We start from the raw sequence: 271,320 nt of genomic DNA on the forward strand, positions 1-271,320 counted from the left end.
GGATCTATCCAACAGGAAGATATAACCTTGATAAACATATATGCACCCAATATAGGAGCACCAAAATATATTAAAAATCTTCTGGAGGACTTCCAAGGAGAAATCGACAACAATACAATCATAGCAGGGGACTTCAACACCCCGTTGACAGCACTGGATAGATCCTCTAGGCAAAAAATTAGCAAGGAAACAGAGACTCTAAATGAAGCACTAGACCAAATGGATTTAATAGATATCTACAGAGAATTACACCCCAAAACTACAGAATACACATTCTTCTCCAGTGCACATGGGACATTCTCAAAGATAGACCACATGATAGGACACAAACTAAATCTCTACAAGTTCAAGAAGATTGAAATCATATTAAGCATCTTCTCAGATCACAATGGCATGTAACTAGAAATCAATTGCAACAAGAACATGCAAAGACATTTCAACACATGGAGGCTAAATAGCATGTTATTAAACAATGAATGGGTCACCGAGGAGATCAAGGAAGAAATTAAAACTTCCTGGAAACCAATGAAAATGAACACACAACAACACAAAATCTATGGGATGCAGCAAAAGCAGTTCTGAGAGGGAAGTTCATAGCACTACAGGCCTACCTCAAAAAACAAGAAAAATTTCTAATTGACTGTCTAACCTCACAACTTAAAGAATTAGAAAGCAAACAAAAAGAAAACCCCAGAGCAAGTAGAAGGAAGGAAATAGTAAAGATCAGAGCAGAAATAAATGACATAGAGACCAAAAAAACAATTCAAAGGATCAATGAAACAAAGAGCTGGTTTTTCGAAAAGATAAACAAGATTGATGGACCCTTAGCTAGACTCACCAAGAAACAAAGAGAGAGAACCCAAATACACAAAATCAGAAATGAAAGAGGAGAAGTAACAACCAACACCACGGAAATACAAAAAATCGTTAACAACTACTATGAACAACTATATGGCAACAAATTCGACAATCTAAGCGAAATGTACAAATTTCTAGAAACACACAGTCTCCCAAAACTATTCGCGGAAGAGATAGAAAACTTGAACAGACCAATAACAACTAAGGAAATTGAAGAGGTAATCAAGACTCTCCCAGCAAACAAAAGCCCAGGCCCAGATGGTTTCACAGGGGAGTTTTACCGAACATTCAAAAAAGAACTAACACCCATTCTCCTCAAACTATTTCAAAAAATTCAAGAAGAAGGAAGACTTCCAAACACGTTCTATGAGGCCAGCATAATTCTAATTCCAAAACCAGAAAAAGACACTACGAAGAAAGAAAACTACAGGCCAATATCCCTGATGAACATAGACGCCAAAATCCTGAACAAAATACTAGCATATCGGATCCAGAAATACATCAAAAAAATTATTCACCATGACCAAGTGGGATTCATTCCAGGGATGCAAGGCTGGTACAATATTCGCAAATCAATAAACGTGATACACCACATAAACAAAATGAAGAATAAAAACCACATGATCATATCAATAGATGCTGAAAAAGCATTCGACAAAATCCAGCATCCATTTCTGATAAAAACGCTCAGCAATGTAGGAATAGAGGGATCATATCTCAACATAATAAAGGCCATATATGAAAGACCTACAGCCAACATCATACTCAATGGACAGAAACTAAAATCACTTCCATTAAGAACAGGAACAAGACAGGGATGTCCACTTTCGCCACTCTTATTTAACATTGTACTGGAAGTCTTAGCCACAGCAATCAGACACGAAGAAAAAATAAAAGGGATCCAAATTGGAAAGGAGGAAGTGAAACTGTCATTATTTGCAGATGACATGATATTGTACATAGAAAACCCTAAAGACTCCATCAAAAATCTATTAGACTTAATAAGTGAATTTGGCAAAGTAGCAGTATACAAAATTAACGTCAAGAAATCGACGGCATTCTTGTACATCAATGATGAACTCACAGAAAGAGAAACTGAAAAAACAATCCCATTTACCATCGCTCCAAAAAAATTACGATACCTAGGAATAAACTTAACCAAAGAAGTAAAGGACCTATTTGCAGAAAACTACAGGTTATTGAAAAAAGAAATAGAGGAAGATATAAAAAAGTGGAAGCACATACCCTGTTCATGGATTGGAAGAATTAACATAATTAAAATGTCCATACTACCCAAAGCAATCTATAGATTCCATGCAATCCCCATCAAAATACCAACGACATATTTCATAGAACTAGAACAAATACTTCAAAAGTTCATATGGAACCAAAAAAGACCCTGAATAGCCACAGCAATCTTGAAAAAGAAGAACAAAGTTGGAGGGATCACAATACCAGATATCAGGTTATACTACAAAGCGACTGTAACCAAAACAGCCTGGTACTGGCACAAGAACAGGCATATAGACCAGTGGAACAGAACTGAAAACCCAGAAATGGACCCAAGGCAATACGCTCAATTAATATTTGACAAAGGTGGCAAGAGCATACAGTGGAGTAAAGACAGCCTCTTTAATAAATGGTGTTGGGAAAATTGGACAGCTACATGCGAAAAAATGAAACTAGACCATCAACTTACACCATACACAAAAATAAACTCAAAATGGATAAAAGACTTAAATGTGACCCGTGAATCCATCAAAATTCTAGAAGAAAATGTAGGCAACAAAATTGCGAATATCATACGGAGCAGAATTTTCACTGATACATCACCTAACGCAACAGAAATAAAGGAGAAAATGAACACATGGGACTACATCAAACTCAAAAGCTTCTGCACAGCAAAAGAAACAATCATCAAAATGGAAAGGCAACCCACTATATGGGAGAACATCATTGCCAATGATGTATCAGATAAGGGGTTAATTTCCAATATATACAGAGTGCTCATATAACTCCACAAAAGGAAGACAAAGAACCCAATTAAAAAATGGGCAGAGGAGTTGAATAGACACCTCTCCAAACAGGACATACAAATGGCCAAGAGACATATGTAGAAATGCTCAACATCACTAATCATCAGAGAGGTGCAAATTAAAACAACAATGAGGTATCACCTCACACCTGTCAGAATGGCAGCCATCAACAAATCATCAAACAACAAGTGTTGGCGAGGGTGTGGAGAAAAGGGGACTCTAATACACTGCTGGTGGGAATGCAGACTGGTGCAGCCGCTATGGAAAACAATATGGTGCTACCTCAAAAAATTAAAAATTGAACTTCCATTTGACCCAGTTATCCCACTGCTGGGAATATACCCTAAGAAGCCTGAAACACCAATCAGGAAGAATATATGTACCCCCATGTTCATAGCAGCACTATTTACAATAGCTAAGATCTGGAAACAGCCCAAGTGTCCACCAGTAGACGAATGGATCAAAAAGCTGTGGTACATATACACAATGGAATACTATGCAGCGGTAAGAAAGAAAGATCTCTTATCCTTTGAGACGACATGGAGGGACCTGAAAAGTATTATCCTAAGTGAAAGAAGCCAAGCAGAAAAAGACAAATACCACATGATCTCACTTATATACGGAATATAATGAACATAACAGTCTGAGGAATACAGTAGACCCAGACACATGGAAGTAGGGCACAGACTGACATCCCTCAGAAGAGGGGATGGGGGGTGGGGGGGTGGGAAGAGATTAACCACAGAACTTATATGCATGTATGCATGACCAAAGGACATGGACAACTAAGCTGGGGACAGGGTGGAGGGGGGGTGGGGTGGGGGGTGCCAATGGGGTAAAAAGGTAAAATATCTGTAACAAAAAAATAAATAAATAAAAACTAAAAAAAAAAAAAAAAAAGAAAAATAATGACAGAAAACTTCCCTAACCCGATGAAGGAAAAATTCACACAATTCTAGGAAACACAGAGTCCCAACCAAGATGAACTCCAAAAGACCCACATCTAAACATATCATAATTAAAATGGCAAATGTTAGAGACAAAGAAAGAATCTTAAAGGCAGCAAAAGAGAGACAGAAAGTTACCTACAAGGAAGACCCCATTAGACTGTCAGCTGACTTCTCAACATAAATAATGCAGGCCAGAAGGGAGTCACATGAAATACACAAAGTAATGAAAACCAAGGGTCTCAAAAAAGACTGTTCTATCCAGCAAAGCTATCATTCAAAATTGAAGGTGAAACAGAGTTTCTTAGACAAAAAAAAATAAGGCTAAAGGAATTTACTACTAACAAAGCAACACTGCAAGAAATGCTACTAAAGATATTATTGTAAGAAAAGGAAGAAATAGAGGAACACAAGCATAATGAATAAAAGTGGCAAAAAATAAGTACCTATCAATAATAACCTTAAATGTAAATGGCTGTTCCAATCAAAAGACATAGGGTAGCTGAATGTATAAGAAAGCATGACCCATATACATGCTCTCTACAAGAGATCCACCTCAGAACAAAAGAGTCACACTGGAAGGAAGTGAAGGGACAGAAAAAGTTTTCCATGCAAAAGGAAACAAGAATAGCTGGTGGAGCAATACTCAAATCTGATAAGATAGACTTTAAAATGAAGGCCATATTAAGAGACAAAGAAGTTCACTACATAATATTTAAAGGATCAATCCAACAATAGGATATAACCCTGGTAAACATATATGTACCAAATATAGGAGCACCAAAATATATTTTAAAAACTTCTGGAGGACTTCAAGGATGAGATCCACAGCAATGGAATCATAGTAGGGAACTTTAACACCCTACTTACATCACTGGATAGATCTTCTAGACAAAAAAATAACAATGAAACAGAGACCCTAAACAATACACTAGAGCAGATGGATTTAATTGATATTTACAGAACATTTCATCCTAAAGCTATAGAATATACATTTTTCTCAAGTGCACATGGGACATTCTCAAAGATAGACTACATGTTAGGACACAAACTAAGTCTCTAAAAGTTCAAGAAGATTTAAATCATATTGAGCATCTTCATAGATCACAATGGCATAAAACTAGCAATCAATTACAATAAAAAACTCCAACACATGCAAACACATGGAAACTAAATAGCATGTTATTAAACAATGAATGTATTACCAATTAGCTCAAGAAAGAAATCAAGAACTTGCTGAAAACTAATGAAAATGAACACACAACAACACAAAATCTATGGGATACAGCAAAAACAGTCCTGAGAGGGAAGTTCATAACAACACATGACCACCTCAACAACAACAATGAAAAGGTTCTAATAAACTATCTAACCCTACAACTTAAAAAATTACAAAGAGAACAAATAGAAAAAAACAGAGTTAGTAGAAGAAAGGAAATAATAAAGATCAGAGTTGAAATAAATGACAGAGTCTTAAAAAAAAACAATGCAAAAGATCAATGAAACAAAGAACTGGTTCTTTGAAAAGATAAATAAGATTGATCAACCTTTAGCCAGAATCACCAAGAAACAAAGAAAGAGGATCCAAATTAATAAAATCAGAAACAAAAGAGATGAAGTGACAACCTACATCACAAAATACAAAGGATTGTAAGAAAATACTATGAACAATGATACGCCAACTAATTTGAAACGTAGGCAAAATGGACAAATTTCTAGAATCATATAATTTTCCAAAACTCAACCAGGAAGAGTCAGAAAACTTGAACAGAACAATAACAACTAAGGAAATAGAAGCAGTAATCAATAAACTCCCAGCAAACAAAAGCCCTGGTCCAGGCAGCTTCACAGGAGAGTTTTATCAAACATTGAAAGAAGAACTAACACCCATTTTCCTCAAACTATTCCAAAAAATTCGTGAGGAAGAAAGACTTCCCAGCTCTTTTTATGAGTCCAGCATAATCCTAATTAAAAACAAACAAACAAACAAAAAAAAAAACAAACAGATAAAAACACTACAAATAAATAAAATTACAGGCCAATATTCCTGATAAACATAGAAGACAAAATCCTCAACAAATTGGATCCAGTAATATATTAAACAAATTATACACCATGACCAAGTGAGATTTATCCCAATGATGCAAAGCTGGTACAATATTTACCAATCAATAAGTGTGATACACCACACAAATAAAAAAAATATAGAAATCATATGGTCATATCTATAGATGCTGAAAAAGCATTTGACAAAATCTAGCCCCTATTTATGATAGAAACTCTCAGCAAAGTGGGAATAGAAGGATCATTCCTCAACATAATAAAAGCCATATATGACAAACCTACAGCCAACATCATACTCAATGGGCAAAAACCAAAAGCATTGCCCTTAAGAAGAGGAACAAGACAGGGATGTCGGCTTTCACCAATCTTATTTCACATAGTACTGGAAGTCTTAGTCACAGCAATCAGAAAATAAAATAAAAGGTATCTAAATTGGAAAGGAGGAAGTGAAACTGTCATTATTCACAGATGACATGATATTGTATATATAAAACCCTGAAGACTCCACTAAAAAACTTCTGAATTTAATAAATGAATTTAGCAAGGTTCCAGGACACAAAATCAACATCCATAAATCGCTGGCATTTTTATACACCAGTAATGAACACACAGAAAGAAAAACTAAAAAAAAAAAAAATCCCATTTACCATTGCAACAAAAGAATTAAAGTACCTAGGAATAAATGTAACTAAGGAGGTAAAAGATGTGTTCTCAAAAAAAACTATAAGAAATTCAAAAAATAAAGAGAGGAAGATACAAAAATATGGAAGCATATACTGTGTTCATGGATCACAAGAATCATCATTATTAAAATGTCCCTACTATCCAAAGCACTCTATAGATTCAATGCAATACCTACTAAAATACCAATGGCATATTTTACAGATCTAGAACAAATACCCCAAAGTATATACGGAACAAAAAAGACCCCAAATAAACACAACATTCTTGAAAAGGAAAAACAAAGTTAGAGGGATCACAATTCCAGATTTCAGGATATACTACAAAGCCATTGTAATCACAACAGTCTGGTACTGGCACAAGAACAAGTATACAGATCATTGAAACCAAACAGACACCCCAGAAATTGACCTAAGTCATTATGCTCAATTAATATTTGACAAAGAAGGCCAAAGCATATGATGGAGCAAAGACAGTCTCTTCAATAAAATGTGTTGGGAAAATTGGGCAGGTACATGCAAAAAACTTAAACTAGACCACCAATTTACACCATACACAAGAATAAACTCAAAATGGATAAAAGATTTAAACAGAACTCATCAAACCATAAAAATCCTAGAAGAAAATGTTGGCAGCAAGATCTCAGACATCACACATAGCAGAATTTTTACTGATACATCACCTAGGGCAAGAGAAACAAAGAAAAAATTAATACATGGGACTACATCAAACTAAAAATGCCGTTGCAAAGCAAAAGAAATGAGCATCATAATGAAAAGGGAACCCACTGTATGGGAGAACATATTTGCCAATATTACACTGGATAAGGGGTTAATTTCCAAAATATATAGAATACTCATACAACTCAACAAAAGGAAGACAAACAATCCAATTTAAAAATGGGTAGAGGACCTGAATAACACTTCTCCAAACAGGGAATACAAATGGCCAAGAGACATTGGAAAAATGCTTAAAAAGAAAATTGCTCAACATTACTAATCATCAGAGAGATGCAAATTAAAATGACTGCTAGGTCCTGGCTGGTTTCTCAGTGGTTAGAGCATTGGTCCACGAACCAAGGAGTTGAGGGTTCAATTCCTGTCAAGGACACATACCTTGGTTGTGGTTTGTCCCAGTACTGGTTGGGGTTGTGCGAGAGGCAATAAATCGACGAGTCTCTCTCACATCGATGTGTCTCTCTCTCTCTCTCTCTCTCTCTCTCTCTCTCTCTCTCTCTCTCTCTCTCCCCCTTCCTCCCTCCCACTCTATCTGAAGATAAATGGGAAATTATCCTTGGGTGAGGATTTAAAACAAACAAACAAAAAAACAACTGCCAGAATGGCTGCCACCAACAAATAATCAAGCAACAAGTGCTGGTGAGAGTGTGGAGAAAAGGGGACTCTAGCACACTACTGGTGAGAATGCAGACTGGTGAAGCCACTATGGAAAACAATATGGTGTTTCCTCAAAAAAATTAAATATTGAACTGCCATTTTCCCAGTAATTCCACTCCTAGGAATATATCATAAGAAGCCTGAAACACCAAACAGAAAGAGTATAAGCACCCCTATATTCATAGCAGCACTATTTACAATAGCTAAGATCTGGAAACAACTCAAGTGTCCATCCATAGAAGAGTGGATAAAAAAGCTGTAGAACATATATACAATGGAATACTATGCAGCTGTGATAAAGAAAAATCTCTTACCCTTTGAAATGACATGGAGGGACCTGGAGGGTATTATGCTAAGTGAAATAAGACAATCAGAGAAAGACAAATACCACATGATTTCACTTATTTGTGGAATGTAATGAACAGAAAAAGCTGATGAACAAAATAGACCCAGAGACATAGAAGTAGGGATCAGACTGACAAACATCAGGGGGGTGGGGAAGGAAAGAGATAAACCAAAGAACTTTTATGCATGTATGCATTACCAATGGACACAACAGTGGTGTGAAGGTGGGGAGTAGAGGGAGAGAGGGGAGGAAGAGGGTGTCAGTGGGGAAAAAGGAGGGACACCTGTAATTTAAAAATTAATTAATTTAAAAAATAAATATTAGTGTACATGAATATTTAAATACTAGTGTACACTTAATTCAATCCTTGTACACAACTTATAAAACAAAAGTTACCTTGATGTATGAAAAGTTCCGACAGAATTTTGGTGCTATAGAAACCAAAAATATTTTTGCCCTGGTCAGGTGGCTCCATTGGCTGGAGTGTCATCCCATTCACCAAAACATTGCAGGTTTGATTCCACATCAAGGTATATACCTAGATTGCGGGTTTGATTCCCCATAGGGGCATGCATGGAGGCAACGGATCAATGTTTCTCCCTCATAATGATGTTTCTCTCTTTCTCTTTTTCACTCTCTCTAGAAATTATTGAAAGCATATCCTCAGGTGAAGATTAAAAAAAAAATCTAAAAATATTTTTACTTCATATTCATGAATACAAAATGCTTAGAAAAAGACTAAAGAGGTTCTTAGCTTAATTCTGTGAGAAAGGTATTCTTAAGAAACAAAAAGTAATTGACAGAGAAAATTTCCACTTGAATCTGTTAAACAACAATAAAATAAAACTAACTTTAGGAATGGAAAGATTTAATTTGTTTTTACAGTAAGTTGAAACATCCCCTTCCCACAATCTAGCATGTGATACACACAATCAGAAACATTTCAGAGACTAGCAGCAAATGTAGAGGAAAAACTTAGCTATTTAAATGTTCCATGTTAATTCCTGTCATCAAAGATATTAAGTTAAAATAATTGACCCATAAAAATGCCTTTTGAGACTCAGCAAATCTCAAACCTACTTTCCACTAGTAGAGCAAGGAAGCATTAACAAGATAGATTTAAACTGAAGAAATGCAGATTCCATCAGAAGATAAATCATACAACAAGCAAAAGCAGCAGCAGCAGCACTGAAGTCAACGTGGAAAGACCATGTGGGGAGCTACTAACCACAGAAACTCCCACCCTCTGCAAAATCTGTGAGCAACAGTCAACAATGAAGTCAGACATATAAATATGGCCACCTATTGTTTATGAAGGTTTGTTCTCAAAGGATTATCTTGATAAAAATCAAACATCTAGAGAAGATTTTATCTTTTAAAGGTCATTTGTTAAGTTACTGCCACATATAAGTTTATAAATCACACGGTGCAGGTAAATTAAGTCTACACTTCTGAAAAGGTGCCATTGTCTGCTACAGTTTACTCACTTTCTGGTACTATTGAATTTAAGTTACTAACCAGATACCAGATATATTTTAACTGCATTTACTTACCGGTTATTTTGGCTCTGTCAAGCTCTCTAGTTGTATTTACTGGTCATTTAATTTTGTCTCAAGTATCTAATGAACCTGTACCCTTATTTTCCCACTATTCCTCAGGAAGCAGGCTGTAATTTCCATGGAATATCATTTTTATTAGTTTTGGGAATAGTGAGAGGGAAACAGCACATGCAGAATAACAGAATTTCTACTGCTCAGGGTATATCCTTGGTCCTTAACTGGGCTAGTTTGCTTCCAGCATTCTCTATGTAACCACAGCTATTAATTTGCTGGAAATGCCCTGGAATCCTAATCCTATTCTTCAGAGTTTAGACTCCAGGTATTTCTAGTGTTTAAAAAAAAAAAAAGGCAAAACCTTTTGCTTCACCTCAGCTTGCCTTCAGTTTCATGCTTCAGGACTGACCATTCTTAGGATGACTGGCAGCAGGGACATGAGAAACCATAACCTCAACAAAGATATGTGATTTGCCTTATGTTGCTGTAAAATAAAATCAACCAATAATCGATCACCAACCAATGTTCTCATTTTAACATCAGTACAGTGGATGAACCATCAATTGCTTAGTGCAGGTCAAATTACAAATCTTAGTTCAGTTTATTTTCAATCTCATACCATCAAGGATTCAAAATCTACTAGAGTTCAAACTTGTATAGTATTCTTTTATTTGTAAGTTTAAAATGGTTGTAAAGAATATATACAAAATTTTTTAGCAGTTTTGTCATCTGGCTGGTGAATTACAGACATCTTTTGTCTGACTTTTTATATCATTTATTTTTATTTTATTTTTTTCCATCATCTTTTATCCCTTCTATACCCTCTTTCACGTCCACCCACTCCCCTCCACCCCTGCAATATGTCTTACTTTTATATATCTGTATTTTCTGATCTTCTGAATAGTCATTTGGGGCTAATAAACATTTTAAAGAAAGTAACATCAAAAAGAAAAAAATTATTCTCTTGGTTTTGCATAGGATTATCTGAAGATGGTTGATGTTGGAAACAGGGCAAGTTAGTTAATGATAGAGAAAGAATGGGGACCTAAACTAACACAATGAGGATGAAAAGATATTTAAGTGGCAAAATTGACAAGAATGGATGACATATTTGAGCATAACAATTGTAGCAAATGTTCAACCATGATTATTAGGGTATAAAAATAGTAGTGAATGTTCAAAGATGACCCTTAAAAATGAATGGTGCCACTTTAAAGTAGGAGATGCAAGGAAAAGTGTATGATGAGGTCAATCGTGACATGTGAAGTCTGAAGTACCTTTAGGATATTCAAGCAGAGCTTACTACTAAAAAGCTGGATTCGGAGCCCAAGAGGAATGCTGAAGAGTGATTCAGATGAAGAAGCCATTGCTAAGGTGATGGCAGAAGTCATGGTGGTGGATGAGATTGCTGGAGAGAGTAAGCAGAGAGAGAACAAAAGGTAGCTGTGGAGAGGAATTCCAGGGACCACCCATGTTTAAGGCACGAGTAGAAGACGAAGAACCCAATAGAAGATTTTCCAAGAAGGAAAGAGTCACCAAAGAGAATGGGATCATGGAAATGAAGGGAATGATGGCAACAACTCTCACTTCCTGTGGGCCAGGTGCTCTGTTTCATTCATGTTACCTGTAACTGTCCAACAACCTTACATAGAGTGCATTGCTATGCACCTTATAAAGACATTCCTAGATGCCCTGGCCGGTTTGGCTCCGCGGTTAGAGCGGCGGCTTGCAGTCTGGAGAGACCCAGGTTTGGTTCCCGCTAGGGGCACGAACCTCGGTTGCAGTTTGTCCCGGCGCCCTGATTGGGTCGTGTGGATGGCAACCACTCGATGTGTGCCTTTCACATCGATGTTTCTCTCTCTCTTTCTCCCCCACACTCTATCTGAATAAAATATCGAAAAATGTCCTCGGATGAGGATTAAAAAATAAATAAATAAAGACATTCCTAGAGGATAAGAAATTCTCCTAGGGTCACACAACTATTATGCCAAACTTGGCCTTTCTGACTCTGAAGGCCATGCTCCGTCCTCGTTGTCATGCTGCTTTATTAGAATGCACTGTAAATGACTACATCTGTCAACTGGCCTACATCAATATGGAATCTAGAATCTGGGCACAGTTCTTCAAACAATAGACTGGATGAAAGGCTAGCTGGGTCTTTCTGGTACAGCTACTCATCTACTCCAGCCCCTCTCCCATGAGCCCCAACTTCCTGATGTAGCAATTTTCTCCAGCTGTAAGACCAAATGCCCTGTTCTTCTTGGTTGTTATTCATAGCCTCCAGATGGTTAAGTATGTTGTATATTGCCCCTGAAAATGACTGAGTAAGCCAGCTAAACATTTACTGATATATAAATATAAATGAGAAACACTTCTAATTCCCTAAAAATAATATCTTTTGAGAAAATTAAATTTTTCTTACTTAAAAAATAAAACTAACTGAACAATAATTATAAACTATTATTTTAAAGATCAGTAATAATAACTTAAACAACCAGTGAAATATCAAAAGTACTTGATGTGTCAAGTAAGACCAGGATGTTCAATTTGAACAGAATAGAGACAAATACTTGCAAATAGACGAACAAGAGAGCATCCCTTAGAAATCACACAATTGTGCAACATAAAAGAAGCCAAAATCTTCAGACTTAGGCACCATAGCTATTTTATGGAGCATAAAAGAAGTAATAAATTATTATGCTGGAAAATAAAAGAATTCAAGGGCATAGGCAATCATACATGGATTCTTAGACATTCACAAAACTTCTCCATAATAGACAAATTGCAATGCAAGAAAAAACTCTGAAGCTATTTATCTCTTAAGAGATAAAAAAAACAAACAAAATAAAGAGATTATGTAGAAAGTAAATTGTAGATTTTTTTTTTTTTTAGAAAATAAGCATTCTAAATGTAAATATTGGGGTTTTCTTGGCTAAAAGTAGAAAAGCTGAATACAAGATATTTAATCATTCTGTCCCCCTCAAATAGATTTATACCAATTTTCTTGACTATTCTTTAATAAGATTGATATGGGTGATTCCAGATTTATGATAGAAAGTATGCAAATAAGACAAATGATCTCACTAACAAAATAGGAAAGTGACTTGAAGATTGATTAAGAATCCTCATTTCCTGGTTCATTTAGTCCTTTCTTGTAAGGAAGTCATAGAGTTACAAGGCATATATAATTCTTTAAAGAAATTAAATTAATGGCCCAGGAACCAGGCCCCTAAACAGATGGAATATGTCTGTGGCTAATGAAGATATACAATAACAGGGACAGTATGGCCTTCAGTGATATAGAAACACCAAAGAAACTTGGGTCCAAGCCACAATATAGTGTTGCTATTTCTTTTCTAAAGATGTTTTATCATCAATAAATCAACAAACAAGTGTTGACAAGGATATGGAGAAAAGGGAACCAGCATGCACTGTTGGTGGGGATTCACATTGGTGCAGCACTGTGGAAAGCAGTATGGAGTTACCTCAAAAAAATTAAAAATGGAACTGCCTTATGACCCAGCAATTCCACTTCTGAAATATATCCGTAAAAACCCGAAACACTAATTCAAAAGAATATATGTATCCCCATGTTCATGCAGCATTATTTACAATAGCCAAGATTTGGAAGCAGCCCAAGTGTCTATCAGTAGATAAGTAGATTTTTCTAAAAGTTGTCTACATTTACATAATGGAATACTAATTGGCCATAAAAAAAAAGAAAGAAATCTTACAATTTGCAGCAGCATGGATGGACCTGGAGAGCATATGCTAAGTGAAATAAGCCAGTCAGAGAAAGACAGTACCACATGATTTCACTCATTTGTGGATTCTAATGAACAAAATAAACTAATAAACAAAATAGAAACAGACTCATAGAAATAGAGAACAGACTCAGAGAAGAAGGTGGTTGTGGGGCTGGGTGAAAAGGGTGAGCAGATTAGGCCAAAAAAAAAACCCGAAAAACTAATAGACACAGACAACACTGTGGTGATTACCAGAGGAAAGAGGGTTGGGGGAGGGAGAGGTGGGTAAAGGCGGGATAAATGGTGGTAGAAGGAGACTTGACTTTGGGTGGTAAACACACCATATAATAATACACAGTTGCTATATTATAGAAATATATACCTGAAATCGATATAATTTTATTAACCAATGTCACTCCAATAAATTCAACTAAAAATTGTTTTTATCATACAACTTTTAATAATAAGACTCAAACGAAAGTATTCATGGAAAATAAAAAGCAGCCTCAAAACAAATGAGTTTAGAGATGGAAGGATAAGCGCAGTATGGAGTACTTTAAGCCAAACAGGCATGTGAGAGCAAAGGGCACATATAAGCCAGTGATATATCCAGTTCATTTTTCACTGTCACCATTTTGTAACAAAGCATTGAGAAGTAGAGAGACTTGTCAAGATTTGACAGATTAGATTAGATATATATTGTATTTCTTTGTGTTTTAAGCTTGAAAGTAAAAATGAAAATGGCCTAAGAGCCAAGTTCCATTACAAAATCAGCATGCAGCCCTGGCTGGTTTGGCTCAGCGGTTGGAGTGTCGGCCTGCGGTCCAGAAAGACCAGGGTTCGGTTCCCGCTAAGGGCATGTACCTCGGTTGCAGTTTGTCCCTGGCCCTGGTTGGATTGTGCAGGTGGCAGCCACTTGATGTGTCCCTTTCACATCGATGTTTCTCTTTCTCTCTCTCTCTCTTCCTCTCTCTCTCCCTCCCGCTCTATCTGAACAAAAAATGAAAAAATGTCCTCAAGTGAGGTTTAAAAAAAAAAATCAGGATGCATTCTTAAGGGAAGATACGTCATTAACAGGCATTTTGAAAAGCCAGGAACCAACGAGTGGTTCCATCAGCATCACTTCCGGACAGGACAGGACAATGAATGCTGTACTTCCGGAATTCTATGACATTTCTCCTGTCATGTTCTCACGAGCTGACTCTTCTCACACCACAACAGAATGTATTATTTGTATGAAATCTCCAGCCGCCCCTTGTGCAGCTAGAAGAACCCAGGCTCCTGCTCCCAAATGCACTGTGACATAGTGCCTTTATGCTACTTTGGCTTAGGAAAGGTTTCAGATTAGTGGGGGAAACCTGTATTACATTATTATTATAGAACCACATGGAAACAAACCTATGTGTTTAATTATAAAAACAGTTTCTGTTAAGCTCTTAGAGTGACTAAATGCTTTTACTAAAATGAGATGACTCCACGTCAATTAAAAGAAATTTCAATAAAAGAAAGTAAAAATTGACCCCGTTTCTCCACTCAAAAATAAAGGGTCTTCACACTTAAAAACTCAATTTTTAAAAGTATTTTCATTTATATCACCAAATAGTATGAGTAGTATTTATTGCATTTAACAAACCAAGAACGTTAGGCAGGCCACTACCACCCATTTACTTAAATTAAGTAGATATCTTTCTCTTTCAATTACGGGCGCTTTGGTGCAAAACTCTTGAAATCAATATAGTTCCACTAAACTAAAAACAAACAAACAAACAACAACAAAAAAAAAAACAGGGCAAGCCTCAGTCATATTCTAGTATTTCTTTTGTCTCCTGAGCATTTGTTTGTTTTATTTAACATTCTGAAAAATGGAATCAGGCAAGGCATATGTTTCACATATCAATTAAGATTTAATTTTAATATAATTTGAGAAGCAAACTGTAGCTTCTGGAATGCTGCAAAAGATCATTTTAGAAAGTCAGAGAAGCTTTTGAAAGGTGATGAAATGTACGTACAGAAAAAGAATATGCAGCCTTTTCTTGGATCTCCAGCTTGCTGCAGCCCAGCCAAGGACTCCCCGAAGAGCCACAGACTCTGGTCAAGATCCCTATTCTAGTAAGACACGTTTTAAATTTTAGAATAAAACATTGCTGTTCTGGGAGACCTTTGGTCCAATGCCCCTGTATGATGAGCCTAGGGACATTGATATTCACCAGACAGTTATTTCTTCCCATTTCTCTTAGGAGAAAAAAAAATAGTGATTAACAGATCATGACTGCTGTTAAGCAACTTACCACAAGGCTCTGCAAGTCTTTTCTCAGAAGGCCAATATCACAACAATGGAAGACTATGTTATGTTTGCAAAATACTGGTAAGAATTTCCTCTCAGTCTAACACGTGGGCATCCTTGCCAGTTAGAGTAGTTGTTAGAGAAAATCTGCCTGGCAAACTTGCCTTTAACAGGGACAGAGTGATGGCTGAATGTCTTTTCATCAACATTTTCTATTCAAGAGGAGGTGATAGGGGTTGAACACCACCACCCTTTGCAGTAGAAATGCACTGAGGGTCACAGAGCCCGGCTCTTTCTGCTGCAGGCAAATTCCTTTGTATTAACTTTTACCCACATAAATAAGAGTCCAGGGCTGTTCCAAGATGTTATAAAGAAATATCTCATTTGCAGATTCCTAAAAACCAATGGCAGTGATATCTAGATATTGCTTAACATGGTTTGGGGTAGGAAACAAAGAGGACAGTAGATAAACTCTTTGACCGACTATTGACTTTTGGTGCCCTGAAAGTTCCACTCCTTGCTAACTCTAGAGCAGCGGTTCTCAACCTGTGGGTTACAACCCCTTTGGGGGTCAAATGACCCTTTCACAGGGGTTGCCTAAGACATAACAGTAGCAAAATTACAGTTATGAAGTAACAACAAAAATAATTTTATGGTTGGGGGTCACCACAACATGAAGAAGTGTAGTAAAGGGTCGCGGCATTAGGAAGGTCAACCACTGCTCTAGAGAATCAAAAGTATGTTCTTTGAGAGAAGTCCTGCATCCCTGTTTTTCCCAAGGTCCTAACGCAAATATATTTTAAGGTCCATTACTTTACAAAAACATACACATAACCAGCCTCCAACCCATTAGATGCATTAATCTTGATTCTATATTCTGTGTTTCTTGAATTATGTTAATGCAAGTGAAATGAAAACAGAAGCCAAAATACCACACATGACTTGCCAGATACCATGGAGTTGCGTTATACACATGTAAATTTATGCGAATGAATCAAGGGAATTTAACTACAAGCCTTTGGTATAGAGTGAAAATGGGAAAAGGAGAACAGAAATGCAGATGAGTAATGAGGAGAAAGAGGATGGGGAGAGGGACCAGAAGAGAGGAAAGATTTAAACAGTGCAGGTGATCATTACCAGTGGCTACATAAGTGTATGCCCAGGAGGTCAAGGGTACTTAAGGAGTGAGAACTGAACCCCTCTGAGACAATACTCCTGCTCACCCCGACATCCAGTGATTCACAAATAGCTCATGGAAGAAATTCTGTTTCCAAAGGTAACTTAGAGCTGCCATTAGAATATGCAAAACATTTTGCTATTTGAATTAAACTTGGTGACAGTATCTTATACCACTTCCTAAAGTATACCATTCAATGCAAAAAAAATATGTTTATTTTGTAATTAGGAAATTTTTTTGCTTTTCTTTGAAAATTTAAAAGGCAACTTCTCCTAAAATTATATTGTACAGACATGTACAAATTTCAAAATGCCAAACAGTTAAGAAACAAACTCCTTTTTCCATGAGGCATACGTAGAGGTCATACAGCAAAGCATACTTGAAAGTCTTCATTGGTCCCTTGATTTTTCTTGAGTTTTTACAGGAGGGGAGGGAGACAAAGTTGACTATAAAGTTTATTTTCTCTACATAATAATTGACATGTTCCATTTTTAGTTGAAACCAAGTTGGGGAACCAGGGGCACATCTGGTATATCTAGCATATTGGACAATTAGAATAGATCTTTTTTTTTTATCCTCACCTGAGGACATTTTTTGATTTATCTTCAGATAGAGCAGGAGAGAGAGAAGGGGGAAGAGAGAGAGAGAAACATCAATGTGAGAGAGACACACTGACTGGTTGCCACCCACACAACCCCAACCAGGGCCAGGGCCAAACTGCAACCAAGGTACATGCCCTTAACGGGAACCGAACTGGGGACTCTCCAATTCGCAGGCCAACGCTGAGCCAAACTGGACAGGGCGGAATAGATCATTTTTTAACATTCCCTTCAACTTCTTATCCATTCACCTCCCAAAATAAATTTTAATTTTAAAGGTATTATTAAAATTAGATAAAATATTTCATGTATGAGCTAAAATTTGCCCTTACCAAACAAAAACATTGCGTACACTGTAATTCCCATTCTTCCACACTTCTAAGTTTTAAACACAAATAGAAACTCCAAGGGGTAACAGAGAATGACAGATGTGAAGTAACTAAAGTCATTTCTTGTCTTCACAATGCCTATGCTATCATTGTTTATTTCAAACCTACTGTTATATGAAGGAATATGTAATATGACAAGTCTTGAAAAAGGCCTCCCAAGTTAGCTCCAAAGGCACCAAACCTCATGAACTTATTTTATGAAAAAATCTGCCCGAGTCCATTGTATAACTGGAAGTTCTCCAAATTAACTTCCATTACAATACAATGTGTAATAAAGGATAAGTAATTTAAATGTGCTCACTTGGCCCGGCCGGTGTGGCTTAGTGGTTGAGTGTCGACCCATGCACCAAGAGGTCACTGGTTCAATTCCCAGTCAGGGTACATGCCCAGGTTGTGGGCCTGACCCCCAGTGGGGGGCTTGCAAGAGGCAGCCAATCGATGTTCTCTCTCACTGATGTTTCTATCTCTCTCTCCCTCTCCCCACCTCTCTCTCTGGAATTAGGGAAGAAAAAATTTTTTTTTTTAAATAAAATAAATGTGCTCACTTGAAGATTACTCTTTTTGGGGATCAGGGAAGACCGCCCTCCCTCAAGAATGTGCCACTGTGGCCTGTGGATTACTTTGAGCTGAAGACCATCACAGCCCAGCAGACTCAGGAAGAGCTTTACACCATCCCCTTGACTGCCTAAAAGAATTCAGATAGAGGGCCTGTGCCAGGAAAGGAGCTATTACCAGAGGCAGTTTCACATCAGAAGGACTATCTCTATGGCTTGGCAAACATTTGTTTACCAAGCACGTGCTCTTCCCATATTCCTATGAATTGTCTTCATCCCCTTTGAAGTCCCAGACCCCTTCTCCCTTCTCCTAAGCTCAAGGTGGCATAGAAGTCTCCATTGCCCGACTATCCAAGAGCCTCTCATGCTTTGTGGGGCTCCCGCGCATACAGAATTCATTTTGTGGGTTTTTTTCTTGTTAACCTGTCTTATGTCAAAATTTTCTAAAATATGTTTTATTGATTTTTTTTAGAAAGAGAGAGATAGAAAGATTGATGTGAGAGAGAAACATCATCGATCGGCTGCCTCCTGCATGCCCCCCATGGGGATCAAGCCCAAAACCCCGGGCATGTGCCTTGACTGGGAACTGAACCAGGACCTCTCAGTCCATGGGACAACGCTCAATCCACTGAGCCACACCAGCCAGGCTGTGTCAATTTTTTATGTCAGTTTTTATCAGGCCAGCCAAAGAACCTAGAAAGAAATACAAAAATGTTTTTTCTCCCCTAGACTCCCTAGTAAACTCAACAGTAACTACAGCAGCTGTTCAGAATTGATTTTTCAGAAGTACAGTTTATTTCTAGTCTTGTTTAGAATTGCCAGCACATGAATTTTTAAAAAAAGAAAACTAATTTTTGGTTAATGTGATTATTGTTTCTAATTACTTGTATCAATGTATATTGTATTGCCTACATCTAGAGCTGACCACTCTCATGCCTCCCCCTCGGTACACCACTGCAAGGATTGCTCTGTATCTGAAAACTTCTTCCACAGCGTAACAGGCAAATGTTATGGCAATTCATAAGCTGAATACAAGGTGCTAATGCCTGTTTGCTTTTTAACATACATAAAAAGCCCCTATGAAATACATTGACGCTCAGATTTTCCCCACTCCAAATCTACTGATCAAAAATCTCAGCAGGATAGGCCTAGAAATCTGAATTTTAAGGCTCCCACTTTCCTTCATAATTTTCTTCATAATTTTGATATTGGGACTAAGAACCAAAGTTTGGGAATAGTTTACAGAAATTCAATGAATCTCTTTAAGGGGCACATCTAGTATATCTACATATTGGACACTTATGTTCAGTGGGATGAAACCCTTTTGCATCATTACCAGCGTCAGAATTACCTGGACTCTTGTAAACATGCAGGTTCTTCATCCTACCCAGGACTGTAAAGGTAGGATATCCAGGTGACTCAGAAGTACTCAGATCTTGAAACCCATTATTTTAAGGTGGTATTTTCCTTTCTTTTTATTGAGATCTGATTGATATATAAGTTTCAGGTGTACAACATAATGATTTAATATTTGCACATATTGCAAATGATCACCAATAAGTCTAGTTAATATCCATCACCACATTTTTTTTTTCTTGTGGGAGAACTTTGAAGATCTACTTTCTTTGCGACATTCAAATATACAATACAATATTAGTAACTACAGTCACTATGCTATACATTTCATCCCCAGGACTTATTTATTTCATAACTGAAAGTTTGTACCTTTTGCCTAAGGTGGTATTTTATAAAATTGAGAAATCTAAAGAACTCTGAGACATTTGTTTAGCATACACAATACAATTCCTCCAACCTTCTCAGGACAACTGAAGTCGAATCTTCTGGCAGGGATTTGGAAATCTTTAAATTTAACAAGTGATTTTTTTTTTTTTTTTTTATCACAAGGCAAATTAGGAAACACTGCTGGAAGTCAATGTAAGGGAACAAATTTTGCCACCCCAAAACATGCCACTTTGGCGATTTTTACTTTGAGTTAAAGTTACGTGGGAAATAGTTGGTGGAAGAAGGACACTCTCACCCTCCTTTCTCTCTTCCTAAAAGCAGAAAGTAAATATTACAAGTGAAAGGTACCTTCCCTGCTCCAGGAGGTAAAGAAATATCCTTATCATCAGACATAGGAAATTTAAGGCCAAGAAAGCAGTGTAAATTCTGTTCAATTTCTTCACTAATTAGTACCTAAGCCTAAGTTTCTTTGTCCTGTCAGTTCTTCATAAATTTACTTTTTTGTCTAAAAAAGTATAGAAGCTGTCTGCTTTGATAATTTCTTTAGGTCTCATATCGATGAGACCTTCATCTATACAAAATGAAACTTGACTTTCTCCTGTTAATGTGTTCATGTCAATGTAATTCTTTTTTTCTCAAATTTTTATTTATTGATTTGAGAGAGAGAAACATTGATTTGTTATTCCATTTATTTATGCCTTCATTGGTTGATTTATGTGCCCTGACCGAGGATCAAACCCACAACCTTGGTGTATAGGGACAACACTCTAACCAACTTAGTTACCTGGCCAGGACTCAATTTAATTCTTAAAGCAGCCAAAACAACCCAGAAGGGTAGAAGGAAATTTGTTTCCTCCCTGAATTAAGTACAGCTCATGTTTATTGACCACATACGGTGTGCTGAGTACCGTATGTCAACATAAGAATGTCCAAACCTATAAAGAATTTCTGTAAGAGTTTATTTGATCTAAGAAGCTTTGCAGAATAAGAGTTTTGCAGTTTCTTTCATGCACTTGAAACTGAGGAGGGAAGGTAAGGAAGATTACATGAGGTGAAGAAAGCAAGGTGGGAATGGGATTGCAGAATAGTTGAGATTGTGTGCCTCCTTGAGGATGGTCAGGCTTGAGGAAGGGTCTGGAAAGAGGCATTTCAAAGTGTGTTAACCTAGTTGCACAGAAAAACATGGACAGGGCTTATTTAAGGCAAAGATAGGCTTTTAACTAAAAAGTTATTTGCCTAGAGAGTCACTACTCACCATAACCTGGCCAGTTAGTAATTTATAATCAGAGCACCCTGGGAGGTTACTTTCCATAGAATCCCTTTTTCATTTGTACATTCTAAGTGTTTTTGTGTTTATTTGCTCACTTAATCCTAATAGTAACTCTACACAGTACTGTTTTCATTTCATAGAGTAACTATTCCTCTCCACCAATCCACGAAAGGTAGATTTTACCATTTAAATCTCAGGGCAATCTCATTTTGAGCTCTCCAGTGCCTTGAGATTAAGCACCAAGTTACAGTTCTTTTCATTTTACAAAAGCACATAATAAACTTCTTTGCATAAAATAGGAGCTCCATACATGTTGTTGCTTCTAAGGAATCAAAGAGTCATTCTGCCTTTCGTCCAGTGCATTTGGCAGTGTAAATAAAAGTCTACCTTGATTTTGAAGATGTGGAGACAGAAGTTGGCAGTAGAAGCTGCTGCTAAAAGCAGAGACCTTTTGTGTTACTCTGGCTGGGAGTCAGCGTCCTACAGAAATTGAACCAGGAAAAGGAAAACAGAAAGATTATCTGGTTTGGCTGGCTCTACTAGCCCGGATCCTGGCTGGGGAAGAGAATTTCAGTGCAGAAGAGAAAGGTAATAGATATTTCAAGTTTCCTGTCACACCCCTTCTCCCACATGCTTATCCACATTCTCTTCAGCCTTCTGGGAATAATAGTGTCCAGTTTACTAAAAACCTACACTCATTTTTTTTTCCTTTCTAATTATTTTTACACTTTCCTATACTTGAAGATTGCATATTTTATGCTTTTTTAGTCTCTGATTATTCAATAACAAAAAACCTAACACTTCTGAGCTTTGTGCCATTCTACTCCAACCTGGAGAAAATCAGAACAAATGGGTATGCTCTTTTCTGATAGACAGCTATCCGAAGTCCTCCGATGGTGAGGAAGCTCTGAATTCAAAATCACCCTCTTGAAACTTAAAACATGCATTAAGTACCTATTACTGTTCAAGTTTTTCTTTAATTCACATTCAGGTTTTTCTATTGAATCCTAACAAACTGGGTGGGAGGGGAGGGTGAAAAGTATTCACATCTCCATTGTTTTTCCTCAAATAAAACTAAATGAGACTCAGTGAGACTGATAACTTGCCTAAAATCATGCAGTTAGTAGGAGAAAGAACCAGGATTTGAAGCTATGTCTTATTTCTAAGACTATGTTCTTTCCACCGTATTATGCTCCTCAGAGTTCAAGCTATTCGTTTGTTTCATGTGCTTATGTGTTATCTTCTCAAAGAGATGAGAAGCATTCAGAAAACAAGGTATTCTTCCTCATACTGGTGCTGTGCTAAGCACTCAGGAGGAAGGCCATAAAAAGAAGTGATGGGCCTGTCCAGTGTGGCTCAGTGGTTGAGCATTGACTCATGCACCAAGAGGTCTCAGGTTCAATTCCCGGTCAGGACACATGCCCAGATTGTGACGTCACTAGAATAGGACTACTGCTTATGCAACCTCAACATCATTTGTTTTCTTAGTGGCAAAACAGCACCAGGTATTCCTGGCAAAGACAGACCAAAACCTCAATTCAGCAACCTCGGTACTTGAGTTTGAAAAAGAAAAAATTCAGAGTCAAGGAACTCAAATTGAAGAAAAAGTTTATTTATAAAGTCACAGAGGTAGAAAGAAGTGAGCCAGCTGGTCTTTGAGGGCTCAGAAAACAAGTTACAGAGGCAAAACACAAGAGGCAGCGGCCGGGGGTGCGGGGGGGTGCTTTGGCATTTAGAAAAAAGAATGTTCCTGGGGAAAGGAAAAGAGGAAAAGCCTGGGTGTGTCCCACTAGGTTCTCCATCCTGAGGGTTTTTATATATTCTCTAAAGGCAGACATCTTAGGAGAAGTTCCAGGGTAGGCTCTCAGTGGAATATTCATCAGTTTTCCAGATATGTTCATTCTCTACTGGAACAAGGGCAAGGGGTCATTAGTCATCGCAGCTGGTCCTGAGGTCAGCCATGGCATTGCTTCAGCTGGTTTTGCTGCTTTTCTGGGCCTGGAGCTGAAACCCAACTGAGTCCTAGATGTTATCATTAGGGCTTAATGCTTAAGAAGTGGTTGTGCAAGAGCTTGTATGGCAGTCATATGAGGCTTCTCTCTCTCCTCCTTGTTCTTTTTCTAAGGGAGTCTACTGTACAACTAGTGACATTGCAGGGGAGAAAAGTTCAGAGGAGGGTCTGAACCAAATGACCAGCAATATAATAGAGGAGGAAAAGTCACCCTGGGGGTGAGGTCCTTATTTCCCCAATTTTGCCCATTGTTAGGTTCCCCTGGCTTTTCTTCCTTGTGACCTTCTGTACCTTGGCCCATCATTCTTGCTCTGCTCATGTTTGTCTAACTGCCTATTACAATTCTTGAAGATTTTATGTCCTATCTGTCCTCCTTGCGTGATGCATCTATACTTGAGACAACTGACTACAACAAGATGTCAAACTTGCTTCCAGTGGAAATTATCATGATACAAAAATAAACTACCCACTATGACAAACCTGCAGCCAACATCATACTCAATGGGCAAAAACTAAAAGCATTTCCCTTAAGATCAGGAACAACACAGGAGTGTTCATTTTCAGTGCTCTTATTCAACATAATACTGGAAGTCCTAGCCATAGTGATCAGACAAGAAAATAAATAAATAAAAGGCATCCAAATGGGAAAGGAGGAAGTGAAATTGTCATTATTCACAGATGACATGATATTGAACATGGAAAACCCTAAAGACTCCACAAAAACCTACTGGATTTAATAAATGAATTTGGCAAAGTAGCAAGATACAAAATTAACATCCAGAAATATATTGCATTTTTATACACTAATTACAAACTCTCAGAAAGAGAAACAATAAAAACAATTAATTTACCATTGCAACAAAAAATAAGATACATAGATATAAACTTAAACAAGGAGGTAAAAAACCTGTAGTTGGAAAACTGCAGGACTTTGAAAAAAGAAATAAAGAAAGACATAAAATGAGGAAGCATATATCATGTTCGTGGATTTGAAAAATCAACATCATTAAAATGTCCATTCTACCCAAAGCAATCCCTATTAAAATACTTACAGCATATTTCACAGATCTAGAACAAATACTCCAAAAGTATATATGGAACCAAAAATGACCCCAAATAGCCACAGCAATCTTGAGAAAGAAGAAAAAAGTTAGAGTGAACTCAATACTGGATATCAAGCTATAGTGCAAAGCCATTGTAATCAAAAGAGCATGGTACTAGCACAAGAATGGGCATATATACCAATGAAAGAGAAAAGAGACCCCAGAAATCAACCCATGCCATTATGGTCAATTAATATTTGACAAAGGAGGCAAGAGCATACAATGAAGTAAAGACAGTCTCTTCAATAAATGGTGCTGGAAAATTGGACAGGTACATACAAAAAATGAAATTAAACCACCAACTTAACACCATACACAAAAATAAACTCAAAATGGATAAAAGGCTTAAATGTAAGTCACAAAACTATAAAAATCCCAGAAAAAAAAAAAGCAATAAAATCGTAGGCATCTCATATAGCAGTATTTTTGCTCATACATTTCCTAGGACAAGAGAAACAAAGAAAAATATTAACAAATGGGAATACATGAAACTAAAAAGCATGGCAAAAGAAACCACCAACAAAATGAAAAAGGAACCTGCTGTATGGAAGAACATATTTGCCAATGACACATCTGATAAGGGGGTAATTTCCAAAATATACAAAGAATTCATACAACTCAACACCAGGAAGACAAACAATCCAATGGGCAAAGGACCTGAATAGACACTTTTCCAAAGAGGACATACTTATGGCAATAGACATACAAAAAAATCTTCAATGTCACTAATCACCAGAGAGATGCAAATTAAAACAATAATGAGGCCTCACCTTACACCTTCCAGAATGGCAATAAATCAACAAATAACAAGTGCTGGTGAGGATGTGGAGAAAAGACAACCCTAGTACACTGCTGGTGGAAATGCAGACTTGGGCAGCCACTGTGGAAAACAGTGTGGAGTTTCCCCAAAATATTAAAAATGGAACTGCTGTTTTACCCAGTGATCCCACTTCTGGAAATGCATTCTAAGAATCTCTAAACACCAATCAGAAAGAATACATTCATCCCTATGTTCATAGCAGTGTTATTTACAATAGTTAAGATCTGGAAACAGTCTAAGTGCCCATCAGTAGATGAGTAGATAAAAAAAAAAGTTGTGGTACATTTATACAATGGAATTCTATGTGGCTTTAAAAAAGAAGGATCTACCTCATGTGACAGCATAGGTGGACCTGGAGATGATTATGCTAAGCAAAATAAAGCCAGTAAGAGAAAGATTAATATCACATGATCTCACTTATATGTGGAACATAATGAACAAAATAAGTTGATGAACAAAATAGGTCCAGAGGCATGGATACATGGAACAGACTGACAGATCTCAGAGGAGAGGAAGGGGTGGGATATGAGAAAAGATTAACCAAAGAACATTTATGCATATACACATAGCCCACGGACACAGACAATTGTGTGGCAAAGGCCTGGGGGTCAGGGGCAGGGAGGAGGGAGTTGGGGGGGAGGGGCATCTGTAATACTGTCAATAATAAACAACAATAAATAAATAAATAAATAAATAAATAAATAAATAAATAAATAAATAAATAAAATAAATTGCCCTCAATTTTACTCGGGCAAATCCATAATAAAGTAACCCAGACTGTTACTTAAACTTATATTTAGAAAGGTAAACGATTTCAAGAATATACAATTAGCTCAAAAACACTGCTTATTTTTCTATATTCTTAACTACCACTTAACAAATATTTATTTATATTGGTTAGGCAGGTAAACGAGCTATCTGGATTCTAGAAGTAGACCCTTAAAATCATGCTTAAAGGCTCAAATTGAGCTCTTACTTAATTAGACCAGTGATATATGTTCATAATCCAGTAAGAGGCATAATCCACAGGGTCTGTCCTTCATTCCCATTTCGTTTACTAGAGGAGCTCAAATCTCACTATGTTCCACTCACCCAGAAACTCCACTTTTATATGTAAGTGGAGATTATCTCTCAAAGGCAAATGAAAAAACATGTAGAGTCCTATTTCTTGGAGATTTTTAATGAAGACTGGAAGCAAATCCAAGTGTTTAAATATTTTAACATAATTAGAAAGGATCATTTAGTTTCTTGCTTTCAAAATATAATCTTTTCCATCTAGATCTGAATAGCTCAAGTGTTAAGGATCAGCAAGCACATGGAGAACAAGAAACAAATTTACATTAACAGGTTTTATTATATCAACTGAGAGTCATAAGAGCTTCTCATGCTCTAATAAGCCCAGGGAATGCTAAGCACAACAATGCCAAGGACGAATTAAAAGGAAAGTTTGAAGTTCAGACTTGGTTCATAGACATCTTTGGAAATGGCTTATTTTCAAGTTAAAAACCTAACTGACTTGAAAATAAATCTTACCGTTATTTAAAAGGAATTTTTTAAAGTAATCACTAGCATAAGAAATGTCATGGTTTAAACAAAAACTAAAGCCTCAAAAAAAAAAAAAAAAAATCAAGAATTAAAAAGATGGAATATATTCTACAGGCTACAAGAAACTTGGCCACAAACTAAGTAGTTCTTATAAACTAAGACATAAAATGCTCAAATATAATATTGTCTCATATGGAAGAAAATTGCTCTACTATATATTCTTTACTTCACTGGGTCACAACACAGCTTGGGTATGAAGGACAACACCCTGTCAGTTAACATTCATTAATGTTACAATTTCTCTTCCACCAAAATCCATCCTGTATTATGTTTAAAAGTTAACATGATGAAACCGAAAGAAAACTTAATCAGGTATCCAAAGTGAATTAAGAGAATCTTTTCTTCCCAAATTTAATCTAGTGAATTTGAAAAGACAAACAGGAATAAACTATTGATACCTAACAAAATTGTGTGCTGGCTCCCGTTGTTTTAACTCAAGTCAATATCTTTAATTCTCTATTTTAAATTAACATTAATTATTATTTTTAAAAAACTTGCAACTTAAAATATCTTTAACACAAATTGCTACAAAGTATCTTTTACTAAGAGCTATTCCAAATCAAAAGAAAATAACTCCCATGGTGAAAGGGGATTTAGTTACTGCTGCTATTCATTTTATTTTCACTAAGAAACACCAACCTAATTAATTTTTTCTTATAAGGTTTTATCATTTGACAAAAATCTACATTTATACAGCAATATAATTCCCCCTATTTCTAGATTCTGAATAACCCAGAAGCCCCTATAGATTTAGCTAGAAAGCTTCCATACAAGCCAGTCTTTATTTATAACCAATCCAGAAAAACATGTCTTGATCTAGATCACTCTTGAGTAGTAAGGTCCATCTTGCATTAATTAGAACTGATTTAACTGCAAACATCCCAACTAAAGAAATGTATCCCTGAGATCTAGAGTATTTCACAACACTAAAATTAATGTAAACTTTATAAGCTTCTAATGTTTTATTTATTTTATTTTAACCTCAAGCTGGAGAAATTCATATTCCTTAAAAACATTATGTACTGCTGGTCATTGGTATACTGGTAAATGTTTAACAGCTCTGTAAAAAAGGAGGAGAAAAAAATGGCTCTGATTTGCACCACTGCCAAGTACAATGGTGTAAATACTCCCACATGGCTGATTTCTAGCCACCGGTGACAGTAGAATCATGAATAGATGCTCAGTAAGACACCCATACATAGTACTACCACCATATAGATACAAAAGACATAAATAAGTTTAGGAGCATATATAAGAATAAAATCATTGCCCTGGCCAGTTTGGCTCAGCAGTTAGAGCGTCGGCCTGCGGTCCGCAGAGACCCGGGTTCGGTTCCCGCTAAGGGCACGTACTTCGGTTGCAGTTTGTCCCCGGCCCTGGTTGGTCGTGCGGGTGGCAGCCACTCGATGTGTCCCTTCACATCGATGTTTCTCTCTCTCTCTCCCTTCCTCTCTCTCCCTCCCACTCTATCTGTACAAAAAATGGAAAAATGTCCTCGGGTGAGGATAAAAGAAAAAAAAAAAAGAATAAAATCATTACAATGTGATGATGAGATTTATTATTTTTATTTTAATAGTTTGTTTATAATGAATTTTTAATAATGACTATGTTTAATAACTTCACAAAATGACTGAAAATTGGGTGAGCAGCTCTCATGAGCCAGTGAGAACAGACACCAGTACACCTCTCCTAGCTTGGTAGTCTCTTTCCTTAAGTCTATTTTTGTTCTTTATTCTAAACTGTTAAGTAGATTACTCACTTTATGTCTTTTTTCTTTCTTTGTTCATCAAGACCACTAAGGAATTTAATCATGTGAACTGTTTTGGCTGCATACCATGGAGATTTTTAAATATTATTTTTAAATTTTTATTTATTTTGTAAATTGTCTGTTGTTTGTAGTATTAACTAAATAATATTTTAAAACATTTGTGGGGCCCAGCCCGTGTGGCTCAGTGGTTGAGCACCGACCCATGCACCAAGAGGTAGCTGGTTCAATTCCCGGTCAGGGCACATGCCCAGGTTGTGGGCCAAATTCACAGTGGGGGGCATGCAGGAGGCAGCCAATCAATGTTTCTATCTCTCTCTCTCCCTTCCTCTCTCTCTAAAATCAATAAAGATAAAAAAAATAAATAAAATAAATATTTGTGGGTTTTGCCTTTTGAGTGTTTATTTTTTATTTCTATCCATTTAAAGTGTTCTCTTTAAACTTACTGATTTCTAGTTTTACTGCACTGTGATTTGAAAATGTGGTCTATCTAATTTCTATTAGATTTAGGCAAAGGCACAGTGAGCACATGGACCACAGTTCCACAGTTTCACTGGGGAAACGGAGCCAGTGTTTAACCTAAGTGCTCTTAGATTGAGTTTTCATACCATTCCAGTGGTGTTTAATACTTTCTCCTTAATCCAAATAAACCAGAAATCCTATTCTCTGCACAGAGGAATAAATATGAGTAAAATCATTAACTTTTCTTTTAAATCTTTGTGATTACTATGATTTAACTAAAAGACCACTTACTGAAAGGGGCTCTCAAGCCTTCTGGCCTTGGTTTCTCCTCTGTTAAGTGAGGGATAAACTACATGGCCTAGCTGGTCTCTTCCAGAGCATCCAGCCAGTAGTTACTACATTGTGTCGTTGTGTTTGGCATACACCCTGGTGACCACCAGGCATGGAAATGTATCTTAATGAGTAAATGCTTTGGTTTGTTCAGAAAACACTATAAGCTTTTGTCCAAAAATGTATTGTGATAAATATTGAATATTTTGATTGTGAGAAATACAGCTGCTTTGAAGCTTTAGCTGGAGGTACAGCAATAGTGTAGTGTTCCTACAAATATAACATGGATTCAAATATTTTTCTACCAAATGTCATTTTTGTAAAAGCTATCTTGTGTTTTTATGCAACTTGTAAAAATAAATGTTCTTTATTTTAGAATAAAAATATTAAAGTTTATTATGAAATATTTTTGTTATTAATCAAAATAACAAAAGTTACAGTGTATGGAGTATATGCCAGAAATATTATATCCCCTTTAATTCTCTCAAGAATCTGATATAATAATGTTTTGGCTCCGAATATCTATGACACAAAGCCTCTATGCAAGGCTCATTGAGGTGGGGGCTATAGTCCCAAGGCAGCAAGAGAAGGGAATGAGGAATTGGAAAAAAGGGGCAGCTACAAGACAGTTGCAGGGTACCACAGGGCATCTCCAGGGAGAGCATGTAGAACCACTGCACCTCAAAACTGTCCACTGGGGTAAAGGAAGAGAGAGAGATTTGCATGTGTATCTCTGTTCTATCTTCAAGTCATCAAAGCTCATCCCAGTAGACATTAATATCCTATGGTGGGTTGTTTGCGAAAATGGTCACAATAATTCTTCCCATTCCTGTACACATGGCCCTTTGAAATGTGACTTTGCGGCAACTTCTAATAAGAGGAGGAATCTATTTCTCCACCCACCTGAATCTGGGCTTGGCCACTTGACTTTCTTTAAACAATGGGACATCAGTAAATATAATGCCGAGTAGAGACTTGAAAAGTGTGTGCATCCAGGCTTGACCTTTCTTGCTGCTGGGAATCTTCTGCCACCATGTAAATAACCCTAGGCTAATCTGCTGGTGATAGGAGATGCAGGCAGTTGTCCCAGATGACATTAAGCCAACTGCCACAGATGTGTGTGAGAACACCCCAGATCAACCAGACTGCCAACCTACGGACCTATAATTCTATTCTACACCATCCAGCCCCAGAGGTGCTGTTCCAGACCAGAAGAACTAACCAGCCACCATCAGAACTGTGAGAAATAAGTGTTGCTGTTTAAAGGCATTACTTTTTCTGGTATGGAGTAAAAGCCAACTGATAGACTCTGCCACACTTCCAGATTAAGTTACCTGGCCACCAGCAGTGGGGCTGTTTGGTTTCCCACTGATTGATCCCTTGAATGAATGCAAAGAAAAATTTCCAGAGAAAAGAGTGAGAACTGAGAAACTCAAAAGGTGTCTACCACATTTGCCTGATTTAAAAGATTAAGAAATCAACCAAAGTTTAGGGAGAATGGGAACTCTCATCTTGTCGAAGGTGACACAGACTACCAGTGGCAAGGTCATGACCTTAATTCAGGTAGTATCAAGCTGTTTCATTTCTAACAGAACTGTCCTATGGGACCATAACAAAAAAAAATATCTAAGATACTTATATTTTCTAGAGTTAGCATTTTCATTCCATATTAAGAAAAAAGCCCAAAATTATATTTTAAGCCAAGATACGTCAAGGAAAATCACTTGCTTGTTACCACCTTTAACACATCAAATCCCTGGTCATGTGTGTGTGTAAGAGTTTAATCCTTATCTCAATATGAATCAATATATTATTTAAAGTTAAAAATAGTAAATATAATGATTATTTATATAATTATGAATTACATTTATATTAATTCGCACAACTATAACCATAATATAAGCACATTATTTTAAAATATGAAGGCAAATGACAGAATAAAGGTGCGAAACTAGTTCCCTCTTGAGGGGAAGAGGGAAGGTGGTGGCAGGAGACTAGTTTTTTATTTTAAACTGTGTTTTTATTTTAAACTGGTCACTGCCGCCTGTATGTTCCTCTCCTCTCCCTCTTACTATCCTATCTCCTCCCTTCAGAGTCGGCTCTGAGTCACGCCTCCTCCACGAAGCTCTTTGACAACTCAAATCTACCTGGTTTTCCACTTTTCTGAATTTCAACGGGCAACTTATTTAACAAAAAATTTTTAACTCATTTGTGTTCTCATAGTTTCCTCTATTATTTTATGCTCCCACTAGACTATTCATTCCGTAAGGTGGGATGATATCTTAATTTGCATCTCCAGGGGTACATGGAACCCCTCTGGCTATCTGAACACAAGGTCTGTATGAGGGGGCAGGAATTTTCTAACCACCAGATCTCAGATGCCTCAATGATTAACCAGTTTCTACCATGGCCGGAGCTTAATGACTCCAGCATGAAATTAACCTGTTAAACATGCTAGTCTCCCTTCTTGACCATTTCTCCTGTAAGCTGCAGTTATGCATGTGCCCTAAGCTTATTTTTTAATCTAAGTAAAACAGACCTGAATCTAACTTCACTTAAATATGGACTGAACATAACTCTATTCACTGCTTTCCTTCCCACCACACAGATCTCCCATGTGCACCCTTTAAAGTAGTTCACATTTGTTCAGGAACTAAGGCCTTAATCATTAAGAACGGTGCTGAACAATTAAAATCTGGGACACAGCGCTTGCAAGATTTGTAATGTATTGAATTTATTCTGTGATTGTTACAGTTGTTAAATTCTATATATTCATAATTTTAAAGTCAAAGAGTGCAACACAGTTTAAAATAAAAAACTAGTCTCCTGCCACCACCTTCCCTCTTCCCCTCAAGAGGGAACTAGTTTCGCACCTTTATTCTGTCATTTGCCTTCATATTTAAAATAATGTGCTTATATTATGGTTATAGTTGTGCGAATTAATATAAATGTAATTCATAATTATATAAATAATCATTATATTTACTATTTTTAACTTTAAATAATATATTGATTCATATTGAGATAAGGATTAAACTCTTACACACATGCATATACTTCCCCTCCCTTATCTTCCCAACATATTTCATTTTTGCTAAATCAATATTCAGGATATATTTTTTATGATTGATTATCTTTCACAGCTGAGTACACACATTTTACGTATTTTGGTTATATATCCTTTTCTTGTGTAACTCTTTTGTTCTCCCTAAAACCAATAATTATCTTCTTTTGTGTAGCTTTCTATGTTCTTATCACTGATCTGTCCCAAAACTAGTCAACAGTGTCAGTGCCCCTCACAACATTCACTCATCCTCACAGCCAGCCCTGCAGAAGCCCGGAGTCCCCCTGCTCCCGGCGGGGCTGGCTGTGTCAAGACCTGCTCCCCGGTCATCAACCTGGGGGTTCTTTCCACACCATCACAGGGGCTGGACGCCTGTCTCCTGGATCTCATGTCTTTGCTTTCCTTGGTTTACACCCTCAGGTAGGTAGGAGAACTTCTTTCAGTAATTTCTGAGAAAGGTTAAGGGAGTGGTACATTTCCTGAGACTCGAATGCCTGGAAATATTTGTTTTCCCCCCACTATAGTTTGGCAGGTTTGGCACATATTATTTATTGTTGGTGCCACCCAAGGTCTTTTGATTATCTTTCCTTAGTAAAATTCCCACATCCCCACTTTTCCAAGGTGGAATCTAGAATGTGCTCTTTGGCTGCAGAGGTGGGGGGAGGTGTGTGATGTAAACTTTTCCCATGACACATCCCTTGTAGGAGGCTTCAGTTCAGACGTAAGCAATGTGGGAGAGAGGCTGTCTGCAGAACACATCTTTTTGGTAAATAATGCAGCTGCTTCCTATCATCGCGGCCAACTGGTGTCTGCGCCAAGCGGTCAGTGGAAATGTGTTCTCGGGTGCAGCCCCCACAGCGGTTTGGGATGTGGATCCTGGCATTGCGGCCTGATAGCCCACATTCTCTCACTCACCGGGAAAGTACTTGAACAACCTGAATAGTCAGAGGTCAATATATTTATCTGCTTAAACTACTTATATAGATTCTGCTTTTGGCAATTAAGAATATTGATACCACTCATTATAGAACGGTAGCCTGGAAAAGAGGAGGCTGATCCCATTCTTGTTCCTAAGGCTCTGGATATAATTTATTTTTCCTCTCTGGAAGCTTTGAGGCTATTCTTTTCATCCCTAGTAGTCTGAAATACACAGTATTGATTTGAAAGGCCGCGCCGTGGGTCTTTTTGCATCCATTGGGCTGCCACACGCAGTTGTAGATGCTCTGCACTGCATTGCTCCAGGGAGCGCTATTCCCGACTTAGTCCCACAGACACAGCCTGCGTGGCTTCCACAATGACCCTGTCTGTGAACATTATTGGGACTTTACAATCTGGAGGCTGCTCTCTTTGTGTTCTGGGAAATCTTCGGTATAACCTTTCTTCTCAATGGTATAACCATTGTCTTTGTTCTATCTCAGGAACACCTATTCATCAGATATTTGACTTCCTACATTAATCTCCTCATTTTCTAATTTTGTCTCTACTCTCCATTCCATGTCTCCTTGTTCTACTTTCTGAAAGATTTCTTCCACTTTATCTTCCAAACTTCTACTGAATATTTAACTTCAGCCATATTTTTAATTTACAAGAGGTCTTTTTAAAAACAGCACTCTGTTCTCCAGGGTCCACAATCTTCTCTTACCTCTCTGAAGATATCAATTATAGATGTATTTACTTTTTTCTTGTTTTAGGCTTTCTCCCATTCAGTGCATTGTTTCCTTTCTTTTTTGTTTGCTGTTTCTTTTTCTGTTCTGCTGACATTTGCTGGTGTCTCTCTTTTGTCCTAGAGATGATGTAAAATGCCTCATGATCCATGGCACTGGCATTTTGGAGGGAAAGCTGATTGGAATGAGTGCAGGGTGGTGCTTCTTGCATGGTGGCTTTTCTCTGGATAACCTGGAGTGCCTGTTTGACTGAGGATCCCAATGCAGAGCCTCTGTAGGTAGCTTCTCTCAGTCTAATCTTCTTCCCCAGAAAGAAATCTGTCTGAAGGTGGATGTGTAGGGGACTGGAGGGGTTTAAGCCTGGCAACCAGTATTCTCAGATCTAAGTGAGGAGAGATACTGGGGCAGTGTTCCCAAATGCCTTTTTTGTTTGTTTGTTTTTAGTCCTTACCCAAGGACATGTTCCCACTGATTTTAGAGAGAAAGGAAAGGGGAGAGAGAGAGAGAGAGAGAGCAACATTAATTGGTTGCCTCCTGTACGTACCTGACCAGGGATTGAACCCACAAACTTCTGGTGTACAGGACAACGCTCCAGCCAACTGAGCCCCCCAGCCAGAGCTCAAGTCACCCTGTTTTAGCCCCACCTATACTGTGACCATCAGAGGTGACTCCAATTCTTTCCCTCTTGGTATTCTGCAGAGGGAGGCTGCTTCTGGACTCTCCCAGAGCCTGGTCAAGATTTTACCTCTCAGATCTGCTAAATTGTTTACCACCTTCTTTCAATTTTCCACTGTGTTTTATTATTGTTGCCTCCTTTCTCATTTTCTTTGTCCTTATGGGATTATGAATTTTTTTCTATTATATTTTAGGAAGTTATCTTAAGAGGGAGAGGTAAAAAATATGTCAAAAATACTCTTTTAAACCTACCATTCCCGTCTGACTGGTGTGGCTCAGTGGTTGAGCATTCATTGACCCCTGTACCAAGAGGTCGCCAGTTTGATTCCCATTCAGGACACATGCTCAGGTTGTGGGCACAATCCCCAGTGGAGGGCATGCAGGAGGCGGCCACTCGATGTTTTTTCTCATTGATGTTTCTATTTCTCTCTCCCTCTCACTTCCTCTCTTTCTACAAAATCAATAAAGAAAAAAAAATCTTTAAAAAAACCTACCATTCCCTCTATACTCTGAAAAACTTATAGAAAGCCAACTATGTACCAGGCACTTACTTTCCTTCTTCCTCCCTTATAGGTGACAACAATGTAGTACCTATTTCATGGATTAGCTGAGGAGTAAATGACAAAAAGCCAGGTAAAGTACTGAGTATAACTACTATAGTTATGAAAACATGGAGGACCAAGCAATATTGGCAAAGCAGTGTGTGCAAGGCCAAGGGAAAGAAAGTGTTCTTTTCTGGGATTAATATACAGACCTGTGGTCCTGGGGCCAGCAGCATCAGCATCACCTAAAAACTTGTTAGAAATTCAAATGCTGAATCTCCACCCCAGACCTGCTGAATCAGAAACTCTAGAAGTCGCCCTGCATTCTGCCTTTTAAACAAGCAATTCAGGTAATTCCAATGCCCGGTACAGTTTAAGACTCGCTGATACAGAGGCAAGGAAATGGACTCCCTTTCATTGGAAGTGCTACCTGGGGACCACCTGCAGTCCCTGGATATGTCTTCTGTGCCAGGAGAAATGAGGCCAACATTTAAATAAAAGCAGAAACTTGTGAGAAGAGACAGACTTGCACATGGAAGGCTGATTCTGAACCCTGAGGACTTGGTCCTGCAGCTTCTCTCTTCATTTCTGTGAGCTCTGCCAGGATCCTGCTCAGCAACATGGATCAATGCATCCCACCTTCCTTTGTTCTCCTGAAGCCAGTTTGAATTAAGTTCCTGGCATTTGCAACCCAAAGAATTGTGACTAGCATAAGACCCTTTCTCTTTAAGAAGCATTGTAAACCTGACCTCCCCCGCACCCCACTCCCCACCCCCCTCGACCACCTACAGTCTCAGAGGACTGGCAAAGGGCAGCTTTCAGAGGAAGCCAGCTATGAGAACCTGCCGCCAGTTCCCCCATGCTCTGAATTCCATGCCTTGTCTGCTTACATGTGATGGGCAAATAGGGTCCATTTACACATACAAGAATCAAATTCAATACATTTACCTCTTGGTATTCAGGATGTAGTAAGCACATTCGTGTTCATCCTGTTCATAACATTCATAGTTTTATGAATTTTTATCATACTCCTTGTTCTTCATCGGGTCTCTCCTAATCATACTAAGTTTCATAGAGCTAAACTCACTGAGTAAGATTCATAAGCTCTGTCTGTAGTTCAAGGGCTCCTAAACCTTTGCTGATCATCATTATCACCTAGGGAAACTTTTAACCATATACTATAATGCCCATACTCTACTCTAAACCAACTAAATCTCTCTGGGCCATTTTCTAAGCTTGCGCGCGCGCACACACACACACACAATAAAGACATATATACATATGCATACATATAAAGATATACATATTTACATACACACACATCCATCCCCTGGTGAAACTAATGATCTCCATTTTTGTGGCTTTGCATTGTCCTGAAAATTGTTTTCTTAATACCAAGAATTTCATTGTGACAGTAAAACTTGAAGCACAAATATTTTTTCTAAGAGTTACAGAATAAAAGCTCAATTTTCATAGAAAAACATTATAAATGAAGCTCTCCTCAACTCCGCAAAGCATCCATAGAAAAGGCATGTAGACCACATGGCCTAACAACAAACATTATCTATCACATGATTTGTCACTTCCTTCGGCTCCCATGGACTATAGACTCTGCTACCAAGTCTGAGCATGACTCTTTCAAATACAGGGCCTGGCAACCACTATCGATCCACTGGGGAAAACACACATGCTGTAACCTAAAACTTCTGGATTTAAAATAAAGAGGCCTATGAAAACTTGACTGCTCTCTGTCCATTTCATCTTCTTTAAATTCAAAATGATGTTCCCCAAATAGAAGGTCAAATTTAGTAGATGAGACATTATACTAAAGATGAGTCAACCAAAGCAGAATATTAGATCAAGGGAAAGAATCCCATTATTCTTTCCTTAAGCACATGACCCAAGGATGATCAAAATCTCACTTAAAAATTTCCAGTCAAAAAACTTGTCTGTTTCATAGTTTTGACACTTTTAGGCAAATTGAAGCTATCAACAGGTACTAAGGGAAAATACAAATAAAGGTCAAAATGGAATAATAACTGTTTTCAAAAGCACTTATATTTTTCAAGTTTTGAAGTGAAATTTTGGTATTAAATAAACCAATGCAAAAATATTAAAATATTTGCATGAATAAAAGGCAAAAACCTATCAATAAGTAATGAAATACTGTATCAGTCTAACTATAAATACTGAAAAATAATTTAAATCTGAGTAAGCATAAAATAGAAAATCTAGATTAAACCTGAAGGCAAAGTCATAAACCAGGTTCAATGCATATATACTAGCTAGTCTTATGATTCTAAAGATAATTGCAGCAGTAGCTAACATTTACTGAGTGCTATTATGCTTGATATCGTATATATTTCTTCTAGTTTAATCCTTACAACAGTCTTGTGAAATAAGTACAAATAACTTTTTTTTATATACAGATGATAAAGCAGGGTAAAAGAAGTTAACTAACTTGCTCAAGGTCATACTTACAGTAAATGGCTCAGCTCAGATTTGAACCCCAGCAACTTGACTACAAAAACCTCTTATAAACAAAATAATTTGTGAGCAAGATACTATTATTATAGCCCCTAGTTATTAAAAATCTATTAACATACAGACAGTGAATTTACATAGTATTTAGCAGAGTACCTACTACTCTCCAGGCAGTCAATATTTGTGGAATATTACTTCCTATTTCCAAAAAGTATTTGCCGTCCTTTGTATTTCTTATCTATTCAGCATAGTATTGTGGCTTGCCAGGGACACCTTCTCTTGTAAATGCAAGTAGGGACACTTGAACTAATGTGTTATTCCTTGGCTCCCTTTTCTTCAGGCATCATACAGATCACCATTCTTCTTTTGTCGAAATATATTTCTGTAGCAGGATAGACAGATAGACGGATAGATATTTGCATGTAGGTATGTGCGTCAGTCACGGCTTTCTTTACATCAATTAGTTTTGATCTGTTCCTGCTGAGGATATGCTCACAGCACATCTGTACTGCTTCATCTTGGAGGACCCCCTTTCCTCAATGAGAACTTCAGTGACCATTTCTCAGTGTGGGCTATCTTCACAGTTATCTTCTCTGATTCATTTATAATGATTCTTATTAACTTTAACGCATAAGCCTCATCCTTAACGTTATAAATATGACCCTTTTTGGTGGATCCTCTAGCCCACTATGTACCCATTAATGGTGTTTTCCCCACTTTCTAAGGGGTAGGGTAAGGTTTAGTCACTTTCTTTTAAAGTCTTGGTAAAGTGGTAAAAATTAGTAAAGCTCATCTAATTTTAATCAGATCAGACCACATAAAACTATTCTAAAAGAAAACTGGGTAGAACAATGAAAAGAAAAATAATTAGAAAATAAACAAGGAGAAGTAAAACCAGCAAAACCCTAAAGAAGCATGTTGTGTAAAAACCTAAAAAGGAAAAAGTTTGCTAGCCCAGCTAGTGAGGTTCAGTGGATTGAGCATTGCCCATGGACTGAGAGGTCCCGGTTTGATTCCTGGTCCGGGCCCATGCTGGGTTGCAGACTCAATTACCAGTGCAGGGCATGCAGGAGGCAGCTGATGGATGTTCTCTGTCATCAGGGTTTCTATCTCTCTCTCCCTCTCCTTCCTCTCTCTCTAAAATCAATAAAGTAAAATATTAAAAAAGAAAAAAGAAATGGAAAGAAAATAGAAAAATGGCAACCTTCTCAAAACATGGAAAGCTTTGCATATGAATATATTTAACTTGTGGCAAATACATTTTTGAAGCACTAATAAGAAATCCTAAATTATGGTAACTAATTCTACTTTTACACCTTTGTAATGTGAAATAAGTTAATATATATTTTATTCACTTTATTCTCAGATCCTTCAATACATTTTGAAAAAAATTTAACCCTAAACCATTTCTAATAAATAAAGATTCGGGAAAGATTGCTTTATTTTTGCCAAATAAAGCATCTTTCTTCTTGGGAACAGTCTGGATGATATTTGCCTATTAGATCAGGCTATGTTGAGGTAGGATAATAAGAAGCTAGGAAAAGTCCTCGACAAGTAGAATGGGGAAACCGAGACAAGATAAATAAGGCCAAACAATCGAACAATTCACAGACAGCTAGTGAATCGCAAGTCCTTATCTTCACTAACCAAGGACACTTGAGAGCAAATGGTTGATACCTCTCCTCCCTAACCAGAGAATAAGTAGCTAAGTCACCCTGGTCAGGAAGATAGGTAACAGAGACCCAGTTAGTGCCAGCCAAACCCAAGGACAGATGAAGTCAGGGGAACGAATAACAAAAAAGTCCATTAGAGCCAGAGAGACCCAAGATAAAAGTAAAGCAGTGAAGCTGACTAGAGAATGATCCCAAACTTCCTTCTATGCTCATTTTGAGGAATCAATATATCGAAGGACACACCTGAAAACTAATGAATATTCTGTTAAGACCCACCCCTGAGATTCCCACCAAAGAAAAGAGATAAAAACCCCCAAGACAAAGGATGCCAGTGTGGGCTCTCCCCGGAGCACGCCCACGCCTTTCTTTCCTCTCAGGCATGCATCTTGAGCTTTCTCTGCTAAACTCTGAGGGTCCCCACGAGACCTGCAGGCAGCAGCTGTCCCGGGCTAACACCCTACACCTGTCTCCAAGGCCCTTTTTCTCTAACTTTCCAGTGAGCTAAAGGCAGCCCCGGTTTAAGTCACTTACGTCACTGTGACTTTTACTTCTCAATGAATTCATGCAGCCCAAGGAGGCTCACTTCCTTCCTACAATGTTTCTAGGGAGCCAAAGCAGCCCAGACTAGGCTCTCTCCTGTTGCTCCTTCTACCTTAAGCCCTTCCATGTCTCACTGTCCCCAGCTTTAATAAATGTATAGTCAAAATCACCTGGACTCGTTCTGTGAAATCCTTCCTGCACAAAGGCGAGAACCCACATGCTACAGGTTGGCCAGAGGCAGATCTGCCCTGGGACCGGTCCCTTTCTGGTGATAAGGCTAAGAAGTTCTGGCCAACAGATGAGGTACTTCACCTCAGGTGTCCTTCACTGCCTTACCCTTCCCTTTCTAATCAGCTACAATTCAGACATGGTGATGACTCAGCTTAGATCACGCACCCAGTGTCAGTGCCCTGGGGCATGGCTGGGAGCAGAGCTGCCCTGCCAAACTGGACAGCTCCCGTTGGAACCGCTGAGTGAGAGAGAAATAAACTTCTTTTTGTTACAACGGTTTAACTATTAAAACTGTACTGTCCATTCTTGTAGGGTCAAGTTGTCTTCTAAATCAATATAACTATCTCTTTGCAAATTGCCACAATTCTGGGTAGTGCTGTCTTCTGCCAACAGCCAATAAAATGAAAAGGTAATGAAAAACCTGTCCAAGAACTACTTTATATTGAAAAGTTCAACATACATCTGAAATTTCTCTCTTCTCTTGGAATTCTGTATAAGCAGTTTCTGAGGTTTCTATTTCAGCATCTACTGTTTCAGACATGAGCATTGTTTAGATGAGACATGGAAGCATGGAACAGACTGACAGATCTCAGAGGGAAGGGGTAGGCAGGAAGAGATTAACCAAAGAACTTATATGCATATGTGCATAGCCCATGGACACAGACAATAGTGCAGGGGCTGAGTGGCAGGGATAAAGTGGGGGAAATTGGGGGGCATCTGTAATACTCTCAACAATGAAAAAAAAAAAAAAAAAGTAAAACACATAATTGTTTACTCCCCCTAGGTCTGGCACTTTTCAGCAAGATGGCAAAGGCAATGATGTGATAACTAAGAATTTCCTGACCAAATTCTTTTACTTCTTTCATTGCTATTACATCACCAGAATAGCTCTTATTTCACTGTAGGAAACAAAAAGTGAATGTTTCCTGATTGTCATTAGAACTGAAAGCCTTATTTGAGTGTATTTTACAAATTGGCCGCACAGTTGTTACATGACACATTGGTATAAATTCCCTTCACAGTTGCCTATTCTGTACACTACCTTTTTGTACTTCGATAAGCTAAGAAATACAACCACATTGTCCAGTTCTAGAATTATTCAGAGAACTTCTAGGTGGAACGTTTGTTTAGATGCAATTATTACTTCATGCATACATCACTGAGGCTACCTCTCTATATACTGCCAATCTACTTGGCCTCAACACTTGCTAAGATCATTCCAGTTCACAATTAAAAGTGAAAAATGCTGGGGGAGGGAGGTTCTACTTTAACTGCTTTAAAATATAAAATGCACATATACCACTGGAAACTTTTCAAATTGTCATTGTCTATTTGACAGCATATTAATGCAGGATGTCTACAGACTCTATTCAACCACTCATCAATATGAGAAGAAAATACTTTACTTTCATGGAAAGGGAAGGCCAGAATGAAGAAGACTAACTTTTTTACCCAATGTAGACATAATGCATATTCGTTAAAGAAGTATTAGGGAGAATAAATTAAAAAAGAGCAGTAATATTTGTACTGGACCTATTTATGAGCAGTGTAATTTGGAGTCTTCATGAAAACCTGGTATTTGAATGACCTCATAATTAGCACATCTTGGTGGACCAGAAAACTAAATAAAAAATGCATAAGCAAGGGGAAGACACAATAGCAGGTACATACATACTATAAAGGATTACATATGGCAAAGAGGAAGCAAAACATTAACAGACAATGACAAATCAACTCCCATTTTGACATTGTTTTGTTTTACTATGCTAATGCACCACACATTCAGAAGTCCCTTAATCAGACAAATTCAGCATTTCCAGGATGAAAAAGAAAATGAAGGCAAAAAGGTGACCAAAAACTAAAGCCAAAGCACATTACTCATAGCAGAGCCTCCTAGAAAAACACAGTTATTATTGTAGAGTCCAATCTGACAAGCATATTTGTTGGTGTCTCTAATTCAACATAGGAATTCATATGTGAATTAGGGCTAGGAAGTGACGATGAGAAGAAAATCAGAATGTAAGGGAGAGACAGGAAAGTATAAAACACCAAGATAAAAGTCCTAGCAGCCCAGCCGTTGTGGCTTAGTGGTTGAGCATCCACCCATGCACCAAGAAGTCGCCAGTTCAATTCCCAATCAAGGCACATGCCCAGGTTGTGGGCCCAATCCCTAACAGGGGGCATGCAGGTGGCATCTAATTGATGTTCTCTCTCATCAATGTTTCTATCTCCTTCTCTCCATCTCCCTTCCCCTCTCTCTAAATCAATAAAGAAAAAAATAAAAATAAAAGTCATAGCACTCGGAGATCCTTTCAAGTACAAGGAGACTGTCTGTCACACCTCAGCAATCTGCTAAGGCTTCAAGGCCCTATAACCATGTCATCTGGAGAGCCTTACGTCATTAAGGGAAGATTCAACTATATTCAGTTACTTTGTAAAATCAAATAAGTGTAACATAGATTGCTTCTTAAATTTTATCAAAAGAAATTATTTTTTGTTTTATATTTTACACATAAATGGACTGTTTCCTTATTTAGAAATTCACTTGTGAGAAACCAAGCTAGATAAGGTTTTACTACAAATAATCTGATGATAGTGAACTATTTCTCTGACCTTTACTCATAGAATAATTGTCACTGACCTAATTTACAGTAAGAACAAATACACTCGTTTTTTCCCCAATAGCTTGTTTTAATCTAATTCATGCCACCTGCCCAAGCCCACTGACCAACTGTGTCAACATGCAGCCAATACCATTAAACACAACAGTCCTAAAACATGCTTGAAATGGAGGCAACATTTTCTTCTCAACCAGGTTATAGAAAGATAAAATAGCAAAACTAGGAATTGAGTACAATGGACTTAGGATGGGTGTAACTCCTACAGCATGTCAGAGCAAGTCCCTTTGGACAAGGCAACACCTTCAAATCACTTCAAATTAATGAAAGTATTATTTTAAAATGATTTTTCTTTGTTTAGTTCTTAAGATTTTTGGAAGATGACACAAAGATAAAATCAGTAAATTCTGATTGTTGGTTTCAAAACCTAGTTTTCCATAATAGAACTCAATGGTTTAATGTCTTTTTATAACACTAGTTCAGTTTTAAATGATCAGAATTTGTCAGTTATAATTCCCAGTAATTTTATCGTCAAAGCATTTTTATTTAATTTCACATCCACCAACTAAATATTTTCCAAAGCTCTTATTTTCCTTCAATTTATTCCTTCATTCAACAAATATTTACTGAGCATCTACTCTGCTAGGTCCTGGATTGGAACCCAGGGAGTCAACAGGGGACATAATAAAGCCTATCCCTATTGAGCTTAGTTTATTTGGGGAATGAAACAATGAAATACCATCTACTTTATCTAATAGGATTAAATGTTGTCATTCTAATTATGTTCCCAGGTATACTGTTTCCATCAACTAACTGATTAATTACACCTCTGAGATAGTTACAGACCCTCTAAGGATGTCCAAAAATATTTCATGTGATAAGTAAGCCTGTCAAATGTGAACATTACACATTTGAAGTACATATACACTCTTGAATTTATTCAGTGCATTTACCTACCTATCAAATTATCATATGTCCAAAGGTTTAAAATCTATTCTTCTTCTTTAATGCTTTTCCTCCATATGAGCACCATAGTAAAATTTGTTTCCTTTTCTCATTGTTTAGAAAAAGAGGAAAAACACATAAAATAAAAAGAATATAGTAGTGGGATTATATCAAGATCCTTTTTTTAGTACAAAAATTATGAAGAAAACATTGCGACAGAAATATTTACCAAAGCTGAGGCTAATTCTGATGTTCAAGGATCTTAAGGCACTTCTTCTCTATAAAATATGGCTTCTGATAAAAGGCTTTTGGCCTAGTGAAAATTTTGCCATACCAAGTACGTGAACTACAAGTATAGAAAAATATAAAGTATCACATGTATATGTCCACTTAACAATTAGGGCTTTACTACTCAGTCCAATTAAATATACTAAAATGAGTATATTTTACCTCGTTAGAGAAAAAATTTGAGCAGAAAATGAACAAGTTTCAATAAATTAAGTTTTTGCCAAAATGTTGAAAAGTACCATGCCATTTTAGTTCTTAAATGAACAATAATAAAATATATCGCCCTAATAGTTGTTTGTAGCATGGTTTTTAATTTATGTAGCATTTTAATAAAATTTTCAAATTAAGTCCAGCCGGTGTGGCTCACTGGTTGAGCATCAACCCATGCACTAAGAGGTGGCCAGTTCAATTCCTGGTAAGGACATATGCCCAGGATGTGGGCCAGATCCCCAATGAAGGGCATGCAGGAAGCAGCCAATCAATGTTCTCTCTCATCAATGTTTCTCTCTCTCTCTCCCTCTCACTTCCTGTCTAAAATCAATAAAGAAAAAAAATTTTTTTTCAAGTGAATAGTATGATTTTCATACTTCTTCATCTGAAAATACAACAGTATTTTGTCCTCCCTAATATGGGGCAGTAGACTTTAAAGAAACTTTAGCTCACAGCCATCAAGTGTTTTCTTCAGTTTTGAGCCTCTTGGCTACTCTATTCAAGAATAGATGAAGGAATGGAGTGTTAATAAATCTGTTTGCTAAAAGTAAATAGGAGTTCACATTTCCACCTCTTTGACTGCTCAGGTCTTCAGCGACCCAAGACTGATACTGTGAACACATAAAACTGGAATAGTAGTAGAGAATAAATATTAAGTATAAGGGAATGATGCACACTATATTTCTTAAAAAAACAACAAAAAACTCCATAAAAAGAGGATGGGAAAGACATATACCTTATAGGCAAGACAGCTAAAAACATACTGCCATGCAATACAATCATAGGACCCATTTAATTTTATTTAAAAACATCACCTTGAGAAAATAAATCAAGGACTTAGGATCCTAATTCGAAAATGAAAAAGTCACAGAAGAACCTATTTAAAACATTAATGCTCTTTAGGAATGTATACCTAATTAGCCCCTTGTTTTTTTGTGTGTATATTTTAAGCATACTAAAATTTATAGTGGAGAAAAGGGTAAGAACCATAATTAGCCAGGTGATTCATGTAAAATAATTTTTTTCTTACCAAGTTACATAATTAGAGAAGTCATGAAGTACTTTCTCTTCCCTAAAAAACCAGATGCATGAATAGTTAACATTTAAACTCTTCATGTATTATTTCCTTGCTGATCAATGGCATCATTCCAAAAACGTGGTTAAACAATGAACTCAAGCTCTATTCAATTGTCTATAACCATGACACCTAACAATCATCTGAAAAGTAAAAACTCCACAAACTGTTTTCATTCTGCAATGAATAACACACCCAGGAAAATGTATACAGGTGCACTTCTCAACTAAATCTGAAAACATATTTTAAAATTTATAGATTCCCATGGTCTCAAAAGGACAGATTAAATAAAGATTAGGACATTGTTTTAGTTACTCTTTAAAACATTAAAACCTATGCTGAGAGTGAATGGATACAAAACTAAGATAATTAAACATTGTGCAGGTTAATAATATCTGCACTTTCCTGTTCATTACTCAATAGGTACACCTAAAGTTTTAGACAGGAATTATAATTAGAAATAATGAGAGTAATTTCTTGAGTTACTGCACCTTTAAATTATCTGACTTATTCTTTGAAATTACTAGTGATTATCCTATCCTGTTCATGTGAGAACTTAAGAAAATCTCTTTCATATCTGTGCCATCTTTACACAGGAAAAAATTGTGCAGATGCAAGAAAAGTTCCTACAGGTATCACTTTATAATTTAAAAACCACCTTCACCAAACATGTAAGTAAAACTATGCAGTTTATTCATTCATTCCATCAGCTGAGAATTGCTCTATTGTACAAATACAGTATTGTACAAAAAAATCACAAAATGTTACAAATTAAAAAAGTACAAACTGCATTACTTAATAAATATGATTTAAAGTAGTTAAAGTGGAGATAAATTTTAGGTTGGGAACATTGTTTGACCCAGCAAACCATACAAACTCTGTTTACAGACATTTTTATTTGTACATAATACAGGGCAATCCCATTTTTCCTTTTGAAAGAATTTAAAAGGACTAGAATATTAAGACAATATTCTGCTGTAAAATAACTGCAAAGGTTGGTTCAAGGCATCCATCCTATAATTTTTCAAATCTCAGTTGAATCCAAGAAGCTATGTAAAGCAGGACAGTTATCACAAAGTTTTACATCATGTTAAAATTCTTTTATAACAAAATGTCAAATATAAATAAAAACAATTGAGAGCACCAATCTACTCTAAACATCAACCAGAATACAGAATAATCACTCTGCCATCAGCAAATATCAGACTTTCATTCAAGTAAGAGCTGGCACTATCCCTTAAAGAAAAAAAAAAATCTTCCTACAATCTTCCCTTACGTATTATTTCTCTTTAAAAGGTTGACCATTTCTAGAAAAATAATGATTTCTAAAACAAATCTGTTTCATCAAAATGGAATGGGCCAATCATCTGATAACATGATAAATCTCCATTTGAAATAATATCTAAGAATTGTGAAATTCAAATTCAACATAAAATAACTACTAAATCACAACTCAGTTCAAATAAGCTTCATATAAAGCACTTCTCTGGGTGTATGCCCGAAAGCTGTCAAAATGGAACACGTCATAGATGAAGTTACACCAATTTTTTTAAATGTGCAAAAATACATTCTTATAGAAAATAGATTACCAGGAATGAACAAATATAAACTGTGAGATATTAGCTTGCAAATTAAGTAGTGCTGACTTTATAAAGCAAATTATAAATAGCAGTAGGATCATACAAAGCTATCATGAAACATCATTTAGGTGCCCAGCAACCTTCAGCTCTGAGAAAACATTCAAAATAAAAAAGGTTAAGGCATTACACCTACAGTAATCTACTATTAAGTTTAAAAGTGCTATTACCCTGATTAGAGTTCGTATAATTCTCCAAACACAAATTACGTATGCACTTTCCCAGGGTGTAGGTTTTCAGACACTTCAAGAGCATGCATTTTGTTCAATATACATTTTGGAGAGGGATATGGCCATGGATTTGGCAAGTTCTTCATCGCGTTTTCTTTGCACTTGAGTCTGTTTGCACCAATTGTCATACTCTGGATTAGGATAGGAGTGATCAAACACTGCATCATAATGTCCATTACTGAGCCAACTGAGCCAAATACTAGGCCTTAGAGAATCCTCTGGGCCCAAGTAGTGAATCATAGTAGACACTGTGGGGCTCTCCAACCTCCCTCCGGTAGTTAAGTGTATATTCACATTCAGCATTTGCCCCATGGCCAGTAACTCTGGATACCCGGCCCATGCCCCATCCTGAGCAGCAGCGATGATAAACTCCCCCACATCGCCCTCAATCAGGGGGCTAAAGTGGTCGAGATGATCGGCGATGTAGTGCACCGTCTGTTCCCTCAGCTCCTGGTGGAGGCTCTGGTCCCCGTACACCGTCTTGCTGACCGCTCGGTAGAGACAGTTGCCGTCCGGAATGATGTGAAATCGGTACTTATTCCTCTGTCGAAGGTATTTGTCCTGCCTCTCAACCTCCGCCAGATACAGGGCCAGTTTCTCGTCTCTGGCATCCGACCTGGAGACGCTCGCCGCCTCTGCAGCGCCGCTCTGGGCGGCCTCGCCGCTCCGGGCCCCGGGTGCTTCGGCCTCCAGGCCGGGCCGCCGCGCCTCGCCCGCGCTGGAAGCGTCGCTGCAGTCGCTGGCTCTCTCCCAGCCCCGGAGGCTCCTCTCCGCCGGGTGCTCCTCGCCCCACGGGCCGGGGCTGGGCTCCGGGCTTCCGGGGAGCGGCGCGGGACCCCGGTGCTTGGCGGCGGCCAGGGCCTGGCGGTGCTCGCTCAGTCGGAAGTTTCGGTCGGGGCCCTCCCGGGCTGCGTCCAGGACCACGGGCTCAGGGCAGTCGGGCCTCAGCAACTCCTCCAGCAGCCAGGCCGAGGAGCCCCGCCGCGGTGGGACCGGAGCGCCGGGCGCGGGGGCCAGCAGGACGCAGCGTCCGCGCTGGGCGGCGGGCGCCGCGGCGCCGGGCTCGGGCCCGTGCAGCAGGAGCCGGTCGGCGCCCAGGGCCCGCACGGTGATCTGCGCCGTGGACGTGTAGTGCGGTGGCAGCGGTGGCTTGCAGGACCCGCCGGGCGGGCCAGCGGCGGCGCCCGAGGCGGGCACGGCGGCCCCAGACACCATCTCGAAGCAGGAGGAGAAGGCGGGCATCTTGGCGGCGGGAGCAGCGGCGGCTTCCCGGGGCTCGACGGCCGAGGCGGGCTGGCACTCACCGGTCTCGGGCTCCGGCGCGCCGCTGGCGGGTCCCGGCGGCTGCACAGAGACCCTGAAGGAGGCGGCGGAGGGCGGAGGAGCGGGAGCTGCGGCCGTGGGACCCGGTCCCCCAGCTGGGTAGTGGGTGCAGACGCTGCTGTAGAGCTGCATGTCCCTACCCGCCGCTTGGCCCCTTATAGGCGCGGCGAGCCCCGGTGAGGGGGACACACCCTCCCGGCCCAAGGGAGGGGACCGGTCGAGAGCGATGACCCAGTGCCCCTAGAATAGAAATGACCCAAGGGCCGCGGGCCTCCTGCGTGTGAAGAGCCGCAAATAGCGCCCGGGTCCCCGCCAAATTCCTGCTGCGCCACAGCGCGGTGGGGGCGGGGAGGGAACCCGCGCTCGACCCGAGCCGGTGTGCTGGGCCTGCAGGCTCGGGGCGCCGTGCCCGCTGCCGCTGCTCCGGCCGCGGCGGCCGCTGGGGACTCTCGGAGGAAGCCGCCAGCCCCGCTGGAGCGCGTCCCGCTGGTGAAGAGCTGCGCAGGGCGCGCGGAGGGGCGAGGAGGCGGGGCCGCGGTTGTTTACCTCTGGCCGCGCGGCCACGTCACGTGGGCCCGCTGGAATGTGAGGCTCGTTGGGGCGTCCATTCAAGCCCGCGGACTGGCTCCGCCCCGGGCCCCGCCCCGCCCCGCCTCACCCTGTTCGGCTTTCGTCATAGACGTGGATCCGGTGCTAGCAGTGGCGTGCACGGGCAGGGCCCAGGAGGGAGATTGCGGGAGGCCGAGCGCCTGCGCAGTCAAGGAATTCCTGACTGGGTCCGCGTGACTCGTACGGCAGCTTCCTGTTCCTCAGCCGCAGGTGTCTGCGCCGCGCTTTTCCGCGATGCTGCAGGGAACTACGGCGGGATGGGCGCTGCTTGGCACGAGCTAGAACGCTTTGAATGAAGCTTCCGGGCGCCTTAAAACCTGCCTGACCCCCCCCCCCCCCCATTCCTGCCTGCATTTACCACTGCTGTCTTTGTTTCAGTTTTTTGGATCAAAATGTTAAGGTCGCATGACACCACCAGTTGTTTTCAGTACCTTGCTGTCCTGCTAAATCGAAACTTTTTTGCACCTCCTAATCCATTTGCTAGTTGACTAGCAAATGCAAGACTTGGAAGAAAGGCCTTTCAAACATCCTTTAGACATACCAAGTGTCTGACGACGACCTATGGCCTTCTGAAAATAGGTGCAGCTGTAACCTTAGGTCTTTGGCAAAGCCGAGGGGGTCAGAGGGTCGTGCTGCATTCCAAGGCCGGGTAAAATATTGAAAACAATTCTACCCGACCCTATTAATTGTGCCATACTTGTAACGGGAAGCCAGGCTATTCATATGATCAACAGCGTACCGCCTAGATAGTATCTAGCAGCTTTTGCTACATTCTGAGTGGTGATCAAATGCTAAATTAACAGGCCCTAAAATTAAAATTGATTCTGGAAGCTCTCCCACCATTTTAGAGATGGGGAATTAGCTGTAGGTTATGGTGTACACCTTTCTCTACCCTTGTGCTGAAATGTAAATTACACAAATAAAAAGACCTTGTCTGGTTCCCTATTATAGTTACATCTCCTAGCACAGCGCCTCGCACATAGTTGGAGCTAGTATTTGCTGAATGAATGAATTAATAGAAAATGAGTTCCCAAGGTTTCTCAGACAGTGGTAGAGAAACCAGAATTATGAATCCCTCCTGATCCTACCCAGGGCTTTTAACTTGCCTTGGGAGGGAGGGGTGACCTCAGGATCCCTCCAGCAGCCCCTTGAGCAGGTTACTCCATCCTGTTAGGTAAGTCATCTTGGAGGATAAGAACTGTTTCTCCATCAGTTCAACTTCTTGTAACTATCCTTTAGGGAGCTTGTTAGCCCCCTTGGCCAGTGAGATAAGGGAAATTAGATTTCATGGCTGCTTTTTGAGGTATCTTTTGCTCTCTAATTAAGCATTTACACCGAACTCTACCTTTAGTCTCTCTGTACCTGGTGTTCTGAAACAGAAGACAAGACAGTTAACAATAAAATAACCCTCAAATAATATTTACTGAGTATCTACTGTGTACCCAGCAGAGCTAGCATAATAGGAGTCTGGAGGGAGATAAAGAAACTATTACTATTTAAAACCTAAAGCAAGAATGTGTTTTAACAGGTTCGAGTCAACACATACACACAAAAACATTAGATACACAGAGGACAGGCTATGTATCATGTACCAAATAGGAAACAGATATTTAAAAATAATGTGAATATTCAAAACTTTAACATACAGTGAGGCTGTTTCTGCACTTTTAGATTGTGTGTGTGTGTGGGGGGGTTTTGGGGGTAGACTACTCACTGTGAGAATTAGCTTCCACTCTATATTTCAATTTGGAAAGTCTTCATGGAGGAAATGATACTTCAGGAAACTCAAAGCAGTATGTCACCAGCTTTGAAAATGGGAGTTGTTTTCTGCCCTTGGAGTCTAATAAAAGGCAAGGCTTTACATGTGATAGCAAAGAGATTAGAGGGAGAAAGTGAGAGAGAGGCAAATCCTGTTCTTTCATACTCCATCTGAAAAGCATTACTAATGATTCCATCCTGGAAAATCATCTGTCCAGCATATTTTGGTGGTGTGCAGAAAATTGGCAGAAGTTTAGGAAAATAGGACTTAAACCAAAGTTTAGAGTTATTGAATAGGCTAGAGAAACAGGAAATTCAGCCAATTATCAACCAAAAAGTAGCGGAAAGACAACCAATAGGTTAAAACAAAAAGGACAAAGTATTTATACTTATCGAATACTGCTATGCTCCGGCATGGTGCCAATTGCAGAGAAATCAGAAACAGATTCTGCCTGCAGCCCAGGCAGCAGAAACCTAAGACATCTTTATAAAATAGGACCTATCCTGGTATATTTTTTGGAGGTACATTTACCTAAATACCACTATCTCTTAGTTACCATCCCTTCAGAGTTACTAAAAGTCCCAACCTCTTCCCCCATCCCCAAAATAAAACTTTTAAAAATGCAAACTTATCTATTTATTCACTCATTAAATAATCATTTCTGTATAAGCCTAATGTGAAAAAGAATCTTGAAAGAGAAGTATGGAAGACTCATACTTCCCAATTTCAAAACTTACTACAAATCTACAGTCATCAAAAACCATGTGAAAATGGCATAAAGATAAATATATGGATCCGTGGAATAGAATTGAGAACCCAGAAATTAATCCATATGTTTATGGCCAGCTGACTTTGAAGGGTGTCCAGACAATTCAGTGGGGAAAAGATAAGTCTTCTCAACAATTGGTGGTGGGGTAACTAAATAGCTGCATCCAAAAGAATAAAGTAGACCCTAATTCAAAACAAACCAACTCCAAACAAATCAACTATGAGAGCTAAATCTATCAAATCCTTAGAAGAAATTAGAGGCAGAGAAATCTCAGTGCCGATGGATTAGGCAATGATTTCTTAGAAGTGACACCAAAAGCACAAATGACAAAAGAAAAATAAATAAATAAATTGGACTTCACTAGAACTAAAACTTTATATTTCAATGGACACCATAAAGTAAGAAGATAAACTGAAGAATGAAAAACTATATATAAAAATGATATATCTGTTAAGGGACTTTGAAATATATAAACAATATATAAAGAAATCTTACAATTTAACAATAAAAAGACAAATAACCCAATTTATAAAATAGACAAATAATTTGAATTGATATTTCTCCAAAAAGATATACAAATAGCCAATGAGTACATGAAAAGATACTCAATATCATTAGGGAAATGCAAATCAAAACTCACAGTGAGATACACTGCACACCCGATAGAATGGCTGTAATAAAAAAAAAGACAGGCAATATCAAGTGCTGTTGAAATGTAGAAAAATTAAAATTCTTGGACATTGCTGTGGGATTTTAAAATGGTGCAGATACTTTAAAACGAGTTGGCAGTTTCTCAAAAGATTGCACATACAGTTATCATATTACCCAGCAATTCCACTCATAGGTGTATAACCAAGAGATATTAAAGCATATGTCCACACAAAAACTTGTACACCAATGTTCATGGTAGCATTATTCATAACAGCCAAAAAGTGGAAACAAACCAGTTATCCTTCAGGAGGAATGGATAAACAATATGTGGTATATCAACATATTATTCAGCCATAAAAGGAATGAGGTACTAACACATTCTACATGAGTGAAACTTGAAAACGTTATTCTAAGTGAAAAAACAAAAACAAAAAAAAACAAAAAAGCAGACATGAGAAGCCACATATTGTGTAATTCCATTTATATGAAATGTCCAAAATAAGCAAAATCGTAGACAGAGAATATAGATCAGGGGTTGCCAGAAACTTGGGAAAAGAAGAAATGGGAAGTAACTACCAACGGAAATGGATTTTTTTTGAGGTGATAAAAATGTTTAAAATTAAATTGCGATGGTTGCAAAATTCTGTGAATATACTAAAAAACACTGAATTGAAAGTAAATTTTTTGTCATGCGTATTACATCTAAATAAAGCTATTTAAAAAAACCTACTGTATGCCAGGTACTGTGCTTAGCACTTCATTTAAAAATATGATTATGGCCCTGGCTGGTTTGGCTCAGCCATTAAAGCTTCGACCTGCGGTCCAGAGAGACTTGGGTTCGGTTCCCGCTAAGGGCACGTACCTTGGTTGCAGTTTGTCCCTGGCCCTGGTTGGGTTATGTGGGTAGCAGCCACTCGATGTGTCCTTTTCATGTTGATGTTTCTCTCTCTCTCTCTCTTCCTCCTACTCTATCTGAATAAAAAATGGAAAAATGTCCTTGGGTGAGGATAAAAAAAAATAAAATAAAAATATGATTATATATTATCTATACGTGTCTCAGTAACAACATTTACTTCGTGATATTATTGCATAAATCATAGACAACATTTGATATATCTTACCATTCTGACAAATTCATGGTATTATATATGGCAGCTTTTAAATGTAACTGTTAAATAATATAAAGGAGTTGAAGCTTACTGAAACTAAATTATTTGATGCTCAGATGAAAGGGATATTTGAAGAGCTGAGCTAGTGAAATGCTTTTTAATACATTTTAATATTTTCTTAAACATTTTGTATAATCATGATAATATAAGAAATAATTTTACATTCTGTTTAGGAAACATTTATGGAGCATTAATATGACAAAAACATATGGGAATGTGTTCCAGCTTAAACATATATAAAACCAACCAAATTTAAATATATGATATGTTGTTGAAAAGGATTTTGAAAAGGCCTGAGACATAGCAGGCTCTTAATAAATATTTTCTAAATTTAATTAAGTAAAAATGGAAAGAAAGCAATAAAGGTGAGAATCTTAGGAAGCACTGAGTGGATTGATGTATATTTATTCTATTAAATTGTCAATTTTAAGTGAACAAAATAAAGGCCACTTTGTCATGCAAACAACTCAGTATTCTTTCTCCAGCACATTTCCCACAGTGCTGACATGTCACTGGCTGGAAGTGAAATTTCCAGGCAGAAGTGAAAGTTTCTCTTAATTATTTAAACCTTGTGGCTCTTCTGAAATGTATTTATTAGTATTATGGAAAATCCTGTTATCTAAAAGTCTCTTAATTCCAGGAAATCTAAATCAACTTATGATAACTAGCTCAAGTAGTCAGCAGGTTTTTTGCTTTATGTAGGAAAAAAAAGGGGGGGGGGGCAAAGAATGGAGAAAAGAAGTTGGGAAATAATGTGTAATCACTGACTAATACATTTAGGCTTAGAAAATGTGCAGATCCTTTTGGTAAGTAGAACGACAGTTCCCTAGTGATTTGCAACATGGTTGAAGTCCTTGCTTGTGCAATGGCATTTTTCATTTTGGGTATTCAATGAACAATTGAGAGAAAGGAATTAAAGTTGGGGCTGTTATTCACTAGGAGTTTCAGATGACATAATCTGAACAGAATAATCAGTTCCCATACACAGTTTTGAATCATTCTAGCATGAAGGGCAGGAACCTGAAAACCTTGCGTGCTCCCTGCATTCTGTTCATTAGATTTGTATTATATTGGAAAAGGAGTGTGGGTAGACCAGAAACATTTTGTGCTCTGTTGCCTGCTTCTGGTTGCTTTAACCAATGTGATGATCAGGTCTACTAATAATAGGAGGCCTGCTCCTTGCAAAGGAGAAATTGAAATATAGCCACAGCCCCTGACATGATTTGAACGTTTGTGTCTTCCCCAAATTCATGTATTGAAATCCTAACCTGCAAAGATGATGTTATTAACAGGTGGGGGCTTTGGAAAGTGCTTAAATCTCCCTCATGAACGGGAGAAGTCTCTAACCCCTCCCACTACATGAGATCACAAGGAAATGACTGTTACCCTGAAGACCCCAACCATATTGACATCCTGATCTCAGACTTCCAGCCTCCAGAACTGTGACAATTACATTTCTGTGGTTTATAAGCTTCCTAGTCTGTGGTATTTTGTTGTAACAGCCATAATGAACAAAGACAGCCCCTGTTTGTAAAGTAGGGAAAACAAAATACACACAAGGGCTTGCTCGCACATTAAATAACAATGCAGTCAATACCGTAATCTGTTACCATGGGTGGTTCTCACATAATTCCATTGTCTGATTGTATGCTAATATTTTAAATATCCATAATTTTCAAACATTGACATAGTAGTTAAATATCGGCAAATAGGTAAACATAACAACATGGCTTACCCCTCTCAGAGAGGGGTAGGGTGCGAGGAGGTACTTCAAGTTCTATCTCCCTCTATATGGGTAGAAGGTCAGGCCCAGAGACACACCCTTAATGACTAAAGGGTAAAAATGCCCAGCTGTTATATACATGTTTTGCCAAGACTTAAGAAAAGGAAAAGCTGAAGAATAGATATTAAGTTTCTTCAAAATCACTTTTTATTTTTTAAAATGTGTGTTGTCAAGTATTAAAGCAATGCAAACATAAAAATAAAAGTGAAATTTTCTTTCATCCCATCTCCCCAATTCACATTTCAGAGGTAAACACTGTTAACAATTTATTATATATAGTTCTAAAATTTTTATAAACATATATACATTATATATTTCCTATGAATGTGTGCATATAAAAATTTTTCATATCCAGGTAATTCTGTGCACCTTTTCTTTGTGCTGTGCTTTTCTTAACTAGTGTATACTGAACATTTTTTATGTCACATTATATAGCTCAACCTCATTCTTTTCATGTTCACAAAAAATTCCAAAGTATGGCTGTGTGATAATATATTTTAGATTGTTTCAACTTTTCACTAGTCAAGCATGTTGCAGAGAGCATCTTTGTGCACATATTTTCACCTTTATGTGAGGGCTCCCAGGAAAATTTCTTCCAAACATTTTAGAAGGTAATCCAGGAGAAGGCTTACCAACCTGAGGAAATTCTGAATGGCAATTAACCTGATTTGTTTTGGAAATATTCTGACTCCCACCCATTTCTATATCATACTCATGAAAACCTAGGATCTCTTATATTTGGTATATGAAGCTTACAATCATTAATATAAGATAGAATCGGGAGCTTTGGATTCTATTCTCAATTTCAAAACTAAACAATTGACTTTGAACAAATCTTTACATCTCCCTTGCCCTTAATTGCTTTATCTATAAAATGTGTTTAATGATCTCTACAATTCCTTTTAAATTTTTATTTATTGGTGGATTTTAGAGAGAGGGGGGGAAGGAAAATAGAGAAAGAGAGAGAGAGAAACATCGTTTAGTTGTTCCACCTATTTACACATTCATTGGCTGCTTCCTGTATGTGTCCTGACCAGGAATTGAATCCCCAACCTCAGTGTATCAGGACTATACTCTACCCAACTGAGCTAACCAGCCAGGGCAAACAATTCCTTTTAAAACTTAAAATATGGCTTTATGACCTAGGAGAAAAAATGCAAACAGCCTTTGAAAGCTTACAGGTTAAATGGGCTAACTAAAATTCGTAATAACCCAGCCTTCCTCCAAAATACAGTTTCTTAGACCATTTCAATACAAATGCCTGAATAAGAACCCCTGGACTAGGCTCCGAGAGTGAGCAGCAAATTCATAACAGACTTGGAGACCTCAAGATGTGCCCTTCTTCTATCCACCCAGCCACAATTCCAAAGAAGATAAAGTGCTTAGGTAAAAGTAAGTTTCTCAGATGAAACACAGAAAACATATATAGAAAGAAAGAGTTTGGGATTGAAGAAAACTATGCTAAGAGGTTAAGTGAAAGGTTAAAAACTTCACAATTTTGTTAAGAGAGGACCGTGTTTAATATCATGGTTGCTGAATAAGTTAATAGTCGTAAGTTTACTCAAATTGAATGAAACAGAAGCACATGTAGTTTTAAGAGTTACTGACTATTGAAAGCAGTTTTCATGTGTATCACAGCCCAGAATCTTTCTGAACATCATTTTCCTACATGAAGAGTCCTTCCTTAATTAGAAGCCTGGATTCATTCTCCCAGCCCCTCCTGAAATGAGATCCAGGATTTGACTTAGGCTCTAGACATCAAACACACCCACAGGCCCAGGACTTAAATTCTGAAGGGGGTACAGGAACAAGCAGGTGCCTAGTGAAAACCATCTTCTGCCAGGTCCCCAGCATCAGTCATGCATGCTGTGATGTGCATTGTGAATCATGACAGAGGCATTGATGTCTTCTCTGGAACAGCCACTGATGCAATGTAGATTTTTCCAGCTCAACTCAACTCTTCTGGGGTATTCGCTAAACCTAAGATTATTTAAGTATTTAAAATTATGTCATAAGCTGTTGTTTGCAACTAAGAACACTGAGGGACACCATACCTAGAGTCAATTTGATCTAGTAGTTTTATTAAGGAGATAAAGGTGAATTTTGTTCAAAAGGACAGAAGTCCGGTCTGAGGCCGTGAAGACCCTATTTTGGGTGTGAAATAGCTGAAGCAGGCCTGTGGTGGGAAAGTAGACCCTGCAGAAGCAAAGCAGCAAGAGGGGCTCACCAACGCCAGACTTGGAAACCTAAGCCTAGAGGTATGTTTGTGATTAGAAAGCAAAATTAGTCATTGTAGAGATTTTTTTTTTTTTAATGTGAAATGATTAGAGCTGATTTTAGCAGCAAAGATATGCACATTTCCACGATTGATTTTAAACACTTGACTTCAGTGGTCTTAATAGTATCATTTCATTAGAATTCCAGAAGGATACAGCTAGAAGGAAATTAAAAAAAAAAGATAAGAAAGAATTTTTTGGGAATAGAGAGGATGTTTGGAAGAAAAGTAATAGAAAGAAACATATTTTTAGAAGGTCAGATATAGGCCATTGTGTTGTACAATCAAAGTCATGTTAGTGTGAAACTATCAAGTGGATTTTTTACTGCATTAATCATATCATCAAATGATTGTTTCAACTATATAACTGATGCTTATATTATTACTAGGATGCCTGTGTTAAGCAACCCACAGTCTGGTTTAGTGATCTTATATACATATTGTCCATGTATGATGATTGTCACCATGGATGGAAAATATAAAAAGCATATAGGAGAAAGTACATTTTGTATGCAAAATTTAATCCACTTGTTCTGAGAATGAGTTCTCAATCACCTGTATCTATCTATCTATCTATCTATCTATCTATCTATCTATCTATCTATCTATCTTGGCATATACAGTGATACCTCGGTTCTCGAACATAATTCGTTCCAGGAGGACAGTCGAGAACCAAATTGTTCGAGAACCGAAGCAATGAAACCCAATAGGAAATAATGGAAACTGGATTAATTCGTTCCAAGCCCCAGAAAATGCCTATTTACTGGCCTAATTTGTATATAATATGTAGAAAAACATAAGTCTCAACAAGAAATAAAAGTGTACAGTATGTCTAAGGGTTAAATTCAGTGTAAAGCGTGACTCTCTCCACAAAGCGTGACTCTCTCCACAAAGCGTGACTCTCTCTCTGCACTCACACTGATGACGCAAGCAAGGCGCACTGGGCCGAATGAACGCCATTCGGCTCAACTCGGCTCATCTTGGAAGTTCGAGTTCCAAATATTTGTTCGGATTCCAAGACAAAAGTTTCTCGAATCTCCTGGTCGAATACCGATTTGGTCGAAATCCGAGGCGTTCGAGAACCGAGGTATCACTGTATAACTTTTACAATTGTTATACTCCCAGATATACTAAGATTGGGGGAGGAATGGGGGAGATGTGAGGAAGTAAAACATGGAAATGAACTCTTTATTCTTACAACTATTAATGATGCACCTACAGCTGTTCTGGTCGGTGAAGCAGGACATGGAACATGAGGACTTCTGACATGCCGCCTGTAACAAGGAGTCCTTTCCCTCCCATCTATGAAATCAAATTGGGATGAATTAAACAAGAGAATTATATGAGTAACTTTGAATCTTCTCTAATTTATCTTTTAAAATGAAATAATTCCTAAAGAAATGTAATATTATTAACAGATGATTGTGATATATCAATGTGTATCATCTATCGATTGAGAACTGCTTTGCACTCCACTCTCCCTCACTGCAGAGTAGTGATGATTCACCCAGGAAAATGCATGACAAATACAGTGAGAGAAGATTTGAGAAAAGAAATGCATTACAATTCCAAAAAATACAGAGTAAGGATCAACAGTATATTAGTTATCTATTGCTGTACAATATATGACCCCAAAACATAATGTTGAAACCAACAGTACACATTTATTCTGTCTTACAGTGGATATAGATCATAAATTCAGAACTAGCTTGGCTTGGTGGTTCATGAGATCAGAATCAGATGTCAGTGGGGGCTGCAGCTATCTGAAGAGTGGGGTTAGAGGCTCTGCTTCTCAGCAGGCTCACTAACACGAGTGGCAAATTGTTGCTGGCTGTTGGCACAGGGGCTTTTCACAAAAGGCTATCGCATGTCTTGATGGCATGGTGGCTTGTGTCTCCCAGGGCAAGAAATCCAAGAAGAAGCAAAGTAAAAGCTTCAGTGGCCTTTATGACACAGCCTTGATGTCACACAACATTACCTTTGTCCTCTGTGGATCACATGGGTCAGCTCTGACTGAATGTGACAGTAGACTAGAAGGTCAATTCCATTAGGTAAGTAGTATTGGGGGCCATCTTGCCATCTACATTCTATAAAAATAAAGGAAACAACATTAAAAAGGGAACAGTAATTGTCCTTTAAGTAATGAGAGATTAAAAAAAAAATCTCAAGACTAGTATATTGAGACTGTTGGGAAGAGTGGATAAATAATTATAAAGAAAGGGTCTTACGAGCCTAGGACCTAGATTTGAATAGAAGAGAAAAGATGCTGGCACCCAGTAGAACCTAGCTCCTTGGGATATATTTTAACAAAGCAGACTATGGAGGAGAAATAGCTGAAGGGCATCAATGTAGGATTTGTACTAGGCTCTTGCTCAGAGCTTAGAGCCCAAAGAGATCCTTAACATTTCCTAAAGATACTTTCTTTAGGTCATTAAACTCATTTCATCAAAATAGAAAGGGAAGCAGGGGCTCAAGGAAGATACTAGTTAATAGTAAAACTTGTGAACACACCTTCATGGATGTGGTACAGGATGAAGGGCAGTAACTGGACTTGTGGCACATGACTATTCCTGATCCCAGGGCTACATTGATACCTAGTTGGTTCTCTATAAACAAGAATCCTATGAAACACTACCAGGACCACTACTCATGAAGATAGGGAGGGGAGAAACTACTTACTGTTGAGCACTTAACACGTGCCAGGCACCAGGCTAGATGTTCACTACACATTTAATGCAAGTTTCCACATTTCACAAAAGTGAAACTGAAGCTCAGTATAGTTAAAGGTGGCAAGGTCTGCTAATTTTCCCCAGTATCTATTTTTTCCTTCTCTTTTTTATGCTAGAACTTCCATTGTTTTTAACTGGGTACATGGCTGGTTAACTAGAGGCTACAATTTTCAGCCTCCCTTACAGTTGAGTATAGCCACGTGATTCAATAGTAGGCAATGGAATGTGATAAAAATTAATGTGTCCAACTTGTAGGTCATGCCTTTTAAAGGAGTGCCTTCTACTGCTCTACATTCCCCCCGTCCCAGCAGGCAGGAACATAGATGTCGTGTTGAGTCAGCTTCCACAATGCAGATAGGACAATACCTCATGGCACAGCAAAACCTGTCCCCAGATGATTACTGAAGCTGCCTACCAGTTCAAGCCACCTACCAGCTTAGACTTTTAAATGAGAGAGGAATAAAGCAACGTATTTTATTTAAGACACAGTTATTTTGATCTCTGCTAAAGTGGATAAACTGGTACTCTAATATGTTAACTTGTCAGAGATTATCCAGCAACAAGTGGCCAAAATCCTCACTTTCCAGCTTTTACTCTATCACCTCCTGTCATACACGTTGATAAGGAAGATGTCGTTACTGAAGGACAATGTTATTTTTGCTCTCGATGCTCTTATGTATTCAAAGAGTTCAACAAATATTGGAAAATGGGAGTTCATTCTGACAATTTTGTCCTTATTTAGTGAAGGGCCAAAGCTCCAATGTTGAGCACAATCTAGCTCCATTATGGTGAATGTGATACATTTTAGAAATTTGGTTCTGCTTATGTTCAGTTTGGGGGTTCTGACTCACTTTCTTTGGAACATATGTCTATTTGAGTGATGTTAAATTTACATTGTTTTCAAATTCAGTGTCCTCTGAGCACATTATTCTAGTACCTTATACAGATGTCTACCATCTTTCCATCTTTATATAGCTCTTTCTAGTCAGACTAAAAATAAGAACACATACAGCTAAAATTAAGCAAATACCTACTGGTATGGTCATAGTGGTTGGTAACAAAATATTGAAATCTTCTGTATTCCTTGGTATACAGCCAAGACCTTATGGCTCCAGAGGTCTCCCAGCGGTCTGGTACCTGTGGTCCTGCCTTAGCATCCCTGCATATCCCCAGCAACCAGGAAACTGCTGAAGCAGCTTTCACCTCTGTGACCTGAGCCCTTTTTGATTAATTAGAGCCTGTATCTTATTAGTTACTGAATATTTTTAATGTCACTTCCAGAAGCATGTCCAGCCTAGGGCTTGCAAAGTAATTTAATGATAGTTTCTATAGCTCTTCATTTCAACAATGCCTTTGAGAAACCTATCAGTATAAATGGGCTATCCTCCTGATAGTTTTATGTCTTCCCAAAAACTTTTTGTATACTTCCATGACTCAAGGCCCACATCTGTAACATTCTTTCAAGGCCTTTCCACCAAATCCTCACTTACCTCAATACACACACACACACACACACACACACACACACACAATTATTAAGCTAACACAAAACTGTGCTATGGAAAATAAATGAAATGTAATTCAAACTTATTCAAAACTACTCTGCAATTTAACCATTTTCCAAATAATTCTACATTCTCAAAAGGAAAAGTATCTTGTTTGTTTACCCTGTCAAATTATGTTCTTTAAAGTTGAGGTCCACGTTTTACATAAAGCTACCCTTGCACTGGTGATTATGGAACAAAGCCCTGTTGAGTAAACTAAAGTGTTTTTCTTTTCCACTTTCTGACAATCATAACATAATGGATGTAGCTTTGATTGTCAGCTACAGTAATCATACTTGAAAAATATATTGGAAAGTGCATGATATTAAAAAACTTACCATACTGTCTGGCATGTTATCAATACAATAAATATTTGCAATCATTAGTATTGTTGTTGTTATCATTACTATTACAACTGTAAGCTGCAAGTCTCATCCTGTTATCCTCCTGTGTGGCTCCCCGTTGCTTTTCTTAACACCGTTTAGTGGGCTTGGTGGTCAGGCTTTTGGCTTCCTTTTGCGCCCTCATCTCCCAATGCTCATGATCTGTCTCCCTTTGTGTCCCAGTCATAGGGAATTACATTACGTCCCCTAGCTGGGCTCTGTCTCTCTAATCTCTAGGCTTCTGCACATACTGCTCCCTTTGCTGGAATACTTTTTCATCCATAGGGTCTCAATTTAGATGTTTCTTCCATGCATGTCTGACTTCACTGCATGTTGTCTATGCATCCATAGCAGCCTGCTCCCCATCACCCTAATGTACCTTGTGGTTAGTCGCCCATTTCCTGGTTATAAGCTTTGTAAAGGCAAGGAAATGATAGGGCCTTTTTCCCTGTTAAATATACATTTGGACCATTAATACTACAATTGTTGAATCAAAGTTTACAGAGGAATATGTACTTTCTTCATAAAAATAACAAATTCAGTTTGAGGAAGTTTACATATATCTAAAAAGACTAAAATCAAAACAGAAATCTGTATTTATATTTAATTACTATTTGCATATATACATGCCTCTTACATCTTAAAGTGCAGCCTATGTTTTAATTTCATGGCCTATAAAATGGGAAAATAATATTTACTTAACTATAATAACTTTGAGGACTGTGGAACAAACAAGAGATTATAAATACTATTTTATAATGTATTTTTTTTCTTTATTGATTTTAGAAAGAAAGTAAGGGAGAGGGAGAGAGAGATAGAAACATTGATGAGAGGGAACATCGATTGGCCGCCTTCTGCATGCCCCCCACTGGGAATTTTCCCACTACCTGGGCATGTGCCCTGACTGGGAATCAAACTGGAGATCTCTTGGTGCATGGGTCAATGCTCAACCACTGAGCCACACCACCCGGGTGATATAGTATGTATTATTATAATTAATTTTAATACTAGGCCAGTAGGCATCTAGTTATATAAATTTTATGTCCTTTCTCCATTAAGTAGATCTTCAATAAGTGTTTTGGAGATTTAAAAATGTTCAAAGTATGACCAGATTATATTATTGTTTAAAAAGACAAGCCATATGTAATTTACCACTTTCCTAAATGTTATGATTATAACATCCATAATTAATTTTGGTGTATTTTTTTATACTAAGGAACCTGTTACCAAGTCTACCTTGTCATAGGAGAGAGACAAATATTCATATGCACATTTTGAACTAAAAGGGGCAGATGAATCTTAAACCTTAAAATAATTTTTAATAACTACCATAATTAATTGTATTACATTTAATTAGGAATCATCATTGAATGAACTTGTATATACCATACACAGAATTAGATGTCTACTCTAGAGTGTTAAAAATTATTCTGCATTCTTGATGAAAACAGTGTTATAAGCACTCAAATAATGACTTAGCTTCAAATTAAAGCTTGAAAATGAGAAAGGTGCCCAAAACCTTCTAAAATTTTTTCAAGCCCTGGCCTGTTTGGTTCAGCGGTTGGAGCATTGGCCTGCGGAGCAGAGAGTCCCGGTTCGATTCCCACTAGGGGCACGTACCAAAAAAAAAAAAAATTTTTTTTGAGCCAAATGTCTGGAATCAAATGTCTAAAACCCTTTCCCAAGCAGAAAATTGAATGAAGTCCTTGTTACAAATAAAGGAGTGTTGTTGCCTTAAGACTATCTTCCACATTGCAATTTGAGATCACATTTTCTGGAGGAAGCTAAGGATCAGAGCAGACAAATTGACCAGAACCACTCTCTCTATACCTCTTTTAGCGGAGAAAATAGGAAAGGGCTATTAGACTATCTGCTTGAGAAAACAATGTGAGGTATCGCAGGTAAAGATGCTGGAGTTAGAGGAAGGAAGAGCAGTCAGGTCTGCAGATGTAGCCTCAAACTGGATTGAAGACATAGTGTTTCCAGGAATAAAGTGTGGAGAAATGAATGTTACTAAGTGAAAAGACAACCCACCGAACAGAAATAAATATTTGCAAATCATATAGCTAATAAGGAACTTATCCAGAATATGTGAAGAACTCTTAAACTCAACAATAAAAAGACGACAAAATTTTTTTTTAAATCCTCACTTGAGGATTTTTTTTTCCATTTATTTATCTTCAGATAGAGTGTGAGAGAGAGAGAGAAAAACATCGATGTGAGAGAGACATCAATTGGTTGCCTCCCGCATGACCTCCACCCGGGCCAGAGATAGAACTGTAGCCGAGACACATGCCCTTGAACAGAACTGAACCCAAGACTCTTTGGTCCAAGGGCCAACGCTCCAACTGCTGAGCCAAACCAGTCAGGGCAAGACAACACAATTTTTAAAATAGTCAAAGGGTTTTTTTTGTTGTTGTTGTTGTTTGTTAATTTTTAAAATTATTTTTATTAATTTATTTCTGCTACATATGTTTCTCCTTTTCCCCCCATTGACACCCTCCTCCCCATTAGCCAAAGGGTTTTAATAAACATTTAATAAATATTTCAAAAGAAATATAGGAGTGGTTAATAAGCACATGAAAAAATACTCAACCCCATTAGTCTTTAGGGAATGTGAATCAAAACCACAATTAGATAGAACATCTCACTGCTGTACCATTGTTTGTTATTGTTAATCCTCACCTGAGGTTATTTTTCCATTGATTTTCAGATAGAGTGGAAGGGAAGGAGGGAGAGAGACGGTCAGAGAAACACCGATGTGAGAGATATCAATTGGTTGCCTCCCGCATGACCCTGAACAGGGATTGAACCTGCAACCCACGCATTTGCACTTGACTGGGATTGAACCCATGACCTTTGATCCATGGGCTGACGCTCTAACTCCTGAGCCAAACTGGCCACAGCTGGACAGTCTTTAATAAAAATAAACACAAATTAATAGAGACAGAAAGCAGATTAGTGGTTGCCTAGGTCTGGGGAAAAGGGGATGAAGGGGAATGAGGAAGTGGAAGTGACTGCTCATGGGCACAAGGTTTCCTTTGAGGCTGACAAAAATGTGCTAACATTAGATGATGGTGATGGATATACAACTCTGTAAATATATTTCTAAACACTGAATGTATGAACTTCACGGTGTATGAATTTATATCTCAGTAAAACTGCTACAAAAGAATGAATTACTAGGGATATTATCAACTCTCAGTTTTTATCATCTTTACCTCATTCCTCAGAATGTGTTCACTCTTTTAACTGTGAATATCTCTTTTCTTTTAAATGTGTTTTTATTGATTTTAGAGAGAGAAGAAAGGAGAGAAGAGAGAGAGAGAGAGAGAGAGAGAGAGAGAGAGAGAGAGAGAAACATTGATGAGAGAAACATCAATCTTCTGCCTTTCTCACACCCCCTACTGGGGATTGAGCCCACAACCCTGACAAGTGCCCTAAGAAGGAATCAAACCAGCGACCTCTAGGTTCATGGGACTATCCCAGGCCACACTGGCTGGGCTGTACATATTTCTTGAATAAAATATATTTCCCTTGTACCTGAATAAATTAACTTGAACATTTTCTGTTTCCCTCATGAAAACCAAATAACTAAATTATCATGTTGCTTCTTTCTCTTTCCAACAACAGGGATTACCGTTTTAAAATTTCACCTCTAAATGAAGCAATCTCCAGAGAGAAATTTGACTAATCCTCCAAGTATATTCAAGTCATCCTTGCTATCACTCCATAGACTTCCTAATGTAACTGGATTAAATTTGCTTACACTTCAAAACTTCTGTTGTCACTCTGTAAATCTCCCTAATGTAAGAATGTATCACTCATTAAAATAGCTTCTGGTTAAATATTTTTAAACAGCTCAGTCTTCTTTTTAAAGTCTGATCTCTCCTTCCCATTTCAGGCACTCACGCTCCTCCTGAGCTAAGCATAGAAAAACAAAAGAACATCAGGATAAGGAAACTGCAGGATCTCAAAATAGTTGGTGGAAAATAGCAACTTCTCTTTTTCTAGAGGGCTTGACTTTAACTGTGCTTTTTTTTTCTTCTTCTTCTTTTTTCCCCCAGAAAGAAATTTTCTCTCTTTCTGGTTCTCCAAGCAAGGTCAGAGCCTGGGAAACACTATACTGTACCATTTATTTGGACATTTCCTCAGAAGAGGATTAACTTGGGGAAGAATTTGGGTGGTTACAAATGAGTCAGAGAGATAAAAGATGAGTCAATAAATATTGCTAAAACTGTGGTCCCTTCATTACAACCTTGGGCATATTGGATTTCTTTGGAACTTGGCAACCATAAGCCTACATTGATTAGTTTAATGGAATTCCTTCTGAGTATGATAATAAAAACATAGGCAGAATGTTCTTAGTATACCAATAAATTCTATCAGTCATTATTTGAATAAAACAGTAGATCCAGGAAGCAAAATGTTAACCACATAGCAATTTTTGCAATTCTGAAAAACCCTGTAGAAAGGAAGGGCACTCTTGGTTGGGTCTCTACTCAATTAGAAGCCAGTCAGAAAAAGACAAGTATCACATGATCTCACTTATTTGTAGAATATAATGAACAAAATAAGCTGATGAACAAAATAGACCTAAAGATATAGAAGTAGGGTTCAGATTGACAAACTTCAAGGGGGGGAGGAATAGATAAACCAAAGAACTTATATGGATATATGCATGACCAATGGACACAGACAACAATGCTGAGGATGGTGGGTTGGATTGAGAGGAGGGTGTCAATGAGGGAAAAAGGAGAAACATCTGTAGCAAAACTAAATTAATTTAAAAAATAATAATAATACACCAAGATCAAATGACCTTTATTAAAAATAAAAATTAAAAAAAAAATTTGGCAGGGAGTTCAGTGGGTGAGTCTACCTCTTCTTAAGCCACTACTTGAGAACTTATCTGATTACCTTCTCCTCAGGAAATATTTCTGACAATACTTTTGAATAAAATCACATAATAATGACTAATATTATTGACCCTATAGTACATTCCCAACACTCCTTAAGAATTTTTCATATATTTGCTTGGTTCAACCTTACAATCATTTTATGAGATAAGCATTATCATTATCACCATTTTACAAATGTGGAAATTAACACAGAATATACAGTAAATGACAGGGTAGAGACTTGAACCCAAGGAATCCTGCTCCAGAGAAAACACTCTGTTGTTCTACCTACTGCCTTTTTAGGTCCAAAGTCTTTCTTGAAAAAAAAACAAAAACAAATTCCATTTAGTCTCATGAATAGATCTTAGTGACAAAGATGAATTTATTTAGTGCTGATTCTGAAAATCATTGTTGCTTTTTTTTGAAGTGAAATTTCTAGGACCAGATCAACCATGACTCAATTTTGCAAGAGAAAAAGAGAACAAAATTGAAACCAATGTTCTCCCAATATATCTGTTTAAGCAAGATAAACTCATTCAAAGAATTGCAATTCATTGGGAAAGATAATAAAAGGAATTATCAAGCTTGCAAAAAGGATCTTTGGTGATGAAAGGTGATAAAAATTCTGAGGTGGAAATAAAGAACTATATATTTATACATATTATTATATGTAATATATTTATATACCTAAATATATTATTAAATAGATTTATCAAATCAATATATTTATATTATTAAATAAATATATTTTTATAATGCATATATTTATATATAACATATATAGAAAAATATTTATGTATATAAACATGTATATATATATTTTTTTGTTTATCCTCACCCGAGGACATTTTTCCATTTTTGTTCAGGTAGAGTGGGAGGGAGAGAGAGGAACAGAGAGAGAGAGAGAAACATCGATGTGAAGGGAACACATTGAGTGGCTGCCACCCACACAACCGACCAGGGCAGGGGACAAACTGCAACCGAGGCACGCGCCCTTAGCGGGAACCGAACCCGGGTCTCTCAGGACCGCAGGCCGACGCTCTAACCGCTGAACCAAACCGGCCAGGGCTAAACATGTATATTTTTGAGCCTGCTGGTCATGACTAACATTTCCTGAAGTATAAGGCTGGTCACAAGACATAGGCTGAAGCCAGAAAGAGGAAGCACCACCCAATTCCTCCACCCTCCACCACCATTCCTGTCCCTCCCAGTGCCTCCATTCCTACTCATTGCACTGCTCTAGCCTAACTGGGCACGTGAACCCAGTTTCATCCATGTACTTCAGGGTTCAGGCACAAGTAATAAAGAGAATTCTTGTTTCCTGTGGCCATTATTCAGGTGGAAACATTACCATTGTAAGTAGCTGGTTAATATTAATAACAGGAAAGGAGCAAAAGGGAGGCCAGACATAAGCATGGCCATCTGGGCAGCTTCACCAGCAACTTTACACTCCCCAGGGAACCACCAGTCCCTTCCCTACAGATCACTGGGGGAAGGGGAAGATGGCCACATGCGCAGTAAAGTCAGGATGACACAGGGAAGATACTAGTCTATCAGTTTCACCTGGAAACAAAGATACTTGGCTAGAGGGGGTGGAGCCATTGCAAGCACCCGAAATCTTAGATTAAGATCCCCAGACAAAAGAATTCTCTCTCTCTTGTTCCTCTGGCTTTTCTCGTTTTATTGTTCCCTATATAGCCATGTGGTCCTAGAAGCCATGTGGCCCATGGCCATGCAGAACCCACACACAGTAGACTGATGCTGAGAACACAAGCTAAGCTTGCCTGATGCTGGACCGGACTGTGCAAATATAGAACAGAAAACTCTACGCAACGGCTTTAATCCTAGCTCTGCTGAAGACACTGCTGGACTTCTTCCATGGCGGAGCAGAGTAACAGGGGACCATGTGAGTCTCAGAAAATTTCTTTTCTTGTGACATCGCAAGAAGCCCACCTCCACCAGCAACAGTTTGGGACACAGAGAGCTTCCTACCCATAACAAGATGAGCAGAAAAGGTGATGGTCTGATGGGCATTCCTGGGTTCTTTCACTAAATGCCTTAAAAAATTCTTTTCTTAAAAAAAAATTCCTTTTTTAACCACCTAAGCTAACATAACTCCTATTGTTCTTTAAATCACTAAATACTTGAATGTTGAGTTTCAATGTCCAAACCATGAGGTGATGTAAACTTGAATTTTGGGGAAAAGAACCTGCTTTGAGTACAGGATATAGGTTTATTTCCTTCCTTGTATTTGTCTACATTTTCCAAAGTTTCCAAATACCAAATTCCATACACTAAAATCAATAGGTATTACTTTAGTAATTAGAGAACAAAATGATAAATCATTAAAAAGAAATGAGGTATCACCTCACACCGGTCAGAATGGCCGCCATCAACAAATCATCAAACAACAAGAGTTGGCGAGGGTGTGGAGTAAAGGGGACTCTAGTACAGTGCTGGTGGGAATGCAGACTGGTGCAGCCACTATGGAAAACAATATGGTATTACCTCAAAAAATTGAAAATTGAACTTCCATTTGACCCAGTGATCCCACTTCTAGGAATATACCCTTAGAAGCCTGAAACACCAATCAGAAAGAATATATGTACCCCCATGTTTGTAGCAGCACTATTTACAATAGCTAAGATCTGGAAACAGCCCAAGTGTCCATCAGTAGACGAATGGATAAAAAAGTAGTGTTACATATACACAATGAAGTACTACGCAGCTATAAGAAAGAAAGATCTCTTATCCTTTCAGACTACAAGGAGGGACCTGGAAAGTATCATCCTAAGTGAAACAAGCCAAAAAGAGAAAGACGAGTATTATATGATCTCACTTATTTGTGGAATATAATGAACATAACAGTCTGAGGAATGGGGTAGTCCCAGAGACGTGGAAGTGGGGTACAGAATGACAATGCCCAGAAGAGGGGGTGGTGGGGAGAGATAAACTACAGAACTTATATGCATGTATGCATGAACAGTGGACATGGACAACAAAGCTGGGGACAGGGCAGGGAGGGAGGGGGAGGAGGGAATCAGTGGGGGGAAAAGGAGAAACATCTGTAACAAAAAATAATTAATTAATAAAGAAAATTAAAAATCAAAAGAAATACCCTAGACTCTCCTGCCCATCACTCTCATTGCCCTACTCCGGATTCTGAACAGCGTCTTCCTGCACAGCTTAATCTGTGGTGCCCCCGTCTGGCTTCCCCTGCCGCCACAGCTCTCGAACCTTCAAAATCCTTTCACAGAAGGATCCAAAATGGCAGTGGAGTGAATGGAAGCTACACAGACCGTCTCCCAGAACCAAACTGGAATTACAACTATAACACAGACAAATCGATGGGAAAAACCAACAGAAAAGGCAGCTTGCGAGGACCATATAACCAGGGACACTGACTCAATCCTGGTAGGGTTGCGAAGGTGCTAGATGGGGACTGGGAGCCCATGGTCAGCAGCTCGGCAGCGGCCTTAGCTGTGAGTGGTACCAATGGGTTAAAGTCCCAAGCGGCTCCACAGTGCAGAACCAGGACAGAGGATAAAAAAGCCACAGCCACTCACCTTGGGCTCCAGCAGAGGGTGGGCAGACTGGGCTGGAACTGTGTGGGGACACTCGGGATTTGGAGGGCACTCAGAGCTTTTGCTGAGTTGCTGCCACGCAGGATGGTGGCCATATTGCTCCTTCCCAGAGCTCTGAGGGAGAGGCAGCAGCCTCTCCCTCAGAGATCTAACCCCACCCTGTGGGCCGTTGAAATGCTAATTGAGGCTCATTAACAACCAGCATCTGCCCCACCCTCAGGAAATCCCCTTATGCTGAGCACCTGAGGGAGTTTTTCAATCAATTTACAACCCAAAACTCTTCAAGTAATCTTGACTGCTAGCCTCCAGGCAAAAAGCTAGAAGATAACAGTACCTTTCCTGGGCTAGCAACTTTAACCAGGAAAGTAAGACTTGACAGTGGTGTTTAATGTGGGTCCTCCCTCACTCATCTAAACCCAGGAGAGGGAACCAAAAACACCAATACCCACAGGGAAAACTTGACAGGCTCCGAAGCCCACTGTGATAGCCAAAATGGTGAAATACAGAAACAGAAGGCAAATAAAAGAACAAGAAACCTCCACCGAAGATGAGATCAATGTGGAACAGTTAGGCAAGTTAACAGAGCTAGAATTCAGAGCCATGATCTTGAGGAAGCTCAACAGCATGAGTAAGGACATAGAGATGCTGAAAATAAATCAATTGGAAATTAAAAGCCACCAAGAAGAGATAAAAAATGACATAATAGAAATAAAAAACACATTGCAAGGTCTAAAATCAAGAGTAGAGGAATCTGAGGACCTGATCAGTTAATTAGAAGACAGGATAGAAAAAATCAACAAATCAGAAAACCAAAAGGAAAAAAACGATTAAAAAACAGAAAGACAGCTTAATAGAACTGTGGGACAACTGGAAACATAATAATATTCGCAGCATATGAGTCCCCAAAGAAGAAGAAAATGAGCAAGGGTTAGAGAATATATTCAAAGAAATAGTGACAGAAAATTTCCCTAATTTGGTGAAGGAAGAAGGCATTCAAGTTCAAAAAGCACAGAGAGCCCCAAGTAAGAAGAACCCAAACAGGCCCACACCAAGACGCATAGTAAATAAAATGCCAAAAATTCAAGACAAAGAGAGAATCCTAAAAGCAGCAAGAGATAAGCAACAGGTTACCTACAAAGAAAACCCCATAAGGCTCTCAGCTGACTTCTCACAAGAAACACTACAGGCCAGAAGGGAATGGCATGAAGTAATCAAGGTCATGAAAAACAAGCATCTGAATCCAAGACTACTCTACCCAGCAAGGCTATCATTCAAAATAGAAGGTCAAATAAAGAGCTTCCCAGACAATGAAAGGCTAAGGGAATACATTAGCACCAAACCAGCACTGCAAGAAATGTTAAAAGGACTACTGTACTTAGTTGAAGATATAGGAAGAAAAATATAACCACACTAAACAAAAATGGCAATAAAGAAGTAGATATCAATAATCACCTTAAATGTAAATGAACTGAATGCTCTGATAAAAAGACACAGAGTAGCTGATTGGATTAGAAGGCATGACTTATCTATATGTTGTTTAAAAGAGACCCACCTCACAACAAAAGACTCACAGAGGTTGAAGGTGAAGGGATGGAAAAAATTTTTTCAAGCAAATGGAAACCCAAAAAAAAGCAGGGGTAGCAATACTTATATCTGATAAAATAGATTTCAGAATGAAGGCCATAACTAGAGACAAAGAAGTCCACTACATAATATTGAAAGTATCTATCCAACAGGAAGATGTAACCTTGATAAACATATATGCATCCAATATAGGAGCAACAAAATATATTAAAAATCTTCTGGAGGACTTCCAAGGAGAAATAGACAGCAATACAATCCTAGCAGGGGACTTCAACTCCCCGTTGACATCACTGGATAGATCCTCTAGACAAAAAATTAGCAAGGAAACAGAGACTCTAAATGAAGCACTAGACCAAATAAATTTAATAGATATCTACAGAGAATTATACCCCAAAACTGCAGAATTCACATTCTTCTCAAGTGCACATGGGACATTCTCAAAGTTAGAAAGACACAAACTAAATCTCTACAAGTTCAAGAAGATTGAAATCATATCAAGCATCTTCTCAGATCACAATGGCATGAAACTAGAAATCAACTGCAACAAGAAAAAGCAAAGACATTTGAACACATGGAGGTTAAATAGCATGTTATTAAACAATGAATGGGTCACCGAGGAGATCAAGGAAGAAATTAAAAACTTCCCGGAAACCAATGAAAATGAACACACAACAACACAACATCTATGGGATGCAGCAAAAGCAGTTCTGAGAGGGAACTTCATAGAACTACAGGCCTACCTCAAGAAACAACAAAAAGTTCTAATTGACTGTCTAACCTCACAACTTAAAGAATTAGAAAGCAAACAAAAAGAAAACCCCAGAGCAAGCAGAAGAAAGGAAATAGTAAAGATCAGAGCAGAAATAAATGACATAGAGACCAAAAAAACAATTCAAAGGATCAATGAAACAAAGAGCTGGTTTTTCGAACAGATAAACAAGATTGATGAACCGTTTGCTAGACTCACCAAGAAACAAAGAGAGAGAACCCAAATACACAAAATCAGAAATGTAAGAGGACAAGTAAAAACCGACACCACAGAAATACAAAAGATCTTTAACAGCTACTATGTAAAACTACATGGCAACAAATTCGACAATCTAAGCGAAATGGACAAATTTCTAGAAACACACAGTCTCCCAAAACTATTCCCGGAAGAGATAGAAAACTTGAACAGACCAATAACAACTGAGGAAATTGAAGAGGTAATCAACACTCTTCCAGCAAACAAAAGCCCAGGCCCAGATGGCTTCATGGGGGAGTTTTACTGAACATTCAAAAAAGAACTAGCACCCATTCTCCTCAAACTATTTCAAAAAATTCAAGAAGAAGGAAGACTTCCAAACTCATTCTATGAGGCCAGCATAATTCTAATTCCAAAACCAGAAAAAGACACTACAAAGAAAGAAAACTACAGTCCAATATCCCTGATAAACATAGACGCCAAAATCCTGAAGAAAATACTAGTGAATCGGATCCAGCAATACATCAAAAAAATTATTTACCATGACCAAGTGGGATTCATCCCAGGGATGCAAGGCTGGTACAATATTCACAAATCAATAAGTGTGATAAACCACATAAACAAAATGAAGAATAAAAACGACACGATCAAATCAATAGATGCTGAAAAAGCCTTCAACTATATTCATTATTTATTTCTGATAAAAACACGGAGCAATGTGGGAATAGAGGGATCATATGTTGACATACTAAAGGCCATATATGAAAGACCTACAGCCAACATCATACTCAATGGGTAGAAACTAAAAACATTTCCATTAAGAACAGGAAGAAGACAAGGATGTCCACTTTCACCACTCTTATTTAACATAGTACTGGAAGTCTTAGCAACAGCAATCAGACATGAGGAAAAAATAAAAGGGATCCAAATTGGAAAGGAGGAAGTGAAACTGTCATTATTTGCGGATGACATGATAGTATACATAGAAAACCCTAAGGACTCCATCAAAAATCTACTAGACTTAATAAATGAATTTGGCAAAGTAGCAGGATACAAAATTAATGTCATGAAATAGACGCCATTCATATACACCATTGATAAACTCACAGAAAGAGAAACTGAAAAAAACAATTCCATTTACCATCGTGGCAAAAAATTAAGATACCTGGGAATAAACTTAACCAAAGAAATAAAGGACCTATTTTTAGAAAACTACAGGACATTGAAAAAAAGACATAGACGAAGATATAAAAAAGTGGAAGCACATACCTTGTTCATGGATTGGAAGAATTAACATCATTAAAATGTCCATAATACCCAAAGCAATCTATAGATTCAATGCAATCCCCATCAAAATACCAACGACATATATCACACAACTAGAACAAATACTTTAAAAGTTCATATGAAACCAAAAAAGTCCCTGAATAGCCACAGCAATTTTGAAAAAGAAGGACAGAGTAGGTGGGATCACAATACCAGATATCAGGTTATACTACAAAGCGACTGTAATCAAAACAGCCTGGTACTGGCACAAGAACAGGCATATAGACCAGTGAAACAGAATAGAGAACCCAGAAATGGACCCAAGGCAATATGCTGAATTAATATTTGACAAAGGTGACAAGAGCATACAGTGGAGTAAAGACAGCCTCTTTACTAAATGGTGTTGGGAAAATTGGACAGCTACATGCAAAAAAATTAAACTAGACCATCAACTTACACCATACACAAAAATAAACTCAAAATGGATAAAAGACTAAAATGTGACCCGTGAATCCATAAAAATTCTAAAAGAAAATGTAGGCATCAAAATTTCAAACATCATACACAGCAAACTTTTCACTGATACATCATGTAAGGCAACAGAAACAAAGGAAAAAATAAACACGTGGGACTACATCAAACTCAAAAGCTTGCGCACAGCAAAAGGAACAATCATCAAAATGGAAAGACAACCCACTATATGGGAGAACATCATTGCCAATGATATATCAGATAAGGGGTTAATTTCCAATATATAGAGAGTGCTCATACAACTCAACAAAAGGAAGACAAAGAACCCAATTAAAAAATGGGCAGAGGAGCTGAATAGACACCTCTCCAAACAGGACATACAAATGGCCAAGAGACATATGAAGAAATGCTCAACATCACTAATCATCAGAGAGATGCAAATTAAAACAACAATGAGGTATCACCTCACACCTGTTAGAATGGCCACCATCAACAAATCATCAAACAGCAAGAGTTGGTGAGGATGTGGAGAAAAGGGGACTCTAGTACAGTGCTGGTGGGAATGCAGACTGGTGCAGCCACTATGGAAAACAATATGGTGTTACCTCAAAAAATTGAAAATTGAACTTCCATTTGACCCAGTGATCCTACTTCTAGGAATATACCCTTAGAAGCCTGAAACACCAATCAGGAAGAATATATGTACCCCCATGTTCATAGCAGCTCTATTTACAATAGCTAAGATCTGGAAACAGCCCAAGTGTCCATCAGTAGACGAATGGATAAAAAAGCGGTGGTACATATACACAATGGAGTACTATGCAGCTGTAAGAAAGAAAGATCTCTTATCCTTTGAGACAACATGGAGGCACCTGGAAAGTATTACCCTAAGTGAAATAAGCCAAGCAGGAAAAGACAAATACCACATGATCTCACTTATATAGGGAATATAATGAACATAACAGTCTGAGGAATACGGTGAACCCAGAAACATGGAAGTAGGGCACAGACTGACATCCCTCAGAAGAGGAGGTGGGGGGGCAGGAAGAGATAAACCACAGAACTTATATGCATGTATGCATAACCAATGGACATGGACAACAAAGCAGGGGATGGGGCTAGAAGGGGGGGATGGGGAGGAGGATGTCAGTGGAGTAAAAAAGGAGAAACATCTGTAACAAAAAAAAAATTAAAAATTAAAAAAAAAAAAGAAATAGCCTATAGAAAAGGGAGTAAGCAAATGTCTTCACAGTTGTTGTTTGGACCAGTTGAAACTCTAACTTTGGAAGAATATTTTTGTTACCACTAAGAGTAATATTATGATAAGAATAGTATGGTTTACAACGTGCTTTTACATATAATTCTCAGTGCATGTTGCAGCTAAGAAAGGCCGAGTTCCTTCCCACAGGTTTATTGACACCTAAATGCTGGCTTCCTTGATATAAAGGAGAGGTATGGGAAATCCAGGAAGTCAGTCCCAATTTTCCTCCATATTCATTAATTTATTCAGAAAATACTGAGCATCTACTATATTTCAGATAAATACCAGGTACTTTGAATACAACAGAGGACAAAATAGACATGGTTGCTCTCCTGTGGAAACCTACAGTATGGTTGAAGAGATAGGAGAAAAAGTAAACAGATAAAATAATTGAAACATTTAGTTCGTGCTATGAGGAGGTGAATTCATTCCCTCCAGCCAAAAACCACCAGGAACACACTACATTTGAAACAGTTGGTTTATTACCAATTGCAGTGAGGAGAACACACAGCATATAGAACCGTGGGCACCTCAGTGAGACAGTGTTAGGAAGAGCCTGGTTGGGGATTTGGAGAGGACTTAAGGAAGTGGGGGGTTGCTGCACGTTGTATACTGTCAGAAAGGGAGGTCAAGTCTGTGATCTGGCACAGAAGCAGTAGTCACTTATTTAGTACCAGATGGAAAAGTTTGTTTCTTTGTAACTTGTACATGGCATGGTTTTGTCTGTGCTTGGACAAAATGATGAAGTGGCCTCGCTTTGACTCATCTTATTATGGTCTCAGAGTAACCTCGTTTGAGTTTGATATTCTGTGAAATTATGTCTCAGAGCAGACTAATATGGTCTAGCTGTGAATGCCAGGACAGTTCCTGAGTGTCAGTGGCTCCTCTCTCTCTTCCTTTTTTCTTTTCTCAAGGGAAACAACAGGAGAGAAATCTGCATTTTTGGGGGGTGTTCGGGGGTTACTAGTATCTTCCTCAGAATTGTATAATGAGGAATCTGTAGAGGGACTTCTAAAAAGATACATTAGTCAGTGATGCAATCGGGTATCTCTTCATGTCTTGTAGAAAGAGGTGGTGTATTGGTGTGTGTGTGTGCGCACGCGCGCGTGCGTGTGCATGCATACTTGCATTGTAGAATCTGGGTTAGGTGATTTAAAAGTCCTTTTAGATCTGTTAGTCTGTGGTATTCTCTTCTGGGCCCCTAACAAGACAATACATGCCTATTCAGTGACCAAGTGGTGGCCCTGTATAACTTAATCAATAAGCAGTTTTGAAGATCATTTATTTATAACTCACAGTAACACAGGCCTAAGACATTCCAATTAAACAGAGGCGATGCCAGTAGTTTGACTACCTCTGATGACTGCTGTGATAGTGACTGGAGTTTCAATAATGGTATTGAAGACAGTTTTTCAACCCCCTACCCTACTTAGGTTCACTGCTCTCTCAGCTCTCTGTTTTTATTAGAAAACTATATTAAGAAGAGGTGTATGTGCCGTGAATCCTGTCATGACTGCCATGGCAACATCCTGTTCTTAGTCAAGTGTTTACTGTCTAGATTATACAGTTACTAATTTTTAAAATAATGCTTAAAATGAGGGGAGGTCTATTTCTAATGTAGTCACTTTAGACCTAGAATTCTTGCTCAGAGAGCTACAAAATTAAAAGTAAGTGAGAAAAGGGTGGGAGATAAGGACTGGAGGATGCTTATGAAGAAAATCTGTGTCTTTCACCAAAAATAGGAGGCTTACAAACATCTCCTGTTGGTGAATATACTCTCCACCACCACCATACAAATGCCTCAAGTATACAGACAAATGGAAAACAACTGGCCTGCCCTGGCCGGTTTGGCTCAGCGGCTGGATCATCAGCCTGCGGACCAGAGAGTCCCGGGTTCGGTTCCCTCTAGGGGCACGTACCAAAAATAAATAAATAAATAAATAAATAAATAAATAAGAAAACAACTGGCCTATGAGTCTGGAAACCCTGGTTCCACACTCTGGCTCAGCTACTAAGTGTGTGACTAAGTGCTGTGTGACTGAGCCTCCCTGTCTGCACAGTGAGAAAGTTGGTCTAGTGATATCTAAGGTCCATGGGCTTTGTACTTCTGTGATTAGGGGTTTTCCTTCTTGAGGCCATCCTCTAAGAACCTTTTCTTTGTGTTTCTTCATAGATAAAGCAGCGTGGTTAAGAGTTCAAACTTGGAATATAAACAAACCTGAGTCTAAACCCTGGCTCTGCCCACTTGCTATGTGTCCTTGGAAAGGTTCTTCACTTGTGAAATGGATCTTATAATAGTAACTACCTCATAGGGTTGTTGGGAGGATTGATATGAGTTTAATATTAGTATCTACCTCACATGTTGTGTGGATGATATGAGATAATACACATAAAACTTGCTTAGTATTGCACTTGACCCATCAGAAACAAACAATAAACATTAATAAATATCAATAACAATCTTAAAAGGCCTCTTTCCATTTAGAGTGTCCTTCAAGCACAGTCTGCCACCATATAGAATTAAAAATACACAAACAGAAATGCTCTAGGATAAAGTAAGAAAATCTTGAGTTACAGAGTTTGTGCAAAATTGTGGTGTATATTCACATTTCTGGAACTATCTTGAAACAATTCAACATCCATTTCCTAAAGCTAACTGGTTCATACCACTAAACCAACCATTAGGATTATTGAGGCCTGGGTTTCAGAAAATGGCTTTCTGCAACGTCATCTAATAAAATTGTACTATGTGTTGTAGCCAACATCTAAGCCTTTTCAAGCTAAATTTCCTCTAGTGAGTGAAGGTTTACCTGCCTGGCTCTCCAGATTTTACTCTATATCTAAATCTTACTGTATAGTTTTTCTAAAAGCAGTCTTCTGTGTGGATCACTCTCCTGCACTATTACCTGCACACATGGCTGGAGTCATATTTGTATGTTTTGACCTCAGTTGTATGTTGCCTGTTAATCAGTTATAATAGCGCTCAATGTTAAACTCATATTAATATCATAATTGCTTTTGATCCTTTTGCATTTGATTTAAGAAGACAATTAGCCCTGGCCGGTTTGGCTAAGCAGTTAAAGTGTCAGCCTGTGGTCCAGAAAGACCCAAGTTCGGTTCCCGCTAAGGGCACATACCTCGGTTGCAGTTTGTCCCCAGCCCTCGTTGGTCATGCGGGTGGTAGCCACTCGATGTGTCTCTTTCATGTCGATGTTTCTCTCTCTCTCTCTCTCTCTCTTCCTCTCTCCCTCCCACTCTATCTGAGCAAAAAATGGAAACATGTCCTTGGGTGAGGGTTAAAAGAAAATAAAAAAAAAACAAGAAGACAATTAAACATTTTACATATGTATATATATTATTTATGCAGTCACAAAATTATAATCATTAACAATTCAAAAATTGTGGCGTTAGAGAAAAATTATTCATGACACTTGTTAAAGATGGTAAGGCAAGCTTTTATCAAGGGGGGTTACTACAATGGGGTTTTGTAGTAGAGGAGACTCCACTCCAACAAGGACAAGTGGGGATTGATATCAAGGAGCAGGCCGGAGGAGAAATTAGTAAAGAGAAATATCAAGGGTAAGAGTGATTCTTTCTAGACTCAACAGAATTGTGAGTGAAGGCAGAACAGAATGATAAGATATGGAAGGTGGTGCATGAAGAATTTGATATGATACCAAGGGTGGGCAATTTTATAAAAAATTAACTTTAGCAGGGTTCTTGCTCAAACTGGATTCTGCAAGGACAGAGAGGAAAAACCCAAGATCAGGCTTAGCTGAGCAGAAGGTTTGGAGGAGCCTGCTTAAAGTTAAGCCAAGGAGAGGATCTTTGTCAGTAGAAGTAAACATTCTAAAATGATAGACTCTCATAACCCCATCCAGGGACAAAGTCTCTATTACTGTCATGTACAATTTTCTAAATTTGCTCTATGCCTATACTAACTTCATTTGGATAGAGATTAAACTGCTGTTACAAAGGGATTAAGTAACTATAAAAACACAGGTTTATTTTACTCTCACCTAAAAATGCTAAATTGAGAAAAGTCTGTATACTACCTGATTCCAATTATATGACATTCTGGGAAAGGCATAACTATGGAAACAGAATGAAGGTCAGTAGTTGCCAGGGGTTGGAGGGAATGGACAGGGAGAAGGATAAAAAGGTGGAGCACAGGGCATTTTTAGGGAAATAAAACTATTTTGTATGATATTGTAATGGTAGATACATGTCATTATACATTTGTCAAAACTCATAGAATCTAAAAAACAAAGAGTGCACTCTAATGTATCCTGTGCACTTTAATGATAATCATCCACTGTGACAAATGTGCAACACTAATGCATGATGTTAATAACAAGGTGTCAGGTAGGATATTACTGGTAATTTTCTATTTTCTACTTAATTTTTTTCTGTAAACCTAAAACTGTTCAAGAAAATTAAGTACTTTTTTTGCTTTTGTTTTTTAATACTAAGGTGAGAATTTCAAGCTATTAGGAAGATTCTGCTCCATATGGTCATTCAAGGACCCAGGTTCCTTCTAAGTCATTGCTCTGCCTTCCCCATGGTATAGTCTTTGTCTGCATAGTTAGGGGTCACCATCAAGTCAGATTCTACTTGGTGGGAAAGAAGAAGATAAAGTTGAGGAGGTATGCTCACTGTCCAAGAACCTAGACCTACATACTACTCCAAGCATATACTGTTTTAAGAAATTAGTCACTTGACCATACCTAACTGTAGCAAAAGCTGAAAAATATCTACAAAGGTTCATGGGAATAAGGTAAGAATAGATTATGGTGAACAGCCAGCCATATACACACACACATATGTATTCATATTTTATATCTTTATTATGTATTATATATAACTATATATTATAATTATTTTTATTTACAAAAATAGGATAATATCACAGAAGATACTATTTTGCAACTTGTTTTTTTTCATATTTTGAGTCTACTCCAGACATATTTACATGCTTTTTAGCTACCTAATTCTTCATAATGGCTATGTATGATTCTATATTTACAGATTGCCATAATGTATTAACTGATCTCTAAACTTTTAACTTATCATGAACTTTATGTTGTTCCAAGTTTTTTTCTATTTCACGTTTCTAGACTAGTCCACACCCTTTAATTACATGTTCTCATTGTGGCCTGATCTTCTCCTTTGTTTGGGATTAAATAATATTTGATTAAATAAATTTAATAATTTATCACTCTTTGCAATTTTATTTATTTACTTATTTATTTTTTGGTACATGCCCATAGCGGGAACCCAACCCGGGACTCTCTGGTCTGCAGGCTGGCACTCCAACCGCTGAGCCAAACTGGCCAGGGCCACTTTTTGCAATTTTAAATTAAAGTGTAACAAAATCATGAATAGGGTGACTTTTTGTTAAATATCTACATTCTCTTCTGGAGAATAAACTTATGAGGGTCCTCTACCAACACTGGGACTGCATCTGTCTTGTTCACAAATATGTCCCCAGACCCAAGCCCTGCACCTACTACAAAATCGATACACAATAAGTGTATGTCAATTTGAAGGTGAGTGTATGAATGACTAAATATCAAAAATGTTGCAGACTTATCAGTGTGTTTCTGGGATAATTCAGAAAGCAGAGATGCTTAATCAAATTCACAAGCACTTTATATTTTTATAGATATTGCCAAATTGCCTTGCAAAGGTTTTATGCAAGTTCATACTCTCATCAATAAAGAATGAAAAGGATGGTTTTACCACACTTTTAAATAAATATGTAAATTTAACAACAAAAATACATAAGACCAAAGAGAGGAGTTATGTTAAAGCAATTTATTACATCTCTATCCTTGTGAGGAAATGAGAAATGTTATTTTTGGTTTGGGAGAAATTTTAAAAAGATAAAAGCCGCCTTTAAGTGAGAGATTTAGGCATATTAGACTTTGTAAAATATCCAAACATTTGATTTTTGATCCAGTTCAACTATGTGTGTGTGCTATTTCAGTTGCTCAATTTTTTCCTCAAAAATAATTAAGTAGTAAATGTAAAAATCTATTTATTGAAATGTAATACAGAAAAACACATATCATAAGTTTTTGGGTCAATGGATTTTCACAAACTGAATACACTCATGAAACTAGCATTTAGATAAGAAAAAACAATAACACTCTCAGCATCCCAAAAGCCCATTGAATAAGTTTTCATCTAATTATGTCAGCAAAATTGATTGTATGGATAGTAGTAAGAGTAATATGCTTTTTATATTAACATATTTTAAATACATGTGTGTGTGGCTATATATATTATTGTACAGGGGTTCATACTGAAGGTTTCTTCTGAATTTTCTTCATTGTTACACTGTGTATTTTAAAGACAGGTCCATAGAGATAAATAAAAGATCTATCACGTCATACATGATTAAAATTAAAGTCACTGATTACCTTGCACATTCCTAGAGTTTTCCAGATAGTGAGCGCTAAAAGCCAACCACGAAAGTTCTGGAAACAGCTGAGGACTCTATGTGACATTAGTGACGCAGGATGATTCAGGCCCATGGGCTATTATTAGAGTAAGCAAATGTTAGCTTTGTAATCCCCTTGGAAGAGGAAAGAGAAAAGGAAAAGTGAACCGGAGTCCCTGGTGCTTTCTCTCTCCAAACTGTACTAGTCACAGTCCAAACATAGTGCCAGCCGGTGTCCCCTTAGCTCTGGTTCTTGGACTCTGCGTGTCTGCTGCCTGGTGCTTGGGCAGAATTCTTACGGGCTGAGTCAAGCTCCATGTGTCTATGTGTCCCTTTGAATGAACTCAGGGTCACTGCTCTTCAACTATGATTGCTATCCTTTCAGGCTTTTAAAAAATGCCAGCAATGACACTGTATTTTATGATTTTGTTGGAGTAATAGTTATTTTACATTTGCAGGCCCAAGTATGAGAGACAAGCATCTGTCAGCAGTATAAATGGAATCAAAGCAGAAGCTTATACCACTCTCCAGTAAAAATAAAACCAATTATGTAACAACAGCAATTTTAGAAAAATAACTGTCCTAAATATACCAAATGGTTACACACAAATTTGATTTTCATTTGGCAGACCTCATCAATGTTCAAAATATCCCAGTAAATTAGAGAAATTGCCTATTGAATAAAATTCAATTAAATAGTATATTGAATGAAATCAACATGTTTGAAGCATGACTTTAAGATAACTTCTTGTGTGACAGCAATTTTGCATAGTTTTTTCATTTAATCCTTAAAATGGCACAATGAATTAGTTGCTCTTATTAATGCCATTTTATAATGGAGGTCACTGAGTGTCAAAGAGAGGACTTGTTCTGGATATCACACCTGGTAGGAGATAAAGAGACTCGAATTCAGGTCTCTTTGTCTCCCAAGGTTGTTCTCCTAAATATTATGTTCTATAAAATGACTACATATTCTTTCAGCTTAATTGTTCTACAGTCCTTGGCCCAAATGTGAGTGATAATATGAAAATAGGTCAAAGACAATCGTGGATTTACAAGCCACTGGTCCAACCACTTTCACTGAGCACCTGTTTGTTATGTACTAGGCACAAGGCCAACACTTTTCACGGATGTTTCTATTTAGCTCTGTGTAGACTAGTTTCCAGATGAGGCTTAGAGAGGCTGAGAAGCTTGCCCAAGGCCAAGCAGGTAAGAGGTGTGGCAGTGGGGTTTGAACCCAGTCTGTCAGTCTGACTCCATACTATACTGCTCTAGAAATGGATCTTTATACAGACCAAGTACATCGACAAGAAAGTAGCACTCTAGGCTTTGTGCCTTTGTTGAAGTGTGACCCTGATGAATTGTGGAGAGGCAGGGTTCTCTGCAGTCAGGCCTGCCCCTGTCATGTGTGGGCCCAGGACTTGAGCCCAAAGGGAAGCCCACATACCATATGACTAACTAGTTACATATAAACCAAGCTAACACACTGTTAAACAAATCATAGCCGATCTTTCTACTTAGATGATATATCTTATGCTAATCTGGAAGGCCAGGTTTCATTTCAGATTCTCTGACTCCTTAGCGTTAGAAGCCAGAGGGTCATTGCCCAGGGGCTGCTTGCCCTTCTGGGCCTACACAGTGAAGGTCGGTCTCATGCTGTGCTTTGATCCCCTGGAGCTCTGTGCTGTGCATCATCCTCTGGGGCCCTGGTGCACACCTGGCTGCAAAATTTGCTCTTGGGAAGTGGGACCCAAAGATGAAGCTAGGATAAGTCCTCTAAATCAACCCGGGGCCATTTGGGGAAAATCTGGGGTCCTGAGGACTTTGGAGCATGATCTAGGAGGAGGCATGGGATGTTGATGGGAACATCTCTGGCCCCATCTCTTCTCCTAAAGGCTACAGCTTGAGGAGATCAGAGCAAAGCCCCCATGCAAAGGACCCCTACTGCAGGGCCTTATGGGCAGGAGGTACTGCTGGCTTTCAGAGCCACTTTCAAAGAACCAACATTTTCTGTCAAAATGAATTCCAGTCTTTTAACTTTGTCTGAGTTCCAAAACATTAAAGGTCACCCATTGCATAAATCCCAGCAACAATTCTTTAATTTTTTTCTTGCTTTCACAATTTTCTACCACCTCCCACTATGCCAGCTCCCCACCAACCACACATCCCCCCAAGCAAGAGAGAAAGACACTCACCCAAACAACCCAGCTCCATTTCTCTGGTCTCCCATCCTCTCTTTCCTTTTCCCCCTTCCTGCCTTCTTTTTTCTTTCCTACATCCCTTTTCACTCCCAGCTGCTTACTATGGAAACTCATTTAAGCATTCCTTGAGAAGCGTTTCTTCCTCATTTTCTTCGGCCAGGTTCCAATCATTCTCAGATTTGATATCACAGATGTCTTTAACCAAGAAAGAGAAGACCACTTGGAAGTGGAGGTGAGGGTGGGGAGGGAATGTTAAAAGAAAGTGAGTGGACAAAGAGCAATTCCTGAGGATAGAAAGATGAGTGAGACACAGAGTTGATATGGAAAGAAAGCCCAACTTTCTTGGCTGGGACCTAAAAAGAAACCTGAAAATGAGACTCAGGTAGGCTCTAACTAAATTGAAAATATTTTATCTTTTCTTTGGGGAAAACCATTAATGTGTACACTGAAAATCTGATTTACAGAATTAAAATTCAAGGACATCATTAAAGATGTATTCTGACTTTTAGGTAATGTTATTTTTTACAACTCAATTTGATTTCTTGGCAACTGTGTGTTTCGGTAAGTTTTTTATTTTTTAAAATAACACCAGAAGTAATTTTAAAAAGCCAGATGTACCCCTCATTTTTCAGAATGCACCACCTGGGCAACCCAATGTACATATTACTAGCTATACAACGTTGGGGAGAGAAGGGTGAGTAGTGTACAATAAGATACTTTAAGAGAGACCACATTCACATCACTTTTATTGTAGTATATTGTTATAGTTGTTCTATTTTATTAATGCATACTGTTGCTAATTTTTTACTGTGTCTAATTTATAAATTGAACTTTATCATAGGTATGTGTTTATAGGAAAAAAACATAGTAATTATAGGTTCAGTGCTATCTGTGGTTTCAATCATCCACCGAGGGTCTCAGAATATTTCCCCAAAATATAAATGGAGACTACTGTACACTGGCTTAAAGAATTTGTTTTATTCTCACTCACATAAGACTTCTAGGTTTGGGGAGGAAGGACTATACTTCAGTCATTTAAAGACTTAGGCAAATGGCGGTTCCAACAATTGAATTTCAAAGTCCCCCCAAGTATGGCCCTCTCAGTCAGTCAGAAGACAGAAGAGGTTGGGCAGCTCTGTGCATGGGCATCTGTGGGGCAAATATCACTTCAGCCCCATTCCACCAGTGAGAACTTAGTCAGATGCCCGAGGTAACTGTAGAAAAGATTGCTTAATTCAAGCCTAAGAAAAAGGGGAGGAGAGGTTTGGTCAGTGTGTCTCCACTGCCGTGTCATCATGTAGTGATTGTTCTGTGTCATTCTTTCCAAGTGCTGCAGAGAGATAGTTTTTAAAGGGTTCTCCTGGGCCAGGAACCTATCCAACAATACTGGTTATTTCTTCTGATTTATATGATTTATATGTGAATGCTGTAATCTTCGGAAAACTTCATTTAAAATCAAGTGAATTCTACTTTTAATAAACTAAGATTGCTGAAATTTAATATTTAGAAGTCAGTATAACATATTTTATATTGGGTCTAAATACTTGGGCATGAATCTCCACTCTGCCAGTCACTAACCACATGACTTTGGACCTCCGTTTACTCGTCTACAAATTGTCTATAATCGTAATATGTCCCTCACAAAGTTGATACCAATCAAAGAAGAAACTGTACAGAGTGCATATCTGGCACATAGAAAGTACTCAATAAATGGATAGCTTGGCTAATATTATTATTTAAAAAATTAACATATTGTTAGAGTTTACCAAAGAAAGTCCTCAGGTACCCACTAGGAACTTTGGCTGCTATGAAATGCATAGCAATGATGCCAAAGCTCTCACTGCAAATATTCACTTGCAGATAATTGGAATTTCCACAATTTTCCAGGAGATGAATTTGTTGCCAAACCATGATCAGAGTTTGGAGTTACTGTGATGTTTACTTTCTGGTCATCTTCCTTCTAAATATAAAATACTTTAGTCTTCATCAGAATGAGTCCTGCTGTTGTGGGCTGTTTGGGTAACTCTAGAGGAAGCAGTAATGTAAATTTGCATCAGATATTTTGGGCCGTAACTTTGCAACCACTAAACCTTAAGACTTGAATGCATTGTGGTTCAAATATAAATTATCCCTATACTTCTTTCTAAGCTGTTTCTGCATTTATGAGTAACTTTTCCTGCTAAAAGCGAGACTAGGTGGGCTTTGAGGTCTTTGTGCTACTCAAGTGGACCAGTCAAAAGACTCTTAAAATGTGAAAAGAATCATATTCAAGACTACTTGGAATCTTGGTTGTTTTTGTCAAAAGTGATAATTTTTTTTAAACTATTAAATCTTAGAGCACAGAACATAGGAGGTATGCAGTAATTGTCCTCTAAACTTGGTACTAGTCATATCTTTTTAAATATGATATTTAATTCAGGCTTTGTACCTAAATGGAGACAGAAAACTTGGAGAGAGTTTAAAGGAAAGCCATAAAAATGATTAAAGGCTTGGGAAACAAGGCCGACGAGGAACGGCTCAAGAGGCTGCTTATTCTGCCTGCAGCACAGAGCTCGAACCTAAACTTGAGAAAAGATTTCAACTGAAGGACAGCTATTGTCTCTAATCTACCATACAGAAAGAATTTAAGTTAAATGTGAAACATCCTGACAATAGAAAGGTCAAAGAAAGGCCGAAAGAAAGCCCCTGTGCAAAGGATTATTACAAATAGGATAGATTTTCAATTGCCAGACAGGCCTGTTTGGCCTACTTGATGATAAAAAATGTATACAATGGCTTTTGAAAATTTTTTTCAGTCTCATGATACTAATACTATTTTTGTTTCTGTAAACAAATAGTGTTGTTACAAATGATGAGATGCCAACCTTAAAGTTGTGTTTAAGATCTCAATCAGATCCTGATGATCTAGATGCATAATAAACCTCTTGGTAAATTAAGAAATGAGACTCAATAATTATAATAACAATACTGATGAAGGTAAGAATCCAGCTCTATTGATGTTCAGACCAATTCATTAATTATTAAATTTATTCCTCCTAATTGCAGCCTTGCATCGATAACTCTAGAAATGTGCAGGAAAATCATAAGGAATTGTGCTTATTATTCTATATTAGGCTAAATTGTGAAGACTTATAACTCAAATGCACTTACATGAAAATTTTAATAATCAAGAAAATTGGTTAAGATCAGAATGTCATAAGTGAACATGTACATTTATCTATAGAGTTCTCTTTTTTAGTGTATTTATTGATTTTAGAGAGAGAGGAAGGGAGATAGGAAAAGAGAGAGAAACAGAGAAACATCAGTTTGTTGTTCCACTTATTTATGCATTCATTGGTTATTTCTTGTATGTGCCCTGAGGACTGAATCCCAACATTGGCATATCAGGACAATGCTCTAACCAACTGAGCTACTGGTCAGGGCTATAGAGTTATTTTGTTGTTGTTAATCCTCACCTGACGATATTTTCCCATTAATTTTTAGGTAGAGTGGAAAGGAAGGAGAGAGAGAGGAGAGTCATCATTAATATAAGAGAGATGCATCGATTAGTTGCCTCCAGCACAACCCTGACTGAGGCGGGATCTAACCCACAACTGAGGTACATGCTCTTGACTGGGAATTGAACCCACAACTCTTTGGTCCACCAATGCTCTAACTGCTGAGCCAAACTGAACAGGGTGAGGCTATAGAGTTCTTTACTTGATATTTATTTTGACCATGGGCCCTCTCAAGAATTTTGTAGACTGACCAAAGTACAGATGATAAGCTGTATAAACATGCCCAAGAGAGTTAGGAACTAAGTATACTGAGCATTTGCTTGGTATTAGAACGTTTTAAAATGAAAGTTTGTAAGACTCATCTCCTATCTTCACAAAAACAAAATATGCTAAAGAAACATATGCTGTATTTGCTAGTAGGATCATGCTATTTATTACATAAAATAATGATTTTAAACCAAACTGGTTTAAAGTATTGATACACCAGAATTTTGGAGAAGCCATAATATCAAGCAAAGTTACATTTTGATTTTAAATATTGCTTTGACAACAACTTAAGTATATTTCCCAAACTTGATTAACCTAAATCTAATAACAAAAAAAAAAAAAAAAATGAAGAAATACAGAAGGTGGAACATTGTTCAAGGTTCTTGGGGAAAAGTCTTTTTTTTTTTTTTAAGGCAGGAAAATTGCTTTCAATTAAGAATTAAAGAAGAATGACTAAATGTAATGTATAAATCTTGGTTAGAACCCAGATTAAGAACACAGAAAGCCCAACTATAAGACTTTTTTGAAACAACTGAGAAAATTCAAATATGAACTATATACTAAATGACATTATGCAGTTAATTTTCTTAAGTGTGATCATTATATTGTGGTTGATTATATAAAAGGAGTCCTTATTCTTTTTTTTTTTTTTTATCCTCACCCGAGGATATTTTTCCATTTTTTGTAAAGATAGAGTGGGAGGGAGAGAGAGGAAGGGAGAGAGAGAGAGAAACATCGACGTGAAGGGACACATCGAGTGGCTGCCACCCGCACGACCAACCAGGGCCGGGGACAAACTGCAACCAAAGTATGTGCCCTTAGCGGGAACCGAACCCGGGTCTCTCCGGACCGCAGGCTGACGCTCTAACCGCTGAGCCAAACTGGCCAGGGCAAGGAGTCCTTATTCTTATTCGACTCTCCTTCCCTCTCTTTCACTCCATGTGTGTATATGTGAGTATATGTATGAATAGCCACCTGAAGTGTTTTTTTTTTTTTTCTAAACATGGAACAAAGTATTTAATTAACAGAACAAGCCCAAAACATTCCAGGTATATATTTACATGTATATGTGCATGATAGATAAGCAGATGAAGCAAACATGACAAAATATTAAAAAGTGGTGAATTTGCCCAGCCAGTGTGGCTCAGTGGATTGCGTATGAATCCCATGCACAGAGGAGTCCAGATCTAATTCCCCATTAGGGCACATGCTTGGTGGTGGCCCCATCAGGAGGAAGCCAATCGATGTTTCTCGCTCACATTGATGTTTCTATCTCTCTTTCCCTTCCTCTCTCTAAAAAAATCAATAAAAAAATATATTTTTACAAAGTAGTAAATTTAAGTAAAGACTATATATGTTTATTGCCCTTTCAAGTTTTCTGTAGTTTTTTGTTTTGTTTTGTTAATCCTCACCCGAGGATATTTTTCCATTGATTTTCAGATAGAGTGGAAAGGAGGGAGGGAGAGAGAGAAAAAAACATCAATGTGAGTGAGACACATCAATGGGTTACCTCCTGCAAGACCCTGACCAGGGCTGGAGATCAAATCTGCAATCCTGGTACATGCCCTTGACCAGGAACAGAACCCAAGATTCTTTGGTCCTTGGGCCGATGCTCTAACCACTGATCCAAACTGACCAGGGCAAGTTTTATTTTCAAAATAAAAATGGTGGAGAGAGGCATGGAATTGCTTCAAAACAGTGCAGTTAACAAACCCCAATGTAGAATTAAGAATCCATATATAGGCCCTGGCCAGTTTGGCTCAGCGGTTAGAGCGTCCACCTGCGGTCGGGAGAGGCCCGGGTTCAGTTCCCGCGAAGGGCATGTACCTTGGTTGTAGTTTGTCCCCGGCTCTGGTTGGTCGTGCGGGTGGGAGCCACTCGATGTGTCCCTTTCACATCGATGTTTCCCTCTCTCTCTCTTCCTCTCTCTCCCTCCCACTCTGTCTGTACAAAAAATGGAAAAATGTCCTCGGATGAGGATTTAAAAAAAAAAAAGAATCCATATAGGATATGAAATAACAAGAGACATAAAAGTTTACTGGTCATTATTTTCTTGTAGCCTCTCTTACTCTCAATTTAATAATTGTCATTCAAGAAGTATTTGCTTTAGATACAAAAAAGTACAAAGTTAAGCAATTAAGTGCTGTAGAAATTAAATACAAAACAATAAGTACTAAATCACTTCATAACATATGTATGTCATCATTATGTTGTCTATATTGTACTGTAGAAATTAAAATGTATTGCCATTGTCCTATGATTCACAGTTCTCTTTATCCTCAAGTTTTCAGAAATCCTAACTGTGTTTGTCTTTGTAATTATATCTAATAGTGAAATAAAGTGAGCAGGATTTAGGGCATAATTACAAAAATGTTTTGAGTTCCTATTCCTCAAGGTGTCAGACCATAGACCATAGGCTATAATTTTCTTAATAACCTTAATGGTGCATCATGAAGTTTATTTAAGCAGATTGTCCATTGAGTTGATTCCATTAATCCAAACTGTCACATTTAAAAATATTTTTATGTTCTAATTTTGTGACGTGTAAAAAATTGATGAAACTGTGGCAAATTCAATTCAATTTGCCAGCATTAGACTTTTTATTGCCTTGGTCTATCACAGTCCTCCCTATGTTCATTCGTGATCTGCTAGATTAGTTGTAACTTGCATGTTTGATATTTAGATGAGGGAATCCTTCTGGTATGCTACAGACATGTTTTGCTTTGTTGATTGAATTCTTTGTTGCATGTCTTGCAAAAGAGGATTCAGCTGGATCAGAAAGGGCTACACCCAGTAAATGCTTCAGAAGCATAAGTTGGACAGAGCATTTTGTTTTCCACTCAGTAGTTGCCTAAGTCGTCAGGTGACTTGTTGAATCTTGAGAGCCTGCTTAAGTAGAACAGGCTTGAGGCATGAATCAGAGCAACTGTGGTGTGCTTATTTCACACTGGGCTCAATAAAGATTTGCTGACTTTTTCCTTGTATTATTCATGTTACAAGATCTTTTACGAAGCATTTATTATTGAAACAATTGTCCAATTCTTTTGTGTTATCATATAAGTATTAAACATGTGGGGACATGCACCCCATTTTTGCAATGAGAGCAAAACATGCTACAGTGGCATGGGAGTGTTATTCTATGTTTTGTGCAAGGCAAGTTCAAAGGTCTCAGATTAATCACCAAAGAAAACCTAGTAATTAGGATGTACTTTCTGGGTAAAATCAAGGACTGTGCCATGGATACATTTGTAGCTAATTATTTGTTACATAATACATGTAATATGTGGTAATATATGACAATATGTGTAATAAATGATATGGATCAGAGCTGAGGAATGAAAATTTTATGCAGAAATGTGTTCAGAAAGGTCTTCCCTTGTGCACATCAGGCTTTGTTTTTGAACTGAAAGGTTGTGGGTTAAGAACAACTCAGGAGTCATAGGACGCATATTTTCCAAATAAAATGTACATCCCTTTGTCATGTTTTATTTTTTTATTTTATTTTGGTTACAGATGTTTCTCTTTTTTTCCCCATTGACACCCTCCTCCCCATCCCCCCCACCCCGTCTCCGGCTTTGTTGTCCATGTCCATCGGTTATGCGTACATGCATATAAATTCTGTGGTTTATCTGTTCCCTCCCCGCAAAACCCCCTCTTCTGAGGGTTGTCAGTCTGTACCCTATTTCCATATCTCTGGGTCTACCCTATTCCTCAGACTATTACGTTCATTATAGTCCACAAATAAGTGAGATCATGTGGTATTTGTCTTTTTCTGCTTGGTTTGTTTTGCTTAGGATAATACTTTCCAGGTCCCTCCATGTCATCTCAAAGGATAAGAGATCTTTCTTTCTTATGGTTGCATAGTACTCCATTGTGTATATGTACCACTGCTTCTTTATCCATTCATCTACTGATGGGCACTTGAGCTGTTTCCAGATCTTAGTGATTGTAAATAGTGCTACTATGAACATGAGGGTACATATATTCTTTCACATTAGTGTTTCAGGATTCTTAGGGTATATTCCTAGAAGTGAGATCACTGGGTCAAATGGCAGTTCAATTTTTAATTTTTTGAGGTAGTACCATAATGTTTTCCATAGTGGCTGCAACAGTCTGCATTCCCACCAACATTGTACCAGAGTCCCCTTTTCTCCACATCCTTGCCAACATTTGTTGTTTGATGATTTGTTGATGGCGGCCATTCTGACAGGTGTGAGGTGATACCTCATTGTTGTTTTAATTTGCATCTCTCTGATGATTAGTGATGTTGAGAATTTCTTCATATGTCTTTTGGCCATTTGTATGTCCCGTTTGAAGAGGTGTCTATTTAGGTCCTCTGCCCATTTTTTTAAAATTTATTTTATTTTATTTTTTAAAAATCTTTATTTTTGAATGTAGAATGTATTACAGATGTTCCACATTTTTCCCCATTGACCCCCTACTCCCCACTCCCGCCCCCCTCCTGCCTTCTCCCACACTATTGTCTGTGTCCATTGGTTATGCATGTAAGTTCTTTGGTTTATTTCCTCCCACCTCCCAACCCCTTTCCCTTTGAGATTTGTCAGTCTAGCAATGAATTTGTACTTCTTTTTTTTTTTTATCCTCACCCGAGGACATTTTTCCATTTTTTGCACAGACAGAGTGGGAGGGAGAGAGAGGAAGAGAGAGAGAGAGGGAAACATCGATTTGAAAGGGAAACATCAAGTGGCTGCCACCCGCACGACCAACCAGGGCCGGGGACAAACTGCAACCAAGGCACATGCCCTTAGCGGGAACCGAACCGGGTCTCTCCGGACCGCAGGTGGGCGCTCTAACCGCTGAGCCAAACCGGCCAGGGCGAATTTGTACTTCTTAATCCCTTCACCTTTTTCACCCATTCCCCCAACCCCCCTCCCATCTGGCAACCAACAAAATGTTCTCTATATCTATGAGAATGTTTCTGATCTACCTGTTCATTTTGTTTGTGGATTCCATTGTTGATAGATGTGTATTCATTGCCATTTTGTTTGTTCATATATTTTATCTTTTTCTTCAAAAAGACCCTTCATCATTTCATATAATAATGGTTTGGTGGTGATGAACTCTTAACTTTTTCTTGTCTGGGAAACTCTTTATATGGCCATCAATTCTAAATGACAGCTTTGCAGGATAGAGTAATCTTGGTTGTAGGTTCTTGGTTTTCATCACTCTGAATATTTCTTGCCACTCCCTTCTGGCCTGCAAAGTTTCTTTTGAGAAATCTGCTGACAACCTTATGGGTACTCCCTTGTAGGTAACTAGCTGCCTTTCTCTTGCTGCTTTTAGGATTCTCTCGTTGTCTTGAAACTTTTGCATTTTGATGATGATGTGTCTTGGTGTGGGCCTCTTGGGGTTCATCTTTTTTGGGACATTTTGTGCTTCCTGGACTTGTATGTCTGTTTCCTTCACCAAGTTAGGAAAGTTTTCTGCCATTATTGTTTCAAATAGGTTTTCAATTTCTTGCTCTAGCTCTTCTCCTTCTGGCACCCCCAAGATGTGAATGTTGGCACGCTTGAAATTGTCCCAGAGGCTCCTTACACTATCCTCATTTTTTTGGATTCTTTTTTTCTGGTTGCTGTTCTGATTGGGTGTTTTTTGCTTCCTTATATTCCAAATCGATGGTTTGCTTCTTGGATTTACGTACTCTAGTATTGAAGCTGTGTAAATTATTCTTTATTTCAGTTAATGCCTCCTCAATTCTGACTGGTCCTTTTTTATGCTCTTGAGGCCCTCACTAAGTTCACTGAGGTTCTCACTAAGTTCATTGAGCATCCTTATAAGCAGTATTTTGAACTCAGCATCTGTTAGGTTGCTTATCTCCATTTCACTTAGTTCTTTTCTTGAGGTTTTGTTCTGTTCTTTCATTTGGGACCTGTTTCTTTGTCTCCTCATTCTGGCTGCCTCCCTGTGTTTGTTTCTGTGTTATTACTTAACGAGAGGTATGGTGCTATCTGAGACCAGATGCTGCTAGTTTGAAAGATTTTAGGAAAAGCCTGAAGCAGGATCCAAGACAGGCCAATCCTATGGTTAAGCAGGTGGGCTTGAAAGTTGGGTGGGGTGGGTCAGGGCCTCAGGGAGTCACCAAGGCGGGGCTACCAGTGTGAGCCAGGTTGCTGGAGTCCCAGATATGGTGGCTGTCTGCCGCCCCAGGGAAGGGCTCACCAAAGGAACAAAGGCCTCTGACAGCACGTTTGTCCCGGAGAAAGCCCCCTCTCCAGCCTTCGCTCCAGTGCCAAACAGCTCAGTTCTTTCCTGCATGTCTCTGGTGCCCCTCGAGCTGCCTCCCCTCCAAGCTTAGAGGGAGAGAGTTCGATAAGTCCGTGCGCGGGCCCTTTAAGGAGCTGCCTGGGGCTCCAGTTGCGTCAGCTTCCCTGAGCCTCAGTTCCTGCTGGTATTTCCAGCCAGAATTTATGGGGATTCTCTTCCTGGCACTGGAACCCTGAGCGGTGCATCTGGTGTGGGACGGGGACCCCTCAGTCCTCAGGAAGGACCATCCCAGCCGAAGTCTCCTCCTGATTTTTATCTGCCACACGTGTGTGTGGGACCAGCCAGTCTCGCCACTGGCCCTCCTACCAGTCTGGATGTGGCTGCTGCTTTAATTCCGTATTTGTAGGACTTCCATTCAGCTTGATTTCAGGCGGTTTTGAATGATGGTTATTCTGTAGTTTCGTTGTAACTTTGATGTGGTTGTGGGAGGACCCGATACCACGTTTACCTATGCTGCCATCTTGACCGGAAGTCTCTCTGCCCATTTTTTAATTGGGTTATTTTGTCTTCCTTTTGTTGAGCTGTATGAGTACTCTATATATTTTGGAAATTAACCCCTCATCTGATGTATTGTTGGCAATGATGCTCTCCCATACAGTGGGTTGCCTTTCTATTTTGATGGTTGTTTCTTTTGCTGTGCAGAAGCTTTTGAGTTTGATGTAGTCCCATGTGTTCATTTTCTCCTCTGTTTCTGTTGCCTTAGGTGATGTATCAGTGAAAATTCTGCTGCGTATGATGTTCAAAATTTTGTAGCCTACATTTTCTTCTAGGATTTTTATGGATTCATGGGTCACATTTAAGTCTTTTATCCATTTTGAGTTTATTTTTGTGTATGGTGTAAGTTGATGGTCTAATTTTTTTTTGCATATAGCTGTCCAATTTTCGCAACACCGTTTATTAAAGAGGCTGTCTTTACTCCATTGTATGCTCTCACTTCCTTTTGTCAAATATTAATTGAGCATAATGTCTTGTGTTAATTTCCAGGTTCTCTGCTCTGTTCCACTTGTCTACATGCCTGTTCTTGTGCCAGTACCAGGCTGTTTTGATTACAGTCGCTTTGTAGTATAACCTGATATCTGGTATTGTTATCCCACCTACTTTGTCCTCCTTTTTCAAAATTGCTGTGGCTATTCGAGGTCATTTCTGGTTCCATATGAACTTTTGAAGTATTTGTTCTAGTTGTGTGAAGTATGTCTTTGGTATTTTGATGGGGATTGCATTGAATCTATAGATTACTTTGGGTAGTATGGACATTTTAATGATGTTAATTCTTCCAATCCTTGAACAAGGTATGTGCTTCCACTTTTTTACATCTTCCTCTATTTCTTTTTTCAATGTCCTGTAGTTTTCTGCAAATAGGTCCTTTATTTATTTCGTTGTTTATTCCCAGGTATCTTAATTTTTTTGCCGCAATGGTAAATGGGATTGTCTTTTTCAGTTTCTCTTTCTGTGAGTTTATCGTTGGTGTATAAGAATGCCATTGATGTCCTGACATTAATTTTGTATCCTGCTACTTTGCCAAATTCATTTATTAAATCTAGTAGATTTCTGATGGAGTCTTTAGGGTTTTCTATGTATCATATCATGTCATCTGCAAATAATGACAGTTTCACTTCCTCCTTTCCAATTTGGATCCCTTTTATTTTTACTTCATGTCTGATTGCTGTGGTTAAGACTTCTGGTACTATGTTAAATAAGAGTGGCGAAAGCCCTCATCATGTTTTATCCAATATGGCCTTTATCAGAGGATCTTATACACTACCTTGTATATAGGAATGCCTCAAAGAGTGTTTATTATTAACTGATTGGGAAGGGAAGGAATGAGAGAGTGAAGGACAATAAAAATCCATGTAAAACATGTTGCTTGGACAGCTGAAACAAAGACAGAGCAGAATAAAATCATTGTGGTTCCCTCGGAGCAGCTTTCGTTTCATCTTATTTATGAATAGGTGTAGGCCCCTTTCTTCTCTTGCCCCTTCACTTCGAGCTTTGCACAGTGGTGGCTCCTGAATCTAAGGCTGCAGGAAATGCTCAGAAATGAGTCAGCTGGTAATCCAAATGGGCCCACTGGAAGGCCTCTTGGAGGAAATATTTTTATCTATGTTCTTAAAAAAACGTGTTCTTTTCTATTTAATCATAATTCTAAATAATGTTTTGAAAAACTCTAAGCTGGATTTCTAACATAAAATCTGCTAAAGGCATTGCCACCAACTTGAGCCCCTTGATCCTCAGGGATTTTCTGAGTGTCAGCCCTGACCCTTCTGCCTAGATTCCCTGTGGAGTTCAGGGATGAATCCATGAAGAAGATGTAAATGACCAGAAAGCTCTTCCTCCTTTTCCCACGTATTCCCCCACCTCCCATGTGGTTTTGCAAGAGACCGTTTTCTGTGTCCCCAAACAGTCCCCCAGCACTACCATTACTGGCCCCAGACAATTCACTAACACCATTTTTAAATGTTGTTGTTGGTGGGGGGGGGTGTTGTTTTTTTAAAAATAATAACTGCCACTTGGACTAACTTCATGGAATCAGGCAATGTTTCACATGCAACTGTAATTCATCAGGGTCTGGAAGCACCTCCAGATATTTATTAGAACAGTGCTTCTTCTCTCTTATTCTAGGACCATTCAGAGAATAATAGAATTCCAATTTTTTCAAATATATCATTCCCAAGCCCTGGGGTATAGAGGATGCTACAGGATCCTGCCACCATTTCAGGACTCAGGGACTCATTGCATCATCTGCTGAGAATGATGGTGCTCTCGACTGTCCTGAGTCCCTTTCTGCACATTGTCCTTGTGGAAGAAACAGAGAAAGCCCTGTTACTGGCCAAGTAGCTCAGTTGATTATAGTGCCATCTCAATATGCCAAGGTTTCAGGTTTGATCCCTGGTCAGGGCACATAAAGAATCATAAATAAGTAGAATAACAAATGAACAAATTGATGTTTCTCTCTCTCTCTCTCTCTCTCTCTCTCTCTCTCTCTCTCTCTCTCTCTCTCATCAATAAAAAGTAAATAAATAAAAACTAAGAGCCAGGCTGTCTGGATTTGAATCATTTTCACCATTTTTTTATACAACTGTGTACCTCAGTTTCCTCTTCTGTAAAATGGAAATACTAAGTCTTTACCACATAGGGTTGTTGTAAGGATTAAGAGTATATGTAGAACACTTAGAATTTTGTCTGATAACATTGTTTGCCATTTTTATTTTCCCCTGAATGTAAAAATCTTTATACTTTTATAGTTTTAAAAAAAAACAAATGCAAAGTATTTTTAACTAAAAATTGGGGGGGAAAAATTTACCTGTAATCCCAGAGATGACTGTCACTACCTCCCACTCTTTTTTGTCTCCTTGCACACATATGGTTCTCTTTTGCCAAAACTGGAGTTAAATATATATATCTTATAAATATATATATATATCTTACTGCCCTGGCCAGTTTAGCTCAACGGTTAGATGTTGGCCTGCAGACCAGAGAGTCCTAGGTTCGGTTCCTGCTAAGGGCACGTACCTTGATTGCAGTTTTCCCCAGTTGGGGTCGTGCGGATGGCAACCAGTCAATGTGTCTCTCTCACATCAGTATTTCTTTATCTCTCTTCCTCCCTCTCGCTCTCCTGATCTTTCTGAAGATAAATGCAAAAAAAAAAGTCTTCTGGTGAGGATAAGAAATATATATATATATATACACACACACACACACACATATATACACACACACACATACATATTACTGTGTAGCGTCATTTAGTTTAACTGTATGCTATGAATGTTTTCTCACTGTTACAAAATCATTTTAACACCTATATATTATTTCATGGACTACAGGTACAATGCAATTTCATTTTTAAAAACTATTGGGATTCCAGTTTTTTAATTTTATAAACACTATGGATGTAAATATTCAATTGTGTATACATTTCTATAGAATATATTTTTCATATATTTTTCTCTGTATTCTGTATAATATAGAGAATATTTTTTTTTTGTACTCATGATAATGTTTAATCCTTCTCCCAGGTTGTATCTGATAGCTCAACATTTTTCAATTTATAGACTTAGGTTGGATTATTTTTTTTAATTGCATTACATGTCACTTGCCCTTAATGAAGGTACTGTTTCACTTTTCTACCCACAAATGTGGCCTCAAAATTTCTTGCCTTCATTGATTTGTTAATTCTCTGCTTAGTGAGTTTACCATGTCCACAAACTTCAGAGATCATGGTATACGTGATTTTTCAAATCTACTATTGAACATTTTAACTAAAGAACTGAACTTCAGATTATTTTCTATGGCCTCTATTAAATAAGTGCTTTCAAAAACACACTATTCTCTGTGATGAATCCTACAACTATAAGACATTAGAGTATAAGAGATTCTTACAGATCTCATTAAAAGCTCCTTACCAGAGGCCCCTGGGATTCAGACAAAAGATAAATGATCTCTACCACTTCTCCTTTGTCCATACTTATTTACCATCTCAAAGAACTGCTTTAAATTATTAAGACCTGATTTTCCCCTTATCTTTGCTTCAAGATGTCAAGTGCCCCTTTTCCATTTCAGAAACTGGGGAGAGTTATCTCTGAGGACCGGACTGTGTGTGTGTGTGTGTGTGTGTATTTGATGTTACAAGTAGGATAAAGCATTTGTATTTCTTAAATAATTGGAAATTCATATTCTAAACACCAAAAAAATATTAACATACCCTGATCTTGTCATATGATCTGGCTCCAAACTAAAAGATCAGGTAGATAAGTTCACCCTCAAGTTTTTCTACTTCTGGGGAGCCTGGACTACTTCTGTTCACTGGGTCGTAGAGTTGCTGATAAATTCACACAAAGCCCTGAGTGATTCAGTATTAGGGAGGGTGTATCAGAAAGCATGTCTTCGTATAAACAATGAATTGCTGATACTGGGAATGTGGGCTATCGGCCAGAATAGGAGGTATTTCTAAGTTTCACATCAGTCATTAATTCATTAAGCATTTATTGATTACCTTCTATGGCTACACACTCTACTAACAGAAGCCCTTGCATTCAAGGAACTTTCAATTTAGTAGTGTTAGAGTAGGTACCTAGCTAGATATGAGCCTGGTGAGGAAACAGATAGGGAAAGGAAATATCAACATTAAACATAACCATCAGCCCATAACCAGGTGGCTGGCTATGGTTTCATGTTCTTGATACGGACTAGGGCAGTTACACACCCATGAGGAGTATGCACATAGAGGCTAACAAATAGGATAATTAGAGGCTTACAAATAGGGTAATTACCTCTATATGACCTTCCACTAGGAACGCTAGACTTAGAAGAGCAAGAGCAGACCTGCAGGCTTGGGAGCCAGGAGGTAGGTGGGAAGTTAAAGCAAGTATAACCTTATGTTTGTAATGGAGTGAGGCACTCAGGTCTGAGCCCCCTCTTGGAAATCTCCCAAGTGTACTTTCCCTTTGCCAATAAACCACTGTCTGCTTTGCCATCTGTGTCTCTCGTCTGAAATCTTTCTTTCCAGAAGTCAAGAACTGAGATCCTCAGAACACGAGCACTATTCCAATGACAGTAGGGCAGACAGCAAAAAGACAATTATATACATTATAATAGGAAAAAAAAAAAAAGCAGGTAAAAAGACATGCCTAAGATATGAGATGTCAAAAGAAGAGAAGCTCAAGAATAGAAAATATTTCAATTGAATTTATGCAGAAACATTGGTTAATAAAAAATATATATGCTTTTAGGTATACAATTCTAAAATACACCATCTGTATATTGTATTGTGTGTTTACCACCTCAGGTAAAGTCTCCATCCCCATTTTCCCCGCTTTAACCTCTTCCACTGCCCCCAACTCCACCTTCCCTCTCTCAATCACCATACTATTGTCTATGTCCTTGAGTCTTTCTTTTTTTTTCTTTGCTTAATACCTTCACACTTCATACCAAGCCTCCAACCCCTCTGACAGCTGGGAGTCTGTTCTCTGTATCCATGAGTCTGTCTCCACTTTGTTAGTTTATTTTGCTTATTAGATTCTATATATAAATGAAATTGTATGGTACTTGTCTTTCTCTGACTGGCTTATTTCACTTACCATAATATTCTCCAGGTCCACCCATGCTGTTGCAAAAGGTAAGTTTTCCTTTGTTTTTATGGCTGAGTAGTATTCCATTGTGTAAATATACCACAGCTTTTTATCCACTCATCTACTGATGGGCACTTGTGCTATTTCCAGATCTTTAGTATTGTAAATAACACCACAATGAACATGGGGGTACATATATTTTTCTGAATATTTTGGATTTCTTTGAATATATTCCCAGAAGTGGAATTGCTAGGTCATAAAGCAGATTAATTTTTAATTTTTTGAGGTAACTTCATAATGGTTTCCTTAGTGGTCGTACCAATCTACATTCCCACCAATAGTGCACGAAGGTTTTCTTTTCTCCACATCTTCATCAACACTTGTTGTTTGTTGATATATTGATAATAGCCATTCTGAAAGGTGTCAGCTGACTCCTCAGCAGGGACTAACCTGCACAGATTGGTGCTTGAGACAGTCCAGAAGATTATGCAATTGTTTTCCTCCAGGCTGATGCCACACAGTGCGGAGTGTTCTACCCAAGAAAGATGACAACTGCTATATAAGAGAATGACTCAGCACAGAGATCCTGGTGGCTGTCCCCACAGGTCCCTCCCCAGAGCCACAAAGCCCAGACTCTCCTCAGGCAACTCTATTCTACTCCACCTTCCTCCACCAGAGTCCAGGGTGAATGGCTGTGAATAAAATTTTGTGCATTGCCCCTTCAAGAGGGTGCCTCTGTCTCCAGCAGACTCCATCTATCCCTGATGAACAGAAACCCTGCTGCTTTTTACAGCTGGATGTTATGTGGGTTCCTCTTCTTAGCTTTGGTGCTCTAGGCTAGGGAGCCCAGCTTTGGGTTTAGGCCCCACACTTTTTCAGGGGAAACCTCCTACAGCTGAGATATCCCTCCAGAACTTCAGCCACCACCCATGGGAGTGGGGCCAGCCCTTTTTGTGTCTCCACAATTCCTATCAATCTCAATGTGGCGGCTTCTGTAAATCCTTGGTTATAATACTCCTGTTCAGTTAGTTTTCAGTTATTTATTCAGGATGATTGTTCTTGAATTTAATTGTAATTCTAGTTTGGTCTTGGGAAGAGATTAGTTAGTAGCTTTCACCTATTCTACTTCCACCACTATATTAAAATCCAAGAATAGAAATTTTGTTTGCCCAACATCCTCAACACCTATTTCTTTTGTGTAGCAGTCATAAGTTAGAAGGTTGATCCAAGCTGTAGAGCTAGGCCCTGAGGAATCTAAGCCACTTAGGGACCCACAAATGTTTGAACCCAGGGTATCCTTCAGGACATAGGTCTGTATTCATGGCTTGCCATTCAGGCCATTGATAGATGAGGAGGAGTCTTCTGGGAACTTTCAAGAAAAAAGTGTTCACACACCTTTTGTTGTTAATTGAGATATAATTCTCACACTGGAATATTCACCCTTCTAAAGTAGACAATTCAATGGTTGTACAACCATTACTACTGTATAATTCCAGAACACTTTCATTACTCCCAACAGAACTATTCACTGTTCGCTCCCTGAAGCTCTTGACAACCATTAATCTACTCTTCATTTCTTTTGCCTGTTCTGAATATTTCATGTTAATAGAATCATATAATATTTGTTTCTTTGTGTCTGACTTTTTTTGTTTAGTGTAATGCATTCAAGGTTGATCCATGTTGTAGTGTGTATCAGTAGTTAATTTTTTTATAAATTTTTTTTTAGAGAGGAAGGGAGGGGGAGAGAGAGAGAAAGAGAGAAACATTGATGTATGAGAGAAACCCAGATATCAAATTTGCAACCTTTTTTGGTGTTTGGAATGATATTCCATCTAACCAATACACCCAGGCAGGGTAGTAGTTTATTTCTTTTTAGTGTGAAATACTATTCTATTATGTGAATATACCACATTTTGTTTATCCATTGATCAGTTTACAGATTCAGGATTGTTTTCACTTTTTGTCTATTATGAATAATGTTGCTGTGAGCACTTGTGCACAAGTTTTTGTGCGTACATATGTTTTCAAGCCTCTTGGGTATATACCTAGACGTAGAATTGCTGGGTTATATGGTAATTCTATATTTAACTATTTGAAGAACTGCAGAACTGCCACACTGGTTTTCCAAAGAGATTGTACCATTTTACATCTTCACCAGCCATGTACAGAGGTTCTAATTTCTCCACATTCTCAGTAGCACTTATTATTTGTCTCTTTTAATATAACTGTCCTAGGGTGTGTGCTGTAATGTGTCATTTTGGTTTTAATTTTCATTTCCCTAATGACTAATGGTGTTGAGCATCTTTTTATGTGCTTATTGACAATCTGTATATCTTAGAATAAATGTATGTTTAAATCCTTTTTCCACTTTTTAAATTGGGCTAGTTTGTCCCTTTTTAAATATTTTTTTAATTGATTCTTAGAGGGAGCAGAAAGGATAGGGAAAGAGAGAGAGAAACATCAATGTGAGAACAAAACATCAATCAGCTGCATCCTATACCTCTCCCCATCTCCAGCCCAACTGGAGATCAAGCCTGCAACTAGGCATGTGCTGACCTGGAATCGAACTGGCAACCTTTCAGTGCATGGGATGACACCCAACCAACTGAGCTATCCCAGCCAAGTCCAGGCTATTTGCCTTTTAATTATTGAGTTGTAAGAGTTCTTTATATATTTTGGATACCAGACCTATGAACATATTCTCCCCCATCTGTGGGTCGTCTGTGCTCTTCTGAAAGAAATATAGCATGTGACCCCCTCTCCCTCTGCACATTGATGTAACTGAGGCCAGCATGACTGTGGCCATCTTGACACTGACCTGGGAATGAGCTGAGAGAACTGCAAAGACATGTGTTGAAACTACTGAATGGAGCCAATTCTTGGGAAAACTTTTTATTTTATCTCTTGATTTCCAAATTCATAAGCCAATGCATTTATTTGTTATTTAATTGTAATGGTCAGTTACCTGCTACTGAAAGTTTTCTAAATGACATAAGTACCAAATCCAGTGGAAGTCTTGATCATTTCCTTCTCCTTCAATCAAACCAGAGACTTTAAGAACTAACCTTCAACAATATCAATGTCAACAACAACATCTGCCCCAACAACACTGTCTCTACGGCTTACTTGTATATATCCATTGAATGACTAGAAGGATATGTACTGAATGTTAACAATACTGTTGTTATATTGGAGTGGTAAAATAACGGGTGATTTTTATTTTCTTTCTTGAACTTGTCTATATTGCACACATTTTCTATGATAAATACATGTCACTATTATCATAAAAAAAGTTTGTTATTTAAATATTCTATTAAATTTGATGAGGAAAACCAGAAAACAGCAACAATAACATCTGAGAATTTGGCCAAACATTACAAGAGTTGTGAGTCGGTCACCTCAAAACAGGGAAACAAAGATGTCTTCTCGGAGGCAGTGTTTTTTGATGTTACTAAACAAATGTTAGTTTAATGAACTTTATCTCTGCATCCAGTTTTCTGGGGTATATTCTATATTTTAATGGTCTTTGGGCAGATCAGTAGGTGAAAGCCTAAATGGGTAATTTACCTCCCCGATCAGGAAATCATTCCGACTGAATGGGTTTCTTAATAAAGCACAGTGTCCTAGCCAATCTCTACTTCCTCTCTTTTGGCACAAAGGAAATGTTCAGCTGTTTTGTTTTCAAAATCCTCGTTGTGTATCAGTTAACCAGTGTCCTGAACGTGGCTTTGCTGGTTTGTGTACTGCTACTGAATGAATTACAAAAGAATAAAAGAAAGAGTACGGCAAAAAAAAAAAAAAGGCAAGGCGTGGAGAGAAGTGATCATAGCAAAGGGATTCAAAGCAGCAATGGGTGCATTTCATTCTTATTTAGAAACTCTAGTGGGAGCAGAGGTTACTCAACACCTACTTGATTTTTTTTTTTTCTTAAAAGAGAACACCTCTCCTTTAGAAATCAAAACACCTAATCAGTCTCACCAAAACTGTGTTCTGTGGATCTCAGTCCTTTTTCTCACAAGGATTTAGTAACAAAAGTTCCAGTTAGGTATCTTGTTTCCAAGACTTTCCTCTTTGACAAGTTGAGTCAGGTGATCTAAGTGCTTTTCCTACCCCAGGGGTGGCAATGGAACCTTTGAAGGAAACACACACGTCCTTCAGGCAAAATGCCTGCTCCGTGGGCCTCAACACCAGATGCAGAAAAAAAAATAAAGAGGGAAAGCACATGAGCTGATCTGGGTATGCATACAATATTATATTACATTTTTACCTTTTTAATGACGCACAGGTACATTTAGACAGTGACATTGTATACTTTGATTAGTGCTGCTTCCCACCAGGAGCCTGCCCAGAACCATGCAGCAGAAGCCACTCCAGAAAACTAGTCAAAGCAGAGCAAGGGTACTTCCGGGCTAACTTACCTCAGTGACCCAGAGTTTAGAGTAACCACCACTCTGATGTGTAAAATGACTTCCCAGGGTCTTTTACGCATATCCTTTTAATTGAATTATTTATTAATGGGAAAACATTTCTCAAATCATCTATAAATCTTCTGTTTGACTTAATCCTCAAGTGTTGAAAGTTACTTTTCTAGGGAAGCCTTCCTTGACCATACTAACAGTAATAACAGTAAGAGCATCAACTTGTCTTTTTCTTCATTTTCCTATCCTGCTTTATTCATCATAGCACTTATTACCACCTGACATATTATGTATTCATTTGTTGATTGTTTATGTCATGTGCAAGTACACACACACACACACACACACACACACACAATAATATAAACTACATGAGAGATGGGAATTGTTTTGTCTGTACCTTATTCCAAATGTTTTGAAAAAATAGATAGATGATAATATTTTTATAGGATAAGTAATTCAATGAATCTGCCTCTTTATGTTTTTATTTGTCTATTTTTTAAAAATAAAATAAAATAGCATGCTCAAAGGTTAGAAGCATAGGCTCCAGACACAGACTGGTTGAATCACAGTTCTTCCACTTAGAATCTGTGTGGCCATGGGTGATCACACAACCTCTCTGTACCTCAGATTTGTCATTAGTATTCCAGGAATAATACATCACACAAAGTTATGAGTATTTAATGAGATGTTACACATAAAGCACTAAGAACAACATCTAGAACATACATAGCACATAAGCAAAATGTCTACAAAATCTCATGTACTCACATTGTTAACAATGTTAGCAATCATTGTTCATTTATCCATATTTATAGAGTGTTTACTAAAGGTCAGGTGCTATGCTAGGTGCTAGAAATAGTATGGTGAACAAAACCAAAAATGAACACTGACCTTATGGAGCTTATAATATAATGGGAAAGTTATTAATCCAAGTAATCATACAAATGAATGCAGCATTAGAACTGCCTTAAATGTTAAAAAAAAAAAAAAAAAAAAAAAAAAAAAACAAGTGATAGGGCAAGAATATATTTATAGGGGCATTTGATCTGGCAGAGCTGCAAAAGAAAAATTTCTGAGGGAAGTATGTGTGAGGGGGTGAGAACAGATATAACATTCAATTTCAAATTGTTTTCTGTTACATGCTGTTCTGTGACCCCCCTCCCCTTTTTTAAAGAGTCAACAGAATGAGTTAATGGTCTTGAGTTAATCCTAATTTTGCATTGAAGAAGAAAAGGCTGGTCTCTGATTATGGAGAAGTTGTGTTGAAAATGGACTTGAGCTACAGGCATGTGGATAAACAGAAAGGGGCAGGACAATAAAGTATCTTTTCCCCACACCCACCCTTGGAATTAAAAAAAAAATCATAGTGAAATATTGGGATGTATAATTAAAACATTTTATTTGGATATAAAGCTAAAGTCAGAGTGCTGAAATCTAGAGGAGTTTTAAACATCAGTTTGCTTATAATAAAAATGTTCAGAGAGAATTTAGAGGAAAGAATAAATTCATTCATAATCCCATTTCCATAAAACATAATTGTTCTTCATTGTTTTTATTTTCTGTTTTCCCTTTTATTCTCATGCTATTTAACTGCAGGCACAAATAGTTGTACTCATAGGGCACAAATAATTTCATGTGGTGGTACCTAGTCTTTGTAATTATGCATATGAACCATTATCCTGTGTTTATAAGGAAAGAAATTAGCCTTTGAACCTTAGAACCTTGCTGATTGCTGTTCCCAACAAATTACAGTCATGTGCCACATACCGATATTTGGCTCAACGACAGACCACATACGCAGGGTGGTCCCATGAGATTATGATGGAGGTGAATTTCCTATAAGAACTGGATAAACGTGGTTCAGAAGGATTTTTTTCTCTCAGCGGAGCATTATCTCTGGCACTGGACAGTGGATTCCCTCTCACTCACAGCACCTGAGTTTTGAGGGCACAGATTACATCCCGGTCAGTCAGTCACTGACCTGTTTCAGCGCAGAGGAGCCTGTCTCCAGTGCTATATATTTGGAGGGTTCTACAGCCCTCCCAGTGTGATGGTCTTTAGAGTCCACTGCTGTAAATTCTGTTAACCCGAGATCCCGCACAAGGACACATGTCCACCAGAGTTTCCTTAACAAGTATGCAGGGCTCTGCCACGTTAGTGACAGTTTCCTGTGGAATGTGAAGCCAGTCTGTCCCTGTAGTTCAGAAATATTCTGGGGTTTTAACAATGTAAAGCCTACATAAGTTTTATTTGTTCCAGAAATTTGGTTTATTGTCCAGCCGGTGTGGCTCAGTGGTTGAGCATCGACCCTTGCACCAAGAGGTTGCCAGTTTGATTCCCGGTCAGGACACATGGCCAGGTGTGGGTCGGATCCCCAGCGGGGTCATGCAGGAGGTGGCCAATCATTGTTCTCTCTCATTGATGTTTCTATCTCTTTCTCTCTCTCACATCCTCTCTCTCTAAAATCAATAAAGGAAAAAAAATTTGGCTCATTATTTCAATGCCAGAGAGAGTCCTTTGTGCCGAATAAGGTCAATAGAACCAAAAATGAATTTCTAAAGTAAAAATATGGAGTCCTCAGTTGTACCCTTTCCATGCTGAACACCCTCCTTTTTCATGAATATCACAGATTCCCATAATCTGACCACTGCTCCAACGTGCAATAGCCACAACGACATTGCCGTGACAGTCCCCTATGTTCCTCTATCTCTGCCTTAATTTCTTATTCCTCAGGCCACCTTTCACTTCCTCCTGACAGTCACTATTATGGTGATCTACGCCTTACCCAGCCAGTTCCTCCTCAGTATTTCCCATCGATCCAGCTCACATCCCTGTTCACGGAGCAGCACTGACAGCTTCGATGTTCTATTTCCGATTGTGTTGGGGGAAGACGAGGGAGGGCCTGTGGGGCAGGTGTGTCAAGGCTACAGGTGTGCAGAGTGATGTCCCAGCCTTCACGTCCCCTCACCACCCACTCACTGACTTCCCCAGGCAATTCTCAGTTCTGCAAACTCCATTCACAGTAAATGCCCTATAAAGGTGCACCATTTCTTATCTTATAACTATAGTTTTAGTATTCTTTTTCTATGTTTAGATACACAAATATAGGATGGGGCAAAAGTACGTTTACAGTTGTTCACGTAAAAAATAATACAATAATTAGTAAATAATAACACAAGAATAAACTTTGTTTCATGTACTCAGAACTGTAAACCTATTTTTGCCCCAGCCTGTACTTACCATTGTGTTAATACTTGCAGTATTCAGTACAGTAGTGTGTTGTACAGGCGTGTGGCCTGGGAAAATTAGGCTACACTGTATAGTCTGGGTGTGTAGTAGACTATACTTTCTAGGTTTGTGTAAGTACATATTATGAGGTTTGCACAACTGAATCCCCTAAAAACACATTTCTCAGAATGTATACCCATCATTAAGCAACACATGACTATAAAGGCTAATGGCCCTTTGTCAGAAGGCAAGTCCTTGGAGTGGAGAATTCAGTAGTTGCACTGCATCCCTTCAACTAACCCAGCACTTCAGCCACATTGAGGCAGGATAGAAAGAAGTTAAGGAAGCCCTGGCCGATTTGGCTCAGTGGTTGGAGCGTCGGCCTGTGGACCAGAGAGTCCTGGGTTTGGTTTCCACTAGGCCCTAGAGGCTAGGGGCATGTACCAAAAAAAAAAAAAGTTAGGGAAGCCCTGGCCTGGCAACTCAGGTTGTTGGTTTGAACTGGTGGGTCACCTATGGGAATCAACCAATGAATGTATAAATAAGTGGAACAACAAATCAATGTTTCTCTCTCTCTCTCTCTCTAAAAAATAAAACAGAAGAAGTTAGGGGAAAATTCCAAGTGGAATGAGGAAGTAGGAGCTGATATCTTCTCAGGGGCCCCCACCTCAGGAATGATCAAAGGAAGCCCCAGCAGTGGTCATGGGAGTCACAACAACAAGGTCCCCTCCCAGCCAGACGGTGGAATCAGAATTTGACCCCCACAAAGCCTGGAGATGATCCTCCCACCCACAACCTTGGAAACACATAAAATTCTAAGAACTAACTGGCCATCAGTGCCACTCACTCTCGAGTTGGCCCACATCCACCCCGATGACACATACTGACTTTTTCCTTCCTTCATAGCAGAGCCCGTGCCCTGGCCTCTTTCTTTTTCTCTGCTTGAGTAATTTGCTTTATTCTCACTCAGATTCATTCTTGAAATTCTTCCTGGGTGAGTCAAGGACCTGGAGGTCAGTATAGACTCAGTCTCCACAGCGGTGTTTGAATCTCCAGCAAGGCCCCTCAGCCTGGCTCTGAGCGCAGGCCACCAGGCTTGCAGAGGCTCGTCTGTGTTACCCTAAGCAAACCACTCCATTCAACTGAACTTTGCCTGGGCTTAATTTTCTCATATGAAAAATGAAGATAATATTATTGTGCAAAGTACAGTTAATTGTGTATATGAGAGAAGCATTTTCTGGACTGTAAAGGCCTGTGCAGATTTCAGATAAAATCGTCATCATCATCATTGTTATTATCTCCATCATTGTCTTATAATTTACAAAGTTGTTTCAGAAAGATGATATGAAGGAAACAACACTGATAGGTAATACAAATGTTCACCAGTATTAGTTCCCTCCTTCTTTCTGAGCACTTGAAAGAATAGTCTTTCTAGCTCCCTTTGCAAGAGGTGAAGCCTTGTGACTTTCTGATCAATAACTGATACACTAATATACTCACATGAATAATACACTGTGATGGACCAAAGTATAAAAATATCCTAGCTCTAGCAAAGGCTTAACTACCCATATGCCCTTGAATGGGTGAACTAAAATATACCATCTCTAAGTTCCCTTCATCTTTGAAAACTTTGATGTTACTACAAAAAGCAATCCCATTCAAGTGACAAACAAATATTACCCTTTGTTTAAGGGATAAAATAAAATTTCAGCTATATCATATCACTTTAGAGAATGAATCAAGATAGAATAACTTTTATAATCAAGACAATATTTTTATTTTTTTATAGTTATTTATTTTTAATCCTCACCTAGGACATTTTTTTTGCATTTATCTTGAGAGAGAGAGGAGGGAGGGAGAGAGAGAGAGAGAAACATCAACGTGTGAGAAACACATCGAGTGGTTGCCACCCACACAACCCCAGTCAGGGCTGGGGACAAACTGCAACTGAGTTTCGTGTCCTTAGCAGGAACCAAACCCGGGCCTCTCTGGTCCACGGGCCAATGCTCCAACCGCTGAGTCAAACCGGCCAGGGCAACATTTTTAAATTGTTTCATACATACACCTGCCATTTAAAGAGAATGTGTTGAACATAGTTGCATTAAACATAGTCAATGATGCCTGATCATTACTATGAAACTTAGTTATTTTGCAGTGATGTTCCCAAGGCCAGTGATGAGCATAGGTCTAATTTTTTTTTTTTTTTTTTGGTACGTGCCCCTAGCAGGAACCGAACCCGGGACTCTGGTTTACAGGCCGACACTCCAATCGCTGAGCCAAACTAGCCAGGGCGAGTATAGGTCTATTTTGTTCCTCCCAAGGGCCTAACTTTTTGTTTTGGATTTTTAGTCTTACTATGCCCTTATGCCAACTTTTCAGTACTGTCAATGTGGTGCTCACCCTCAGAAGCCCATCTCCTCACTTACATTGGCTGTAGAGAAAGAAAGCAGATTTCAGACTCTGTTAGAATGGTAGCAAATCCTCAATTTTGTGAACCTCAATTTCAAAAACTGGATTTAACGGACAAAATTTCAGGCCCATATGTCATATGTGAAAAATTAACACCTTGTTAATTTTAAAATGCTTTTAACCAAGATTTCTCATAATTAAATTGACATGTTATTTTTTTGTTATTAATTCACTGTTATTTTAAACAAATTTGAGCAAATAGGTCATATGTTGGAAAAAACACTGTAGTAATTTCTCCAACATAAATAAATATTATATATCGATAGCTATGAGATATTTAAATTCAAGAGTCACTGCTCATAAACAAAGTACAAAAGATTAGCATGTGATCACACTGCACTGCTCGAGATATTTGGTCCCCTTGCTGTGTGACGTGACTTGCTGCAGCAGTTTTAATGCCAACCAACCCATGTTGATGTTCCCATGTACCCTAATCGAAGCCACGTCCCAGCCATGTGCATTTGTTTACTTGAGGTGACTGGTGAATGCACGAATTTACTAGACCTATTCAGTATAAATTTAAAATTATTGTAATACATGTAGAAAACTCTTCTGTGAAATTAAACTTTTCATACATACTTAATTTTAATTACACAAATGTGTCTACATAAGGAAAAACAGGTAAACTAACTGTCAATTTTATAAAATACATATTCAAAAAACCTAGTTTATTATATAACGAACTTTTGTCTTTAATAGACACCCCCTCGCCCAAATTAGTCTGTTATATCAAGGTTTTACTATATACATAATGGTTAGGTTATATAGGGTCTGGGTAAGAGGTTAAGAAACTTTCCTAAGAGTAAAGCAAATAGATTTTAGCCATGACCTTTGTAGCCTCTGTGGGTACATAACTTTTTACTTAATTTCTTGTTCTCACAAGTGGCACACAAAGATGAATTTCCCTGATAACTGGGTTCTGGTTAGATAACATGCTAATGTATTTAGCAGCAACCCCAGCAATACATATTCATAATTAAGTTGCTAATATGTACCTGACCAGTTTAGCAATACTTCTTAGGCCATTGCCAAAACTAACATTGTGGAAAGAACGGAATCAATCTGTTTCTCATGACAGTTTGCTGAGGCAATACAGAATAATGAGAAAGTATGTGGGTTCTGGACAATATGTGTTCAGAACCCAGTTTTACCCCTTGCCAGCTGTGTGAACTTAGACAAGTGAGTCAGTTTCTTAGTATCTGCATTTTCTCATTGTTGAATTGCAGGTTATCAGCTAAGTGAGCAATGTGTTAAATGCTTAGAAAAGTTTCTGGCACATATTAAGCACTTATTAAATAATATTAGATTTGTTACAATAGTTATTTTCTCAGTCCTTCTAATATATTTATTGCATTAGGATACTCCAAATTAATAGAACCAATAAGATATATAGAAAGATTTATTATGAGAGATTGGCTCATGTGATAATGGAGGCTGAAAAGTCCCACAATTTGCCATTTGCAAAATGGGGCCCAAGAAATTTACCCTTCCTCCAGCTTTTTGTTTTATAGGAGCTCTCAACAGAGTAGATCATTCCACAAGTGAGATCTTCCTTATTCTGGTTACCATTCAAATGCTAATCTTCTCCAGAAATACCCTCACAGACACACCCAAAATAATGTTCTACCAACTATCTGGGCATCCCTTAGCCCAGTGAAGCTGACATATACAAAGTAACCATCACAGCCCTGGCCGGTTTGGCTCAGCGGTTAGAGCGTCGGCCTGCGGTCCTGAGAGACCCGGGTTCGGTTCCCGCTAAGGGCGTGTACCTCGGTTGCAGTTTGTCCCCGGCCCTGGTCGGTTGTGCGGGTGGCAGCCACTCGATGTGTCCCTTTCACTTCGATGTTTCTCTCTCTCTCTCTTCTGTTCCTCTCTCTCCCTCCCACTCTACCTGAACAAAAGATGGAAAAATGTCCTCGGGTGAGGATAAAAAAAAAAAAAAAAGTAACCATCACATTTACTATTATTGATAGTAAGATACCAAAAGCTGCGAGAGGATAATGGTACACTCTGATTAATTTATTAATTTTTTTATTGGTCACTGAGAAATAGAATTAAAAAGTGAATTTTAGATGATGGGTAAGAGATAGATTTATTTTAAGGATCTGGCTCAGATGATTCTGGAGGCTGGAAAGTCCCAAATTGACAGGGCGGGTGGGCAGGCTAAGACCAAGGGGAGAGCTGGTGCTGCAGTTCTAATCTGAAAGTATTCAGGCTAAAGACCCAGGAGAGAGTCAAAGTTGCAGGTCAAGTCTGAAGGCCACTAGCTGCAGAGTCCCCTCTTGCTTAGGTGAGGACAGCCTTCAATTCCCCATCAGCACCTTGGCTGTAGCATAACCAATGAATTATATTAATGCACACATAGGAAGGTGGTCCCATAAGATTCTAATGGAGCTAAAAAAAAAAAGTTCTTTTGTCTAATGATGCAGCTATTGTAATAGCATAGCACAAAAGTTGTGAAAATCAATGTCAATGGTTGACATGGCAAACAACTTTAACCTGAGTGTGGCTGAGAATGACACTGAGGAGCTCCTAGAAGCGGCGCCTGAAGAATTGACGAATAGAGGAGGTGTTAGAACTGGAACAGGAACACATGAGACAGGACAGCAAGAAGCTAGGGGAATTCCTTGACAAGTGGAATAAGGGAAACTGAGACAAAATAATTAAACAAAGCCAAACAATTTGAGCAATTTATAGCCAGCTAAAGAATCACAAGGTTTATCTTCCCTAATCAAAGACATTTAGGAGCAAATGGTTTACACATTCCAGACCACCCCGGGGGTAGACAGGCTCCTGTCCTGGGCCCTCTTTAATGATGTTCTTTGAAAAGAAAACAAACCAGAAAATAACCCTGACATCTCTATACGCACATTTTGATAAATCAACACATCAGAGGACACACCTACAAAGTTATATAAATGTTCTGTTAAGCCCCTCCTCTGAGATCTCCCCTAGAATTATCGATAGCTAAAGAAAGATAAGAAGCCTCAGGACAAAGGACCCACAGTGTCTAGAGCACACTCATGCCTGTGTCTCTCCTCTCTTTCTCCTAAACTCTAAGGGTCCTCATGAGACTTATACCCCGGGGAGTGGCAGCCAATGGCAGCTCATCCCGGATTAACTCCCTGCACCTTTTTCCAAGGTCCCGTTTTTCCTCTGACTTTCTACTTCTGTCCACTTCCTCGCCTTGGCTCACTTCTGTCCCTGTGACTTTTATTTCTCAGTGAACCAAAGCAGACCTGCCTAGGCTCTCTCCTGTTGCTTCTACTTTAAACCCTTTGTTTTACTACTCCCGGCTTTAATAAACCCTCTCTCAAAATCACCAGGATTCAGGTTGTGAAATCTTTCCTGCCTGACGTCGAGAAGCCTCACACTACCAGCCAGCCCAAGGCAGACCCAATCCAGGCCCAGGCCCTGTCTGATTACATGCGTAGCTGAAGAAAAGGCAAGAGAAAAGGAAACTCCAGGAGAAGAAAAAAGTAGAACCCCCAAGAAAACTCATAGTAAAGTGTTTAGCAGCAACTTTGGAAACTTCACAGACTCTTTAAAAAGTTTGAAAACATGGACGCCCCCAACACAGAAAGGTTTTCATTGACAGAGGAATATTCATAGTACAATATCTACTTACAAGCATGTCTATGATGAAAGAAAGAAAGAAAGAGAGAAAGAAACAAAGAAAAGAAAAAGAAAAAAACTACCATGGACATATTTCTAAAATGAGTAAAACCAACTCAAGAAGAGCCTCAGGCAGGTCCTTCAGGAGATATTCCAGAAGAAGACATTGTCACCATAGGCGATAACAGCTTCCTGAGTGTTACTGCCCTTGAAGACTTTCCAGTGGGAAAAAATATGGATGCGAAAGACAGTGATATTGATGCCCCTCACCCTGTGTAGGCCTAGGCTAATGTGTGTGTTTTTGTCCTCGTTTTCAACAAAAACATTAAAAACATTTTTTAAATAATAAAAAAGCTTATAGAATAAATATATAAACATAATATTTCTGTACAGCTGTACAAGGTGTTTGTGTTTTAAGCTAAGTCATATTATAAAAGTCAAAAATTTAAAAATTTTAAAATTTATAAAATTAAATTATAGTAAGCTAAGGTTAACTCATTATTGAGGGGAAACTTTTTTATATAAATTTAGTGTGGCCTAAGTGTAAAGTGTATACAATCTACAGTAGTGGGTGGTAATGTCCTCGGCCTTCATATTCACTTTCAACTCGCTCATTGACTCACCCAACACAGTTTCCAGTCCTGCCAGTTTCATTTTTGGTAAGTGTCCTCCCCATACAGGTGTACCATTTTTTCTTTTTTTATGTTTTTATTGATTTTTAGAGAGAGAAAGGAAGAGAGAGGGGGAGAGAGAGAGAGAAACATCAATCGGCTGCCCCCTGCATGCCCCCTACGGAGCATGTGCCCTGACCAGGAATTGAACTGGTGAGCTCTGGGTGCATAGGACAACACTCAACCAACTGAGCCACACCAGCTGGCACCAGCTGGGCCCTGTTTTTTTTTTTTACCTTTTAACATTATTTTTACTGTACCTTTTCTATGTTTAGATATGTTTGGATACACAAATACTTACCATTTGCCGGACAGGTTTTGAGCCTGGGGTGTCACAGGCACCTCTCACAGACAACAGAGAGCTGTATCCCACAGCCCCGAGTCAGAGGGGGAGGACTGTCCTCACCTCTGTTCTCGTCTTCTCATATGAATGAATTCAAATGAGTGACTCCAGATGATGGTGTAGTGATAAAGCAAATTTATTAAAAAATTAAAGCATACACATTTATTAAAGGAACAAGGCAAGCAAATGTAACAGCTGGGATAATGCTCAGGTGGGCTCTCTCAGCTAATCCAAAGAGTGACTGGATTCGGGGGAGGGGAGGGAGTCTAGCTAGCATTTATATACTTTTCTGTCTATAGATTTAAAAATTCCTCTGCTAGATATCCTGGTACAGGTTAACACTGAACGTCTCTCTCCCTTTTATTTTGTTATGGCTTTCCCAGAATTTACGAGAAGCACCTGGCAATTAAATCCTGAGACTGCAGGCTTCTTTGTTCAAACAGTGGGATGAGAGAAGACTGCACTACTCCTTCCCCCGCCTCCTTCCTCTCTGCTGACTTTTTGTTAGTTTTCAGGGTGATTTAAGGTATGTACTCTCTAGTTGCATTAAGATTCTGACTTCTCTCCCCTTTCCCTTCCTCCTCCTCTCCTGCATTCTTTGGAGAGATCTGAACAGTTTGCTCTCAAGCAACCTTGGCTGGGGGAAGGTAAGGGCTTGCTATTTACAAGCTGTCTGCAGGCTGCCAAACTCTGTGGCCTTTTTAATTTTATTGTCTCAGTTTCCCTATTTCTCCTGCTCTGAAATTTTTTCCTAAGTCCTTGCTATCCTATAACAGGAGCAATAGACTATACTACATAGACTATGTCCTTAGTAGGCTATACCATCTAGGTTTATGTAATGACATTCACACAATGATGAAATTGCCTAATGATGCCATTTTTCATAATATGTCTCTGTCATTAAGTAACACATGACCGTATAGCATTCAGCCGATTGGAAGAGGCCCACTCACATTGCATAGGGTAATCCACTTTACTCAAAATTTACCAATTTAAGAGTTAATCTGTCTCTCTTTCTCTATCATCATGGTACATGCAGTTCACTCTTCTTTGCCATGTCTTCTCAAGAGACTTTCAGGATCAAGAGGTTTCTGGCCAACCTGGCCAAATAGACCAGTTGATTAGAGCTTTATCCTGAATGCCAGGGTTGTGGGTTTGATCCACAGTCAGAGCACATACCAGAATCAACCAATGGATGTGTAAATGAGGGGAACAACAAACTGATCTCTCTCTCTCTCTCTCTCTCTCTCTCTCTCTCTCTCTCTCTCCCCTCTCCCTCCCTCCCTCTCTTTCTCTAAATAAATTAAGAAAAAAGAGGTTTCTGACCAAGAAACAAAAGCCAAGCATTGTTCCAATATACCAAGGTTGCAGATTTGATCCCGCAGTCAGGGCACCTACAAGCATCAACCAATGAATGTATAAATAGGTGGAATAACAAGTCAATTCTCTCTCTTTCAAATCAACCAATATTTTTTTTTCTTCAGAAGAAACAAAAGCAGAGTCATCCCATTTCCTAATAGATTTGGATGAAAACTGGTAATAAAATCAGATAGAACTCCAAGAGGAGACATTGGAGAAGAAACCAGCTGGGTCAGGATTCACACATGAGATAACTCACATATTTATGGAGTATCCAGATTGCTTGCAGCTTATATTACTGAGAAGATCACTATTATCTGGACAGTGGGTATATTTCATTTGTAAATTATTGCAAGAATGAGTTTTATTTTATTTTATTTTTTTAGGTAAGTCTGTTTTTATTTATTTATTTTTAGAGCGAGGAAGAGAGAGAGAAAGGAATGTTGATATGAGAGAGAAACATTGATCTGATCAGTTGTCACCCATACATGCCCCCACCAGGGGATCCAACCTTCAACCTGGGCACTTGCCCTGATGGAAAATCAAACCCACCACCTTTTGGTGTATGGGATGATGCCCCAATCTATTGAGCCACACCAGCCAGGGCTCATTTTTATCTTTGTTAATATTTTTCTGCACTAGTAGGTTAGTTCAGTAATATATATGTGAGACCTTTTAAAACTAAATACAAGTTAATCTGATCCAAAAATACTCCCACAGAAACATCCAAAATAATGTTTGCCCACATATCTAGGCTCCACGGCCCAGCCTAGGGACACATAAAAGTAACCATCCCAAAAGCATATAACCTAAGTGGGCCAATCTCTTCATCAATTGGTGGCTTGAACCTAGATCTAGAATATCCTGATGGGAAATTCTTACTTTTCACAGATGATAGAGGATTCCTTCTTCATGAAGAATGTGACAGTAGAGCACTGTGGTCTAAAACATCTGCTTTCTCCCCAAAAGGCATGGTTTCCCCAAGCATCAAGCATTGGCAGCTTGGATTAATCTCTCCATTTCTTCTCTAGTAAGGAGCCAGAATTTTCCTGCCTGGTTCTCTAGTTCCAACTACTGAGGTGCACACCACTTTAGGAACAGCTCTTTTAAAGAACTTATTCAGTGTCAATTATTGACCCACTTGATAAATACTTATTGAACACCTTCCAGGTGGGTGGCATGAGTTGGACTGGGGATGCAAGAATGAATAAGACACATACAGATTTTGTACATCAAAATCCATTGTATTAATGAAGCTTTTATCATTTCTTCTGGCTTCCCAGAAAACTGACCTAATTGGACAAACACAATTCTTAGGTTTCTTTGGATCAATGTTGTATCCTTTAAAGAAGTTTGATGAATTAATAAAAAAAATTAAAAATTAGAAAAAACTAAAGAAGTTTGATAAAGATGAACATTAGCTATTTCCCCACAATCTTGCTCTCAACTTATAATGAAAGCAAGTCTCAGACATGTATTTTAAAAAACACTCAGCAGCAAGCAGGCCCTAATTTATGCAACCTATTCAGTGAGGTCCACAAGGTCCCACGTTTCTGTCTGTTCAGGTGTTCTGCCTACCACCAGGGGTGAATGGTTCTTTTAAAGCAGACGTAATAACATTTCAGAAGCAAAATCCTAGGCCCTTTCAGTAGGCATCAGACAACTATAAAGCAAAGGCTGAACAGAGGACTGTTGGGAGATCAAGTCCCAAACTCCATCCTTCAGGGTTTAAATAACAGCCTTCATGAGAATTTTGCATACTGTTTCTGCAACAGTGGGAGGATTTCTGAGCTTCTTTAGCTGACCTACATATCTTGAACATCTTTAAATGCACACATTCTAGCCCACTTCTAATATCTAGTCAATAGGTTAGTCAATAAGTCACCACATTCACCTATAAAAACCCATTGCTAATGTTCAGTGTATTAACTGACACCGTGCAGCTTATTGATCTAGAACCATTAATAGCAGAGTTTGGAGTAAGTAGTCTCTTTTGTGTTTGGGCTTCCTGGTTTGAGCAATGGTGGTGGGCCATTCCTGGACTGTGTACTCCTGATCAGCACCTTGGCTATATAATTGATTATAGTATAACCGATGTATTGTACACATAGTAGTTTTCAGTGTACACTGAAGTATGTATTACCAAGTAAACAAACAGGCATGACTGTAACAAACCTGTGTTTTATACTACCATATTCTACCATGTCCATCATTTCCCAATAATTCTCAAAACTGCTAAACTGGAATTCTCTTGTTTACATTTCCAGGATAGGATTTGAAGCTGAAGGACAACGAAAGGTGCCTAATATTACAGCTATAGGATGTTAATGAATGAGCCGAGCTGACTGCCTAAGCAAAGCCGACTTGGTGATTCTTTGTGGGGAATACCTTGCCTCTAAGTCTAGTCCATGTGCAGGCATGTCTAACTGCTATATATATATTAGTTTGTTTTTTTTACATCAGGCTACAGGAGAATTCTCACACCAACCAAAATCACACATTTGCTGTCTAGATCAAGTCTTACTTGGGAATCTATGTAGCTGAGAATTTGAATTCTCCTTGTGACACTGGAAAAAGAACAAAGAGAACTAGATGGTCCTAAGTTAGTACTTTGTCCAAGTTATGGAAAACCTTGAAATATCTCTATGGTTTGATGAAATAAAACCCCCCTGAAAAGGTCTTTCTCTGATTAAGACTCTTTTTTTCTTTAAACATTTTTTTTTCTTTATCAATTTTAGAGAGAGAGGAAGGGAGAGGGAGCAAGAGATAGAAACATCAGTGAGAGAGAATATTGATTGGCCACCTCCTGCATGCCCCTACTGGGGACTGGGCCCACAACCTGGGCATGTGCCCTGACCAGGAATCAAACCAGCAACCTCTTAGTGCATGGGTCAATGCTCAACCACTGACCCACACCAGCCAGGCTGACTCATACTTTTTTAAAAAATCTTCACCCAAGGATATGTTTATTGATTTTTTTTATTATTTTTTTATTTTTATTTTTTTAGAGAGAGGGAAAAGAGAGAGAGAAATATCGATCGATTGCCTCCTGTACACACCCCAACTGGTGATTGAGCTCATAACACAGGCATGTGCCCTGGCCAGGAATTGAACCCACAATATTTCAGTGCACCTGATGATGCCCATCTGACTGAGCCAGACTGGCCAGGGCTTATTAATTCTTATTACCTACCTTATTTAACTTAGTCTAAAATTCACATTTTTAATGGTTTTAGATGAAATCTTAGGTTGCATGAAATATGGTAATTGCCCTTTTATTACTCATCATTCAGGATTCTAATTTTCCTGAACCACCTCATGATGCGTTGAAATGTATGTGTTGTAGAGTTCCCAGGTCATGTGCTGTGCGTGAAGGTCCACTCTGTTAGCTTGACCAGACCTGGAGAGTTCCCAAATTTCCCTCAGCAGCAGGGTCACAGCTCTTGTTTTGGGTGGACTCATTTCTGCTAGCGGCTAAGATGTAGCATTTTCTTTACATTTTCCCTGTCTCCCTTTTAAAGATCTAAATTTAGTTCCAAAGAGAGGAAACCCCCTACTACAGTATTCAAAGACATTTGGCAGCAAGATCCAAATTCTGAATCAAGGGTGCTCCTGCCCAAATTCCTTGCCATGCTTCTCCTCGTGGTTTTCAGCCGAGTGACAAACACTTATTGATGGACTTTTTATTTTTATTTTTTTTAGAATGGATATTTTCTCTCATTGCAGCAAAATGTAATATGTTAAAATGACCTAATCTCAGGAGTTTTTCCATAAAGGATTTAGGAGTGTAATATTGTCCTGGCTAAGGGCCTTGCTGTCTCAGTTCTCACCCTTTATTTAAGAACTTTGGTTATGGATGAGGCATGACATAAAACAAGTTTACATAACAGAGCCTGCACACATAATCATAGATTACAGCTGGTGATAAAAGAAAAATAAGCACTTTACATATGATGACTCTCTAAAACGAATTTAAATTACAAACCTAAACTGAAACCTCTTGGCTTTTATTAGACTATAGAACTGATAATATCCAACTGGAAGATACAAATTACTATGTTTAGAGTCAGCACTTGACTCTTACTCAAATCCTCATGCTACTTAATCCAAGATGTTATCATTTTTAATAATTGGTAGGTGATATTTTCATATGAACACACATTATATTTATACATGTGTGTGTTTTAGAGAAGTATTTGAAATGTTAAAAGTGTGCCCTATTAATTTACCCAGTAAAAATCATTTTACCTTCTGAAATATCCAGAAAACTTTCAATAATGTATTTCTTAGTGGAGGTTTAGAAGGAAGGAACACAGTCCTTTAGGCCTGGTTAGTATTTGTCTCTCAAAGTGCTGCATACTTTTCTCACTTTATAGACTATTCCTCCCAGCCACCCTGAAAGGTTCATTGTCCAGTTTTTACTGGTGAGAAAAGAGAAGCTCAGAGATGTTTGCCCAATGTTCTAAATCAGTGATTTTCAACCAGTGTGCTGCAAGAATTTGTAAAACATGCAATACCTGACTATTTAGTCAGGACACTGACCTCTTTTCCTTTACAATGTCAAATAAAAAAAGGACAACAGCCAACACAATTGCTATCCAGTGTGAGTGAATCAAAATTATACCTATCCTTTTTTGTCAGATTGGCAAAAATATATATATATTTTGGCGTGCTGCAGAATTTTAGTAATTAGTTTGTGTGTGCCGTGCTATTCTAAAGCAAGTAAGTTTCAAAGTCAGTGTTTTTTGTTTGTTTGTTTTGTTTTAATATTTCTCCAGAGGGCATGAGGTTTCCACTAAAAGTGATCAATAAATTCAACATGTGATACAAGAAGCTTGGATTTACTCTGATAAATGCTTTGACAGTGCCAACTCCAGTTTTTATAGGTGAGAATATGATCTGAAATGAATAAGTTTATAAGGAATACAGCTGAGAGATAACTCTCTCTCTCCCTCTCCCCCTCCCCCCCCCTCTCTCACCCCCGATTTTCCCTCTCTCCTTCCCGCAGGCAGGTTTTGCTTGCCTTTCTTTCTCCTAAGTTCTAAGGGCCCTTCTTTTGCCTCAGTAACTTGTTTTCTGAGTACATTCAGCCCAACAGGCTCACTGTTTTCCAGGGCTCACTTCTACTACTGTGACTTTCTAAATAAACGTTTGCAAAACAAAACAAAAACATTCATCCTCATTACATAGACTCCTAAACACTGAAATCTGAACCTTCGTGATATGCTATAGCAAGGTTTCAAACAAAGAGGTTTTGTTTAGTACCTGTTGTTGTGGGATGGTGTAACTATGCAGTCCATACCAGTCAACAAACACCTCACAGTGTTGACCAATGACTCATGAAATCTACTGTGAGATCTCTGTTCAGTCTCAAAATATTCATTTAGAATTGCATTAGTAAAATAGCCAACGGCTTATCACAGTCTTTTTGATATCTGGCATGATTCTAAATGGATCAGATTTTTATTTCAACTTGAAATTTTACTCTTTATAGTTAAAATTTTATCTGCATTGTTATATTTTTAAAAAGCACTTTAAAAAAGACAATTTATTATAGGTATATACATTTATTATTTTTAAAGTACATTTGGCCCTGGCCAGTTTGGATCAGTTAATTAGAGCATCACCTCGAGAACCGAAGGGTCGGGGGTTCAATTCCTGGTCAGGAGCATGTACCTAGGTTGCAGGTTCAATCCCTGGGCCCCAACAGGGTCATGAAGGAAGCAACCAATCAATGTGTCTCTCTCATTGATGTTTCTCTCTCTCTTTCTCTCTCTCTCTCTCTTTACCTCCCTCCCTCTCTTCCACTCTAACTATAGATCAATGGAAAATTGTCCTTGGGTGAGGATTAACAAAAATAAAATAAAATAAAATAAAATAAAATAAAATAAAATAAAATAAAATAAAAATAATAACATACCTTTTGATTACATAAGATTTTCCTAAGTAAGCTTAGAAGTTAGATTTAAAAAATAAAAACCTCTTTCAAGTAGAAGTAACTTTTTCTCGTCTGTTCATGTCTCAGAGATTATTTAGGCATTGGTTATGATTTTTGTTTGCCATTTGTGGCTTTTTGTGTTTGAATTTAAATATGAGTGGTGATAATTGCTACAGTGATTTCCTTTTTCTACTTTGGGCTTCTAATATCAAAATAACTTCTTTTTCACATAGTTTGTTATAAGAAAGAGAAGAAAATGATTTGTTTTCTTATAGACAATATACTGAAATGGAAATGTAGTATACTTAGTTCTAAAATGAGGCAATGACATATTGATAATATTAGGATAGGTATCTTCTATCAATAGTCAGTGAGTGACACATAATTTAAAATAAAGAATGAGCAATAGTTTCATGAGTTAAATATTTTTTCTTATTATTGTAAAAACTTAACATGAATTCTACACTGCATGGCATGGCTTAAAACCTAACATCTTACCTCTGACCTTCATTTTTAGAAACATAGGCCTGTTTAATCTCTGCAAGAAAAATATTTTAAATATGTTTTTATTGATATTTTAGAGAGAGGGGAAGGGAAAGAAACATCTACGTGAGAGAAAAACATGGATGGGCGGCCTCCTGCACACCCCCTACTGGGCATGGAGCCTGCAGCCCAGGCATGTGCCCTGACCCAGAATCCAATCGGGATCTCTCAGTCCAGAGGACAATGCTCAACCCACTGAGCCACACAGGGGGTGGGGGGGCAGCAAAGAAATTTTTCTGTCCACAAACACTTATGTCCATGGTCAGTGTCAGGGCTAGCCTATTCATCACACCTCCTGATCCCTTATTATGGCATTGCTCTGAGAGCCCAGGTCTCATTGTGCCATGAGCATCCTTACTAGATGGGTGCACCATTTTTCATCCTCCCTTTGTGCGACTTTTAGCATAGGGCAGGCCGGGGAACTGCACTACAGAAAGCAGGAATCCACACCCACCTCACTCCCAAAAGCGTGGGCCTCGCAGGAGGCTGCGCTCAGAGCCCTTGGTGAAGAGAGGGCAAGAAGAGTTGGAGGTGGTGTGATGTTGCAGGATTATCTACAGGGGTCCAGCTTTCTGGGGATATTTCAGCGATGACCTGGCTCGTGGGCGTCCAGGGAAGAGGACGCCTTGTCAGAGAGCCCTGAGTGTGGCGGGCAGTGGAAGCCGCCTGGAGGCAACTCCAGAGCCCGCCCAGCGGTCCCCTCATCCCCCCCACCCCCACCCCCGTCGAGCCCCCAGCCCAAGAATTCGCTCGCCCTCAGGTTCCCTAGGAGTCGCCATGGCAACGGACGCAGGTTCTGGACTCCCACGCGCTCCAGAGGGAATCTGGGCGGGAGGCGCATCACCCAGCGGCTGCCTCCCCGGCTCCGATGGAGGGCTTGGAGGACACGCCCGAGAGCGAGGAGTGCCTGGGGAACCTGGAGAGCCTGGAGTCGGCTATTGAACAGTTCCAGATCAGCCCCAGGTGACAGAGCAGGCTGCAGCGCCCCACGCGGCGCCACCTTCCCTTCTGCAGGGTCCCACCGCCGCGCCCCGCGGCCCATTCACGTCCCGCGCCCCTTTCGCGCCGCCTGGGCCCCGTGCTCCACCGCTGCCGTTTTGATTTCGTAAAACCATTAGTGACGACACGGACCCTGGAGCCAGACTGCCAGGCTTCAGTCCTCATGACCGTCTTCCAGGGCCCAGGAGCAAATTACTTCCCTGAGTCTTAGTCACTCCCTTGAAAAACAGCCCTGATGGTGATAAACAGTGCCTACTTCATAGTTCACAGGAACAGTTAATGAGTTAACCTGGTTAACGTGTTTAGGAGGGTACCATATATATATAGTACCCCCCGTTATTCTTTGATCTTTTTTTAGTTTTTATCTTTCACACTCTTTTTCCTCTTCTCCTCCAGTTTTGTTTATTTGGATAATGCAGAGCTGATGTTTCTGGGAAAAAAAATATATATTTTTCTTCTTTAAACCCTTTATAGTCATTAGGTGACCAGCAACAACTTAGCCTCTATGCACATACTTTCAATTCTCTAAGACAAGGGCCATTTGGTGCCAGATGGCCTTGCTTAGAGGCCAACCCTTCTCACTAAAGGAGAGAGAGAGAGAGAGAGAGAGAGAGAGAGAGAGAGATCCCCAGTGTGGGGATTTATCCAGTGAGACTATGCTAGACACAGGATCTGGTTTATTGGTGCTTGTGAAAGGCATTTATAGGCAGTAGCATGTGGTAAGCACCTTAGGCACACAGTGTCTGACCTGTTCTAGTTGTTTACTGAGAGGAATGACTTCCTGCCCTGGATTCTTGGCATTCTGTGGTGGGTTGGTCTCCAACAAAGCTCACCACCTGGGCTTAGCGAACAGATTGACAATTCCAGGTGCTCAGTGAGTAAATGTTGCCTGAACAAAGGAACCAGTAATGCCCATGTTCATTTCTCTTCACCCACAGTGCCAGGGACCTTGTGCTGGTGCCTGGTGTGAGTGAGTGCGTGGCTGAGGCTCCAGTACTGACTGCAGTTCTGGGATTAAGGCCCTTAGGCACTGGGAGACAGCAGTCTACCAATGGACCAAAGCCTTGCCTTCGTGAAGTCTACATTCCTCTCAGGAAACAATGACAAACAAGCAAACTATATAATAAGTTAGATATTAGTGGTAACTGCTAAAAAAGAAACAGCAGGAAGGTGTAGAGGGAATTGTGTGTGGAGTGTAATTTCAGATGTCATGGTCAAAGAAAGCTTGGCCAAGGTGACATTGGGGTGAAGACTGCTGGTTTGAGAGGGGACCATTCAGATTTATTGGGACAGTGTGTTACAGGCAGAGAACAGGGAGTGGAAAGGAGTGGGCCTGGGTGTTCCACCATCAAGGAGGCCAGAGTGACTGGAGCAGAGTGTGAGGGGAGAGCAGTGGAGATGAGGCAGAGGTAAGGGATGGGGCCAGGTGGTATGGAACCTGGATTACTGTATGGATTTCAGCTTTAACCTTGAATGAGATGATTTTGTTATCAGTGAGGAGCTCTTTATGTCACCACTGGTTGCTGGTGGGAGTGGGCTTCTTGCAATGTCAGGGAAAAAAAATACATTTTCTGAGACTCACGGAAAAGAATAAATGGTATTAAAGTGCATGGAATTAAATCCCTGAGTTTCCAAGTTTCCCTCTCCCTCCATCCTGCCATGGAAGAAGTCCAGCTGTGTCATCCGCAGAGTTAGGATTAAAGCCATTACCCTGAAATTTCATCCCATATTTGCACAGTCCAGTCCAGTATGAGCCTACCTTAGCTTTTGTTCCCAGCTATAGTCCACTGTGTGTGGGGTCTGCATGGCCATGCCCATGTGGCGTCTAGGGCCACATGGCTCTGGAGGGAACATGGGCAAGTGCAAGAAAGCAGGAGAAAAGCCAGAGGAATAAAAGAGAGCAAGTTCTTTTGTCTGGAGATTTTACCCTTCTAAGATTACTTGCGTTTGCAGGGGCTTCCCCCCCTATAGCCAATTATCTTTCTTCCAGGCTAGACTCACAGGCAAGTGTTTTCCCTACATCACCCCAACTTTACTATGCATGTGTCCATCTTCCCTTTGTTGGACCCCTTTCCCCAGTGCTCTGCAGGGAATGGACTAATGAAAAGTTGCAGTTTCCTGGTGAACCTGCCCAGATGGTCATACTTATAATGTCTGTCCTTCCTTTTGCTCCATTCCTATTAATAATAACAACCTAATTACAATGATAACAATATGATGTGTTTTTTCAATACAACCAAGCAATTCTCCAAATTCTCAGTGGACACTGACTGGATGTCCTACAATTTAACTCACTTCTGACACATCAGGTCCCACAGGTTAAAGGCTCAGTCCCACAGGTCCTCCCCTCTTCTTCATCTTTAGATGCCAATTGTAAGTCCAAGTTGTCACATATGCTTCTAATCACAAACTATAAATTAGAGGTTTCCATGACCCCTTCCACAGGTTTGATTAACTTGCTATAACAGATCTCATAACTCAGGAATCAAGTTTTTTTAATAGGTTATTTGTTTATTACAAAGAATATTAAAGGATATATATGAATAGATAGCCAGATGAAAATACACATAGGGTGAGGTCCAGAAATGTCTCGAGCACAAGAGCTTCTGTCTCTGTGGAGGTGTACCATCCTCTCTATACATGGATACTTTCTTGTTCACCAACCTGTAAGCTCTCTGAACCCTGTACATTAGGGATTTTGTGGAGGCCTTATCACATAGGCATGACTGAGCAAATCATTCTTTTTGATGGTTGATTCAACCTCCAGCCCCTTTCTGGGAGTGGAGAGTGGGATTGACAGGTCCAACCCTCTAATAGTGACTGACTCCTCCCCCAATTGCCACCATCCTGAAGAGTTGTCCAAAAGTCACCTCATTAACAAACTCAGGTGTTGTTGAAAGCAGTTTGTTATTTATGAATGACTGAAGATGCCACTTCACCTTTCTATGCTGAAGCTATTTTAGGAACTAAGGGCAAAAGACCTAATATTTTTTAAAAGATGCTTCCATTGCTCTTGCTTAGGAAATTTCAAGGATTTGAAGAGCTATGAGGCATGAGGACCAAAATATTTATTTAGTTTAAATAACACTATCACAAATGGGAAGCCATGAGGCTATTGGAGCAGAGGAATGACATGATTTGACTATGTAATCTTTTTTTTTTTTTTTAAGATATGTTTTTATTGATTTGAGAGAAAGAGAAACATTGATTGGCTGCCTCCTGCATGCCCCCCACTGGGGATTGCGCACACAACCCAGGCATGTGTCCTGACCAGAAATAGAACCAGTGAGCTCTCAGATCCACACTAGCCGGTATAATCTGACTAGTTTTTCAATAGGATTTTTCTGGTTGCTGTTTTGATAATAGATTATAGCGAGGATAAGGGCTGAAACAGAGAAACCAGTTAGGGGCTGTAGGGGAGAAAAATAATTTTTATCAACCTTTCTAGGTTCTTGGCTGAGATATACCTCTGCTCCACCCACCCCCATAATAAAAGACAGATTAACAGGAGAAAAACAGAAGTTTCATAACATATACTTCCTGTATATATGGGAGATACCTAGAGAAACTAAATAAATCCCTGAAGCCACCACCTTAAATAACATCTTCAGCTAAAGAGAAAAGAAGTTATGGGGAGAATACCAGGGAAAGCATAATAAACTGGGGTATTATCAGGCAGATTTAAGTCAGTGCCTTCTCCATTGCTAAGATCCTCTTCCTGTGATCTAGTCATCCTTCACTTCCTGGTACAGAAAAGGAGAGCCTTAAAATGAAGATTTCCTTTATAAATGTCAATTTCTCTTACAAAAGGGCAACCTCTGTTTTCAGAGCTTCTCCTGTGTCTACAGTTTCTCAAAATAATTAGCTCAAAAAAAAAAAAATCCTTATGCCAACAAAGCATATTTTTGGGTGCCGTATTCTACTACCCTTCTAGTCTAAAGTTTAAAAAATAAAGGTCTACACTGGCTATATAAACTTGGGATTAATTGGCACAAAGATGGATCTAGAGCTGGGAGTCTTGGTGAGATACCTAGGACATGAGCATACAAAGAAAAGTCTTTTTGAGCCTTGGGGTACATCAAAATTGTGTGTTCTTTGAAAAGGAAAAAAGGGAAATAATGTTTTCCTTATTTAAAATTGAGCAGTGAAAATTTAGCACACCTAATGTTACCAAACCCAAGTTCTTGTGCCCGATGCTTCAGAAGGCCAAAGCTCAGAACATCAGAGCGTGGAGTAAGGAAAGGTTTATTGATCAAGAAGGCACCAACTGAGAAGATGGGAGACTTAATAGTGTCTCAAATCCATCTTGTTCACTGGACTAGGATAGGGATTTCTAAGGGGTTGGAGGAATATATATGCAGAAGTGCTGGTGGGGCAAGTTTTAATTGGATGACCTTGGATCCTGGTCATTTATGTTAAAGGGGCATCAGCACTGGATCTTCCTGGACAAGAAACCCTTCGCTTCCAAAAGAGTTCTGGTATGCAAGTTTTGTTTTGTCCCTGACATTTCGCTTTGTGGAGGGGCTGGGATGAGACTTTGGTTCCCAGTGTAGCAGCTGGAGGTCAGAGTTCTCTCCTTTGCACAAGCTTTTGCTGCATGGCTTGTGATTTTGGTCAATCTATTATCTCTGGAAACTAACTCAGTATCTTGTTAAACAGGATAGGACCATTTTGAGCTGATTCTGTGGTTACGCTAATGGCATTTTCTTTGACTCACTTATTAATGAGTATTTATTAGGATAGAATATTCTAGGATTTAGTGAGAAGTGTCATTGCATTCTATTAGTCAATATTCATTGATCTGTTTTCTATAATAAACACATTAATTTTGTATCTAGTTTATTTTAAAAAACTATGATTGTTATCTTTCCAAGACTGTATTTTATGCATAACAACCAAGCTATTATTCAGAAATCAAATTGCTGAGATTATAAATAAAGACTGCGTAGGGCCATGGCTGGTTTGGCTCAGCGGTTAGAGTGTCGGCCTGTGGTCCAGAGAGACCTGGGTTCAGTTCCCGCTAAGGGCATGTACCTTAGTTGCAGTTTGTCCCCGGCCCTGGTTGGGTCATGCGGGTGGCAGCCACTCGATGTGTCCCTTTTACATCATCTTTCTCTCTTTCTCTCTTTTCCTCTCTCTCCCTCCCACTCTATCTGAACAAAAAATAAAAAAAATGTCCTCAAGTGAGGATAAAAAAAAAGACTGTGTAGGAACCACTTATTAAGTTTTTTGTGATGGGGGTTTCAATTCTAGGCATTGGGATTGTCATCTGTAATTAGAGATATTGTAATTTAATGGGAAACTGAAAAATGAACCTTTATGTTTCACTTGGATTCTGAATGAGCCATATCTTTCTGACCTAGTCACATAGTAAGTTATGGCTCCAGAGACCTTGGAGCCACAGATTTATTCTCACTAAGGATGGAGAATAGGAATCTGTCACTCCAGGCTTATGATGTTAGATGAATTATTTACTCTCTTTGAACCTCAGTTTCCATATATTCAAAACAAGAATCTCTCTTAAGAGATTACGGGGAGGATAACCAGAGGGGAAAATGTGTGTGTAATGCATATATCTTAACAAAGCACATTGGGGCAAGGTAAGCACTCAAAAAATAGACACTAACATTATTTTTAGATACTCTAGAGGAGGTATCTGTAAAATTTTTTAACTTAATTTAAAAATATTATATTGTAGTATTGTGACACCAGAAGGAATAACTGAAAGCATTATTCCACATTTTAAAATCATATCCTGAAAATATTTTGGGTTTTCAGTCAATGCAGCTGGTCCTGGCATCACCCACGTGGTTTTGCTGCTTTTCTGGGCCTGGAACTGAAATACAACTGAGGCCTAGATGTTCTCTCTTGCGAGGTGATGATCTTCTGTATCTGCTGTAAATTGCTCTGTCAGTTTGCTCAGCTGTCTCAGTTTCCCTATTCCACTTGACCTGGCTTCCTGGCCTGTCTCAGGAGGACATGGCTGATGGCAGAGAAAGTTGCCAGAGGGTGCTAGCCAGAGCTGGTCCATGCAGGTGGGCATGTCCAGTGGCCAAAAAACTTGCTGAAGGACTCAGGAAGGTTCTTTATCTAGCTCAGAGATTCAGATCTTCATTTCCAATGGTACTGAGTTCTCAAAAGTCCTGCTTTTTTTTTTTCTATCCTCTCCTTAATTTTTACTATTGGGCATTGTAGGGAAGGAAACATAATTTTTCTTTTACCTTTCTGGGTTTTTGCCTGAGACTCCCTTGTAATAAAAGATTAACTGCCTGGCCAGTGTGGCTCAGTGGTTGAGTGTCAACCCCTGCACCAAGAGGTCGCCAGTTTGATTCCTGGTCAGGGTACATGCCCAGGTTGTGGGCCAGATCCCCTGTGGGGGGCATGCAGAAGGTGGTCAGTCAATGTTTTCTCCATCAATATATCTATCTCTCTCTCCCTCTCCCTTCTTCTCTCTCTGGAAGCAATAAAGAAAATAAATAAATAAATAAATAAATAAATAAATAAATAAATAAATAAATAACAGATTAACAGGAGAAAAACAGAAGTTTAATAACATGTATACCTCCTATAATTTGGGGGGGAAAAATGTGTGTGTGTGACTATCTTGTATACATGAGCAATACCCAGGAAAACTAAGTAAGGCCTGAAAATGGCCCAAGCCACCACCTTCAATACCATTTACAGCTAAAGACTAAAGAAGATGTTGGAGGGAGGGGGGAAGCCATTTATGGCGGTAATTAGGTATAGTTGTTATGCAGATTTAAGCCTGAGCTTTCTCTGTTGGTGAGTTTCTAGATATTGAATCACCCCTTCTCTACCTGGTACAGAGAGAGATCCTTGCAAATGCTGATTTCCATATAAATGTAAATGTCCCTTAAAAAGGGCAACTTCTATGAAGTTTGCAGAACTTCTCCTGTACCTGCTGTTTCTTAAAAACAACCAGCTCCAGATAATACTTATGCCAAAGAGGCATGTTTTGGGGGTGGCAAATTCTACTCCCCTTAAGCATGGAAATACTAAGAGGTATCCCAGAGATTCCTGGATTCCAAACCTACTTTCCTGACTCCAGTCTTTCCTGACACCAGCAACCCACTTGCCCCTTGGTAATGAGAAGCAGTCACTTCAGCCCCTATAGTGAGCACTTTCTCTGTCTTTGGTTAAGTGTTTCTGGGAGGAAGCATTCTCCCCTTGGGAACTCAGACCTCCAAATTAGCAGATCATAAAAATGTTGGACAGGAAGCAACAATTTCAGGAGTGGGTTATTAAGTGTATTAGCAAGAGAAGCTGCCTCCACTTCTACCCTTTGATTCCTGGACCTATAATGTGGGAGAAGGCGTGCCACCACTGATTCCAAGTGTATAATGCATCCTGTAAGACAGGACCACATCCTTTCATGGATTGGGCTCTCAGTTGCCATTACTGAATCTCAGTTGTCACGTGTCAGCAAGATAACCAGAGACGCACAGTCGAATTGTAAAGGAGCACTTCATTACACCGGCGGGTTGGGGAATTCAGCTTGCCCAGATCCTCAGCAGCGGATTCTTCTTGCTTGTCAGATTTTAAAGACAGAAGCCCCATCTTCCTATTGTGCCCCCCAAGGGACTGGTACAATAGTGGATGTGACAGTGATTACAGAAGTCAAAATTAGCATTATTCACCAGGCTCACAAGTACCTGCAAATGCCTCCCAACACGTGGGACAACTATAACCTTAGGCAAAATTCCTTTACTTCTAAGGATAACTAACCTATTACTGGAAAAATATCGAGAAAGGTCCATTGATGATAAAAATGAAGTTATTTGGTCACCTTAGCCAAGAGGCCTACATAAGAATAGAATCTCCTCGCCTTAGCCTTGGGGCCCAGGTCACAATAAGCTAGTCTATCTTTCCAGTAGGCCAACCACCACTAAGTGGTAGGATATGTGATGAGACCAGTGAGTTCCACGGGTGTCAGCCCACTGCTGCACCTCTTTTGCTATGAAATGAGTACCTGGATCAGGAGTGATGCTATGCACAACATCATGCTGGTGGATGAAGCATTCAGTAATGCTTCGTCAGTGGATGGTGGTTCTGGCAGAAGCATTATGGTCAGTGACTGCACATCTGTATCCAGAATATACATCTGTCTCAGATGGTGGCTGGCTATCCTCACTTGCTGATTATGACTGCCATATTAGGGACTCAGTATTGGTCTTTGCTGTTGACTGATTAGGCACTTAGTGCTTGCTTCTGTCAAGCCTGCCTTGGTAAGGGGAAGACCGTGTTGTTGAACTCCATCCCTGCCACCACAGCCATTTTGTTTTGCAGGAGAAAAACGTTACCTCCTCCTTCAAGGGTGCTCACTGTGAACACGACTCTGGAGAATGACTGCAGAAAGCATGGCCAGGACTTTGCATCCTTGACGTGGCCAGAAAGAGTGTGCAGGGACGCTCAGGGCCCACGGAGTAGTGTGTTATTAGGAAAAATATAGGTTCCTGAAATGAATTAAACCAAATCTAAATTACAGTTTTCTTTGGAAAAACACTAGAAATTTTAATTGAAATTGAGAGGTAAATACTGATGCTCCTTCCCCACCCAGATGATACTGTTGATGAAGTCTATCAATATATGTATGTGTGTGTGTGTATGTGTGTGTGTGTATATATGTATATATTTTTAATTCTCACCTAAAGTTATATCTTTATTGATTTTTAGAGAGAGAGGAAGGGAGAGAAAGAACGAGAAAAACATTGATATGAGAGAGAAACATCGACTGTTTGCCTCCTGTATGAACCCCGACAGGGTATCAAACCTGCAGCCTAAGTATGTGCCCTGACCAGAATTTGAACCCACAACCTTTTGGTGTATGGGACAATGCTCCAACCAACAGAGCCACCCATCAGGGGCATCAGTATATTTGATGTGTATGGAAGATTAGCTGAAAATTTAGTGAGATTAGGATCTGAAAAATGGCAGCGGAGTGAATGGAGCTACACAGACCATCTCCCAGGACCATACTGGATTTACAACAAAAATAAAGGCAAATAGTCAGGAAGGGGCAACCGAAAGACACCTTGGAGGACCATTTAACCAGGGACACCAACTCAATCCTGGTAGGCTTGCAAGGATGCGAGAGGGGGCCGGGAGCCCACAGTCCACAGCGGCCTGGGCGGGGACCAGGGGACTCGGCGGGAATTTGCTGCTGCCGCCTCAGCTGCGACCCCGCCTGAGTCCTGCGAACTTTGCTGCCTGCTAAGCCCTCGGCTGGTGCCGCACAGACTCACAGGGACCAAGGGACTCTGCTGAAAGCTGCTGCCACCTGGGCAATGTCCCGTTACCGCGGCTTAGTCCTGGGGCTTCTGCTGAGTGCAACGCCCTCGGCTGGTGCCACAGCTGTGGCTGCTCCTTGCTGGAAGCAGCGCCCTCGGGTAAAAAGTCCCAGGCGGCTCCAGGACGCAGAGTCTAGACAGAGGCTAAATTGGCAGCAGTCACTCACCTTGGGCTCCGGCAGAGGGAAGGCAGACTGGATTGGAACTGTGTGGGGACACTCGGGTTTTGGAGGGTGCTAAGAGCTTTTGCTGAATGCAGCCACGCAGGACTGTGATCATTTTACTCCTTCCCAGGGCCCTGGGGAGAGGCGGAGGCCCCTCTCTCAGATATTCAACCCCACCCGGTAGCCATTGAAATGCTAAATGAGGCCCATTAACAACCAGCAGCTGCCCCACCCTCAGGAAATCCTCTTACACTGAGCACCTGAGGGAGTTTTTCAGGCAACTCAGAAACCAAGGGTCTTCAGGTGACCTCTACTAATAGCCTCCAGGCAAAAAGCTAGAGGATAACTACCATTCCCTGGGCTAGCAACACTAACCAGAAAAGCTAAGACTTGACAGTGGTGTTTAAAGTGGGTCCTCCCTGGCACATCCAAACCCAGGAGAGGAAGCCACAAACAGCAGAACACCAACACCCACAGGAAAAATTTGGCAGATTCCAAAACCAAATGTGATAGCCAAAAACAAAAACAAAATCCAAATGAAAGAATAAGAGACCTCTACCAAAGATGAGATAAATGAGGTGCAGTTAAGCAAGTTAACAGAACTAGAATTTAGAGCCATGATGTTGAGGAAGCTCAACAGCATGTCTAAGGACAAGAGCACAATGAGTAAAGACATAGAAATATTGAAAATCAACCAGTTGGAAATTAAAAACCAACAAGAAGAAATGAAGAATGACATATCAGAAATGAAAAACACATTGGAAGGTCTAAAAAGCAGACTAGGGGAAGCTGAGGACCGGATCAGTGAATTAGAAGACAGGGTAGAAAAAATCAACCAATCAGAAAACAAAAAGGAAAAAACGATTAAAAAACAGGAAGACAGCTTAAGAGAACTGTGGGACAACTGGAAACGTAATAATATTTGGATCATAGGAGTCCCTGAAGAAGAAGAAAATGAGCAAGGGTGAGAGAATATATTCAAAAAAATAGTGACAGAAAACTTCCCTAATTTGGTGAAGGAAGAAGGCATTCAAGTTCAAGAAGCACAGAGAGCCCCAAGTAAGAAGAACCCAAACAGGCCCACACCAAGACACATGGTAATCAAACTGCCTAAAATTAAAGACAAAGAGAGAATCCTAAAAACAACAAGAGATAAGCAATAGGTTACCTACAAAGGAAAGCCCATAAGGCTCTCAGCTGACTTCTCACAAGAAACACTACAGGCCAGAAGGGAATGGCATGAAGTAATCAAGGTCATGAAAAACAAGGATCTGAATCCAAGACTACTCTACCCAGCAAGTCTATTCTTCAAAATAGAAGGTCAAATAAAGAACTTCCCAGACAAAAAAATGGCTAAGGGAATATATTAGCACCAAACCAGCATGGCAAGAAATGTTAAAAGGACTGCTGTAATTACCAGGAGAAATGGGAAGAAAAATAGAACCACACTAAACAAAAATGGCAATAAATAAGTACATATCAATAATCACCGTAAATGTAAATGGATTGAATGCTCCCATAAAAAGACACAGAGTAGCTGATTGGATAAGAAAGCATGACTCATCTATATGTTGTTTACAAGAGACCCACTTCACAACAAAAGACTCACATAGATTGAAAGTGAAGGGATGGAAAAAAAATCTTCCAAGCAAACAGAAAAGAAAAAAAAGCTGGGGTAGCAATACTCATATCTGATAAAATAGATTTCAGAATGAAGGCCATAACTAGAGACAAAGAAGGCCACTATGTAATATTGAAAGGATCTATCCAACAGGAAGATATAACCTTGATAAACATGTATTCACCCAATATAGGAGCACCAAAATATATTTAAAAACTTCTGGAGGACTTCCAAGGAGAAATCTATAGCAATACAATCATAGCAGGGGACTTCAACACCCCACTGACATCACTGGATAGATCCTCTAGACAAAAAAAGGAAACAAAGTCTCTAAATGAAGCACTAGACCAAATGGATTTAATAGATATCTACAGAGAATTACACCCCAAAACTACAGAATTCACATTCTTCTCAAGTGCACATGGGACAATCTCAAAGTTAGACCACATGTTAGGGCACAAACTAAGTCTCTACAAGTTCAAGAAGATTGAAATCATATCAAGCATCTTCTCAGATCACAATGGCATGAAACTAGAAATCAATTGCAAGAAGAACATACAAAGACATTTGAACACATGGAAGCTAAATAGCATGTTATTAAACAATCAATGGGTCACCGAGGAGATCAAGGAAGAAATCAAAAACTTCCTGGAAACCAATGAAAATGAAGACACAATAACACAAAATCTATGGGATGCACCGAAAGCAGTTCTGAGAGGGAAGTTCATAGAACTACAGGCCTACCTCAATAAAGAAGAAAAATCTCTAATAGATTATCTAACCTCACAACTTAAAGAACTAGAGAGCAAACAAAAAGAAAACCCCAGAGCAAGCAGAAGAAAGGAAATAGTAAAGATCAGAGCAGAAATAAATGACATAGAGAACAAAAAAACAATTCAAAGGATCAATAAAACAAAGACTCTCCCAGCAAATAAAAGCCCAGGCCCAGATGGCTTCACGGGGGAGTTTTACCGAACATTCAAAGAAGAATTAATACCCATTCTCCTCAAACTATTTCAAAAAATTCAAGATGAAGGAAGACTTCAAAACTTGTTTTATGAAGCCAGCATAATTCTAATTCCAAAACCAGAAAAAGACACTACAAAGAAAGAAAACTACAGGCGAATATTCCTGATGAACATAGATGCCAAAATCCTGAACAAAATGCTAGCAAATCGGATCCAGCAATACACCAAAAAAATTACTCACCATGACCAAGTGGGGTTCATCCCAGGGATGCAAGGCTGATACAATATTCACAAATCAATAAACGTGATACACCACATAAATAAAATGAAGAATAAAAACCACGTGATCATATCCATAGATGATGAAAAAGCCTTCAACAAAATCCGGCATCCATTTCTGCTAAAAATGCTCAGCAATGTGGGAATAGAGGGATCATATCTAGAAATAATAAAGGCCATATATCAAAGACCTACAGCCAACATCATACTCAATGGGCAAAAACTAAAAGCATTTCCCTTAAGAACAGGAACAAGGCAAGGATGCCCACTTTCGCCACTCCTATTTAACATAGTAGTGGAAGTCTTAGCCACAGCAATCAGACAGGAAGAAAAAATAAAAGGGATCCAAATTGGAAAGGAGGAAGTGAAATTGTCATTATTTGCAGATGACATGATACTGTACATAGAAAACCCCAAAGACTCCATCAAAAGTTTACGAGACTTAATAAATGAATTTGTCAAACTAGCAGGATACAAAATTAACGTCAAGAAATCGATGGCATTCTTATACACCAAGGATGAACTCACAGAAAAAGAAACTAAGAAAACAATCCCATTTACCATTGCGGCAAAAAAATTAAGATACCTAGGAATAAACTTAACCAAAGAAATAAAGGACCGATTTGAAGAAAACTACAGGTCATTGAAAAAAGAAATAGAGGAAGATATAAAAACATGGAAGTACATACCCTTTTCATGGATTGGGAGAATTAGCATCATTAAAATGTCCATATTACCTAAAGCAATCTATAGATTCAACGCAATCCCCATCAAAATACCAACGGCATACTTCACAGAATTAGAACAATTATTTCAAAAGTTCATAAGGAACCAAAAAAAGGCCTTGAATAGCCACAACAATCTTGAAAAGGAAGAACAAAGTTGGAAGGATCACGATACCAGATTGCAGGTTATACTACAAAGCCACTGTAATCAAAACAGCCTGGTACTGGCACAAGAACAGGCATATAGACCAGTGGAACAGAATAGAGAACCCAGAAATGGACCCAAGGCAATATGCTCAATTAATATTTGACAAAGGTGGCAAGAGCATACAGTGGAGTAAGGACAGCCTCTTTAATAAATGGTGCTGGGAAAATTGGACAGCTACTTGCAGAAAAATGAAACTAGACCATCAACTTACACCCTACACAAGAATAAACTCAAAATGGATAAAAGACTTAAATGTGACTCATGAATCCATAAAAATCCTAGAAGAGACTGTAGGCAACAAAATTTCAGACATCATACGCAGCAGAATTTTTATTGACACATCACCTAAGGCAATAGAAACAAAGGAGAAAATGAACACATGGGACTACATCAAACTCAAAAGCTTATGCACAGGGAAAGATACAATAATCAAAACGGAAAGGCTACCCACTGTATGGGAGAGCATAATTGCCAATGATATATCAGATAAGGGGTTAATTTCCAATACATATAGAGTGCTCATACAACTCCACAAAAGGAAGACAAAGAATCCAATTCAAAAATGGGCAGAGGGCCCTGGCCGGTTTGGCTCAGCGGTTAGAGCATCAGCCTGCGGTCCCGAGAGACCCGGGTTCAGTTCCCGCTAAGGGCATGTACCTTGGTTGCAGTTTGTCCCCGGCCCTGGTCGGTCATGCAGGTGGCAGCCACTCGATGTGTCCCTTTCGCATCGATGTTTCTCTCTCTCTCTTTCTCCCTTCCACTCTACCTGAACAAACAAAAAAAATGTCCTCGGGTGAGGATAAAAAAAAAAAAATGGGCAGAGGAACTAAATAGACACCTCTCCAAACAGGACATACAAATGGCTAAGAAACGTATGAAGAAATGCTCATCATCACTAATCATCAGAGAGATGCAAATTAAAACAACAATGAGGTATCACCTCACACCTGTCAGAATGGCTGCCATCAACAAATCATCAAACAACAAGTGTTGGTGAGGGTGTGGTGAAAAGGGGACTCTAGTGCACTGCTGGTGGGAATGCAGACTGGTGCAGCCACTATGGAAAACAATATGGTGTTACCTGAGAAAATTAAAAATTGAACTTCCATTTTACCCAGTGATCCCACTTCTAGGAATATCTTAGGGTATCTAAGAAGTCTGAAACACCAATCAGAAAGAATATATGTACCCCATGTTTGTAGCAGCACTATTTACAATAGCTAAGATCTGGAAACAGCCCAAGTGTCCATCAGTAGACGAGTGGATAAAAAAGCAGTGGTACATATACACAATGGAGTACTACGCAGCTGTAATAAAGAAAGATCTCTTATCCTTTGAGACTACATGGAGGGACCTGGAAAGTATCATCCTAAGTGAAACAAGCCAAACAGAGAAAGACAAGTTTCATATGATCTCACTTATTTGTGGAATATAATGAACATAACAGTCTGAGGAATGGGGTAGTCCCAGAGACTTGGAAGTGGGGTACAGACTGACAATCCCCTAAAAAGGGGGCTGGTGGGGGAAAGATAAACCACAGAACTTATATGCATGTATGCATGAACAGTGGTCATGGACAACAAACTGGGGAAAGGGAAGGGAGGGAGGGGGAGGGGGAATCAGTGGGGGGGGGAAGGAGAAACATCTGTAACAAAAATTAATTAATAAAAAAAATTTAGTGAGATTAATTGCAAATTATTATTTTGAATATTAAAAATGTTTTTAAAATTTAAGTAGCCTTTTTAGTTGAATATTACTATGCTTTAATACTTTTCTCCAAATCTGATTTAAAAAATTATGATATTTTAAAATATTGTAACGAGTCCTGGCTGGGTAACTCAGTTGGTTAGAGCATCATCCCCATATGCCAAGGTTGTGGGTTCAGTCCCCAGTCAGGGCACATACAAGAATCAACGAGGAATGCACAAATAAGTGAAACAACAAATTGATGTTTCTCTCTGTCTCCCTCCCTCTCTCTCATTCTCCCTCTACCCCTCCTTCTCTCTCTCTAAATCAATAATTTTTTTAAAAAAGATTTAAATAAATAAAACACAGTAATGATTGTCATAACTACCACTACCTCAGCATCAATAACAGGTAAGACAGGTTTTGGAGTTCACTGAGTCAATGGCTAAACAAAGTCATCAGTCAAAATTATGTCCTTCTTTTTAAAAGCTATGCCCTGGCTTTGCCCCTCTGGCTGGACCCTCTTGTGGTGACCAGATGACTGTGTCAGTCCTTGGCATCTTTCCACATGTGGCCATGTCCAGAGTCACAGAGGAAACCTCTCCCTCATAGTCTGTGGAGGACAGAAGCACAGACACTCTATCTTTGAGCTGGCATTGGAAAGTCTGGGAATTCTACTTGGGTTTTATGGCTTTCTTATTTTAGCTGACATTTTAGAAACCAACAGTTGTGGTAAGTTTGATCAACCTCAAAAAGAGTGGTTGCATCCAGGATACTGTCTGAGATGCCCGTCATTAAAGGTCTATACAAGTTTACAAATCCTTGGTCTTAGCCTGCTCAAATTTTTTCAAGAATTGAGTTTAAAAATCAAATGCAATATAAGTACATGATTATCACAAAGAAGCAGTTTCCAAAGTTTTTGTTTTTAGAACCTCTTTATGGTCTTAAAAATTATTGAGGACTTCAAAGAGCTTTAGTTTATGTTCTCTTTATTCATAGTTATCATAGTAGACATCTAAAAGGAGAAAATTTGTTTAAAATAATGATAAAACAATTCTGTGTTACTATAAGTAACACATTTTAAAGAAAAACAGACTCTTTTTCAAAACAAAACTTTAATGAAACTAGTGTCTTTTTTTTTTTTTTTTTACATTTTTGCAAGTCTTTTCAATGCCTGGTTTCAGGGAAAGCAGCTGAATTCTCATCCAATCTGCCAGGCGATCATCTAACCTCTGACCTCTGGAAAACTCCACTGACCACGTGTGAGAGAATGAAAGTGGAAAAAGCAAACAAAATCTTAATATTGTCATGAAAATTATTTTGACCTTGTGGATTCCCTGAGTGCCTTGAAGCCCCAGGAGTCCTCAGACCACCCTTTGAGAACCACTATCTTAAAGTATTTTCACTTGATATGCCTGTGCATAATTTATAATGGCTTCAACATAAAACAGTAGATGAGATATTAAAAGGAGGCTTATAAATCAATCATATTGTTGCCCTGGCCAGTGTGGCTCTGTTGGCTGAACATCGCTCATACACCAAAAGGCCACAGGTATGATGCTTGCTCAGGGCACGTGCCCAGGTTCTGGGTTTAATCCCCTGTTGGGATGTGAGCAGGAGGCAACCCATAGGAGTTTGTCTCTCATGCATCAATGTTTCTTTCTCTCTCTTCCTCTTCATTCTACTCTCTCTCAAAAAAATTGATCAGATTGTTCTTAGTGGAAGGAGGGGTTCTTGGGGTGCTATGAGGAAAGGGATTTCCTGAGGCCCCCAGGGGGGAATGGGGATTCATGGAAAGCTTTATTGATGATGTAAAACTAAGGAGGTTCCCCTCCAAGGTTTCGTCTCTGTCTGTCTCGGCCATCGAAGAAATCCAAACTTGTCTTCAGCAGGGCCAGAATAAAGGCCAATGCCAATAGATGAAAGTACAATCCAAATCAGAATTGGAAAAAAAAAAAAAAAAAAGCATGCAGTCCAGTCTAGCGTCCTGTGTGTGAAGTCAGCATGGCCAGGGCCATGCAGCTGCTTGAGGCCACCTGGCTATGGAGGAAGAATAGACGGCATGTGCGAGTGTGGGTCACAGAGCAAGCAAGAGTGAGAGCCAGCTCAAGACAGGGGAACTTTTTGTCGGAGGGTTTTAACCAGGAGTTTTTGTGCACTTCTGATGGGATCCACTCTCTAGCCAACCCATCCTTCCCTAGGCTAGACTGATGGGCAAGCACCTTCCCTACATCACCACTACTTCATAGCGCATGCGCCTGTCTGCCCCTTTGTTCAAGCCCTTCCCCCAGTGATCTGCAAGGAATGGGCTTCTGGTTCCCTGGGGAGCATGAAGCTGCTCAGATGACCATGCTTATAAATCTTGGCCTCCTCTTTGCTCTCTTCTTATTAATATTACTAAATTAGATAATTACTATGACAACAATATCTCAGAGAATGGAAATGAGTATCAGTGGAGCAAAATGCCACAGTCCAGAAAATTAGATAATCCAACAGCCTCCTGGTAAAACTTAAATTATCAGCAGATAATTCAGAGGTTTCCTCATTTTACCAATCCCTTTGAATATTTAAGACATAATATGACTTATACAAAAATATACTCACTAATATATATATTTTGAGGAAATATCTACTACATAAAGCACATTTAATCTCCCTCCTTTTCTTTTGCAGACTTACCATATCAGATGATTTGAAAGTTGGCTTTTTCAGCACAGACCACGCTACTCAGACAGATTCCAGTGAAATCTTGCCATTAAAAGAATTAAGCTTATCTACACAAAAGCTAGTACAGGTAAATCTGGATTAATTTGAAACTCCTGAGATAATTTTTATAAGTATTAATTGCCTTTGTGTGTTTCCTTAACACAATTCAAATGATTAAAAAATTTTAGCCCAGCCGGTGTGGCTCAGTGATTGAGCATCAACCCATGTACCAAGAGGTCACCAGTTCTATTCCCAATCAGGGCACATGCCCATGTTGTGGGCCCAATCCCCAGTGGGGGGCATGCCAGAGGCAGTCAATCAATGTTCTCTCTTATTGATGTTTCTATCTCTCTCTCTTTCCCTTCCTCTCTCTCTAAAAACAATAAAGAAAAAGAATCAATGAATAAATAAATAAACAATTTATTAAAAAATAAAATAAAAATTTAAATATTAGTATATTTTATAAACTGAATTAGATGACAGTTGTGCTCTTAAAAATTGTTGATATGAGCCACTACTTATATTTATGTTGTGCTTATTATATATGTTGTTTAGCAAGGTGTTTTGTTACTCTCTTTGGAATTCTTTTGACATCTGTGAACATTTTCTACATATGATACTTTTAAAAAATTGGAGGATGTACAGAATAATATAATGAATAACTGTGTTACCCAACACACAGTTTTGTCAAATGGTTCCTTTGGACCTTTTTAATTGTAGAGAAACAGAACATTTCATATCTATCAGATATCAAGGGTTATTATTAAAATCCCTAACCAATAAAACTGTAAGATGGGGTAACATACTACTACTATAAATACTCTTGTGTGCTTTGTTTCTGTTTTTTCACTTAACAATAGAACTTGAAAATAATTCCATTTTGGTAATTGGGTTTCCTCATCTATTTCACAAGTACATCATATCACAAAATGCATCATCGATTTAGCTATTCCTCAATTGATGGACATTTTGGTCATTTCAAATTTTTTACTGTGATAATTCTGTACATACTCATATGCCAGTATATCTGTGATGTAAATTCTTAAAAATGGAGTTTCTGAGTCAGAGGATGTATGCATTAGTCATTTTGAAGGCTATTGCCAAATTGCCCTGCATAGAGATTGCACCTGTGTACACTCCCACTAATAACTTCTGAGGCTGTCTCTTTTCCTACATACTTGCCAATTTGCTGACTTTTTAACGACTTTAGGAAATTTTTATAACTCTATTCCCTTGAAACTAGGGATATCCAAATACCTGAGTTCTGATCTGTAGAATTTAGATAGAAATGTTATATGGCAGCTTTTGGGGACCTTCTTAAAGGTGCAGTTCACATGCTCTATCTACCACTTTACTTCTCCCTTCTCCTCTCCCTCGCCACTTCCTTCCTCATTATTCTCCAGCGTCTTCGAGTTGTTGGTTGTGTTTTGGTCATGTTAAATCTAGAGTTTATAGTAGCTATGGGAGTCTGTGGTCCAGCAGGAGTTTGTTTGACTATACCAGAATCCCTGTGCCTCCTTTCTTCAGAACAAGCAGTCCGTATAGGCAAAGTCATCTCTGCTTGTTCCTGCAAATTAAGCAGTTTCTTTTATTTATTTATTTATTTATTCATTCATTCATTCATTCATATATTTCAAAAAATATTTTAAAATTTATTTTTAGAGAGAGAGGAAGGAAGAGAGAAAAAGATAAACATCAATCAGGTGTGCCTCCTGCACACCTCCTACCAGGGATTCAGCCTGGGCAGGTACTCTGACAAGGAATCGAGCCAGCAACCTTTTGGTACATTGGATGATACCCAACCAACTTAGCCACGCTAGAAAGGGCAGGAGTTTCCCAAGGCTTCACTTGCTCTAGGATATATTTTTTAATGATTCCTCAACATTGTACCCTTTATAAGTTGATAGCATGATGTAAAAAGAAAGGAATATGAGTCAGTGTCAGTTCAAATCCGAGCCTTCCACTTACCAGCCAAAAAGTATTGGACTAGTCACTTAACCTCTCGAAGCCTTGATGTTCTCACCTGCAAAAAGAAATGCAGCACAGAGTAGGAGAACACTAAATGAGATTCTTCCTAGGATGCTGGTACACCATGTATCAAATTCCAAAGTGAGTGTGCGTTAGATCCCATTTGTAGAATTTGCAAAGGGAGTGTTGCACATCAGATCGGTGACGCTTAGCTCTTGAATCAGATCAAAGGTAATAAAAAAGGGGATCAGGAAATGAAGAGGAAAAATTGCTGAAGTGGTTTCTTTAGAAAACACTTGCCATGCTCTTTGTGGGGAGAGGGTAGCAGAAGTGATCTTCCTCAACTGACAGCTAGGAAGGCAGCCTCTGTGGAACTTGAGATGGTAGCTGCTATTGGAAGACACAGAGGTCTTGATCTACGTGTAAGGAAACTAAACTGGGCTGTGACAAGAAGACAGAGTGGCTAGGTTGGAATCAGTCTACACTTCAGAAGTGATTAAGGTGAGGAATGTGTGATTGTTTTCCATGGACCATATGTGGTCTGAGAGAGAGAGAGAGAGAGAGAGAGAGAGAGAGAGAGAATGCTAACTAAAGTGGCATCATTCTGGGTCTTATCCAGAAGAGCAATCTAGAAGGACAGAGGACCCCAATAGCAGGGACAGGAAAAAAGGAGAACTCCAGATTCATAGGGCCCGAGAAAGGAGCAACAATGTTCACCAGAGTAGAGAAGCATCTGCTTAGGTCAGTCTGCATCCACAGGAGAAAGCATCCTGGCACAAGAGAGGGCCCAGCAATGAGAATCTCTAGAGAAGCTATGTCAGTGCTCAGGGGAAGATGAGTTAGTTCTCTTGACCTGCCAGTCCTGGGTGAAGCCACCCCACTAGGTAGGACCAGCCATGCTCCTTTATTCCTTCTGCCTTGTCCATGTTAGAGACATAGCAGCTAGAGTGTGGGGGGAGAGGTAAGAGAGGAGAGAGCTCAAGAGTGAATCATACTCTTTCTTGAAGACAGGCAGCTGCCAACTACTGCCTGGAGTACAGGGAGAAGTCTTTCTTACCTATGAATGAATTCAAAGTGGTCATATCAACTCATAGTGAAAGGAGCAGGACAGGATAATGGAATAACAGAGAACTAATCATATTTGGGCACTAGCCATAGTTATAAGAAATGTTAAGCACCCTTGTTCTGTTAATGATGATTGATTTGTTTTGATTAAAGAAAGCCCATTCTGACCTGGCTGGGAGCTGTACACCCTGGGAGCTTACACTGGGAATGCAGTCCATTCTTTACCCCACCCCCACATCATAGAAAGACTGACAACCTTGGAGTCTTGGAGGTGGTGCCCTGGAGAAAAGCCTTCGTAGCCCCCAACCCACATTCCCCAGCCCGCATTACATACCCATTGTTATTTCCTTTGTCTACTTCCCCATGTAATACCCAACATAAGCATCCAGATATGCAGGAAGAGGAGAGCAGATTTTTCGGGAATGACCTGGTTGCTCTCCCATACTGCCAGCAATGTTGGAATCAATGCTCATATACAATTCCACCTTGTCTCTGCTTAATTGACTCAAGTAGTGACAGGCAGCCCGGACCCCTTCATTGTCTGGTTTCAATAGTGGTCATATTCCAAATGCTACTTTGAGGCTGTGATTTGAGTGACAGTAGGACTTTCTGTTTCCAAGAATGAACAAAAAGTCCTAATTGTGTCAAGTTTTCACTCAGGGCAGGGGCAGATGGCCTAGGAATACATTTTGAATGGATGGCGGGCAACGAAAATACATTGTGTTTTGATGATCACAGATGGTAATTAATCAACACACTGGTTATATTAGTGGTTGGCTAGTGCATTCATAACAAATGTCAATTTTGTCCATATTTTCTGATCTAAAAATCACATCATGAAAATTCTATCCTTTGAGGTATGACAAAGGATCATTGTTAGCACAGGCGTTTTATTCTATATGAGAGTAAATGGCTAAGAACCTCTTCTCCCTTATTCCATTAGTTTATATTCCTTTAGCAGATTCATTAGAGTTCCCAATATACACAGTATTTGACAGGTATCTTAAAAGGCAAGACAACCCCCTGACCAGGTACCCCGGTTAATGTCCAGATCCAGGCATGCTGTTGAAATCTTAGCACAGAAGATCCTTACTCTCTGCAATAATGTATGTTGTTCTATTTTTAGACTATTAAATCTCTTCAGGTAGATTTTGGGTTCGTGAAAGAATTGCTTCAGTTGAAGTTTGAAGACCGTCTTAAAGAGGAGTCTTACAGTCTCTTTACTGCTCTACATGACAGGATCCTAGCAGTAGAAAGACATTATCAACAGGTACAAGTTTTCTCATTTCCTTCTTTAGATACGTATATACTATGGTTTTGAACTTAGCAACTTTTGAGGGCAACTTAATTTGTATATGTTGTGTCCCATATAATGGCTTCACAGGGCTATGTATAGCTAGTTAATACATGTAGCTTCATTTTGTGTCAGGAACTTTTCTAAGCACCTGGTATAAAAATTTAATCCTCACACTAACCTTATGAAGTAGGTACCATTATTATCCCCCTTTTATAGAAGAGGAAACTGAGGCACAGAAAAGTTGATTAACTTGCTCAAGATCACCAGTTTGAAACTGCTGAGTTTAGGCCCCAGGCCAGACAGTTTGATGATCCAGAGCTGGATCTTAGCCACAATTTTGTATTATCTTATTTGTGCTTTAATGGCTCATTGGGAGCCAAAGGTATGAAGAAAGACTCTGCTGCTTTGAGGAATTTCTTGAAATCTTTGGTCAGATTAGCATATTTATCTGTCCATTATGAGTAAGCATCACTCTTAGTACTCTGTTATAAAACAAAAATCCCATCTCCTGTTTATTGTTGACCACACCATCTAAGTACCATATTAAGCCTTTTATTTTTATTTATTTCTTTTTTTCTTTTTTCATCCTCACCTGAGGACATTTTTCCATTTTTTGTACAGATAGAGTGGGAGGGAGGGAGGGAGGGAAAGAGAGAGAGAGAGAGAGAGAGAGAGAGAGAGACATCGATGTGAAAGGGACATATCGAGTGGCTGTCACCTGCACGACCAACCAGGGCCGGGAACAAATTGCAACCGAGGTACATGCCCTTAGCGGGAACCGAACCCGGTCTCTCGGGACCGCAGACCGACGCTCTAACCGCTGAGCCAAACCGGCCAGGGGCATACTAAGCCTTTTAAATGTGTTTCCTCTTTAAGTTCCTTAACAATCCTAAAATGGAAATGCTATTATCTCTGATCTACAAATAGAAACTGAGCTGCCAAGGTCAAGTCACTGCTTAAGGGCAGACAGATAGTAGTAAATGGCACAATGATATTGAAATTCAATTCTGTTTAACTAGAAACCTACTGTGGTTTACACTCCATGCTGGAATAGAGTTAGTATCAGAATCAAGGGTATTTTTCTAAATGTACTATTCTTCATTCTTATCCTAAACAGATATGGTCAAATAATTTGATTCATCAGAAAATAAGTAGTTTATGGATTGGTGGCTCTAGATTTCTTTTCCTGGGAATATTTTATTCAAAATGTAGAAGGACCACCTGGGTAGGCCAGTAGCACAGTGGATAACGCATCTGACCACGGATCAGAAAAAGTAGGACCAGAAGAGGATATGAATTGTGAATAGATTTTACTACTTCTATTTTTTTCAGTTTTTAGAAAATACATTTTTATTGATTTTTTTAGAGAGAGAGAGTAAGGGAGAGAGATAGAAACATTGATGTGAGAGAGAAACATCCATTGGCTGCCTCCTGCACGCCCCCTACTGGGTATCGAGCTGGCAACCTGGGCATGTGCCCTGACTGGGAATCTAACGGGAACCTCTCAGTCCATGGCAGGATGCTCAATCCACTGAGCCACAATAGCTGGGAGATTTTACTGCTTTTAAAAGCAGTTCTAGGAAGACACTAAAAAGACTTTGATATGTAAAGTGGAATAAAATCTTCAAATTATCTGTATTTATTTTATCCATATGGACTCACTATTGCTTTTGGTTAAGTGTAAGTAAAAATGGAATGTGTTGTAATTGCTGTAGCATAGGAGAAATGATTATAAAATGAAGTTCTTAAGACACTGTGATGATTTGAATGGTTTTATACTGAGCTCCTCCCTGGTAGGTGTTAAGAGTTGTTTTGGGGAAAATATTATAGTGCTCACTGTACTTATTTTTGGTTTGCAGAATGAGGTTAACATAAGGAAATGCTGCAATCAGCAGTTGGCGGATGCTATAGCTGTTATCCGAGGAATGTACAAGGTGGGTTTTAGTGCCGTCCTGGGCAGGACCGACTTTATATATTGGAAGTGCACAGAGTGAGGCTCGCTATGGCTTCTTAGTCTAAGTCATATCAACATTAAAAAGTTCAAACCTGTAGACAATTTTTATAAGAGTTTACTTGAGCAAAACTGATGACATATGCCAGGGAGCAAGATCTCAAATGCTCTGCAGAATAACCATTTTTACAGCTCCTTTTATGCATTTAAAATTAAGGGGGAATGTGAGGAATGTTACCTGGAGATGGGAGAAAGCAAGGTGGGGATTGGCTTACAGGATACTTAATAAGGCTTTGAGCTCTCTTGAGGGTGATTACAGCTTACTTCAAAGGTGTGTTAACCTAGATGCACAGAAGCAATGGACAGGCCTTGCTTAAGGCAAAGATAAACCCTTTACTAGAAAGTTATAAACCTGGGGCGTGACTACCCACCATGAACTTCCCAGTTAGGAATCTGTGATCAGATCACCTTGTGAGGTTACTTTCCATAGAACCCCTTTTGTCATCCACAGTTTTTACCTTTGAAGATCAATTTTCTAACTTTCAGGTCCCTGATGAGGGCATAAGATTGTTCATGCTTACATTAAATTTAACAAAATATCACTTTATGGTGGCAGATAAAACTTTCCAGAGACTGGAGAATGCCAATCTGGTATCCAAAGTCCCTGGGCAGGTGATGAAGTAATCCAGTTTGCTTGGTGAGCATGCAGTTGGATAGAAGGTCAGATCATCTTAAGAGAGTGAGTGCATTGGGTCCCTAGTAAATCCCAGTGTGTGGTCTGACGCTTGGGGGAGTAACTTTCTAATGGCGAGGACACTTATCTGCCAGACTGGCGCTTCACTCTCCTATGTGAGGGAATCATTCATGGTTTTCAATGACTACTTTTTAGGCTTAGTAAAGACCTTGTGCTCCTTTTATTAGTTATTAATTTTTTCTTTCATTTCGATATGCTCCCATAAAAAAATATGTTTTATTTACAGCAAATTGTTCATTGATTACATACTTCTTTGGATAGCACTTAACACATTTGTGTTTAATTATGTAATTACTTGTTACATGTCTCTGTTCTGAGCCAGGCGGTAAGCCCTATCAGGGTGGGGAAGTTGCCTGCCTTATTCACCGCTGCGCCCTGCCTCTTAGCAGTGCGCCTGGTACGCAATTAGCAATCAACTAAGAATCGCAAGATGAATGGGCAGCTGCCTACACTTGTGACAGATACTGGCCACTCAACAGTCATTCTCTCTCCTCTTTTTTTTTTTTTTTCGTTAGCAGAAGCCCTTCTCACTGCTAGATCCTTTCATTCTTATCTGCCTTTTCAGCATAAGCAGGGGCAAGGTCAGGTCCCTGACCAATCGCACCTGATGGTAATTTGGCTGTGACATTTGGGGAGCAGGTTGTTTTCTCCAGCTGAAAGAGACTCAAGGGAAGAAACACCCTTCTTTTTCTTTATTTGACCTTGTTATGTATCCTTCTGATGCTTTGAATTGCTGCAGCCAACCTAGAACCCAGGACTGCGACACTTTGGTTGTACGAAGGGTGGAAGAGTAGAAAGTTATGGGGTCGTTGATGACATCACTGAGCAACTGAAATAACTCTGGATTTGCCCTACCTCTGGCCTTCTTATTTCATCAGATAATAACCCCCCCTGATTGTTTGAGCCACCGTCAGTTGGCTGTCCAAACACTTGCAGCTGAAAATATCTAATCCAGGACCGATTGCTCTGCCAACAATCTCCGAGTCTGCGGCCAACTGTGTTTCCAAAGGTGGCCTCGACACTCTCTTCCATGTACCTGCTCCTCTGCAATGATAGTTTGCTCCTCCCCTAAATCCAGGCTGGACCCAGTGACTTGTCCTAAGCACAGAATGTGGAGGAATGGACGCTGCACACTTTGGAGTCCAGGTCAAAAGAAGCTTTGCAAATACATCCTTATGCTTTGGGAATGTTTGCCCTCTGGATTCTCCTCTCTGGTTCCAGCTGCCATGGTGTGAGAAACCCTAACTATTTTAAGGGTAACATGGGCTACTGGGTCCACAGGTCCAGCTGAGCCCAGCCTTGAGGACATTCAGTCCCTAGCCATTCATTCTTCCTGTCCAGACATTATGGAGCAGAGATAAGCCATCTGCCGTGCCTGTCCTAATGCCCTGCCCCACCACATTCGTGAGCATAACAAATAGTTGTTTATGCTGATAGGTTTGGGGAGCTGTGTTATGCAGCAATAAATAGAGAGTTGGAAATTGCTCACACCAACAAGCAATTTCTTAATTACATTTGTCGGATAGATTACTTCTCTCCGGTCCTGGCAGCACAGTTGTAGCTTTGTGCTGTTAGCATAGTAGATGTTTCAGAAAAGGACTCCGGAGTCAGACTACGTAGGTTCAAATTCTGACCCTGCCACTTATTTGCTATGTGACCTCAGGCAAAGCACTGAATCTCTCTGCCTCAGTTTCCTTATCTGTCAAATGAGGATCACAAAAGTACCACCTCATAGGCCTGTTCTGAGGATGAAATGCACTGATCTTTGTGCAGCACTTAGAGACTGCCTGGCACCTGACACTGAGCATTTGCTAAACAAACAAACACTTTTACATATTCATGTCATTTCTTGGTGTTGGTATCTTTTTCTGCCCCTTAATTATCCTATCTTAGTATTTAGGTATATAGCTTTCTGTCTCCTTCTTGCAGATTTTAGATATGATAAAGAGCCCTTAAGTCATTATTATAAAATTTTACTATGTTGAACCTTATCATATTGACATTTTTGAAGCCAAAAATATCAAATATCAGTAATTTCATGAAAGTGATGACAGTAAGCATACTTATTTTATATCTAATCTTACAGGAAACGAATACAGTGTTTCAATGTTACGCATAATACTTGCGGTCGATACTCTCCAGCTATTTCTTTTGCTAAGAGACTCTTTTTAAAAATCATGCATGCATTTCAATTTTATAAAATGTGAGTTGTATGCATCTACTGAAAGGCCATATAATTTTTTTCTTAACCTATTCATAATTAATAATGTGGTAAAATTAATTGATTTTGTAATGTTGAATCAACCTTATTTGTATAAGCCCAACTTGGTCATGATATATCTTTTTTGGGTTTTTTTTGTTGTTGTTGTTGTTGTTTTATCCTCACCTGAGGACATTTTTCCATTTTTTTTGTTCAGATAGAGTGGGAGGGAGAGAGAGGAAGAGAGAGAGAGAGAGAAAAATCGACGTGAAAGGGACACGTCAAGTGGCTGCCGCCCGCATGACCCAACTAGGGCTGAGGATAAACCACAACCAAGGTACATGCCCTTAGCTAGAACCGAACCCGGTGTGGTCTCTCTGGACCACAGGCCGACACTCTAACCGCTGAGCCAAACTGGCCAGGGCGATATGTCTTTTTTTAATTAATTTAAAAAATTGATCTTAGAAAGAGAGAGAGAAACACCAATTTGTTGTCTCACTTATTTATGCATTCATTGGTTGATTCTTGTATGTGTCCTGACTGGGTACTGAACCCACAGCCTTGTTATATGAGGACAATGCTCTAACCAACTAAGCTACCTGGCCAGGGCTTTTTAAAAAAACCATGTCATTGAATTTAGTGTGTCAATATTTTAAATCTACACTTATCAGTGAGGTGATTTATACTTTCTTTCTTCCTTCATTTTTTTTCCTGTCCTTATTGTGTTTGGTATCAGGGTTGTGGCAGCTTCACACAACGAGCTGGGGATGTTATGCCCATTTTTGTTCCTTAGGAGCAATTGTGTGAGATTAGAAAATTTTCTTCTTTAAATATTTAAGACTGCAAGAGGAACCAGCTGGGCCTGGAGAAATTGATTGATTGACATATTTTGGACTTAGTCAATTTCCTTAAAGATTACAAGACTCTGGATTTCCTATTCCTTTTGAGTCAGATAGTGAGATATTTGTCCAGGGCCTTGTCTGTTTCATTTAAACTAAAAAAAATTGCCCAGCCATTGTGGCTTACTGGTTGAGCGTCGACCCAAGCAGCAAGAGGTCGCTGGTTTGATTCTTGGTGAGAGCACACACCCAGGTTGTAGGCCCGATCCCCAGTGGGAGACATGCAGGAGGCGGTCAGTCAATGTTAGTGTTTCTATCTCTCTCTCCCTCTTCCTTCCTCTCTCTCTAAAATTAATAAAGAAAAAATATTTTTAAAAAAATTTGTTGGAATATAGGCTTAATAATATACAACTTGTTACTGTCCTATATTATAATCCTATATTTTAAACCCCACTACATATTTTTATTACCATTTTAACCATTTTCACTGAGTTTTTAAATATCACTTATGTTTTTTATGACCAGGAATTCTATTTGACGCTCTGTGCTTGGTTATTTAACTTTTGTGTTTATTGTTCTTGCTCTTTGCCCACAATTTCAGTGTGGTTATTTCTATAAACATATTTAAATATCCTGATTTGTATTCTGTGCTTCACAATTTTCATAACTTCCACCTGTGAGGGTCTGATAAGTGCTGGCTGTCACTCATGATATGTCTTTTACTTTAGGGTTTCATGATTTTTGTGAACTCACATTTTTGTAAGAATTCTTTGAGGCCTGGAATAGAAGTGAGTTATAGTAGCCCTGGCCAGTTGCTCAATGGTTAGAACATTGGCCCACAGACCAAAGGGTCGTGGGTTCAATTCCTGGTCAATAGCACGTACCTGGGCTGCAGGTTCAATCCCCAGCCCTGGTTGGGGTTGTGTGGGAGACAACCAGCCTGGGTGCCTCTCTCACATCAATGCTTTTCTCTTCCTCCCTCCCTTCCACTCTATCTAAAAAGCAATGGAAAAATATCCTCGGATGAGAAAAACAACTAAGTGAGTTACAGTAGAGAATATTTATGTTTGCCTTTGTGAGACTCCTGGATCTGTGACCACTTTAATCTAATTCTCAGCATGAGGTGTTTTAGAACACCCGGAGGTATACATTTGGGCCACAAAAGTGTGTGGGCCATCTTGTGCTTATAAAACTCAGAAGAGATTTCTTCCCCACCTATACTTGGAGCCAAGTTTCCAGACAGAGACAATTTCACTTTCACTGGAGTGAGAGGGGTACAGAGTTCAAGGCAGTTACTTCTAGTTTGTTCTTACACCGAAGGAGTGGCCTTAGGTGTCTCAACCTCACTTAGAACTGACATGCTGAGGAGGACCTAAGTGACGTCTCCTGTCTGTGCCCTGTAAAGGGGTGTAAACCAAAGTTCAGGTTTACCTGGCTTAGCAATGCACTGGTTTAGCAATGCCCTGGATTGGGCCAGCTTCAGTCTTCACACTTCACTGTTGTTCACACTTCTCTGGATCTCTACATTCACTTAAGGTTGGCCTCAGTGTCCCTTACTTTGTTGGCTTATGGGTGCATCTTACCTATCTTATCCAGAATTTTTGTTGTTTACAGTGGGAGGGTAAGTCAGAATTTCATAAATTTTTGAACATGCTTTCATTGTCTTCTGTCTTCAACCATTTCTGGGACACTGATGTACTTCCAATGTGTGTCAAATGTTCTAAAAATGTGGCTGAATAAGTGACTATAGCTCTTTATATATACTTTTTATACTTCTATGGGTAGAAAGTCCTAAAATGATTAAGTGCTTTATAGTCATCAATTTTTTGTAAACATGTGCTGGTTAAGTATGCTTAGCCAACAGTATATTAGTTGTGGTTATTTGTTTATCTGATTTAAGAATTGTTTTAATGATACAAAAGTGATTATTTGAATCTTTGCTTTGGATTTTTGGCATGACCTCAGAGAGCCTTCCTCATCCTGGCTACCCAGTTCATTAAGGCTTAGTCATAAGAAAGAACAGAAGAGTTTTGAAAAAACAACCAAAGTGTACACTTTTGGTTGATGTAACTTTTAAGTGTAAATAACTCTCTGCTGCCCCCTGGAGTCCAGCTAAGGCTACAAGTACAAGTACTTTTTCAGCTATGGAGCAAGTGTCTTAAGTCCATTTAACTTCAAAAACTATTTCTTGCATGATATTATAGTATCATTTACATTTACAGATAAAAGAAAATATTTTTCTAGAAGTGTATCAGCTCAGATTCAGATAAGAAAACAGAAAATACTCCAGGTATTTCAAACACAAGGATTTATTTTTTTATTTTATTTATTTTTTTACACTTTCTTTTATTTTTTTAATTTAATTTTTTAAAATCTTTATTGTTGAATGTATTACAGATGTTCCTCATTTCTCCCCCATTGACTCCCTCCTCCCCATTCCCACCCCCCTCCCTCCTTTTCCCACACTGTTGTCTGTGTCCATTGGTTGTGCATGTAAGTTATTTGGTTTATTTCTTCCTACCCCCAACCCCCTTCTCTTCGAGGTTTGTCAGTCTAGCAACCAATTTGTTCTTCTTAATCCCTTCACCTTTTTCACCCATTCCCCCAACCCCGCTCCCATCTGGCAACCAACAAAATGTTATATCTATGAGAATGTTTCCTTTCTGCCTGTTCATTTTGTTTGTAGATTCCATTACCGATAGATATGTATTCATTGCCATTTTGTTTGTTCATATATTTTATCTTTTTCTTCAAAAAGACCCTTCAACATTTTATATAATAGCAGTTTGGTGGTGATGAACTCCTTTAGCTTTTTCTTGTTTGGGAAAGTCTTTATATGGCCACCAATTCTAAATGACATCTTTGCAGGATAGAGTAAATCTTGGTTGTAGGTTCTTGCTTTTCATCACTCTGAATATTTCTTGACACTCCCTTCTGGCCTGCAAAATTTCTTTTGAGAAATCAGCTGACAGCCTTGTGGGAACTCCCTGGTAGGTAACTAACTGCTTTTCTCTTGCTGCTTTTAAGATTCTCTCTTTGTCTTGAACCTTTTGCATTTTGATGATGATGTGTCTTGGTGTGGGCCTCTTGGGGTTCATCTTGTTTGGGACATTTTGTGCTTCCTGGACTTGTATGTCTGTTTCCTTCACGAAGTTAGGAAAGTTTTCTGCCATTATTGTTTCAAATAGGTTTTCGATTTCTTGCTCTCGCTCTTCTCCTTCTGGCATCCCCAAGATGCGAATGTTGGCACCCTTGAAGTTGTCCCAGAGGCTCCTTACACTATCCTCACTTTTTTGGATTCTTTTTTCTGGTTGCTGTTCTGATTGGGTGTTTTTTGCTTTCTTGTATTCCAAATCGATGGTTTGCTTCTTGGCTTTACCTACTCTACTATTGAATCTGTGTAAATTATTCTTTATTTCAGTTAGTGCTTCCTTCGTTTCTGACTGGTCCTTTTTAATGCTCTTGAGGCCCTCACTAAGTTCATTGAGCATTCTTATAAGCAGTATTTTGAACTCAGCATCTGTTAGGTTGCTTATCTTCATTTCACTTAGTTCTTTTCCTGGAGTTTTGTTCTGTTCTTTCATTTGGGACCTGTTTCTTTGTCTCCTCATTTTGGCTGCCTCATTGTGTTTGTTTCTGTGTATTACTGAACAAGAGGTATGGGGCTATCTGAGACCACATGCTGCTTGTTTGAAAGAATTTAAGAAAACCTGAAGCAGGATCCAAGACAGGCCAATCCTATGGTTAAGCAACTGGCAACAGCTTGGGTGGGCCTGCAAGTTGGGTGGGGCAGGGCCTCAGGGAATCACCAGGGTGGGGCAACCAGTGTGAGCCAGGTTGCTGGAGTCCCAGATATGGGGGCTGTCTGCCACCCCAGGGAAGGACTCACCAAAGGAACAAAGGCCTCTGACAGCACGTCTGTCCTGGAGAAAGCCCCTTCTCCAGCCCTTGCTGTGATGCCAAACAGCTCAGTTCTTCCCTGTATGTCTCCGGCACCCCTCGGGCTGCCTCCCCTCCAAGCTTAGAGTCTGATAAGTCTGTGTGCGGGTCCTTTAAGAGGAGCTGCCTGGGCTCCAGCCACCTCAGCCTCCCTGAGCCTTAGTTCCCGCTGGTTTTACAGCCAGAAGTTATGGGGACTTCTCTTCCTGGCACTGGAACCCTGAGCAGGTCACCTGATGTGGGACGAGGACCCCTCAGTCTTCAGGGAGGACCTTCCCAGCTGAGCTGTCCTCCTGATTTTTATCTACCACACGTGGGTGTGGGACCAGCCCCTCCGCCTCCGCCCCTCCTACCAGTCTCGATGTGGCTGCTTCTTTAATTCCGTAGTTGTAGGACTTCCATTCAGCTCTATTTTAGGTGGTTTTGAATGATGGTTGTTCTGTAGTTTAGTTGTAACTTTGATGTGGTTGTGGGAGGACGCGATACTGCGTTTACCTACGCCGCCATCTTGCCAAACACAAGGATTTAATAAAGGGATTTAAGAGCTTATAAAAATCTTGGAAAAACTAGAGAAGTAAAAGTAGGGGAGAAATTGGACAGCTACTTGCCGAAAAATGAAACTAGACCATCAACTTACACCCTATACCAAAATAAACTCAAAATGGATAAAAGACTTAAATGTGACTCATGAATCCATAAAAATCCTACAGGAGACTGTGGGCAACAAAATCTCAGATATCATACGCAGCAGAATTTTTACTGACACATCACCTAAGGCAATAGAAACAAAGGAGAAAATGAACACATGGGACTACATCAAACTCAAAAGCTTCTGCACAGCGAAAGATACAATCATCAAAACGGAAAGGCTACCCACTGTATGGGAGAGCATAATTGCCAATGATATATCAGATAAGGGGTTAATTTCCAATACATATAGAGTGCTCATACAACTCCACAAAAGGAAGACAAAGAATCCAATTAAAAAATGGGCAGAGGAACTAAATAGACACCTCTCCAAACAGGACATACAAATGGCTAAGAGACATATGAAGAAATGTTCATCATCACTAATCATCAGAGAGATGCAAATCAAAACAACAATGAGGTATCACCTCACACCTGTCAGAATGGCCGCCATCAACAAATCATCAAACAACAAGTGTTGGCGAGGGTGTGGAGAAAAGGGGACTCTAGTACACTGTTGGTGGGAATGCAGACTGGTGCAGCCACTATGGAAAACAATATGGTGTCACCTCAAAGAATTAAAAATTGATCTCCCATTTGACCCAGTGATCCCACTTCTAGGAATATACCCTACGAAGCATAAAACACCAATCAGAAAGAATATATGTACCCCCATCTTTGTAGCAGCACTATTTACAATCGCTAAGATCTGGAAACAGCCCAAGTGCCCATCAGTAGACGAATGGATTAAAAAGCTGTGGTACATATACACAATGGAGTACTACGCAGCGGTAAGAAAGAAAGATCTCTTATCCTTTGAGACTACATGGAGGGACCTGGAAAGTATCATCCTAAGTGAAACAAGCCAAACAGAGAAAGACAAATTTCATATGATCTCACTGATTTCTGGAATATAATGAACATAACAGTTTGAGGACAATCACCTAAGGAGTGGGGAGGTGAGAGAGGGATGAACAACAGAATTTATATGCATGTATGCATGAACAGTGGACAAGGACAACAATCGGGGGAAGGGGCAGGGAGGGAAGGGGGAGGGGGGAATCAGTGGGGGGAAAAAAGGAGAATCATTTGTAACAAAAATTAATCAATAAAAAAAAATAAAAAAATAAAAAAAAAAAAAGTAGGGGAGAATATTCCTAGGTTTTAAATGACTAAAGGATTTTCCAACATCATTCAGTGAATATTTTTTCTTTTTCTATTGATTTATGATGTTTTCCTCATGTTTAAAGATAAATCAAGTTGGGCATATTAGAAATTTTAAGAGATTTTTAGTACAAATCTATTTGAATCAGTGCCCAGCAGGAAGTGGTTAGGAGTGCTCCACCAATAGTGCTGTGGGAAGGACTTAACCAAAGAAAAGGTAGGAGCAAAGCAAGGAAACATTGATTGGCTGTAGCTTAAGCATTTACCTTATTTGGAAAAGCCTAGTTGCCTGTTTGTGATTGGTTGTCCTTAGGTTTTTCTTTCTTTCTTTTTTTTTAAATATATATATTTTTTATTATTGATTTTTTTGAGAGAGAGGAAGGGAGAGATAGAAACATCAATGTGCTTGTCTGTCTTCAGTATGTCCCCTAGTGATTAAGCCCGCAACCCGGGCACAAACCCTGACTAGGAATCAAACTGGGACCCGTTAGTCCATGGGGACACTCCATCCACTGAGCCACACTGGCTGGGCAGGTTTTTATTTCTTAACTTTCAGGCATTTACTGGCTTTGGTTTGGTTAGGCTGCTAAGGTATTAGAAACACCACAATCTAACAGCCTCCTAGTTTAATTAGCACTCATCAAATATCAATAACAGTTTATCTCAAGGCTGCTTGTGCTATTTTGTCGCTGTTTGTTAACATTATCTATGCAGTGTTGTGACCCACCATTGCTTTTATGCATTTAAAATTTTTAGAATTATATTTGTTACTTTTATAATATGTTTTAACATCTAGTAAGTTTAGGTCGTTTTCATTAAGTTTTTCAAAAATATCTTTGCTCTTTTTTATTCTTCCAGATAAATTTATACATATATATATGTATATATATATTTTTATATACACACACACACACATATACATACAACTGAACTGGTTGGAAATCCATTTATAAATTTTGGAAGAAATTTGCATTATTTATAATATTCAATCTCCCTATTGAAGAATATTTCTTGATTTACATAAGTGAATCTTATGTATCTCAATACAGTTTTATAATTTTTAATTAATTAATTAATTGTTATTTTTTAAATCCTCATCCAAGAATATGTTTTTATTGATTTTACAGAGAGAGGAAAGGGGACAGAGAGAGAAACATCAATGTGAGACAGAAACATCAATCAGTTGCCTTCTTTACACACCCTTACTGGAGATCGAACCCAATTATTCCTAAGCATTACATTTTGGTATTTAGAAAGCATCACATTCTTCTGGACTCTGACTTATGAAACCAAGACTTGTGCCAAGCGCAGGGGGCATCTTCCTGGATTGTGAGGAATTCCCTCCCCTGGAGCCCTGTAAATACCTTTATGTTGAAAAGAGAGTGATAAAGAAAACTGGTTAGATGAAACAGCAAAAGACTAAAACTTATGAAGTCACCCTAAACTCACTATGACCCAACCATACAAAGCATCTTCCCCTTAACTCTGTCCTTTCTCCTGAGTCTCTTGGCCTTAGTTGGTGGCACCAAAATTCAGTCTCCCCCACTGGGAAGCTAGGAGTCACTCCCTGTGCTGGACACCACAACCCCCTGCCTCCAGGTGGTCACACCCTGTGTGATCACCTCCCTTGTCTCCTGGAGTGTGGGTGGAACAAGGGACCTGCTTCTGATCAATAAAAGACAGCAAAGGTGCATGAGGGTTACATGAGGGAAGAGTGCAGCTCCAGTCTTGCAATCTGTCCTCCATTGGCTTAAAAGAAGCAGGAGGCCACATCTGAGACCCCCAACATCTGGGGAGTAAAGAACTGTGGACGCTTCTGGAGCTGAGGGCAGCCATTGGAAGAAACTGAAGCCCTCACTCCTACAGCCAGAGGGTGCAAATTCTTCCAACAACCCGAGTGAGTGCAGAAGCAGGTCCTTGGAGTTGAGCCCCCATGGAGACCATGGCCCTGAAGAATACTTTGATTGCAGCCCTGTAGACTTTAAGCAAAGGACTCACCTAAGCCATGCCTGAACTCCTGACCCACAGACACTGAGATAATGCATGTATGAGTTTAAACCACTAAGTTTGTGGCATAGATAACAAATACACCCTTAAATTTCTGTTGAGCCATCACTTTCTGCCAGTTTTGTACCTTTGAAATCCATCCTCTTTATCTCACCACTGAATTAGCTCAGGTAGTCAACAATGCTTGCCTGTCTCCCTTCCCTCGCCCTCCAAAATAAACAAGAAAAAACATTACTTGCCTGGCCTGTAGTTATTACCTTCTGGTCTCCTTAAATCCATCGTCTGCCCTGTCAAGTGAGTGGTTTTTCAAAACACAAATCCCATCACATCCTCACCTTGTTTAAAACCCTTCAGCATCTCCTCCAGGTCTGTAAGGATGACATCTAGAGCCTTAGCAAGGTCCAGAGGCCCTTAGATCTCTCCACTTTTCTTTCTTTCTACTTCTTGGCCAAGACTTCACCCTCCAGCATCATGAGCTGCGTGCTGCCTTCTTCTGCACTTCAAGTTATTAGTCACCTCTCTGGAATTTTCACATCTTGTTCCTTCTTGCTGGAATGCTACCTGTCCTGGATGACTGACTCACTGAACTGTACCACAATTACTCACTTATGGATTGGTCCGTACATTAGACTTCTTGATTTTGTGGGCCGTGGACTGAGTTTTATTCATCTTTGTTCTCTGCTACTCAAGAACCTGATACACATAAGCATTTGGCAAATGTCAGTTGACAAAGGGCTGAATACCATGAAAGGTGCCATGAGAACTTGACCTGTACAACAGCACTGGAAATAGATCATGAGTTCTAGTAAAAAACTCCTAGAACAAAAGCTCTGCCTAAGGCTCGGGGCTTTAACTAATCATTCCCTCAATTATGGATTCATCCATTCATTGACTGATTTTATAGCAGAAAATAATAAGCTAGTGGTCAGGAGGGATAAGAATCTCGACAACTGCAGGCCACAGTAGATGTCTGCACCTGATGGGTGCCTCTGTCTTCCTGGGGGGTTGGAGGATAATTAAGGAAGACTTTCAAGAGGAAATGATCCTTGAGGTAAGCCATGACGGATGATGAATAGTTGGTGAGCTGAGGGAAGGTAGTGTAGACCATTAAAGTGCAAGACCCAGTCAGGCAGCGGGGGTATGTCTGGAACGCAAGAGGGCTGGAGAAAGTGGTGAGAAGTGAAGCTAAGAAATGAATATTTTATCTCGAAGACATCAAAGAATTCCAAGCAGTTTTCACGACATGCTCAGATTTGCAAACTTGAAAGATAAATATTTTTGGAGCATTGATGATACTCGTTAAATAATTCCCTGCTTTTCCGCCCAGGTTCTGGACAAATAAAGTCAGGGAGCCAGCAGATGGAGATAATCTGTGTTACTGATAAAACAGGCTACCCTGTGCCAGACCCGGGAATGGGCAGACTTGACTCCCGTCATGGGCCGCGGGGGCTGGGCAGGTCTGTTCCCGCCAGGGCAGAATGCATGCTCGCAGCTTCTACCGAAGGGAAAGGGGAAAGGGGAAAGGATGGGGATGGCTGGGATGTGACCTACCTCCTGCTTCCAAGATCATAATCAGATAATTGAGTGGATGTCACTCCACGTGGAAGGAAAACAGCATTCCTGGATTTTCCTTTATCTCTTAAGTCACTAAATTTAACCATTTAGCCTGTGATCAACTAAGCGTGTGTCTGAACCCTGGGGAGAGGAGAGCCCTGTCTGCCCCTTCCTGGTGCAGACCCCGATACCAACCACTGCTCCTCTGGGGATCCGGAGACCCCTGGAGCCCCAAAGTCTCAGCATGGGGTTAAAAGAGTTCATTATTTACCTTTAACTTCAAAGTCACTTTGTATCCAATACTGAGAATTTATTCCTTAGTCTATTTCTCACCCCAGATTTTCTCCAGCTATGTTGTATGATATTGTCTATCAAGAGGTTTTGCCCATAATATCAAAAGATAGAATGGAATTATTCTAATAATAAAAAGTGAACAGTTATTCCTCAGATGGGAATATTGATCCCTTCTCATTTTCAAATGCCAAAGGAAAAGTTAAAATACAAATATTAATTCTCCTTGAAGGACCAAAGGAATTAAATTCACAAGTATATGACTCTGCCATTGTGAGTTTAAAGACCAAAGAACTGCTCACACTTCTTCTCTTGCGTTCAAGCCAAGCTCTCGGTAACACAGTGTGGTCAGCAGATCCATACATGAAGGGAGGCTCCACAAATCAATACATCTGTGCGCCCAGCATAACAGGAGCCAGTTTTCTTGCTGCCCCAGGGAGGGGGTTATACTATGGAAAGGAGATAGGCCACAGTCAACACTGGGGTGCTGGTTTGGAATTGAAGGTATAGGTGCAACTTTAGAGTCTTTAGATGTAGATATTGTGTTAGTTAAGATTCTCCAGAGGGAGAAAGAGAGAGAGATTGAGAGATGTTAAGGAATTGGCCCAGGTGATTATAGTGGCTGACAAATGTGAAATCTGTAAGGCAGGCCAGGAAGCCGAAGACAAGGAAGGAGTTGATGCTACAACTCAAGTCTGCTGACAAGCATCCCCTGTTCCTCTGGGACGCCAGTCTTTCTCTGAAGGCCTTAAACTGATTGGGTGAGGCCCACCCATATTATGTAAGGCTATCTGCTTTACTGGGTCTATGGATTTAAATGTTTCTCTCATTCAAAAAAATACCTTCACAGCCACATCTACATTTAACCAGATCTCTGGATACTAGAAAAGCCAGGCTCGACCCCTTATCTCCCCTGTAGGCTGCCAAGTGTAAGGGAGGCTGGAACTTTGATGAGTAAGAGTAGGCTAGATTGGGATTGGGGGGGTTTTGTTTTTGTTTTTTGGCTTTGGCTTTTCTCCTATCTTTCTTTCCTTTATAAAAATTTTGTTGTTATATAAAAGTTAAAAAAAAAAAAAAGCCATAGCACTTTCATGAGAATTCTTTAAGATATAAGAAACACCAAAGACATGATTTGAAAATAAACCGGCTTTCTGCTCATCTTGTCGTGAGACCAGCTGGTTCCATAAACACTACTAAAACATCAGAAACGTCTCTGGAGAGGAAGAGAATGAAACCAGTGTGTTTGGGCCTTACATTGACTTTATGAAATGTCAGAAGTGACACTTTTTGTTGTTCTGAAGAGCTCTGACCCTCTCTGTCCCAAAGTCCAGCGAGGTTGGGCCCATCCGAAAGGTAGGCTGGCTGAGCTGTGCCGTAGCTCCTGGGGGGATTTTAAGTGAGCTCCCAGGGGTGGTTTGGACCATGTTTTAAAGGAGATGACTTGGCCAGCATGTCAGAAGCATTTTGAGCTGTTTTTTAAGGGTAAAATAAAGCCATCACATTCAGAACATAAAAATTAGCAAGCAAATAAATAAATAAAAAACAAGTGATCCTAGAATAACAGCACAAGATATAGAAAGAACACAGTGGTGGAAGGCAGGTGGGCGGGAGAGGGGTACTAATGTTTCCCAGAGCAGGTGACATCCGCGTTGAAATGACAAACACTAACAACATTGATAATTGCTAAAATATAATACTTACTGGGAACTGAGTATATTGTAGACACTATTCAAAATTGTTTACATGCATTATCCTGTTTAATTCTCAATCATTCAGGTACTATTATTATTTGTCTCATTTTACAGATGATAAAACTGAGATTCAGGGGGTCCGAGAAACTTCTTCAGGATCACAAAGCTACGAGGTGACTGCAGAGCTGGTCTGCAGCCCAGACTAACCTACTCTAGTGCTACTCTGTTTGATTGACAAGTAGTAGCTTGTTAGGTGGGCTAGGACCTCCAAGTGAGAGGGCATAGAGACCTGTGGCAACATGGTATGTCTGAGAAACTGTATGCTGAGTGTCTGCACTGATACAATGCCCAGTTTGGACGGGAGAGAAGACTAACATGAGCTAGTGGCCAGGTTAGGCAGCAGATTGTGAAGGTGATGTCTTGGGCACCATGCTAAGGGAGTTTGATTTTGGCCTGGGAGAGATGGGGAGAGTTGCATTTTAGAAAGATCATTTGGGGCCACAGTGTGGAGATTGGTTGGAGAGCACAAAAGGAGCCCCTGGGAGGCAAGCTAACGGGCTGTTACAATAGCCCAGGGGAACAAGGCAAGGACAACGATGGCAGTGGAACAGGGAAGGAGAGAGTGGGCTAAAGAGATTTAGGAGTGGACTGAATAGATTTGGTGAGTTGGTGAGGGTGTAGTGGGACTTAAAATGACAGAAAAATGGTTTCAGGTGTGTGCTGTTTTAATGGGGGGGGGGGGCAGAATAGATGACAGTGAACTCTGTTGAATTTGAGATGCCTGGTAGCACCCAGAGCACTAGTGGCCTCTGCAGAGTGTTTGATTTGTAGTCATAGGTATGAATATATGGGAAGAATAGGTCTACACAATCAATGCTGTTCTTTATTAATCCTCACCTGAGGATATTTTTCCATTGATTTTTAGATAGAATGGAAGGGAGAGGGGGGGGGAGAGAGAGAGAGAGAGAGAGAGAGAGAGAGAGAGAAACATTAATGTGAGAGAGACACATTGATTTGTTGCCTCTGGTACAACCCCAACCAGGGCCAGGGTTCAAACCTGTAACCTAGGTATGTGCCCTTGACTGGGAATCAAGCCCTCAACCTTTCAGGACAAGGGACATGCTCCAACCTACTGAGCCACACTGGCCAGGGCAATATAGAGCAATTTTACTTTGCAAGTCTAACTTTTTGAAATATAATATTAAGAATATTAGCAGATATGATCAGATTTCACTCTCTTTCTTGTATGTGCATATGCCCAGATGTATTAGTAATGAACCTATGATAAAAATAAAATTACTTTTTTTCTGTCATTCCCCTAAGAGTACAAAATAGACAGTATGGATTTGTATGTCAGCATTGAAAATGAGATTTTTATATGCTGGAAGTAAGGAATGGCATTTAATTTCTAATCATTTCTTACATGTCTTGGTTTTATGATACAGTTTTTCAGAGTAATGATGCCAAATAGGGAAGTGCCTAAATGCTTGTAAAAGGCTATCAGGAAATGGTACTTATACTCTAACCAATGAACCTATTAGAACTAATTAATAAAACGGGTTAAGATCTAGATCAAGGGGACATAATTAGAATCGAGTATTTTCAGAACATAAAACAAAAATAGTGAGTATCATGTAAAAATTCACCTTAAATGGTGATCAAAAGATGCTGGTTAAAACAAAAACAAAATACTATATTTATATATTGTCACAGGAAAGACTTAAAAAAATAACGATATAGGATGGTTCAGGGAGTATAGTAAGACAAATACCCTCATCCTCAAGGTAGAATACAAATTAGTCTTTTAAAAAAGAAAAATAACTTTGTAAAATGAATCAAGGCTATTAAAACATGTATGTGCATTGGCTGGGAGTTCTGCTTCTAGGAATCTATATGCCAAGAGAAAATCAGAATTGTGGACAAAGATTTATGTATAAAGGTTAAGTATAATGGAAAACTTAAAAAATATATAATCATTATATAAATGATGGCATTCTATAGAGAAGATAGTTATACAACCATCAAGAATTAAATTTATGGAAAATGTTAATGACAAGATACAAGTTCAAGTGAACTAAAATAGGGACAATGCCATTATATGGTATCAACTAATAGGATAAGAATTCATTTCAAACTAATTTGAGTGGATTTTTAAAGAGTTAATTTCTATTATATTTGAGTAATCAAAAAACAGATTATTAGATTTTTTTTTTTTAATCCTTACCCGAGGACATTTTTCCATTTTTTTGTTTGGATAGAGTGGGAGGGACAGAGAGGAAGAGAGAGAGAAAGGAAACATCGACGTGAAAGGGACACATCGAGCGACCGCCACCCACACGACCAAGCAGGACCAGGGACAAACCGCAAGCAAGGCACACGCCCTTAGCTGGAACCGAACCTGGGTCTCTCTGGACCACAGGCCGACGCTCTAACCGCTGAGCAAACTGGCCAGGGCAGATTTTTAAGTAAAGCACAGACACAGCCATCTTTTTTTCATGCAGAGAGAAGAGATATGAAATTTAGAATTATATAATTCTAGAATGATTGTGCACACGGATCCAGAAGACTATTTTCTTATGCCTAGTGGTTCTTTTTTTTTTTTTTTTTGGTATGTGCCCCTCCCCTAAGGGGAACCGAACCCTGGACTCTCTGGTCCACAGGCCAATGCTCCAACTGCTGAGCCAAACTGGCCAGGGCGGTTCTTCTTTTTTTCTTAATCTTTAAAAGTTTTATTTATAATTTTATTGATTCTCAGAGAGAAAGAGGAAAGGGGGGCAGGAAGAGAGAGATGGGATGCCTAATGGTTCTTTATCCACGGCTTTGTGTAATAAAACCCTCTGTTTTAATGCATGTTGCTCTACTCTGGTCTCAGTTTCCTGTTTCCAAATGAAGCATAGTTTCTCTAGATTAAAGGTCAGGGAACCTTTTCTATGGAAAAGAAAGAAACAAAGAAAGGAAGAAAAAAAGAAAAACAACATTTCTTTCTTCTTTCTACATTTCCATTCCAAAGCACTGAGGAAATTAGTTTAGTTCTTTTTTTTTTTTTTTTTTACATATTCAAATATTTGCCATCCTCCTTTAGAGGAAGATTGAAGTAGGACATTCACAATCATCATGTGAGTTTACTATTGAGGGGTATTATTATTATTTGCAGGGCTGATGCAGTCAGAGTAAGAGATCATATTGTTTTGTGTTTTATAGGATAATACTCTGCTATAGTCCATGATACTACAGCATATTGTTCAATATACATATTTACTAAAAATCATGTGCAAGTTACAAAAATAAAATAACTTACAAGACAGTAGCTTAAATAAAACAAGAAATGGTTTCTGGTGGTGCTAGCTGAGTGTCTGATGGTTAATGCTGCTTCTCTGCCCCTCTCCCCAACGCCCAGCAATTCTTTGAAATGGAGGAAGAGCCAACTTCTGTGTATGACACAACTATCAAAATAAATATTTTGTTAAAAAGACTGAAGGACAGGGAAGAAACTATTAAAGAATTAAGAGAAGAAATAGAACAATATGAAGAATATGGATTTCAAAAATTTGTAAGTTTCAAAGCAAAGAACAATTCATTTTAATGTGTGTAAATAAAGTTATAACTATCTAAACCTTGTTCATTATATTTTACATATAAGTGAGGTCATATAGTACTTGTCTTTCTCTGACTGGCTTATTTCACTTAAGCATAATACTCTCCAGGTTCATCCATGCTGTCACAAAATGTAAGATTTCCCTTTTTTCCCCCAGCCTGTGTGGCTCAGTGAATTGAGCATTGTCCCATGGACTGAAAAGGTCCCTGTTCAATTTCCAGTCAGGGCACATGCCCAGGTTTTGGGCTGGATCCCCAGTAGGGGGTGTACAGGAGGCAGCCAATTGATGTTTCTTTCACATGGATGTTTCTATCTCTCTCTCCCTTCCTCTCTTTCTAAAAAATCAATCAAATCATATTTTTCAAATTATTTTTAAAAAGAGATTTTTTTTTTTCACTGTAGCTTAGTATTTCATTGTGTAATGTAAATGTACCACAGCTTTTTTATCCACTCATCTACTGATGGGCACTTGGGCTGTTTCCAGATCTTGGCTTATATAAATAATGCTGCAATAAACATAGGGGTGCATATATTCTTTTGAAATTGTATTTCAGGGTACTTTGGATAAATTTCCCAAACTGGGATCACTGTTAAGTCCGTTCCGTTTTTAAATTTTTTAGGAAACTCCATACCGTTTTCCACAGTGGCTGCACCAGTCTGCATTCCCATCAACACTGTACTAGGGTTCCCTTTTCTCCACATCCTCACCAACACTTGTTGTTTGTTGATTTTTTAATAATAGCCATTCTGACAGATGTGAGGTGATATTTCATTGTGGTTTTATTTTATTTTTTTAAGTTTTATTATTTATTTATCTTGTTAATCCTCACCCAAGGATATTTTTCCATTGATTTTTAGATAGAGTGGAAGGGATGGAGGGAGAGAGAGAAAAAGAAACATCAATGTGTCTCACATTGATTGGTTGCCTCCTGCATGACCCTGACTAAGGCAGGGATCAAACCTGCAACCCAGGTAAGTGCCCTTGACCGGGAATGGAACTGGAGCCACTTCAGTCTGCAGGCCAATGCTCTAACCACTGAGAAAAACTGTCCAGGGCTCATTGTGGTTTTAATTTGCGTTTCTCTGATGATTAATGACTTTGAGCATTTATTCATATGTCTATTGGTCGTCTGTGTATCCTCTTTAAAGAAGTGTCTATTCAGTTCATTTGCTTATTTTTTTCTTTTATTTCCCTTGCCTGAGGATGTTCATTTGAGATTTTACTGTCTATGTTTTGTTGTAGTATTTTTGTGGCTTTGCAACTTACATTTAAGTCTTTAACCCATTTTGAGTTTATTCTTGTGTATGGTGTTAGTTGTTATTCTAAGTTTCATTTTTTTTTTTTTTGCATCTATCTGTTCAATTTTTCCAATACCATTTATTGAAGAGACTGAGACTTCACCAAAAAATTACTAGATCTAATAAATGAATTTAGCAAAGTAGTAGGATACAAAATTAATATTCAGAAATTGGTGGCATTTTTTTTTTTATGAAGGGAGAGGGAGAGAGAAACATTAACGTGGAAGAGAAACATCAGTTGGCTGCTTTCCACATGCATACCTACTGGGAAACAAACTCACAACCTGGGTATGTGCCCTAACTGGGAATCAAACTGGCAACCTTTTGGTGCATGGGACAATGCTCAAGCAATTGAGCCACACCGGCCAGGGCAATTGGTGGCATTTTTTTCACCAATAATGAACTATTATAGAGAGAAATTAAGAAAACAACCCCATTTACTATTACAACAGAAAAAAAAAAAGGTATTTAGGAATTAATTTAATCAAAGAGATTAAAAACCTGGACTCAGAAAATTATAAGATACTGAAGAAAGAAATTGAAAAAGATAGAAATAAGTGGAAGCATATACCATGTTCAAGGAAAGGAAATATTAACATTAAAATGTGCATACTATTCAAAGCAATCTACAGATTCAACACAATGCCTATTAAAATACCAATGGCATATCTCACAGAACTAGAAGAAATAATTCAAAAGTTTATGTGGAACCACAGAAGACCTGAATAGCCTCAGCATGCTTGAGAAAGAAAACAAAGTTGGAGGGATCGCACTACCTGATAATCAAGCTATACTACCAGACCATAGAATCAAAACAGCCTGATATTGGCACAAGAACAGGCATATAGATGAATGAAATAGAATAGAGACCACAGAAATAAACCCACATCTTTATGGTCAATTAATATTTGACAAAGGAGGCAAGAATATGCAAGGGGAAAAGTGGTACCTCTTCTTATCTCACAGCTCAATTTACCAATGAAGAAGCAGAGACAGGGTGGTTGAGTGACTTCTCCCTAGGCACACAGCTAGTCAGTGGTAAAGGTGGCATATGAATCTGAGGTCCAGCTGAGTCTACAACCCACAGAAGGAATCAGAGCTCTATGCTCTACAGTAAGAATCAGAGGTTATTTTATATATACAGATATGCAAATATATGTGTATATATGATTATATTATTATAATGCCTATTTATATTATAATGTAAATATTGGCACATGCATAAAATATGAGAAGTTATAAATCAAATTGTTAAAACTAGGAAGAAACACTTGTGGGTTGCTCGTCCCTGTATGTGCAATTTATGGTTATTCTAAATCCCACACTTAAAACTTGGAAGTTAGAAGAGACAAGGAATTGAGTGTGCACCATTCTGAAGAACTTTATTTACTAACTGGTGAAGGAGTGTTTGCTTTGTTTAATATATGGGAATTATTTATGTTCTAAAAGCAAAAAAATGGATCATCTTCTAAGCGATGTAGCATTAAATTATTAACCTAAATGTAATAAAATTGAATATTATCTTCTCATGTGTTCTGATTGCCTTGGAGGAGAAGGCACATCCAGTTTTTTCATTTACTTTTTGAACCGTTTCCTGGGTCTATATTACTTTTATTTTGGGGGTAAAATTATTTTATTTAAAAGGCTAAAAAACTGTTCTAGCTTTGGCCTTTAATTGTGCCTTGGCCAAAGAAATGCAGCATAAATTGTTAAGGCCATTTTGATCCACTTATTTTCCATTTGTGAACTGGAAAGTGAGAGCCGCCTGGCTCAGGATTATGAGAAGGATACCTGTTGTACTGGATGTGACTGCTCTGAGTTCTTTGAACAAAGATAAGCACATAAATTCTAGTTATTATTATGAGGAAACACATACATTTTTATGACCTTCTGGTTTACATCCCATGAAATGCACTGAACAGGCCTCCGGACCGTTGATAACGTCCCAAGTCGGTAATTGAGCTCGTTACACTGAAACATGAGGTGTTACTTGGAGTGTTTACGTCTCTAAGTACTCTCAAGAGGTTACCTGGTCTGTCTGGCTGTCCTGGGTAAGGATGGCAGTGGCTTGGTGAGGAAGACAGGAAATGGGAGTTTCCTCCTTGCTCACCTCGGGTTGGCATCCCAGAGACCCCGGTTGTTCCACTGTAATTGTTCCCTAAGGAGACCACATCAGTTTTTCTATAAACACCCTAAGATTTGAAGAAGATGACAGGAATCTGATGAACTGGGGCTATGCGTTGCTCTTAGCTTCTCAGGACCCGGACCAAGCACATGGCCCTGCTCTGCTGCCTGGGTTGAGGGCAGCGCCCAGCACCGGCCCAGCGTGCATTTCAAGAGTGAGGAATAAATGCCATGAAAGCAAATCATGCATCACAGAAAACAAATCCCTGGGAAAATAATTTCTTTCATCCTCTAAAAAGAAGCTAAAACCTAAAACTCCATGCTACTTACAGTCTAGATGAGATAGTCTTTTTATTGGAAATTTCATCCTAAGCACCTGCTCCCTCTAGTGGTATAAAAAAGTGTGAGATGCCAAGTATTTGAGAATAGAATTGGAAAACAGAATTTAAAGAAACAATTAGAAAGTTCCAAAGTAGCCATTGAAATGTTTGAAATAAATAAATTGAACGAACAATAGGGTAACACTCTAGTTAATTCTTACTGATAGTCAAATCACATAAATAGCTTTACAGCTAATAAGTAGTCTTAATATCTCTCCAGCAGTGTTTTTTGCGAGAAATCTGAAAAGAATGTGATAGAAAAGTGAAAGTTTAATAAATAGCTGGTTTAAATTACATTTATAACAAAATGGAATCCAGAAAAGGGAGCTCTTCAAGTTACATAGAGAAGGCTCGTCTCTCCAGGTCACACATCCTTAATGTTGAATTTCCCTGAAAGCAACTTCATTCAAAGACTGAGCTGCTCTTCAGGTTTAGTACTGTAGGAAATCACTGGGGCCTAACTGCATGCCACTGTAGCCATCAGGTTGCTGTGTTGTGTGCTGATAAATCCCCCTGAGAACTGCTACAGCAAGCTAGCTTGTCAGAGTATGTGCGCATGTGCAAGGGCACGTGTGCACACGCATGTGTGTTTTAACTGTGGTTAGAGCTGTTCTTTTCAAAAGACTTTTGCTTTTCCTTTCTTACCCCAACATGCATGAGCTGTGCAACCATCACTCACATACCCCTTTCACAGGTGAACATAACTGCTGGTCGCAGGCAGTTCTGAAACAGAGCTGCCATTCAAGAGCGGCAGCTCTGCAGGGCTTCACTGCCCCAGCATGCCACTTTCCTGGTTGTCACTCACTGGGAAAGCACCTGCTTTGCTCTGTGACTGCCATGCAGCCAGGGCATGCACCCGAACCCTACTCCGCCCCCAGCATCAAATTGAGATGTTCAAGTAGTGTACATGGAGCCTGCAGAATTGAGACACCAATATGGCAGAAGGGAGCCTGCTGGGAAGGCACACGCAGAGCTCTGAACAGTACTTCTCACACTCGATTGTGCGTGTGGGTCACCTGCAGCTGAGCTGGGGCCTGAGATTCTGCATTTCCAATAAGCTCCCAGGTCACACTTCTGCTCCTGGTCTGTGGACCACACTTCGAGTAGCAAGGCTCTAGAGTGTACCAGTTTTCAGAAATAATTATTTCAAGAACATTTTGAAATTCAAAGACCTGGGAACAGTGAATCTGCATATCTTGCGACTGTTTACACGCGAAATAGCACATAAGCCACCACCTGAAGTCCTAGTTTGCACATGATAGAAAAACTTTAAATTGGCACATTTCTTTATAAACTTAAAGTTACAGGATGGTCATGAATCACACATAATTTTTCATTAACTATAATGTGGCTTTAAATTAGCAACATCTAGTTAACCATCATTTAATGATCTTCCTAACCTCACTTTATTAATGCAGTATATTTTAAAGAAGTCTCATGATTTAAGTAAGTCAGAACTAGTGATGTGGGCAGATGGTAGAAGGAACACCATTACAAAACCTGCCACTCAGAGTGTAACAGATGACCGTAGCAGCCCAGAACTATCCCTTTGTTCATTTTGCTAATGAGTGTCCTCATTGCTGTGGGAGCCTGAATAGTTAATTACTTGCAGTTCCTACAGCTGACAGATGGTGGGGACAGAGCTAAAGGTTAACCTCACAAGAACCAGCGCTGTAGATGGCTCTGTGGAGAAAAAAATCTTTGAGTTAAATGTATTATCCTTGTTTCCTGCTTTTATATGAGGTTTTTAGAAAACAAATTTAGGTATTAGCTGCTGCCAGTTACTAATTTCACACTTCACCTGATTAATTCAAACAGTTCTTGTTTAGTTTATAGTAACAGTGCTGATGTAATCCACTGTGGATATTCATATTCTGCCACTGTTAGAAAGTGGAATCCTAGGTCTATTCAGGCAAATATTGTTTGTTGCTTGGTTATTTAAAAGCCTTTGTAGTCTATAAATATATTTTGTAATAATTTCAAATTTAACCATGTGGGACAAGAAATTAATAACTGGATTCCTCCTCTAGTAAGAAAACAGTGTTGTTTATTGACTATTAGATATGTTAATTAAGAATGAATGTTGCTCAAAGAATTTAAATGAAATGGTGAATCAAATTTGTGAAGATTTGTAATTGGGCTTAGTGCAAAATTTGACAACATTATTTTAAATATTAACTCTGGCATAACTACATTACTAAGTCACTTGATTTTTAAGGAATTATTAATGTTATACAAAATATTCTAGCCACTTATTTATTTCTTGTAGGCCATTGTGATCACAGAGAAAAATATTTTAATAATTTACTTCCAGGTATCTCTAAAGTTAAATAAAAGATACAATTCCAGAAGGAAAGCAGCATGTTGGGAGGCATGATTTGGTTTTTGAGGGGAAACTTCGTTCTCGTGTATTTGCAGCCATGACATTGCTATACTAAGAATAAGTTATACTTCATCTAAAGATTACTTTAAAGTTCAAAAGTATGTCTAGTGTCTATCAGTTTTGAAGTGAGGCATATGGAACCCTCTATCTCTTTTAGTCTAATATAATGACTTTTAGGCATACTGTTTAATATTTTGAGATGGCATAATCAGCTTGATAGTTTACCATCATGAAGCATAAAGTTCTGCACCCGCTTCCCCAGTGCATTACATCTTCATTTTTCAAATAATGTGTGGCAGTAAAATGTAGACAGCCATAAGCAAGTATATTCAGATGTTTTCAATAGCTTTGAAGCAGACAAGAAGAAGAAGAAGAAAAGAAGAGTAGCTGTCCCAATAAGCTTCCATTGCGTAAGAAAAAGCCTCTCCCATAATGGACATGGCAAGATTTAAACAAAAGACTCACATAATAAAAATGTAAATGAGTTTGCTTTACTAAAACTATAACTTTAAAGTCTTTTGTTGTAAGTTATCCTGAAACCTTCTTACAAGGTAATCGCTGTTTGCATAAAGATTTAAACTGAGGTCTTCAATAGCATTAAACGCCTGCACGGCCCAGTGTGACAGGCATGCAAAGCCATGTTAATGTTCAGAATATGAATTGCCTCTGGGTGGCTCCTCCACCAAGCAGAAAACCAACTGTGTAGATATCCGTGTGCCTGATGGACTCCATGCGGCTCCCAGCCTGAAAACGTCACCACTTTGACATGTGATGTGCTCCTCATGACACTGGCAGCGCTGACACTGGGAAATGCCACAAAGGCAACAAGCCCCCCTCCTTAACGGTGCACTTTGCTACCCCCTGCCGATGCCCGTCCATGGTCTCCCCAGCCTGCCTAGTTACAGGAGGACAGCACTTCAGACACACACAGGGGGAAATGTGGGTGGAGGGGCCCCAGCTGCCTCCCCGGACATAGCCTCCATAATGAATTGACCTGAATGATGAGGGCACACAAACAGTATGATATGCATTATTCCTGTCAATAAAATGTCCCCATGTGCTGTGGTCTTTGTACAGAATGTACTGCCGCCTTTCTTCCAGCAAGCTCTATTTAATCCCCTTCCTTTTTGCTATTCATATTATAAGTGTGTAATAGAATTCAGAAAATTATATGATAGCTCTTCTGTATCTGTCTTGTCTTGTGCTGCATATTTAAATCCTTGGCTCCCTGCTTAGGAATATGGAATGCCCCATCTTTCAGGACTCTCTGGCCACCATAGAGAACGGCCTTGCAAAAACAACTCCAGAAAAGGAAACTTTGGAGTACAAGTTGGAAAATGAGAGACTACTTCAAGTCGTTTCAGAACTCGAAGAAGAAATCCAACTCAATCTAAAAGAAAATACAGCATTAGGTAACATTTCAAAATCATTTTTGAGGAAAATCTATACATTAGGCACTTCATAAAATTTGTAGCTCTATTTGTCTTTTCCAAACATATATTTGTCTGGTAATTTACGTTTCAAAGATCAATTTGATAGCCATCTCTGGTTTTCATTTCAAATGGCATTCCTTGCTTGAGACAGAGAATATATATATAAATATTATAATTATACTCCTGAGCCTTGTCATTTTAACTCAGAACTTTTTAATTTTTTTTCAAGCCAAGCACTGAGCTTTGAAAAAAATGTGCTAATCAATGCTCTATTTTACTTAGAAATGTCATAAACAGATAGAAACTTTTGCCAATTTCGGTTTCTTATGCTTAATTAGTCATGTAAAATGTGTAACATTTAAATACTCAGAAATATATATTGGGAGAATGCTTTGTGGAGAAACAGTTAGCCCTTCAGGAAAATAGGCTCCGACTTACTGCTTAACTGTCTTCCATTTTTGGTACAGATTTTAAGTATACATTTTCATTTGTATACTTGTACCCCCCTTTTTTACATACCATAAACACTGGTAAAAGTTTCATTTTAATCTCCAAAGTTAGATTGCTTGAAGTATTTTTTCACTTCTGTTATCTTTGTAATTACATAATGTTGCCCTTAATGAGTAAGCAATTAAAAATTCATAAAATATTGATAAAATCATTTCTATTACAATATCGTTTGAATATACAATTATACTGTGAACCCCAGTGTAGTTTTGCTTCTCTTCTGATATGGTATAATAGTGTTTTTTTAGGTTTTGGTGGTTCTGACCGAGTCAAAAAGTACCACCTGCTGAAGCACTTTGTATAGGCTATGACGAACAGCAACAGTGTCCACTGCGAGTATTGATGAAAAGCTTTCAGCCCTCGGCCACACTTGGATCTTGAACTTAGTCTTAATCTCTCTCTGACCGGCCGTCCGAACAGCAGGAAGAAGGCTGTAAATGTCAAGGGCAGTTGTGAAGGTCACAGTCCTGCTAGGCGTGCCAGTGGTATACAGCCTGCCCGGGAGCAGGCCGTTTGAATACAGGGCATAAGCTTGTAATTTCATGGTTGGTCTCTCTCTCTCCTTTTGTTTACAGAAGATGAAATTACAAACCTGAAAGAGGTGGTAGAAAAGAATCATAAAACCATGCAAAAGGTACTGTAACTTTTTTACATTGATGAATGACTCTGAAATTAAAATATCACCCCAACTGGTGAAATAATGCGTGTCCCACTTGTCCTGTGATGTCAAGCCGATGTCTATATTTCTCATTATTTGGATAGGGTCTCTAGTTATGAATAAGGGTTTTGTCTTGATGCAGAATTAATGTAGAGATACTTCTTTTATTTGGGCTGAGTGTCCATCTTGTTGATTGCAAGGAATTGAAAACTTCCTGACACAGGGAGGACAGAGATGTGCGTGTGGAAACATTGTATTGTTCAGAGCAGCCGTCATGATCTCAGGTCAGATGTTGGTTTGTGTTCATTTTTCTGTCTATGAATGAACTGGGCTTACGTTATCCAGAAAATTTGCATTTAGGACAGGGAATTATTTTGGTTTCATGAAGATCAAGATTTCCTAGTGCATTCAGTGCAGCACGATCCAGGTCAGATGCTCCTGCTTTGTGCTTTCTTAGCCCAAAGTATCACCCCCATTGCAGCCCTCGAAACCCTTTCCTGTGAGGGTCACGTCTCCCCTGCCGCACTGGAGGCTCCATGGGCAGAGACCACACAGTCTCCGCCTCCAGCACAGTCCCCGTGAGGAGCGCCGGCCATGGCACACTTACCAATGCTCTTGGAGCCATAGAATGAGAATGTGTTTAGAGTTCATAACATTCACAGAACTTACAGATGAAAAAGTGGGTTTATCTCCCTGAATTATTCCGAATAAACACACATGCGTTCGACGAACTGAATGGAGTATCAGTTTCTAAATAAAAATAAATAAAAATTAGATAAAATTAAAAAGTCAGTCCTTCGGTCACACCAGCCATATTTCCAGGTCTCAGTCACTACATGGGCCTCAGGTTAGGTACAGATTTTAACCTGATTTTGCAGTTTAGGGAATTCTTATGTTTCAGGCAAAATTACTTCTAAGAACTGTATCTTAAAGACATAGTTACCCTGATGGTTCTGATTTGGGAGATGTTCTATGAGAACTGAATCTATCATAGATGTTAAGAGAGTGATTTCCGGTCCTCGTGCCTCACGCTGTTTGCAGCGGTCATGGCAAATCCTGTTCTTACAAGACAGCAGAGTCTGTGCACAGACCAGTCTAATCTTGGTGTCAAACTCGTAGGTTAGAAATAAAAACTCAGCTTGTCAGTTTCACTTAAGAATCTACAAGGAAATCATCACAGTTCATTTAAATTTTCCAAAGATATTCAGTCTCTCTGTCACTGGTAGAGATGAGTTGTGTAAGCTTACTCTTCCTTGTGAGGAATATAAGAAATTAAAGCAAAAAATCTCATCATTGGGAGCATTTGATATCTTGCTTCCCTACATGGTCCTCAGTTTTGCTCAAATAAATGCTTATAAAAATTCTCAAAAGAAAAATTAAAAATAACTCAATGAATAAATAAATAAATCTTACCATTAAACCTCCCCTTAGAAAGAAACAAACCGTGGGAGAGGCTGGCTATTCCTGTGTGAGCTTAAATATTTCAAATAATTACTGCCTCAGCTATCTAAGTCTGCAATGCCCAGTGGTAGCCACTAGCCACGTGTGGCCACTGAACACTTTAATTGTGTCTAGTGGAACTGAGGAACTGAATTTTTAATTCTATTTAATTTTAAGTTTTTAAAACTTAAATTTAAAAACTGATACTTGTTTTAGTTATTGGAAGTCTTTAGGTGTCTTTTGAATAACTTGGGTATGTGAATCTACTTTTCCATCTGTAAATTTCATGAATTTCAGGAATTTACAGTGTGGGTAGAATGAGAAACGTATGTGAACATGTTTGGTCATTTAGAAAGCACATCGGGAGTTGTTGAGCAAATGAGCACTGATGTTTACTGGTGTATTTCCAATATTCTCCACTGAATCAATTCATTTATCAGTGTTTACCAAGTGCCTTTATTGTCATGTGCTACTGCAGAGATACTATATACATATTTCACACACACACACACACACACACACACACACACAGCCTCCTGTGGAGGAAATCAAGTCTAGAGGGAGAGACTAGTTTTATAGGGTAATGTGATAAGGACTATACTAGAAGTCTGTACATAGAGAAGTGATGCCTGGCTATACCTGGAAGGTTCTGTGAAGGGTTCTCAAACAGTTCCTCACCTATCTCACTGTCTTTTATTTGAGCTGATTTTTCCAAATAGGTAAGAGGGTAGAAGAGCTGGGTATAGAGTGTGAGTATATAATGCGTGGACCTGTTTGTGATCTGGTATAACTAGAGAATGAGGAAGGAATCTGGTGAGACCATGTGATAAGAGTTTGTACGGGGGCAGGAAGAGGAGAAATCTGGGGAATGGAGAATGGGGAAGCAGGAAATGGGAGAATGGAAAGGGCAACCCAGAAGCCTCTGGATAAGTCAAATGTTCCCTTTTTAGCCAAGGATGTAGTTAAAAGCAAGTTGAAATGGGACTGAACTTGGGTAAGTTGACCTCTTGCCATCAGTCTGGGCTAAGAACCATCAATGATGGGATTCAATAGCTTTTTTGTTTTAGTTCCAATAATCTAATAACAGCTGAATCTGTATTCCAGCTGTGGCCACATTGAGAATTTTTTCTGGGAGGGAGACAGACCAACAGTCAGGGGTGACCGAGATTACAGCCCAGGATGTGATCAGCTTTAGGACACAGGCAGCATAGAGCCACAGTGAGCTGGCCCAGCCCGGTGTAAGGGGTCAGGGAAGATCGAAGGAAGGACACTGAGCTAACTCCTAAAAGAGAGGTTAGAGTTCCAGGAAAGAATGAAGGGAGGTGTGCAGGGTGTGACATATGCAAAAGGAAAATGTGTGTGATTTGCCGGAGCTAAGGGGTTCCTGAGATTAAGGGGTGTTGAGCTGCAGCCTACATGGCAGAGGGTTATTATTCAGTCCAAGAGGTCTGAGTGACCTCCTGAGTGTATTGGGTGCTCTGAACATGGGGGCAGGATCTGATTCGTGTTTCCTAAAGAAAACAAATGGGAAGGAGGAAAATCTGGAGCCAGAGAGATGGGTTAAGAAGTTATTTGGATAAACCATGGAAACTATAAAGTCCTGAAACAGAACGAGGATCGTGACATTGAGGATGATGGGAAGGGATGCACTCGAAAGAAGACTAGGCAGCAATGGCTCTGGTCATTGATAAGGTTGGAGGTGGAGAGGTAGAGGAGAGGAAGTAGTTATGGCTTGATAGCATCAGGGGAAGATGGGAACAGGATGGTAGAGTGGGAGGAAGCAGGAGAGGGCATTTCAGAAGCCATCAAGAAAGTCTCAAAAAGAAAGGAAGCACTCACAGTGTGTCAAATGTTTCATAGAGGCCAGGTGTGCTAAAGGCTAAAAGGAAAGAATAGACAATTTAGCTTTGGTAACAAAATGACCCTGGTCAGATCAAAAAAGCCATTGTACTGGGACGGTGGAAGCCGTTGGGAAGTGGGGTGCATGCAGAGGTGGAGACAGTGAGCGGGACACTCTCTTGGACTTTGGCTTTGGATGGCCAGGGAGAGGTAGGAAGCCCTTAGAGGGCAACATGGGGTTGACAGAGTATTTTTAAATGATGTCAACGGAAAGGAGAATGAGGGTAAAGAACAACAGAGAGATCATTGAGGAGGAGAGACCCGAGGAGACAGGCAGGATTGGGGCTAATGGCCTTGGTGTTTGCTAGTAATTGAAACTCGATGGCACTTGTTTTCAGGCCAAGGTAGGACGAATCAACAGAATCTTTCCTTTCCTTCCACCCCTCTCATTACTGTATTTTCTCTAAATCTGCAGTCAAACTCCCACCCCTTCAACTACGCTCCTCACCTCTTCTGGGGCTCTCCTCTAGCCAGTCCCCAGTTCTCCAAAGCCCTGCTCGGGGACTGCCCTGTGCTACCAGAGACAACCCAATCCTTGCCTTTGGTGACATTGCAAACATAGGTTTTAGCCGAGTGTAGCTGCACCCTCCCTCTGCCTACAATTTCACGTGAATCTCACAAGTACCCTTTCTTACTACCTACTACAGCTCTTCCAATCTTCACTTTTTTCCTCAACTCCAATACTCCATTGCCCTCCACTGCTCCCTAATTCACAGAGAACATGATGGGCACCTGGATTGTTTTTCTCCTTGGCTCTCTCTTACTCTGTCGCTTAGCTTACCTTTACTCCTTGTCATCAGAAGAAGGGACATTCCTCTTTGCCCTGACTCCTCCTTCCACCTGTTTGCCTGGCTCCATTTCTTCCTTATTCTCTTCTGGGCCTTCCTTCATCAGCCTTTTTCTCTCTTACGCCTTTCAAAGCCATTGCCGTTCACTGTTCTTCAAATATCATTTAAAAGAATGACCAGGCTGGTCTTCACTCCCTTGCTGCTAGTTTTCCTGTTGATCAGGTTACAAATTGTCCTAAATCCTTTCTGATCCTTTTGCTTCTTGAATTTTTTGTTGTATGTGACAGAACTACACCCCACGTCATGGGTGCCTTTGACAGCAAAGCTTACCTCTGATCTGTCACACCCTCTTCATCCCTTCCTAAGCAATGTCTGCCAGAGACTTGTCCTCCTCCCTCTCCCACTGAAATACTGTTCTTGGGGTCCTGGTCTTGCCCTTTCTCTATGGTTGACCTCAGATTCTCCCATAACTGTCACAGCTGTTTACTAGTGATTTCTAAACCTTTCTCTCCTGCTTCAGGTTTTTCCTAAATACCTCCTCCTTAATTTCAACTCTGTCCTCATGCTCAATTTCTTTTTTTTTAATGTATTTATTTACATTTTAATGTAAAAATGTAATACATTTTAATGTATTTATTGATATGAAATATGACTTGATATGTGCATTAATTAAAAATTAATGTATTTTAATGTATTTATTTAATGTATTTATTAAAATGTATTTTAATGTATTTATTAATGTGTACATTTTTTAATGTATTTAATACATTTTTAATGTATCTGAACAACAGATCAGTTTGTTGTTCCACTTATTTATGTATTCATTAGTTGATTCTCTTATGTGCCCTATTGTAATTGAACCCACAACCTTGGCGTATCAGGATGATACTCTAACCAGCTGAATTAATTGCCCAGCCAGGCCCTCATCTTCAATTTCAGTGTAGGGGGAAGACTTCTTTGACAGTCCTATCCATCCCCTGTGGTAATTAGGGACCCCTCTGTGCTTCCACATTCTTGGGACTATTTGTTCCCTTAAAATCAGGAACTATCTCTTGTTGTTTCTTTATAGTCTAATCAACCCTCAAAAATATTTGCTGAAAAAAATATCAAAACTTGAATCCATTACCCCTTGAATCTGGCCTCTGCTGTGGTCATTTAAATTAATGACATCACCATCTAGCCAGAGGGTCAATGACAAATCTAGGGTCATCCTCTACTCTCTCTCTCTCATATCTCACATTTAGTTGGTCGCTAGGTCTGTAGACTTCCTTTCAACATTAATCTCAAATCCTCCTTTTCTACACCACTACACAGATTTAGTTGAGGCCCTCATCATTTCCATAGATTCTTCATTTTCTGGTCTCCATTCTCCTTTATTTTCAAATCTAGCTTCCACAGTTATCTAATACCCTAATCTAATGTGCTCAAACCTTCAGTGGTTTTCCGTTACCTTCAGTATGAAATCAGGCTGAAGTGCCTACCCAGATATTTTTGACTACCCAGATGCTTTTTGACTACCCAGATATTTGATTTAACATTTGTTATGTTTTATAGTCACTGCACATTGTTCTCCTACCAGCCCCAAAATGTACTGAATGATTTTTAAATGCCAAGAACAACTAAGCGCTTTCATATTTGCTATCTCGAGTTTCTTTCACTACAACTGTTTATTATCCTAATTTTACAGATGAGAAAACTAAAGCTTGAAGCATAGAATTAACCAACCCTCACAGCTAGTAAGGAGCAGAGCTTTGATTTGAACCAATTACTCTTCATTACATCATTTGGTCTCCCCCTCCTAATTATGGAGAGTAAGGCACCTCCTAATATCACCCTGACTCTCCACTCCCTTCATTTCCTGCCATTCCTGTGTGTAAGGACCTGGGTCTCATATCACCAAATGTTTCCCAGTTCCTCCCTTACTCCATGCTTCCCTGTGTTTGCGCTGCTGTTTAAGTGGCTGTTTTCTCCACCTTCCTCCTTCTCCCACTTGTTGAATTTCTACATACTCTTCAAGACCCTTGTCAATGGCACTACTCTTGTGAAGTTAATACCCAGAATAGCATATCTTATTATAATTATGGTTGCTGTGTTCTATGGGTTTTTATGCTTTTTGACTACCCAGATACTTGATTTAACATTTGTTATGTTTTATAGTCACTGCACATTGTTCTCCTACCATACCATAGCTGCTGCAGGGGAAGGGAGCTGCTCCGGGTCATTTTTATACTTCCATAGCCAAACAAAATGCCTGGCATCTAAAGATGTCCCCTACATGTTTATTAAATTAATGAATATCTGAATTAACTGAATTGAATGGATATCAAAACCAAGGGTTGAATTTTATCAGTGTATGTACTACATGTGAATTTAAAATACTGAGGTAAGTCATGAGTACAGTGGTTCTGCAGTATATGCGTTCATGACTATTTTTAATTGGTATGAAATATGACTTGATATGTACGTAAATAAAGCATGAAAATCTAAAATAAGAAAGAGGCTATATAAAGAGTAAATTGCTCTTTTTGATTGACTAGGACTTGCTTTATTATGTATTGATATCACATTTTTGAGGATGAGGAAGGTTGTAAATAAATTGACATTTTCTGTGTATATTTTGCTTGTTTATATGATAAAATATGATATATTATTATTGCATGTTAATCTGGAGACATTTAATTTTTTAAATTGCACTTATTGGGGTTACATTGGTTAATAAAATTATATAAATTTAAGGTGTACAATTCTATAATATATCACCTGTGTATTATACTGTGTGTTCACCACCCTAAGTCATGTCCCTTTCCATCACCATTTATCCCCCACTTTATCTTCTCCTGTCCCCCAACCCCCATTTCCCTCTGTTAATGACTATACTGTTGTCTGTCTATAAGATGTTTTTAAATTTTTTCTTAATCCTTTCACCTTTTTTACCCAGCCCCCCAACCCCCCTCCCCTCAGATAGCTACGAGTCTGTTTCTATTTTGTTTGTTAATTGATTTTGTTCTTTGGATTCCACATATAAGTGAAATATGGTATTTCTCTTTCTCTGACTGGCTTATTTCACTTAGCATAAGACATTTAGTTTTTTTTTCTTTAATCATGCTGGGATCCATTTTTTTAATATTCTGAATCAAAATATATTTCACTAAATTCTTTTGAGGAGTGAATTCAGGTGTTCTGTTTTTCTAATCAAAATATAATCTTCTCTTTCAGTTAATTGAAGGTAGAAATAAATTAAAGGTAGAGCTCGAAGCTGCAAAATCATTAGTTCAAGAAATGGTAAGGTGATTTATATTATTTCCTAATAAATTTGAATTCAGGAATTTAATTTAATCATGAAAGCTTTATAAATTGTATTTGTAACTGCTTATTGGAACTATTCATTTTCCCTTTATCAATAATCTAAGTACGTGCATAATTATAAACATTTTCAAGTGATCATTTGAGTAGTACCATAATAAATACACTTACTATGTAGAAGACTGTTACATAAGAAATAGTATTAAAATTTAAAGCAGTATAAAAAATTTTTGAATTTTATTATGGAGGGCCCAATATTTTGAAGAATTTGCTATTTTTAGTTGCAAATTGCCATAAGTGACAACAAAAAGAGCCCAGTTAGATATTTTGGCATTCTGTGTTAGTTTCATAAGAAAACACTGCCTTTTTATGTTCTTTTAAGAGAACTTTCCAGACGGCTGGTCTTTTATTTTATCAGTTGACTACCCGCCCCCGGGCCCCCACCCCCACCGCCTGCCCAGCCTATGGGGTTGTACTTTGGCTTTCAACTGATCACCACTAGTACGTCTTTGTTACAGTAAACTGGCTGTGTTTATTATAATAAAAAATAAAACACAGCTTGACTTGCGTTCTAAATGTGCTTGAAAAGAATATGATACTGTTTAGAAGAGAAAAGGTTGTTCATAGGAAATCAACACCACTTCAGATATTGAAACATTCCCCTTTTTACAGCTTGTCACACTTTGTGCCAAGTCATGACTGTTTCCCTAACTCTGTTTTGTTACTCTCGGCACCATGTGTTTTGGGTTCCTTGTCATAGAAATTAATGCAAAACAATGCTCCCCGACTACAATAAAGCCTTCTATGAAACCAACTTGTGAATGCAGGCAAAGAAAAAACGGATGGTTAGCGGATAGTCACAGAAACCATGTGTCAACAAATATGTGATTGTGAACCCTTTACTTTTCAATACCTGGCATATAAAAATCGGCTTCATGCGCGTATACTTGGTGAATCTCTTCTGCCCTGGACTTTCCAAATCCAGGAGCCGCTTCTGAAAACAACTAAATGTGCATGTTGCCATTAAAATGGAAAGTGCTGTGATAGAGTGGGAAGCAAATGTTATATTATCAATTTGTTAGCAATGTTAGACAAGAAATTAAACTAATTAATCAGGAAGTTTGAGCCTGTAGTAGGAACAGACCCCATAATTTTTTAAATCCTTTTCCTTTTTATTTGAAGGGTAAGTGGTTAACCGGTGCTATTCTGTTGCCCACAGGGGAACCAATCACCTTTTATTTTGTTGTTTAGAAGTGTGTTGAGCACTCGTATGTTGCCAAGCAGCAAGATCTTTCATCACAAACCCCACAACAGCACAAGAGCCTCAGTACCTCAGAACCAGTTTGGGGTCCATGTTTTCAGTGGAGGGAGTAAGCTTAAGATTATTTTTATGACCAAGGTTTCCATGGCATACCTTTGGGACCAGCAAGGTCACTATTTAGCACCTCTTACCCCCCACCGAGGCATTCTGTTATCCACTGGGCAGGAGGCTGGTTCTGTGGCTACTTGGGCTTCCTTTGTTTCTTGCCAGAGTGGTTTTTTTTCCCCAGAAATAAAGATTTGTGATTATGCCTAGATGGAGAAATGGAAGAAGGTAGAGTGACCAAAGTCATTTTCTGAAAATTAAAAAACTTCCTCCCTGAAGGGTTTTTGTTCCATGCTTGCCTATACAGTTTATTTTCTGGCCTATTAAAAGCCTAGTTTAAAAATTCATAGCGGTGGTAGTAAAAAGGTATTATCAATAAGTAGGTAAGCAATAAAAAATGGAGCAGTTGTATCCTTAGATTGGCTTTAAGGGAAGCATGTGAAATAACTATATTTTCCTGTGATTCCTATATCTAGTGGCATTCTTTTTTTTTTTTTTTTTTTTTTGAGATATAAGTGCTATATTACATTACATTCGTTGTAGTTGTACAAGAAAATGACTATATATGTGTATGTATAAATATATCAAAAAGTTATCATGATAAGTTTAGTTAACATCAGTTGCCACACAGTTACAAACTTCTTTTAGTGATAAGAACTAAGGTTTAGCCCTGGCCAGTTTGGCTCAGCAGTTAGAGCGTCCACCTGCAGTCCGGAGAGACCCGGGTTCGGTTCCTGCTAAGGGCATGTACCTCGGTTGCAGTTTGTCCCCGGCCTTGGTTGGTCGTGTGGGGTGGCAGCCACTCGATGTGTCCCTTTCACATCGATGTTTCCCTCTCTCTCTCTTCCTCTCTCTCCCTCCCACTCTGTCTGTACAAAAAATGGAAAAATGTCCTCGGGTGAGGATAAAAAAAAAAAAAAGAACTAAGGTTTATTCTCTTCGCAACTTTTAAATATATAATTCAGTATCATTAACTATAGTCACCACCTTGTACTATTGACCACCTTCACCATTCTACCCCTCCATTCCTTGCCTCTGGCAATCACCAATCTGCTCTTTGTATATATGAGGGGTTGTGTGTGTGTGTGTGTGTGTGTAAAGATTTTACTGTAAGTAAGATGATATGAGATTTGTCTTTCAATGTCTGACTTATTTCACCTGACATAATGCCCTTAAGTTTCCTCCATGTGGTCACGAATGGCAAGATTTCATTCTTTTTTTTTTTTAAATATGTGTATTGATTTTTTAGAGAGAGAAGGGAGAGAGATAGAAACATCGATGTGAGAGAGAAACATCAATCAGCTGCCTCCTGCACACCCCCTATTGGGGACTGAGCCCAAAACCCAGGCATGTGCCCTGAACAAGAATTGAACAGAGACCTCTGAGTCCATGGGAGGACACTCAATCCACTGAGCCACATCGGCCAGGCAAGATTTTATTCTTTTTTTTTTTTTTTTTTTTCTTGATTGATTTTAGAAAGAGAGGAAGGGAGAGGGAGAGAGATAAAAATATCGATGAGAGAGAACATCAACTGGCCAGCCACCTCCTACTTGCCCCACACTGGGGATTTGGCCCACAACCTGGGCATGTGCCGTGACTGGGAATCGAATCGGCAAAGGGGTCAACGTTCAACCCCTGAGCCATACCAGCCAGCCAGATTTCACTCTTTTTTATGATTGAGTAATATTCCATGTGTGCATGTGTGTATGTGTATGTGTGTAATATCATCTTTATTCATTTGTCTACCAATGAATACTTAAGTTACTTACATATTTGGTTAGTGTAAATAATGCCACAATGAGCATGGGGGTGCATATATCTTTAAAAGTTAGTGTATTTTGATTCCTTTGGGTAAATACCTAGAAATAGAATTGCTGGGTCATATGATAGCTCTATTTTTAATTTTTGAGGAATCTCCATCGTGTTTTCCACGTTGGCTGCACCAATTTACATCCCTACCAACAGTGCACAACAGTTCCCTTTTCTCCACATCCTTGTCAAACACTTGCTACCACTTGTCTTCTTCTCGATAGCTATTCTAACAAGTGTGAAGTGATATCTCACAGTGGTTTTCATTTGCATTTCCCTGATGATTTGTGAAGTTGAGAACCTGTTGGCCATTTGAATATCTCCTGGAAAAATGTCTCTTCAGATCATCTGTCTATTTTTTCTTTTTATTTATTTTAGAGAGAGAGGAAGTGAGAGAGAGAGAGAGACAGAGAGAGATAGAAACATCAATGAGATAAAACATTGATTGGGTGCTTCCTGCATGCTCCCCACTGGGGATCGGGCCTACAACTCAGGCATGTGTCCTGACTGGGAATCAAACCAGCAACCTCTTAGTGCATGGGTTGATGCTCAACCATTGAACCATACCAGCTGGACTTACTGCCTATTTCTAAATTGGATTATTTGGGGGTTTTTTTGCTACTGAGTTGTATATTTGGGATATTAATCCCTTATCATATATGTAATTTCCAAATATTTTCTCCTATTCCATAGATGCTTTTTCATTTTATTGATTGTCTTTTGTTTGTTTGTTTTATGCTGTGCAGAAGCTTTTTAGGTTGATATAGTCTCACTTGTTTATTTTTGCTTCTGTTGTGCTTTGAGCATCATATCCAAAATTTTATTGCCAAGACTCATGTTAAGAAGTTTTTTTCTCTATGTTTTCTTCTGGGAATTTTATGCTTTCCAGTCTTACATTTAAGTCTTTAATTCATTTCAATTTAATTTTGTGGGCGGTGGAAGATAAGGGTTTAGTTTCATTCTTTTACATGTAAATATTCAGTTTACCCAACATCAGTTTTTGAAGAGAATTTTCTCCATTGTGTATTCCTGGCTGCCTTGCCAAACATTAGCCGACCACATATACACATGTTTATTTCTGGGCTCTAGATCTTTTTCCATAGGTCTCTATGTCTGTCTTTATGCTAGTACCATAATGTTTTAATTACTGTGTTTTATAATATAATTTGACATCAAGAAGTATAATTCCCTCAGCTATGTATTTTTTTTCCTTAGGATCATTTTGGCTTTTGGGGGCCTTTTGTGGTTTTATATAAATTTTAGGACTGTTTTTTCTACTGTAAAAACTGTCATTGTAATCTTGATAGAGGTTGAGTTGCATCTGTAGATAGTTTTGAGTAGTATGGATTTTAACAATATTAATTCTTCCAATTCGTCAACACAGGATAGCTTTCCATTTATTTGTGTCGTCTTCTGTTTCTTTCATCAATGTCTTGTAGTTTTCAGTGTAGAGATTATTCATCTCCTCAGTAAAATTGATTCCTAAATATTTTATTGTTTTGGGTGCTATTTTATATGGGATCATTTTCTTTATTCTTTTCAGATAATGAATTGTTAGTGTATAGAAACACCCCTGATTTTTATATGTAGAATTTATATCCTGTTTTTTCATTTATCTTGAAACTGACAAAAAAAAAAGAGTCCTCATCAGAAAAATACCATAATTGATCTCTTACCCTTAACTAATTTTTCATCTCTGTCATCCTAGTGAACCCTATTTCTAGGAACAATTGAGACTTGAGATAAAGGGGAGTTATCTTGAGATAAAGGTGCTCTAGCTCCTCATTCTGGGGCACAGCACTGAGCTGTCTACAACTGGCCTTGAGATCCCTTATCTGGACTCCTTGTTGCCCGAGTTCCCTCTGAGTCATGCTTCAAGTCTTTCCAGTTCTATTACATGTAATGTGTCTGTGCTTGGCCACTAATTATGGAAACTGACATTTTGGTAACCTAGATATTTACTCTAAAAATATATATGACTGAATTTCTGTGCAAAGAACCATCACACATTTCCAGTGGGAACAGACTTTGGGGTTTAGATAACTTATGTTTACAGTTCCTGGTCTTCAGATCAAGGTAGACTGTGTTCAAAGAGCCCCATCTGTACCTGGACCTGAGGTAGATAATGAGATCCAGACTTGAAGCTGATGCTATAATAGGATGAGATTTTTGGAGGCCTTGGGAGAGAATAGATCTGTTTTGCCAATGGGAAAAATGTAAAATGTTGGAGCCAGAGGGCAGATAGATGTAGAAAAAGCATCTGAGAAAGTCTAATATACATTTATGATGAGAACTCTCAGCAAACTGGGAATAGAAGGGAAACTTCTAAAACTGATAATGGGTATTTACAACTTACAATTAATATGTTTCATGGCTGAAAGACTGTTTTAAGCCAAAGGTTAAAAATGAGACAAGAATTTCTGCTCTTATCACTTCTATTCAACATTGTAGTTTAGGTCCTAGCCAGTACAATAACACACACACAAAAATAAATAAATAACACCTAGATTGGAAAGGAAGATGAATTATTTTTATTCCCAGATGACATGATCATCTATATAGGAAATCCTAAGGAATGTATTAAAATAAAAAACAAAAACCCCTATTAGAATTGGTAAATGAATTTAGCAAGGTACCACTGAACCACACGAGCCGGGAAAAATTAGACAAAATTTAAAAATTCATTTATTTGGTTCAATTTATTTCAGATTCTCAAAAATGCAAAATAATGTTGAGTGACAGAAGGCAGATCAGTGGTTGCCTGGTGATGGGGCAGGCGAGTGTGGAGTTTGCCTTACAAAGAGCATAAGGAAATTTTAGGAGTGGCAGATACATTCATTATCTGGATTACAGTGATGACTTTACAAGTCACAAAGTTGACAAAGTATGAATACCTTCTAAAAATCAATTTAATAAAATGCATGCTATCCAATACAAAGTTAGCAGAGTTAAAAAGTAGTAATTCACATGAGGAATATACAAAAATCTAACCTCATTAATAATCAGTGAAACAAATTTAAACCACGAAAAGATATTATTACCCACACCAGATTGTTGGTTAAAAAGAATTAAAGTTTTCCAATATTAAGGGTTGGCAAAGTTGTGAAGCAATGGAAATGATCATATAGTGATGGTGGGAGTAAAAGTTAGTAGAACTAATTTTGACCATTGTTTGGGAAATCATCTACTAATGTTTTAGTGGTGTTCTTAAAACGATTAGTGTTATTTCCTTCTTAAATGTGGGCTAGATTTCACCAGTTAAACTATCTGGGTCTAGAGCTTTTTTATGTGAAGATTTTTTGATAATGGATTTATTTTCTCAAATAGCTATTCATATTTTTATTTATTTTATGATAGTTTTGTTAGGTTGTATTCTTTAATTTGCTCATTAATTTAATAATGAATTTGTTGCTATAAGCTTTTCCATAATGTTCCCATTTATTCTCCTAATATTTGTAGAATCTGAAATAATAACCCCTATGTCATTCTGATTTTAGTAACTATGCTCTTGACTAGTTTAGTTGGAGGTAATCCATTTTGCTTATCTTTTCAAAACATTAGTTGTGACTCTATTTTCTCTATTGTTTTTATCTCATAAATATCTGCTCTGATATTTATCTTTTTTTTCTCTTACTTACTTATTTTTACTTGCTCTTTTTCTGTCTTCTTGGTGGGGAACCTTAATTTGGTCACTGATTTGAGACGTTTTATTAATTTTTAATATGAGCAGTTTAAACTATTCTTAATCACCCCCTCAGCACTCACCTACACCACACAAATTTTGATATCATATCTTTTTATTCAGTTTGGAATATTTTCTAATTTCTGATTTTTCTTGTTATTTAAACCTATGTGAATTTATAAATATTAGTGATTTTTTAAGTTATATATTTTTTACAAATTTTTGCTTTTATTTTTTTATTTTATCAATTTATTTCTGTTACAACTGTTTCTCCTTTTTCTTCCATTGACCCCCGCCTCCTGATCCTGCACCTGCACCCGTCCCCAGCACTGTTGTCCGTGTGCTTTATCTCTTCCCTCCCAGATCCCCTGACCCCCTTTCTGAGGTTTTTTAGTCTGTACGCTACTACTATGTCTCTGAGTCTATTTTGTTCATCAGTTTGTTTTGTTCATTATGTACCACAAATAAGTGAGATCATGTGGTATTTGTCTTTCTCCGATTGGCTTGTTTCACTTAGTATAATACTCTCCAGGTCCCTCCATGTCCTCTCAAAGTGTAAGAGATCTTTCTTTCTTACAGCTGCATAGTATTCCATTGTGTATATGTACCTCAGCTTTTTTATCCACTCATCTATTGATGGACCCTAGGGCCGTTTCCAGATCTTAGTGATTGTAAGTAGTGCTGCTATGAACATAAGGGTATATATATTCTTTCTGATTGGTGTTTCAGGCTTCTTAGGATATATTCCTAGACGTGGAATCACTGGGTCAAATGGAAGTTCAATTTTTAATTTTTTGAGGTAACACCATATTGTTTTTCATAGTGGCTGCACCAGTCTGCATTCCCACCAGCAGTGTACTAGAGTCCCCTTTTCTCCACACCCTCACCAACACTTGTTTGATAATTTGTTGATGGCAGCCATTCTGGAGGTGTGAGGTGATACCTCATTGTTGTTTTAATTTGCATCTCTGTGATAATTAGTGACATTGAGCATTTTTTCATTATGTCTCTTGGTCATTTGTATGTCCTGTTTGGAGAGGTGTCTCTTTAGGTCCCCTGCCCATTTTTTAATTGGATTCTTTGTCTTCCTTTTGTTGAGTTGTATGAGTACTCTATATATTTTGGAAATTAACCCCTTATCTGAAGTATCATTAGCAATTATGCTCTTCCATATAGTGGGTTCCCTTTCTATTTTGATGTTTGTTTCTTTTGCTGTACAGAAGCTTTTTAGTTTGATGTAGTCCCATGTGTTCATTTTTTCCTTAGTTTCTCTTGCCTTAGGCATTGTATCAGTGAAAATTCTGCTGCGTGCTTTTATTTTTTAATCACTTTTTATTATTCAATTACAGTTGACATAGAATAATTTAGTTTCAGGTGTACAACCGAGGGATTAGACATTATATAACTTACTAAGTGATCATCCTGATAAATCTCATACCCACTTGACACCGTACATAGTTATTAGAATATTATTGACTATATTTTCTATGCTATACTTTACATCTACATGACTATTCTGTAACTATCAATTTGTACTTCCCCTTTTCACCCATCCCCCAAAACCCTTCTCGTCTGGCAACCAAGAAAAAGTTCTCTGTATTTATGAGTCTGTTTCTATTCTGCTTGTTTATTTTGATTTTTAGATTTAATTATTGGTATATATTTATTGCCCTTTTATTGTTTATATTTTTTATTCTTCTTCTTCTTTTTTTTTTTTTTTTTTTATCCTCACCCGAGGACATTTTTTTGTTCAGGTAGAGTGGGAGGGAGAGAGAGGATGAGAGAGAGAGAGAGAAACATCAATGTGAAAGGGACACATCGAGTGGCTGCCACCCGCACGACCGACCAGGGCCGGGGACAAACTGCAACCGAGGTACATGCCCTTAGCGGGAACCGAACCCGGGTCTCTCGGGACCACAGGCTGATGCTCTAACCGCTGAGCCAAACCGGCCAGGGCTTTATTCTTCTTCTTGAAGAAGAACTTTTAACATTTCATATAATACTAGTTTGGTGGTGGTGAACTCCTTTAGCCTTTTCTTATCTGGGAAGCTTTATATCTGTCCTTTGATTCTAAATGATGGTTTTGCTGGTTAGAGTAATCTTGGTTGTAGGGCCTTGGTTTTCATCACTTTGAATATTTATTGTCACTCCCTCTGGCCTGCAAAGTTTCTGTTGTGAAATCAGTTAACAGTCTTAAAGGAGCTCTCTTGTAGCTAATTAACTGATTTTCTCTTGATGCTTTTCAGATTCTCTCTGTGTCTTCAATCTTTTGCATTCTAATTATGATGTGTCTTGGTGCATGCTTCTTTAGCTTCATTTGGTGTAGGACTATTTGTGCTTCCTGGACTTGTATGTCTGTTTCCTTCACCAGATTACGGCAGTTTTCTGTCATTATTTTTCAAATGGGATTTTGATTCTTTGCTCTCTCTCTCTCTCTCTCTCTCTCTCTCTCTCTTCACCTTCCACCACCCCCATGATGCGAATGTTGGTACACATGAAGTTTTCCCAGAGGTACCTTACAGTATCTTTATATTTTAGGATTATTTTTTCTTTATACTGTTCTGATTGGGTGTTTTTTGCTTCTTTGTATCCCAAATCACTAATTTGATTCTCAGCTTCTTCTACTCTACTGTTGATTCCCTGTAAATTATTCTTCATTTCAGTTAGTGTTCTTTATTTCTGACTGATTCTTTTTTTATGGTTTCTGTGTATTTTTTAATGGTTTCCATGTCCTTTTTTATGCTGATGAAGTTCTCTCTAAATTCAGCTACTCTTCCCCTAAGTTCATTGAGCATTTTTATAACCATTGTTTTGAACTCTTCATCTAGTAGATTACTTGTCTCCATTTTGTTTAGTTCTTTGGAGTGTTGTTCTGTTTTTCATTTAGAAATTGTTTCTTTGTCTCCTTATTTTGGCAGCCTCCCTGTGTTTGTATCTATGTATTAGGCAGAGCTGCTACATTTCCTGGGCTTGGTAGAGTAGTCTTATATGGTAGGTGCCCTGTGATACAGTCTCCCCATTCACCCAAGCTGGGCACTCCAGATGTCCCCTCTAACCCTTGTGTGGGCTATGTATATCCTTCTGCTGTAGTTGAGACTTGATTGCTGTTGGCACATCAATAGGAGGAATTTACCCCAAGATGTATCAGCTGCAAGGATTGGCCACAACCACCATCTACCATGGAGGATCAACCATGCAGGGGCCCAAAATCACAGAGCAAGCCTTACTTCAGCAGGGCCCTGGTGCCCCCATGAGTATGTCACTGTGGAGGTGGTTGTTTGGTGGTTGACGTGGTCAGAAGCTGTCCACTGGTGCACTGGCTCTGGGGCTTCCTAGGTGCAGGCCAAGGTCAGCTGCCACCTGTGTTCTGTCCAGGGCCACCCACCTTGAGCTACAAAGCAATCTGCAGATGGCTATCTCTGCTGAGTTGGAGGTTCCCAGAAGAAGCTAAGCTGCAAACCACAGTAGGCTTCTGCTAGTGCTGGGCCTGGGGCCACATAGCAAAAGGTATGAGGCACAGTGAAGGTACACGATGCTTGTTTGAGAGATTTTTAGGAGAGTCTAAAGTATGAGCCAAGACACGTCATTTGTACAGAAAAGCCACTGGAAAGAGTTTGGGTAGGCCTGCAAGTTTGCTGAGGTGAGGTCTCAGGAAGTCACCAGGGTGGGAAAAACAGTGTGAGCTAGGTTAATGGAGACTCAAATATGGTTCCCACCTGTCAGCTCTGTGGGTATGGCACATCAAAGCAACAATGGCCTCTGCCATTACTTCTATCTAGGAAAAAGCTGTCCCCCTAGCTCTTGTACTGATGCCAGACAGTTCAGTTCCTCCCTCTATGTCCCTGGTACTTTTCAAGCTGTTATTGCAGTCTTGGAGCTCAGAGGTAGTGAGTCAGGGTAAGACCATGTACAGGTCCTTTAAGAGGAACTGCCTGGGACTCTAGAAGCTCTCTGTCTCACTGAGCCTCAGTCCCTATTGATAACAGCTGGAAGTTTTAGGGACTTCTCTTTCCAGCACTGGAACCCTGGTCTTGAAGGCATGGTGTGGGGCTGGAACCCCTTGCTCCTCAAGGGGTACCACCACAGCTGAGATATCCCTCCCAAATTTTATCTGTGGGTGTAGAACTAGCCGATTCTGCATCTCTGCCCCTCCTACCAGTCTTGATGTGACTTCTTTAGATCCCTACTTGTAGGATTTCTATTCAGCTATATTTCAGGTGATTCTCAATGATGATCGTTCTGTAGTTTAGTTGTAATTTTGATGTGGTTGTGGAGGACATGAGTACTGCATTTACCTAGACCATTATCTTGACCCGAAGTGTACTATATATTCATGAAAATAATTTGTATTCCGTAGTTGTTGGGTGTTAGCAATTAGGTTAAGGTAGTGATAGTGTTTGCCAGGCCTTTACATTTTTTGTTGTCTATTTCTATCAATTGCTAAGAAGAGGGGCATTATTTTTCATTATAATTTTGCCAATTTTTACTTTATGTATTTTTAAATCTGTTATTAGGCACATACACATTTATAATTATTATATCTTTCCATGAATGCATTGTTTTATCATTATGAAATGTCCCTTTTTATCTCAAGTAAGTCTTTATTCCTAGAATCTACTATATATTAGGTATAAATGTAGCCCCTTCAACCTTCTTATATTTGTACTGCATATTTTTTTCAATGTACTGATTTTCAGCCTCTATGTGTATTTATATTTAAATGCTTCTGTTATAGATAATAAACAATTAGGTGTTGATGTTTTATACATTCTGGTTATTTCTGCATTTTAACTAGATTGCTTAGCCTATCAACACTCGATGTTATTATTGATAGGGTTGAATTTAAGTCTACAATTTCACTTTGATTTTTATGTTCCCCCCCCCGAGACTTTTTGTTGTTGTCATTGTCTCTTTGTTTATTTTCTTTTTTTCCTTTCTTTTACTATATTTTAGAATTCTATTTTAATTTATCTATTTTCATTTTGGCCTTTTGCCTATCTTTTAGCGGTTTCTGTAACAATTATAATTTACATCTTTAACTTTTAACAATCCACTTACAGTTAATATTGGGCAATTTCATGTAAAATATTTAAAATTTTAAAATATATAGGTCTGTTTATATAGATTTATTTTATTTCTCTACTCTTCAAGTTAGAGTTATCCTATGTATTATATTTATATCAGATTAAACTTCTTGCTTTAAACAATCTAATGTAATGAAATAAATTAGGACAAAATAGTTATATATTTATCATTTCTGATGCTCTTTATTCCTTCCTAAAGATGGGAGATTTTATGTAGGTTTCCTTTCAGTCTAAAGAGTTTCTTTTAACTTTTCTTGTAGGTAGATCTGCTGGTGATACATCTCTCTGTTCTTTCTTTATCTGAAAATATCTTTCTTTTGCTTTTAATCTTGAAAGACACTTTCAATATAGAATTCTGGGTTATTAGTGTTTCTTTATTTCAGCACTTTAGAGATCCTATTTCACTATCTTTGAGCTGCCATCTCAATAGTCTTTTCACACAAAAATAGGTCACATATTCTTACATATTTGCATGTTGAGTATTTTCGGATTTTATAGACATTATGAATGTTATGTGTTATTTTTTACAATCAGGTAATTAATTTGGTTGGGCTCCAACTGCAAGTTCTGTCTCACCTGCAGTGGGAGGCAGCTCAAATCTCAACTCAATCTGTTAGTCCTCATTTGGTTGCAACCCTGGTTCAGGCATCATCCAGAGATTTGTATTGAGTTTATGCACAGAATTTGGGGCTCCTCAGACTAGCTATCCTTGGGGTTTCTTTGCCTCATTTTCACTGACTGTGGTTGCCCTGAACTCTGTCCACAGCAAACCTGCAAGGCTGCCAGTTTCTCATCATTGTTTTAGGTCCTCCACCTAGTACAGGGCACTGCCAAGTTAAAGGCAATAAAAATGGGAAATCCCATTCTTTGAAGTGCCCTCCAAAACCTGTTTGCTTTTAATCTCTTTTTATCATCTTCAGATAGCTGCTTTTTCAATATTTTCCCCAAAATTTATAGTTGTCATCTGTGGGAGGGTCAACTTGAAAGCAGCTACTTGTCCATGACCAGAAACATAGGTCCCCCAGAATGATGTCTTCATAATATAAATATTATCATGACACACCCCCATGCTTAAAATTATTCAATGGTATTCTTATTGCATTTAAAATAAAATTAAAACTTTGCACCTTCGCCCTGATTTTTGCACACCCTCCCAGCTCTTCCCTCCTCTGGGGTCATGGCATATGCTCTTTCTTCTGCTTGCAATGCTCTTCTTCCCACTTTAAAAAAAAATAGACTTTCTTTTTTAGAGCAGTTTTAGGTTCACAGCAAAGTCAAGGGGAAGGTATGGATATTTCCCCTATACCTTCTTCCCCTACTTCTGTCCACTTCTCACATGGTTACTCTGTTTCTCTCTTTTGATCTCAGCCAAATGTCATCTCCTTAGGAGAGGTCTTCCCTGACTGCTTCATCTAAATGAATCCCACCTAAAATGGTTTTATGTCATTGTCTATTTTGCTTATCATTGTACATTCAGCACCTAGGATAGTATCTGGTATACAGTATGCACTCAATAAATACTTTTTAATGATTAAGGAATGCTTTATTCAATATTTCTAGCAACTTCTTATAGTGGTATAAAAAATTATTATTATTTTTTAAATCCTCACCCAAGGATATTTTCCCATTGCTTTTAGAGAGAGTGAAAGGGAGGGAGGGAAGAGGAGAGAGAGAGAGAGAGAAACAGTGATGTGAGAGAGACACATTGGTTGCCTCCCGTACTATCCCAACCAGGACCGGGGATCAAACCTGCAACCCAGGTACAAGCCCTTGACTGGAATTGAATCCAAGATCCTTTGGTACACGGGCCTAGGCTCTAACCACTGAGCAAAACTGGTCAGGGTGAGAAAATTATTTTTAAACCAATTTAATGGAGGTTGATTATAATATTAGCCTTGAATTTAAACCCACTTAGATCACCTAAGCACAGTCCTTTATGGACATCAGTTACTGACCTCCAAGACCCTAAGATTTCATGAGACAAAGTTGTGGTCTATTGAATTCTGATCAATCAGTAGGGAAGAGATATTTTTGAAAATACATTATAGTTGATGTTTAGATACCAATGAGATTAATGATTAGATGTATTTTTCACCATTGCTTATTTCACAATAAGATTACTCAGAATTGGAATCACTGACATTACTTATAAATTTGTATTATTAAAATTCACATTATTAAAGCATGCATTAATATATTTTTGGCATGTGTGACAACATAGATGGACTTTGAGGAAATTATGCAAAGTGAAATAAGTTAGACAGAGAAAGACAAATATTGTATGCTCTCACTTTGTGTAATCTAAAACAAAAGCAAAAACAAAAAACCAAACTTATAAATACAGATTACAGATTGGTGGTAGCCAGAGGTGGGAGGTGGTGAAGGTGGGCAAAATGGGTGAAGGTGATCAAAGGTATAAACTTCCAGTTACAAGATAAATAAGTCATGGGGATGTACAGCAAGATGACTATAGTTAATAATACTGTGTTATATATTTGAAAGTTGCATAGAAAGTAGATCTTAAAAGTTCTCACAGGGAAGCGGGGTACAGTCTGACAATCCCCTAAGGAGTGGGGAGGTGGGGGAGGGATGAACCACGGAACTTATACGCATGTATGCATGAACAGTGGACATGGACAACAATCTGGGGAAGGGGCAGGGAGGGGAGGGGGAGGGGGGGAATCAGTGGGGGAAAAAAGGAGAATCTCTGTAACAAAAATTAATCAATAAAAAATAAATAAATTAAATAAAAAAAAAAAGAACAAAATAGAAAAAAAAAAGTTCTCACAGGAAAAAAATTGAAACTGTGTGGTGATGGATATTAACTAGACTTTTTGTGCTGATCATTTTGCAATATATACAAATACTGAGTCATTATGTTGTACACCTAGAATTAATGCTATATGTCGATTATATTTCAATTTTTTAAATATTGATAAAATATCTTTAATGCCTAGGAATGAAAATTGACTTTTTTTTTAGAAACTAAAGCCAAGTTTATTTGTTTATTTCTTGCATTTTGAAGTCCTCCTCAATGACATGCTTTGCCTGAGACTCTTTGCCATAGTCCTTTACCACCACTCAACTGCAACCAGCCACTTTATGGGACTTCCCCTCTCTCTCTCTCTCAATTTTTCAGAGACCTACCCATTCCCCTGGCTTCTTGTTGTCATCAACTTCAATTAGGTTGGTTTGGTGTTCAGCACAAAGGGCCTCTGCCTACTTGACATATGTAGGCTCATCATAGTTGGATGCAAACTCACAAAGGTGGGCTTGGCGATAAATTCATGTGGAAGTCCAGATGCTTCTGCAACAAATGTAAAATTCCATCAAGTTAACTCAGTGTTTTAGTTTTACAAACCACTAAATGAAGGTTGCTAGACTTTTAAATGTAAGGTTACATTCATATTGCCCTGGCCAAGTGGCTCAGTTGGTTGGAGCCTCATTCCATACACCAAAATGTTGTGGGTTTGATTCCCGGTCAAGGCACATACCTAGATTGAGGATTCAATCCCCGGTCAAGGCATGTATGGGAGACAACTGATCAGTGTTTCTCTGTCTCTCTTTTCCTCTCTCTCTAAAATTAATAAGCATATCCTTGGGTGAGGATTAAAAAGAATAATAATTAAAATAAATAAAATACATTTATTACAGTATTTAAATGTGACTATTAAATTATCTGAATTTTCTCCAAAAACAATCTTATATGGCCTGAGACTTATAGCTATTTTAATAATATATGAAACAAATTATCACCACATTAGCAAACAGTGAACATTCCTCTATAATCTCTATTATGCTTAAAGCCATGAACAAATGCTAATGACTGTAAATATTTATAGTTTTGTCTATTTCTGTTCACTTTTTTTGCCTTAGAATTTCCTGTATTTTTAAAATTTTATCTTTATGGTTTAAAGTATTACAGATGTCCCCCTTTTCCCTTCATTGACCCCCTCCACCCTGCTCTGGGGTCCCCCACCCCAGGACTTCACTACACTATTGGTTATGCATATATGCATATAAGTTCTTTGGTTTATCTCTTCCTGCCCGCCTCCCTTCTGATATCTGTCATCTGTTCCCTGCTTCCATGTCTCTGGATCTATTTTGTTCATCAGTTTATTTTGTACATTAGATTCCATATATAAGTGAGATCATGCGATACTTGTCTTTCTGACTGGTTTATTTCACTTAGCATAATATTCTCTAGGTCCCTTCATGCTGTCTCAAAGAATTAAGAGACCCTTATTTTTTACAGCAGCGTAATATTCCATTGTGTAAATGTACCACAGCCCCTTTATCCACTCATCTACTGATAAGCACTTGAACTGTTTCCAGATCATAGCTATTGCAAATCTGTTCATTTTTTTAAATACTTTTTCTACATAAAATTTAAAAAAATTATTTTCTCTTCTAATTTATATTCAACATTATAATTTATTTTTCCATAATAATTTTGACAGTCAAATGGTTTAAGATGATACTCTTTCATTGCTTAAGTAAGTTTTCTAGAAAATTATCCTTTTTAATCTTTGCAAACAATAGCAAATGATATGAGCCTTTAATTTCACAGGTTAATAAACATAAAGAGGAAATGGAAACGAGAAGAAAGGTTGACAACCTAAATTTTGGCAAGGTTTGCATTTAATTTTTATTCCCCCCTCCCCCCTTTTCATTCTGTGCTTCTCTTATTTTGGCATCTGGGTTGAAGACTCTATACATAGCATACAGAGTTTGCTATGTTCAGCAAACATCTGAGTTTGAAAGAGAAGATGCTTAAGAGTGAGGCAAGAAGTGCGAATGGGAGACCAGAAGACTGACGTTGAGAACAGTGAGAAGGAAAGAGTGAGTGTAAGCAGCTGAGAAAGCAAGCCTGGCATAAGGAGAGGAAACAGTGTTATCCTCGTGTACAGAACTCGGGCACAATGCCTTCTCTCCAGACTCCTGTCCCTTCACTCCTACCTTCCATTCCCCGCCTTAATATTAATAAGATAACAAACCTCAAGCTACTACCTCACCCTGCTCCACTTTTCCAGGTGCTTCCAGAAAACACTGATGTGATGGTATGTTTTGTTTTCTACACTAGCATCACTGGGAGGAGTGGGGGGAAAGACAACTTGCAAATTAAATCAGGCCAGGGGGTGGGTTGCAGATCCAGGTCCTATGGGTCTGAAAACTTTTACCCTGCTATTTCAGCTCGGGGCAAGGGAGGAAAAGAAAGGGACACAAATCTGCAGAGTGATGTGAGAGTAACAAGTTGGTTCTCTTTGTGTCAAGGAGATAGAGGGCACTTTGTCGCCATGGTCCTCACAGCCCAGGTTGACGTCCAGGACCGGACCTACCTCCATCAAGCCAGTGCATGTTAAGACAAAAAGAGTTAAGACTCTGAAGAAGTCTGCAAAGCAAGAGCAGCCTGTGGTAAGAAGCTCAATGGGCACACCCTGTGACATCTCATCTGCACAGGGGCCCCTGTTCTGTTCACAGTATTGCAACTGCACATCGCATCTCACCTCCAACATCCACAAGGTCAACAGTCCCAACACGCCTGACTCCCCATACTCTCTGCACACATCTGGGCGGGGGCTCTGCCTGCTCTTCACGGCACCAATATGTCTCGTTAGGTCCCTTAACTTACCCAAGAGAATGCCACCACTACCCCCAGCTCAGTGGTTTATTTAGCTTAGTCACTAAGCCTTATAGATCTCTATTAAATTAGCAAAACAGAGAAGCCATATTCTGAGCACTTTCTAGGGTGTATAATCTCTGACTCATTACTACCCAATATCTTATCAGAAGCTGAGAAGGACATGCAGGTATACAGAATGTTTGCTTGTAGTATTCTAAATAGACACCTGGATTAACTCACACTATCAGAGCCATGCATGCAGGAATTATCTGCCATTGCTGTCCCTATCCATCTTTCCCCAAATAATCAGAATTGCTTTTGCTGGATCCGAGGCAGAGGCAGTTGATCTACAAAAAGGACATGTCAAGAAGTACCTCTGTGATGTTAAATTCAGTGTCGGCTTGTTATGCAGGCATTGCTGAGGCACTGCTCATGGCATTACACAATGCCTCCCTTTATGATGGTCCTTTGCGGAACTTTCCTCTGGCCTTAGTTATGGGAACAGTTGTATTTCTCTGAGTAACTGATCTTTCCTATGGGCACTGTGAATTGTGTAACTAATCAAGGCTCCTTTTTCACACTGACACTGAAAGCTGAGAAGCTAATTGATGACTTGTCTAACCAACGCATAGCACTTCACAGAGAGTCTCTCTGCCTGCATGTTTTGATTTCCCATATTCAGTCTAGTTTCCACATGTTCTTCCTCTTTCTCCCACAGGGGGCAGAATCTGCCTCCTAACACCCAGGGCATGGAGGAGCAGAGCAGAGCCTACCTCCTGTGTCATCCTCCAGACGGGCACAGAAGACCTGGGCAGCTCACGGCAGCTCCCCAGGCGGAGGGCTCACCGCTCGAACCCAGCAGGAGTGACACAGCAGGCAGAGAGAGGCCAGGGTGTTGTCCAGTGAAAGGCACTCCCCAGGAGCTGAGAAAAAGCATTGTCCTCTAAAAACATTTCCACTTTGCAGAAAGTTCAGAAGTGTAGACTACTGGAAACCAATGTAATTTCTCAAGGAGGAGAATGACATTTGGGGAGAAATTTGACACACGACTGGGCAGTGCTTGGATTCTAGAAGTAAGATTTTTAGAATCCAGGTCCTGGTCTTGGGAATCTTTTATTTTCACACACACACACACACACACACAAACACACACACACACGAACAATAAAACAAAACAAAGAAACAAACAAAAAAGACCCCTGCTGGAGTGTGCAATGCTGCCTGCTGACTGGGCAGAGAGACCAGCCTTACTGGGTGAGGGGCTCTAGGCCAAGCCTTGGACTGAGCGCGCCTGTGGTCGAAGCAGTATCTCGGTCTAGAAGGCTCTGTCAGCTGCCAGAAATCAGACCGGATGGCAGGGTTCTGGGCTCTGAGGCTCTGAGATGAAGGGGACAGGGCTGCAGAGCAGAGTTAGTCACTGGGACAGAGTGATGAGTCCTCCAAGCTGGAGATGACAGCAGCAGGGGGGAGCTGCCCCATCCCTCCAGCAAGCCCAGGGCTGGAACTATATCCTAGAATTCCCGTTTAGAAACACCAGAGTCCTCAATTTACAGATCAGAACTGAGTTTTCAAAATCACAGCCACAAGGAGCAGAAATTCTACCTGTTCTCACCCACAGAAAATGCACAATAAAGGACAGACAAAGGCAGACAGGATCTCTGAGAAGGTGTCACTTCATAGGATTTTCTCTTAGTTTAACAGTTTTTCCTTCTGATGGCTGTTATGGTTATCTTGCTGTTTCCAAAGCATAACAGTACCTTTTGTCAACTGAATAGACTCTGAAGTTAATGTGTAACAATAAGTAAAAATTGGATGGGGGGAGGGGATAGATGATGTAACCTGGTGTTTACATCTTTATATTAATTAACTTGATTTTACAGTGTAATGTAGTTTTCTAGTTCACTGTTGTTATTAACATATATACTTTTGTTGTTAATAATAATTCTGTTATTATAAGGGCTCCCTTGTATCACCTTCCATGTGGTCTATTCTTTACTATAGATTAACTATATGTGTATGCACTCTGGTTATAATTTTTGTGTTTCTCTCTTTTAAATATTTTATTATATTTAGGTAGTTGGACATCTTAAAAATTATCTTTAAAGGTTTTCTAATACCACGTGTAAATGACCAAATGGAGAGCTTGCTACAGGAACTTCCAAATCAGTCATTTAACTTATCCAATTAATCATACTTATTTTTTGAAATCTGTGTCATTCGGTGGGAACAGCACACATGCTCCCCTCGGTGGAGTACACAGTGATAAACGGAGTGTTTAGCCAGTCTGAAAAACGTGCTGTGAACATTGCTGTCTGATTTCTATTTATGAACGATTTCACAACTTAAAATTTATTATTTGTACAGTGTTTTGTGCAAAGTTTATTTTTTGATATCTGTATAACATTTCAAATATGAAGGTTTCACATAACAAGGATAAATTGGATTTCCAGATCCCCCTGCCCCACCCCCAGCCAGGGTAATTTGTTAATTAAGGTTGCACCCAGTGAATGCTTCCCTGGAAGATTTCTGAGCTTCCATGAGGTAACCTGGTCTCTGCTGATGGAACATATGGTGTGTGCTTAGATCTGCAAAAAGCATCAGGACCCTCCTGTGTGGGAAATGGGACATGGGACAAAGTCAATCATTTTCCCATTCTTAAAGTTCACACAACACAAAGCAATTTGTAGTTTGTATAAGACTTTAATTAAAACTCTAGAACATTATTCTTTTCATTCAAGAATTGTGAGGCGAAATATATTTGCAATAGTTCCGCAATTATAACCATAGTTACCCTGCAAGCTAGTATTTTTTTACAGCTATTATTATAGGAATAGAATTAGTATTATAGGTATATAGTATATAGGCTAGGTGGATGAGAAAAAATCTTTCTGAAACTTCCCATTTCTCCCCTCTACAACCTCTTTATTAGACTAAATTGCACACGAAGTTTAAAATGAACACCATCAGAGAAGAAAATAGTATAATCTGTTCATTGTTTCATTATTTCATTCTTTTTTTTCCTTGGCTTGGTTTGATAAAATAGGCATTTAATAGTTCTGCAGAGGAAAGCTAGCATTGTTGGTCTGGCCCCCGAGGGTGGTGCAGAAATAGAGCCAGAACAATCCTGGACATGTGCTTTGTCTTCAGATGTTGCCCAAGACTCTTTACTGTATTTTGATAGATTATGTTGACGCAAACAAATTCTCCTTATACTGGATCTTTGTCTCATAACATGAATAACTTTAAAATATAGAGATAATTGAAATAATATACTACAATTACTTGTTTTATTTTAAAATCAAAATTTTTATTTAGCATTAAAATTAATTCATTTTTAGAGTCTCCTCTCAGAGAATTGAATAGGAAAATTAATATCCTATTTAAGATTCAACTGAAAGGTGGCTTTCACTTTCTACAGTATTTTATTCTGAGTAGTTTGATGACAAATTGAATACTTTCTATTTGTATTTGGGAACTAAAATATTTGGAACTGAAAATAGTTTAGTGAAAATAATATTTAATATTTGTTACACAAATAAAAAATTATTGCTCAAATCAATTGAGGTGTTTTATGCTTTGTCTCTTCTTGTTTATTTTGTTGGAGGACAATTATAAAATTTTATTTGTAGAATGTATATTTCAGTATCATTTAACTTAAAGACCTAAGACATTACCATGAAAATCAAAAAAAGATAAATTAGAGATTTGTATAAGTTTCTAGTCTTCCCTAGACATTTTCAGTCGTGGGGTCAGATGCTAGATCCTGACCACATGTAACATCACCTTGGTGGTAGCAGAAGAAATGCTGTTCTTGACTCTCGGGAACACCATCTCGTTCCTCATTGCATGGTGTTGCTTCATTCCATTTGCCAGGGTTTCAGCTGTGGGTGTCTCTCCAGTTCCCATTGCGAGTTGAGGCCTGTCTTAAACACCAGGTCATTTGACCAGAGTCCTGAATCTGCCCAGACTTGGGTCTTACCCCATAGAAGACTGAACAATTTGACATGCTGTCACTCATCCTAATTGCCATTATGGCATATATCAATTCTGTTGCTTGGTGCTAGGAGTGCTTTTATAGGACTGCTTCTCTACTGATGCTCAAGGCCAGAATCAAGCCCTAGATAGCCATGCCCTTTGGACACTGGCATTGGACTCTTATCTGCCTTCTGTGCATCCAGCACTACCAACTTGTTAGTTTCTCCAGCCCTGATTTCTTCAGGCCTAGAGTCTCCAGGTCCCAGCTTTCTCCCAAACCCTAAGGCTATGTTTATGTAAGTTATAACAAATATCAATTTTCTTTAGGAATGTGTTTTCATGGAGGGTGGTATTTAAACTTTTCTTCATTTGGTACCCTTTGTTTTCTTTTCCTCAGTTTAATCTCTTCTTGTTCATCAAGAAAACCTGAACTTTAAAAAAAACGTTATTGGTTTTTTTCCATGTTTATTCATGTATTATATATTACTCCTAACTTGCATATCTGATGAAACGTAGATGATCAGTGAGATTTCACTGAACTGATTTAATGCTGGCTAGATCTAAAGAGTTCTTAAGTTTTGTTAACTGTGTAACTCTATTACAGAATCAAGCTACACTTTTATTTAGGCTTTTAAAAATCTTGAAAATAAAAAATTTCCTGGAAACCAATGAAAATGAACACACAACAACACAAAATCTATGGGATTCAGCAAAAGCAGTTCTGAGAGGGAACTTCATAACACTACAGGCCTACTTCAAGAAACAAGAAAAATTTCTAATTGACTGTCTAACCTCACAACTTAAAGAATTAGAAAGCAAACAAAAAGAAAACCCCAGAGCAAGTAGAAGGAAGGAAATAGTAAAGATCAGAGCAGAAATAAATGACACAGAGACCAAAAAAACAATTCAAAGGATCAATGAAACAAAGAGCTGGTTTTTCAAAAAGATAAACAAGATTGATGGACCCTTAGCTATACTCACCAAGAAACAAAGAGAGAAAACCCAAATGCACAAAATCAGAAATGAAAGAGGAGAAGTAACAACAGACACCACAGAAATACAAAAGATCGTTAACACCTACTATGAACAATTATATGGCAACAAATTTGACAATCTAAGGGAAATGGACAAATTTCTAGAAACACACAGTCTCCCAAAGACTGCACCCGGAAGAGATAGAAAACTTGAACAGACCAATAACAACTAAAAAAAAATTGAACAGGTAATCAAGACTCTCCCAGCAAACAAAAGCCCAGGCCCAGATGGCTTCACGGGGGAGTTTTACCAAACATTCAAAAAAGAACTAACACCCATTCTCCTCAAACTATTTCAAAAAATTCAAGAAGAAGGAAGACTTCCAAACTCATTTTATGAGGCCAGCATAATTCTAATTCCAAAACCAGAAAAAGACACTACAAAGAAAGAAAACTACAGGTCAATATCCCTGATGAACATAGATGCCAAAATCCTGAACAAAATACTAGCAAATCAAATCCAGCAATACATCAAAAAAATTATTCACCATGACCAAGTGGGATTCATCCCAGGGGTGCAAGACTGGTACAATATTTGCAAATCAATAAATGTTATACACCACATAAACAAAATGAAGAATAAAAACCACATGATCATATCAATAGACCCTGAAAAAGCATTAGATAAAATCCAGCACCCATTTCTGATAAAAACGCTCAGCAATGTGGGAATAGAGGGATCATATCTCAACATAATAAAGGCCATATATGAAAGGCCTACAGCCAACATCATACTCAATGGGCAGAAACTAAAAACATTTCCCTTAAGAACAGGAACAAGACAGGGATGTCCACTTTCGCCACTCTTATTTAACATTGTACTGGAAGTCTTAGCCACAGCAATCAGACATGAAGAAAAAATAAAAGGGATCCAAATTGGAAAGGAGGAAGTGAAACTGTCATCATTTGCGGATGACATGATATTATACATAGAAAACCCTAAAGACTCCATCAAAAATCTACTAGACTTAATAAATGAATTTGGCAATGTAGCAGGATACAAAATTAACGTCAAGAAATCAATGGCATCCTTATACACCAATGATAAACTCACAGAAAGAGAAACTGAAAAAACAATCCCATTTACCATCACGGCAAAAAATTAAGATATCTAGAAATGAACTTAACCAAAGAAGTGAAGGACCTATTTGCAGAAAACTACAGGTCATTGAAAAAAGAAATAGAGGAAGATATAAAAAAGTGGAAGCACATACCTTGTTCATGGATTGGAAAAATTAACATCATTAAAATGTCAATACTACCAAAAGCAACCTATAGATTCAATGCAATCCCCATCAAAATACCAATGACATAATTCGCAGAACTAAAACAAATACTTCAAAAGTTCATATGGAACCAAAAAATACCCCGAATAGCCTCAGCAATTTTGAAAAAAAAGGTCAAAGTAGGTGGGATCACAATACCAGATATCAGGTTATACTACAAAGCAACTGTAATCAAAGCAGCCTGGTACTGGCACAAGAACAGTCATATAGACCAGTGGAACAGAACTGAAAACCCAGAAATGACCCAAGGCAATATGCTCAATTAATATTTGACAAAGATGGCAAGAGCATACAGTGGAGTAAAGACAGCCTCTTTAATAAATGGTGTTGGGAAAATTGGACAGCTACATGCAAAAAAATTAAACTAGACCATCAACTTACATCATACACAAAAATAAACTCAAAATGGGTAAAAGACTTAAATGTGACCCGTGAATCCATAAAAATTCTAGAAGAAAATGTAGGCAACAAAATTGCAGACATCATACGCAGCAGAATTTTCAATGATACATCACTTAAGGCAACAGAAACAAAGGAAAAAATGAACACATGGGACTATATCAAACTAAAATTTTTCTGCACAGCAAAAGAAACAACCATCAAAATGGAAAGGCAACCCACTGTATGGGAGAACATCATTGCCAATGATACATCAGATAAGGGGTTAATTTCCAAAATATATAGAGTACTCATACAACTCAACAAAAGGAAGACAAAGAACCCAATTAAAAAATGGGCAGAGGAGCTGAATAGACACCTCTCCAAAGAGGACATACAAATGGCCCAGAGATATATGAAGAAATGCTCAACATCACTAATCATCAGAGAGATGCAAATTAAAACAACAATGAGGTATCACCTCACACCTGTCAGAACTACCTCATCAACAAATCATCAAACAAGTGTTGGTGATGGTGCAGAGAAAAGGGGACTCTAGTGCACTGCTGGTGGGAATGCAGACTGGTGCAGCCACTATGGAAAACAATATGGTGTTACCTCAAAAAATTAAAAATTGAACTTCCATTTGACCCAGTGATTCCACTTCTAGGAATATACCCTAAGAAGCCTAAAACACCAATCAGAAAGAATATATGTACCCCCATGTTCATAGCAACACTATTTACAATAGCTAAGATCTGGAAACAGCCCAAGTGTCCATCAGTAGACGAGTGGATAAAAAAGCAGTGGTACATATACACAATGGAGTACTATGCAGCTATAAGAAAGAAAGATCTCATCCTTTGAGATGACATGGAGGGACCTGGAAAGTATTATCCTAAGTGAAATAAGCCAAGCAGAAAAAGACAAATACCACATGATCTCACTCATATATGGAATGGAATGAATACAACAGTCTGAGGAATAGGGTAGACCCAGAAACACGGAAGTATGGTACAGACTGACAACCCTCAGAAGAAGGTGTAGGGGGTTGGGTAGAGATAAACCACAGAACTTATATGCATGTATGCATAACCAATGGACATGGACAACAAAGCCGGGGATGGGGCGGGGGGGGAAGGAGGGTATTAATGGGGTAAAAAAAGAGAAACATCTGTAACAAAAATAAAATTAAAAAATTAAAAATTAAATTAAAAAATAAATAAATAAAAATTTTGAAAATAGTCTGAGGATCTTCTTCACCAATCTCAGGTGGGACTCATTACTTTGTTGCATGTATGAGTATATAAATGTCAGGAATAGAAAAACAAGTTACCTGCAACCAATGTCATGAACTGTTATGAAGCGCGTAATGGTTGAGAGTACACAGTAAACTTATATTTGGTCTCATACCACCAAAATTGGTGAACATGTTAGGCAACATGGAGTATAATTCTGGCGGTCTATTTCTCTAGTTGAGAAGATGCAAGTGGCTTTTGATTAACCTATATAACATTTCTATCTAGTTTACATTAAATAAGTCATAAGCATATTTTAAAGGTAGTTTTCATATTAAAAGTAGAAAGATATCAATATACTATTTCAGATTCTTATTCCACCATTGGAAGAGCTAGGAGAATAAGTATTAAGAAAGCAACAAAGCCCTGCCCAGTTTGGCTCAGCGGTTAGAGCATCGGCCTGCGGTCCAGAGAGACCCAGGTTCAGTTCCCGCTAAGGGCTCGTACCTCAGTTGCAGTTTGTCCCCAGCTCTGGTGGGGTCGTGTGGGTGGCAACCACTCGATGTGTCCCTTTCACGTCAATGTTTCTCTCTGTCACTCTCCCTCTCACTCTATCTGAACAAAAACTGAAAAAAATGTCCTCAGGTGAGGATAAAAAAAAGAAAGCAACAAAAAGAGATTTCAGAATCTCTTGGGTAAGCAACTGGTTGATAAGAGATTAGTAAGAAGTCAGGCACCTTTGAAATCTCCCACCAAATAGCTTTGTCTTAGCAATAAAAAGAGTGTTTCCTGCATGTCATTGTGAAACTCATAAAAGCCAGCTCATCGGTCTTGATTTATATGCCTTTGCATAATTTTTCCAATGTTTCCAACGAAAAGGATAGTTTTGGGAATTCTTGACACATTGTACCCTTCAAAAATTTTTAATACAAATATTTTTGTGTAACAATAACTGATATAATTTGTCATAGCAAGATTTGCATTTGACACCTTTATTTATACCATTTCCAGAGCTTTAATTTCTTTATGTAGACCTAAGTTTCTGTCTAGTATCATGGTCCCTCTTCCCAAAAACTTTTTTTTTTTTTCCAGTTCTTATAGTACAGGTCTGCTGGCCATGAATTCTCTCAGCTTTTGTTTGTCTGGGGGGGGGGGGGGATGTTATTTTGTCTTCATTTTTGACAGAACTATTCTGTGTGTAGAAGCCTGGATTGACATTTTTATTTTAATACTATGAAGATGTCATTTCATTTTTTTTTCTTGCATACTTCTTGACAAAAAAAAAAATCTACTGTAAATTTTCACTGTGTTTCTCTAATGAGTCTTTTACTTTGGAATGCCATCAAGATTTTATCTTTGCTTTTCAACAGTTGGATTATAATGTTTTTTGGGTGTTAGTTGTTTCTCTCTCTATCACTCTCTTCTCTCTCTCTCTGTCTCTCGTTCTCGCTCTCGCTCCATCTCTGTCTCCTGATTGAACTTCTGGAATTTGTGGTTTATTAGCCTTTCACCATTATTTCAATAATTTCTTTTGCTCCATTTTCTCTCCCAACTCCTTCTAAGACCCCAAGGAGACCTATATTAAACTGTGCTATTGTCCCACAACTCTTGGGTGTTCTGCTTAGTAATTTTGAATAATGTTTTCCTCTTTGTCTCAGTTGGAAAATTTCTTTTAACCTAACTTCAAATTCACTGTTTTCCTCAGCTATATTGAGTCTACTGATCAGTCCATCAAAGAAATTGTTCATCTTTGGTATTGTCTTTTTTATTTCTAGTATTTCCATTTGACTGTTTTTTAAAAATATTTTCCATCTATATGCTGAAATTCCCTATTATGTATCATGCATGTTGTTCACTTTTTGTCTTACGTACTTCAACATTTGAATTATAGTTATTTTTAAGTCCCTATGAGATAGTTCTCAAATCTGAGTCATCTTTGAATCTAGTTCAGTTGATTGCTTTGTCTCCTGACAATAAGTTCTTTTCTCCTTGCCCATTTGTGCACCTCATGATTTTTTATTGAATACCAGATGTCTTTTATAGACTAGTGGAGATTGAAGTAAACACTATTCATACCTGGCAATGGCATGCTGCTTCTTCCTTTTTTAAAATCTTCACCTGAGCATCCTTATTGATTTTAAAGAGAGGAAAGAACAGAGAGAGAGAGAGAGAGAGAGATCAATGTGAGAGAAAAACATCTATCGGTTGCCTCCCATATGTACCCCAACCAGGGATTGAACTCACAACCTAGGTAAGTGCCTGCCTGAGAATCAAACCTGTAACCTTTTTGATGTATAAAACAATGCCCAGCCAACTTAGCCACCTGGCCAGGGTGGCATGCCTCTTCTTCTATCGGGCTGTGAGGGGCTGAGCCAGTATAGCCAGAAGTTGTGTTGAGTTTGGTTGTTGCTATGGTTCCTTTCAGCGGACCACAGCCTAGATATTCCTTGTGATAGCTGTGTGTGTTTAGAGTAGGAGCTAGCGTAACAAAGCTCTTTTTGTGTGTGCTATTGCACCCTTAGCTTTCAGCAGAACTTGTCCACCTGTGCCACAGGGTTTTTCTCCCTTTGTGTATATATTTCTCCCTTGGTAATAGGCTGCTATTGCCTGGTACTTCATAAGTGAGAGCAGAGATGGTTTTCCCTTGTTCCAATCACATCTTGGTCTCTGGGAAATGCTGTATGCCTGGCCCTTAGAGGTGATCTTTCTCAAGATTCCTGCCCCTCCTCCCTGGGGTAATCTACTTCTGCCTTGTATCTAAAGTTGACCTTGGTTAGGTGTTTCCTAGCCCTCCTGATTACTAGAAAACTCCACGTGGTATTATTAGTCTCTAAGGCTTAAGATATTTATCAACTTTTTTTTTTTTAGATAGAGTGGGAGGAAGAGAGAGAGAGAGAAACATCGACGTGAAAGGGACACATCGAGTGGTTGCCCCCCGCATGACTCAACCAGGGCTGGGGACAAACTGCAACCAAGGTACATGCCCTTAGCGGGAACCAAACTCGGGTCTCTCTGGACTGCAGTCCGACTCTCTAACTACTGAACCAAACCAGCCAGGACGATAATTATCAACCCCTCATCTAGAGGAGAAGGATGTTTCTTTTATTTTCCCCTTGCCATAATATGTCTTTATCTATTCCATGTAAGGAAGAGCTTTGCTTCCCTCCCAGCCCTTTGTGAAGTGAAGAGGGCTTGATGCCTAACGCTTCTCCACAGATCACCTTTTTTTGTCAGATCAGCCAAAAATGTATTTTTTGGTGTGCTGCAGAATTTTTCATTTTAACTTTTCTTCTTTATTTTTTTTCTGTAGTTTCAAAATGTCCTACTTTGAACAGAGCTTTATAATCACAAGAAAAAAAATCAGAATATAGCTTAGTTTACCAGACTGTTTATCAAACTGTTCTTACTTTTTTAGTTTCTTTCCACTGATCACCTTGTTTGAGTCTGATTGACCAAAGAGTTTGCTTCCCCTCTCCCAGGGGCTTAAGACTTTCGCTTCCTAGGATAGAAGTGCTTGGGGAAAGTACTTTTCTCTTAGCAGCAGCTGATCCTGTCCCCAGGCCTGCACCATCATAAGTCTCCTGTGCTGCCTTCAGTTTTTCTCATGAGCATCTGGTAGGAGACAGTGGGAGGGGCTGTGAGGATGAACTCTCTTCAACACGTGTCCCAGCGACTTTGGACTGCTCTGCTGACCCATACTTGCCCTTCAGTCTTTCTTTATATTTCAGCTTATTTTTTGTACCTGCTTATGCTGCAACTGGCATGGTACTGCTTCTGCTGTAGGTGAGACTTCGTGTGTCCATCTCCCCTTGGCAGGCTCACTCTCTGGAATGCGGGTTACCTGGTTGTGACTTCAGTTCTCTGATATGTTCAAGAACGGTTGCCATTTTGTAGTGTATTTGGATTTTTCTTGGTATTAGTGTGGGAATGGGATTTTTTTGCATCCTACGTGAGAGCCAGAAGTCTGAATTTCTTGTATAAAACAGATTTGTACTTATACAAAATTTGCTCAGTAAAGAAATGTCAAAAGAAAAAGTAAAAAGAATCCTGCCACCCAGAGATAATCATTTGTGACCATCCTTTCAGACAAGGCTTGATGCAGATTCGCACACACAACAAGCTACGGGGAACTTCACTCAGTGCCACTGAATGGATATAATCACTCCTGTGCAGTATTTCACTCCATAGAAGTAGCACCACTTAGTTCACCAATCTCCATCACTGTACTGCTACCTTCTGGAGATACTGTTTCACTCCTGTTGCTGTTATAAACAATGGCTTCATCTTCTTTAATAGAGACATTTCCGTCATGGAAGAGTTTTCATTACACATTTTTCAAATTGGCTGATTTGATAGAAGATGTGCAAGCTGTTTCTACATACTAACTACTTGCAGTGAACATAAAGTCTAGGATGATCTGGAGCCAAGTGAAGAGGCCAAGCCCCACATCAAATTTGGAGGGTGTCTAGGCCTTTGAGAAGACAACTTTGAGATTTGCATGTGGCCTAGATCAACTTGGACCCCAAGGGCTTCAGAGCCCAGTCATCTGCCAAAATGTTTCTGAGGCCCTGGGCAGACATGGAGTGGTACCCTTGGGGCACATCAAATGAAGAAAGTCTTGTCCTGTTTTTGAAAAAATTCTCTTGTTTAATGATCTTATTAGAAGCAAATTCACTAGTGCTGTATGTAGAAAAATGTTTTGTTTTGACTTTTGGTCTACACAATGATTAGTGCTTGTTTGCATACAGCCTTATATTTTAGTCTCAATGCTCCTAATTCTCAAGTCTCTTCTCTCCAAATTATAAGCACACGAGGCTGGTCCTCTCTTCTGGTGGTTTTGTCATTCCCTCTGCTCACCGACCACCACCCACTGAACATTATTGTTGTTCAAAAAGAGTTTGCTTAGGAGGTAAAAAGGAAAAAAAATGTTAATACAAAAGCAAGATTAAGTTTTAGGGTCAGAAGATCATCTTCAGGATTAGTTAGAAAGATTGCTTTGATAGTAATATAAGTGATGATTTAAAGGAGAAAGAGGCAAGGATAGAAATGCTGGAAAGAATAGTCAACGTTTCAGAATAGGTATGTTTGTGGAAATTAGGAGAAATGAAAGAATGTGGTGACTCCTTCAATGACAAGAAACAAGAGAAGGAAGACATGATAAGGAATACAACTGCTCTCTGGTACTTATTAAACATAATTGTGCTTCTTCTGTTATTATAAACCTTGGCTGTTGATTCCTAATTTAGAAGATTATATGTAGTAAATGTCGTTTTTTTAAACATTTTTAAGTGCTTACAATGGGAAGCAAATTATAACTTCTATTATAAAGGAAACTCATTTCTTAATTTTATGAATTTTTAGTTGTATATGTATATATACACACACACAAATTAAAAAGAAAATGAGAAATATTTGTAAGAAATGATTTCTAATCACAACTTTTGATTATCTTTATCATTGTTAATTTGCATTTTCCTACTTAGGAATCGATCTCCTTTTTTGTTAATATGACCATTCATTTTCACCTCTAGCTATTGTTTAGCAGTCCAATATTTGCACCTGTTAATGAAGTAGCCACAGAAAGACCCACATGTGTATTCCAGAGAAAGTGGAATGTCAGCAGCTGACAAAACAAGATGACAGTTTAATGTGCACAGAGCCAGGATTCAATATAATGCACTACAGCAAAGTTGAAAGTTCAACTCAAACTGGAGAGCAAACACTCTAGTCGACCGTGGTGTTTTTTTGTTTGTTTTTTTTTTTTGGTCCTGAAAAGAGAAGCTATCTTTGTCATTGTCATTGTCAGATTATTGTTTTTGGAGAGATTGAATAATTATTTGCTTTACAGAAAATATGCTTTAGCACAGTCTTATCTCTGTCACGGAGTCCATCATTTTATGAGAGTCAAGAAAAGGGAGCCTTGCCCTGGCCGGTTTGGCTCAGCGGTTAGAGCGTCGGCCTGCGGTCTGAAGAGACCCAGGTTCGGTTCTGCAAGGGGCACGTACCTCGGTTGCAATTTGTCCCCGGCCCTGGTTGGGTCTGTGTCTTTCACGTCGATGTTTTTCTCTCTCTCTCTTCCACTCCATCGGAACAAAATATCAAAAAATGTCCTCAGGTGAGGATAAAAAAATTTTTTAAAAGAAAGGGGAGCCTTAAAAATTGGGACTAATTTTTACTGTGTGTGAATTTAAACAGTCTTTTTTGTATAAGTTTCAATTACTGATATGACTTTGGATATAATGAAATAACTAGATATAAATGTCTTTGCACATGGAAACTTATTTGGTTTTACCAATTTGCTTTTCTAACTTTCTGTGGATTCATTTTTAAAATTTGGGTTACATTTTTTCTTTTTTTCCTGTTAATATTCTGGCAAATGCCCTCCAAAGCTTGTGGCTCTTACCCCAGTGATTTCCTAGGTCCATGTCAACCAAACGGCAATGAACTACCTCTGAACTCCTCGTACCCTGGGAGAGAGGCATTTGAAGTGAATCGTACCCTTTATTTGAGAACAAATAGGTGGAAGGATCTCTAAAGAGCATGCCTTGGTGACCCCTCCACTTGTCTGAACCCAAGGAAGGCTAATGATAGCAAAGACTTGTCATTGTGCTTCTCAAATTGGTGGCGGTGGGCCTTAGGCTTTCTCTTTAGCTAGCTTCTGTCCCCTGAGCCTTGGGAAGACTGAGTCACTGTGCTGATGGTGGTAGACTGTCGTTTCCTCTAGGAAGTTTGAGATGCAGTGTAGACAACTAAGGGAAAACATTTTGGTTAGTTCTAGGACCCCAAAGGGCTCTCCAAGACTATGGGACTGATGGAGTAGGAGTTAGAGTTTAGAGAACTAAGTAGGAGTAATGGGTTAGGGCCCAGGTTCAGGATTAAGCCAGCCCTGCAAATTCTCCTGTCAGCCAAGGATAAATCAGAAGTACGGGTCAGCCATGCCTAGGCACAGCCTTCTATCCCTGATCTAATGTTTTTCTATATCTATAAATTTCATGAATGGCCCGATTCAAGTCTTTAGCTGGTGACTCCAAATCCTTTCTCTGTAATGGACCGCAGTCCCAAATGCCAGGCCCTTGTCCCAGTTGCTTATTGGGGTCTTCATTTGATTGTGCCATGAGTACTTCGAAGTGTGTCTGAAAGTGCATTTACAGATTCTCCCTCATTAAAGAGAGAAGAAGAAAGAAAGAAACCCAGCATACAAATAGAGAGATTTTCCTATTTCCTATTCCTATTATTTGTTTTCAGTATAGTGACTAGTGCCATTCTCCATCTAGTTGCTCAAATAGGAAATTATAGGCAGTTCTCCCCTCACTCAGTATGTACCCTAAACTCTACCTCTTTCATATTTCCTCCAAATATGCAAATTCCTTCTCTCCTACAGCCCTATTTGGTTCTGCTGCATCTGCAGTGCTTTGACCATTTCCTGGCACATAGTAGGAATTCAGCAAATAATTAGTGAGTGAGAGAACAAAGAAAACAAACAAAGCCACTGGCCCTGTAGGGAACAGATACAACCTTTTAAAAATAAATGCATTTTGGAAAACATTTAAAAGAAATTTTATCCATTAAGCAGGACAGGCTGCTGTGAAAAAGGAATAGTCTGAGGAAAAGAATTATTTCTTGGAAGTAACAAATTTTAAAAAGTGGCAACGGGAAGGCTGAATAATAAAACTGACACAGCTGAAGATCTGATTAATAATCTGGAAGAAAAAAATCTCTCAGAAATAGTGCAAACTAGCCCTGGCTGGTTTGGCTCAGCGGTTGGAGCGTCGGCCTGCGGACCAGAGAGTTCCCCTGGGTTCAGTTCCCACTAGGGGCACGTACCAAAAAAAAAGAAATAGTGCAAAATAGCAGACAGAAATTATAATAAAAGTTAAACGGTGGTCTCTACAAGAAACTAAAGCAAAATGTTCAAAGAAAATAATGTTTGAACCCTAATTCTTATATCCAGATCCTCGAATATGCCAAAAAAAAAATAAGCTATGCAGGATGATAGGATCACAATAAAAAGGAGAATCTAGATATGACTCAGAAGTGAGGGAAGGCTAGAAAAAAATTAAAAGTTGAAACATTAAACTAACACTTGGTAGAGACTTCTTTAGTGGCAGAGTTTAGTAATAGGTTTGCACTTTCTTCTTCATGGATAGTTACATTACTTAGTCCTGTAGTAAACAGTGTTTACATAAACACATTGTCAATGTTATTTACTCGATTTGGGGTTTTAGAATCAATGTATGGAAAAAGCATGGAGAACTTAATTATGGTTTAAGAACAATCCTATTGACATTGACAGTGTGAAAATAACATTCTTTCTAAAAACTTGGAAGCTGGGTGAGTGAATATGTTGGCAAACATAAAAGACTAAACAAATTTTCCACTGTTCACAGTGAGGAGTTACTATATCAAGTACACAAGTTTACATAAATTGAAATCATAATAAAAGCACAACAGGCATGCAAGGTGGAGGCTGACAGTGATGTAAATGCTCTTAAATTGTTATCTTTATTTGTGGGGAGCCCAAATCAATAAAAGCTATTTTTTATTTATAATGATAATAATGAGAAAAACTAAACAACAAAAACACACAGAAAAAACACCTTAGCTTCTGGGAAGAACGAGTTATATGTTCATGTGTACGATTCCATTTTTAGTTTGTGTTTCAGATATGTGCATACATTTTCATTTAAAAATCTAAGGTAACATGAATGAAGAAGTCAATAGCTAGTGTATAGAAATAAACTGGAATATATGTGAAGCGTCTGACACAGAGTAGGCACTTAATCAATTATAGTTTTTATGGCTGTTATTACAAATTTGATTTTTATATGTGGTAGCTGATGTCAGCCAAGATCTCTCTGCCCCTACAGATACAAGTAAATTTGGGTGAAACCAATTTTGTACTTTGTGGTGGGGCAGAGTGTGTCCCATGATTTCTGCAGATGTCATAGCATCTTCTAGTGGTTGTCGCTGTGAATAGGCTCCTTCCTCCACTGAACGAAGTCAGTTTCCGCTTGCCATCCCAGTTCACATTTTGTTTAATTAGATGCCGGATTCACTCCAGTTCTGTGATTTCTACTAAAAACACCCACTCACATGACATCTTTGCATTTGTAAGTTTGAGAACATTGAAGAAGGTTAAGTGACAGGGACAGTTTACATCACTAGGATGCCATTTCAAATTGAATATTAGACATGACCCCTGGCCACTGGTCAGCCGTGGCTTTACCACAGATTAGCACCTTATGGTCTTGCCTGGCCATTTTCTCCTTCTCTGACTCTCTTCTCTGCTCCCACTTCTGATTGCTTGGGGGAGCTTGCAGTCCCTTTTACTTTATTCTTCAGAATCCTCTGACTCTTACTCCCAGACCTGGCTCCAGACCCTCCTTGGCAGAGTCCAACCCATGAAGATGGGCAACAGAGCAAGGACCTCTTGGGTCACAGAATCCACTAGAGAAGTTAGTTGTGGCATAAGGAGCATTTTTTTCTGTCTGTTGTTTATAACTATAGCAATAGCTAACCAAGCAGATCTTGATATTCAGTGTACTTTCTCACTACCATCTACTCTCCTCTGCATCAGAGAAATAGAGTAGCAAAATTTCACCTTGAGTATCATTTACAATAAAACATTGTTTTAAAGCTTCTATTTTCACAGGTAATAACTGCCCATTTCATTTTTTAAAGTATAATGGTAAAGTTTGACCAACATATAATTACAGAGTAATGTATATTTTTTAAAATGGTAGTGGGTAAATTGGTTTTAATGGACTATAATTGTCCAATTGCAAATGCAATATATAAGCACCGAGCTTTATAAAGTGGCTAAAGCAGAGAAGATTCCTGTAGAACTATGGCTGGCATATTTTAAGTCTCAATTGCCTTTCTCCAAGCTGCAAAGAAACCACATTTTTATGCACCTTGATACAGGGTTGGGCAAAAGTAGGTTTACGATTGTCCATATGGAAAGGAAAATAATAATTAATAAATAATAACACAAGAATAAACTCTGTGTTTCATGTACTTGCAACTGTAAACCTACCTTTGCCCCACCCTATATTCACCTTGGTTTATTTCCTTGCCAGGTTAGATCTGTAACACCTGTTGAGAGACATGAAGAAGAGACGATGAAAACGTCAAAGGATGAGGTATAGTAATGATTAATATGACCATTATTATTAACCTAATTATTCTTCATATTGATGCTGGCTATTCTTAGAAAGTGGCAATGACTTGGGTAGAGAGTTAGTTTCATGAAGAGACAGAGGACATGATTACCTCTATAATATGATTCTGGGGTACATTTCTGCCACACTCAAATAAATCTCTCTCATTCTTGAAATGCCTACAATCCCACTGTTAGAGATTCATTCCTTTTGCTAAAAAAAGTTTCCCCTTATAAAATATAAATAATACTGAAAAATAATATAAAGCTCTAATATGATTGAATTGGTCAGATCTCTTTCTGATACAGTTTTGGTATAAAGAGGAAATAGACTAACTGGAAGCAGTTGCTGCCTATGGTGAAGAGCTGGAGAGGCCACAATGAGAGACGGAAAACTAGATTTAGAAAAGGGATGCCTGGTAGAGGGGAGGGGCAATGAAAATAAATTTGGTTGCTTCATAATGATGTCTAGAACTGTTGCCTTTCAGTGAATCATTTACATGCAACAAAGACGTGGGATCTTAAATTCTTTCAATTTATGGGAATTTGTGAGTAAATGTAACTCATTGTTCCCTCAAATTATTTTTGATAGTAGCTAGAATGTGCATGCTATGTATTAGAGTACCCTTTCAGATTTATGGAGAAACAGGGTGTATTGTTCATGGAATTAACTTTGTGATGTATTTTCTATTGAAAGGCTGAAGAGAAACATATTTTGGAGAAGCAAATAGAAAGATTAAAGGGTAATTTAGACCGTGAGATAAAGAAGACAGAAAGGTATTGGAAATAATGACTCATAACTGTTCATTTGTAGCTAATACAAAATTTAACCATCTATAAATTTATTACAGGTTTAGGAAGGAATCAGACAGGATAAACAAAAGCTGGGAAAGAAAATTCTTGGTTCTCAGGAACAGGTATAGTGTGGTGATATATATAAATTCTAGTTATAAAAATGTGACTAATCTTTTAAGGAAATTTTTTGTATGTATTAATTAGTATAAAATGCCCTGGCCAATTTTGCTCAGTGGTTAGAGCATCGGCCCGTGGAGCAGAGAGTCCCGGGTTGGGTTCCTGCTAAGGGTACGTACCTCGGTTGTAGTTTGTCCCCAGCCCCGGTTGGGGTCCTGTGGGTGGCAATCACTCGATGTGTCTCTCTCACATCGATATTTCTCTTTCTCTCTCTTCCTCCTTCTCTCCCTCCCACTCTGTCTGAAGATAAACGCAAAAATGTCCTTAGGTGAGGATAAAAAAATTAATTAATTAAATAAAATGTCCTCAGACACTTTTAACAAGTGCAAAATAATTGGCCTAAAATAGAAGAGTAGTCGAAATCACTTCAAAGAAAAAATACTCTAAAACTCTGTTTATTCCCAATATCAGTATCTCAACATTTAAAAGATCAACAGGACAGATGGTCTCTGCTGGTGCCTGGTTTAGTCTGACCTCCATAGTTCCTCTTTCTTCCTAGGGCTGTTAAGTGTTTTTCTGCTCATTTGTACATATTCATATTTAACTGGTTTATATCTTTGTAAAGTTGCTTTATATTCTAGATCCTCTTCTCTTTTTCAGACAAAACAACACCAACTCAATTCTCAGATCTAATTTCCATTCAGATAATTACTTTAATTTCTCTTCCCTATGTCACCTTTGTCTTTTTTTAAAGATGGAGAAAGTAAAAAAAAAAAAAAAATGGAGAAAGTGATGCTAAAATTCTAAAAAAGCTAAAAGCACTGCCAAGTACAAAAAAAAAAAAATGCTTATTTTTTCCTGTCCTAACAAGTTAACATTAAAACTCTGTATTCTAATATCTTGGTTTCTGCCATAATTTCCCCCAGATTGTCTTCTTTAGCACATGTTGAAAATTTCTTTGCAAGATTTTCTCTCAGTCAAGACAGGGTAGATTCAATGTTGGTCTGATGTCCTAGGTCACGAGTGAGGCTCATACGTGATTTCATGAGTTGATAATGCCATATATTCTCACTGTTTCATAACATGCACAGTGTGTGTGTGGGGGGGGGGGGTAAAATTCTATACATTGCTGTAGACATGTCACTGAAACAATCCCAGGTGTCACACTGAGAATCTATATATCAGAAATGCCACCAGAGGATGAGTGAAGGATCTCTTCCTTGTGGTGAAATGTTTTGCTTTCCACTCCTGCTTGTGTTGCACGTCTGTACTGATAACTAGTTTGTGCCCTGAAACGATGTGCATGTCACTACTTGCCCTGACCCCTCACAGAGATATTAGAGGACAGCATGCAGAAATGGTGAGACAAGAGACTGGAAAGGAAAGAGCAAAGGAAAGTTTGACCACACACTTCATTTCATCTCCCCACACATGGGATTTGGGCTGTCTCTGAAACAGAGTAGAACGTCTTTTCCTTGCTTGTTTCTGTGGGGTTCATTTTTATCCTTAAGATTTACCTTGTGTCTGCCCCTATTGGATTCATCGTATACTCAAAGCCCATTTACAAGATTGTCTCAGTTTTACTTTCAATTGATTTGCTGTCAACATAGATGTTGATAATCATATTTATCCTTTTGGTCTTTGCAGACTTTATGTTGGTATCTAAATATTTAGGACAGCAGGAAGCATTATTACACACTTTCTATATGTTTCTCATTTATTGACTGACTAGAGCATAATGTTGGGACATAATGCATTCTATGTCTCTGGTTTGGTTGCATCACCAAGTGTTCATTTGAGGTGATACATGCAGCAACATAGAGAGTGTAATATACCCAGAGTGCTATGCTATGGTGTGGTATGGAGATTAATTATGCAGTTGCAGACTTCTGTGTGCTAAAATGGTTATTTCATTCCACAGTAACAGATTGTAGATCAGGAGCAATCATTTTTGTTTAGTAGAAGAAAAACTTCACCTTAGCCAGTCAAGGTAATAGTTTAATGCAATGATTTCTCAGCCAATTCATGATTTATATTCAGTCCCAGTTCAATTCAGAGCTTTTTCTCCAAGTTCCTTTTTCATTTCTGAGTTAGCTCTATTTCCAGGAAGATTGAACTTAAGCAGTTTTGACAGAGCAGTGGCTAGCTAGTCCTTCTTCTTAACATGGCATGGCTGGCTCAGCTGTGATATCATCTTTGCCTTTTCTCTCAGCAAAAAATGGTGCACAGTTGTGGCACATCGGCCCAGGAATAGATCACCACCTGGATGATGCCACAGTGATGCAGCTACTCCCACCCCACCCAGGAGTACATCCATAGGCACCCTTCCAAGCCAGGATACAAAATCAATATACAAAAATCGGTTATGTTTCTCTCTCTCTCTTTTTTTTTTCAGTTGTGTTTCTATTCATTAACAATGAACTACCAGAAAAATAAATTATAAACCAATCTTGTTTTACAATTTCATCAAAAAGAATGAAATACTTAGGAATAAATGCACCAAAGAAGTGAGAGATCTGTACAACAAAAATTATCAGACACTGATGAATGAAATTGAAGAAGACACAAGTAAATGGAAAAACCCTCTGTACTCATGGATTGGAAAAATTAATATTCTGAAAATATCCATACTACCCCAAGACATCTATAGATTCAATGCAATCCCTATCAAAATTCCAATGGAATTTTTCAAAGAAATAGGAAAAGCAGTTCTAAAATTTATATAGAACCACAAAAAACTGCAAATAGCCAAAACATTCTTGAAAAAGAACAAAGCTGGAGGCATCATGCTCCCTGATTTCGAACTATAGTATGAACCTATAGTAATCAAAACAATAAGATATTGGCATAAAAGGTGTTGGCATAAAAACAGAAATGTAAATCAGTGGAAAAGAGAGAACCAAGAAATAAATCCATATGTATGGTCAATACATTTATGAGAAAGGAGCCAAAAATACTCACTAGGGAAAGGACAATCTCCTCAATTGAGGGTTTTGGGAAAATTGGACAGCCACACCCAACATAACGAAACTGAAACCCTATTGTCAACATATACAAAAGTCAACTCAAAATGGATTAATTTCTACATTTATGATCTGAAACTATAAAATTCCTAGAATTAAACAAAGAGAGTAAATTTCTTGACACTGGTCTTGGCAAAGACATTTTGGATTTGAAACCAAAAGCAAAGGCAACAAAAACAAAAATGAACGAAAAACTTCTGCACGGTAAAGGAAGTCATCATCAGAATTAAATGGCAATTTATAGAATGGGAGAAAATACTTGGAAATCATGTATCTGATAAGGGGTTAATATCCAAAAATATATAAAGAACTCACACAACTCAATAGCCAAATCAACAATAACAACAAATGGCAAAAAAAAAAAAAGCCCAAACAATACAATTGAAAAATGGACAGAGGAACTGAATAGACATTTTTTTCCAAAGAATGCATACAGATGGCCAAAAGGTATGTGAAGACATACTCAAAATCATTAGTAATCTGGGAAATGCAAATCAAAATCACAATAAGGTATCATCTCACACCTGTTAGAATCGCTATCATCAATCAATCAATAAAAAGACAGGTATTGGTGAAGATGTGGAGTAAAGGAAACACTTGTGTACTGTTGGTGGCAATGTAAATTGGTGCAGCCACTGTGGAATGCAGTATGAAGGCTCTTTAAAAAATTTAAAATGCCCCATCAATTCCACTTCTGGGTATATGTCCAAAGGATATTAAAATGGCGATGTTGGCAATATATTTGCAATTCCATGTTCATTGGAGCACTATTCATTATATAACAAATTTTTACAAAAGTTAGAATCACCTCGTACAAATTAGTCTGCAATTTGCCCTTTTTACTTAACACTCTATTTTGGGCAGCTTTCCTCACCAGGACATTTAGATACACTACATTCATTTTAATGGCTACATGGTACTCTTATATATGCACATTATAATTTATCTAACTAGTTAGGCAGATTAATTTTGTCCATTATGAATAATGCTGCATTGAATTATTGTTTTCTTTTTCTTTGTGTTTTCTTTTTCTTTGTTGATATTAGAGAAGAAGGGAGAGGGAGAGAAAGATAGAAACATCTATGAGAGAGAACATCTATTGGCAGCCTCCTGCATGCCCACCACTGGGGATCAGGCCCACAACCTGCGCACGTGCCCTGATCAGGAATCGATCTGGCGACCTCTTGGTGCATGGGTCGATGCCCAACCAATGAGCCACACCAGCTGGGCTTCTTGTGTTTTCTTAATATGCTATTGCTATTATTTCCGTAAGATAGATACCTAGAAGTAGTTTTGATAGATCAAAAGTTGTACAGTTTTTAAATCAAATTTTAAAAAAATTTTAATAGAAGCCCTGGCCAGTCTGGCTCAGCAGTTTGAGCGCTGGCCCAAAGACCAAAGAGTCACAGGTTTGATTTATGGTCAAGGGCACATACCTTGTTTGTGGTTCATCCCCAGCCCTGGTTGGGGTCTCGCAGGAGACAACCACTCAGTATGCCTCTTTCACATTGATGTTTCTCTCTCTCTCTCTCTTTTTCTTTCTCTCTCTCTCCTCCTTCTTTCCTCCCTCCCTTCTACCTTAAAAATCAATGAAAAAATATCAAGTGAGAATTAACAAAAAAATAAATAAAAATTTTAAAAAATTCTAATACCCTAAATTCTCGTACTCTCACTTCAATCTTATTCCTCTCATTTCTTTCTCAGAAGTCAACATAATAAATTTAGTGTTTATTCTTCCTCTCACCTTTTAATTTTTTTACTATAAATTATATCTGAATAAAGATAAATAATAAAAGTATTTTGTGTGCTTCAAAATTTATATAATGTGCATTAACAATCATAATGTACTTACCAATTTTTTCACTTGTTTTAACTTTGAAATTTATTCAAGTTGATACTTAAGATTTAGTTTATATATTTCATTCATTCTGCATGTTCTGTGGCACTGTTCATGATTAAAGTTTCTGCCCAGAAGTGCCATAAACCACTTTCTGTTAGCATTTTATTAGACACAACTTGTGACATGGGACTATCTAAGTTCAAGATGGTGGTAACATATTGTCCTCTCACGGGGAGGAACATGATAGAGAAGGTTTCACTAAATATGGGCACACAGTAACCCAGTCTTCCACTTTGGCTGTGCACATCTTCACCATTAGTAGGTAAATCAGTTAGAATTTAGTCAGGAAATACCTGAACAAAGAAATTGTATATCAAGAAGTATTAACTAATGGAAAGTGGTTAACTCCTAAAGGAAGTAAAGAGAACTCTAAACAGTGGAGGGTAACACTGTAGGAAGCAGCTTCTACCTCCAGGGCTGAGGAAAAGTGTTCTCCCCTGAAGGCTGAGATTCAAACCTGTGGCAGGTGTATCTGTGGCCCACTGGGTGGTGGGAAAGTTCACTGAGGTGCTGTAGGCCAGTCTGCTGAACAGGAAATCATCAGCTGACATACCAGCAAAACTCACTGGAGGGCGAGCACCACCGTACATCCCTGGCAACCGGGCATTTCCTAAGGCGAGAGGGAAAAAATCCACCGGATCCAGGAAGTGAAGCCCCTTCCTCTTACTGTGCACTAGCACCTAGCTGTCCAACAGGAGTACGGTCAGAGGGCACTCTGTACTTTCCACCACCCAGCTCACTTACACCCATTTTCAGCATCCGGGGCAGGTCAAAGCGGAGTACACTGTGGAGGGACATGAGTGTCCTCAGCTGTGGGACTGCAGGCAGCAGGGACTGAAGGGGACAGCAAACTTCATGAGAACATGTTCAAGACAAGTACAGATAAGAGTCCGGACCAGGATCACCACAGCCTCTGTCTTCGTATTGAGCATCCAGTACAGTTCATTTATCCTTTCAATTATTCATTCTTTTTTTTTTATCCTCACCCGAGGACATTTTTTCATTTTTTGATCAGATAGAGTGGGAGGGAGAGAGAAGAAGAAAGAGAGAGAGAAACAGCAACATGAAAGTGACACATCTAGTGGTTGCCACCCGCATAACCCAACCAGGGCTGGGACCAACTGCAACCGAGGTATGCGCCCACAGTGGGAACTGAACCTGGGTCTGTCCGCACGGCAGGCCAATGCTCTTAACCGCTGAGCCAAACCAACCAGGGCCAATTATTCATTCATTTAACGAATATTTATTAAGTGTGTACTATTTGGATTTCCAGCAGCAGGAATATTCAGGAATTGGTTACTACTACTGTAATTCTGACACTTCAAGTTGGCAAGGGAGGTCATGTGCCATCCCTAAAGGAACAAGGGATCAGCTGGATGATTCGTCTCTTCAGTTTAAAAAGTCAGCAATTTCCCTTCAAGGATGGGAAGATTCATCTCTCTCAGTGGGGGAAAGACAAAGTGGGTTTGCTGTTCACTGCATTCAAAATGGTAGTTGCTAGTTGTGTGTTAGTGTGTTATGTGTGTGGTGGTGGTGTGTGTGTTGTTTACATATACAATTAATGCTTTAGTTTCTAGACAGGTGCCAGAGACCACCTTAGTCACTGTACACTCATCAGCTCCTCACTACAGCTGTGGACAGTCATTAATACTATGAACTCCATAATGTCAGAATTCATACTAAAGCGTGGCTGACCTCCGATGTGGACCCGGGTCTCTGATGCTAAAAGACACATGACTCATACTTTTTTCTTAGTACCTTTAAAAATATTTTCTATCCAATACTGAATATATACAAAAGAATACTTAAGATATATTAGTACAGTATAAAAAAACAAAACAAAAAGTGAACACCTGTGTGTTCACTACAAGGCAGAGAACGTGTATCAGCAGGAGCTCCGTAGCCCCTGCCTCTCCTTCCTCTGGGTAACAACTATCCTAATTTAATGTCTGTCTTTCCCTTGGGGGAAGTTTTAAATGGCATTCATTCTGTTAAGTAGGTATTAAGTTACTCAGGTTTTCTGCTTCTTCTAATAATTTTCATAATTTATGTTGTCTTTTAAAAGGAATTTTCCCTTACCACCAAATTGTCAGATTTATTGACCTAAAGTTGTTCATAATATCCTCATATCATATACTTAAATTATCTGTAAGATAGAGTGATGTTTCTCTTTTGATTTTTTTTTTAACTGTTGGCCACACAAAATGTATGAGGCTGTCAGGATGGATGTCCCTGATGCTCTGTGGAGTGCTCATCACCGACTCACGGCAGACAGCCACGCGCATCTCTACCCTCAACTCGGCTCGCCTGCAGGATACGCTCAAACCCGTTTCTGTGTATTTGTGATTAGTTTAAGAGCTCATCTATTTTTTCCCTTTTTTAGTTTCTGATATTGATAATTTGTGCTTTCTCTTTTATTGATCAATCTTGTTAATAATTAGTTGATCAGTTTTATTACCTATTTCAAAGAAATAATTTTGTCTTTGTTGAGTTTCTGTCATATGTTTGTCTTCCTTTCACTGACTTCTGCTGTCATCTTTATTATTTTCCTCTTTCTAGTTCATGCTTGATTTGCTGTCCTTTTACAAGCTTATTGAGAAGGAAGCTTAGATCACTGATTTTCAGATTTTTTTTCTTCAAATATGTACAGTTAAGATGAGCCATATTCCTTTAAGCACTACTTGAGTTGCATCCCACAAATTGTGACATGTTCTATATTTATTATCACTCAGTATAAAATATTTTCTAAATTCCATTTGATTTCTTCTTTCATCCATGGGTTATTTAGAAGTGATATATTTCATTCCCAGGTAAAATTTTCTAGTTATATTTCTGGTTTAATACTACTGTACTCTGAATTATTTTAATCTGTTAAAATTCTCTGATGCTTGTTTTATGGCTCAATATATGGTTGATTTTAAAAAATGTCCCATGTACACTTAAACAAAAACATAGAAAGTCTATCATTGTTAAGTGCAGTATTCTATATATTTCAATTACATCAACTTTATTTTCTGTGTCATTTATGTCTTTTATATATTTACTGATTTTTTTTGCTGCAGTTGGAACTACTGACAGAGGAGTATTACATTTTTCACTATGCTTATAGATTTATTTCTCCTTTTAGTTTTATCAATTTTTGCTTTAAATAATTTATAGCTATGTTGCTAGATACCTACAGATTTAGAATTCTGATATCTTCTTGTGAAGTTATCATTCATATGTGTCATTGTGAGATATTCCTCTTTATCTCTAATAATGTTTCTTGGCTTAATGTCTTCATCATCTAATATTAATATAACTATATTACCCTCCTTTGGTTAAGGTTGCATGGTGCATTTTTCTCCAGATTTTTAAAATCAACCTTTCTTATTTTTTATATTTCAATATGTCTCTTGTAAACTGCACAGTTAAAATTTAGATAACTATTTTGCTAGTCTTATTTATTTTATTGGCATACTTAATTCATTTACATTTAGTGAAATTACTGATATCATTAGGTTTACATCTACCAATTAACACATTGTTTTCTATTTAGCTAACCTGATTTTTTTCTCTTCTTTTGGATCAATCACTTATTTTTATTCCGTGTTTTCTTCGATTAACTTGTTATTTATTCTTTTCTCTTTTTAAAAGTTCAACTTACATCCTTCGCATATCACAATCTTATACAAATCTCTATTTGATACCCCTTCCCCAAGAATTCTAGAACCTTAGACTATTTTAACTCCATTCAACCTCTCACATTTTTTGTTTAATATCATATACATTTTTACTTTATTGGACATTATGATTATCGTTTGGCATAGTCAGTATTCACTTATTGACTCTATTTTACTCTTTATTGAGCTCTCCATTTGTTTATACTTTTAATGTGTTTCCATCTAGTATCATTTTCGCCCTGTCTGAACAGCTCTTTAGTTTTTCTGTTACTATCGGTTTGTTGGCAAATAATGCTGTCAGCTTTTCTTTATAGGAAGATGTCTTTGTTTTACCTTTATTGCAGAAAAATATTTTCTGAGTATAGACTTCTGTATTGGCAGTTATTTGTTTTGACATGTTCATGGTGCCAGTTCATGAAATACTGGTCACCATTGTTGATAATGAGAAGTCAGTAGTCAGTCTTGTGCTTCTTTAAGGTAATGTGTTTTTCCACGTCTGGGTGTTTTAAGAATTTCTCTTTGTCTTTGGTTTTCATTGGTTTATTATGAGGTGTCTAGGTATAGTTCCTTTTATTTATCCTGTCTGACTTTTAAATCTGTGGGTTAATGTCTTTCCTGAATTTTGGAATATTCTTGGCTATTATCTTCCCATATATTACATCAGCCTCATTCTCTCCTTTTCTAGGATTCTAGTTATATTCACGTTGTTCCTTTTGACTGTTCCCACGTGTCTCTTATGCACTTGCCTTTTATTTTCTCACTGTGCTTCATTTTGTATATTTTAAAATTGATCTGCTCTTGAGATCTTTGTTTTGCTATATCTATTCTGCTATTTAGCCAATTTATGGAGTTCTTAATATCATATATGGTGTTTTCAGTTCTAAGATGGATATTCTTTTTTTATATAGATTCCATTTCTCTGTTGAAATTCTCCATCTTTTTGTCTATTTTCTCACCTTTTTCTCTATTTTCCTTTATATCTTTATTATAGTGATATTAAAGTCTCTTATTTTTTCTTCTTTATTCATAGGTTTTCACACTGTACAACAACTTTATTGATATACAGTTTACATTACATAAAATCACCTTTTTAAAGTGTAGATTTTAGTATATTCAGAGTTGAGCAACTATTACTACTCTCTAAATCAGAACATTTTCATTAACTCAAAAAGGAACCCCACACCTGTTAGCAGTTGCCTTCCGTTCCCCATTCTCTCAACCACAAATACTAATCTAGTTTTGTTGCTAAGCATTTGCCTATTCTGGACATTTCATAAGTGTGGAATCATAAGATATTTGGACTTTAGTGACTAGCTTTTCTTTTCCTTTTTTTCCTTACCTGAGGACATTTTTCCATTTTTTGTTCAGCTAGAATGGGAGGGAGGGAGAGGAAGAGAGAGAGAGAAACATCAGCGTGAAAGGGATATATCAAGTGGCTGCCACCCACACAACCTAACCAGGGCCGGGGACAAACCGCAACCCAGGTACGCGCCCTTAGCGGGAACCAAACCCGGGTCTCTCTGGACTGCAGGCCGATGCTCTAACCACTGCGCCAAACTGGCCAGGGCTGACTAGCTTTTTTTACTTGGCATGTTTTTAAGTTTATCTATGTTGTAGAATACATCAGTACTTTGTTACTTTTGACTGTCAAATAATATTTCATTGTATGACATTACCACATTTTTATCCATTCTTTATTTATTAGACTTTTGAATTATTTCCACTTTTTATTTTGTGTGTGCGTGTGCATTTTTAAATATGTTTTTATTGATTTTTTTTTTTTTTTTTTTTTTTTTTAGTGAGAGATGAACAGAGAGAGAGAGAGAAAGAGAGAAATCTATCGGCTGCCTTCTGCACACCCTCCATGCAGGAGGGGATCAAACCCAAAACCTGGGCATGTGCCCTGACCAGGAATGAAACTGGGATCTCTCAGTCCATGGGACAATGCTCAATCCACTGAGCCACACCTCCTGAGCTATTTCTACTTTTTGGCTACTATGAATGATGCTGCTATTAACATCCATGTACAAATTTTAGTGTGAACATATTTGTAAATTTTCTTGTGTATACACATAGGAAGAAATTGATAGGTCACATGATAATTCTATGTTTACCATTTTAAGGAACTACCAAACTGTTTTTCCATAGTGGCTGCACCATTTTATAATTCCACAATAAATAAGGATTCCAATTTCTCTCTGTCCTTTTCAACATTTGGCATTGTCTGCCTTCTTGGTTGTAGTCATCTTTATAGCTATGTAGTGAGTGGTACCTCATTGTGGTTTTGATCCATGAATCACAAACCTAATCTCTTCTAAGAGTTCCGTACGTGAGTAAATACTGTAATTTTTTCTTCCTACTTGCTAGCCAAAGGCTGTTTAGCTTATTCTTGTCTTTCTCTGCAGAGCATGTTTTCCTGATAGTGAACATCCTAATTTTTTATATGCTTTTTTTATTGATATTTTAGAGTGAGATGAAGGAAGAGAGAGAGAAATATCCATGAGAGAGAAACATCAATTGGCTGCCTCCTGCACGCATCCTACTGGGGATTAAGCCCCATACCCGGCATGTGCCCTAACTGGGAATCGAACCTGTGACCTCTTGGTGCCTGGGACGATGCTCAATTCAGTGAGCCATACCAGCCGGGCTGAATCTCCTAATTTTAACATTATTTCCAATATAGACAGACTGAAAATTTCTTAATTTTTTTTAAATTAACCTCACCTAAGGATATTTTTCCATTGACTTTTAGAGAGAGTGGAAGAGATGGACGGAGGGGTAGAAAGAGAGAGAAACATCAATGTGAGAGAGACACATCAATTGGTTACTTTCCACATGCCTAGACCAGGGCTGGGCAATCGAATCTGCAACCTAGGTACATGGCCTTGACCAGAAATTGAACCCATGACCCTTCAGTGCATAGGCCAATGCTCTAACCCTGAGCCACATTAGCCAGGGCTTAAAATTTTAATATATTTGTTTGCTTCAATACATGGTAATCACTATTTTTGATACTTAATTTCTACAATCTTAAGTTAATGGAGCCCTTTAAAATGAACTACTTTGGTTTTTTTTGACATAATCTTTGATGACTCCCTTAACAATAAAATGTCCCAGGCTTATCTTGTACATTTATTGCTTTAGTTCTAGAAACAGCCATTTCTGAAAGATGCCCTGGTTCATTTTAGGGAGAAATGTTTTAAAACCATGGCCTGGGTCCTCGGGGCACTCATTGATACTGGGTTACTGTTGCCTCTGTGTCTTTCAGGGCTGGAAAATATGTAATTTTAAAAATGAAAGAAGAAATAAGTTCATACTCATATTTTTAAAATTTTCATTTGTATATCTACTCTTACACTAAAAATTCTATTTTCTAACCACATGAATGTCATACTGCTTTGCTTTATCCCATGATTTTTATATATTCTAATTTACTGCATATTCTATATACTGTTTCTCTTATTTCAGCTTTCATGTCCTTAAGAATGAGATGTTTACTAGGCACACCTTATACCGTCAGTGTGCAATACCTGCTGATTCATCCTTCAATTACATAGTAAGTACATATGATGGTTAGATGCTATCTGTCTCTTTGATATCTGCACATGTCCTTCTGTCCCTATTTAACATTCACCGAACCCCTGCCCTAATAAGCTCTGGAGATAGTACGTGACAATCACTCTGCTAGATACTGAGGGCATAAAACGAGTGCCTGAAACCGAACAGCTCAATCTGTTGTATGATACAGATGTGTAAGCAAATTGTTACAATACAATATAGTTGATCTATAATCGAGGCGAGTGAAAATTTCAGAGGAGGGATGACTCATTGTAGTTGGGAAGTAAATGTCAGCCTGACCATTTGTGGGCATGGATGGAATGTTGGGAAATATCAAAGCTCAAAATCCGAGTAGATAGTCATTTCCACAGGGAAAAGGAGATGAAAGAATCTGTCCTAGTATCATGCCATTTGTTTTCATACTAGAAGTCACTTGTAGATAAAGCCCAATTCTAGAACAGACTAATTTTTAACCTGTTTACTTACTGATTACATTTAAGGATTGTAATTGTAATGGTAAATGATGCCCAGCATAGAAATATATTCAATAAATTTCAAATAATAACTAAATTACCATGCTATAAATGCGATGATGCTAAGTGTTCTGGGGACAAGTCAAGTTTCTAGGAAAGGACAAAAATATATATAAATATGATCTCTTGCTTCAAGAGACTTACAATCTAAAATCACTATCTTTTAAAATTTTTCAATATTTTTTTTAAAAAAGTTTTTATTGATTTTTTTAGAGAGAGAGAGAGAAATACCAATGTGAAAGAGAAACGTCGATTGGCTGCCTCCTGCGTATCCCCAACCAGAGATCGAGTCCACAACCTGGGCATGTGCCCTGACCAGGAATGGAACGAGGACCTCTCAGTCCATGGGATGATGTTCAATCCACTGAGCAACACCAGCCGGGCTCAATGTTTTTTTTTTTTTCACTTTAAGACTATTTTCTAAACTTAAATGACTACACAAGATCGAAGAACTTGGGGCCACTGGCCAGATAGCATTAAATTAATTTGAGTTTTTCATTTTTTAATTACAGTTGACATGCAATATTACATTAGTTTCAGGTGTACAATGGTGTGATTAGACATCTATATAATTTAGAAAATGATCATTCCAATAAATCTGGTACCCATCGGATATATAATTATTACAATATTATTTACTATATTCCCTATGCTATACTTTACATCCCCATGACAATTCTATAACTTTCAATTTATACTTCTTAATTCCTTCACCTTTTTCACCCATCCCTCCAAACCCTCTCCCATCTGGCAACCATCAAAATGTTTTCTGTATCTAGGAGACTTGTTTTTGTTTTGTTTGTTTATTTACTTTGTTTTTTAGATTTCACATATAAGTGAAATCATCTTACATTTGTCTTTCTCTGTCTGATTTATTTCAATAAGTATAATACTCCCTGGCTTCATCCATGTTGTTGCAGATGGCAAGATTTCATTCTTTTTTATGGCTGAATCATATTCCATTGTATATGTGCATTGAAAACTTCTTTATCCTTTCATCTGTTGATGGACACCTAAGTTGCTTCCATATCTTAGCTGTTGTAAATAATGCTGCAATAAAAATATGGATATATATGACTTTTTTATTTAGTGTTTTGTGTTTCTTCAGATAAATACCCAGAAGTAGAGTTGCTGGGTCCTTCTTTGTGTTTTGTTACAGCCTTTGTTTTAAAGTCTGTTTTGTTTGGTGTTGTAAAAATTGCTACACCACATTTTTTTGTTTATTTGTTTTCATACTCATGAAATATCTTCTTCCATTCTTTTATTTTCAGTCTGTGTGGTCTTTTGATTTGAAGTGATTCTCTTGTAGACAGTATATGTAAGGGTCTTGTTTTGTTTTCTATTCAGCTACTGTGTATCTTTTCATTGGAGCATTTAATCGCTTTTCATTTAAAGTAATTGTTGATATATATGTATTTATTGCAATATTATTATTCATATATTTGATTTCTCTCCCCCCTCCACCTCTTCTTCCTCCTTCTTAGGCTTCTTCAAAAGACCCTTTAACACATCTTGTAATACTGGTTTGATGGTGGTAAACAACTTTAGCTTTTTCTTGTCTGGGAAGCTTGTTATCTGTCCTTTGATTATAAATTATAGCATTGCTGGGTAGAGTAATTTGGGTTGTAGGTCCTTGCTTTTTATCACTTTGAATATTTATTGCCACTCCCTTCTGATTTGCAAAGCTTCTATTGAGAAATCAGCTTATAGTCTTATGGGAGCTCACCTGTAGGAAACTAACTGCTTTTCTCTTGCAGTTTTTAAGATTCTCTCTTTGTCTTCAACCTTTTGCACTTTATGATGTGTCTTGGTGTGGGCCTCTTTGGGTTTATTTTGTTTGAGATTCTCTGCACCTCCTGGACTTGTACGTCTGTTATCTTCACCAGGTTAGGGAAGGTTTCTGTCATTGATTTTTCAAATAGGTTTTCAATTTCTTGCTCTCTCTCTTTTCCTTTCAATACCCCCATGATGCGAAGGTTGGTATACTTGAAGTTGTCCCAGAGCTGCCTTACACTAATCTCTTTTTTTTTAACTTTCTTTTTCTGTTCTGATTGGGTGTTTTCTGCTCCCTGATATTCCAAATTGCTGACTTGATTCTCTGCTTCATCTACTCTACTGTTGATTCTCTATAATGTATTATTCATTTCAATAAGTGTATTCTTCATTTCTGACTGGTTCTTTCTTATGGTTTCCATGTCTTTTGTTATGCTGTTGAAGTTTTCACTGAAATCATTGAGCAGCCTTATAACCATTGTTTTGAACTTTGTACCTGGTAGTTTGCTTGCCTCCATTTCATTTAGCTCTTTTTCTGGAGATTTCTCTTCTTTTATTTAGGACCTGTTTCTTTGTCTTCTCATTTTTGGCTGCTTACCTTTGTTTCTATGTATTAGGCACAGCTACATCTCTCAGTCTGGGTAGGGTAGTCTTATGTAGTAGGGGTTCTGTAGGGCTCAGTGGCAGTCTCCTGGGTCACATGAGCTGAGTTCTCCTGTTGCGCCTCCCTCCCCCCCTTCCCCACACCCAGTGTTGGCTGTGTGCACTGTCCTGTTGTAGCTGAGCTTTGATTGCTATTGGCACATCACTGGTAGGGACTGACCCACAGGCAGATTGGTTAGAAGGACTGCCTTCGACTATAGCAAAGAAGCAGCTGTGCAGAGGCCAAGCCCAGAACTCACTTCAGAAAGGCTTTGGTGCCTGCCAAGTTGACCCCTTGAGTGTATGGCTTGTGGAGGTGGTTGGGTTGTAATCTGGTGTGGCCTGAAGCTGTCTACTATGTTCACCACTGGCTCTGGCGCCTCCCAGGAATTGTAGGCTAAGGTCAGCCACTGCCTGTGTCTGGCCCTAGGCCACCTGGTGGAAGCTACAGGACGATCTGTAGATGGCTGCTACTTGTGTTGGACTTGGAAGTACCTGAGAGAAGCCAAGCTGTGAACTGTGGCTGGCTCCCTCTAGGGCCAGGCCTTGGGCTAGTTAGCAAGAGGTACAGAGGGTATGCGGAGGCTAGATGCTACTTGTTTAAGAGATTTGAGGAAAGTCCAAAGAATAAGCCAATACAGGGCATTTATATGGAAAATCCACTGGAAATAATTTGGGTCAGCCCACAAGTTGGGTGGGGCCAGGCCTCAGAGAATCACCAGGAGTGGGCAGACAGAGGTAGCCAGGTTAATGGATCCTCAGATATGGTGCCAGCTCTGTGAAGAGCAGGGTTCAGAAAAAAAACTGTGGTCTCTGCAAGAAAACTGTCCCTCCTTTCCTTGCCTTGAAGCCAGACAATTCAGTTTCTTCCTATATGTCTCTGGTACCTTTTGAGCTGCTGCCCCAGTGCTAAAGCTCAGACGAAGTGAGTCTGAGTAAGTTTATATGTGAGCCCTGTAAGAGGAACACCTGGGCCCTGGTTGGGTAGCTCAGTTGACTAGAGAGTTATCCCAATATGCCTAGGTTGTGGGTTTGTTTGATCTTTGGTCAGGGCAACATATAAGAACCATTCAATGAATACATAAATAATTGAAACAACAAATCAGTCTCTCTCTCTCTCTCTCTCTCTCTCTCTCTCTCTCTCTCATGCACGCATGCTCTCTCTGTCTCTCTCTAAAAGTCAATAAAATTTAAAAACTAAAATAATACAATGTCAAAGTTACAATTAAGAGGAACATGTGGGACGTCAGCAGCCCTCCTCTCCCTCAGCTAGAGTTTCCACTAGTTTTTACAGCACTTATGGGGCCTTCTCCTCTCAGCACTGGATCCCTGGGCTTGGGGGCCTGGTGTGGAGCTGGGACCCCTCCTCAGAAGGACTACAGTCAACACAGCCCTCCCGATGTTTTACCTGCTACACATGGGTATGAGACCAGCCCATTCTGGGTCTTCGCTCCTCCTACCAGTTTTGATGTAGGTTTTTTCTTTATATCCTGTCACAGGTCTTCTATTCAGCTAGATTTCAGGTGGTTTTAAATTATGATTTTCTGTACTTTAGCTATAATTTTGATGTGGTTATGGGAGGTTCTGAGTACCACATTTACCTACATCACCATTAATTTTAGTTTTTAAATAAGTTTATATAGTAGTATATAAACCTTGCTAAGGATTTTAATAATTGACTCTCCTAGAAAGTTTCAAAACTGGTCTTCATAGATAAGAATATATGTAGTCTCTGTTTTCCTTTTTTCATCTGAAATTTAAAATTCTAAGTAGAATAATCCTCATTTTAGATATTAAATCAGTTAGATAAATAAAATATTAGAGGACCCATAAGAATGCTGTGCTACTCAAAATCAGGCTGGTTTTAGGATTATCTGGTAAAGTTTTCTGGTCCAAAATTAAATTGCCTAGGCTTTATGAAACAGACTTCTAAAATCTCAAAATTATACCATGGATATGTAAAGTACAGCATAGGGAACATAGTTAACAATATTATAATGGTCCAGCCAGTGTGGTTCAGTGGTTGAGCATCAACCCATGCACCAAGAGGTTACCAGTTTGATTCCCAGTCAAGGCACATGCCCAGGTTGTGGGCCCAATCCCCAGTGAGGGACATGCAGGAAGTGGCCAATCGATGTTCTCTCTCATCAATGTTTCTATTTCTTTCTCCCTATCCCTTCCTGTCTCTCTCTAAAATCAATAAAGAATAAAAATAAAAATAATAATAATAATAATAATAATAATATTGTGAGAACCATGCATGGTACCAGGTGAGTACTGGAAATATGAGGGGAACACTTTGTAAAGTAGATTATTGTCACCCTGACTGGTTTGGCTCAGAGGTTAGAGCATCGGCCTGCGGTCTGGAGAGACCCTGGTTTGGTTCCCGCTAAGAGCACGTACCTTGGTTGCAGTTTGTCCCCAGCCCCGGTCGGGGTTGTGTGGATGGCAGCAACTCTATGTGTCTCTCTCACATTGATGTTTCTCTCTGTCTTCCTCCCTCTCTCCCTCCCACTCTATCTAAAGATAAATGCAAAAAAATGTCCTTGGGTGAGGATAAAAACATAAAACAAAACAAACAAACAAAAAAGTAGATGATTGTCTAACCATTATGCTAAAGCTGAAACTATTACAAAATAATATTGAATGTAAACCGTAATTTAAAAATTAATTCTCAAAATTATACCAGTCAAAACACATTAATAGATCCAGTCTGTCTTTCGAGAAACATCTTGACCCTGCTCTTAGATATTCACACAATCTATCTTCCTAAGGAGGTGGGATGGTTCTCCATCTACTTTAGATTATGTCTATGTGCCACTGCTTATCTGGGGTTCCAGGATCCTGAATTCTTAACTATACACCCACACAGTATACAGGCACTTGAGACACTCATCAGAGTGGATAGCAAATATATAAGAAAAATAGGAAAGAGAGGAAAAGAGAGTGATGTGTCAGTGAGTGGGTTGTGGGTACACTAACATTTTCCCTTGGTTCCCCACATTCTAGTCACTCATCCACTCCACAAATACTTATTGAGTATGAATATGTACCAAGTGCCATGTTCTGTGCTAGGAATAAGGTAGTGTGCATGGCAAATATGGCTCCTTTTATAGACTCTAAATTCCATGAGATCACTGCCTGGTTTGTCTTGTAAATTGTTTTACTTGCAGTTTGAAGAGTGCCTGACCTATAGTGTAGAAAAGATAGACATTAATAAGGAAACACCAAACTTTAAATTATATGAATGCTATGAAAGAAAAGGTTTATATTTTCTTAATATGATAAAGTGAACAAATATTAAGTATAACACTTGAAGACTTATGACCTGTGTAGCCATCACCTAAATGAAAGCATAGAACATTTCCATCATCCCTAACATTTCATGTCCCTTGGCAGACAGTGGCTTACCCAGATTCTCATGCCAAACAAACATTGTTCTAATTTCTATCACTACAGGTTAGTTTTGCCTGTTCTTAAATTTTATGTAGATAGAATCATACAGTATGTATTTTTGTTCTTGTTGTTGTTAATCCTCACCTGGGGATATTTTTCCACTGATTTTTTTTTTTTTTATCCTCACCCGAGGATATTTTTCCATTTTTTGTACAGATAGAGTGGGAGGGAGAGAGAGAGAGAAACATCGACGTGAAGGGACACATCAAGTGGCTGCCACCCACACGACCAACCAGGGCCGGGGACAAACTGCAAACGAAGTACATGCCCTTAGCGGGAACCGAACCCGGCTCTCTCCGGACCGCAGGCCGACGCTCTAACCGCTGAGCCAAACTGGCCAGGGCTTTTCCACTGATTTTTAGATAGCATTAAAAGCAGGGAGGGAAGGAGAGAGAGAGAGAGAATCATCGATGTGAGAAAGACACACAGATTGGCTGCCTTCCACACGACTCTGACGGGGCCAGGGATCCAATCTGCAACCAAGGTATGTGCCGGTGACTGGTAATCAAACCCTCAACTGTGAGCTGACTCTCTAACTGCTGAGCCAAGCTGGCCAGGGCCAGTATGTATTCTTTTATGTCTGGTTTATTTTACTCAGTATATTGCTTTTAAGATTCATCCATGCTATTGTGTGTATCTGTGACCATTGTTTCTTTGTATCGCTGAATAGTATTCTATTGAATGAATAAACCACAATTTGTTTTCCCATTCTCTTCTTGATGGGTACCTGGGCTGTTTCCGATTAGGGGTTTTTTGGGGGGGCTAGGGGAAGCGGCTATAAACATTCTTATACAAGTAATTTTGGGGAAATATGTTTTTGTAACTCTCAGGCTGGGACATAAGAGTGTGTATATTTAACTTTATAAGAAATTTCCAATATTCCAGAGCAATTGTATCTTTTTATTCTCCCACCAGCAATGTCGAAGAGTTCTTTTTACTCCACATTGGCACCAACTTGATAGTGTCAGTTTTTAAATTTTCAGCCATGCAAAAACACCATGTCACTGAAGTTTTAGCTAGTATGTCCCTGATAATTAATATTGTTGAACATCTTTTCATGTGCTTATTGGCCATTCTTAGACCTTCTTTTGTAAAGGGATTATTCAAGACTTTTTAAAAATCTGTAGTGAAATACACATAACATAAAATGTACCTTCTTAGCCATTTTTAAGTGTACAGTTCCATAATTTAAAGAATATTCGCATTATTGTGGAACAGATCACCTGAAACCCCATTCCTTACAAAACTAAAACTCTGTACCTATTAAACAACAAATCCTCCCTCACCAATTTGTCTGTTTTTAATTATTATTAAGTTAAAAAAATTTTTTTTGAATTTTCTCTCAAAATGGCCTGAATAAGGAAAAGGTATAGTCCATGGGTTTAAAAGAAAGAATTGCCCCAGCCATGTTTGAGCAAATGTTAGGAGCACAATTTTCCCATCTTGGTTAACTAAGGGATGAAGAACAGTCTACATTCATTTGATTTGATAGCACTGTACATACCTTTGTGTCTTTCAGAAATTAAAACCTTTATTTGTGCAGTCTAAATTGAACTTGGCATCACCTACACCTTCTGGAAGTGATACTTTTACACCTTTGGTAGGTAGATTTTTTCCCCCTATTAAACATTTAATCAGTCAATATTATTCAGCTGCAATAATGAAACTTTTTGGTATAATCTACAGACAGAAAACAATTACATGGACACAGTCAGTGATCAGAAACCTTTTCTGACTTCCTCAAAAGGTAAAAATCTTTATTGTTGGAAAAAGTTTCACACACAGAATGAATGGGTGCTTAGTCTAGAATAACATTGCTTTTCTTTTTATCCTGTGGTGTTTAGTATTCTGGGTGAATGTATGACTTTTTTCAGACAATTTGTAAAACTAATACATAGATAGGCTGAATAAAAAATGCTAGTATGTATTTCTGGATATTGATTGCTGTTAGTTGAACATCATATTAGTCATACTTCAAAACTATAAACTGTCTCAATTGGTATCCTGTTTCTTTTTTATTAGTTAACTGCCCACCAACCTAATGCTCCAGTTAAATTCCTATTTTTCCAACTTAATACTTTTTTAAAAGTATAAATATTTCTAGCATACTTTGTCTCCCCTCAGTCCTTACAGGGTTTCAAATTGGAGTCTTTTGAAACTGGAAGTATGTTTTGTACATAAGTTTCTATAAATCTTTGGGGATACAACCATACTTCCTTTTATTTAAACTTGGAAACCAAACTACAAACCCTCCTTATCACCTTTTTCTTTAATTGTCGATGTTATAAGCAGTCCAGCTGAGGGTGTTGAGTGGCAGGATGATTAAGTAAAATTAAAGAAATTCATGATTTAAAGCTATTAGTGGGCTCTCCTAAACAAGTTAGATGATCAAACTATGACATTAGTCTGAATTATTACTATTGATGATAACCAAAGAGTGTCAGTAATTTTTATTTTTCATGTCTGGGAGTGTTTAAAAATACACTTTTATAATAAATCTTTATACAAGGGAGAAGTGTATGATATGAATTTAAGTCCTGGACTCCAATTTAAAAATCTACTTTTTGCAAGCTAGATTGATCTTTGCAGAGAAGAACCTCTCTCCCGGGCCTCCACGAGCATGAGGCTCTTCTTGTGCATGTCTGTGTCTGCAGAGTGTGCTCCAGAGGGGCCTGTCCTGGGTGCAGATCCAGCCGCCGAGTGCTGCCTGCCCCTGGGCTGGCACTGAGGTCACAGTGAGGCTCAGACTAGACTCTGGTGCACGGCCACTGCCTTTTAAGGGTATTAGCATTTATTTATTTATTCATTTATTTATCTATTTATTTATCTATTTATCTTGGTACATGCCCCTAGCGGGAACCAAATCCAGGACTCTTTAGTCCTCGGGCTAATGCTCCAACTGCTGAGCCAAACAGGCCAGGGCAAGGGTATTAGCATTTAAATAAGTGGTTAGATCTGTTGAGTTGCTGGAAACTCCAATCATACAGTAAGTTAATCCTCAAGCATTGTAATGCATTAGGAGAGGAGAGACTCTCATGATTTATCATGAAAATATAGCTCGTGGATTTGTAACCTGTGGTTGGCCTGAAATTTTAATTACAGAGTTTAATTTAACAGCAGCATTTCATCCCGCAAAAATTTCAGTTGAGGAGTTTGCACCCAAAATTGATTTTCTTCAACCAAGCAAACCATTTTTCAAAGGTCCATTTGACGAGTATACATGGACAGCCGAAACAAATGTCACTCCCGGTCCTCAGTCCTGAAAATGCAGAAGGTGGGCTTATTTCCGCCCTGTCGACTCAAACCTCCTAAAATGCACTCGTCCACTTTTTGCCTTACTAATTAAACTGAAGTAAAAGTCTTTATGATCCATAATTTTGCAGTATGCCACCAAGCTGAATATGAATCTGCATTGCAGAGAAGACATGGGGACAAGTTCATGCCACAGGCCTCTGAACATAGCCCTGACATTCCTTTCCATTACAGCTCACATGCAACTTTGATAGGTCTTGTTCTCCCCTCTGAAGGTGGAGGAAATAACCCAGTTAACAAGTTTCTGGTTAACTGGGTTCCAGTTAATCCAAAGTTCATTAAAAATGATTTTTTTGTTGTTGTTTTTAATAAATAAAAACAAGGAAATGAATGCCAGAGGCATTTTTATGATAACTTTACTACTTTGTGGAATAAATGAATTACAAATTTACCAATTTGGGGGGTGAATGAATCTTTTCGTTAGAAAGTAGAGCTTTCAATGGTTATGGCGACTGCATGGTAGTTACATTAGGCATTCAAAGAACCAAGTTGTCTTCACAAAACAAGTCACTCTAAGCTTCTCAGATATTTCAGAAGATTGAGAACCACCTCCTTTCAGTCCCCTAAGAAATAATTTAATACGTTATTGGTGTTTTTAACCACTAATTCACAAATACATTATTAAAGAGGTGTTAGTTACATGGTTAGTACATTCCTGACTTAGAGACAAATCTTCGTTACTGTTTATAACATGGCGGGGGGGGGGGGGAGTACTGTAACCCATCTGATGACAGAAGACAAATTAAGCTCTTTAAAGTTTTAAAGTCACTGTTGTATTGAGTTCTATTTTTTAGAATATGCAAATAAAGTATTAATATTTTATTTATTTTTAAAAATCTCACCCGCGGACATGTTTTTATTGATGTTCAGAGACAGAGGAAGGGAGAGAACAAGAGAGAAACATTTATTGGTTGCCTCCTGTATGTGCTCCGTCCAGGGATCTAAACTGCAACCTTTTAATTGTTTTTTTTGTGTGGAATAAATGGTTTTGGTGTACAAGACGATGCTCCAACCGAGCCACTGGCCAGGGCTAGAATATTAATGTTTAAAATGCCCTGTTGGATTTTTATTTTTCCTGTTACAGCATCTTCAGTGTCGCATCAAAGATTGAGATTCTTAAACTTCACTTTCATATCACAAGATACTTTTATTTATTTATTTATTTTTCTTTATTAATTTTTAGAGAGAGGAAGGGAAAGGGAAAGAGAGAGAGAAACATCAATGAGAGAGAACGTTGATTAGCCGCCTCCTGCATGCCCCACACTGGGGATCGGGCCTACAACCCGGGCATGTGCCCTGACCGGGAATCGAACTGGCAGCCTTTTGGTGCATGGGTTGACGCTCAACCACTGAGCCACAACAGGCCGGGCAATACTTTTATTTTTATTTTATTTTTCAATTTTTTAATTTATTGATTGATCTGAGAGAGAAAGGGAAAGGGAGAGAGAAACATTGACTTGTTGTTCCGCTTATTTATGCATTCATTGGTTGTTTCTTTTAAAAATATATATATGCTTGTTGGTTTTTGGAGAGAGAAGAAGGGAGAGGGAGAGAGAGAGAGAGAGAAATATCAATGTGAGAGAGAAACATTCACGGGCTGCTTCCTGCACACCTCCTACTGGGAATTGAACCAGCAACCTTTTGGTGCACCAAATAACACCCAACCAACTGAGCCACAGTGGCCAAGCCGTTGGTTGTTTCTTGTATGTGACCTGACTAGGGATTGAACCCACAATCTTGGTGTATCAAGATGATCCTCTAATCAACTGAGCTACCCGACCAGGGCCTAACAAGATACTTAAAAACAAAATGTGTATAGCTGACCTTTAGTGAGAATAGGTCCTATTCTAAATGCCTTTCAAGTTGTAAATTTAGTCCTCCTAAAACTTTAAGAGATTAGCACTCTTGCTTTTCCCCAATTTATAGAGGACGTAATTGGATAAAAGGGGGTTTAGTAAACTGCCAGGGTTACAACACAAATGAGTGGAGCAGCTTAAATTCAAACCCAAAGAGTGTCACCCCAGAGCCCCAGCTTGTAATCCCTGCTACACTGCAAGACTTATGCAGACATGTTGTCCCATTTCCAACAATACAGTGGGTAACGTGATGTAACAGAAAGGCCTCGGAGGTGGACAGACTTTGGTTCCCATCTAAGTTCCAGTCCCCTATTCTCTGGGTAACTTCATCTCAATTTTCTCTGCTAGGTAAAATGGAGATGGTGACCTCACCTCATAGCATGATGGGGATTAAATGAGATGACACGTAACGTGCCTAGTTGACCCCTCGCCTTTCCTCCTGAGCTGTTGGTAGTAGAACCCTTGCTCCCCAAAATAAAGTCTATGTTTTAACTGCCAAATGACAGTCATAATGACCTAAGCAGTAGGCTGAGGATTTAAAAGAGCTACTCTCTCCATTAGTTCTTTAGTAACTAATTTTCTACCAGGTGTAAGTATACAAATAAAACCCATCATTAGTATTAAAACATATAGTAACTATGCAAAGAGTGAAATAAAACATAGAATATTTCTAAAACAACATTATATCTGGTAATAATCTTTCCTAAACAGATTGAAAATAACTTTCTGTTATGTTGTAAGTTTTAATCCAAAAAACTTTAAAGAGAACAAGGGAGAGTCACACAACACAGAAAAAGAGATAAAGTGATAAATAAATCTTTGTTAATCAAAGGGAATAAAAAATGAGATACAATGCTATCTACAAAATTTCAAAGCACTTTTTTACTTAGTCGTAATTATCCCAAGAGAGCCCATGTAACATTATTAATTTGTTTGCTACTTAAGGGTGATAAAATTTGGGATCTGAGCTGCCCATTGTGTACTGTGCACGGCCATGGATTTTATGTACTCAAGAGGACCTTTCTCACAGTCCAGAAATTAGGTGCTATTGACATTGTAATCTTTGTAAATGTCCTTAATGAGCCCCAAAGACTCAAATCTCATAGATAAAACCTCAAAGTAACAGTGACTCTTTAAGTGGCTTGTCCCGGAGGGAAACCTCAAACATAAATATCTTACACACAGGAGGAACCCAAATTCAAAGCTAGATTACATTGTGTTGTTAATTCTCTGAGATTTTAGGAGAGAAACATCGGAGAAGGAATTTAAAGGCTTTTAAAGAATACTAGGACAATCTCAATATATATGAAAGTATTTTAAATTCTTTCTTTTTATCCTTGGAGACTTTGGACCTGAAAAGTTGTTTGTTTTTTTTTACTGAGTGTAGGTAAAAATTTATAAAAATAAATATTAATTGAAAGTGGAGTTCAGTTGCTCCTGTTTTGGTTTAAATGCAAAAATAATTTTAACAGTCACAAGGAATTGGGACTTAGCAGATAAAAAGAAAAAAAAAATTAGGCATAAGTGTTAGCATTGTTTTATATACTGATTTTAGACTTCAAATAAAATTAATAATTAGTAAGGTTTTCAAATTCATGTCCAAATGCATATTTAAGAATATTGCTACATATACTACATATATATAATTGTTGCAATTGATAGTAGAAAAAGGAATTAATCAATGAATTATGAGTTAAACACTGGGGCTAACCCGATTTACTAAATAGAATGTATTAAGGGGTGTGTAACTGTTAATATTACTGCTACCCACTTGTCTACTACTTGTTTTATTGTCACCAATTACCTATTATTCAAATGATATTTTTCTAAGTTGTAAATGTCATGCTTGTCTTTGAGATTTGGGATGGTTCTCAACTACATTTACCTAGGAATGTCCTTGTTTTTTATACCTATATTCTACAGATATTTTCTTTATTTTAATATTTTCCAACATGTAATTATGAATTTTAAAATTTTAATTTATTGGGACGATATTGATTAATAACATTATATAAGTTTCAAGTGTACATTCTATAATACATCTATAATACATTCTTAATACATGACCTATGAACGGAGCTTCCGTTAGATAGCTCTAACAAGCATGTTGCATAGTGTGCTCACCACCCAAAGTCTAGTCTCCTCTCACCACATATTTAACCCACTTTACTCTCTGGTAACCACCATACTGTTGTCTGTGTCTATGAGTTTGTTTTGCTTGTTTGTTTGTTGCTTTCTGTTTTATGTCCAGCAGATGAATGGAACCATATGGTTCCCGTCCTTTTCCATCTGACTTATTTTGCTCAGCGTAATACTCTCAAGATTCATCCATGTTGTCGCAAATGGCAGTATTTCATTTTTCCTTATGGCTGAATAGTATTCCATTGTATATATGTACCACATCTCCGTTATCCAATTATCCATCAGAGGACACTTAGGTTGTAGCCATGTCTTGGTTACCATGAATAATAGGGGTACAGTTATCTCTAAAGATATTTTCTACTTGACATATAGGATTTACAAATATTAAATGATGAAGCCTGGAAGATCAATAGCATATCTTTTACTATACCTTTCCAAATACAGGGAATCCTTAATGGCATAGAAAAGAGTCAAGATGGCCAATTGGATTAGGGAATTAAGCACAAAAACCAGAAGTTCTTTATCTAACGGAAGCTCTGTTCATAGATCAGACAGGGGAATGAAAAAATGTGAAAAATGAGAATGAAACATAACCTATGCTTTGAAAATACAGTATTAATCTTTGAAATAAGTAAGCAGGCAAATTTCTTTGAATTTGTAAGACCTTGAAATATTTAGTAGAAAAAAGGTCAAGACTAAAAGAATGTACTTTATTAATTTCATGGACTGTCTTATACTATTCAGTCTAATATGTATATGTATATTTAAGTATATGTTTCATTTAATAAAGCTACTAAGCACATTCCCTTTTATGCCTAAAACTGGTACTCAGAGCTCTCCAAAGCATGAAGCATGAGACAGAATGCTTTCTGGTGTGTGCTGTTCCTCAGTTGTTCGGCCATGAATTGGACGCCAGCAGACTCTCTGGATGCCATGGCCACTGTTTTCATCACAAACATCAGCTGCTCTGCTGCCCACTCATTTAAGAGGCATTGTAAACCATATAAGCCGTTATGGTGGAAACAAAATATTGAGAAAAGGTTTAGTTAATGTAGAGAAAAGTAGGTATTCATTTTTTAAAATTTAGGAATAGTTTGGTTATAGAAATGGCAAGATGTTACAATTTATTGTGTATGGATTTATGCAAATTAATAGACATGTCAAATACACCCTTAATTGAGCTAGAAATGACATCCTTGTATGTGAAAGATACTGTATGAATATCTCTTTCAACTGGAGGAATCCTAACTTTGGAAATTGGACTTTAACCTCTGCCTATCACATTCCTGGCTGGTTCAACTTCTTTAATGTAGATTTCTTATCTTAAAAGAAACAATCATGTCCGGCCGGTGTGGCTCTGTGGTTGAGCGTTGACCCATGCACCAAGAGGTCACTGGTTCGATTCCCAGTCAGGGCACTTGCTCAGGTTGTGGGCCCAACCCCCATTGGGGGGCATGCAGGAGGTGGCCAGTCGATGTTCTCTCTCATCGATGTTTCTATCTCTCTCTCCCTCTTCCTTTCTCTCTCTCTAAAATAAATAAAGGGAACAAAAGAAAAAAAAAAAAACGAAACAATCACATGGGAAAAAAGTAGGTCATTAGAAGAAATATGTCTACTATTAAACTCTACACAAATGTAAGCTAACGGTGACAAAAAATAATAAAATAATTTTATTATTTGTGTTTTATATCAGTAATAAAGAACAAAGAAAAGGCTTAATTTCCTTATAGACATAGTTAATGTAGAAACTATTTTTATATTTATTATGAAATGTTTCAAATATTCAAAAATACATAATTAAATGTTGAATACCAATTGGCTCTGTCAGATTTGTTATGCATAGTTCATAAAAGAAATAAAACAGTGAAGGTAGAGTTGAAGCTTCCGGATAACCATTTCCCTCCAGAGGGAACCACTGCCACAATATTAGTGTTTGTCAATCTTGCATATTTTTTAATATTTCTACACATACATACACACTATATATATATAATTATGCTATAAAACATATATATATACACACACGCACACACACACATATATATAACATTATTTGGTGTGTTTTCAAGCATTATATAAATGATAAGGGAATGCAATGTATATATATTTTTTCTCATAAATATTACATTTTTGCCACTTAATTACAATATTTTGCTGTAGGTAGCTTGAGTTCACTTATTTTGCCTGTTGTATAGTATATTCCATTGTATGAATATACTACAGTTTATTCATTTTGTTGATGGGAACTTAGAATGTTTTAAATTTCTTGCGGTAATAAACACAACTGCTATAAACATCCCTGTATATTCCTCATAGTCATACTTTAAAGTGTTTCACTAGTAAATACCTAAAACTGAAATTGCTGAGTTGAAGAGTATATACATCTTTAACTTTTCTAGGTCCTGCCAAGTTGTGCTACTAAATTTTACACTAACTTACACTCATACTAGTCGTTATGCATTTGTATCGTTGCATATTCTTGCTAACACTTGAGGTTGCCATACTTTTACTTCTTGCCAATCTGATGGGTGTGAGATTATATCTCATTTTTTTATTTGAAATTTCTTATTAGCTATTGAGAATAATTTTTATGTTTATTGATCACTTTGGTTTTCTCTTCTGTGAATAGCTTGTTATTAGTAGTTGACCATTTTTATATTATTTGGTTGTTCTTTTTTATTGATTTGTAAGGATTTTTATAAGTTCAGAATATTAACCTTGTCAGTTATATGCTTCACAGGTAACTTCACTGTCTGTGGTGTGTCTTTTATTTTTTTATTAATTTATTTTTGTTACAGATGTTTCTCCTTTTTCCCCCATTGATAACCTCCTCCCAATCCCCCCACCCAGCACTGTCGTCTATGTCCATTGGTTATGCATACATGCATATAAGTTCTTTGGTTTATCTCTTCCCTTCCCCCTGTCCCCTTCTTCTGAGGTTTGTCAGTCTGTGCCTTACTGCTATGTCTCTGGTCTATTTTGTTCATTATATTCCACAAATAAGTGACATCATGTGATATTTGTCTTTCTGTGATTGGCTTATTTCACTTAACAAAACACTCTCCAGGACCCTCTATGTCCTCTCAAAGGGTAAGAGATCTTTCTTACAGCTGCATAGTATTCCATTGCATATATGTACCATAGCTTTTTTATCCACTCTTTTATTGATGAACATTTGGGCTGTTGTTAAATGTAACAATTATAAAGAGTGCTGCTGTGAACATAAAGGTACATATATTCTTTCTGATTAGTGTTTCAGGCTTCTTATGATATATTCCTAGAAGTGGGATCACTGGATAAAATGGCAGATCAATTTTTAATTTTTTCAGGAAACACCATATTGTTTTCCATAGTGGCTGCATTAGTCTGCATTCCCACCAGCATTGTACTAGAGTCCCCTCTTCTCCACACCCTCACTAGCACTTGTTGTTTGATGATTTGTTGATGGCAGCCATTCTGGCAAGTGTGGGATGATACCTCATATGTGGTGTGTCTTTTAACTTTGCTTTGAATTTCTTTTGTTGAACCAAAGTTTTTTTGTTGTTGTTACAGAAGTTCCTCCTTTTTCCCCAATTAACACCCTCCTCCTCCTCCCTCCCCGCCCTGTCCACAGCTTTGTTGTCCATGTCCATTGGTTATGCATACATGCCTATAAGTTCTGTGGTTTATCTCTCACCCCCCAGCCCCTCTTCTGGGGATTGTCAGTCTGTACCCCACTTCCACGTCTCTGGGACTACCCTGTTCCTCAGACTGTTATGTTCATTATACTCCACAAATAAGTGAGATCATGTGATATTTGTCTTTCTCTGCTTGGCTTGTTTCACTTAGGATAATACACTCCAGGTCCCTCTATGTCATCTCAAAGGATAAGAGATCTTTCTTTCTTACAGCTGCATAGTACTCCATTGTGTTTTTTATCCATATATTTACTGATGGACATTTGAGCTGTTTCCAGATCTTAGCTATTATAAATAGTACTGCTATGAACATTGGGGGTACATATATTCTTTCTGATTGGTGTTTCAGGCTTCTTAGGGTATATTCCTATAAGTGGGATCACTGGATCAAATGGAAATTCAATTTTTAATTTTTGAGGAAACACCATATTGTTTTCCATAGTGGCTGCACCAGTCTGCATTCCCACCAGCAGTGTACTTAAGTCCCCTTTTCTCCACACCCTCGCCAACACTTGTTGTTTGATGATTTGTTGATGGCGGCCATTCTGACAGATGAGAAGTGATACCTCATTGTTGTTTTACTTTACATCTCTCTGATGATTAGTGATGTTGAGCATTTCTTCATATATCTCTGGGCCATTTGTATGTCCTGTTTGGAGAGGTGTCTATTCAGCTCCTCTGCCCATTTTTTAATTGGGTTCTTTGTCTTCTTTTGTTGAGTTGTATGGGTACTCTATATATTTTGGAAATTAACCCCTTATCTGATGTATCATTGGCAATGATGTTTTCCCATACAGTGGGTTGCCTTTCCATTTTGATGGTTGTTTCTTTTGCTGTGCAGAACAATTTTAGTTTGATGTAGTCCCATGTGTTCATTTTTTTCTTTGTTTCTGTTGCCTTAGGTGACGTATCATTGAAAATTCTGCTGCGTATGATGTCCGCAATTTTGTTGCCTACATTTTCTTCTAGAATTTTTATGGATTCATGGGTCACATTTAAGTCTTTTATCCATTTTGAGTTTATTTTTGTGTATGATGTAAGTTGACGGTCTAGTTTAATTTTTTTGCAGGTAGCTGTCCAATTTTCCCAACACCATTTATTAAAGAGGCTGTCTTTACTCCACTGTATGCTCTTGCCACCTTTGTGAAAATTAATTGAGCATAATGTTTTTAGTCCATTTCTGGGTTCTCTGTTCTATTCCATTGATCTATGTGCCTGTTCTTGTGCCAGTACAAGGCTGTTTTGATTACAGTACCTTTGTAGTGTAACCTGATATCTGGTATTGTGATCCCACCTACTTTGTTTTTCTTTTTCAAGATTTCTGTGGCTATTCACAGTCTTTTTTGGTTCCATATGAACTTTTGAAGTATTTTGAACCAAAGTTTTTAAAGTGTTTTATGTAGTTATATTTTTCAGTCTTTTAATTTATTAAATATTCTTTATTAAATTTTTGGAAACATTTCCTAATCTAAGTTTATAAAGATCATCCCACATTGCCTTGTAAAAATATCACAACTTGATCTGCACACTTAGCTGCTTTGCGGAAGCATCAGAACTTGGTTTTGTAAATGGTTTATTTGGAGCCTAACTTTTTCTTCCCAGTAGAACAGCCAGTTATCCTATCACCACTACTGTTTCCCGCCTCCTGATTTGAAATGCTACCTCTCACATATGCCAAGTTTCCCTGCAAGTATGGACATTTTCTAGGCTCTCCATTCTCTGCAATTAACCTATTTGTATTTTCTGCTCTAATACCAGTTTTAAATTACTTTTGTTTTAAAATAAACTTGATGGCCAAGGGACACATTAAAAGATATTCAACATCACTAACATAAGAGAAATGCAAATCAAAACCACAATAACATACAGCCTCACAACTGTCAGAATTGCTATCATGTGGAGAAAAGGGGACTCTAGTGCACTGCTGGTGGGAATACAGACTGGTGCAGCCACTATGGAAAACAATATGGTGTCACCTCAAAAAATTAAAAATTGATCTTCCATTTGACCCAGTGATCCCACTTTTAGGAATATACCCTAAGAAGCATAAAACACCAATCAGAAAGAATATATGTATCCCCATGTTTGTAGCAACACTATTTACAGTCTCTAAGATCTGGAAACAGCCCAAGTGTCCATCAGTAGACGAATGGATCAAAAAGCTGTGGTACATATACACAATGGAGTACTACGCAGCGGTAAGAAAGAAAGATCTCTTATCCTTTGAGACGACATGGAGGGACCTTGAAAGTATCATCCTAAGTGAAACAAGCCAAACAGAGAAAGACAAGTTTCATATGATCTCATTTATTTGTGGAATATAATGAACATAACAGTTTGAGGAATGGGGTAGTCCCAGAGATGCGGAAGCAGGGTACAGACTGACAATCCCCTAAAGAGGGGGGATGAACCACAGAACTTATATGCATGTATGCATGAACAGTGGACATGGACAACAATCTGGGGAAAGGGCAGGGAGGGAGGGGGAGGGGGGAAACAGTGGAGGAAAAAGGAGAAACATCTGTAACAAAAATTAATTAATAAAAAAAAAAAAAAAGATAACATAGAATAAGTGTTGCCAATGATGTGGAGAAAAGAAGATCTTTGTGCACTGCTAGTGGGATTGCAAACTGGTGCATCTGTTGTACAAAACAGTATGGAGATGTCTCAAAAAAAAATTAAAAACAGAACTACCATATAACTTAGCAGTCTCACTTCTGGGTATTTACCTAAAGAAATCAAAAACACTAATTTGAAAAAAATGTATACACCTCTACGTTCATTGCAGTATTAGTTACAATAGATAAGATACGTAAATAACCTAAGTGTCCATCATAGATGAATGAATAAAGAAGAGGTGGTACATATAGAGAATGGAATATTACTCAGCCATAAAAAAGAATAAAATATTTCCATTTGAGTTGGACCTAGAGGGTATTATGCTAAGTAAAATCAGACAGAGGAAGACAAATACTGTATGATTTCACTTATATGTGGAATATAAAAACAAAACAAAACAGACATAAACTCATAGATACAGGAAACAAACTGGTGGTTGCCAAATGGGAGGGAGTGGGGAGATGGGTGAAAAGTGGAAGGGACTAAGTACAAACTGCCAATTATAGAATAAGCCAAAGGAATGTAATGTATGGCATAGGGAATATAGTCAATAATATAATAACTACATATGGCATTACATACTTACTAGACTTATTGTGGTGATCACTTCATAATGTATCTAAATGTCTGATCACTATATTGTACACCTGAAACTAATATATTGTATGTAAACTATAATTTTAAAATAAAATTCAAAAAAATAGAATAGTAAGTCTCTCCATCTTGTTTTTCACAACTGTCTTAGCACCTCTTGGTTCTTTACCTCTTCATATAAATTTTAGGTTTATCATTCCATGGAAAAAAACTCAGTATTTTGTTTTAAATACTGATCTGAAAAGAATTAACATTTTTATGGCATTGAGTATTCCCCGCTATGAATATAATATAACATTCCAATGATTTGGAGATTCTTTTTTTTTATCCTCACCTGAGGATATTTTTCCATTTTTTGTACAGATAGAGTGGGAGGGAAAGAGAGGAAGGGAGAGAGAGTGAGAAACATCGATGTGAAGGGACACATCGAGTGGCTGCCACGCAAGACCAACCAGGGCCGGGGACAAACTTCAACCGAAGTACGTGCCCTTAGCGGGAACCGAACCCGGGTCTCTCCGGACCGCAGGCCGACACTCTAACCGCTGAGCCAAACTGGCCAGGGCGATTTGGAGATTCTTTTATCGTCTTTAACAATGTTTTGTAATATCTTTATAAGGTCTTGCAAATCTTTCATTAGATTTGTTTTTAAGTAACTTATAGGTATAAGTAACAGTTTTGTTGCTATTATGAATGAAATTTTTTCTATTCCATATTCTAAATATCTATTACTGTGGATTTTGTATTTTGATCTTTGTTCTTGGAAACTTGCTGAGCTCTATTAGCTCTAATAGCTTGTTTGAAAAGTATCTTATCATTTCTGTTTGCATCATCTATCATGTAAAACACTTGTCTCTTTCAATATTTATGAACTGCTGATGTTTTCTTTTCTTGTTGCACTGGCTACAGTTGTCAGTATAATGCTGAATAGAGCAGTCAGCGGCACTCTTGTCTTCCTTCTCTCATTAGAGGACAGTTTCTGAAATGTCACCATTAAGTATGAGGTAGGTTTGTCACAGCTAGTCTTTATCAAGTCAACAAAGGGATCTTCCGTTTGCAGATATGAATTCTACAGTCTCTGCAATTATGTCCCCTTTTTTGCCCCTAACATTGTTTTATATATTTACAATTGGTTGTTCTTAATCAGGCTAAAGTTTTTATAAATTTTAGTTTTTCTAAAGTACTAATTTTTGGTTTGTTTATTTGCTCTACTATTTTTTGGTTTTCTGGTTTAATTTATGTATTTTATCTTTTTGTTTTTATTTTGAAAGACCTAGGTTGTTGTTTTTTCCTCTATTTTACTCATTTCTATTCTTACTATATTTTAATAAATATATTTGTGGCTCTAAAAATGTGTTTTAGTTGTACCCTATAAATTTTGACATATACTTCAATTGTTGCATAGCTCTGAACATTTTATTACCATCATGATTGCTTCTTTAATATGTGAGGTTTTAAATTGCTTTGTTGAGGAGATTGCTTTACTGTTTTTGTAGTGTATTTTATTTATTCATTTATTTTTTTTTTTATATTGAATTTATTGGTTTGACATTGGTTAATAAAATTATATAGGTTTCAGGTGTTCAATTCTACAATATATTATCTGTATATTGTATTGTGTGTTCACCATCCCAAGTCAAGTCTCCTTCCATCACCATTTATTCCCCCCTCAACCTCTTCTACCTTCCCCGTCCCCCTGTCCTTCTGGTTATCACCCTGCTGTTGACTGTGTCTATGAGTTTTTTGGGTTTGTTTTTGTTTTTTGCTTAATCCCTTCACTTTTGTCACTCAGCAGCCCCCAACACCCTTCCTCTCTGACAGCTGTCTGGTTGTTCTCTGTCTCTATGAGTCTGTTTGTATTTTGCTTGTTAGTTCATTTTGTTCATTAGATTCCACATGTAAGTGAAATCATATCCTGTTTGTCTTTCTTTGACTGGCTTACTTCATTTAGCATAGTACTCTCCAGGTTCATTGGATTGTTTTACTTTTAATGACTTTTAATTTAATTGTATTTAAGTCAGAGGCTGTAATTTGTAAGACATTAAAATTTTGTACAGACTTCTTTTGTGAAGTACTTTGTAAGTATTTCGATTACCTTGAAAATGGTTTTTATTTTCTATTTTTTGAGTGCATAATTTCACACCTATTAGGTCATCTTATTAACTTGAATATTTTCTATTCTAATCTATTTTGTGCTTAATATCTTTATTTTCTGAAAGAATATAAAAATATCTCACTGTGTCTAAGAATTTGTTAGTTTCTCTTAGTAATTGTTAATTTTTGTTTTACATATTTCAAGGTTATAGTAAATGCATCCTAATTTATTATAATTTTCTTGGTGAATCATTGTATGCAGTGTTCCTCTTTATCTCTAGTAATTCCTTGATCAATTAAATAAGTTTGTGTCTGCTATAAACAACACTATAATTGCCTTCTTTTTACTGGTATTGCATTATATCTCATTTTCCATCTTTTCATTTTCAATCTCACCCGAGATTTCTTTTCTTTTTTATCCTCACTTGAGGATATGTTTCTTATTGATTTGAGACAGAGAGAGAGAGAGAGAGAGAGAGAGACATGGATCAGTTTCTCTCTTATGTGCTCCAACTGGGGATTGAACCCACAAAACAGGTATGTGCATTGACTGGGAATCAAAACCAAAATGTTTTGGTGTATGGGACAATATTCCAATCAACTAAGCCACCTGGCCAGGGTTTTGTAAATTTTTTTATGATTCTTTATATTTACTTTTTTTCTTTTAGCTAACTTAAAACTACATATTTTCTTTTTAGTTATTGATGATAAGATCTACTTTTTAACAGATGAAATTATTGTATTTACAACAATTATAATTAATTATTGATACATTTAGACCTATTTCTACCATCATACTTTTTATTTTCTGATATTTTTCTTTATTTCTTATTGTTTCCTTTTTATGCTTTCTTTGGATTGATAGTTTCTGTATTTCTTTGTTTTCCCCTCTGCTGGTTCGAGAACTACAAACCCTATTTCTTTTCTTTTCCTTTAAGTGTATGTATAAGTATATGTATATTTTTTTAGTATATATGTATGTTAAAAAGTACTATTACTTTAATAATTTGTTAGTGAGGGTAAATCATTGGTAAATTGTCTTCATTTTTATCCTACTTTTTATGGTAGTTTAACAAGATATGAAATTCTAGACTGGCAACTATTTTTCCTCCACATTTTGTTATTGAATCATTAAGTGAGCCTTTGCTCAGGGTTATGTGAAGCCTGTTGTCAATTTGTCAATCACTTGTGGTCATTTTATATTTTCTATATGGTAACTCTTTTTAAAATCATTGATAATTTTTAATTACAGTTGACATACATTATATTAGTTTCAGGCGTACACCCCAGTGACCAGACATTACATAACATAATAAGTGATCACCCCAATAAATCCTGCACCCATCCAGCACCACACCTAGTTATTAGAACATTATTGACTATATCCCCTATGCTGTACTTTACATCCTCATAACTATTCTTTAACAATCAATTTTTGCTTCTTAATCCCTTCACCTTTTCATCCATCTCCCCAACGATCCTTTCATCTGGCAACCATCAAAAAGTTCTATGTATCTATGAGTCTGTTTCTGTTCTGCTTGTACATTTTGTTTGTAGATTCAATTGTTGATAGATATGTATTTATTGCCGTGGTATTGTTCATATTTTGATCTTCTTCTTCTTCAAGAAGACCTTTTAGCATGACATATAACACTGGTTTGGTGGTGATGAACTCCTTTAGCTTTTCCATGTTTGGGAGGTTTTTTATATGTTCATTGATTCTAAATGATAGCTTTATAGGATACAGTAATTTTGCTTGTAGGTCCTTGCTTTTTATTATTTTGAATATTTCTTGTTACTCCCTTCTGGCCTGCAAAGTTTCTTTTGAGAAATCGGCTGACAGTCTTATGGGAGCTCCCTTGTAGGTAACTAACTGCTTTTCTCTCGCTGCTTTAAGATTCTCTATTTGGTCCGGCCGGTGTGGCTCAGACCCATGCATCATGACGTCACTGGTTCAATTCCCGGCCAGGATACATGCCCAGATTGTGGGCCCAACCCCCAGTGGGGGGCATGAAGGAGGCAGCCAATTGATGTTCTCTCTCATCAATGTTTCTATCTCTCTCTCCCTTTCAAGTCTTCTCTCTCTAAAATCAATAAAAGAAAAAAAATTTTTTTTAAAAAGATTCTCTGTTTGTCTTTAACCTTTTGAATTTTAATCATGGTGTGTCTTGATGTAGGTCTCCTTGGTTTCATCTTGTTTGTGACTTTGTGCTTCCTAGTCTCTCTGTTTCCTTCACCATGTTAAGGAAGTTTTCTGTCATTATTTTTTCAAACAGGTTTCCAATTTCTTGCTCTCTCTCTCCTCCTTTCGCCACCACCATGATACAAATGTTGGTACACTTGAAATTGTCTCAGAGGCCCCTTACGCTATTCTCATTTTTTTTTTTTTTATTCTTTTTTCTTTTTGCTGTTCTGATTGGGTTTTTCTTGCTTCCTTATATTCCAAATCAATGGTTTGATTCTCAACTTTGCCTACTCTAAAGTTGATTCCCTATAAATCATTCTTTATTTAAGTTAGTGCATCCTTTGTTTCTGACTGGTCCTTTTTTATGCTGTTGAGGTCCTCACTAAGTTCCTTGAGCATCCTTATAATCAGTGTTTTGAACTCTGCATCTGTTAGATTGCTTGTCTTCATTTTGTTTAGCTCTTTTTCTGACATTTTGTTCTGTTCTTTCATGTGGGACATGTTTCTTTGTCTTCTCATTTTGGTTGCCTCCCTATGTTTGTTTCTGTGTATGAGGTAGAGCTGCTACATTTCCTAGGCTTGGTTGGGTGGCCTAATATAATAGGTGTCCTGTAGGGTGCAGTGGCACAGCCTCTCTGATCACCCCAGCTGGGAACTCCAGGTGCACCCCCCTTGTGGGCTATATATCCTTCTGTTGCAATTGAGTCTTGATTGCTGTTGGCACATCAGTGAAAGACATTTACTCAGGCTGATCAGCTGCAAGGACTTGCCGTGCCCACTGACCACTGACTTCTGACCACCTTGGAAGATCAGCTGTGCAGTGGCCTACCACACAGAGCAAGACTTACTTCAGCAGGGCTCTGGTACCCACTGAGCCCACCCCCTGAGTGTGTGTCACTTACGGAGGTGGTTGGGTGGTAGTTCTTTGATGTGGTCTGAAGCTGTCCACTGGGTGTGCTGGCTCTGGGGCAAAGTCAGCCACTGCCTGTGTTCTACCCAGGGCCACCAGGCATAAGCTACAAAGCAATCTGAAGATGGCTGCTTCTTGTGTTAGGCTTGGAGGTGCCTGGTGAGGCCAAGCCATAAACCAATGCTGGCTGCTGCTAGTGCCAGGCCTGGGGCCACTTAGCAAGAGTTATGAGGTTCACTGTGGCCAGATGCTATTTGTTTGAAAGATTTTAGGAAAATTTGAAGCATGAGCCAAGAAAGGCCAATCCTATGGTAAAGCCACTGGAAACAGCTCAGGTGGGCCTGAAAGTTGGATAGGGCAATGTCTCAGGAAATCACCAAGGTGGGGCAGACAGTGTGAGCCAGATTAATGGAGTCTCTGTTATGGCACCGTTTGCTGGCTCTGTGGAGAGGGCTCATCAAAGAACAATGGTTTCTGCCAGCACTTCAGTCTGGGAGAAAGCTGCCCCTCCAGCTTTCGCCCAGATGCCAGACAATTCAGTTCCTCCCCATATGTCTCTGGTGCCTTTCAAATTGCTGTCCCTGAACTGGAACTCAGAGTGGATGAGTCTGAGTAAGTTGTGTGCGGGCCCTTTAAGAGGAACTGCCTGGGGCTTCAGCAGTCTCAGCCTCCCTCAGCCTCAATTCCTGCTGGTTTTACAGCCAGAAGTTATGGGGCTTCTCTCCCTGGCACTGGAACCCTGAGCTGGGTGCCTGGTGTGGGACAGGGACCCCTCGCTCCTTGGGGAGGACATTCCCAGCCTAGGTGTCCTCCTGATTTTTATTCGCCACATGTGGGTGTGGCACCAACCCGTACCCCCTCCGCCCTCCTACCAGTCTTGTTGTGGCTTTCGTACTTGTAGGACTTCCATTCAGCTCAATTTCAGGTGGTTCTGATGGATGGTTGTTCTGTAGTTTAGTTGTGATTTTTATGTTATTGTGGGAGGAGGCGATACCACGTTTACCTACACCACCGTCTTGACCAGAAGTCTTCTTTATAGTAGCCTTTAAAGTAGTAGTAATTATTTTTATTCTTGGTGGTCTGCATTTTTATTACAGTGTATTCCATGGTGTTTTTTATTTTTTTTTAATCTTCAGAGCATAACTTGCATCTGATGATTCATATCTTTCTTTACTTCTTGAAGTTTCTTGGCTACTTATAGTGTAGATATTGCTTGCACAACATCCTCTATATTATTTTCTTCTTTCTTGTCAACTCCTTCTCCATGCCTCTAATCTAAGTTTTCTCATTTTTATGTTTACCTCTCTGTTGTGCATATTGGTGGATTCCTCAAACACTACCTTCAAATTTTCTAATTTTTTTTTCAGCCTTACCCAATTTATCCTATGTTTTAGTGTTCCATTTTAATGACTTTTTTTATTTGGTTCTTTTCATAGCCACTAGTCCTTATTTCATTCTGGCCTGTTTTGTATAATGATTTCTTTTTCTTTTTTTTTTTTTTATGGATGCTATCAATTATTTTTTTGAGTACTAAACACAGACATCTAAAAATCTTAGATTAATTCACCAATTTTAATGTATTTGGAGTGAGTTTATGTCTTTTGTTTTTTGTTTTGTTTTTAAGAATAGTTTATTGATTTTTAGAGAGAGAGGAAGGGAGAAAGAGAGAGAAACATTGATGTGAAAATACAACGTTGATCCGCTGCCTCCTGCACACCCCTTACCTGGGATCGAGCCCAGAATTTGGGCATGTGCCCTGACCTGGAATCAAAATGGTGACCTCTTCGTGCATGGGGGATATTCCACCAACTGAGCCACACAAGCCAGGGCTGGAGTGAACTCATGTTCTAATGACTACATTGCTGTTGTGTTTCCAAGCTTTCTATTATTTTTGTTGATATCAAAACTTTGTTTTATGCCCAGCTGGTATGGCTCAATGGTTGAGTGTCAACCCATGCACCAAGAGGTCGCCAGTTCAATTCCCGGTCAGAGCACATACCCAGGTTGTGGGCCAGATCCCCAGTGAGGGGTATGCAGGAGGGCCAATCAATGTTCTCTCTCATCAGTGTTTCCATCTCTCCCTACTTATCCCTCCCTCTCTCTCTAAAATCAATAAGAAAAAAAAATTGGAAACAATTTTGTTTTATAGGCTCAAATGTCTCTTATTCTTTCTTATTCTTTCTTCTTCTTCTCCTCTGGTCTCTTCTCGTCTCCTCTCTGTGCTCCCTCTTCCCTCCCCTCCCCTTCCCTCCTCTACCTCCTCCTCATCCTCCTCCTCTCCTTCTCTCTCTCTCTCTCCCCAGCTGAACACAGTTATGTGACTGCTTCTATCTATGCCAATCTCACTCCAAATCCACAACCCATTCTTATAATCCTGAAGGTGCCGAATCTGTTATGACATTAGGGTCTTGAAGTCTCCAAGCCATCAGGTGGCTTGTCTCAGTTCCTATAAGTGAAACAAGTTTTTTCCTAGAGCTTCCCTGGGCTCAGCTTTTTATAAAGCCATAGCATCATATTAGAAATTGTTTTTATTCCCTGCATCCCAATTTCCTTTTACTTCAGCTTCTGGCTTCAAGGAGTGAATTTGTTCTTTACCCAACACGAAGCACATTTAGCCTCTGTTACCAAAAAGAAGCTTTGTTCCTGGCTGTCTGTATGCATTTCTACAGCTGGAACCAAACAGCTTTGTGGTTTTAGCCTGTGTATTAGTTTCCTAGAGCGGCCATAATGAAGTACAGAGAACTGAGTGACTTAAATCACAGAAATGTATTGTCTCACGGCTCTGGAGGCTAGAGCTTTTAAATTAAGGCTTTGGCGGGGTTGGTTCCTTCTGACAGCTAGCTGAGAGGGAGAAGCTGTTCCATGCCTCTGTCCAAGCTTCTGGTAGCCTTGAGGGTTCCTTTGCTTACAGACGGTATTCTCCCTGTGTCTTCACATCATCTTTTCTCTGTGTGTATCTGTGTCCGAATTTCCCCTTTTCATAAAGACAAAGACATGTTGGATAGAGGACCTCCCTAACGACCTCATCTAAACTTTATCATCTATGAGGACCCTATTTCCAAATAAGGTGCCAGAAATCAGGACACCAACATCTTTTAGGGGACACGATTCATTCTACTGTCCTGGTTCATTGCTTTACATTTCCTTACCAGAGACATGTTTGTCTTGTTTGCTTACTATGTCTTTTTCTTTATTATTTTAAAACTGTATTTATCATATAATGCAGTATACTAAATCATGGATTCACCATACCATTGTACTCCCTTCTTCCGCAACAAAAAATTCCTATATGTTCAAACTAGTTTTCTTCATGTTTCTGGACTAAAGATCCTTCATTGGATTTCAGCTTCACCTTACAAATACAATCTGTTCCAAAGACATTATATATTGTAAACAATGTCCACGGTTATCATTATCCTATATATCAAAATCATGCATTAAATTCTTGTTAATCTTCACCTGAGGATATTTTTTCCATTGATTTTTTATCTTTTTAGAGAGAGTGGAAGAAAGGGAGAAAGTAGGGGGGGGAGAGAGAGAGAGAAATCACATTGATTGGTTGCCTCTTGCATGTGTCCCAACCAGGGCTGGGGAACGAACCTGCAACTCAGGTATGTCCCCTTGACTAGGAACCAAACTTGCATGGGCCAACACTCTAACCTCTGAGCCACACTGGCCAGGGCTGCCATGTTTTTTTAAAGAACATTGAAAAAGTCTCTGTTGTATCTTAGTAAAAGTCTTTCCCCTGATATTCCCTCTGCGAAATAAGCAATGTTATCTTTTACAGAAAAGGATGTTATGTGCTGAACTGTGTCTCCTCCCCAGCCTCACCTTAAAAGATATGTTGAAACCTTAACCCTTGATTTCTGTGAAAGTGACCTTATTTATAACATAGGGTCTTGGCAGATGTAATCAAGTTAACATGAAGTCATTACAGTGGGCCCTAATCCAATATGACTGGTGTCCTTATAAGAAGAGAGAAATTGGACACAGAGACACACAGGAAAAATGTCATGTGACGACAGAGACAGAGATGGGAGTGATGCCGGGTCAAGCCCAGGGAACACCAAGGATCTGTGGTCACCACATTAGGAAGGAGCAAGGCAGGATTCCACCCAAAGTCTGGGAGGGAGCGTGGTCCTGCCAACACCTTGATTTGGAACTTTCAGCCTCCAGAACTAAGAGAGAAAAATTGTGTGTTGTTTTAAGCTCTCTCTACAGGCACCCCGTGTGCTCCTGTCCTATTAGCCAAGCCAAGTCTCATGACCAAGACCAGAATCAATGTGGGAGGAAATTGCAAAGGCTGTGGATAACAAGGGGCCACAATACTTAACCTTCTAGTTTCACCTTTCCATTCATTCAACAGACTTTATGAACACCTACTAGACGCAGAGCCCTGTGCTAGGCACTGAGGATGCAGAAAGACTTCTCAGTTCTTGGAAGTGGTTTTCTAAGACTGACACTCAAAGACTAGTCCATTCAATAAAAGTAATACCAGCCCTAGCCACCTTGGCTCAGCAGTTAGAGTGTCAGCCTATGGACCAGAGAGTCCTGGGTTCGGTTTCCACTGAAGGCGTGGTTTGTCCCAGGCCCCACTTGGGGTCGTGTGGGTGGCAGCCACTCAATGTGTCTCTCTCACGTTGATGTTTCTCTCCCTCTCTTCCTCCCTCTCTCCTTCCTGCTCAATCTGAAGATAAATTATATATATATATATATATATATATATATATATATATATATAGTAATACCAGAATTTACGGAGGTCCCATGAGGAAGGGTGGGCCTGAGACTTCTCTGCATTCCTCATCATTGCTGCAGAAATTGCTACCTCATTACTCAGGATTATAATTTATTTATTTCTATTTTTTGAAGATTTAAATATTTTTTCTTTATTGATTTTAGAGAGAGAGGAAGGGAGAGGGAGAGAGAGATAGAAACATCGATGAAAGAAAACATTGATTGACTGCCTCCTGCATGCCCCCCACTGGGGATCAGGCCCACAACCTGGGCAAGTGCCCTGACCAGGAATCAAACCGGTGACCTCTTGGTGCATGGGCCGACGCTCAACCACTGAGCCACACCAGCTGGGCAGGACTATATTTTAATAGCCTCTTCCCCCATAAGAAGGTGAGGGAACTGGATGAAGTTTGTGTCAAAAGATACAAACTTTCAGTCATAAGATAAGTAATGTTATATACAATATAATGACTGACTACAGGTAACACTACTGTATGGTATATTTGAAACTTGTTAAGAGAGTAGATATTAACAGTTCTTATCACAAGGAAAATAATTATTTTTCTTTTTGTATCTATATGATATGATGGATATTAACTAAATTTATTGTAATCATATCACAATATATGTAAGTCAAGTCACTATGCTTTATACTTAAATTTACACACTACTGTATGTCAGGTATAACTCATAAAACTGGGGGGGGATAAAAAATGAAAATACAGAAACAAAAATCTAACATGTTTTCATTGTGTATATTTAAAAACTGTAACTGAAAAATTACTGTATTTCTTTGATAAGATACAAATTCAAGCATAAAATTATATAAAAACAGTGTATGTATAAAATATCCAAACATCAAAGGTGGGTTACAGGAGCCGTTAAAATGTTAATCTTTAGGACCCAAGTTGTTTGTTTGCTTATAGGAATGTATAGCTGCTGGGACTTCAAATTCATGCTTGCGCAAATAACATAGACCAAAAACCCAACTGAAAATCCCTTTAAAATCAACTATCTGAAGCTTCCATATTAAGTGTATTTATTTTTTCCTAGGATTAAAACAGATTGCATTGGGAGCCCAGTCTTTCATAAAGAGGGGGGTGGGGATAGAGTTGGGCCCTCATTTTCTCACAAAGAGCACAATGTGAAACGCATCTGTGAACATTGCATAATTTGTTATGTTCTACAAAGAGGTGGGTTTTTGTTATACACATACCAAAGCTATTTGGTACTGTTTCACCAATGATCTCTATTCAGGTCCAGAAAAGAAATTGGCCTCAGAAGAGTGAAAGGAGAGTAAATTTTTCTTTAAAAATTAGATACAGATTATCACTTCAAAATGCAGAAGGGAATTTTACAAGTGATGGTGCACTGATTAGCTTTCCAATGGACACCCAGTCCTTTATGAGACACATACTAGCTGTGGTCAGCTGTGACCAATGTGCTTTATTACTCTCCAGAAGAGCTGAACTGAGAATACCCATCTAATTTAATTGAGAAATGTTGGGTGAACTTGAACTATTTCATGGACATGAATGACCAGAGAATTTATTTGATAAGACATTAAAGGCTGAATATGGTAACTATCTCTTTGATGGTTTGATACAGTCATTTCTTTAGTTCATTAGCATGTCTTTCATATATTTTGTTATTACTGTTCTGGTAATTACATGAGCAGCTTAAAAAAGGGGGAAAATGTTTCTATACCACATCATTATGAAAAATTATAAACATTATTTTTCTTGTAAACATTCATGACAGTTTTTATGTCATGCAATCTTTAAAAAGTGACATCAGTTTTCAGGTAAAGGAACCTAACAGTAATTAAACTGTGGAAAAATTAATAAATCCACTGTGTTTTCATGTAATAGTCCATAAATTATTTTTAAATATTGTTTTCTCATTTCATTAAGAAAAAAATGTCAGGAAGTTGACATGTTATTCACCAATCTCTGTTGCATTTCATTGTAAGCGGGGCAGTGCGAGCTATCATCATAGTAACTATGGCTAGCATGGTACGAAAGGTGGCATCAAATGAGAAAGTGTTTTCTCTCCATATATTTGCTATCATTTAAGAGAAAGTTTGCTGTATCCCCAACAACTAATGTGAAGGTATAATTTGAATATATGCATCTTTTCTTATGTATGCAAATATTGTACTTTTTAAACTATGGAAATTCAGAGATAGAAACTCTAAAAATAAATTACGAAATCACACTTCATGTGCTAGTGACTCTTTAAGTGGAATTTTTCATTGAAATTGCATCATTAAAATAGAAAGGCCTTTTGGTTGTGCCCATACAAGCATAATAAATTGTATATGTTTGTGATACCGAATGACTCTTGCCCATATGCTGCACTGCAAAGCTACATGAATGAGGCATTTACCAAATCAGGCCCACCACATTAAACAGAAAAACAATCTTTATTCATGGTAACTTATCAGTTTCAATTAATCAACCTTAACAATGGAAATTCTGATGTGTTCAAGCAACTTGAAAGCAATAGGTCATCTCCAGGGCAGCCATGTTGTGTCTTTGTGCCTAAGGTTTCAAACAAAGCAACATCTCCAATAAATAGATATACATATACATACATACATGTGCATATGTATACATACCAATGGATGGCTACAGCTATGCCATGTGGTGTCAATAAAAATGCATGTTTATTGTTGATGGTTTTTATCATAGTAAATGTCATTGTTTTCCTTCAAGTATTACTTTTTTGAGCTCTGCAAGTTTAAACAAAAGGAAAGAAATTTCCATTGGATGACCATCCTTTCAGTTTCTGTGCTGCTATGTGAATAGCATTGTGCAAACCATTCCAATGGTTTTGAAAAGGGGTAACCATTGGTTTGATTTGGTTACACGGTTTAGTAAAGAGCTCCCTCCCACTGCCTTAGGGTCTGTGAAAGGTCTGTGACCTGTTTAGAACTGCCAAGTGAAATGTCATGTCGCCCCTCCCAAATGGGAGTATCTGCATTCATTTGATCAGTATAAAAAATGATTGGGGATGGCGAGATCAGTGCTTTTGAATTGCAATTTATAGCAGTTTACAAAAATGCACATTGTTGGAAAAGAAAACATGGAAGTGTTTCTTTCCAAATTGCATTACCTGTGAAATGTCATTAGTCTTTTAAGGATATTTACATCCTTTTTTTAAAATTATTTAGGAGACTTACTTTAACTAAGGAAAACTAGAATTTTAATACATTATGATTTTGTAACTTATATTTTGGTTTTAATAGCAGAATTTAAGGAAAACAATGTATCTGAGTTCTTAGGATAAACATGATTTATCATTTCCATTTATTAAGTCTCAAAGAGAGTCTTTCCTAATCAGTTGCATTGGCAGAAGATTCCCAATTATCTTTTCCAGATTGTAAAGGAGTTTCATTTGCTGGTAAATGCCTTGTCTGCTGATTTCTAATAGTGAGTCTAAAATCACAGGCATACTGAACTCTACCAGGTTTCCATCATTCCTTCAGTAGTTCACTACCAAAACTTCTTTGTCAGATGACCACTTTCTAAATTATGGTACCATGAGACTCATCTACATGTACACATCGTTTCGTTTAATATGTAAAAATTCCATGAACTTTATCCAAAAGGTTGAGGCAGGCTGTTCAAGTTCATAAAGGCTTAATGCAGCCACTTGGGTCTCTTCGGTACAGAGAACAATACCCTTTGTACTATGTCCAGGAATCTTCAAAGCCCCATGTCTTCACCTTCGGCAGTGGGTGGACATCATTTTAAAGAAGTCTTCTTTTAGTGAGAAAAGGTACCTTGAGACAAGCCTTCAGAGCTTCCCTGGTGGGTCCTTGACTGGAAAAAGCAAGGCCCAGCTCAGGAAACACTTGACCCAGACAGTCTCCCCAGCACTCCCTGTGATCCTCCCAACCATGGAAAGCCGAAGCTGTCACATTTTTATCTTTGTTCATGTTAAGCCTTGAAACGACAGCCTGGCTCTGTGTTCCCCTCTCCACTACCCAGGCTGGAAGTGTCCACATTGACACCTACCGGTGACCGCAGGCTGCAATTCTTTGTTGCCTTCTCCACGCCTCTGGCTTTCACTGGGATTAGCCCGGGGCCTTTGTTCCCCTTCAAAGCTGGAACATCACATCCCATGTTGTGGCTTTCCTGTCTCAGACCCCCAACGCTTCCCTCACAATTTACACACCAGGTAAATGCCCCTCCCTACAGAGCAGGGAGCCCAGCGGTGGGGGCAGGGGTGGGGCAAACCGTCCCCACTTCCCAACTTCAGAACCCTGCCAATCTGGTTTCTTTCCTTCTCATTCATAATTTTCTAATTCATGTGGAGGGAAGATTAAATACACAAATGGACATTTAAATCTGAGCTCCCTGGACCCCAACACAAGACAATCACTCCTCTTTAAAAAAAAAATTGTTACACTGGCTTCTAATGCTAGGGAGGGTACTTAGCATAAGTTCTTCACAAGTACCTAAGACCATTTCTACAGTCTGGGGCAGCGGGAAAACTGTCTCTGAGAAAACTTGACTGACACATGCTATTTTGAAGGCAGTGGTGGATCCGGCCACCTGACTGACCCCTTCTCCCCACACACACGTCTCCAGGGTCCTGAAGAGGCCCCGACTCAGCATCACTGTCAGAGGGCCCAGTAACAGTGATGCACAGAGCAAAGGGTGAGGAGTGTGGAGTGGTTTATGTATAGTAATTAAAACAAATTTCACATGTCTTCATCTTTCCGTATTTTTAGTGAGATTGTCACTGAAAGAGGAGTCTTTGGAGAAGCCATCAATACCCCATAACACCCCAGTGACCGATACGGATGCTGAGTGATGCCCTAGACCGCTGGGCTGTGCAGAGCGGGACCACAGAAAGAGGCCCCTCATGATCCTGGCCTACGGGGTGTCTGCCTGGCAGAGGATACGATCTCCATTGTGTTTCTTAAATTACTGTTCCGTCTCTCCGGCTTATGTATGCTAACTGGAGCACCGCGCTAGAAGAGACCGCGAAGTGCAGTGTTGAGTGAGCCAACAGACCTGGTGCTGGCTGGGCTCAGCGGAGTGCCCGGTGCCTTAGGGTGGAAAGGAACAAGCTTTGATTAAAAAAATTTGGAGTACTAAACTCTCAAACCCCTCCAGTCTCTCTCTAACACAAGTCATACTGATTTGCAGCCTTCTCTCCTGACCACTGATCCCCAAGAAGGCGAACGGTAAAGCCTGGAAGGGGATTTAACATTTTCTCTAGTGAGGGCCACTCCTCTTACATGGCCTAGGGCTCCAGCCCTATCTTAAAAGTTGTCAACAACTCTTTAGTAAGTGGGAAAACCCTTTGGAGTTTTGCTTTCTGGAAAGTTTCAAGATGAGGATGCAGGTATCTATTCTTCCTGGCATGTCAGTACCCATTTACTGAAAGGTAGTTTTGCTTTCTTCCATGCGTAATGTTCAACATGCTCAAGTTCCCCTAACTACTGGTTGGGCCCGGTCAGTAGCCCAGTTTCAGAATCCTGGGTCCTGAGTTACAGATTTCTAAAGCTATTTATTAAGTCTCAAGAAATATATTTGTGGTGGCTGTCACATAAAGTTGTTATACCCTGGTGTAAAAGAAAGCTGGAGAGGCGATTTATTTGTGCGTAAAAGGCACAAGATTTAATTGGAGGGAGATGTGTTATATTCAACGCAAGTACATGGGGTGGCATGGCGCCCTGGAGCATTATTCGAGCTTCATCTACTATGCACTATATGCCACCGTCTCTAAAGGAGTGTTGCCCTAGAAACTTGTTTAAATCTGCTGCTATATATCAACACCTTGTTTTAGCAGTCCTTGGCTGAATTACAGTTACACAGTTTGGCGCTTCTTTCAAATTTCCTCCCATCAGTTTGGCTAAAGAAAGGAATTTTTCTCCTTTAGAAATGAATTGGCTTAATTAGTAAGTAGATTAATGGCAATTGCTGGTGAGTTGGTTTCCAGCAGAGTTTCACCAGAGAGGGTTAATCGGAGTCAGGTCTGGAATCTTTCCCAGAACTGGCTGCCAGCCATTTCCACCAACCAATCAACCCAACAAGAAACGGAGGAAATGAAATAGAATTTATATTCTCTTTGCTATTATCCTAGACAGAAATCCCTTGAAAGTAGCTTCCTGGTTGGGTGCAGGGCAGACTGTTTCATTTCCAAATTTTCACACAAGCCTTGAAAGGTTCCACCTTCACGATTTCTCTGGGTACCAACGCAGAATTTCAAATGGCTCCACCAGTATCTCCACAAAACACGGAGGGTGCACTGGAAAGGCCTGAGGCTCAGAGTCAATTTCAGATTTTAGAGAAGTTGCAAAAATCTTTCAAGTTTCTCACTAAATCTGTTATCTACCCGAAGTCTTTATAAAGCTTACTTGTATGTTTTGCAGTCTTTTCACTAATTTTTTCCATAGTGATAAAAATGCATTCATAGTTTAACTTGCAGCTGCATTAGTCTTGCAAAAAAAAAAAAAAAAAAAAAAGTCCCTGCTGCGAAATGCATATAATAGGAAAAACAAATCGGCTGGACAGCAGAGTAATTAATGCCAGAAAGGGCTGAGGCCGGTTTCATAGTTTGTCTTTTGAGGATATCAAGACGAGACCTGGTGAAAAATGACGCATGCTTTAGCATTTCAGAAAGCTGGCAACTGGCAGTGCTTTTCCTTTTTTCTTTGACTTTCTGCCTTGGAACAAAGAGGTCGGCAGAACTAGCTAGGTTGTAATGAGTTCTATGTCCCTAGCACATTAAGTGCATCATGGAAACATATTGTATCGAAATAGTTTGGAGGAGAATACCGGGGATGAAAGAGAATGGGTGCTTTGATCAGCTCCCTGGGGTCCTGAGCACGCACAGACTGACTTGCAAGGAGTTATTCAGCTCCAGCTAGACACACTTACAACACCATTCAAAGGAATTTGCATATCTGTAATTTATCACATTGGTCCAGAACATTTTTGCAAGGTAAATAAAAGTTGGCTGAATAAAAAAAAAAATCAATCATCGCAGATATAGAGGAAACTGTGAGGCCAGCCTTTCCAGTAAGAACATAAATAAATATGCCCAGAAAACATGACGACTTACAAAACTGACCTTATTTTTTAAAGTGTTCTTAGAGCAACAGGTTAAAAGCACGGACAAAAACAACAGTGACCACTCTTTCTTTGTACTTCTGCTTTAGGGGAGCGTGTCTGCAGCTTTCCACTGAAATAAAGGCACGAAGTTGACTGAGATGTGTGTGGCTATAACCAGCCCGTAACGTGCAGGGAAAAATTAGTACACACTCTGAGGAGATGTGAAAGACGGCATCTGCAAGTGCTAAGGTTAAATCTCAGTTCCTCTTCTGTGAATTTCACTGCCAAGCCCTGGTGGCTGAAGCTCAAGAGGATGAAATGTCCTCATACCTGGTCAATAAGAAAACTTGCTTTCCAGTGTCCCATGAGAACAAGTGCGAATTTAACAGGCAGGCATTGTTCAGAGTTTTTAAACAACCCAGTTAAACAGCAAACAAGAATCTTCAACTTGACCTTGGAAAAGGCTGTGTGCCTGCAGATAATCTAGCAAACAACTCTGAATGACAATGATATATTTCAAAGTATTGTCAGACGAAAAGATTGATAAATTTGCTGCTGCAAAGAGAGAACTTTGGAAACAAGCAACAGGCAATTGAGCGCACCGCTGCCTCTGCCGCCTTCTTCTCTGTGCTTGCCGCCCCGTCCCCACCCTCCACCCTCGGCCTTGGGGCCAACTCAGTAGAAGAGGACCAGTAAATCAGCTCTGTAATATTTCTTAAGGGGCACGGAAAAGCTGGGAACAGTACTTCTCATATTAAACGCAATATTTCTTTGCTTTCGTGAGGAACAAAAGTCATAGCAAGACGTCTTTATGGCTAATTCAGTCAAAGGCACATCTTGGTTCCCCCCGCAGAAAGGTCAGTGTCGTTGTGTTTGGTCCACCGAGGGGGTGTTTTCACACTGAAAACTGAGCCAGCTGTCCCTGTCATACCCTCGCCATTGGGGAGCGCGCCCTAGCCATGGTTATTAGGCACACTCTACACCTGCAAAATATACCAATTTCCAAGACTTTTCAAGACCCCTCCCTGTTCTCATGCCCCCTCCTTTTCCGTCTGCTAAACTTTGACAACACAATTCAAGTCCTGGATGAAAGCGCTGCACGAAAGAGGAGAGCCGGGGAGGGGGCAGTTCAGCGAGCGTCTCATGGTGCCTATTGAGCAGCC

The 271,320-nt window shown here is 38.6% G+C and overlaps 2 protein-coding genes and 1 pseudogene across 2 annotated transcripts; 2 read left to right on the forward strand and 1 right to left on the reverse strand.

The window, feature by feature from the left end:
- Positions 1-46,425: 46,425 nt before the first annotated feature.
- OTUD1 (OTU deubiquitinase 1) lies at positions 46,426-49,307 on the reverse strand. The gene has a single exon (XM_036270005.1). The coding sequence runs from the start codon at positions 49,066-49,068 to the stop codon at positions 47,629-47,631; it is 1,440 nt and encodes a 479-aa protein (XP_036125898.1). The 5' UTR covers positions 49,069-49,307; the 3' UTR covers positions 46,426-47,628.
- A 67,896-nt stretch (positions 49,308-117,203) lies between these two features.
- LOC118635198 lies at positions 117,204-117,761 on the forward strand (annotated as a pseudogene).
- A 7,095-nt stretch (positions 117,762-124,856) lies between these two features.
- Positions 124,857-243,384, forward strand: CUNH10orf67 (chromosome unknown C10orf67 homolog). The gene is made up of 17 exons (XM_036270082.1): positions 124,857-124,951; positions 142,620-142,740; positions 146,812-146,955; positions 148,842-148,916; positions 167,457-167,609; positions 175,102-175,252; positions 176,356-176,414; positions 183,782-183,847; positions 200,380-200,442; positions 219,423-219,485; positions 220,200-220,279; positions 220,354-220,419; positions 232,468-232,555; positions 240,481-240,561; positions 240,648-240,708; positions 242,345-242,520; positions 243,358-243,384. The coding sequence occupies exons 1-17, from the start codon at positions 124,857-124,859 to the stop codon at positions 243,382-243,384; spliced, it is 1,569 nt and encodes a 522-aa protein (XP_036125975.1).
- Positions 243,385-271,320: the final 27,936 nt, after the last annotated feature.

This window comes from Molossus molossus, unplaced genomic scaffold (genome assembly GCF_014108415.1).
Source record: "Molossus molossus isolate mMolMol1 unplaced genomic scaffold, mMolMol1.p scaffold_m16_p_1, whole genome shotgun sequence".
In the NCBI taxonomy this organism is placed as follows: domain Eukaryota; kingdom Metazoa; phylum Chordata; class Mammalia; order Chiroptera; family Molossidae; genus Molossus; species Molossus molossus.

Coding starts and splice junctions, on each gene's coding strand:
- OTUD1 (XM_036270005.1), bottom strand. CDS start 49,068: ATGCAGCTCTACAGCAGCGTCTGCACCCACTACCCAGCTGGGGGACCG.
- CUNH10orf67 (XM_036270082.1), top strand. CDS start 124,857: ATGGAGGGCTTGGAGGACACGCCCGAGAGCGAGGAGTGCCTGGGGAAC. Junction 183,848..200,379: donor AATCATTAGTTCAAGAAATG/GTAAGGTGATTT, acceptor TTAATTTCACAG/GTTAATAAACATAAAGAGGA. Junction 240,709..242,344: donor TTTTCTGACTTCCTCAAAAG/GTAAAAATCTTT, acceptor ATAATTTTGCAG/TATGCCACCAAGCTGAATAT.